The sequence below is a fragment of the Homarus americanus genome, unplaced genomic scaffold (assembly GCF_018991925.1).
Source record: "Homarus americanus isolate GMGI-L3 unplaced genomic scaffold, GMGI_Hamer_2.0 scaffold20465, whole genome shotgun sequence".
Lineage (NCBI taxonomy): Eukaryota > Metazoa > Arthropoda > Malacostraca > Decapoda > Nephropidae > Homarus > Homarus americanus.
Window position 1 is genome coordinate 5,954,903 of NW_024756914.1, and position 251,159 is coordinate 6,206,061.

General features: G+C 38.6%; 9 protein-coding genes across 22 annotated transcripts; 3 read left to right on the top strand and 6 right to left on the bottom strand.

Annotated features, from left to right (window-relative positions):
* Nucleotides 1-17,019: 17,019 nt before the first annotated feature.
* LOC121857112 (TIMELESS-interacting protein-like) lies at nt 17,020-28,737 on the bottom strand. Of its 4 annotated transcripts, none has more exons than XM_042352997.1 (7): nt 28,702-28,737; nt 25,838-26,035; nt 24,524-24,608; nt 23,917-24,115; nt 22,125-22,343; nt 20,944-21,103; nt 17,020-17,804 (listed from the first exon to the last, which is right to left on the bottom strand). In XM_042352997.1, the coding sequence occupies exons 2-7, from the start codon at nt 25,989-25,991 to the stop codon at nt 17,347-17,349; spliced, it is 1,275 nt and encodes a 424-aa protein (XP_042208931.1). In that variant the 5' UTR covers nt 25,992-26,035; nt 28,702-28,737; the 3' UTR covers nt 17,020-17,346. The 4 variants fall into 4 exon arrangements, with proteins under 4 accessions (XP_042208931.1, XP_042208929.1, XP_042208928.1 ...); XM_042352995.1 differs by lacking the exon at nt 28,702-28,737 and adding an exon at nt 27,888-28,118; XM_042352994.1 differs by lacking the exon at nt 28,702-28,737 and adding an exon at nt 27,802-28,117.
* A 212-nt stretch (nt 28,738-28,949) lies between these two features.
* Nucleotides 28,950-41,755, top strand: LOC121857113 (WW domain-containing oxidoreductase-like). Its single transcript, XM_042352998.1, has 9 exons — nt 28,950-29,369; nt 29,806-29,920; nt 32,077-32,141; nt 33,244-33,480; nt 34,739-34,934; nt 37,656-37,841; nt 38,205-38,344; nt 39,189-39,310; nt 41,347-41,755. The coding sequence occupies exons 2-9, from the start codon at nt 29,832-29,834 to the stop codon at nt 41,620-41,622; spliced, it is 1,311 nt and encodes a 436-aa protein (XP_042208932.1). The 5' UTR covers nt 28,950-29,369; nt 29,806-29,831; the 3' UTR covers nt 41,623-41,755.
* Nucleotides 41,756-50,570: 8,815 nt separating this feature from the next.
* Nucleotides 50,571-56,069, top strand: LOC121857098 (cathepsin B-like). Of its 2 annotated transcripts, none has more exons than XM_042352970.1 (4): nt 50,571-50,667; nt 52,969-53,083; nt 53,649-53,861; nt 54,934-56,069. In XM_042352970.1, exons 2-4 carry the CDS (start codon nt 52,970-52,972, stop codon nt 55,603-55,605), a joined length of 999 nt encoding a protein of 332 aa, XP_042208904.1. In that variant the 5' UTR covers nt 50,571-50,667; nt 52,969; the 3' UTR covers nt 55,606-56,069. The 2 variants fall into 2 exon arrangements, with proteins under 2 accessions (XP_042208904.1, XP_042208903.1); XM_042352969.1 differs by lacking the exon at nt 50,571-50,667 and adding an exon at nt 50,703-50,727.
* Nucleotides 56,070-65,434: 9,365 nt separating this feature from the next.
* LOC121857262 (protein STIP1 homolog) lies at nt 65,435-109,392 on the bottom strand. 5 transcript variants are annotated; one of them, XM_042353255.1, is made up of 15 exons: nt 109,237-109,392; nt 107,501-107,583; nt 106,674-106,773; nt 101,743-101,808; nt 100,858-101,050; nt 99,985-100,178; nt 99,403-99,583; nt 99,124-99,214; nt 97,988-98,152; nt 96,445-96,572; nt 88,428-88,487; nt 82,785-82,874; nt 80,160-80,372; nt 79,988-80,034; nt 66,123-66,260 (listed from the first exon to the last, which is right to left on the bottom strand). In XM_042353255.1, exons 1-14 carry the CDS (start codon nt 109,283-109,285, stop codon nt 80,028-80,030), a joined length of 1,620 nt encoding a protein of 539 aa, XP_042209189.1. In that variant the 5' UTR covers nt 109,286-109,392; the 3' UTR covers nt 66,123-66,260; nt 79,988-80,027. The 5 variants fall into 5 exon arrangements, with proteins under 5 accessions (XP_042209184.1, XP_042209186.1, XP_042209185.1 ...); XM_042353250.1 differs by lacking the exon at nt 79,988-80,034 and having other exon boundaries at nt 65,435-66,260; XM_042353253.1 differs by lacking the exon at nt 66,123-66,260 and having other exon boundaries at nt 77,199-80,034.
* A 694-nt stretch (nt 109,393-110,086) lies between these two features.
* Nucleotides 110,087-117,723, top strand: LOC121857089 (28S ribosomal protein S7, mitochondrial-like). The gene is made up of 7 exons (XM_042352946.1): nt 110,087-110,314; nt 111,383-111,565; nt 111,928-111,991; nt 112,932-113,102; nt 114,253-114,390; nt 115,311-115,411; nt 117,410-117,723. The coding sequence occupies exons 1-6, from the start codon at nt 110,229-110,231 to the stop codon at nt 115,389-115,391; spliced, it is 723 nt and encodes a 240-aa protein (XP_042208880.1). The 5' UTR covers nt 110,087-110,228; the 3' UTR covers nt 115,392-115,411; nt 117,410-117,723.
* Nucleotides 117,724-117,800: 77 nt separating this feature from the next.
* Nucleotides 117,801-129,920, bottom strand: LOC121857088 (WW domain-binding protein 11-like). Its single transcript, XM_042352945.1, has 5 exons — nt 129,737-129,920; nt 124,767-124,892; nt 121,798-123,376; nt 120,298-120,386; nt 117,801-118,411 (listed from the first exon to the last, which is right to left on the bottom strand). Exons 1-5 carry the CDS (start codon nt 129,798-129,800, stop codon nt 118,308-118,310), a joined length of 1,962 nt encoding a protein of 653 aa, XP_042208879.1. The 5' UTR covers nt 129,801-129,920; the 3' UTR covers nt 117,801-118,307.
* Nucleotides 129,921-131,915: 1,995 nt separating this feature from the next.
* Nucleotides 131,916-139,909, bottom strand: LOC121857165. Its single transcript, XM_042353063.1, has 5 exons — nt 139,810-139,909; nt 135,849-136,035; nt 134,151-134,516; nt 133,669-133,849; nt 131,916-133,340 (listed from the first exon to the last, which is right to left on the bottom strand). Exons 3-5 carry the CDS (start codon nt 134,213-134,215, stop codon nt 132,600-132,602), a joined length of 987 nt encoding a protein of 328 aa, XP_042208997.1. The 5' UTR covers nt 134,216-134,516; nt 135,849-136,035; nt 139,810-139,909; the 3' UTR covers nt 131,916-132,599.
* Nucleotides 139,910-149,200: 9,291 nt separating this feature from the next.
* LOC121857231 (ubiquitin carboxyl-terminal hydrolase 7-like) lies at nt 149,201-196,821 on the bottom strand. Of its 3 annotated transcripts, none has more exons than XM_042353200.1 (22): nt 196,199-196,821; nt 183,216-183,428; nt 182,114-182,389; nt 181,883-182,001; nt 181,451-181,594; nt 180,581-180,766; nt 179,781-179,861; nt 179,505-179,595; nt 178,953-179,145; nt 178,104-178,257; nt 177,326-177,607; nt 167,850-167,984; nt 166,465-166,575; nt 165,005-165,188; nt 164,237-164,367; nt 163,019-163,141; nt 161,045-161,190; nt 159,077-159,224; nt 158,419-158,555; nt 157,568-157,856; nt 154,620-154,713; nt 149,201-151,990 (listed from the first exon to the last, which is right to left on the bottom strand). In XM_042353200.1, the coding sequence occupies exons 1-22, from the start codon at nt 196,260-196,262 to the stop codon at nt 151,887-151,889; spliced, it is 3,405 nt and encodes a 1,134-aa protein (XP_042209134.1). In that variant the 5' UTR covers nt 196,263-196,821; the 3' UTR covers nt 149,201-151,886. The 3 variants fall into 3 exon arrangements, with proteins under 3 accessions (XP_042209134.1, XP_042209132.1, XP_042209133.1); XM_042353198.1 differs by having other exon boundaries at nt 159,077-159,230; nt 196,199-196,818; XM_042353199.1 differs by having other exon boundaries at nt 159,077-159,230; nt 164,237-164,361; nt 196,199-196,816.
* Nucleotides 196,822-208,178: 11,357 nt separating this feature from the next.
* Nucleotides 208,179-219,165, bottom strand: LOC121857163 (zinc finger protein 485-like). Of its 4 annotated transcripts, none has more exons than XM_042353061.1 (3): nt 219,101-219,165; nt 214,702-214,835; nt 208,179-210,160 (listed from the first exon to the last, which is right to left on the bottom strand). In XM_042353061.1, exons 2-3 carry the CDS (start codon nt 214,828-214,830, stop codon nt 208,349-208,351), a joined length of 1,941 nt encoding a protein of 646 aa, XP_042208995.1. In that variant the 5' UTR covers nt 214,831-214,835; nt 219,101-219,165; the 3' UTR covers nt 208,179-208,348. The 4 variants fall into 4 exon arrangements, with proteins under 4 accessions (XP_042208995.1, XP_042208993.1, XP_042208996.1 ...); XM_042353059.1 differs by having other exon boundaries at nt 214,702-214,831; nt 219,088-219,165; XM_042353062.1 differs by having other exon boundaries at nt 214,702-214,831; nt 219,101-219,152.
* Between the last annotated feature and the right edge of the window lie 31,994 nt (nt 219,166-251,159).

A 251,159-nucleotide genomic window follows, 5' to 3' on the forward strand; every position in this document is an offset into this window, starting at 1 on the left:
TGTAAGTCCAGTTACTTGCAAACAAGAAAGAGATACAGTGAAACAAACTGCTGCACTCCAAATATTATATCTCAAAACACGCTTTACAGACGAAACATAAATAACACAAACAAAATCAATTAATATGTTTTGCATTTCAGTATTTTTAAAATATCAGCGTAGGTTCAAAGGCTTTGTGTCTTCCTGGTGAAGATGTGTTCCCATGGCAGGTACCGGTCCTTTGTTAACGGCAGAAAGTGGTGCCTTCTTCTTGTTTTGAGTCTTGTTGTTTTGGGTCTTAGTGTTTTGTGGTCTGCACAGATATCGGCCCTTCATTCACATGCAACTCACCCCACCATACACCCGATAAAAGGCCGAACACCATTGTGATAAATGACACTAACAGTTTTACACTGAGGTCAAACCAAAATTTGACCATACAGAAAGAATTACGGTTTAATAAGGTTGAATTTAAAGAAATTAAAAACAAAAATAAAGCTCTGCTTATCAATATAGTAAAGAGGGATGGTGTTTAAAGATGATGGATGGTTTTATAATATGTAGTGATGATGGATGGTGTTATATGTAGTGATGAAGATGGCGTATATTGCAGTAATGATGATGGTAATATATGTAGTGATGATAAGAGGTAACATATGCAGTGACGAGGATTGCGTTATACATACATTGACGACGCACGACGTTACATGCAGACGATATTGCGTTATATGCAGTGACGCTGACGGCGTTACATGTAGTGACGAAGGATAGAGCTATACGTAGCGACGATGAAAAAAAAACGATGCTGACGGTGTTATATGTAGTGATGATGGATGATATTATATGTAGTGATGATAGGATGGTTCTATATGTAGTGATGATGGATGGTGTTATATGTAGTGATGATGGATGATGTTATATGTAGTGATGATAGGTTGGTTTTATATGTAGTGATGATGGATGGTGTTATATGTAGTGATGATGGATGGAGTTATATGTAGTGATGATGGATGATGTTATATGTAGTGATGATGGTTGGTGTTATATGTAATGATGTCGGATGGTGTTATATGTCGTGATGGATGGTTCTATATGTAGTGATGGTGGATGGTGTTATATGTAGTGATGATGGATCGTGTTATATGTAGTGATGATGGATAGTATTATATGTAGTGATGATGATGGATGGTGTTATAAGTAGTGATGATGGATGTTATATGTAGTGATGAAGGATGGTGTTAGTGAAGATTGTGAAGTGAGATGTAGTGAAGATTGTGAAGTGAGATGTAGTGAAGATTGTGAAGTCAGATGTGGTGAAGATTGTGAAGTGAGATGTAGTGAAGATTGTGAAGTGAGATGTAGTGAAGATTGTGAAGTGAGATGTAATGAAGATTGTGAAGTGAGATGTAGTGAAGATTGTGAAGTGAGATGTAGTGAAGATTGTGAAGTGAGATGTAGTGAAGATTGTGAAGTGAGATGTAGTGAAGATTGTGAAGTGAGATGTAGTGAAGATTGTGTAGGGAGATGTAGTGAAGATTGTGAAGTGAGAGGTAGTGAAGATTGTGAAGTGAGATGTAGTGAAGATTGTGAAGTGAGATGTAGTGAAGATTGTGAAGTGAGATGTAGTGAAGATTGTGAAGTGAGATGTAGTGAAGATTGTGAAGTGAGATGTAGTAAAGATTGTGAAGTGAGATATGGTGAAGATTGTGAAGTGAGATGTAGTGAAAGATTGTGAAGTGAGATGTAGTGAAGATTGTGAAGTGAGATGTATTGAAGATTGTGAAGTGAGATGTAGTGAAGATTGTGAAGTGAGATGTAGTGAAGTTTGTGAAGTGGGATGTAGTGAAGATTGTGAAGTGAGATGTAGTGAAGATTGTGAAGTGAGATGTAGTGAAGATTGTGAAGTGAGATGTAGTGAAGATTGTGAAGTGAGATGTAGTGAAGATTGTGAAGTGAGATGTAGTGAAGATTGTGAAGTGAGATGTAGTGAAGATTGTGAAGTGAGATGTAGTGAAGATTGTGAATTGAGAAGTAGTGAAGATTGTGAAGTGAGATTTGGTAAAGATTGTGAAGTGAGATGTGGTGAAGATTGTGAAGTGAGATTTGGTGAAGATTGTGAAGTGAGGATGTGGTGAAGATTGTGAAGTGAGATATGGTGAAGATTGTGAAGTGAGATGTAGTGAAGATGTGAAGTGAGATGTAGTGAAAATTGTGAAGTGAGATGTAGTGAAGGTTGTGAAGTGAGATGTAGTGAAGATTGTGTAGTGAGATGTAGTGAAGATTGTGAAGTGAGATGTAGTGAAGATTGTGAAGTGAGATGTAGTGAAGATTGTGAAGTGAGATGTAGTGAAGATTGTGAAGTGAAATGTAGTGAAGATTGTGAGGTGAGATGTAGTAAAGATTGTGGGGTGAACATAAGAACATAAGAACATAAGAAAGTGGGATACTGCAGGAGGCCGACTGGCCCATACAGGGCAGATCCCTTTCATACCCATCCCAGCACTTCCATGTGCCTATCCAACTGCCTTGCTTCTAATATTATGGATCATTTTTGTCATTCTTCTTGTACTCTCCAAAGAATCTATGTCCATTCTATAATAAGGACACCAGAACTGAACCGCATAATCCATGTGTGGCCTCACTAATGCTAGGTAAAGTTTCAAGATAACGTCAGCAGTTCTGTTACTCACAGACCTAGATATGAACCCAAGAATCCTGTTTGCCTTGTTGCTAACGCTAATACATTGTTTTCTAGGTTTCAAGTCGTTGCTAACAAATACACCTTGATTTTTTTCACAAACTGAGTTTTCTATTTCCGTGTTACCTAGTTTATACTTAACGTTTGTATTCGTCTTCCCTATCTGTAGTACCTTGCATTTATCACTATTAAAATTCATTTGCCAGTCTACTGACCACTCATGTAAGGTATCTAGATCTCTTTGAAGGTGTTCAAAGTCACTGTCTGAATTTATCACTCTCCCATTTTGGTATCATCTGCAAATTTACTAATCCTACCAGTTATGCCTAAATCAAGATCATTAATGAATATAACAAACAGCAGAGGGCCTAATACAGATCCCTGGGGAACTCGCTGACCGCACTCCCCAGTCTGGACTTAATCCATTTATGCTGACTTTTGTTTCCTACCAGTTAACCATGACCTAATCCATTTTAATACTGGATCCACCTATTCCATGTGCTTCTACCTTCCTTATCAATCTCTCATGAGGACTCCACGAATGCTTTACTGAAATCTAAATAAATTATATCATATGACTTATCAATATCTACCGCTTCAAATACTTGAGAAAAAAGCTAAGCAAATTCAGGAGACAAGAACGCCCCTGGGTGAACCCGCAAGGAGAAGAATGAATTAAGTTGAATGTTTCAAGGTGGCTTCTGATTTGTAGCAATAATTGACTCTAGTAACTTGCCTATGATTGACGTGGAGACTAATGGGACGGTAATTTGATGCAATTGATTTATCACCCTTTTGAAAACCGGAACTACATTTGCAAGTTTCCAAGCTTCTGGCACTAGGCCAGATTCCAATGACTTATTAAATAAAACTGCTAATGGATTACTCAACTCATCTCTACATTCTTTTAATATTCTAGCATATACCTCGTCTGGACCAGGCGATTTATGAGGCTTCAGTTTGTTAATTACTTTAAGCACATCGTTACTAGTAATATTGATATTCATCAACATATTTTCTATACTGTCGCTATATACCTTATGAACTTCTGGAAACTGTGCTAGGTTTTCATGTGTGAATACGGAGCGAAAATGACTATTTAACGTACTACACATTTCTAACTCATCATCAGTCATTTCTCCTGTCGTAGTTTTAAGGGGACCTATTGTATCTCTAACCTTTGATTTATACAGTTGATGAAAAGCTTTGGGGGTATATTTCGATTCGTTTGCTACCTTGATTTCATAATTTCTCTTTGCTTTCCTAATTTCTGTTTATACATGTCTTGTTAGGTTCTGATAGTAACCAAGTAAGTGATTTTCGCCTTTCTTAACTTTTCTATACACTCCTTTCTTTTTCCCTAGAAGATCTAAGAGTCTATTATTCATCCATTTTGGTTGGTTCCGTATCGATCTGAGTTTTCTTTTAGGATGTGTTTATTTTGGGCATTATTGATTGTCGCAATAAATTGTTCATAAGTAGCTGCTAAATTAAATTCGGGGTTATCCCGTCCTAAGTTGACAGTTTCCGGAGGTGTGGGGGGGATTAATCTTTTGACCATAGGGTCATCCCTTAGGTCTCTCCTTATGCTACCGTAATTAGCATTCCTAAAATCCGGGATCAAGGCCTAATTTTCCTTCTTCCTGCCATCCCATATTATGTTAAAATATATGGCTTTATGATCACTGTTTCCTAGTTCGTCTCCAATCCCAACATCTTTTACTAGATTTTCATTATTACTGAGAACTAAATCGAGGATATTATTTCCTCTAGTGGGCAAGTTTATAAATTTATATATAAAACTATCCTGTACTACTTCTATAAAATCTTCAGATTCATTATCGCTAAGTTGATTTTTCCAATCTATGCCTGAAAAGTTGAAATCGCCTAGAATGCATACATTGTTTCTATCAGATGCCTTCTTTATTTCCTCCCATAGCAATTTACCATCGTTCCTACTCAAATTAGGTGGTCTATATATAACACCAATGACTACGGACTCATTGCCCTCACCAATCTCTACCCAAATACTTTCATTGTCGCTATTTGTTTTAATGTTTGATTTATTGCAGCTTTTTAATGACACCCTGATATACACTGCTACACCGCCCCCTCTCCTTCCTACTCTGTCAAATTTAAATAGGTTATATCCTGGAATATGAAATTCTGCTAAAAAATGTTTGCTGTTTGAATTTATCCATGTTTCCGCTATTGCAATTATATCTATGTTCTCTTTACTAACAATGGCTCTGAGCTGGTCCATTTTGTTACACAAGCTTCTACTATTAGTATAATAAACACTCAATATATTTCTTCCGTTTCTATCTGTTTTACATTTATTACTTTGATGTTTGTTATTATGACTAACTATATTTTCAGCATTATCTACTTCTGTTTCACTACTTCCCAGGACCTGCTTGTTTTTTGACTCCCATTTTCCCCGACCCCTCTCTACTGGCGAAACCCCCTCTTCGGAGTGACAATTTCACGCTCCAGGGATGCAGACAACGTCTTTACCCCCTCACGAGACAAGTGTACTCCGTCGCGACAGTACAGGTAGTCGTTGCCATAAAATCGTTGCCCGTCATCAATGAATGCCCAACCATTGTTTGCACAATGTTTTTCCAGTCGGCAATTAATAGCAATTGCCCTGGACAGCCATTCACGACCAACCACTCTTCTAGGCAAGACACCACATACTATCGGGACCCCTCCCCTATCTCTAATCTTCCCCAGCGCCTCCCTATACCTCTTGAAAAGTTCCTCACTCCTAACCTTACCTATGTCGTTTCCCCCCACACTAAGACACACTACTGGATTGGTACCCTCCCCTGACAAAACTCTGTCTAACCTCTCAGCTACATGCCCTATCCCAGCCCCAGGAAAACATACCCTAGTCCTACGTTTCCTATCTCTCTCACAAAAAGCCCGATCCATAAACCTCACCTGGCTGAAGATTGTGAAGTGAGATGCAGTGAAGATTGTGAAGCGAGATGTAGTGAAGATTGTGAAATAAGATTATATAGTAAACTGTAGTAATTGAGGTTAAACGAACGCTGGTTATTCTGTAGTGTATCCGTGTCCTGTTAACGTGGAACCAACATGGCGGTGGTTCTCAATATAGATACGTTATTTTGCCGGGAATTTCTGTCAAAACAAAATATGAATCAACCATATTTAGCCTAAATTAACCTAACGGCTTTATTATATATTCTAAGTTTTTTAAGTTGGATAGATCAGATCAGGTTAGGTTAAGTCAGGTTGGGTTAGGTTAGGTTAGTTTTGTTAATTTTGCCACTTAGAGGCTAGTTTATTGTGCCCCCCATTCTCATCCTGTCAGCTGTAGCACAGAGAGATTACAAAGTGGTGTTAGATGAGGTAGGTGGTTAAGTTAAGTTTCAATAGGTTAGGTTAGATTATGTCAGGTTGGGTTAAGTTAGGTTAGGTAGGTAATAAGTAGATAGGTTATGTTAGGTAGGTGGGAAAGTTAGGTTTGATTAGGTTAGCTTATGTCAGACGGGAGGTTAGGTTAGATTATGTCAGGTTAGGTTAGATTATGTCAGGTTAGGTCAGATTACGTCAGGTTAGGTTAGATTATGTCAGGTTAGGTTAGATTATGTCAGGTTAGGTTAGATTATGTCAGGTTAGGTTAGATTATGTCAGGTTAGGTTAGATTATGTCAGGTTAGGTCAGATTACGTCAGGTTAGGTTAGATTATGTCAGGTTAGGTCAGATTACGTCAGGTTAGGTTAGATTATGTCAGGTTAGGTTAGATTATGTCAGGTTAGGTTAGATTATGTCAGGTTAGGTTAGATTACGTCAGGTTAGGTTAGATTATGTCAGGTTAGGTAAGCAGGTAGAGGTGGGTAAAAGGCTAGGTTAGGGTCGGCAGGTCGAAAGTAGAGCTTTAAGTAATCCCGTAAAATTTTATGTTAATTTTTGACACCATACATTATAATAATCCTTATAAACTATGTTAAGGGACTGTGGTGTCATTTTTTCTGAACGTTTATTATAAGTTTTATGCCTTTAAAATAGTTTTATTAAAGAGCGGCGTAATGAACCACAGATGTATTACCATTAAGTCCTAATTAACTTAAAACATGACTAATAACCTATGAACATGTATTATATGATTACAATTTAACATAATATATCATGAATGTTATAATATCGGGTAAGTGTTACAAACATGGTTGCTCATATATGCCATCCTGTCTCTACAAAGAAGAGATTGCAGTAAGTAAAAATTATTTATACACAACACGGAAATTAAACATATACATATTACTATTATCTGAAAAGCTTAGAACCACTGTTTTATATTTATTAAAAGTTTGTAGTGTTATACATCATGTAAACAAGTCATTGCTATTATTTACGACATTGTTTGTCCTCGCCATCAGAGTCTTCTGTGTACAACAGATTCCTTCACCTTTGTTTAGGCATTTCATCTGACAGTTACACATCTCGGCATGTCATGCTATTCTTTCTGACTCTTCTGTATGAACATGCATAATGATCCACATTTCGACGCCACATCCATATTTAACAAGTTCTGTGATTGTTTGGAGCTGGTGGTTGGTCTGATATTACTAGTATGAAACAAAGTCATGTCAATCTTCCAGCCATGCTCTAATTAGAAAGCATTTCTACTGTCTGCATCGCCAAGACCACAGAAGAGCTTGATACCTTCCTCTCAATATAAAGGATACTTTAGAGTTGCCAGTAGTCGCTGGTAGTTCTCCAGTCGCTCATGCTTGAAGAGATGCCATCTAAGTTATGACAGTTTAGCGGAAAGTCATTCAGGACAGTAGAGCTTAAATACAAATTTTAGACTCTAATAAACATGTTCGCTGGAGGGCATTGGTCTACCAGCATCTTGAATGCATCTAGGACTTTGTGTTAGATTTCATCAACAAGTGTCTTAACATGCTTTTTCCTACAACAAATTTTCCAATGGAAGTCAGAGATCCTGTGAAGGGCATGGAAAACCTGTAAGGTTTCTGCCCAATGTGTCGTCGCTCACCAGTTCCTGTTCATACTTGTATTTTTCCGTTGAGTGCTTTTAATATGCCAAACACATGCGTTTGGTGACTGATACGTACAGTGCTGCCCTTCTGTGATGCATATACTGTGGCGCCCTGCTTAAGTTCTTGGCAACTTATAGTAATTTGATGGCTGGAAGTCTCATTTGGTTGCTTTCTGCCCACAGAAGAGCTAACCTGGACATCTTTTTCTTTCCCAGATGCTCAATGGAATTGTACTTGTACTGTAGTACATAGTACTACACCCCCACACACTCTTACACGTACACATACACCCTCACACACTCTTACACATAATCGATTACACACCCTCACGACCTGATAAAAGTTACTCTTTAATATTACTGCTATTATTATTATTATTATTATCATTATTATTATTATTATTATTATTATTATTATTATTATTATTATTGTCTAGGTTTTAGCCACGTACAGTCGGCATCATAGGAAGTGAGAAAACTATGGTCTGTGGAGATATTTGGCTTCTCCTTGAGGCAGTGGGTAGTATTTTTTTCATGAATGAATCACTCCGACCCGACGATTCTGAGTGATTCATTCAGCAACTTCCCTCCTATCAGCTGACTCACCCTTACTCAACGCGTCATCAATGATAGACCACAACCCCAGTAACCAGCCAATAAATTAGTATCAATATAATTAACGCAATGGCTGTTAACCCATAAACATATTAACAACTGTATATCTGTAACTAGACCTACGTTTATGTGATGAGTTCGTTCATTGTCTCAGCCCGTTTCAGGACAAAGATCCGAATTCTTCCACGAGAAACATTTTGTCCATTCTGCCGAATTTCACTCACAAATTTAACTCTTCTTTTTCCAACTGTGGCCAATTGTTTGTCTTTCCTGTATACTCAATCACTTTAAGCTTGAACTTGGCTGTGCATTTGTTTCTTTTTTAATCAATAGTGATAGAAAATATAGGTTTGCCAGATGTGTACCTTCAGTTACAGAACCACAGAGCTGTGTCACTTGTAACGTACTGTTAGTGACTCACAACTAACGCCAGGTATATACTGTTACCGGTACTGTACACGGCTCCTCTGTGATCTCCACATCATGGCCAGCCAAGCCCAGCTGGCAGTTGTCACCTTGCCCATGCCCGGACCGGGATGTGGGGGGGCTGTGTGTGTGTGTTGTGTAGGTGTGTGTTGTGTAGGTGTGTGTTTTTTTCACCAACAATATTAAAACAAAATAAGCTTTGCTTCTTCTACATCAAGTGAATATAAATAATTGACTCTAGAAATAACTTAAAAGTATGACGGCTCACTTACGACGATCAACTACGTAATGTTGTCAGCGAGAGAGTGGTGCTACAGAAAGGTAGTGTCCCTGCAGCCAAGAGCCGTAAACTCGAGTCCCTCACCACATTACTCCGTGAAATGAGATGAATGTTCCTCCAGGGTGACTCACTTACCCTGGGATACAAGTCTCACCATCTGAAAACGTTCCTGGAAGAGCGTCTCAATGTTTGTTATTGCGATCAGCTGATTGTGTCCCGGATCCCTCGGGGTGGTAAACGTTTCAGAAGAGGTAATATTATGTCAACGTTTGCTCGTGATAAGCTGACAGTGAGACTGATCTCTACGACACGAGAAACGTTTCCCGGGTATTATCTTCAAAGTTTGTTTATAAATTCAGCTGGTTATGACGTTGGCCTCTCAGGGAAACGTTGCTCATGTAGCCTGAAACGTTCTCGGTCAGCTGATTGGGACAGTCAATCTGGAATCTTTCATAATAAGTTGAAATACAACTATCACACACAACAAACACATACATCGCTTACACACACACACACGCACACACACACACGAACACATAATCACCCCCCATCATCCCCTCCCACACCCTTATCATCCACTCCCACACCCATCATCATCCCCTCCCACACCCCCGTCATCCTTTCCACACCCTCATCATCCACTCCCACACCCACTATCCCCTCCCACACCCTCACCATCACCTCCCCATATGAGGGCTTGAGCTGCCACCATTTATGAGGGCTGCTACTGCCACCAACAATTCCTTTTACTGTTATATATCACCATTGGTAGCGTGACGATAGGAGGCTCGTGGGTAGGTGTAATGATAGTATCAAGCAATAGGGAAGAAATAACGGTAAATACTGTAGGTAAATAATATACACAATTATACAAATACAAAGTTTATTTAAACATGAATATGAAATTAGAAGAAAAAATTGGTTTGTACTAACAGACGAAATCTATTACTAGGCCCTCAGGCTCAACATACTCACACCATTACTGGGTGGACATATTCAATACACTTCCAACCCTACTGGGTGGACATACTCAATAGCACAACTATGATAGTCACTTAGCACCATAAATACTAGGCAACTGCCACTACAACACTCAGTCGTCAGGAGTGATACTCAAGCAACAGCCATGGGGTCCAGCCACCATGGAGTACTATCTGACGAACTCTGGAGATCCCAGTGGGTTAATTCCACCACACAAATATAGCCCTACTGAGGTAGACATTCATCCACCAATGATGGGGGCTGGTAGTGGTGTGTGGCTTGGTGGTCCCGGGTCACCTCGTGGACCGAGCGTTAGGGCCAGACGAGCCAGCTATGGGGGCTATAGGTGGTCTGAAGTGTCTGACGGCCGGGTCTCACGAAGGTAACTGATCCTACTGGACCTCGGACATGTCCCCAGACATAGTGGATACAACATCCACCCTACAGACACGGCCTAGGCTGCGTTAGGGACCTGTATGGATGAAGGGACGGGCACTTACTAACGGTTAAAATGCCCGCGTGCCCTCACTCAAACCAGACCAGGGAGTCCAGCTACTCCTATTCCAATGAATTAATTTACGGTACCCTCTGACGTTGAAATTGAGACTATGAACTCATTTTCATTCTCTACTATTATCTTCACTAACAATGCTCTGACTCAGCTATCGAAAGCAAAATTAAATTGATTACAAAGGAATGGATGGCAACAGGTCCCAGCATACAGCGTCTGCTCCCATAGACAAAGGCGGGGGAAACAGAGAAAACGGGGGACGTTTCCACTGGGGGACTCGGAAGGTTTTGTGGACGTTTGAGCGTAATATGAATCCTTAAGGTTTTCAGGTTAGCTCTTATCATGACCATTACAAAGCTTCCTCCTTCCCCAAGATTCATCATTATGCGGTAACGTTCAGAAAACACGTAAGTAGTGACATACATATTAAATCATTAATATAAAGTATAAATCCTCATACAAAACATTGCACAAATTATATCAATAAAACTAGAAAAATAATTCCCTACCGGTGGTCAGGATTAGGTACAAGAAATGGAAATCTGTTAACATACAATTAGAATGTGACACACCTTCATAAAAAATATATTGGGATACATATTACAAAATAGCACCAAAAATAATAGCACATGGGGTTAGGTACATCATGTCATAATAATACTGAATGGCGGTCAATACATCATATCATATAATAATAAATGGTGTTACATACATCATATCATATAATAATAAATGGGGTCAAGTACATCATCATAGAATAATAATGATTTGAGTTAGATACCTCATATCATATAATAATAATAATAAATGGTGTTACATGTTACAAAATACACCCTCACATCGGTAGATAAAATGCACACTCAAAATTTCTTACAGAACTCAAATTTCAATGTTCATAGATTATGAAAGTTTCTTTTACGCGATTGGTCAAATGCTGACAGGACACACTGAGATTTAACATAGATTTCTCAAGCTAGGACATAGACGAACGGACCCCATCAAGTCAAAGGAATGATTTGTTGCCCTTAATCTAAAGAGTTATGTCGCACTCGCGAGAGGCAGCACCCTTCAAGGGACTCCGAACGAGCGGGTATTCCCAAGAATTCAATGCTAACGAAACGGTCCTCATGAGAACACCACCAAACCAAAAACTGTCTGTACTTATGGCATTTGCCATGTAGAAGTAATAGCACCATATTTATATGCCCGAATACTCCCTGAAAGTCACGAACTCTACACCTATATACCAACAACACCCAGCCTACGTAGGACTTACCAACCAGAACTTGAGAATTCACCACTGGTATCTTTACTCATACTAGTAACAGATACCCTTCAGATGATTGCATAACTGCCAATACATCTTCCAATCTCTGTCTTTACTGCAAATTGACCCTTCCTCTGCAAAATACTTTTAACCCCCCAAAAAAAAATCCTCCATTTTTTTTTTTCTTCTTCAATTACCAAAAGTTACCTACAACAGATTGTGCACTTCACTACCCATCAACAACCAAGGAGGTTCACTTACAAAGCCCACTGTTTCTTAAAGATCCAGTCTAACCACTGGTTTTCTCCTCCTTTACCCATGGCTTTAGCGAGTTTAGCCAGAAGTGCTTGGACTTTTGTTGCTAAATCAACAGCGGCTTTGGCCGTCATGGTCCCCTTATTTGCGTTAGCATCTGCCATTGTGTTACAACAAATCAATACTACAGGTATACCCCACTGTAAATACAATACACGCACAGTGCTCACTCAAGACCCAAGGACTGGTACTGATTTTCTGCAATACGACTAACACTCCATGCATCAACTATTCAAACTACTGTTCAGATTATTAATCTCCCCAAAGATACTATTATGGCATCAAAAATTCACTTAGACACTTTGCCATTCACAGACTCAGTATGGTGCAACACTGCGTGAACACTTCACGAATTTCCGTACTCACAATTCTGGGTCCATACACTTGTATAACATTTTCCATATACCGTATCACCATAAGGTCCTCACATATATAATACTGTATTCTGAAAGTATACTGGCATTAGAGTTCACATAACATACGTTACACAAAATAATGACCCGTTAGCACCTGGTTAAAATAACTTTAAAATTATAGCGTATACATAGGAATATTAATAGTAGGAACTGTAAAATGCCCCGAGATATTAAGTAAATGGAATATATATCCTACCTAACACATAACTAAAGAATATTACAAATGCAGAATTAGCATCCACTTAACCTTTGCATATAGTGCAATGCTTCTGTTAGCACTCAGAATTAAAACACTGGGCACTCCCACGATGGAAACATTTCACAACTAGTGCCACGGCCCAAACATGTATTCACTGTCTGTAAGTAATACTGAGTTAACAACAGAAAAAAAATTTGGGCAGATTGTTACATATCAAAATTCTTCCACTATTAATGAACCTTATTCACACTCTACAAGTTATTGTTGCAGGTTTCCTTTTACTTTAAACAAGACTTTTTCTAACCTAACTCCAAGGTATTTCTTTGAACTTATTTCACTTTCTCTGCAAACCACCACAAAAAGCTGTACCTCGGAAAAATATGGAACAAAATTATTAGCAATCTGAAATACTCATTAGTTACAGTGGAATGGTTATTAAATACCCGTACAGAGAAATGGTTATAACTCAGTTAAACTACAGTATCACAGTCATTCCTCCCAACTCGATACTATGTTCATTACATCACCATAGCTGCCACCATTTATGAGGGCTTGAGCTGCCACCATTTATGAGGGCTGCTACTGCCACCAACAATTCCTTTTACTGTTATATATCACCATTGGTAGCGTGACGATAGGAGGCTCGTGGGTAGGTGTAATGATAGTATCAAGCAATAGGGAAGAAATAACGGTAAATACTGTAGGTAAATAATATACACAATTATACAAATACAAAGTTTATTTAAACATGAATATGAAATTAGAAGAAAAAATTGGTTTGTACTAACAGACGAAATCTATTACTAGGCCCTCAGGCTCAACATACTCACACCATTACTGGGTGGACATATTCAATACACTTCCAACCCTACTGGGTGGACATACTCAATAGCACAACTATGATAGTCACTTAGCACCATAAATACTAGGCAACTGCCACTACAACACTCAGTCGTCAGGAGTGATACTCAAGCAACAGCCATGGGGTCCAGCCACCATGGAGTACTATCTGACGAACTCTGGAGATCCCAGTGGGTTAATTCCACCACACAAATATAGCCCTACTGAGGTAGACATTCATCCACCAATGATGGGGGCTGGTAGTGGTGTGTGGCTTGGTGGTCCCGGGTCACCTCGTGGACCGAGCGTTAGGGCCAGACGAGCCAGCTATGGGGGCTATAGGTGGTCTGAAGTGTCTGACGGCCGGGTCTCACGAAGGTAACTGATCCTACTGGACCTCGGACATGTCCCCAGACATAGTGGATACAACATCCACCCTACAGACACGGCCTAGGCTGCGTTAGGGACCTGTATGGATGAAGGGACGGGCACTTACTAACGGTTAAAATGCCCGCGTGCCCTCACTCAAACCAGACCAGGGAGTCCAGCTACTCCTATTCCAATGAATTAATTTACGGTACCCTCTGACGTTGAAATTGAGACTATGAACTCATTTTCATTCTCTACTATTATCTTCACTAACAATGCTCTGACTCAGCTATCGAAAGCAAAATTAAATTGATTACAAAGGAATGGATGGCAACAGGTCCCAGCATACAGCGTCTGCTCCCATAGACAAAGGCGGGGGAAACAGAGAAAACGGGGGACGTTTCCACTGGGGGACTCGGAAGGTTTTGTGGACGTTTGAGCGTAATATGAATCCTTAAGGTTTTCAGGTTAGCTCTTATCATGACCATTACACCCACCCACCATCCCCTCCCACACCCTCATCATCCCCACCCGCCGAAGAGCATCAGCGCTCCCAAGGGCCCTCCTTAGGGTTGGCGGTGACCCCAGGGGCCCTGCCAGGGGCAGTGGCGGACCCAGGGGCCCTTCTATGGGTGGTGGCGCCCCAGGGGCCCTCCCAAGAGCGGCGGCGCTCCCAAGGAATCTCCCAGGGGTGATGGCGCCCCCAGAGGCCCTCCCAAAGACGGTGGCGACCCCAGGTGCCCTGCCAGTGGCGGAGGCGCTCCCAGGGGCCCTTCCAGTGCGGCGGCGCTACCAAGGAATCTCCCAGAGGTGATGGCGCCCCCAGAGGCCCTCCCAGGGGCAATGGCGCACCCATGGGCCCTCCCAGGGGCAATGGCTCACCCAGGGCCCTCCCAAGGGAGGTGGCACCTTCAGCGACCCTTCCAGGGGCGGCGGCGCCCCCAAGGGCTCTCTTTAGGAGTAGCGGTAACCCCAGGGACTTTTCAGGGAAAATGGCGCCTCCAGGGGTTCTCCCAGGGGCGGCGGCTCCCCTAGGAACCCTCCTAAGGGTGGCGCCCTGAGGGGCCCTCCCAGGGGCAGCAGGGCCCTCCCAAAGGAAGTGGCGACCCCATGTGGCACTGCAAGGAGCTATAGCATACCCAGGCGCCCTATTTAGGGTTGGCAGCGTCCTCAGGGGAGCTCACAGGGGTAGCAGCGCCCCTAAGGGCCCTTCCAGGGGCAGTGGCACCACAAGCGCCCCTCCTTGGGGGTAGCAGTGCCCCCAAGGGAGCTCCTAGGGGCCACAGTGCAGCCTAGGGGACCTCCCAGGGGCGGCAGCTCCCACAAAGGCCCTCCCAAGGGCGGTGGCAACCCCAGGAACCCTGCCAGGCACGGCGGCAATCCCAGGACCCCTCTTTACAGGTGGCAGTGACCCCAGGTAACCTCACATGGGTCGCGGCACCCCTAAGGGCCCTCCAAGGGGAGGAGGCACCCCTAGGGGCACTCCCAGGGAAAGTGGCATCAGCAAGGGCCCTTCCAGGGGCAGTGGCTCCCCAGGGGCCCTCCTTAGGGGAGGCAGTGCCCCCAGAGGCCAGAGCGCCCCCTAGATTCCCTCCCAATAGCGGCAGCGCTTCCAAAGGCCGGTAGCAACCCCATCCCCTCCCCACTGTTATCACCCATTCCACAGCCTCACCATCTCCTCCCCACCCTCGCCATCCCCTCCCACACCCTCACCATCCCCTCCCTAAGCAGTGCTAAACAGCAAAATTAACTACCAAGATTATCTTAAGAAGTCAATGTCATTAATCTTCAAAACCACCATAATTATCTTAAATTTTACACACACACATTCAAAAACCAAGAAGAAATAAGCTATGTTCTGTGTGTAGCCAATTCTGCAAGCTTTCTGGTCACAACCTATCAGGTGGGCTGGATCTGATCTCAATGAGATGACACCTCAAAAATATGGACATTAAAAAACAAAAGTAAATCCAAAAATGGCTGTATTTTGTCTTCGGAAATATTAAACAGTTTTTGATGGGAGACAATCTTTTATTTTGATTTACACTGTTAACAAAAAAGTACCAAGTACTTGGCGAGACCAGAAGACTTGCCAAGGCATGAACAGAAATGAGTTACTACACATGTCTTCACAACAAGGTGTTAACGCTTTATCACAAGGTACTTTCATTACATCAACTATCTTGAGTTGTTGGAGACTCAGTCTTGTGATAGTCTACATCATGAGATATTTGATGCAATGAAGTAGCTTATGATAAGGTCTTCAACATGTTATCAAGACTTACAAGGAGATGTACAACATCCTTTGACATTGCATGTGTCGGATATTGCTGAACAAAGTTATTTGGCTTGAATACATGAAACATTTTGGAAAGGAATAAAGATGTACAGCTGTTAATCAAAACACACAAGTACAGTACTTTATAAACTGGCAACTACATAATGGTATTGGACAACTGTTAGTAAGCAATGATGAAAAACTTATACTCTGAATGTCTTGGAAAATATAAAAGATGTAATAAGATCTGGAATCTTAGAACATAGCCAAATGCCAACAATGATGAAACAATATAAACTGTTTACGTTGGACAAACAATCACAAAAAAAAATTAAGTACAAGATAATTTACATCATTCTCTTACATAAAGTGATGAAGAACAGAGAAAAAATTTAATCAATAATCATAATGCGCAAATTTTTAATACATGAAAAAATATCTTAAAACAAAATGAAGTTATAATTATTATTGAGTGATACTTAACCAGCGGGAGATGTAATGTACCAATGAACACGGATAAGATGGACTCCAAACTAAAGATATCTGTGGAGGAGGAAGTGGAGGAGAAGGAAGTGGTGGTGGTGGTGGAGGAGAAGGAAGTGGTGGTGGTGGTGGAGGAGAAGGGAGTGGTGGAGGAGGAGGAGGAAGTAGTGGTGGAGGAGGAGGAAGTGGTGGTGGAGGAAGTGGTGGTGGAGGAGGAAGTGGTGGAGGAGGAGTGGTGGTGGAGGAGAGTGGTGGTGGAGGAGGAAGGTGGTGGAGGAGGAGGAAGTGGTGGTGGAGGAGGAAGTGGTGGTGGAGGAGGAAGTGGTGGTGGAGGAGGAAGTGGTGGTGGAGGAGGAAGTGGTGGTGGAAAAAGAAGAGGTGGTGAAGGAGGAAGTGGTGGTGAAAGAGAAACGAGACTAAATGATAATAAATAAAAGAACAAAGAGGATGTGGAAGTTGATTGTATGATCAGTCCTCACTTGCTAGTTAGGGAGTAGTTTACTGTCCAAGACTCTTCAAATGGCTTGTACATTTATAGGAGCTCCTTGACAAGCAGTATTTATTCTCAAGAAATATCAATTCTTTTAATTTTCTAGTACACATTTATAAAACTTTCTCTGCATAATGAAAATCTGTTTTGCGATAGTTGAAAATATTTCATTTTGCATTATCCTCTTCCAACATATTAAGCATATCATCCTCTGTGCATAAATCCTCTCCCTCATCATCTTTACCTGACTCTTCCTTTTTTTCTCGTGAACAAATTTTTTTTACCGACCCATCCTGGTTTTTACTACCTGGTCCTGACATATGTGTAGTACTTGTGTCTGACTTAGTCTGTGTATCCTTAACTGGACTCACAGATGCCAGTTGACCAGACTGTTGGTCCTCATCACCATCACCTGTAGCTTCCTCTCTCAGGGGGGATGATGGGGTGTGTTCTTTTTCAGAGACTGACAGTTCCTCTATTATTCTGTCTTCATTTAATATTTGTTGTTCATTTGCTTCCTCAGTTTCCATATTAGTGTGATCAGTTTCTTCCTCTGCTGTATTATTGACAACTTCTGAATTATCTTCTGTATTTACATTCATGATTGTTGATTCATTTAGATGATCTGAAATATTTCCAAATAATAATTAGGACAAATTTTCTCTACAGATAAGAATACATCAACTTTAAACTTACTTACTTAATTCATAATACAGTTCTGTACATAAAGTATTTCTATATCAATCTAATATATTTTGCCTTAAACTATTTACTTCATACAAAATATCTTTCCCGACAATTAAATCATAATTATTCATATACTGTACAGTACTGTTAATAATACTTTATTCTAAACATTCATTATAGACAGATCTAAATTTACAAGGATTTGGTTTACAAAAATTCCCAGTTACAAGAAAAAAAATTATCCCTTTTTGATTTACAAACAAAAAACCCTCAGTTACTCAAAAATTAACTAGATATTTCAAAAGTATACTACAATAATGAAGGTTTTTTCAACCAGTATGCTTAAATATTTCACTAACTTACTATAAATGTCATTATTTTGTAACACACACAATGTTATCAAATCTACAAATAAGTTTTCAGTGTGTCATCATTCTCCTACAACCACCATACAACTTAACTCCTCAAGCTTGCGAGGACAAGTAATTTCTGTATGTACAATAAAGGTGTAGAGTTACAGTATAAGAGAAAGTGAGAAATTTGGAAGTAAATAAAAGTTTGGAGGTATAGAGAATGTCAACAACATAACAAGGGAGGGTGGGTGGAGCATCAGCTTATGGTTGAGATGGCATTTGTGTCATGCAAACAATTCACCAGGAACTTAGGACAACACAATAACTAATCAGGGGTCAAGTTTAGAAGATTTTTTATTGAGAACATATCTTCAATTATATAATGGTAGACAATGTATTACTACAAAAAATAATTATTATAGATGTTGGCTCAGCATTTCATGCTGCTCACTCGTATGGCACTGTGCTGACACAGCACAGCACAGTGCCATACAGTAGTTTTCCATGAAGCAACCAACCTATTAACAAGATGGTAACATACTTGTATATTTAGGTGGTGATACTGCCTAGGGCTACAATGAAAGCAATAGTTGGTTGTATAGTTGTATGCAGTTACCAAGTTAATACACATTAAAATAAAATAAAGTGTTTAAATTTGGTACATATTGATTAGACTACGGTACAATGAAATACCACTGGCAAGTAAGTACCTGTACAGTTAACCCTCACTTTACGCGGTTAATGTAACCCGGAGGGTCCCGCGTAAAGTGAGAAACGCGTAAAGTGAATAACATAACATATGGGATTAAATGAAATGGAGTCCGGGCCGATCCCCAAACTCCACTTTTTGACGACACACAACTATGTTGTAGTAAAAATATTATCTTAACTTTATGATGGTATGCACACACAATTAATAATTAAGAGAAATATCAATAATATTAGGTTTTTTAACACTTACATTAGTAGAAAAAATGGCTGGGCACACGGGGATGGGCGGTTGGTTCCGAGGCAGAGGGCAGATTATTGGCCCTCACCTGTGTCACTTGTATCAATTGTATCACTATCCACCACAGAGGCTTGCAGGGCCTCTTTGTCAAACTCCCCAAAGTCCATATAAGTCCATATCCTCACCATAATTATCACTATCACTGACTTGGGCCGGCTGTGGTGGGTGGCGGGTGAAGAACTGGTAATGTTTTGATGACTGGGCGACCTTGTGCGCACCATGTTCGCGCAGCTTACACAACATGGCGGATGGCGGGAGGTTTGGATCCAAAAATGGCGCGGCTCGCCAGCCGCTCTCCGCGTAAAGGGGTACACGCACCGCGGAATGTGAGCATCCTGGGTTCCGGCAGGGCACCGCGTAAACGTGGAAACGCGGAATGTGGGACCGCGTAAAGTGAGGGTTAACTGTATATGAAAAGTATGACAAAAATATATGAATTGGTACCCTAGTAGGCCAACAAAAAGGGAAACTGCCTGCTCCAACCTGCTGACCACTTCAACCATGTGGGTAGATTTCGTATAAACACCAAATTATTCATACAGTTAGCCAAAAACTTCTCCAAATTTTCTGATATTTTGCCATGAAAGTTGTATGAATTGCCCAGTACAAGTGCTGTACTTTGAATTATTAAGGTTCTAGTGTATGTATGTAACTGTCTACGAAAATATTCATATGTACAAACTTGTACAATATATATAACTAAGAATTACTGTTGTCATAATAACATTTTAAAGTACCACAAAGAATGAAGAGTTGATCCTCAAATTCAATCTTATGGTCAAGCTTGGAACTAGACAGCTTGAGCATATTGCGCCCTTTAAGATGGTGGTGTAGGACCCGTGAGATTAGACCCAAGGATGCAACCCAGGTGAGCAAGTCGAATGGCTTTCATCATGAAGAACAGTAACAGACAACACTACCAACATATCCTTGCACAACACACAGATTTTCTTTCAGTCTGGTAACAAGCAACCTGTAACACAAATACACTGGACCTCTGCAATACGGGAATTTTGCTTACGGATATTCACCCTTACGGACATTGTAAATCATTACCACTAAATCAGGTTACGGAATGAACATTCAGCCTTACAAAATTATACAAAATATACTACACTTTCTTAATCGCTAAAATTGAGAAGAGAAAGAAAATTTACCCAAATTTTTTATTTATTTTAAGAAATTCAAATCACATTTAGAATCTGGGAGCGCATCAGTTACAGTCTGCCTCCACGTCTAGCTATTGTTCTATCAAGACTTTTCCACACTGGAGTGTATTTCCCCTCAAGATGTCTGCAAAAATGCCAGCAAGTTCAAGTGCACATAAAAGAATTACACTAAATGTTTACTCTATGCTTTAACGGAGGTTTGATCCTGCAGAAAAATTTACGCCATTCCTAAAACTTATATTTTCTATGTATTTACTACAGCACAGTATTATTTGTTTTAAGTAAAATTATAATGTGTCTAAACTATAATTAATGTGTGTTAGGAAATGTATATCTCCATTTATAAGTGTTTTTATTATTTGTGTTCACTTTTAACATGGGAGTACAGTATATGGGAAAAAATGGTTCATGCTACAGAAATTAACGATACGGCCACTTTTAAAGAACACATCCATTCCGTAATGTGGAGGTCCAGTGTATCATAATATGTACCGGTATTCATATACAATTTCATATTTAAAAACAAAAAAAACTTGAGGGTATTACCAAAAACATCCTGAGACTCCATTTCAGATTCAAAATCATTATTCCTTAATGATGTTTTATTTGCTCTCTCCTGTTCTTGTTTTCTTAATCGAGCTAAACGTCTCTCTTCTGCAAGTCTTTTGTTTTGCTCCAGTCGTTCTCGCTGCTCACTGGTCAATACCTGTAAATTAATCAATATTCCTAATGTTTAATCATTATCACACAATTCATACCTAACTGAATACCAATACAATAGCACAGTTTATTCCTTGAAAATCTTCAAATACAAAATCACTTTAGATTCATTAACTGGTACAGCTCAGTAAAGTAACGGTACAGTACAAGTACAGTATACCAACCCTGAATCTTTTTAAATTCCACACTCTTTCAAGCACTCACCCACACAAAGAAACAAACACACACTCTCACTTTCCTTCACTCTCACCATAAATGTTTTCTGGTAAGGTATTCCACTTCTGCAAGATTCCACTGTACTGTACTTGTATACTGGTACAGTATATATCACTTCTTTTCAACCACACTTCAGGTTTCTCCATTTTTTTTTTTTTTTACGGGGATTAGCCCACCACGGGCACAAGTCATCGGGTCTGGGGAGAGGCGAAAATGTAAATAATAACAATAATAATAATGATGATAATAATAATAATAATAATAATAATAATAATAATAATAATAATAATAATAATAATAATAATAATAATAAATAAAGAAATACAAAAATAAAAAAAAGATCAAAAGTGAGATACAATATACGTAGGTTGTGTTGTCAATAGTAAGAGAAATAATTGAGACCTGCAATTGTGTGTAAATGAGGCAGAAAGTCAGATCAGCAACCTGGGACTCGGTCACAATTTTCATGATGCCATGTGGCAGCAGGATCTACCATTAGACAACAAATTAGCTTCCAATATCTTCCCAGGCGGTAGTACCTCCATGTTTGGTAGCTGCCTAATACACTCCTGCACTGTACTTATATTAAAACCTAATAATACAGGAATGTTTATTGCATATATATATATATATATATATATATATATATATATATATATATATATATATATATATATATATATATATATATATATATATATATATATATATATATATATATACATATATATATATATATATAAAATTTATGTTTGATCTACTGTACATATAAAAAATCTAATCCAATTTACCTTAGAAGGTAGACTTGGGCTTGGAGGGATCACTGCTGGTGGTAGAGGAGTAGACTGGGACGTAGGGAAGGCACTACGACCCAACAGTTCATCAAAGATATCAATTTGTGGCTCTTGTTCCTTCTCCTCCTCATCTATGCCTCTTCTCACATTGTCCTCTACTCCTCCATCTTGCTCACTTTCAAAGTACATGTCTAATCGAATACGCTTCATATGCACCTGGATGTGAAGAAAACAATAATTCTATGATATAATTGTGCTGTACAGGCAAAATCTGGAGCTTGGTCTGTTGATAAAACCTTTGTTAACTGAATGTAACTGAATTGCATGTACAGTCACGGTCAATAGTCCTGTTGCCTCATGCTGCTCCACGATCCCCGAAATGAACCTGAAGCAGTAGATATTGATGCATTATTCTGTCCATAAATGCTTCGGATTCACGAGTCTGAATCTTGGGGATCGTGGAACGGCAGAAGAGGTGACAGGACAAAAAGAGAGATATAATATTCCATCCACAATCTATCTCTAAGACTTAATCTACTCCTCCCTAACCCAGGAGTTTGGTTTCTTAATAACAAAAATAGACCAAAACGATGAAGGTCTTAGAGAAATAAAACGTTTGCTGCTCCTGCATGAAGTTCCGACTCTCCCACCTGACCTCAAAAGCCAAAATGAGCATAAAATTGCTTTTATGGCAGCCTATTCTATTTCTGACTGCACTAGTGTACCTACACAAACTCAAAAACACACACACACACGCAAACTAAAACCACCTCAATGAACCAAACCACCTGTATGGTGCAAGAAAATCCTAAAAATAAAAGTAGGTTAACAACAGTAAAATGGTGTAAAAACAATGAGCATACAAAAAAAGTTCCAATACACTTAGGTACTGGCTCAAGAAGAAAGATTCCGGCAGCAGCATGCGGATACAGTGATCCCTCGGTTAACGAACGCCTCGGTTAACGAAAAAAATTTGGTTAGCGAATTCCTTACGAATTCCTCTCAACGTGATTTCGCTTGCTCACCAGCTGGAATATTAGTCCGCCAATACAGTAATCAGTTCTAGGGCTTAAATTCATTCCCATTTGAGTAAATATCAAGTTTTATTGATAATATGAAGTAAAGCCCATATATACTGAACCACTGGGTCAACCTACAAACTTGACAAGTCATCAAATGCACTGCAATAGGTATAAAATATTGATTTCATACCATGACAAATTCAAATGCCAGAGATTTATATATCAATATCCACATCAAGTGCTATATATATTCTGCACTGTGCTGTGAAATGGGGATGTACGCTTAGGCCTTTATAATTCTCACAGTAGCTGCACCTATAACTTTGTAGTGCTTCATCCTGCTGTGAACTACAAGTCTGGGAGGGGCAGCCACTGGGAGAATCTTCCACAAACATTTCACACACTGACAAAACCCATACTTTTATTTTCCACACTTAAGTGGATCAGCCATGATAAAACCGGAACCCATGACACCAACCCAAAAAATTCAGCACAGACCAGAGGATGGGGACCGCTCTGGTGACCCAGTTGACTCCAGGCCCTTCTTAACACCAATCAACAGGGTAGGAATAGCTGACAAGGCAGGTTACAACTCTCCGAGGTAGTCAAAGACTACCTACCTTACCTCATAAAGTTATATCAACACTTGAAGCATTAGTTAAAAGATTTTATACACCAGTTTAAGAGCCTGAAAAATAATTTAAAAAGCAAGTAAAAATCTTTTAAAAAAAAAATTTAATAAAATTGTGAAGCTTTTCCCACTTTACCTGTACATTTTTGTTAGCCCCAAGCTTCTCTATCTGTTCTAAAGTGTCTTTGAAGGGCAGTCTTGGGAAGAGACGGTGAGTCCAGTGTTCAAGTGTTTTCAACAAAATATCAAGGTCCTCTTTTTCATGACCTTTTCCACGGAATTTCACATCTTTAAAAGCTCGCTGAAGAACTCCAATACCTCTTGGGCCAGTTAACCTGCAATTATTATTGAAGAATTAATAAGGAGTTTTAATACATAATACATAAAGTGCCCTCACACTATGGATACTAAGAGACAAGTATACCATACACAGGATGCTCAGACAAATGGTATTTATAAACAAATCCTGTAATATCTCCCTTAGCCAGAATCCCTATATTCTCTATTTAAATGTTTCTGATCAATTACCTTTAAAAATTAACTATTCATTTTTTATTTTTTTTAATCCAAAACAATACTCACACACATGGCAGACATTTTGGTAGTAATGATACAAAGTAAGAATTATAAATTTAGCTGTTAGAATTTTGCCTTGCCATGCTATAGTAATTCCATATTCTGCACTATAAATCTACTTATTCCATAGTGAGAAAAATACTACAAGAGGTACAAATGATACACACCGCTGGGCGTCAAGTTTTGGCTGTGGATTCTTAATCACTCTCTTGGGTTTGATAGCCTGCTGCTGCTGGCTGGCTGGTTCCTGACCTACAACACACCAAATTAAATATCTGTAAATCAACTAACATGAAAGTTATTGTACTGGCAATTGTTTTGAAAGCTGACAGTGACACGGCAAAAAAGGCAAAAAATAAATTATTTCATTATAATTTTTGCCATAGAGGTGTGAAATGACCCATAATTCTTCCATCTAAACTTCTTCTTGTGTACAGTACAGAGTTGCCATAAGCACCTGTTCATGCACCACCCACAGTAAAGTTTATACAGTGAACACTAATCTGACACTTTATCACCGGTGTATTCCATATTTTTAAATCAACAATAGTACATAGGCATACCCCGCTTTACTTAGTACAAACATTCCTAGAAAATACTAATTTATACAAAATTATGCTATACAAGTATATTTTCTAAATGAAATGTACTGTACAGTCTCAAAATACATCTTTCACATCCAAACTAATGATTTACTCGTACTTTTGAGAGTGGTGGAGTCCTTGTCACTTAATTCATGTTTACTTGCTATCTTGCAATTTAAATTAATTCAAAAGTGAATTAATGTTTAAATATGAACCACAAAAACACCACAAATTAAATGTAAAATGTACAGGACACAGACTCCTCAGTTCCCCTGACCTTAAGGAAAATCAACCCTAACCTTCAGACTCAATCAATGCTGTCATGTTTGTTGTACACTGTGTTCTCTTTAATTTTACATATGCCCTGTCCTTAAATTTTTCCACAGGCAGCCAGAATATAAATCAAATGTGTGTATACTTATTTTTAGGATTGAAAGGGAAAGAGATGGCCTATAGTCATGATATGGTTCCCTACAGTGAAGGTGAGAAATAAGAGGAGGAATGATGTAAGTTATGGAGAAAACAAGGTGGTCAATGAGAGATATGAATTATCAGAAATTGTGGACTGGAGGGTTAGCAGATGAAAAAAGATTGTTCTCGAGTTGTCGGTGAAGGTGAAGAATTATCATCTTTGTCTGTGTTAACTAAGTACAGTACATTTATTTAGTACAGTATGTATACCCTCAATACTGTACTTTCACAAGTTCACACTATACAAATGTGATAATTACAAGTACAATTACTATACAGTGCTAACTAATGAGGTATATCATAAAAATATGAATCACTATACAGTACAGTCCCAGGTAGTCTGAAAAACAGAAAGGGGCAAGCTTCAAAAATCTTATCTGTACATGAAAAGAAGCGATTATGAGACAAGCACCAAGAGTCACTCACCTGGTTCACGAACTTCAATAGCTTCCTCCATTGGGTTATTTTGTCCTCTATCTACATCACCATCATCACTGTCATCCTCTTCAGCCTCTGAGCCAGAACCTCTGACACTTTCTACTTCACGTTGCCCAAACAACTCATCCACGCTGAGTTCCATGACTATACACAACTTATGTCAAACTTCTTCGATCAATCTCAAGTCTGTAAATAAAAAATATATAAATAATAGATAAGTACTGTACAGTACTGTTATATTTGATGAGAGTGGTCTAGCTTCAGCACTAACTTGAAGATTTTTTTTTATATAAGATAAAAATCTTTCTTACCTTGAGAAAATAATAAGTGCACAAGGAATGCATTTTGCATAATACTGTACTGTATCACTTTTTACATCTGAAATAGGAGGAAGACAACAAACACAGCCTTGATGTGCACACCATGTTTAGCCTGAAGGAATGGTTCTTGTCACAGAAAGGAATATTATCTTATTTTTACAAAAATACAAGAGAAAAGAACTAGTAATTTTATTTAGGTTTGGTAGGTTATTTTCTTTATTTTATGAAGTCAGAAAACGTAAAAAAATAAATTGTATATACTGTATGTGAAATTATTCAAAAGGTATAGTATTCCTCCTGCATTTTTGTCAGTTTCTCAAGGTAGATTAGCTTTTAGCTACTCAAGATATATTGGTGCAAAGACAAAACCACTGTCTTTTTTTTCTCTTTTCCTTTTTTTTTTACGGGGAATAGCCCACCCGGGCACAGGTCATCAACCCACAACGAGGAGTGGGGGGCAAAAAATAAGAGTAAAAATAAATAAAAAATAGAAGAGAAAAAGATTATATTACTCTACACCAGGAAGATTCCAGAAAAACCAGCTTTTTAAAGTGAGACATTGTATGAGTATGGAAACACAGAAGGCAGAGCATTCCACAGTTTGGCTGTGTGAAGAAAGAAGGGTGTACTATAACGGGTTATTCTAGTGTGACCAACATCCACACAGAAAGTGTGGTCACCGCGGGCAAGACGAGTGTTACGAGCCCACGGCCTTGCCGGCAGTACACAGGATGCCAAATCCACCGAACATTGCCCGTTAAAGTACCTGCAAATGAGAGAGTGAAGCAACATTGCGGCGAAGAGAAAGAAAAGAAAGATTATCAACGAAAGGAGGAGAGTCAATAAGACAAAATGCCATTGATTCCACCCTGTCTAACAGTTGGACAGAAGAAGAGCCACCCCAGATATGACCCTTAAAAACCTGAAGCAACTGCTGCGGCATCTGTACAACATTCCCAGCTTTCGGGAGGCATTACTGTATTATCAAAATTAAACAATGTGTGCTAAAGTTTCGTGGTGGTGAGGCAGCATCTATAGTACAAGGAGGGAGTGAAGTTAACAAGAATCTGTTTATATCAAGAAAACCTCCACCTCTTTTACATATCTCACTTTATGGAATTTCACCAAATTTTTAGATGTTGTTTGAGTTGATTCTAAGCAATAAAATAAAAATGACAATGCATAGAACCTGACCTGACCTAACCTCACCTAACATTAACTAACCTGTACTTCGTCATTTCAATTTTCTTACTTACTATTATCCAAACAACATCTCTAGAAAAAATTAACACGATTTTATTACTCGGTATCATCCAAAGAACAGCTGTGAAAAATATGAACGAATTATATAAATGCGTCTGAATGCTTTCTGCTCCACCTTTACACACTTTACATGAAATGCAAAAAATGAACATAATAATTGTCCAGTAAGCCTATAGCTACTACTGAAACTCATTGATCTGTGTAACCTACAGCTAACACCCGGTCATTAAAACTGCCAAGAGGTTTAATTTAATGTACTATGTGACTACTACTACTACCCGGTACAATACTTGGTGAGTCAGGCACTTCTTGTTGACACGTTTTACTGAATTAATGTCCTACTGTTTTATCACTCTTACCTATACTTACCGTAATTCTCAGATCATAAATTGTTCATTAATTACACAGCAAATTTCCAGCTAAATCCTTCAATGTACAGGGACCAAAGATATTACCAGTCGTCGTATTTGGCGGGAGCAATGATGACGTTTTATAGTGGAAGAGCTGAGAATCCGGAGTTATTAAAGGTCGGTGTGTCTATCTTTCTATTGTGTGTCTATCTTTCTATTGTATGCCTCTCTCTATTTTGCTCTCTATATATTGTTGTCTAATAAAATGTGTATACGCATGATAAGAGGTTTTTATTGGCCTAAAAATGGATATGATGGAATAGAAACACGCCAACACATCACTTATTTATTACACTGCTCTAAGATATACTAAAAACAATCGTGTCCTATCGATAATATTTTTGAAGTTATTAAGTTTTAAAATGGGTCAAATAGACATTTAAATATTGAATAACCTCAAAAATACTGTTATATTACTGTATAGATAAAACACGCTTGCTGGTTTTATTTAATATAACTAAGACAAGATTAAAAAATAACTTATTTAACACCAAGTATGATAAAACCAGCGTGTTCTGTCTCAGGTATTTCTTTAGTGATTAAATGCACTAGTTGAGACTGTGAGAGAAGGACCTAGGGGTGTATGTTGACATTGTGAGAAGAAGGTAAATCAGGCAAATAAATTATTGGGTCTTATAAGAAGTATCTCGGGTCCCTCGTGACGATCTTCAGGAGTGAAGTGCTTCCCCATCTGGAGAAGGTGCCCGAGATATGCAGGGGTCAGTTGGTTGAAAATGTTACTGGTGCCTGCACTTCGGCACCTTACCCCGAGAGATTGGAGCCCCTGAAATTGCCTAGCTACTACCTAGTTGAGGTGTATAAGCATCTCAAGGGGCACTACTCTCTCGAGTGTCCTTACTTGGAGCTGGCGGACGCTCGCCCCACAAGGGGTCACAGCTCAAGATTGAAGAAGCCGCAAGTCCAGAAAACTGTGAGGGCAAACTTTTTCGGAGTGAGAGTTGTGAACTCTTGGAACAATCTACCAGAGAGTGTTGTGACGGCACCGAGTGTGAGCTGTTCACCAACACTGGAGCAGGTTCAGGTACATTCAGGAGCCGGTGCATGCCCAGTACTTGCCAACAGTGCGTGACAAAGACGTGACCGATCGCCCAAGCGGCTAACGAGCCGATCAGTGGTGAAGAGGATAAAAGTAAAAGAATATACTTAAAGTTAAAGATGATGTTCGTCGGAGAATCTGCATCAATCCGCAGCTTCACTTATCAGCTGACACAACACAACCATACAATATAAACACTGGTCCTGTCACTCCCACTGTAACTAATACTGTGCCTCCGAGGAAAACTGGTCTTTCGAGAAAATAATACAAATTGTGACACAAATGAGTATATAATGATATGTTTATAATCAAAACTGGCTTAAGTTGGAGTATTTTAAAGCTGCCGGAAGAGAAATATTGAAGGAAACTGTGGTGGAGAGAGACTTTTGGGAGTCATAGGTGAAGCATTAGTGTTCTATCAGAGTAGAATATTGAGGAAAGATCATACAAGATAGTCATTAATACATAAGGTAAATATGAAGAACGGGCCATCAATTATTAACGATTATATTTACTAAATGTAAAGGCGATATTTAACCAAAATCGTAATAATTAATAAGATGGCGACTATCTACTGACTCAAGATCTGTACTTTTGAATAAGTGATGTCATCTAAAATACTTACAGACCTGCCTTATTCGCACCTTGTCCTTTTAAAGTACTCATACAGTATAGGAGATTTACAATTTATTTTCAGTAATATATTTATGAAATTATATTCAGCATCTTGAATACAGTACACACATTAGTCATGATAAACAATTCTTAAGCTCTTAGAAACAACACACGTGTATCTTATTCTATCAAGTGTGTGTAGTCATGTGTATTTTGACTAATAAACTTTGAAACTGGATATGTCATGAATCTAAAATTGATGGGTTTTATTTTTATACATTGTTGTAACAGGTTTGGGGCTCCAGAGCTAATTGACAATGGAAATCCCTGAGACAGACAGTGAGGATGAGATGGCACCAGGCTGGGAGGAAAGATGCACAGCAGATGGTCTTGTTTTCTATGCACAGTAAGTTAAGTGTAAACAAGTTCTAAGTTGTCATCCATTTAATTTTGACTCAAGTTCACCAAATTGTATGTTATGACCTTTATTACTGTACTACCTGTACTGTATTTGTGTTTGGGTATTTGATACTCAATACCAAACATAGAAGTCAAGAGGAAAATTGGTATCCCCAACAGACATGTAGAAGAACAAAGACCAGGAGAAAGTATAGTCAGATGTATTACTATAGATGGATGGTAGTAATATAATCTACTGTAATTACTTTCATAGAGATGACTAAATATGATGATGATGATGATTTGTAATTTCATAGTCCTTAAGGGCTTTATTCTGTGACGAGAGACACCGAGTTATAACCTCCTTCTTAAGGGTCTCTTTATATATATATATATATATATATATATATATATATATATATATATATATATATATATATATATATATATATATATATATATATATATATATATATATATATATATATATATATATATATATATTTCATGTAGATCCAATGTAGATTCATAATGAAAATGTGGATAAGATAAATTTTGGATAAAATCACACGAAAGGGGAAACAACGACACTCTTATTTTGCCTTTTATTCAAGACATTCTGGGGCGTAATATATATATATATATATATATATATATATATATATATATATATATATATATATATATATATATATATATATATATATATATATATATATATATATACAGTATAGCCTTTTCCTTGATTTAGGTGACTCATGTATTGTTAAAATATAAATACTGAAAACCCAGCATACCCTGGACCCAGACACACAACTGGAGCAACTATAATAAAAACATTAGCTTCTTTTGTATTATATCATCGTTTCTAAAAGAGTCCTGATGGATACAGCATTTACCAACAAAGGCTGAAATCGTTAACCTCCACTGTCAGGGTAGTGCCATTACAGTATACTTGACAACCCCCTGTGCTCACCTACAATGTGTCATTTCAGGATTAACCACTTTAGATCCAGTCATTCAAGTGAGCTGTATAGACATCACTAGACTTTGTCTGCTCAGTTGGCAGTTAAGTGCTTCCCCAAAATTTTTTGACACTTGTCTCAAGTTTGTTTGCTTTGAAACAGCTAAACTTTCAGCCATAACTGAATCTCCTAACGATTACCCTATGGGGATTGTCTCCACTTAGGATAGAAAAGCCATCAATTCACGAGGCAAATCTTCCAGGGATAACACATTTATATCTCTCAATTGTGTCCTGGGTTCAGACCCCAGCCCAGGACAAATGTGACAAAACCAAACATTGCAGATTTTCCAGGTACTGTACTCCGGTTTCCTCCTAAACTAACACTGGACACTGAAGGCCATAAAAAATATAAAAGAACAGACCAACCTGAACAGGTACTGTTGTGAAATAAAAATAAATTAAAGTAAATAAATCAGAATATTGATTCTCCTTCAATCATGAAATGGGATTTTAGGATTTAATTTCCACTTATGATTTTAAATTTCATTTGCAACTCTTGATCTGCAAATACCAGATACTGTACAGTGTATAAAGGAGAAAGTGTGAAAAGACGTTCTTGTAGGGCAATACTCTCAACATTGTATCCAAGTGTAATAATGTGGGCTGTGGCACAAGAGATTTGGGAGCACTTAAATCATGAGTTATTCACTCCATCCTTAGCCATAAAATGGGATTTCATGATTGAATACCACTTTTAAAGGTTCATGTGTGTGCTAGGATGAGCTAAGTGGTGTAGCCACACAGTTCTTGAGTTCCTTTATAGATACATCTGTCAGGAAGGATGAGACATGTAGGTACAGTATAGGAATAAGATGACAGATGCAGGTAAAGGGAAGTTAAAAATAGATCTGTATCTTTGATCATACTATGGGTATGTTATTGCTAGAAATCAGAGATGCAAATAAGTTCTTGGTGCTCAGAGAAAAGTATGGTAATGATAACATCTTCCAGAATATAATTCAGCCAATTGTGATGCAGAGGAGGAACAGGAAGACAAAAAGTTTACGAGCAGTGGAGATGAAATGTTTTAAAGAACTCTACGATACCGGGTATTTGTTTCTGAAGTAAGTAATTATAGTCCCTTTGACTTATTACTAAACTTCACAGATTTTGAAATAGATGGAGTTTACTTTCAGCCACACCACCAAGACTACACAATGGCACCACCCAAGAACCAACAAGAGGAAAAGGGTCACTGGAGGTAAGATTTTTCTCTCCTCACTCGGTGTTTTGTATTACTGTACAGCAGCTAAAACAACTATCTGTGCAGGTGGGGGTCGATATGCTCCGAAATTTTACGTGTGACTAGTGACAGCCCTCATATACCAAAATTTATCGTCCATGGTCACATATTGTTTCACGCAAAGTATGCACAGATAGTTGCTTTAGCTACTGTACCTGTACCGGTATACCAAATTAGTTGAATGATTTTTGAAGACCTGCATTCTCTATACATGCTGAATGAATGTAAACTTCTATGACAATTTTACTTTAAATACAACTCATCATCTATTATAATCAATACTGTATATCTATCTACTTACAGGTCAAGGATATATAATTTAGTTATCTCAAATCTTCCAGTACAGTAGGGTCGGGATATATCGCGAGATAGGGTCTAACAATGTTCGCTATACTGTATACTAAATTGCGATATATAATTACATGTAATCAATGGGGAAAATAGGGTTAGGTTCTGGAGGCCAATAAAAGTGACTAAACTTGACTTAAGTTTATTTTTTTACTAACTAAAGCTCCAATGAACACTAGACTCGGAAACAAAAGACTGTTTCAATATCATTATCATCATTAAGGAACACCAGACTCGGCAGCAGACGACACACTGCCACCCTCACTTGACAATCCCACACTTACATAAATGAACAAATCAAAAATATTAGTTACAGTATTAAATCTTTTCCATTAAGTTTTCCATTATCCTCACTTCACTTTCACCTCACTAGTAACCCATTTACACTCGCCTTAGAAGTCGTAATTTGCAGCTGAATCGGCTGCTTACTCGTCACTCACTCAGAGAGACTGAGCGGACGAGTGTGAATGAGTAGGTGAGCAGCCACAGTGGCTCCTCTGGTGAGCAAATAACGCATTTGTTTGCCATGGCGGTACATTTGAAATATTTCCTGCCCGATTGGAAAATGTCGATAATTTTGGTAGTCGCGATATTAAAAAGTCATTATAAAAAGTCGCGATATATCCCAACCCTACTGTATTCAGTAGGGTAATGACTTTAAAATATTGACAGTATTTGTACTGTTATTTATTTATTAATTTTTTACACTCAGAACTACCTTTTGGGTGGGAACGACAGATCACAGAAGAGGGAAAAGTATTCTTCGTTGATCACATAAACCACAAGACCACTTATACAGACCCCAGACTTGCCTTTGCTGTCGAGGAATCCAAGTCCTTAAGTGACTTGCGGCAAAGGTTCGACAGCAGCACTACCGGTATACAGGTCTTACACGGACGAGATCTAACGGGCCGCATTGCTATTGTCACCGGAGCTAACTGTGGAATTGGTGAGTTGTGTTATGGTTAAATTTGAAGTGGATAATTTTTATTAATTTCCATAATTCAGTAGAATTTCAAGACTTTTTTATTATGCAGTACTTCAGGGTCATGACAGACACACTATGAGGTGAATCAGTGAGAAGTTTCCACAGTTCCTTTGTTCACCTTATATTTGCTTCTGAGAGCAAATTTTACAACACCCTGGTGGTGATTCAGTGGTCTCCTGCTCACAGTCTAATGGAGGAAGTAGTTATGGACAGATGTGTGGTCTGAGAAAAGATAAGTACTAGCAGGATTATGTGCCCCCACTACTGTAGTGACTACCTTCACTGAACCAATCACCTTACAACTATTCACAGTAAATTTAAATGACTATCTATTTACATGTATTTCAAATGAATAATTAAGGAACAAAGTCTCATTCCATAGGCAAGGGGAGACAACGTGACATAAGAGAGAAACTGTATCATCACTGATCCCCCACAGACAGAGATTATGGTAGACTTTATAGCAGGATACTCTGTTCATACAGTTTATATGCTACAAGCTAGATTCAAACCACATTCTTGCCCAGTCAAACCTGTGTACACCATCCAGATCTATTGGTTTTGATGGTAAATATGCAATGTGTGATGATAAGTGTATTTTATGTGATACTGTACATATCTGTACAGTATCACATAAAAGACACTTATCACTGTAATCAGTAGATGTTCTGGTTCTATCTTTTCATCTAAATCATATGCCTAAATTGTTATTAATACAGTACAGTATATGTGAAATAATTTCAGTCAGAAAAGGCTTAAGTGATATATTATGTACACATACGCAACCATCTGACTATTTTTTAACCTAAGCCTTGCTGCCCATCACAATACTCTTCCGTCTGAAATATCTATTCCAGTTTATAAATTCATCATTACAGTTGTGTAGTACAGGTGCAGCACAGTACTGTACTCTGGCTCAGAGTAAAATACATTCACTAGACAGACTCCATACCTCACAGAAGATGTCATTACAAGAGAAAGTGTAAAGAACTGAAGATGTGTGAGGACTGTAGAGATAGTATCTAAACTATTATGATAAAAGTGTCAAAAGAATAATGAAAAGAGTTTATAAGTAGAGTGAAGGAACCATCAAATGTGGTCTTAAACACATCATTGTGTTTTTCACAAGTTGAAAATGTGGGGGGTTTTTTTGCAATAAAATTAAAGTTTTGGTAACACATACTGGCACTAGCTTGTAAATAAATCATTGTGTTTATAGGTTACGAGACAGCACGATCGTTGGCATACCATGGTTGTACTGTGGTGTTTGCTTGTCGTGACTTAGCAAAAGGCGAGGCAGCCATTGCCCAGCTACAAAAGCAAAGGCCAAGTTCTTCATGTCACGCACTACAGGTAGATCTTGCATCTCTCTCCAGTGTGAGGATGTTTGCTCATACATTTTCTGTCAGATTTGAGTAAGTATCGCTTAATCTGTATGTGTAATGTTCATTCCTTTTTATTTACGCTTTCTGAAAGACTTGTGAATGATTACTATTTTAACAACTGAATAAGAAAAGAGCTAAGTACATTATTTATGTTCAAAGGAATTAGGCAATCTCAAGGTATAAAAACTCAGTGTCATGAGCAGAGGTGGAACAATGCACCCAGTACTGTACATCTTGCCCTTAGGGTGTCTGTGATCTACCCACTATGCGTATATTCAACTCTTGGATGACTTTCTCCCAACACCTTAAGAATATTTAAGTAACATCCTTACGTAACTAGTGAATAGTTTGTAATGCATTGTTAACCACATCTGGAAGTGTGTTTCCCTGTGTGGAATTATTACAACCTTAACAACACCAACCCTTTCTCATATCTTCCTCTACCAAAGTTTACACACACACACACACACACACACTTGCTCTGTACTGGATTCTCACTCTCCAATAACTATTAACATTCAATAATCTGCATTTACTCCAGGGTTTGTGCAAAATTTATCATTTGTAACAAGATTTTACTGAACTAAAATAATGTGTTACAAAGCAAGCAACATTCTTATTTGACGAGAAGATAAACCTGGGTTCTCAATGGCTGATTATTCTCAAGAAGCATCTATATTAATAGTTTAATTTACGTTACCATACTGAAACATACATCCCAGTACATCATCTATATTCAATATATGCATTATTTAATTACTCATACACATTTATAACTTATGAGGCTTTATCTATATTTTCAATATTTCATCTGTCATGAGTACTTTGATGTCTTGACGTAAACGGTTGAGCCAACACATCCTTTTCATACACACATTTACTCATTAATTGTTAATATACCGAGATTTGCATCTCAGTGACATATCTTTGTTCAATATATGCGTTTATTTACAATTTAAACTTATGTTTAATGATTTTAGCCTTGTTTCATTTAGATAATGTGTGGGAAGGACATGGTGGTCATTTTATACAAACGGACGAGTCCCAATTGCAATTCAGATGATAAATTCTCGACAGTTTATAATTTATAATGAAAAGCTTTCCTGTTTAGTCTTGTAGGTACCTTGTTTACATCATACCCCTTACTGTACATTACTAATTATGCATTTGCCATAAAAAATATATTATCAATCCCTGTGCTGTACTGTATTTACCTATACAGGGGCCCCCAAATTCACCGGGGTTAAGTTCTCAAAATGGCCGCGAAAAGCTAAAACCACGAATAACATGTGCATACTAGAGGGGGAGAGGGTACATTTTTACTTGTGTACAAAGAAATGTTTAATCCCTTTGTGTTTGCCCTTAGGACAATTATTTATTTTACCTGTATTGTAAATGTGTATGTGTGTGTGTGTGTGTGTGTGTGTAGACACACATACACAAAACACATACAAATAGGTAAATAATAATTGGAAAATCCTCTCACAAATAATCAGAAACAAAATTATTAAAAATGTGACAGTCTACCCTCAAGTCTGTGCTCTATTACAGTACTTTATTAATAGAGCACGGACTTGAGGGTAGACTGTCACATTTGTAATAAATTTGTTTCTGATTATTTGTGAGAGGATTTTCCAATTTCAGGTATTATTTATTTATATGCATTTTGTGTATGTGTGTGTGTGTCTACACACACATATTTGCAATACAGGTAATGTAAATTACTGTCTCTAGAACGAATGGCTCCCCGTCCCAGCCGAAAATGCTGGCAACTTTAAAACTACCCACAGACATTCTTGGGTACATCCAGGGTGTCATCCGCGAATAACCAAGAGCTGCAAAGTAAAAATCCACAAACTTGGGGGCCCCCTGTATTATGCCAACTTAATAAAGGGCCTTAAGCTACAAAATAAAAAATTTGCTGAACTTTAACTGTATTTCTAATGTCTTTTGTTTTTGGTACCTTGACAGTACTCACTCGGGGCACCTCATACAGTATAAGCATAATTTCTTCGTCTCCAATCAATGAAGGTTTTAGGGGTCCATTGAGATAGTGAGGTGGAATTATACTTTACCCTTAACTCAAATGGAAGTGATGTTGTACATGTGAATTAAGACTTCTGCATAATTTGAGTTTCACACCATTGTTTTTGTTCACGGAGTTGATTCATTACTAGCACCTATTTATATTTCCAATTCCTTACACCAATTTTCTGCATTACCGTATTCAAAATCTTGTCATTTCTTCATTGCCGTAACATTGTATTAAAAAAGTTCATTAGCTAATTTACCTCATCTACTAAATGCTCTGGCTCAACCCCTCCCATCATCCACTCCATTCGTCAATAATTTTTATCTACAGAGTTCTTATAATTTTCTTAGCTGGGCCTTACCATTTTAATACCCATTGTGCCATCTTTCTTCTTCTTTTTTCATTTCCACCACTTGTCAGCTTACTAGCCATTTGAGGGATTGGTCTATTCTTTTTATTACACATGATTTACCCGGTACATTGTCCAGTGTTAGTATAGGTCCAAAAGGAAATAGAAATACCTGGTTCATTCTAGTCTTTTCCAGAGCTTATATGCTTTTTCCCTTATTGATTTATCTGTAATTTCATCTTTATAGCTGAACCTACACACAAAAGGGTAGGAACAAGCAGCCCCTCATGTAGGTTTCTTGCACATTTCCACTCATACTGTACCTTGAATTTATCGAGTCTCATTAACAAGTTATTCGTCATGTTTTCAGCCGATGTGACATGCTAGTGCTAAATGCTGGGGTGTTTGGACTTCCCCACACCCTCACAGAAGATGGATTTGAGACTACATTCCAGGTCAACCATCTATCCCATTTCTACTTGGCTCTGTTACTTCAGCCATTACTTGTGCGATCTAGTCCCTCCAGAGTGATCTTTGTGTCCAGTGAGTCTCATAGGTATGTCGACATCTCTTAATAATTTTTCTCATCCTGTTTTATGCTTCTGGATTAGAGAGTGCTTTTGGATTACCAGTGTGTGGGGGTTAATGTTCCACCATATTTTAGTGTGTATACTTGCATGCCCCTCACTTATAGGTACTGTATACCACACATACTGTACTCTATACATTATATATGAGACACGTTAGACGAGAACAAGACAAACACGAGATGTGTTCATTACAGTTTACTTATTTCAAAATTTCGAAACTTTTAACTCCGTTTTCTTACCTTTTTTTTTCTCTCGTTTGTCTACATCTCGCCCCGAGTGCTTCTAGTACATCTGTCTATGTAAATGAATAAACTAACCATATTTTACAGATATGCTTCCCTGGTTACCGAGAACATTTCCGAGGAATTGTTATCACCGTCACATAAATCAACGTATACTTCCATCATTGCATACTGTAACTCAAAACTGTGTAATGTTTTGATGGCTCTTGAAATGCAGAGAAGATTTGGTGAGGACCTCTTTTTTGTTCAATTAAATTTGTTGCTATGTGATTTTCTTGAATTAAAATGTCTAGTAAAGTGATCAAGTTGTTGATTATTAATGTTTACAAAGTGTCCCAGAACCAACTAAAACTTAAGACAGGATATGAATGTATTTTAGAGGCAGAGACTAGATTTATTACTGTAGGTGGGTGTACTGTATACTTGAATGGTTAAAAAGAGTCGGTTAAGTTCAAAGATTTTCATAATTTGGAAGTAAGGATTTGCATAGTTGAGAGCTGAAGATACATTAAGTTTTGAGACAAAGCTTCACATTCTCTGTAGCGATACAAGGTGTTGCATTACAGGCTGCCATATGTTCAATACAATATCACATTTCCATAATAAAAACTCCTCTGCCAATAATGTACATAAGAAGTGTCCACTGAACCAACATGATTTATACTGTACTGTACTGTACTTGGAGGTGTCTTCTTGTACAAACAGGTTAAGTTAATTTCAGAAATTTAAAATCAGTATCATGTACACCATAGTGAATAAACCCTGCCAGTTACCTGTGATTCATGTCTCAATGGTTTTTAAGTAAGAACAATATACAGTACTTCCATTATTATGTCTGTCATTAATTTAATTTCATTCACTTTAATACTGTAATGCCTAACTTTCCTAAGATTAATTTAACATCAAAAACAGTCAAATTAGGTGAAAGGCAAAGTGGCTAGAAATCCCCCCCCCCCAACAAAGACATATCATTCATCTTCTCATATGAACCTTTTTAAACTACCAATTAAACCATTACTCATATCTTCTTCCCAAAAATGTTTTTAGTAATTTTATAACATAACATTACAGGTGAACAAGGTATCAACTGTTATGCAGTACACCCCGGCAATGTTGTATCATCATACTTGTCTAGGTACTGGTGGGCTTATCGTGTATTGTTTGCTGTGGTTCGTCCATTCACCAAGTCTCTGGTAAGTCAATAAATATTAGTCTTTTTATGACCTGTAAGTCATATTTCAAGTGACCTGTGACATTTGTGCTAAGGAGTGTGACTGTAAGAGTATGTTTCTATGTAGATGTATCTGTCCGAGTTCAGTGTCGATCTTGGCGGCCATAAAGTGTTTGAAGGTGAAATCGGTGATGAATTCGTGTTTGATGGAGGATCTGGAGAGGATTGCTACACCCTCGTGTTATTCGTTTGGTGACCGTCTGCATGTGTCTATATAATATAATTTTTCTCACACAGTATTGCTTTAGAATAAATGAGGAGAAATTGGAGTCAGGCAAGTGGTTGAGTGAGTGCATGTGGTGTGAATAACAAATCTACTTGTCCTCACATGAGTTTGAGGAAAAGGTTATGTGATTGTAGTTGAATGATGACACATTGAAATTTTATTTGTAGACTTAATGATATTGCAAGTGTTAGAGAATAATAAAATAAGAAAGTGATATAAGTAATTAACTGATAATAAAAAACTGCATTATTTTAGCATACAGGTAAAGCTCTTTACAATGGGGTTAGGTTCCTGAACACCCCATCGCAGGTCAAAATATCATAAATTAGGATCATAACATGGGGTTCAATGGAATAGGTTTCTGGCCAGTCAGACACCCACATGTATCACCGAAAAAAGTTCCAACAATACTTCCATCAATACAAAATTAAACAACACTCGCCACATCATTCAGAACAAGTCTGGTCATTATCACATGTCCCCTTCAAGGCTAAGGGGACTCTTAAGGAGAGTGAAAACATTAACCCGAGTCCCACACAGACTTTGGGGGAGTCTGAAGAGTGGAGACTGGAGGTGTAGCCTTCGTCCTGGCCTTAAAGATGGCGAGCAAAATGCTTGCCAGACATTTTCAAAGTTACACAGCTCACTTCACATTCAAGTAAACATGAAAATAATGATGTGGACTCTATTCTTTCATGAACAAACGTAAAAAATTTGTGATGGAGTTGTGGTAGGGGATTAGTGGGTCTCTTGTTACTGACCTGATCTGATCAATGTCAGGTGGAGGTGGATGATGATGAGATGGTGAGAAGAAAGTAATTTGCTCTGAAGATGGAAGACGATGTAGAAGAAAGTTAAAGTTAGGAAGTGGGAAATAAATTGGGAGATTTGATAGCAGGTGGGCTATCCACCTTGCAGGAATGGGGTTATATCTGCCACAACAGCACTCTCGCAGGTCTACTCCGGCAAGGGTAGACAAGCTAAGCTAAGGTAGTTTGTGGTGTTGGAGGGGGGGGGGGGCCTCCAGGTCCTTGTGTGTCTGATGGGATAACCCCATCTTTTCATTTACTACAGGTGGAGTTGGGGATTAGTGGTCTCATATTACTGACCTGATGCAATGTCAGGGCGATGGATTAGTGGGTCTCATGACCTGAAGATGTCTGGAATAAAGACAAAGGCTAAGGTATTTTTGAGGCACAAGATTGCTAGTAAATACATTTAAAGCTAACAAAATAATGTATAAACTTTTATTCATAACATCTGCTCTAATTGTGTTGGAGAAATGAATTTGATACCATTGCATATATCGAGTTGCATTCCTGTTTATGTTATTTTTTATCTGAGATATATACAGTACAGTATTGTATATGAAAGGTATAGGTATTAATAAGCACAGATTATTACAGTAACATACCTTTACTAATTAATGAATAACAAATAAACAATATTGTGACATGAATAAAATCCTCTTAAATCAGGGTTTGCCTGCATCTTAACTTTCAATCACTGGTACCTCTTAGTTAACTCTACTCCATTGTCTCTTCAATGTCAACTTCAGACAGCTTGTGGGAGTAACCCAGCTGGACTGAATTTGAGGAACATTTCTGTTTTCCTTAAGTGTTATCTATATTTTTAATTATTAATAAAAATGGTATTTATTTTATTTTAACCTAAAAGAAAAAAGTGTCCAATTTCCAAGCCAATTTTATTTTAAATATATTCAGTAAGTAACAAGGTGTACAGAATTTGAAAATATACTTTTTTTTCTGCAGCAACAAGCATGTGCTACAAGTGTTTACTGTGCAGCAAGTGTAGACATCTCAAGATATGGAGGAATCTACGTCAACAACTGTGTGCCGTGTCTCCCCTCACAGGCCTCACTTAACAGTGTACTAGCCAACCGTCTCTGGGTTACCTCACTCTCAATGATAGAACATGTACTGGGGAGGAGAGCATTCAATATGCAGCCCCTGACTGAATGCAACAATCAAAGTCTAAATGATAAAGGCAAAACATTCTCCAGTTTTACCATGACCAATGTCTCTTAATCCTTAATGGCTGATGTAGATGTTCCTGTTACTCTTCAAGATACTGTACAGTACCAGCAAGGAATTAAAGACAATCTTGGTTTTAATATGTAAGGATACAGGTCTTGAAAATAAATCTTTTGACTATACAAAACAGAATTTAATTTATTTCACTTTATAAAGTAACCAGACAGGTATTTTCTTTTCACTAAATGTACCAGGAATTGTTTAAAATGGTAGGACAACGGGTGGATGGAAGTGAGTAGTAAGAGTAAAAATAGTTGTTGTGTCTTAACACAGCATGCCAGAGTGTTACTACTGTCTCCTCAGCAGCACAACCTACGTAACAAGACAGACACAGCCCAGAATCTCGGTAGGCCCCGTCCAGTAGAAAAGGAAGAAGTAGGTTAGTAATTGAGATGTTTGGAGAAAGGTGAAGGTATAGCCATGGGGCTTATGCCAAAGATGGGTCTGAGTTAGTTGGACAGGGAGAATTTTGAATCTCTGATCTTAAAATGTCAGAGTATTCCTAGCATGGAAGAATGAGAGTAGTAGTACTGTATTGTCGAAGAGTATTTTTTAGAAGAAAGTGAGGAATAGTTTTCTGATTTGCTTAGCAATAATCACACTTCTGATAAACCTCATTGGTTATGATACTGCTATTGCGCCATTAGAGTTTGAGTGGAGTGGTGAAATGAGAATATCTAATTCATAGCCGATGGATGTAGTGTACCTGAATTTGTTCTCAGGCCACCCAGGTGCAGATGTAGAAGTATTATTGTTGTTGGTGTTCAGTACGGAAGGGAGGATGTAGGCCGCCCTCTATAAAATATGGCCTCAGCCCGATTCATCCTTCAGTGTGGGGTGCAAGCTGAAGCCACCACACCATGTGGTTGGGGTAGGGAGTGGAAGGTCGAGGTCACTAGCCAGAACTCTGCCTGGTGCCTCAACATAGTTCCAAAACAGTGCAGATACTTGCTGAGCAGTGTGTGGTTAAGAGGTTTCTATCTGTTTGTCTCCTAATAGTCCCCAGTAGACGTTGAGTGGTGGAATGTTACTGTGTTCATGTAGTTGTTCATTTGTTGTGAAGGATGTCCAGTGTGTGTTGTGTATGAACCTCAGTGATTTACTGTATTCTGTATGATTTATAGTTTCTTGACGTTGGTAGGTGCTGCTAACTGGAGTGTTCAGTGCATATGTTAACAGGGTCATATTAGTGCTTTGTATAAGTGTGATTCGGTTTTTATTGTTGCACTTCTAAATCTTTGTAAGCTTGTGAGTGCCTTCTGTGCTACTGCTGCCTTCATGGTGATGTGGTGTTTCAGGAGAAGGGTGTGGTCGAATGTCACTCCTGGTACTCTGTTTAACAGGTCTGGGTGTTGGATTGTTGGTGTATGGGTTAGGTATAAGTGGCACGGTTACTGTCTTTTTGTGCCGAAGAAGGTGATTTGTGAGAGTTTATTTGTATATGCCATTTGAGTTCCCACTGTGTGACCTGCTCGAGTTCCCTACCTGATTTTTCTGTGAGGTAGTCTAATGCCGTTCTGTGTCTTACTAGTTGTATTATGTCATCGACATACTACAGTATATGGCTAGTGAGTCAGTCTGTATGGGGTCAGGCAATTCATTAGTGTAAAATACAGTAAACCCTTGCCATTTGCAAGGGATTGGTTCCAAGAAATGGCACGAATTGGCAAAACTGCAAATAGCAACTTACACTACCTTAGTGCACTATTGTATATCTATATCTATATCAAACAACTGACCAGCTGTGGCAGCACTCATCCCCTTTTAACTTATCTAAAAATAAAACTTTCTTTGGTCAGGGTCATCACTGACTTTTGCCTTTTACATTTCACTCTACTAGCATCACTAGCACTGACTAGGCAGTCTTTTAGGGACCATTTCAACAGAAACACTAAAGTTTTGAGAGTACAACATGAGATGTTGCGCGGGGTGACTCGTTGTGCTACGGGAAAAGGCTTGCAAGCTAGCCACCATAGCCACCATCTGCTTACTGAGAATCGCAAACTCATGAATGGCAAGGGTCCTATTTTTTCTTCTTTTTACTGGGATTAGCTCACCCGGGCACGGGTCACTGACTCGCATCGGGGCCTGGGGGGCAAAAATGTAGTTGTAGTAGTCGTACCAATAAACGCTGCTTCAATAGTAGCAGATGTCCACGAGGTGAATGGGAGACAGCCACCACAGTAGAATAGCATGTCGATGGAAAATGCGGACATATGGGTTAAAGAAGCTTACTCAGAAATTGTCAGGTGGTCGCCAGCTAACCTGTTTGAACCACCCAAGTGTGTGGCCACCAAAGAAACGATTCGGGAGATGACTCGCCTCATAATCGGGTACACTCAGGACTGCTTCCTTGCCCCTTTAGCTCTTCAAATACTGGCAATAATACCACATCTATTCTGTCAGAGGACACACACAAAGACTAAGCACAAAGAAAATGTGGCAGCAATGAAGAGAAGATTGACTGTACTGCGCACCTCATTGTCATCCCTAAAAACCCGTTTTAATTCATATTACGCTACATAATATTCAAATCCACCACGCTTGTAGAATCTCAGGAGCGTGTTTATCCTCGCGATCCCTCCCAGTAAGCCCCGCCTTTGTGAAGACAGTTATCAATACGTTGTTTATTCCACTTTCTCCTGGGAAGCTCAATCTTGAATTAGTCTGTGTAAATCAACCCAAGTAATTCGCCAGACCTTTGTCAACTGAGGGTCATCTTTGAATGAGTAACAGTTAGTTTGTTTGTAATTATTGTCATTGTGTGAGTAGCGATCACTGGCAACTCAGGGGTATATAAGCTTGAGATGGCGAGGAATCAGCGTTCCCTGACGCTGATTCCCGTTTGTCTCCAGGTATGTTCTGTGTTTCCTAGCCATTCAGTTAATTCAGTCAATTGTAGTGATTATCAGTGTTCACCAATGTTCATGATTTAACAGTTGAATTGTCATTCACCCAGTGTAGAAGTAATATAACGTAAATACGTCTGTCGTCTAGACAAGAGAGTTTGTTGGTGTTGTCATGTTTCTCGGTTCCCTGACGCTGATTCCCGTTTGTCTCCAGATCGAGGGTGGGCTTAATTGAAACCCACCGGTCGCTCGGAGCCGGTGGATACCCAGCAGTGGTCAATATAGGAGTGATGGCGCTGATTCGGCGTGATTAATCGGCTCTACTCTACCTCGTGGGCCGAGGCCCCCAAACCCATCTCGGGTCGGAGTGTAACCGACCACAACAACAGTTGTTAGAGGCGCCAGTGCTATACCCTGGGACAGGCCTTGGAATTATGGTCCACAGTGTGGTTGTATGTGTTTTTTTTACCAGTGTGTTTTATAAGAAATAAATCAATGAAGACATGTTATGGTTTCACCCTTCTTTACCCTTATCGATCTGATCAATGGAAAACCTAACCCAATGCCTAGTCCACTCTGCCCGCTACCTAACGAGCTACATGCTGTCCAGAGGGGGTCTGGTGGCAGCGACCCTTAGAAATTAAGATTAGAGTTAAGTTATCCCCTTAGATTTTGTGACCCCAGTCTGGCAGTATATGACAATGTGGCAGAACGAAGGATTTTTTGTGACCGGTGTGTGGAGTTCTTGGCAATGGGGGTTGTTGTGTTGGAATGCTGTGTGTCTTGCATTAAGATCAGCCATAGGTATTACTTGTAAGTGTGTTGTTCAAGATGGAATTCAGATCTGTGAAGGGGATGTGTGTGTGTTTGGCCTTGTGTATGTTATGCATACCATTATCTGTCCGTGTTCAGTGTCGAGCCATAAAGTGTTTAAAGGTGAAATCGGTGATGAATTCGTGTTTGATGGAGGATCTGAAGAGGATTGCTACACCCTTGTGTTATTCGTGTGGGGAGTGTCTGCATGTGTAGCCAAAGTGCTTGATTTTTTAGTTTGTGAATGTCAAGTTGAGAAGGAGGTTGTCTGGGTTGTGTTCTCGTAGAAAGAGAGAGATGTGTCTGTTTGCAAAGTACTATGCTCTACAGTTATATTGCATTGGTGATCATGTTTGCGTGGGTTTTACAGTTTTTGTTAGTCTAGTTGTTTTTTGTTTTGTTTTTATTTTGAAGGAGTGTTCCTTTAGTTCAGTGTTTATTATTTAAATTCTGAACGTGAATTGTTCTGGGATGGAGGTGTTGGTGCAGGTGTGCAGGGGATGTGGTTGTAGGTGGAGGGTGTTGGACTGAGGTTAAGGAGTTTGTCGGGAGACTTCAAGTAATGTGTGGCGTATTATAGTCTTAACTCATGGTATAATTAGATTAATATTTTGTGTCTTTTCTTGTCGGGGAGTAGTGAGGGCGAGGTTTGCTTCCTCTTCCTTGGGTTACTGGGTGTAGCTTTTGTGTTTTGGGGTTTCTGTGGTAATTTGTTACTGGTTTGGGTGGTGGTGGCTGCCTGGGTGAGATCAGGTGGTGGTGGCTGCCTGGGTGAGATCAGGTGGTGGTGGCTGCCTGGGTGAGATCAGGTGGTGATGGCTGCCTGGGTGAGGTCAGGTGGTAGTGGCTGCCTGAGTGAGGTGTGGTCAGGTGTAGGTGTAGCTGGGGTGGTGGAGGGGGATGTAGGTTGTGTTTTTTACTTTTATCCTCTTCGCCAAGTTCGCCACTGATCGGCTCGTTAGCAGCTTGGGTGGTCGGTCACGTCTGTAATGCACTGCTGGCTAGTACTGGGCATGCACTGGCTCCTGAATGTATCTGAATCAACCTGCTCGTGTTGGTCAAGTCTGTGTGTGTGTGTGATTAAAGGCCTGGGTCAGTTGCTTCCTTGCTCTGAGGTTGGTGTTTCTGCCTGAGGGGATTAGCTGTGCAGAGTGGCTGGGGCCTTAGCCACCAGGGACCATCGTCCACCTCATTCCCATACCTGACTCACATCTCACATCTTCAGTCCTTCTAATCACCTCCACACCTACATTTCCCTCCTTTCTCTACCGTCTCCTATTTTTTCTTCGTCTCTGGCCCACGTAAATGTGTCATTACTTCCAAACAGTTAAGGTTTTCTGATAATCATAAACTTCATTATTTTGTTATTAAAATAATCTGTGGAACGGCGTTCCGTCCACGAAAAAAGTGGTGGTAAGCCACTACACTACACCACTGTAAATATGTATGTACTGTGAGATTACTCAACAAGTTAATATAAAATCAAGGTTCCAGTAGCAACAACAATGAACTAATTCTATGATTTTATATAAATATCCACAAACTAACTTTGGTTAACAGCCATCTTAATGGCAGTATTATCTGTCCGAGCCATGGCATTCATAATTCCTGAATCCCACAGTACAACAACACAGTTTTTTTTATCAACATACCTGCACTCAACTGCTAATAATCACAACGTGGTGTCCTGGAAGCCTTTGCAGCGCCACAGGCACGAGATAATCCACAAACAGCGAACGTAAACCCCAGAAATAGTAGTCAAACACTGTATCACCACACACGCGCATACAACCGCCACCATTACCGTACCTTAATGATAACTGGGGACTGGAGTCTGGACTAGGGAGTGCTGACTGCCGAATCTTTGAAGTGCTTCGACTCCTTAATTCATTGGTTCGCTTTACTGATTCACATGAAAATCGCTGACGCTATTTACCGACTGGATGGCAGAAAGAACATCATACACGATTGGTCGTCATCTAGTCTCATTCGTTTTCTCAAATTACCTCTAGCCATCATTAGCTAGAACGAAATTGATAATTATTAACGAAAATTAATCATGAGATTCGAAGCTTCGTAAACGACCCCGCTGTTATGACACCAAACTAGTCCACAACCAAACAAGCAGTTAGTTTTAACATCTTCAAAACCCATACGTGAAAAATATAGTTATATTATATTAAATTTCTGTATTTCTTAAAACAATACAGGTACAGGGGAACAAAGATCCCGCCGGGGCCGGATACTCGAAAGTATTTGCAATATTGTATCTTCCAGTTACCTCCCAGCTCCGATCCTCAAGGGTCTTCTCTGTAGCTCCCCCACCGAGAACTCTCACTATTTTATTCTTGATCGAATTAATTGGCTTTCAGTTAAAGATTGGATAGAGTTCAAACTCTGTCTATTGACTTTCAAAGCACTAATATTTGGTAAGCATAAGTATTTGGCCAACCTACTAATTCCACTGACTATATACATAGTCATTCTGAAATGATTTTGCGTAATAGTGATGATCCTTCCAGGGGCGGATCCAGAAATATCAAAAGGGGCAATCCAAGAAATTATGGGCTGGGGAACATGGCGAGCCCACCCAGCTCTGACCAATATCATGAGCATTTTGAGGCCATTTTGAAGCCACGTACACTTGTTATTATAGGATATTCTGAAGTCAATAGTAATTACATTTTGCCATTAAAAATGCGTGAGTGCAATACTGCATTAAGGAAAAAGTGTTGGAATTTTCTGATGACAAAGGTGGGGATTAGGACCCCCCCCCCCCCTTGGATCCGCCCCTGCCTTCATGCCTTGAGCGTAGAGCAGAACATGTACAGGAATGTTTGTTTGCTACCTTATTATTTTCATATGCTGTACATAAACATTACAAATATCAATAAATATAAAAACTAATAGAACATATACATTATAACCACATTATATAATTTTAGTTTAACAAATTTATTGGCAGAGCTTGTAGTACAGTTTGCCTATTCTGAGTAATTCAGTCAGGTCTTGACACTGTGGGTGGTATCACTTCTCACTGCCACGCAGGACAGAGGTTCATACACAAAGAAATACATCATATTCATTAACAGCTATAAATGTATAGAGGTCAGATTCATATGGGTAATGTCACTGTTCACTGCCATGCAGGACAGAGGTTCGTACACAAAGAGATGCATCATATTCATTGACAGTACATATACATATATGTACACACACACATACACATATACATACATACACACATATACATACACATATACATACACATATACATGTACATATATATATACACATATGCACACATACATACATACATGCAAGTAAATCACTGTAGGTGCGCGTGATCTAGGTATATGCTGATAACCACAAGGAAAGACTAGTCTGTACTCACCCCTGAAGATGTGAATTACACGAAAGCGCTTGGGAACTTCGTGTTTTCTTCTTTCCTTGTGGTTATCAGCACATACATACATATACGTCGGTCAGATTCATGTGGGTAATGTCACTCTTCACTGCCATACAGGACAGAGGTTCGTACACAAAGAATGCATCATATTCATTGACACTATATATAGGTCAGATTCATGTGGGTAATGCCACTGTTCACTGCCGTGCAGGACAGAGGTTCGTACACAAAGAAGGAAATACATCATATTCATTAGCAGTATATATAGGTCAGTGGATCACATTCATTGGACATCATATTCTAATTGAAGACTAATCAGTGTGGGCTAGCAAATTTGGGATAAACAGCAAGAATGTCCTCAAGCACACCTGATTCAATGAAGTAATTACATAGTTCAAGATACAATAAGTCAGGTGGCCTAAAGTCTTTGACAGTGTCACATTCAATAATAAGTGTTCAAGTGAACAGGATGCTGTTAAGACTGTGATTGGCCAACACTAACTGGTGTTGACCAATAAACACATCCAACACCCACATGACGCTGACTCACAATGTCAACAAACAGGACAGCAGGGTTACGAATTTGACGATTATGTCGCTATATTTAGCTTTTTTTCTTTTTAGCTAGTATTTTGGCAATTTAGCAACTTGGCGATATTTTAGCTACTTTTTGCATAATCTGGTGACATTTTTAGCGATTTTTTTTGTCATGAAACGGAAAAAAAAAATATATATATATATATATATATATATATATATATATATATATATATATATATATATATATATATATATATATATATATATATATATATATATATATATATATATATATATATATATATATATATATATATACACCTTGTTTGTATTCTCTTTAGTCTGCACTCATCCTGAAGATGTGAATTACACGAAAGGGAACTTCGTTTTTCTTTTTCCTTGTGGTTATCATATATATATATATATATATATATATATATATATATATATATATATATATATATATATATATATATATATATATATATATATTTATAGTATCAGTGCTCAGGGTAGGAAAAGGTCTGGGCAAGGCATAAATCGACAAGTCTAGTACGAGTCCTGAACGGGGCCCCATTCCGTTGTCCTTCCCCATGCTACCGTATCAGGTCCATTCGTGATTAGTTTCTCAGATGTGCAGCAAGTGTCTAGTAAAACGTCACTGGAGGCATAAAAGAAAGCATCACTAGCAAGAAATCGTTCACAAGATCCTGGAACATCCAGTACTGTCATCGAGGAAGAGGAGCCAGACTGGGACATATCAAATATATTAGAATCAAATAAGAGTAAGTACTAAGCTGTTACTGACTGATTTTCTTAAGTAATTATAAATTGTCTTGTAGCCGATTTAGAAGTTATTTAACAACTGAGAAGTTCCCTAAAAGAATTATCGCCCCAACTTATTTCACCTAAAGATTAAACCACCCTAAAATTTATTTTGGGAGGATGAGGTTGGGTTAGGATATGTTAGGTTAGATTTAGGTTAGTATAGAATAGGTTTAGGTTAGGTTAAGTTAGCATTAAGGTAGTTAATCTAAAGGTGAAATAAGCTGGGGTGATGATTCTTCAGGTGATCCGAAAAAAATCATATTCGGCTTTAAACACAATAAATTTCAAATGGGCGGCGCTAGCTATGGAAGTGTCACTTTTTATCGGAGTGCTAACATTCATTTATCATTTGTTTATCAGCTCTTAAACCCACTTCTGGTATTAATCATCTATGCATAACGTAACATAGTATGTTAATTTCTTCCATTTTATGGTTAGCTACATTTTGTTCACCCTATCTAGCGACTTTTAGTTACTTTTCGGGGTAACTCTAGCGACATTTGTTCAGCACGAGTTGGCAACTCTGCTTTGATCACAGCGGTCACGGGCCAATCACTAGTCACTACCAAACCAGTTCTCGAGCTACCATCACGAGGGCAGGTTAGCGTATTGTCTCGTTTGTTATTATCATTATTTTGCGAACGGAGATGAAGATTGTATGTAAGTTTGTAAGATAAAGTCTAGCATAAATTAGTTTTATTTAGTACTTACAAAATATTAGGTTTTAAACCAATTGACGTAGTAGACAGGCGGCCAAGTTTGCTTTGTCCACACTCACGGGATGTCATAGAGACGTACTAGTTTTTGTACTTATTGCCGTCTTGATAAGGTTGTGGCGTAATTTGTCCTGTATATCGATAGTTTCTTGTCATTTAGGGAATTTGAGTGCAAAATTCTGTAAGTGTAGTTATACATACTAGACCCTTGAACTGTGGTTAAACTTAGCTGTAATGTTTGTTTTGTTACTTGGCAGTATTGGTGTCACGCCACTAAGCTATTGTGTCTTGGGATATATATATATATATATATATATATATATATATATATATATATATATATATATATATATATATATATATATATATATATATATATATATATATATATATATATGAGTAATAATTTTTTACTTAAAAGGCATTGGTTTGGTGTAGCAATACATCATTACTTACCGTATATTTTTATGCAATTTTTCACGTGTATTTGTTTAATTGCACAGAATGTCGGTCATATTGTGGAGCAGTGAAATAATTAATGTACGTATATTTTAGTTAGGAATTAGCAAGGAAACTACTGCCAGTGTGTTAAAGTCTTACTAAACTGACTGATTCTAGCAGGAATATATTCAAAATCAGATATGATCAGTGGTGCATTTGTCTCAGGCAGTTCAGTGTTTGTAATTACTGTATTTATTGGAGCATATACAGTGTATAAGTATTGGTATGTTGCTACTTCATAACTAAGTAACGGAGTAATTTTTTCCTTATTTCCACACTGGATTCTTATTTTATACAAATGCCGAGCTATTTAAGAAATTTACCCTTGAAATTTAGACACCCCAGCATGTATCAGTTGATGATTTAACACCAATATGCTAACCTAACCCCCAGGTAGTGTTAGGGTATTAAATCAGTGAAATAAGCTCGCGTCTTGGATACAACAAATCAAATATGGCACCACTCTTATCTAATATAAGTTAAAGCAGTGTCATAAATGAACACACTGTACTGTACCTATTTCAAATTCTGATGCCGGATATGTAAAACTACAGTTTTATAATTTAGTTATATAATTTTGTTATAGAGAATTCCTATCTCCCATTCTCAATTTACTGTAGTGTATATACTCTATAATGTAGATCTTGTTAAATAAAATTTAAAAATTCAAAATACAGTACAGTGGTGAAAGACCTGGGCTTTTTATATATACATGTACAGTACAGTATTTAAATATTGTATCCAGCTACGATAATAACAGTAATTTTTTGGGCTAAATTAACCAAATTTTCAGCTACTATGTTAGAAGCTTCATGAAGACTGGAAAATAAAGCTCATAATGGACATCAGTTTGATTTTCACATACTGGTATTTAAAAAGAAAATGTCTACAGTGTTTTAAGTTTTTAATATTTTTTTCACTCACTACTATGTCATGGGCTCAATTCCTGGCCCAGGTCACATGTGGGAAGGGTGTTATCCAGTGCCACTACCAAACATCACAGGTTTCCTCCTCTACTAACACTGGACAGTAAAGTTCATAGCAACGTACAGTAACAAAAAACAGACCTACTTCCTGAACAGCTCATAAACTGATAAGTGGTGAAATGATAAATGAAAAAAATTAAGGAAAAGTTACAAGTGGGGTGTTATGATTGGTCATTACACTCCACTTGTTACTTTTCCATTTTTGTCTACTGTACTGTATTATATAAAAAGATGTTTGTATTATTTATTTTTTGTACTTTTTAGTCAAGCACAAACTGTGTGTACAGTCATGCACTAAGATGTTCAAGAATAAGGGGATCATATGAATATTAGGCACCCTAATGATTAATCATGATCTCATCATGCAGCATTAGGGTGTTTAGTCATCGGGTGAAATAAACTGGTGTGCCAAGTCTTTGTGTGATGTAAAGAAAGCTCTGTTATTAATAGTAACATTTTGACTGATGGGTGACTCATGCTTGATGGTCATACAGGATGTAGAAGATTACTAAAGTTGAGAGGTTTGATTATTGTTCTTTTAAATTGTTTAGCTACCATATGTTGCCTTCTTGCTGCTGCTGCTTTTAAATCTAATATTTATCTTCGTGAATATTGTGTGTAACTGTTAACTACATGTACACCTGTCTATGTTAAATAAAATATGTAGTGTACTTACCTAATTCGGAAATCAACCGCAGGATGAAGTTGGTGGTGGCAGGACTGGTGCTGGTGGTGGTGGTGGCTGTGGCAGGGGATTACGCTCTGTCGGACAAGTTCATCAGACTGCTGCAAAGTGAAGAATCAACATGGAAGGTGATCATTTGGAATTCATTTGCTGTAGTTACAATTCTGCATATACCTCATCATTGATAAAACCAAAGTAAATACAATTATTAGTCTTGGAAAATTGAATAGCATCTGATTAAGTTTTTTAATAATTTTATCTTTCAGATATGAACAGGAGGCTATAGTATGCTTTAGATATGTTGATAAGCGAGATGTTATGTTCTTTAATAGGTTTTTGAGTTAATAGGGTTACAGTAGTTAGTTATGGTTGTATAAGGTATTTGAAAATCGGCCCCAAGGAATGCATCCTCGTACTTATAACACTACGAGTCGCTCAGAAATGTTACATGCAGGTATCATTACTTTATCTACAACTTCCGCAGAACAAATCCTTTTCACATAGCAAGGCCTGCCAGTCCTCTCAACTTTCTGTATCCAGAATCTGTTGACTGTTCCCTTTCTTCAGTTTGATAAAAAGAATTGCACATATACATCTTCTTTGTGTATTACTATGCAGTGATATAATTTAGTATTTCCCATAAATTATATTATCTTCTGCCAGTTTCTCCCATGTTGGTATATGTTGTTTCAGGCTGGCCGAAACTTCAACAAAAACCTGCCAATGAGGTATATTCGTCGGCTAATGGGAGTTCACCCAGATTCAAAGTACCATATGCCTAGGGTCCATCGTCATGAAATACCTGAGAACTTTGAACTTCCCAATGAGTTTGACTCTCGCACTGCTTGGTCCATGTGTCCTACCATTGGAGAAATTCGTGACCAGGGTTCCTGTGGATCATGTTGGGTAAGTGTTAAACAGCTGTTTAACCCTTAATTGACACCTTAGGATTTCCTACTCCCCTCCCCATATGCATAAAGTGGAACACAAGGAACATGTAACCTGTACATATGATGGGTACCATCCTTACAGCTAATTTCCACTGACGTTGGCTGCTGTTTAAAGGCTAAGAAAGAGTGATCTGTTGATCTGCCTTGGCTGTTAGTTATGTTCCATACTCGTTTAAATAGGACATAACATGTTACAAGAAATCACTGTGAATTCATTTATTTTCTTCTCATATTCAGTAAAATAAAGCAGTGTCAAGGTAACTACAATGCCCAGCAGTCTATAAAATGCTTAGAGATTCGTATAACTGTAATTGATTGTCACCAAAGAGCTTGTATTAGCTTCGAGGATAATTCTTTGCCTGTATAAGTGAGATTATTGTCTATCTAGAAAGATAATTATATTAAAAGATAAAATATTAATGAATCTTCTGTGATATGAAATTTAATTTGCTCATGATAATTCACAAATTCGTAATTTAATTTATGACTTCCTGAGAAGGTATAAAATATTGGAAGAACTTTCTAGCGCAAGGAAAGCCTACTGAACTGTGTCCGTCTTTGGTACTATAAAGATTGTTGTTGAGTTAATAGATTTGTAACTCTGAACACTTAATAAAATGTCTAAAATAAGAGCTAAATAAAGTCTCTACTCTTCTTTGATAAAAACTTTGGTGTCGTGAAAAAATCCAAATGTGTAGCATTTATTTCGTAGGTCCCAGAATCCTGAGGTGTCTTTCTTATGGCCTTATGTCAAGGGGTTTTACTGGCTTGCACTGTTTTGTCCATGCAACACATGTTTGGGTCAATAATTTGTCAAATCATTTGTACAATAATTCTAAACTTAGCAAAGAGTTTTTGCTTACAGGTGAAGATTTGCATGAACTTTAATTTGTATCAAGAAATATCCTCTTGACACTTCTCACACTGATGTCATTGCAACATAGATTAATTATTATAATATGAAATTCTTGCACTCACAAAAACAACTAATATTGTGTAATTAGTAAATATTGTCTTTTCTTTTCCAGGCCTTTGGAGCAGTCGAGTCAATGAGTGACCGGGTATGCATTCACAGCAAGGGTAAAGAAAATTTCCACTTCTCAGCAGAGGACCTTGTCTCTTGTTGCCACATTTGTGGATTTGGTTGTGAAGGTGGCTTCCCAGGAGCAGCTTTCAAATATTGGGTAACTAGTGGTATTGTATCGGGTGGTTCCTTTAACAGCACCCAGGGATGCCAGCCATATGAGATAGCCCCATGTGAACATCATGTGAAAGGTTCCCGTCCCAAGTGCTCTGAGGGTGGCACAACTCCCAAGTGTGTCAGGCAGTGCGAGTCTTCATACACTGTTGATTATGAGAGTGACTTGCACCATGGCAGTAAGGCCTATGCCATCAGTAAGGATGTTGAGCAAATTCAGTATGAAATCATGACCAATGGACCTGTTGAAGGTGCTTTCACCGTGTATGTGGACTTCCTTCACTACAAGTCTGGAGTTTACCAGCACCGTCATGGTTTACCTCTTGGTGGTCATGCAATCCGTGTTCTGGGCTGGGGGGAGGAAAATGGCACTTCATACTGGCTTTGTGCCAACTCCTGGAACACAGATTGGGGTGATAATGGTCTGTTCAAGATCCTTAGAGGTTCTGATCATTGTGGCATTGAGAGTGAGATTGCAGCAGGCTTGCCTAAAGTACAATAAGGTAAAGATCCTTACATTCTTGTCATTACCTATGGCAAATTTGGTCTTTAGTGAGCATCAGTCATAGAGAATTTAAATAATTAATTTTTAACATGTCTATAATAAATTAGGAGACAATGACAATGTGTACAATTTGAAAATGCTGAAATATTGCTTTTTTTTTGTTTGATAGACCTTTTGTAGTTTGTATGTTAATGAACAGATACATATTGTTATAGCAAGTGGCAGGGCAGGAAAAACTTATAATTCGTCACAAAACTCATTTGAATGTTTTTTATATGAATACAGTAATGAAGATTTTTTGCGATACATATTACATTCCGTAATTACGTAGTAATAATTTTTATCTATAATGTAGTTACATAGTTTGCATTGTTATGTAAAGTTCAGTACTTTCCTATAAATATCAGAAATGTTATACTGTATTGCTATGTATTCTATTACAATAAACAGTTTAAAAATAATACAGTATTCTAAGACTCGTATTTTTCACAATTTATCAATGGTGATATTCTCACTGCTCTTACCCACTTGATTGTACAGGATTACATCTTGGCCTGTTGGTACTATGGTCAGAGATAAGGTGGAGGTTGTAAACTAATTCAAGTGTTTGGGAGATAATCTCATTAAGACGAAAAGTAGAGTAGTATCAGAGATGGAGATAGCATAAATGAACCTGACAACTTCACTTTTTGTTTATGGTGAGAATATAAATCACAGTACTATAAGTGCCAAGGTTCACAGTGATACTTTACATGCAAGTTGAATTATTGAACAATCATTTGGAGAATTCTACACGCTCATCACTGCTCTTATCACAGATAATGAAGAGCCATTACAAAAACTGATTAACAGATTAGTGGAAAAACATGAATTAATTTTATAAAGACAAAGTAATGGTTCTTTCAAAATTATAAATAAATCTTGAAATAAAATTTGTGGTGAACAACAGCAAACTTAAACAAGGGGAAATGTTGTGTACTGTTCTTTGAAAGTAACATCAATTGTGATGTTAGATGTGCAAAAGATATCAAATCAATCATAAGTTATGCAAAAACAACATTTAATGATCTTAATAGACCTGATAAAAAAAGGACACTAAGGTAGACATTCCCAGCAGACACTGAGAGGTTAGAGACCTTTGAAGTGTGGTGCTTCAGGGAATAATAAAAGTGTTACACTGACAGGAAAACAAATAAAAAGGTACAGTACTGTGATTGGTAAAAAAAAAAGAAATAAGAATTTTATAGAACAGAAAGTAAGATACTTTGGCTATATAATTAGGGATGAGGGGATATTGGCAGAAATAGTAACTGGCAAAGTTGAGAGTAAAAGGGCTGGGGGAAGGCATTGGTGCTATGAAGGGCATCCAGTCATAAAACTTCAATTCGGTATGCCTGATGGCAGCTGGGTCAACCAGGGTTGTACCCATCCTGTGGTCTCTGCTGCATTTTCTGGGCTGGTACACTTCTTGCACAGAGGGTACTGGGCGAGTGTTTTCTAGGCTGCCGCTTCCACGACACAAGGAACCCAAACTTGAGTAGCACCCTGAGGGGCTGCTACATCATCAAGCATGTAATACTGTGGCCAGCATTAGTGTCATGATGCACATGGAAAGGTGACCCTGAAGATGGTCATGGTGGCCCACCACGACCAGCTTCAGGGTCACCCTGAGGCCACTGGCCTGCTCTTGCTATGAAAAGTGGATCACAATGGGGGAGTTATATTCCATTTTGGGTGTTGCTTAACTCTTAATAATATTCATGACACACATCACAATCAATAAACATGAACCTACACAATAAAACCACCCACACCACTCAAATGAATGCCACAAGAAACTGTATGCAGTCAAAAGGAAGGAACCTGATGTAGTTGGGTTCAGAGCAGATAGTCTGAGCACAGGTATGATGCATGGAAGAATAGCCGAGATTGTAGAAAGCTTGATGTCTGTTAAGGCCTGTCTACACAATCGAGCAGTGCCCGGCGGGCATGCGCTAAATGCCTGTTATCAGGCAAAATTGGCGGGCAAACCAGCGGAATGGCCGTGCCCGTTGTTGAGCGAAATCATGGTCCGCCTGCCTGGTGGTTTGCTGCAGGATATGGAGCGAAGACTCTGCCAGACAAACGATAAAACCGGAAAACCGACTTTCCTATAATATTGTCATTAATACAGTATTCAACATTACACAAGCCTGCACTACAAGACACGTGTTATTATTGGAACCTCACGTGACTGTCAAAAACAGCTGATCACTATGCCAAAGTTGACCTCGGGGGTAGGGGTCCTCAAGTCGGTGAGGTATGAACAGAGATACTGACAGAACGTATGTTAGCACTTTGTAAAACCTGACTTAAGTACTGCAAATGTGATACGTATATGTTCCCCGCTCGGTCCAGATGTCCAGTGTATAACCAAATAAGCTTATGCAATGTACATTATTGGCATGACAATAAACGGGAGATTGTTCATGTATTATGTAATGAGGACATTCGTGTGTGTGTTCTTCGTTCCTGCCGCTCTCCTCACTCTAGTCCCATAGCTTCCTGTCTATGCTTATCATAATTCTAACATTCAATGAATTTTTATGTACTACAAATATTCCTTGAGCATACTTCATACATGGCTTGACAAGTTGCATGTATTATGCGAGACAAACTTTGTTTTGATATCCTCGTTTTATACTGAAGTGACGTGTAGGTGCACCCAGTTGAAAGATATATGAGCGTTGCCTCCAGACGAGCCTCTGCAGATATACTCTCCCTCATATTGGTATCCTGTTTTTTTATATGTATATGGTTCCACTTTCGCTAGAAGTTTGTAAAAAGTGTTGGGGTCCATTCTCATGCAATTGGTGAAGTCTTGCTCATGTCCATCTTGCAGTTCACGTAAAATCGTGGCATGACTTCCCAATACTTTTCTTCGACCTAACCACTTTTTGCACCATTCCCTTTTCTGCATTTGGTTCTTCTCTTTGCAAATAGCAGCAATTATTATAGTACACAACGCTATGCTCTTCGCTTTAACTGTCTGGCGATTATTCCTGCGACACACCATGGTGATCGTACCGCACCTGCCACTGCCGACCACCTACTAGCTACCAGCGCCCGAATATGACTGCCGCCAACCACCCCAGTGTGTACAACAACATACAGGCTTTGACCGATAAACGGGCAAAGCCCTCCGGGCACTGCTCGATTGTGTGGACGGGGCTTTACATGCATGAGACAAGATAGAAAGATTGGTTTAGAAAGGATGATCACTGGTAAGAATGATAATTTCAAGATAATCTGGAAGTGGAGTGAAAAGTGGGCAGAGAAAGTGTTAATAGGTGAAAAGAATAAATGAGAGAATTATGGTTGTGAAGCTATTAGTAGTAAAGAATCTGATGACTGTCATATCTGTTTACACCCCACAAGTTTGGCTAAGTGAAGGATGAGTTATTGCATGTAGTGTCAAAGCTGGGTGAAAGGAAACAGTGGTGACTTAAATGTTAATGTCTTGGCGCACACTGAAGGTTATGATGGCATGCATTGTGGAAAATGCCACGTCACAAGAAATGAGGAAGGAAAAAGAATATTTGAGTTTGGGAATGTAATAAATAAGTTTTATGCAACACATTGTTTAAGAAGAGGGTTAGTAGGCTAATTATATTATGTATGAGTGGTGGAACAAATTGAAAGGTTATAGTTGGGGAAGAATGTGTCTTGCAACACATATTGCTTGTGTGTGAAATGCTGTTGAAAAGGTGCAGAGTAAGGAAAGTGTATGACCCAAGAAGGACAGTGTGGAAGTTGAAGAAACTGTGGAAGAAAAGCATTTTACGCTGTGCCAAGAACACTGCATCCAGTGTGTGAGGGGTTAGTACAGTATCGTGAGATGTTGAGCCAAAATAAAGGACGTTCAGCTGGGTGTACTTGACAAGGTGTGTAGCTGGACAAAGGGCCCAGCCAGGCATGCAGTAACAGTAGTGAAATGATGAAACTGAAACTTACAGTACAGTAATTCATTAGCTTAATAGCTTTGTACTGAGTTTTTAAAATCAATACGTACATAAAACTTATAGGAAATTATTCATCATTATCACCACTGTTTTATAGCCATTTTCTACTCTTGCGTGGGTTAGCTGTGATTACTTGATGGCACGGTGTTGTGGTTGCCATCAGGAAAATTTTATTAAGTTTTATGGCTGGTAATGTCATTTAAATAATGTATATGCTAAATTTCTAGTTCAAGTACTCCTGTTGTGCCATAGCCAAGTCAAGCTGGTCAGAGGGGGACCCAGAATAACACACGTTGTAAATTTTTTTTAGAATAATTAGATGGAAGGAGAAAACACATCTTATCAAGCAGTCATGTCAAGATCTCTTCACAACACTTGCCAATATCACATCATAAACTTACTTCCACCCTGAGTTTCATCATAAATACTGAAGTGTGTTTCTTGCCAAGGCTTACCCATAAGGATGGTATGGGTTTTAAATTATACCATTATGAAAGAGCAGTGCAGCAAGTCAAATATGGGTAAACATGGGAGTCACCCCACTTCCTGCAACACTTGACTGGCTGCATATTATAAATGCTAGGTAGGTCAAGGTGTGGATCTGAGCCATTCAAGCCATATATGTGCCAAGGGTGTTAGGTCTCAAGGCCACCAATTGATCATGGAACCATGGGAAGATTTGGTACAGTACTTGGTTCACATACAGGTATACAAGCATCAGGTACAGGTACAGTATCCCCCTATTTACGATGGGGTTACGTTTCTGAAAAACCCATTTCAAGTCAAAATATCATAAATCAGGATCATTATTAACATGGGGTTCAATGGGATATGTTCCCAGCCAGTCCGACACCCACGTATCACCGAAAATAAAATTCCTACAATAATAATATACCTACAACACAATTAAACAACACTCACCACATCATTAAGAGCATGGCTGGTCATCATCACATGTCCCCTTCAAGGCTAAGGGAACTCTTGAAGGTGAGGTAGAGACATCACTCTGACTCCCACACAGCTTCACAATGTCCTGGGTGCAGTGGCCTTCCCAGACATCTTCAAAGCTACACTTCTTATTTCACAGAAAGAGTGAATGATGATAACATAAAAACAATGATAGCGGCCAACACTGCTCACATCATGTTCACAACAACAGAGGCAAAGCAATTTACAGTCACAAAAAACATACCAAAAACCACTTCACAGTCACCAAAACAGAGTACTGTACAATGTGAATATTATTGATGTCTTCTCACTGTAAGGTAATAAAAAAAAACAAAAAAAAACACCGATGATAAGTAAGAACATTGATACTGATTGATAATCATTGAGCTACACGTTCACTGCCATGCGTGATCACCATGGAACAACGCTTATGACTGTAGTGCACCAGGTGGCCGCGCACAGTTACCGTAGACTGCAGCTGACAAGTACAGTGAGATATGGATTCCATATTCCGTGTAGGCCAGACGATGACCATCGTTCATGTGATTTTTTTTTATCGTTAATGGGGGGGGTCTCAATACATCACCATCGTTCAAGTGAAATATTGTAGATAGAGAGATCACAAATCGGAGTATTCATCAAACACAAGTGCAACAAAGTTAATGGCCAACAATTCAAACATTTTTTTATAATTTTTCCTTGATTTTCTTACATTTTATATTTATATAGTATTTGATACATTTTATAATTTTTCCCTGTACTGATTTAAATTCCTATGAGATGACTCTTGAAACACTCTGTATGTATAATAAGAAGGGTGAAAATTAGTAAAAATTCATTAAGAGGTTAAAGAAGTAAGAGGACTGAGGCATAGTACAAAATGATGAATAGTTTTTTGGAACATATACAAAATGATGCAACTACAACACACCACTCGATAGACTGAACCAGCAAACATTTCCACTACACTGGGCTAGAAATCCCCTGCGGTGGTCATGGAATCTGTAAACACAGAAATCTTCTGGGAATTAAAGATTCCGAGTATTGAGACGAATTTCTCATCCTCGCACACAAGACACTTGCACACCACCAGAATGTTTCCCAATGCTGGAGCAAGTTTTCAGAAAATCAAAACTGCGCCTCTCACATGGACAGACACAGAGCTGTATTTATTTACACAAACACCACAGTATACGTACAATACTGTATAGTAAATAAACAAAATATACTACTGTAAATACCATACTGTACTCACCAACAAATGCTGCCGTCTTGGGCTTGTGATGCAGGCAGGCCAAATAGTGATACGATGATACAGAATGGCCTACCTTTGTCCTGTACCATCAACTGTAACAGGTGTTTCTGTCTTTCTCCTCTCCCTCCATGTAGTAGGGATTGTACCTGCACTGTATACAATACATTCACCTCTACACACTAGCCTACAGTATGCATTCACTGTCCACTGATTGTACAGTACAGTCTATGTAACTGTAATCACTTTTTACATCTTAACGCTGCTTTAACACTGTATTCTTGTTCGATTGTGTCCTGGTACAGTACAGTAATGTGCAGAACTGCACAGCACAAACTGTATGCTAAAACAGCAGCGAACAAGGGAACAACCTTGTACAATGGCAGCAGACAATGAACTATAAGCACAAGTTACCTAAGCGGCTAGCCCACCCACACGCCCGGCATGGAATGGAGAGATTTTTCAGAATTTTTCCAGAAAATGCACATGATTTCATCTTTGGAAAATCATTCACATGCCTGGAATGGAGAGAGAGTTCCTGCAGTTTCCCAGTAGGCTCAAAATTCATTCTGTTTATTGGCAAGTTCTGGGGACCAGAGATTCCGGCTAACAGGAGATGACTGTACTTAAAACTGGATACCTTAGTTGATAAAACAGTGTTGAAAATATAAAATGTGAAAACTCAAAACTGTGGTTGGTAAAGTGGTGAGGGATTATAGTTAAAATAAAAATGAATGTTACCATTCCATACACAACTCTATCTCAATTACAGGGTATTGGTAAAAACTTGAAATCTGAAACCATATAAATTCTTGAGGATTGTGAACATTTGAATTATAGAAACAAAAACTTGGGCTAATTTGGAAAATTCAGTACCCTGTACATTATTTCAGCAAGGCCAGAGCTGCTAATGTGCCAAATTATTGAGAGTTTAGTATACAGTACTTGTACAGTACAGTATTATAAAGACTCTTTCCACACAGAACCAATGAAGGGGATGGGTACAAATCTTGTGGCTGACCCAATGAAAAGTCTTCCATACTTTAATGACTTTATTTAATGAAATATCGTTTACATGAGCAGCAGAGTTTATTCACTCCAGAATAACCAAAACTACTTTTTTAAATCCACACTAAAGATAAATATCGTTTATATGAGGAGCAGAGAACAGCTAATGCAAGTCAATGTCAAACTCAATACCTTGAAGCTAAACTCGCAGGTCATTAACAGAAAAAAGGAGAGCAAGTGTGGAGCCCATCCAGAAAACATTAAACAAAGGTTTTGGGGCCTCGAGTACTCTGTGGAAGACACACACTCGGCAGTTAATATATCACATCAGTTGTTTATTTCTAACCTGTAAATGCATGCCAGCAGAGGAAAATATTTTATTTATATCTGAAAATCTTGTTATTATATATATAATATAACAAAAATAGGAATGATATAAATTATGAAGTTGAAGATTGTAAGGCAATTCACATACATTTCTTAGCAATTAATAGAACCTTCAAGGGCATCATAATTTCATAGACTAGCCAAACACACATACACACACACATACAAATTTCCCTTCAGTGTTTCATATCATTGAGAAAAGTGTCCAATTATCTTTAGTTTATATACATACAGTATCTTGACACTCGAGACACGCCAAAAAAAAAAAATAACGCATCTGATAAAGGGATCACCGGCATTAATACAATTATAGAGCCACTTGATAATGTTACCTGTACAATAGTAGGTTAATATCCTTAACCCAAAACTGTCAATAGCAGGTGTGAGGTGCAGGGAGAAGCTCAACTCATTATATCTAAATTCTATGACAATTTTATCTATTCAACTTTCCTGAGAATAAATTTCACAATATCAACAGTGCATCTTGCAGTTATAATAATTTTTCCATTAAATTGAAAGAAGATAAACTGATGTAGGCATTAATGGTCATATAAAATTCATTATATACTTGAAAATTACAAAAATAAATACTGTAACCTGAATGTACTACAATAACGGTACCAGTCTAAGTTAAGACTCAATCTGATACCATCCATTTAACATGATAATTCTTCAACTTTACTTTTGGTGTTCATCTAACCCGCACGCGCGCGCACACACACGCACACGCACGCACGCACGCACGCACGCACGCACACACACACACACACACACACACACACGTTACCTCTCATATTAAATAGTAAAGCATATTCTCACTCTATGCTGCCATCTACTGACTGAGGAGAGTCTTCCACAGTGCCCTGAGTCACCCCTGCATATATTGCTCAACTTAATCTAAATATAATATAGTGAAGTCATAACTGAAAACAAATAATGGATATTGTGTTACTTGAAACATTTCTTCTTCCAATGATCATGCATAACATTTTGTGCTGCACTCATTTTTAGGAAATATAACTTGTGGGATATTAGTCCAAAAAGTGAGTTTCATCACTAATAAATAAGATGAGAAACCTGTTAGACACATTAACTTTCTGGAATGATCACATACTTACGAATCTCGTCTTGTTGTCTTGTTAAATTAGGGTTATGCAACATAAAGCAAGAAATTATATATATATATATATATATATATATATATATATATATATATATATATATATATATATATATATATATATATATATATATATATATATATATATATATATATATATATATATATATATATATATATATATTCCTTTTTAATAAGGAAATATATACAGTCAACCCTCGCTTTACGCGGTCCCACTTTACGCGTTTTCATGTTTACGCGGTACCCTGCCGAACACGGAATGCTCATTTTCCGCGGTGTGTGTACCCTTTTACGCAGAGAGCGACGCGAGCAGGGTGCGCACAAAGTCGCCCAGTCATCAAAACATTACCGAGTTCTTCACCCGCCACCCACCACAGCCGGCCCAAGTCAGTGATAGAGATAGTGATGATATGGACTTATATGAACTTTGAGGGGTTTGACAAAGAGGCCCTGCAAGCCTCTGTGGTGGATAGTGATACAATTAATACAAGTGATACAGGTGAGGGCCAATAATCTGCCCTCTGCCTCAGAACCAACCCCCCATCCCCGTGTGCCCAGCCATCTTTTCTACTAATGTAAGTGTTAAAAAACCTAATATTATTGATATTTCTCTTAATTATTAATTGTGTGTGCATACCATCATAAAATTAAGAAGTTATTTTTACTACAACGTAGGCATTGTGTCTGAAAAAGTGGAGTTTGGGGGTCGGCCGGTCTCTATTTCAATCCCATATGTTATGTTGTTCACTTTATCTCACTTTATGGCCGCCGTGGGTTCAATTGACCGCGTAAAGTGAGGTTCACTATATATATATGTTATATATATATATATATATATATATATATATATATATATATATATATATATATATATATATATATATATATATATATATATATATATATATATATATACTGTATATATATATATATATATATATATATATATATATATATATATATATATATATATATATATATATATATATTATATATATATATATATATATATATATATATATATATATATATATATATATATATATATATATATATATATATATATATATATATATATATATATATATATTCCTTTTTAATAAGGAGATATATAAGGGGGGGATGATCTCCCTTCCCATAACTTTGGCTTAAAAAATGTTTCTACTTTGTATGTCGATGAAAAAAATGGATAATATACTCTTCTCCGACTTTATATAAAACTACATGTCAAAATATAAATCACAAATGAAGTCCAAATATCAAGTTAACAGTTTCTAGTCTGGAGACACTTGGTAGAAAAATGTTTATGGTTATCTTGCAAAACAATTCACATTAACAAATCAACCATGTCAAACCTGTGAAACAAACTGAATTACAGGTTATTATTTAGAGGAGACAAAAACTGTCTCCTAAGTCTTGAGTACTGACAGAGCACAAGAATTTTCCAATGGTTGATAAGCACCACAGTCAAGGCATCTGAGGACTTTCCCAAATAAGTTTAACCTCAAGTCTCACACACATTCCAACATTTCTACAACCAATATGAAAAGGCAGTAAAGTAGTAGTTTACCATTTTCCAAGCTAATCAAATTAACAACCAATGTGTGTTTACAAAATCGTTTTACCTTATAAAAAATGGATTTCGATTGGGAGGAATAACTACTATGCCATATAAATAAGTTATTTTTGCCATGGTTTTCTATCAACTCCTTTATTTTTTGGAATGTGCTTGTGTTTACAGGCATCACCGAAGGCACATCCTGTCGTGCGCCAAAAGTAGCATTCGTCACCATTAACTGGTCCCTTGAGTTTGGCGCCATTAGACTGTAGGGCCTGAGCCTGGGCTTGGGCTTGGGCTTGAGCTTGGCTGGTAGATATGACAGCAGTACCAGGGACACCGTTCACTTTTGTGTTGCTGCCATAAAACAAGAATAAATTGTATTACAGTGTCAGTATCCTTCAAGGGCAACTGTTAACCTGAAACAAAAAATTTAGTAGTGTTTAAAATTATAATTTAGTACTATGAATAATTAAAACCACAAATTAATCTTCTGATGCTTCACATGGTTTAATTACATCACTTTAGTTTGCTACAGAGCTCAGCAAGGCCAAAGCTGAAGCATTTACAGCACAGTACTCACTACACCATCTCTGTTCAACAATGCAATACAGTACAGTATGTATGCAGTACAGTACAGTAGGGTTGGGATATATCGCAACTTTTTATATAAAAAAATTTATATTGCGACTACCAAAATTATCGACATTTTCCAATATATAGCGATAAATTTATTTATTTCACAAGGGAAATCAGGCAGGAAATATTTCAAATTTACCGCCATGGCAAACAAATGCGTTATTTGCTCACCCACGCATTCACGCTCGCCCGCTCAGTCTGAGTGAGTGACAAGTAAGCAGCAGACTCTGCTGGGTTGCTAGTGACAAGAAAAGTGAAGTGAAGAGAATGGAAAGTTTAATGGATAAGATTTAAAACTGTAATTAATATTTTTGGTTTGTTCATTTATGTAAGTGTGGGATTGTCAAATGAGGGTGGCAGTGTGTTGTCTGCTGCCGAGTCTGGTGTTCCTTGATATTGAAGCAGTCCGTTGTTCCTGAGTCTAGTGTTCATTGGAGCTTTAGTTAGTAAGAAAATAAATTCATTAAGTCAAGTTTAGTCACCTTTATTGGCCTCCAGAACCTAACCTTATTTTCCCAATTGATTACATGTAATTATATATCCCGATTTAGCACAGTAGAATGTCGGTATAATACGAGATACGTTCCAAGAGAGGTCACTTTAAACCGAATTCGAACAAAATCAAAGTGTTGTTTCAATGGAATAATTTAGTTTGGTACTGGAGAGAAACACAAAATACTAAAAAGACTGAGAGTCTACCCAGATGCACCTCAGCCCATCTCCTAGAATAAACAAAACATTGTTTTTTGTAGTATTATACTAAAACAAAAAATCATAAATTAACAAAGCTAAAATTAAGGGATGAGAAATGGTCTGTTTACTAGCGATCAGCTGATGTTAGAGGGTGGTCACACTGGCGTCGCACACCGCCCGCCTCTCGTCTGACTCACCAAGCACTTTCACTTTCCTCCCAACTTAGTTTTTAATTACTTTATGCTATCAAAAATTGATTTTCACTCAACTTTACTTAGGCAATTCATCCTCTGAAGATGCAGAGCCCAACTCGACCAGCTCATTATCTGCATCACTGTCCAAATTGGCGCCCCACACTTGAAGCACCATTTCCTTGCTGCAGTGCTTCCAGCACCTTGATTTTCTGCTCCAGGGTAATTGCTTTCCTTGATTTCATGGTCTTTAGGGTAGTTAATGTTGTAGTGGCTGGCCTCTTGGATGCACCATATATGGCGGCGTATAAGTCGATCTTAGAAAGCCAAACTTTTAAGTGTCCAAAGTTAGGGGGAGGACTTATACGATGGGTATAAAATGATGACCTCTAAAATCGTGACCGTGAGTGAGAGTATTTTGTATTACAACCTTCATATTTACCTTTAATATAATTGCTCTATTTCTATTATGGATGAAATAAAGTTTTTCTCAGTAGTTTTATTTAAACACCTTTTGTTATTGATGGCTGTGTGTGGACTGTGGTGGAATGAGCAGGAGATCAACTGAGTTCAGTGTTTTTGTGATTGTTGGGTCACTCACTAATGACGTTGTGAGTGACGTCATGTATAGAGTGGCTTGTTTGACTGTTTACCTGTTTATGTACAGTATGTGTTTTGAGGTTGACTTGGTCCTTCACAACACTTGACAGCTGCTGGAGTTGGGGAGTCGACTTATACGGTAGGTATACCTCTATGACCAAATTTATTTTGCTTGAAAAGGGGGGTCGACTTATACGCCGCCATATACGGTAGTGGCGATGGTTGATGCACGTGGTAGAAGGAGATAGTGTCACACAATATGTCCGTTCATTAGAGCGTCAGTGCGACAACTGAGGATGCATGATGGTGTGGGAGGGTGGCGGGCAGCCGTGTAGCGTGCCCAGAGACTCGTCTGGTGGTAAACATTAGGCGCGAAATTTAAAATAGCATGTATTTCCATATGATGTGCCAGATTGACTCGCTTAAAATAAGAAAGATTCACTTTAAATTAATACATTGTCCTTAATTGTGGGTGTCACTTTAAATCAACAATTTTACAATGAATGGCTTTAAATCAACGTCCTACTACTTTGGACCCTACCTCGTGATATAGCCCGACCCTACAGGACCTAAACACAACCAGTCACTGTAGTTTAATGTATTTAATGGAAAACAAAGAAGACAATTACACTATGAAACTTACTGTACAAACAAAGGAATAAGAAGTAAACTACAAATTGGTTACTGTACAGTAATCACAACACTGAGCTTCCCTTGAAATTGTACAGTATAGTATTATATAAAAGATAATTTTTAAAAATATTTTTCTATTTCTCTCTATAAAACACACTACAGCACTGTATTTTCTATATCAAGTACACGAATGGTCATAATGAATCTCTTAACTCCAAATTTCTGAACTATGTACTTAACGCACCGTATGTAAACTGGTGGACCAGTTCCTATACCCCGTGGTAATCTGTCTTCAAATGGCAAGGTCGCAGTAGTATTATCGCTACAGTATTAATGAGTGAATGGGTATTGGTCGTGTAACGACAGATGTGATTAGTGAATAGGTTTGCTATAGGTCATATAGGTTGGTTGTTGGAAGACGGGTTACCATAGAGGGTGTAGGAACACACTTCCACAATTGTGTATGTAGTACAGTATATGTTTTCTGTCCAAATCAGACCTGAAGCTTGTATCAACAAACCAGTAATGAGTGTATAATTTTGAATACATTCCTGGGGGCATCTCTTGGTTATAATTTACTTAAAAATTATTTAAGTACCAAAAAGAGATACAAAAACAAGTGTAAATAAATAACAGTGATACATTGACATTCACTGAAGTGATTTGTTTTTTCTGTATAATCACCACTCACAAGCACATCGTGTAATCACTTAACACTTGCTCCATATTATCCATCATCTTATCTCTACATTTTTATTTTCTAACACCAGTTACTGGGGTTACTCTGAGAACATTCTCTTACTTTATTGGTGTTAGTAAGTACAATATTGTACTGTTCTCACCATTACAGGTGGCAAGCTTAGTGCCCTGCTGGCGTCCACAGCACATTTTCCATCATCCGACTGCTTTAGGACAACAAATTTTGGGTTCCTTTGTTTTGTTTTTATGCAGAGGATATATATAAATATAAATATATATATATATATATATATATATATATATATATATATATATATATATATATATATATATATATATATATATATATATATATATATATATATATATATATATATATATATATATATATATATATATATATATATATATATATATATTATACACCCATGAAGATGTGAATTACACGAAAGCGCTTGGGAACTTCGTGTTTTCTTCTTTCCTTGTGGTTATCAGCATATACCTAGATCACGCGCACCTAGAGTGATTTACTTGCATACTGTATATATATATACAGTAAACACCCCAGTTTGGCGAATTCGAAGTTGGCGGCCAAAATTCAAAGTACCCTGCCCTCCATTATGGCGACCAACCCTCACCTTTGGCAAGAGTTTAAATTTAAATGCAATCACAACTAATAATTGTAGAATAATAAGTGCAAAATAAATCTCACTTAATACTACTGTGTGCAAGGCACCAGTCAGCTATTCAGGCAGCCATTTTAACTGCAACAATCCACATTCCCGCTGCTTGTTTGAGTGACTTTGGCCTTTGTGTCCCTTTTTTAATCCCTCTCACTTGGCACGGTGTTCTCGCGCAGAATAATGGCCTCAAAAGCATCTGGGGGTATTGGAGGGGATGATAGTGGTGGTGAAAGACCGTCTGAGCGCCCGAGCGGTTCAAATGATGGGGTAAAAACAAAGACGAAAAATTCTCATAAGTATCGAGTTGTGAAGAAAATTAAAAATTACTCGGATACCAGCACCTCAACTTTAATTTTAAGGTTGGTTTTCTATGTTTATGTTGATTAACTAATTATTTATTCTCTTTCAGTAATAAAATATAGGTTATACTATGTGGGTAAAATAGGAAAAATTGAGACTTTGGGTGGCCCCTCGGTACCAATTAGGCCTTTTCCCATTGGATTAAGCCCTCTGGTTTGGAGATTCTGGGTATGACGAGGTTTTTTCCGCACAAATTAGTCACCAAACTGAAGGGTTTACTGAGTGTGTATATTTAAATTTACTTTTACATATACAGTACTGTACAATCACAATAACTTGCCATTTGATATATGACAGGTGATGCTATGTTTATAGTGAAGAGCTTGGTCTATCCAGTCTCCAAACTGAACGAAGGTTTCAACATCAATCAGATATAATTGTTGTCACAGCTACACCACACAAATAAATGGTACACCACCACAAGAAAACCATATGATTAACATTGAAGTCACAGAACACTTCTAAAAAGGGGTACTTTACTGTGCTGTGCTGTGCTGTACATTATTTTAGGCCACTCTGTGTAACAGTTTCTCATCCTAACTTTGATGGGTTCTCAGTCTTACTGAGACAGGTCAATACCACAAGTTATACATTCACACATAATGAACCAAACCTCAACTGATCATCACATTATAACAGCACTGGGCCTCTACCGCCTGGTATACAGCGGTAGAGGTGGCAGCCCAGTATCTTCTATTAGAAATTAATTATATATATATATATATATATATATATATATATATATATATATATATATATATATATATATATATATATATATATATATATATATATATATATATATATATATATATATATATATATATTGTTTGTTTTTTTGATGGGGGTAAACTTCTCAATACTGTACTGTATTTGGACCTTCCCCAGGTTGAAGTGCTTTAATGTAGCTTACTATTTCCCTTCATATACTGTACTGTACTGTACTGTACTGTACTGTACTGTACTGTACTGTGCTGTGCTGTGCTGTGCTGTACTCTCTTGATCCCACACAAAAAGTAAAATTTATTTTGGCATTGTTTTAACATAGTTTCCATCGCATACCCCAACACTCTCCTTTAGTCATGGATGCCCCCTCTTTCCTTCATAGCTACATTACCTCACTCCTGTCAGGGGCCGGCCACAACAAAGAAGCCTCCAGGGTGCCCCATCACTACAATACTCCTTTACTTGTTTTATTTCCTTTACTCCCTGTTCACTCTTTGATGTAACATTCTTTCCTATTATGTAGATTACTAAAAAATACATAAAAAAGGTGTCTAAATCATACAGCATATCAATTAATTCGTAAAACTTATGGGAAATATTATTTCAATGATTATTAATCAACATTTCCTTGAAGTTATAGTCTTTTTAAGTCAACCTTAATCAAGCATGTCCAAAAGTACCTACAGTACACGGTGAAATTTTCAACAATATTACTTTTGACTTATAAATTTGTGAAAAACCAAAGTCAAGTTTATCCGTCCTATAAAAAATATCTTCAAATGAGAAAGTAAAGGGTTAAAATGTCTCTTAAACTAGATTGTAACTCGATCAGTGGTTCTTAAACTGGAGGTAGCTGTGATACTTGAAGAGTGTATGGGGTCTGTGAAAAACTCTGGCCAACAAAAGACACAGATGCACACACACACACACACACACGCACACACACGCACACACACACACACACACACACGCACACACATGATAATAGCTTAGGATTGTCTAAACACCTCTTATACATATTCTTCTAAATCTAACAAACATTTTCCTCAACACTTACCTGCAACTAGTAGCTTACTCTTGTATCATACATCAATAAAAACTTCCATGTTTACCCTAAAATGATTTTTTCTGTATCAATAAAAGTGTAATAACACATCATATTCATCTTATATTTTGTTATTAACACTACCAAAGTAAAAACCTGATAGCCATATGTGAAGAATCTGAGTTCATTCCAAAATGTTCCCACCGAACTGTTCAAATTGATGTAGTACTCACCATAGTAGAGTCAATAACTTCCTTATGTTTTACTTCCTTCAGTTAACATACCGAAACCAATAAAATTGTCTATATCCAAGCTACAGTGATGCTACCTACATACAGTACAGTACTCCTTTCTTGTATTCTCACTCTAAAACAGGAATCTGTTAACAATCAGTGTATCCCCAAAAATTCTCTCACAATACTTATACAGTCTATGAATCTTTCATATTTTACACACACATACAGTACTACCAACATTCAGACACATGTATGAATAAATAAATACACAGAGACACCAATGTACAGTCCCTTTCACTAAGGAGGCTCATCAGATTTTGTGCAGTGTGGCAGCCCTGTGTTTGTTTACATGTGACATACTATGGATTAAAAAAAACAGTATCTCAAAGATAATGATTTGTGGAATGTTATATGACAAGTCCCTGTATATGCACTCGTGAAAGGGACTGTACATATGCACCCATCAATCCACACATACATAATCACAAACACACAAATATGAAACTCGTCCCAAAGTGAAAATTCTCCCACAGAAGTATTATCCAGGTCACAGATGCCTTAATTTTGCTCAAAGCAGCTCACTCACTAAGCACAATATTTAACATTAAAATCAAGCACTGGGGCTAAAGCATAATAGCAAAAATGTAGAAGGATAAAGGAGAAGAAGTAGCAGTGTAAACATGTGCAGTTCACTTACAATGATGAGGGATGACTGTTGGCTGGACAAAGTAATATTATGCTTGTAAAAGAATGAAGGAGGGAAGAACATCAAAGAGTGAAGGACAGGTGAGAGAAAGGAAGGTCATTTATACAAGGATTAAATTATTTACACAACATTTAGGTATAAGAAACCAATCAGGGGCAGGAGAATCACCGAGGACAATTTATGAGGTAGGAAAAGTTACACAGAAGTTCTGAAATAGGTATGGAAGATGTATGTTAAGTTTCCTGGGTTTAAATAAGTAATGAGCATTCACACAGGCAGATGGTCCCAAGTTTGATTACCAGACTGAGTTCAGGAATAGGGTCCCCCTTGTTCACTTGCCCTTTTGCAACCAACAATACATGATTACCGTACTGTACACTATGAGATACACCTGGTGGACTAGCATCCTGTTAAAGAAGCCTTATAACCCACTAGTTCTAGTGTTCATAATTGGCTTATATATATATAATCACCACCAAAACACCTAAAGTCACTATTCTGGAGGTAAAAAGACAATCTAGTTTATCCAAATTCAAGATGCAAGTGATAATGTGAATAATAACAATAATAATGATGATGATAATAATAATAATAATAATAATAATAATAATAATAATAATAATAATAATAATAATAATAATAATAATCCCAATTTCTCATGAGAAATAGGACTTGGTTCAAGTTCCCCAGAAAATTGAAGAAACCAACTACAATTAACTTTTGAACAAAAACACAATCTTTTTAAAGTAGATAAGCATTCAATTTCAATAAAAACAACAACATAATTCACACAGCATTGTGTAAACTACAGCACAGAAATATATTTAACACTCACCCTCAGATGCTGTTTTTGTTTGCCATTCACCAAGGCCCAGGTGGGAAGATGGGGCACATTAACATTAAACCTTTTCCTCAACACCATAGAAGTTATCTTTCTGCTACTGCTTCTAAGCTCAGTTGCTGGAATTATCAGCTTGACTTTTCTAACCAGCAGGAAATGACATCACAAAAAAAGAAAATGTCCGATGACAATCAGGAACCACTCACAACACTATAGGACAAGATGTAGGCCAATCATAGACACACATTTGAGTACATTCATTTTTAGTTCAGATATAGTGACATACAAGAGTGACTCTGAAAGGATTTTATTACCACGAGACTGAAAATTAGAAGAGAATACTGCAATTCTGAATATTGTATCATCTCTTCTAAAAATGCCACGTTTCTAAAAGAAGTTGGTAAAATTACTCACATTCAATATCAAGTTTCAAAGTTGTGAGATTTACTGGTTCTACCACCAAAAAAAACTGTACTGTACAAATATACAGTGTCTCAAAAATGTATAGTATACACACTGCCTTACAGAGTTCTGTGGTGTTCGCTTGAATGCATGGATTACTACAATTTTGTTCTCACTTGTTGACATGGGTTGCACAACAAGAAGTGAGGAATACATTGCTGTTGAAATGGAAGCATTCATGTGATTCCCACAAAAAACCTGCAAGATATTGCTTGTATATTTTCTAAGAGACACAAGCAGCCAGTCCTTGAGAGTTTCTCACATGGTCTCCTATTCTTTTTTGCAGTGCTTTGTTAATATTGTCATCAGTTCACCTTCACAATGGGATCAGTGTTGGCGACCAAAAGTAGCACATAATTTTAACGAGACAGTCATTGCGATTTCACTCACCATACAACTCTGTTTGGTGGTGTTTTATTATTTCTTATTGAGTAATAAGAAGAGGGGGGGGGGTATAGGGAGTGAAGACCATAAAGATAGAAGGTTGGAGTGAAGGGTGCATAAGGAGTAAGGAGGATGGATGGAGAGCATAGTGTAGAGTGATTTTTTACAAAGAACGTACTGTATTACCAATGGCTGATGCTGGCTTGTGGGTTAGTGACTGGTTGTAGACCGGGAGTATCAGGGCAGAATACATCTTTTGCAGGTAGTAAGAGCAAGTGAATGACACCAAACGATGAAAGGATCTGCCACCCTGTTCCATGTTATCTCTCTCTCTCTCTCTGTATACACTGTATATTTATGGCAAGCCTAGATTGAGTAAGTCTACTATAGGCTCACAACTTTATAAATTATTGAAAATCCTAACTTTTACCAGCTGGGCCCACAATCCAAAAAGTACTCCCTTCCCCTAAATGCAACTCTAATCCTTAAAAGGGGGATCAGATTATCACACAGTGCATGTCTTTCCTGTTTCAACTCAAGCACTGCTAAAACTTTATGACCAGTCCTCACTCCCCACCAGCCCCAGTAAATCACCTTAGGGGGGAGAACCACATTATTTATAAATACTTGGTTGTAGACCAAAATTTCAGGATCAATTCCTCATTTTTAAGCTGTTTGTCTTGAATATCTACCAAAGACAGTTGAAGTGGAGGTGGTCCCAGGTACTGTGTGCTGCACTACCGCCAGGAGAATGCACCATACTTACCTGGTGTAGAAACACAAGTTTTTCTCTACCATATGCAGTTCCCCACCACTGCCTGGGTCTTATAGAAAGGCACTAAGATCTAAACAAGCTGAAGCCTCAAGGGTGAGGGGTCTATAAATAGGTGAATGTAGTACCACACCCAAATATTACCTATACCAAACATTCACCCAAACAGAAGAAACTTAGACATTTCAATAAAAACAGCTTGTAAAACTGAAGACAAAGGCACAAAATTACCTCCCTATGTACCTTTGACTTAAGAGAAGGAAAAGGAATTTGAATAGTAGTGGGGAACAGCTGAAGGAGAGGAAACCAAACAGGTCAAAGCAGAGCTGTCAGAGTAGTGTGATCTTTTTAAGTTGTTTTGGCATCAATATGACCTGCAGCATAAAAGCTCAAGAAAGGAACATATAAACCAGATTCCATCTACTCTCACACATTGAACAAGTGTTACGCAGTAACTCTTTGTTAAAACATCTTGTGGCACGAGGGCCACGGGGTGAGATGGCAATTATCGGGCGTCACAAACAAATCTACCCACACACAATTATGTATACTTATTTTCCAAAAGCACTGCCTTATTCTCTGACAGAGCAACTGTCATGATACTCAGTGTTGTAGCTTATCCATCACTGAATAACAGGAAAGTTTTGAAACAAGGAAAAACACTTCCCTTGACACTACCCATAACAGAAAGGATACTTCCCTATTAACAAACAACTGTAAAAATTCTTCACATTGACCCTCTTGTGATCTTTCGACGCAAATTGCATCACTAAGCACTCCTGTGCTAGCTTAACCCCTCCTGCTCAGCCATATCTCACACTGAGAGCACCTCTCCTAAAAGCAGGAATGCGGGAACAGTGGACCGCCTCTATGAACCATTTAAGTTCCTCCTACTGGCCTCGTGGGCTGGCAGATGTATCCTTAAGGATGCAATTTGAGTCTGGGTCACTATACCCAATGTAATAAAATGGAAAAATTGTCCGTTACCGCAAAAGACTGCGAGGGGAAGAGATTTCTGAAAATAGGCAGGAGTACCAGAGGGTTAACATGCACACCTTCTCCACCAATCTCCACTACCTTTACAATTATCAGAGGAATGGATACCCTAATTCTGAATATCCATCCAAGACAGCAGATGAACAAGAGAAGAGGTCCCAGGAACAGTGACAGGCATGTGCTATTGTCTAAACCGCAGAGGAACAATTTGCACCACCATTCATTTCCACCACCACCACCATCAATGACACCACATAACTCATACCACAACCAGGACACAGCTACACAACACAATACATACTGATCCACCATTTCCCTCAGCAATAGTCCCCCACTTTACCTAATCCCATAAATCTTCACCTAATGTCAGATAAACACCGCTCCTTCAATTAACAACAAGACTGCCTCCCTACTCAATTGCCCTGACACAGTTTACATTCCATTTTTTGTTCCATCATCTCACATTTGTTGTAAGGTCAGTGCTGGCTGGGAGTGACACTGAGAACTGAGAATCATGATGTGTGTAAGGTATTTAACGACATAATCTGATGAAAGGTTAGGGGAACTACTGTACACAAGAAGCATTCAAGAGTATTATTTATGGTAATAATGAATTAATAATCTGCACAAAAGAGCTGTAATACTTTAATTACAGTAACTACAATGTTGTATAAATCAGGAAATTAAAATAATTAAATTTGGGCAACAAAACCATTGAGCGCTGTGCATATCAATAAGTGCTCAATAATTCTCCACATAACAATACGGTACATGACACACAAGCCATTCTGTGATAATGTCCATAACTAAAGTTTAATCATGCAAGTGTCTAATAAAAGACAAATAGCTTAAGTAAAACAGTAACTAAAATATAATAAAAGCACATCAATAAAACAGGTACTTGTACTACTCCACCACTGTTCTCATTATGAACCTCAATAGACTTTTGTAAAAGAAAAGACAAACAAAAAATAATGACATGAAAATAAGTAATTTACGGTTAGTAACTTACAGTACCGGTACTTTAATTATTCTGAGTTCTGAATTGCTTTGTAATTTGCTAAAATATGTCCTACAGACATGAACGTAACTACAGTATATGTAATGAATATTTGGGAACTTTAATAGGCGGAGGAGATAACAATTACTAAAAAACATAAAATACAGTGCATGAATAAAATATCTGCATTCCTATGCCTTGAAGCAGCTTGGCATGCAACTGTGACACTCAAGCTAGACAATATTGTAGTATTAGAGGTCACTCTTCTGTTAACACAAGAGGTGACAGTGATGTTGCCAACCCTAACTCATGGTGCCACTCATCTACAAGAGCCTACAACCTTTGGCACCAAAAGAAAAGTTGCATAATGTCATAATATAGTAAACCCATGACCTGCACTAGCTGTGTCTAAGCAATTCCTACACTTCACATCACAAGCTTTTAAGCCAAACATTAGCATATCAAGACCTCAATTCTATACAATGTGAGTTCTGATACAGTACTATTAATTACACTTATTACAGCATATATAAATATTGGCCAGAAACCAATATTGTTTGGGTACAAACAAGCTGAGAATCCACAACACTGCACCTCTCAAATAGCTCAGCCACATCAATATTATTTAAATAATGCAATTTATAACTTTAATTTTCAGGCTATATAACCTGTTTCAGCTCAATTCAATTACAGATAAAATGGCAGAATGATCTACTGTTATGCTGGTAACTGGATAGTTGGAAGTGACTCTCAAGGGTATGACTGTCCATGTGTGGATTACAACTTGTGGTACACAAGGAGGCAATGTGGACGACACTGCACTCTACTGCCTTCACTTTCCCGGCTGTAAAGTTAGGTACCTATTTACAGCTGGGTGGACTGGGAGTGATCCAGGATTGAACCAAAAACCCATGAGACAGGAGATTGTATCTATTCAGCTGTCACACTCCTAACTGGAGTGGAAAACACAAATACATCCCGAACAAATAGGTGAACAAGAAACCTACTTTATAGTGTATAATTATTTACTCAGTTGTAGAACAGAAAGAACAAAAATCTAAGTCATGAGCATCCTCTATTAAAATCCCATTAACTGCATTAATATAATCCATTAGTAAAAATGCTACAGTATATATAATTTCTAATTAAAAAATTAGTTAATGGAAGCATGAGGAGGAGGGATGGAAGTTGAATCATGCCCAGTCACCCACACTTACATGTTGTCATCAGCTGGTGAAGCTTCAGGAGAGGAACTATAACACTGAGGGTACATACTCATATAGTAAACAGATAAGAGATGTGTTTTTCAATAATTTATTACTATTTATCCTATGCGTAAATAATAATTATTAATACTGCTTTTAATACATTTAGTAATTGTATTCTCTGAGACACAACTGACATCAATGTTATAATCATATCACCACTATGTCACAAAAACCCACCCAGTTCACAGATACCCTAACCACAGCAGAAACAATCTATCCTATCTCAACCTAACCTAACCATAGCAAGGACAGATCTATCCTATCTCAACATGTCTATGATATGAAAGACCAGGCCCACACATTAGACACCCCAGGTTGACCGGAAAATTCCAAGGTGTATTAAGCAAGCAGAAGTACAGCATAGTCAGGACAGTTTCTCATGAGCCTTCCCCTATTCTATATAATTTTGAAGGTGCCTTAGACAGCTCTATGAATCCTTTCTTGACTGACTAACAAAGAGAATTTTTCTTCCACTATGGTCTTCCCACACACCACAGCACACTAACAACTGATGATGCACGCACGCACGCACGCATGCACACGCACACTTACTTTTACTTCGTTCTTTGTCAGTAACTCATTCTTCCTGTTGTAAAAGATGTACAGGTATCCAAATATGGTATCCCTTTTTTACTAAAAAAAACTCTTCAAAATGTTTGGGTTATACTCATACACACAACGGTATGTTACACGACATACTGTTTACAGCACAGTGCACTGATTCAATATATAAATGATACTGACTGATTATTTATATATATATATAAATCAAGAACACATGTTACGATAAAGATATTTCATAACTTACATGAAGGGTACAAATTTAAAACCCACCAAGCCATTCATGAAAACTCACAAAATGACTGGAGTCTTACAAATTCTCCACTCGAGAACCATGTAAGGAACTCTACTGAAACAAACTAGTCAAATTTGTATTACTGGAGGCAATACTGTTGAACAAGAACTGCCCAAACAAAACATTATAATGAGTAATACTTTCACAATGCTGTCCACATAATGTTGTTGAGAAAAGTTGACTGATGATGAAGATTGTGTAGTGCTAAGTGGGATAGAATAAACAAGAAAAACAGAACTACAGTACAGTGCAAATAAAGGACACACAGAGAAGGCAGCCAACACCTCTACTTACTTGTTTGGCTATGTGTGTGGCTTGACTATCACCTTGATGCCTACATTCTGTGAGCAAATAATGATGGGAGTTGTCAGACATCTTTGGTCCACATTAGATTTGACATACCTACGCTTCATTATGTTTGATGTTCACGTTGTTAGAGCGTATTTACACCAGTACCGGTACTTACTTTTTTACACTTTGAGGTTTGCTTTTCCTGATGATCACATTTTGAGCACTGCTAAGTATGGGATTATCTGGGAACTTGATGAGAAGCTTCTGGCCACAAAACTCGTAACCCTGTAGCGTCTCCATGGCACGGCCAGCAGCACCTTTATCCGCGTAGTTAACAAAAGCGCAGTATTTTTCTTTCAAAAGACGGACACTAGTAACATGACCTTGTCTGCAGAATAGATATGGAGAGCCAGAGAGTGTTTCATGAATGTAATGCCAGTACATCTGATAGAAAATATCCTCATTCAGAAATATAAATACAACAAATGCTAGATGATACACACTATCTTAAAGTCATGTCTATATTATCTACACTTTTTATATCTCTATCTCAGGGAATTTCTCCGCTACCAGGTCAATCTTCTGTACAATTCATGTCTCAACCAAAAATTAGAAGTTAGATCAATTTCAATTGTGAAGGGTTTAGGTAATGATCCTGTGTTGCTAAAGACAAATAATGATATCTCCATTAGCCGGAACAATTGGTGCAGAGCACTCCCGGGAATGAGAAATTTCTGGGGAACGAGACGACTCTCTCAAAGACGGAAAAAATCCCGTCCCAGGAATTTTCCGGGTACGGGAAAATTTTCTCAGAAGTTCCAGAAATAGTACATTACATTATCTCTCGAACCCAGAAAGAAATCCCCCATCCTCGGAACTTCCGGTAAATGCGCCTGATTTTCATCTCTCAATCCCAGAAACAAATACCCCGTCCAAGGAAATTTCCAGGTACCAAGAAGATTTTTTCGGTATTTTCCAGAAAATGTGTCCCTCTGAAAACCGTTCTCAAAGCTGGAATTTCCAGGAAAATTCTGGCTTAGGGAAAGATTTTCTGAGAAAATTTCAATTCCGGTTATTGGAGAGTTCCGGTTGAGGGATTCCGGCTAACAGACACATTATTGTAGTCAAGAGCTGAAGATACCAACTTCAAGATGAACATTCATGTGAATAAAAACAGATCAAGTAGAAGGATATACCATAATGTTTTAAAATTTTCCTTTCCATATTTATAAAAGAGCAATAAAGGGCAAGTCATTAGGTCAGGTACAATTAAAGTGTCAGATATAAAAGTTAATGTAACCCACATTTCCCCTTAAAAAATAAGCCAGTAACCTATTTTTAATAGAATGGAGTAAGTATCATTAGCTAATCACATTCATCAATCAAAGTGCCATGCCTACTCTGTGACATTAATTGATCATACCCAGGATACCTGGTGACTGTACCAAGGTGTGACCATATTTTAAATAAAGCAAGTCACAGTGACCAAATTTTCACAGGCAACTTGTGTGCCATAAAGTAGTTATGCCCATAAAGTCAGTCTGTCTGTTTTAACATAATTTTCCAAGATGCATGGCAGGTTATTACTTAAAGGGGTGAGAATGTGTCACTAGATGATCACACCCATCAAGTCTGGTAACTGTAGGATGTTATCATCAAAATTATATAAAATAAAGAACAATATACACTGGCCTAGTTTTTTCAAGAGTTATTACATATAATTTAGGTGACCATATACAGTTGGAATTATAGGATGTGAGAAAATATGTAGCCGATGGAGATATCTGGCATCTCCTCCAGGAAGTGGGTAGTATTTTTTCATGAAAGAATCACTTCGATTTGTTGGGTCGAGGTGATTCATTATTGAAAAAAATATTACCCATTACCTTGAGGAGATGCCAGATGTCTTCATCGGCCACATATTTTCTTACTTCCTATAATGCCAACTGTATACCAAGGCTGGTGACTGCAGCAAGTAGTAGTGTTGGACTACTGCTGAACAATGAACATCACCATAATCATGCTTATTTGGTGGCTGAACACATGAAGCAACAACACTCACATCTTGTACAAGCAATATAGATACAGTATATGGGGTGTCCATAAATGAACTGACCCATCTTAAAAGTTAACATCCTCAAAAATTAGACAGAACATGGAGCACAAGTGGAAGTCAACTGAGACCCCCACCCCCCCCACAAAAAAAATGAAAAAAAAAAAAATTATGAGTTGTTCGTCAAGAATAATAAAACCCTCATGTTCTACCCATAATGTTTTTGAGGCTAATAAGTTTTAAAATGGGTCAGATAATTTATGAACAACCTACATAATACCTGTACTAACAAATGGAAGCGAGAAATATGGTGAACTGCTGGAGTGACAGGAAGACTGATTGACAGACACATGGGCAGATGGCACAATACCACAATAGACTCAGGCTCTGTCTTGTATCAGCATGAAAATAACTGGTAGAAGAATCTTTAAAACAACAATAATTTATAATCTTGGTTTTAAATATACAGTACAGTACCACTGAACACAGCATGTCTTCTATATACCATGTATGAACTTACTGGCCCTGAATACTACACCCTTATGAATTTACTGGCCCTGTATACTGTATTACTACACCCTTATGAACTTACTGGCCCTGTATACTGTATTACTACACCCTTGTCAACTTACTAGCCCTGTATACTGTCTTACTACACCCTTCTGAATAATGATACTGAGACAGACCAACAGACAAGAACCACAAACAAGGCATGGCACAATTAAAGTACATTAGTATAAAACTTACTTTGAAAACAACTGGCTAAGCATTTTTTCCGTAACTTCTGGTAAAACATTGCCAACCCATAATGATGTTAACCCTTCCGGATTTCTAGGACTGAAAGAAATAAAGAAACAAGTAGTTATTACAATATCATTATAAAAAAGCATATTAAGTGATGTACTGTAATATTTCATTCATATATTCAGCTTCTTTGTTTGGGTAAGTATAGTTTTAAATGAAGTACAGTACAGGTACCCTAAAATAATCTGACAAGTCATCATAATGGATCACGTTTCATGGTCTAGATGTTTTGGTGATGTACAGTCAACTACAGTTCACCTGTCCCTCTGAACCACAAACCCGAGATTCAGAGTCATGAATCCGAAGCGTTTATGAACAGAGTACAGTAATGTATCAATCTACTGCTTCAGGTTCACGAGTCTGAATCTCAGGGTTCGTGGTTGAGGGGGAGAAGCGAACAGACTTTAGTAGTTGACTATACCTGAAGGTTTATTATATGGTAGTACAAGTCAACTTATTTCACAAGGAAGATACAGTGTGTACATTTATCTACAACACTAAAAACACCAAATTATGTGCACAACAAGTAATAACACTAAATTATGTGCACAATATGTAATAACACTAAATTATGTGAACAATATGTAAACACAACACCAAATTTTTTGCAGCTGACATTATTACTAAATTATGTACAAAACATCAAACAACAACACTAAATTATGTGCACATTACATAACAACACTAAATTATGTGAGCAACAAGGAACAACAACACTAAATCATGTGCACAACATCTAACAACACCATTAAATTATGTGCACAACAGGACAGCACCACTAAATTATGTACAAAACATTGAACAACACTAAATTATGTGAACAACAAGGAACAACAACAACACTAAATCATGTGCACAACTTCTAACACCATTAAATTATGTGTACAACATCTAACAACACCACTAAATTATGTGCACAACATGACAACACCACTAAATTAAGTACACAACATCTAACACATTAAATTATGTGCACAACATCTAGCAACACCACTACATAATGTGCACATGACAACACCACTAAATTACAAGTACCACCAATAAACAATTATGTTCACACGTAATCTTGTGCATCAGCAAGAACTCCCTTTGCGTTTTTACATAAATAACTTCACAGGCATTGTCTTAGTCGAGGCCAATACCCTGGGGTCTAATTCACTAACAGTTCATACTATGGTTCTCCCCATGCAGCTTGGCAAAGCACTGTCATTACCTACAGATCAGCCCCTCCCAAGCTTAATTCACCTTATGAAAGTCATATTATCCACCTTCTAAATTTTCAATGTGTTCAGTTATCTAACTTTTCCTTCAAATATCCTTGTCAGACTTGTTATATTATCCAACATACAGTACAGCAGGGCTCGGATAACAGGGCCTTTAATACAGTCCCCCACAAACTAAGCTTTATTACTGTACTTATCTTACATCTTAAAAATTAGGACAGTATTTCACTTAATTTCATCACTTCGCAATCATCAGGTATACTTTTTCTAACAATTGTACTTCACTTCAATACTTCACAATCATCACATACACTTTTTCTAACGTCTCAGTGTACTAATAAACATGTCCTTACAAAAGAAGCCCCAAGCTCCACAAAGACCTACTAAATAAAATGGCACGTTCAGTAGGTCGCCTGAATCACACTGCACAACAAAGATATATACTGTACATAAGAGATAGGGTGTTTCATCTATCTCATCATCATTGTTTTATGCCCAAGTTCAAATGTATGTATGCTGTAGCAACTAATAAAGCAAATTCACTCAATGTACAGCTAGACAGATGGACAGAACCCTAACTGCTCACCCCTGTCCTGGACTGACACCTGTTTGGGGTGTCTAACATTAGCACTTTGCTACCTTTACTAACTGCAACTTTGGGCACTTAACATTACCTCTTTTTTCAGTCATCTGCCATGGTCAATGACAGTAATAATTGACAATTGATAATAAGGAGTAAAGAAATTCCTGTTGAGTAAATAATGTGAAACAGCAGAACTCCTCTAATTTGGACTACAGTATTTAGATGTTTAGAGTAGGTAGTTAACGAGGCTTACCCTACCGTATTTTATGGCATATAAGACGCACTTTTTTTGTCTGATAAATCGAAAAAAAAAAAATCAGCTTGCGTCCTATATGTGAAGTTGAGGTCTCCTATAAGCTAATGAATCCCCCAGTTGCTGTCTGTTGTAGGCTAAATTCTACCTAACCCAACTCCAGTATTAAAAATATGTTACTGCTTACTTAAAAACATCATTATTTTTAATTAATTAAAAATATAATTATTGTGCATATAAAACTGGATTTATAACTACTGTACTGATGATGATAACCAAAGACGATTAACGTCTGTACAGCAGACACTCAACTCTTCAGTGTAGCTAAGCAGTAACCATTTCTGAACTCTTACAAGCATTACAATCTATTAATGCCACATCTGCAACATTTATTTTTAAATCTACAAATACCCGATACAAATGAAGATTTACATATAACTTTCTTTTCACATTTACGTCTGTTAACATTGCTGGCAGCACTGCAGCCAGATTAGACTCGTCACTGTAATTTTCTTCTTTATTTTTACTCAGTTATGGGCACACACTATCCTACATAAATAGTGTGAAAAAAGTAAAAGAAATAATTGTCTTAAGGCCAAACACATAAAGGGAATATACATTTCTTTGCACGAGTTAGCTGGCTCACTGAGGGAGCAGGAGGGGGCAGGGCATGGGAGGGGAGGAGCATTGCTAAGGATTCAGTAGAGGTAGCATCTGCATTGCTATGGTGAACCAGGGAATATATGCAAATGGTGACTATGTTAAACTTTCATTTGGCTTTTGCTTATTGGTTTGGCATTACATTATTTTTTTGTTGTAATTTACTTATTGGCATTATTTTTATTTATTCCTCACATTTAGTGGTTCTGTATATATTATTTTAAGAAAACTATGGCTACAGGAGGAAAATCCACACACAAGATTTTTTCCTATATACTCCCTGCTGAAATGGGGGGTGCGTCTTATATGGCTGTGCGTCTTATGTGCCGTAAAATACACTGCTTCTCTAATCAAAGATAAGTATAAAATTTTTAAACATACCTAAAAAACTACAGGAAGAAGTTATAAACCAGGATATTAAACAAGGGGGACTCTGGCCATGAATCATTCCCCCATGAAGTTTATCACAATTATCACACTCCACTATATAATTTTGAGAACTGAAAATCATTATAGATCATAAAAAAAAAATCTGTAAAAATACTTTCCTGCATCAAAAATTCTACAGGGAGAGAATCACATACAGAATATACAGTGTACTATATAAAAAGATAAGAAGGCAATTAGGGAAAAATATCATCATGGTAATTGTAATATTGTACTATACTATACATCAATAACTAACATTCTTCATGCAATCCTTCTTAACACTTATATAATCTATATCAAGATTCACTTACAGAGAATACAACAGCTTCATGCTAGTAACTCGATCTATCACTAGTTTAACACATATAGAACTTGATGCATCACTTCAGAGAGCGAGAGTTATGGTGGTTTTGGTTCTGCCTCCACCTTATACAGTACCGGTATAGGGTATCGACTGGTGATGGTTATTGAGGAAATATACATGCATGTGTATCTTTGTGTATGAGGGTGTAGTTATAAAGAACTTAACCTATCACAAAAAATATATAAACAGTATATGATGTGTGTGTACTGTGTGTATTGTATGTGGCTGTAATAATGAAGAGTTATATCTATCTAATTTGATCTCATATATACCACAAGACACCCAAAATCATTCTCTAAATTATAGACTTTTAACTGGTGTTCAGATCCTCCTGAGTTCTCTCAGTTCATGCACTAAATAATCTTCTTAACTGGTGATGCAGTTACTGCCTCTCTTAACAGGCTCACTTCAGCTACGGCACAAAGATCATGGCCGAATTAAAGTAAAAAGTGTACTGATATTCTGCCATAATTAGATGCATTCTTTTATCCACTGTAAAGGTGAAATGACCAGCTTACAAGCCTTGGTACAGTATACCGGTGTCCATACGAAGGATAAAAATGTGAAATTGAACAATGAAAGGAACAATACATATTACAGTAAATGATTATGATGAATGTTGCCAGTAATAATAATGACAAACATTGAGCTGAATTTTTACAGTTTACATGAAAAATTCTTCTAGTTTCATCAACATTCTATGTCTATTGAAAGACAAATTTCAATATTGTAATTAAGTACTTGTACAGTCGAACCTCATTATTTTGTGGTTTGATAGTTTACTTTTGTTATTTCTAGGCACCCTGAATTATTCCCATTTTCCACACTTATATTTTGTGGTGTAAGATTACAAAAATTACCCTTTTTTTCAAATGATCAAGCTAACAAAGTGACCGTTTCCACCAGGCATCAATAGATGGCAGCATGGGCCTCCAAGGCATTGCTTACCCACACAGCACCTACAGACGACTCCTAAATAAGAAGATTCACGACCAGAAGCATTATTACTCATTACTTCTCCAGGTAAGTTAAAATAAAGTGTTTTTAGATTAAATATTCAAGATGAAGTTAAATCAAAACAAAATTGAATGCTTGGTAAGAAGACCATTGAAAAGTTTTACCTATTTAATTTCTTAAAAAGAAAAAAGAAAAAAAGAATTAAATACTCTTTACATGTTTCATCTAATGTTTATTTTTAATGTTTTATACTGTAGCTGAACATATCTTCAGATGAATCAACCAAAGACAAGCTTAAGTTTCCTGCATGTGTTCATAGTTGGCAGCTTTCACACTCAGTTCTACACTCAACCTCTGTGTTGTGTGGACACTCACTATTCATTTAAGTAGTTCAAGAAGTGAGAAAAAAGTGGTGTGGTGTCTAAGTTAAGTTGTCATGAGTGAGCTGCATCACTAATGGAATTAGTTTCATGTTTATTTTGGCTGTAGTCCTGTACTCTATACCTCCTATTGGTATATAGTTGACAATATCCCACAATTCACTATTTCACGGTAGCTCTCAACCCCACTCTCGTGATATATTGAGGGTCAACTGTACAGTACAATATTTCAACATCTGGCTTGTATCATCATAAAGTATCTGAAATTCAAAACAAAAGTACTCTATACACATACAATGAACAGTTTATTTGTGTAATATATCTGAGCCTTCTTACTACCCATTAATTTTCCAATACTGTACATCTATACATATAATTATTCACCGTTAAGTGGAGAGCAACCGTGAGACAAGGTGCAAATAACTGGTGCAGACGGTACAAAACCTTTTCCCCTTCTACCTAAGATGTTTGTTTAAGATACTAACAACTATCAACTACACATGGCAACATTTATCATAACACTACAGTAATTACATCCAAATTTAAAAAAAAGAGGCAACACTAATCCAAAAACTACTAGTGCAAGGTTATTCCGTGACAACTTTAAGAGGTAAAGGTATTCTATAGCAAAAATAAGTAAAAGAGGCATACAAATAAAAGAAGAATATATGAGCAATAAAATAATAATCCAGATTACAGGAGTTCTACTGCATATTGTAATGAGTTAGATATCATACCTGACATGACTGACATGACGGTTCCGTGTTAAAGGCGTATCATCATATGCACTGTACGTCCTTCATGTAAGGGAGACTTTGAGTTAAAAGAGGAATCCAGATAATTACTGCTGACAAGTTTTATACACACACACACATATTACACTGTATAGCTTCAATAACTTAGGCATGTAGTACAAATAAACACACACGCACATCACACTGTATAGCTTCAATAACTTAAGAGCACACACACACACACACATTGCACTGTATAGCTTCTATAACATAGGGACACACACACACACGCACACACACACATACACATATAACAACATCACTCCTTAGTCAACAATGGGACAGTAGAGAGGTACAAATGTAGAAGGCACAAAATCGATTTTCAGAGGCCAAGAAGATGAGCAAGAGACTGTCTTATGCCAGGCACCCCTGAGCACAGTTGTCAGCACCCAAGACATGCAAAGTTTGACAGCAAGTGAATATATTACCGTACATAAAGATAAAGTATTGCTGTAAGTGGTGAACACACTGCAGCCTGCCAACCTAACAATTCTGGATGGGTTGGGTATATGACTTGAAGACCATTGTAGAAACAAGGTCGGAGACTCATCTCACTAGCGCATCGCTTGAACCCACTCAACCAAGTGAGAGAGATTGTGCCAGTTCTCATCCTGGTGGGTTACGACTTCACTCTAAGAATGAAGTAAGGATAGCTCGGTCAGTCACTCATCTCCTCAGCCAGAAAAAAATGGATTTCATGCTACAATCCTCCATTAATGGCTTATGGAGCCTGGTAAGTGACCTGTGAGACCTAAAACAGCTCTGAAAAATAGAAGACTGTAAAGTGTTAAGTAACTATTTCAAAATGATCCCAAAAATAAAAAGCACAACCATTAAAGACAAACATACAACATTATATTAACCTTAAGAACTTCTTCACTTAACACAGAGACTCTGGCTGAAGACCAAACACCTCACTCTAGGACACGTTTAATGCTAATGAAAAGACAGACTCTCTTACATCATGTCAACATCTATGCAATTATGTTGAGCAATCTTAATTAATTCTCAAGTAACAGATTTCTTTCTCTGTTATGCTTATAACTTACAAGATATGATTATGAATGGCAAAATCATATTGAATTTCCTTCACGGTGCCTGGTAACATTAATGTAAGACTTAAAGGCAAGAGAAGTCATAGGAGTGAGTGCTGTTTTCCCAATTTCAGAATTGGATGCATATACAGTAGTAATTTTTCTTGTTAGAATTTTAACACACTTAATTTAACCAAACCCGAGGACCTTCCAAAAGATATATTCAGGATCCCTCTTAAGAACATTAAGTTTCAAAACTCTTTCCCCTGAAGGTAAAACTTGAGCAGACACTTTTAAGGACACATCTGTCAAAGACTATTAATCACAAGGAAGACAAAACAGTTTATAGAGACCCAACAAGATACACAAGTTCCAAATGTCTCTGAAAAAGGAAAAAATAAGAAAAAAGGGGTCTTAAAAGATCATTGTAAGATACTCCAGAAAATGTCACCCCGAAGGCCTCACAGGAAGTCAATGAGGCAAATTCCACAACTAAATTATCCTACCAGAAAATCCAAGACAACTGTGGATGAAATCTAAGCAGTGTAGATTAAACTTGTCTAAAATATAATTGAATAATACTTGGAATTAGTTAAATATAATATACAGTACAGGGGGTCCCAGATTTATGAATGCCCGCCGATAAGAACAGGGTTAAACTTGGGATTTACAGTGCTTTATTTACCTGATGACTTATTTTTTACTTTCCTTTACTGTATTTTGTCATTCTATTTCTTCTTTTCTCTTAAATTAAGTGATTTTAGATGTTTACAAGGACTTAGGCTATGATATAGAGGGGTTTTAAACATTGTTTTGTAAGTATGGTATGTATATAGCATGTGTTCCGACTTATGTCCAAATCGACCTAAGAACGTCCTCAGGAACGGAACCCATTCGCAATCCGGGGACCCTGAGGAAAGACGGTGAGTACAATAACAGTCTCTTATATAGAGCCTGACAATCTCAAGTCCTCAAGACTGGGACATTCAACCCACAAATGGTACACAGTCAACCAGTATGTGGTGCACAGACAACCAATGAGTGGTGCACAGTCAACAGCACAGCATAGTTCTTATAATAGGGATGTTACCCTTTGGTTGCAACACTCAACTCAGATCAAGGAAAGCATTATTCCTATTCACTGAAAAGGCAGTCAAAAACATTTTTAACACCCCACATGATTTGCCAACTCTCAAACAGCTTACGTAAAGCCCATTGCATAAGCATAAGCATCGTGTATCACCCCTCACCTGACACCCACCCAGACCTCCAATGTAGGAATTTAATCAGATGTATATTAATTTTCTCCCTTGTTTTCACCATTATCAAATGAGTTTTGGACTTCATAACATTAAAATTTACTATGTGGATGTATTCTATATATCATACTACAACATATAAAAAGAGAAATGGAAGAACAATATGTAAGTTGTTTGACGAGTATTTATGAGAGGGATGTGATGAGCTGGGAAGTGTTCGTGTAAATCCAAGCCTCAATTTTTTTACGTTCCCTCTCCACTTCAATTACCATTACGAGTGTTGGAGCAAAAACGAGACTTTCGATTCAGAAGAGCCTGAGGAGAGGATTGATGAGGATAACGGCAATGAGACGACTGTACTGTATCCACAGCAAGAGTCGTAGATCAATTTCCTATTTGCTTGGTGCCGTGCTATGAAGTTCATCGCACAAAGAAACAATTCAAGAAAACAGGCAAATGTAATCAGATGTTCAGAAATATTACACTATATTTATGTATATTTTTTTCTATATTTTTTTTTTTCTTACATTCCTGTATGTATTTCATATACAGTACAGTAGTTGTACTAATAAAAACTGCATGATTGTACCACAATGTTTACTTTACCGGACATCAAGCAAATCAACAAAAAATATTTTATTGATAAATTTTCACCTAAAATAGAGTACAGTATACAGTACTGTACTTGTATACGGTAAGCAGACACTTTTGGAGTGTTTTGATGAATGTATTGTTTATACCACAAGAATAATCCTTAGTGAGTATTTCTAACCACATCTAGTACAGTTTAGGCCAATTTTCATATCATTAACTGAACAATTGATGTATCTTACATTTTCTGCCATCAAATACAGTATTATTTTTTAAGAGATCTTTATGCCATATATGGAACTTTATAGTCTTGTAAAATTAGAAAAATAGTAAGAAAGAAGGTCCAATTAGGATTAATCATCAGTACGAGAGTGGGTATGGCCTATATGAAAACAAACAAAGGATGTTTTCCACCAACGAGAAAGAGGAGGATACCTCCAGGGACACAATGGTGCTGTAATATCTCTCGTCTTATTAGAAGCTGCTATGGCATTCCATCAATGGTGCCAGGCAGCACAGACCATGATATGCACCCCTGGTAGATTGTCCACAAAAGGTATGAGGTTGGTGAGTGAAGGAGGATGGGATGCAGCAGATTTTGAGCTGATACCCATTGGAATTCTACTTGTTGCCCTCATCAACCACCTAAAAGTAAACATTTTAAAATATCTAAAATAATGGGGTGGTGAGAATTAAAATATTCATGTGCTTTTAATAAACTCTTGGAGTCACTAATAATACACTTTTTGAAAATGAGTCAGAGGTGTAAAAATGGTAAGCGGTATAACTAGAATAGCAAAATGTTTGGCCATAAAAATAGATGCACCAGCAGATAGAACACCAAACTACTTCAAGTAAAATTCAATGATGGCTGAAAATTTTATCATTCCAGCATCAGACTTGGAACCAACTGTGTAAACTGGACTAAAGGATGTATGTTGGGAAATACAATATTACTCCAGAAAATGCAAATGCAATCTATCAATATAAAAAATCAGATTTATTAGCTGAAAAATATCAGCAAAAAGTAATCTGCAATGGTTCCCATACCAGGACAGTGGGAAGTGCTATGGATGTTTCCTGTTTTTTGGGTACTTGGATGTTATCTATTAAACAATGAAGCCAGTAACCAAAATGCTGGGGAAGACAAGGGGAGTGCTCATACACTGGAAACAGGTCCCTCCCCAAGCACAAGTGAGTGAGTTTGGTAGTTTTTATGAATATGGTACAAGCATTTAATTGAGAGTGACTGGAATCATAAATCTAGTGGAGGTTACCGAGCATCACTCAAGTCTTGGGATTAGGAAAGATCTAAAAGCCTCTGCTGCCCACTGAGCAGCCACATAATGGATTGCATCTAGATCTTGTAGCAGTTGTTGCTGAGGAGTATATCTCACACTCATAGTCCAGCTTTGATCTAATCAGTATTTGAAATAATCTGATAACAATAGCATGATCAACACCCCAAGATGTATGAGCTAAAACTTTCATAATGTCTAAAGATCTGAAGCACAACATTTGAAGGCTCCTCAGATGAGGTACCCACGTCACTCTCTGATCAAATATCAATCAAAAGAATCTCATATCTTACACATAAGATTTTGGTGACTTTTAGAAAAAAATCTGAATCCACATGAACTCTTCACAACCGAGAGAAATAAATAATTCGAGTTTTGAGGATGAAAAAGAACTATCAAAATCTATCAAAGGACTGAAAAAACTCCAGCCCTGTCTGACAGACTTGCAAAGAAAGTGACTTAAACAACCGCTACAAAATTTTATTGGCGCTTATATGAGTTATCCTTTCTCAGAACTGGTGGTGGACTCGGAGAATGATTCCAAGAAATTTTCCATAGCTACTGCACCACATGAGATGTATGTGTTTTTGCATTCACTGTCAACAAGTGTGAAGACCAAGACTTATGTCAAGCTTCCTTCATAACATGGCAACCACAGACCCTTTCCCATCAAAAGTGAACCACGTAATAGTCAGACGTGTGACAGTAATTACAGGTGTACGCAGATCTTTCTGCCCGTTGAGCCTTCCAAGTGATCCAGTTGTTCTAGGTAAACACTGTACACCTGCAGCACATTGAGTACATGTAAAATATTCAACCATTTCACCTATGAATGGAAACTCCTCATCTATTGGAAGCATTTTTTAGAGTTCCATAAAAGAAGGAAAATCTGCTTTATCCAAAGGCCAGAGAGAGAAATAAGGAGGAGAGCCCCTAGCAAGTGGAAGGCAAATGGTAAAATGGTCGTTGCCATGATGCTCAACAGACAACTCAAGCGAAATCCAGTTGAGCATCTAGTGAGGATAGCAAAAGGTAGTAGCTGTAAAAGTACATATCTGGATGTGAGAGTGAACTGCTTCACCAATCTAATTCTATTATCAGTTATATTTGACTCTTGTGTAAACTGAGGAGTCTCCCCAAACAGGATGACAGCCACTGTAATTGCCAAGCAGGATGAATGGTTGGAAAAGCTTATCAACTGATTCAACAATATCATCCCTTTCAACTGGATCACCTGGAGGAAGGTACAGAAATACATTGTGTATCTTCTCTCCAAGTAGAGTTGGACTGCTGCTACTTGCAGAGGAGAACAAAGAGGGAAATGAAGACTTGGGACATCAGGGGAGGTATAAACAAGACACCTACCATGAAGGCCACCTGCAGGGAGACGAGAAGAAAAGAACGCTGCATATCCATTAGGAGGAAAAGGCACAAGGTCCTCACCATTTAATCCTGTAAGCATACACACACATTGGTGAAGTTTGATACAGAAAACTCTCAAGTTCTTCTCAATTTGCCCTTAGTCCATGATAGCTCTATTGTAACACAGCTGCAAACATTCTACCTGGGGTTACTCCCATGATTCCAACTGAGGGGTGATGGTCTTTCTTGGGAGTCCCAAGGCTTTCACCCTTTGAGCCCAGTAATACCTGTCTCAAAGGGCAGAGATTTTCATTGTATTTGACAACCCCCGAACCCTGAAGAACACATTAGATTCTAAAGAGCCACAAAATGATGTAAAGGAAAATGGTGCATCCTTCTTTCCTCTGTGTATCCTCTTCACCCTTTTCTCAAAATTTATGTGTTGTGGGACCCAGCACTGCCATGTGAGTAATATCAGCCTCTGTAGTATTTACTCCAGGAGCTATTGAACAAGGATTTCAGCCACAGTGAATGATGCTGGAGTTTCAGTTAAGTTGAGGATTGGCCAGAAGAGACTGAGGCAAGTGCATCAATCTCCTCTAAGGGAGCAGTGCCAGTTTCTGCTGGCAGTGGTGAAATGTTCTCTACTGGGTGATGTCTTTCACACATACTCGTAACAGGCTGCTTACAAGGAGAATCCTCTATGGGAAGAGAGACTGATGACTTGAGAAATCTGTCCCAAAATTTGGTCTGTTTCAAATACTGTTAGACTGAGCATTGTGGTTGTACATTTAGAATCTTGGTTCTGTTAAATTACAGAGGCAAAGAAACTTCTGTACTAATGAAAGAGACAACACCTTTCCTTTTGTTATTGCAAAACTAATCTTTTTAATGACCAGAAGTGTTAACACTTTCTTTTCAAATAGATAACAATCACACTACAGTATATATCTACTGAGAGGTTATCAAACCTTGAGACCATTCTTAAGAATTAGTTTTTGACCAAGGACAAAATATTGGCTTTAACAGTAAAGTTCCAGCAATATGCCTCATTCTGATGGTGATAGAATGTTGAAAAGCTAGCATAAAAAAGTTCTTTGCTACTTACAAAATGGATGACCTGTTTACCAAGACATGCCACTTCCAAAATTATTTGATTCACTTCACCACAGAGGAGCACCTTACACAGGACAAGAGAAGTATTAGAGCTATAGCTATGCTCCTGACTGGGAAGAATTGGTTCAGCCTCATAACCCTTTTCTATATAAAAAGTTCCCCACGAGCATTACCATGAACACAAAGACCAGCTTGTTCACCCATCACTTTGCACTCTCTATAAGAAGCTCAAGAACTTACTGAAAAAATTCTAATGGGAACAAGATCATCATAATGTACCAAGAGCTTGTTCTTGTAGTCCCAAGGAAGCTTAACTGCTAATACTGTTGCTGAGAAGTCTGGATTTTTCCAGTAGATTAGTCCAATCTGGGGCAGATGAGTTAGTGTCCTTTGTAGATCCTCAGGAGTAACTTGTGCAACATGACTCATGAACAATTCTCTACACACACTAGACAAAAAAAATGTCTTCCTTCTATAGATGATCAACTAATGTACATTCAAATTGGATAACTGGAAACTTACAGAATTTCCAAACATCTATCCCAAGACCCCATCTTAGCTGATGCAGTTATCATAGAAATCTGTTTATTTAAACTCTAAAACCAGTACAACTTTGACCCCTGCAGCCTTTCTCATGGAAAACAACCTCAAAATGAAGTTGTTTTGGGTTGTGTATTCCACCATACTGTTCTACAACAAATAAATTAAAAACTCTTGAAACAAATTAATCTGAGTTTTGATAACAGAATAATGTATCACAAATTCTACATCCCAAAATATACCCTTTCAGCTCCCTTTCCTCCACTTACATCCAGGTCTGGCCACATTTGTTTTACTGTACCTGCCACACCTATACTACCCGAATCTCTTCTAGCTTGACCTCTGCCATACAAGAGCCAAGACTAACAAGAGAAAGGAAGCTCTACCAAAAGTAGAATGTTAACCTCTCACCACTATGACCGAGGTTCAATTCCCATTAAGGTCAAATGTGAGAAGAGTATTGTCAAAAGTGAACACGCCAATTAACACGACTTTCCTCATTTACTCCTACTCGTGTTTCCTCCTGTACTCACACTGGACCCTGGGGATGGTCTTATCACATAAACAAATGAAGATCTAGATATACAACCACACAAGCATCCATCCAAAATGTGCCTATAAAAAAAAAAATCTGGTGCAATGTATTGAGTTAAACCCTTAAAGGGAACACACAACAGCATGGACACAACTTTTACCAGAACTTGTAAAATACAAAACAAAAACAATTATACAAAACAAAAACAATGAGACAATCACTTACTTCATTTTAACGTCCTTAGAACCCTGGGATATTTTGGCATGTTTAAGGAAGTCCTCCTCCTCATCTGAATAAAAAACATCTTCCAGCGACTCTTTAAACTCTCCAGCCAACAAAGCGTCTAAGGCAGGCTGCAAAAAAGACAGCTATACAGTAATATCTCTGTTAGCCGGAATCCTCTTAACTGAAACTCTCCGATAGCTGGAATTGAAATTTTCCCAGAAAATCGTTCCCAAAGCTGGAATTTTCCAGAAAATTCCAGGTTTGGGAATGATTTTCTGTGGGGCACATTTTCTGGAAATTTCCGAGAAAATTTTTCTGGTAACCGGAAAATCCCAGAAAATTCTGGGAATGGGGGATTTTTTTTCCGGGATTAAGAGATGAAAATCGGGCACATTTTCCGAAAATTCTGAGAAAACTTTTCCGATGCCCGGAAAATTACGGGAATGGGGATTGTTTTTCCAGTTTTGAGAAATGAAATAATGCATCATTCTGGAAAATTCTGAGAAAATTCCGGTGTCTGGAAAAATTCAGTGGATGAGGGATTTTTTTCTGGCTTTGAGAGTCATCTCATTACCCGGAAGTGCTCTGCATCAATTATTCCAGCTGACAGAGATATCCTTGTACAGAGTATATCAATATAAAGTGGACACCCAACTTCCAATAAAATAAACATATGAACCTAATGGTGGAAGGTAATGAAGGCAGCATACTATGTCAGGTAAAATCTATCCTGAGATGCATAATTTAATGAAGTGATCTCTATACGTAAGGCCAAAACTTAAAACAATTTAATAAACTTCCAAAGAAATTATTGGCTAGGCTTTCATCTGGACATATCTCTTTCCCTCTCTCACTCACACTCTCTCTCTCTCTCTCTCTCTCTCTCTCTCTCTCTCTCTCTCTCACACAAAGATAGAACCAAGTGAGATGGTCTGTGGGTAATTAAGTCCCACTCTACCTCAAACATCCATAACAGTCAAATCATCATCTACTGATAATATTTCACAAAAGACCCAATGGTCCCATCTTGGTTCAACCTTGCCCCACTGTGGTTCAACCTTGCCCCACTGTGGTTCAACCTTGCCCTACAATGGTTCAATCTACCCCAACCTGGTTCAATCTTTCTTACCTCCATCAGTCACAAGGGGATTCACATAACCTTCAGCATACTTCTACAGTATCTACCAACCTCGCATTGCTATGAGAACTCCAAAGAATTTTAAAGAGCTACTCTACATCCCCAAGCAGCCTTCTTCAGCCCCTCAAAATCACCTACACCCATTGTGCCACAACCTCTACCCTTACCACCCCCCCACCCCCATCATCCCTCGGCAGTTTCAAAGAATCTAGCAGCTTATCTACAGCCGCAAACAGCAGCTATTCACACCTACAGTAACAATAGCTTCCCACATTCCCGAGCAGTATTCTACAACCTTAGCAGCCACACACACACACAGCCCCTAACAGCATCCAACAACCCTTTGAGGAATCTGTAATAGTTATCCTTCCTTACCTAAATGTTAACACTAAAAAATTTCCTTACCTGAACATGATTATATTTAGCAATGGCGTTGTTAGCTTGTCTTTCAGTAAATCCCATTTCAACAATACGAACTATTCTAACTTTGCGAATTTCCTCCTGGGCTTCTTGACAACCCTTATCTAAACGTAGAACTACTTCAAAGGCAGATTCCGCATCTATATATTTCTGCAAAGGAAAGAGAGCATAAAAAACATGACATTCACTACCATGAGCTAAAATAAAATTACTTTATGTTTCCAATAATATATACAACAAATGATTATATGAAGACCAGACAAAAATATTCATCTGTACATGAGAATCTAAATTACTGGCAGTACTGTTGGGTACAGGAGTACTGTACACATAAAAATGAAGTCAAGATAAAGATATTCAGTAGTTGGAAAGCGTGTCAAGAGATATGAAAATGGAATGTTGTTACAGACATTTTCATCAATAATAATATAACGGGCAAAAACATTTGCTGACCCATGGAAACCTTCTCCCGGGTGGTGCTGGGAGGTTGGAATCATGAGTAAACTCTCTCTTCCTGTGCTGTCATAAAAGTTTCTTTTAAGTGGAAAAGGGTTCATGGTTCTAATATACATTTGGGGTATACAGTACTACTATATACAAAGAATACTAAACCTTTTTTGATGCAGAGAGGTACAGTAGTGTCGTCACCACTGCACTTGACCAACTTCACTTCCCCAATTCTAAAGTGAAGTTTTCATTCATAAAAAGATGGATTTGGTGCCAAAAGTGTGAACTAGAGTCTTTGAAGACAGGAAATGAGCACTGTATCCACTTGGCAAATGTACCATAAGGTTTAAAAAAAACACTAATGATGGGCCCAGAGGAACAGAAATAACCATACTGATCCAAAACAAACAAAACAGACTAGAAAATTGTATTAAGTTTACATAAATACCTGTACTTTGTTTTATTGCTACTATGTAAAAAAAAGATATTATGGTTTAAGTTTTCAAGTGATTTATATACTAATTTTATCGACCAATCTGGACAGAAACCACTAAAATATGCCAACTTAACCTAAGCTAACTTTCAATCCATTCCAGTCTGCTTCAATTCATTTGAGCCATTTCAAGGTGTTTCAGTATCTGTAATAAACCTTAAACACTTGCTGCTTTACTTACTCCTAAACCTCTAAGTGATGTGCCTTTTCTGAAATGTCCTTTAGGCCACTGGGGTGCTATCTTTATTGCCTTCTCAGCATCTTTTAACGCTCTGGAAGAAAGATATAAACAATGTAAACAAGTAGTATCAACCACCTCATTGTTGATCTTTCCAACTAATATTACCTATGTTGAGCAATGTTACTTGGAATTCAACTGAGAAACAAAAAAGTGCAAGGAGTTATAGTCAAAATTTACAGATCCCCAAGTCAAAAATAATATTCATCACACTCCACATACTTCTCGTGCTGCCCAAGCTGATCATAGCAGTATGATCTGTTGCCAAAGAAGCGGTGATCATTAGGATCTAGGCGGATGGCATCAGTAAAGAGGCGCACAGCTACAGAATATTGACCTACGTTGGCTGCCTCGTTACCCCGGATGGCTAATTGGCGAGATTGTAGCACCACTGTGTCAACACCTGAAAATAAACACACAATAGAATTTCACTTACAAAACAGCTCAGTTAAACCTACAAACATGGATTATCAAGAAGATAAACCTGTAACATATTACCTATGAGTCACAGTGGAAGTATTACAACTCCGTAAATATTTCTCATATTAAAGAGTTAGTGAATTATCAAAAAATAACATTAATGATATAGCCATAATATCAACACATTACCATTATCAGTCACCATCAAATAAACATAGACAATAAGCAGACCAACAATAAACACAGCAAGACAATATAGTACAAGTATAAGCAATAACAACATATAACTAATGTATACTTTTCAAGCTTGCTGTAAGGCATCTGCAAAGGTCAAACCAACCAGGAGAAAAAAAAATATTACACAAATACAAAAGTGATCCTTACTAGCAGCATTACTGTCATCCTCCTCCTGACTCGCTCCTTTACTCAGTGCTTTCCGTCGGTCTTCATGTTTAGATGTGGCCCCAAGTCCTATTTTTTTCCCTGCAGCAGTTGCAACAAAGGCTGAATTAGGGTCCAAACCCTGTACTTCTTCTTCTTCATCCTCATCATCTTCTTCTGACCCAGAATCGTCTTCTCTGTAAAAGAAGTAAATGTACTATAAAATAATATATTGTGACAAGGGAGTAAATTTTGAAGAGAGTGCTGTAGTTATTGATGGGGCATGATGTAAGTGTTGGTAAGGAGGGGAAACAAATGAAGTGTTTAAATTAAAAGATATTGAAAACTCAAGATTTAGTGGCATTAAATATAATAAAACCAACATTCCCTCAGTTAGCAATGGTATTTCTGACAAGAGCTGAGAGTAGCAAAGATGACAGGTGGCTAAAGTGTGTTGTACTTCACTCCGGTCACCCTACACCAGGAGTGGAGAATGGCTTACTAGGGTGAAAAATAATCTCACAGTATAAATAAAGTTCACCTGAAGATTATGCACCCCAGGTGATTAGCACCAGGATGGTTAATTATCAGGAGAAATAAGCTGGAGTGCCTAATCTTCAGGTGATCCAAAATAATATTAAAAGGCTAGCCTATTTTGTGTATGGGCTCCTAGATGTTCCAGAATCAAGTTGTGTTGCAAAGTGATCAGCAGTCTGTGAGGGGCATATCTGAAACTGAGAGGGTGAGGGTGGGAGTGAGAGGTTGGAACTACGTATCTACATTTTGTGGGAACTTGCAAGGTTTCGTTGTGTCACATGAGTCATATAATAACACACACACACACACACACACACTCTCTCTCTCTCTCTCTCTTACCTTTTACTATTGCTATTATTTGAATTTTGATTTAATATCTGATTTTCTAACTTTCCTAATTTTTTCTTTTCTTTCCTTCTTTTCTTTTTCGCTCTTCTTTTTTCCGCTTTCCTCTTCTCCTTTTCAGCATCTGTTAAGTCCACGTTATTGGTTTTTGTAATGTGGTTTCGTGCATCTCCATTGCGACATAAAACTGCCGAGGAAGAGAACTGTCAACTCGCACATACCAGACACTAAAATATACATAATAACCACCCCTGGTACACTCTCATCCGCATATTACAAAACAGTAACTAACCATAAGACTTAATTACTCATTAATTAACAAATTGGAACACTAAGATTAAGAAAATTGAAACATCTAAATTTTCCTTCTATTTTCATGTATCTTGTAATGCTAGTACAGTCATTACAAAGGATAAAATTAAATTAAATATAAATATTGACCTTAGCTCTCCACTGCCATTATACCAGAATACTTCAATATACTCGTATGTCTATATATAGTACCCCTCTGGCAGAGCAGCACGGTAAAAAAAAATTCTTAATACTGAAGTAGTTTTAATTCCTTCACTATGGGTAATCTACTTTTAATATTTTTGGGGTTAACACCAGACAATTTCATTCATTTCAGAGGGGAACCCATACAAAAGTGGTTAAGCAAACTATTTCTCCCCTTAAAATTGTCTTCAAATAATTACTAAGTCAAGCAAACTAGTCCATATACAGATAATTCAAATCATCTTTTTGAAGAATTTACTCATTATATCTATTTTATACAAACCTTCCACTTGACAAAAAGGTGAAATACAATAATAATAATAATAATATTATTATTATTATTATTATTATACAAACTTACATGACCGTATCAACCTAACTCACCTCTCCACTCATCCTCGGAGCTGTCATCATCAGAGTCGTCGTCATCCTCGTATACTACTGGCTGACCTGTCAAAATAAGTCCCATATTAGCCCAATGTAATATTACTGTATTTTCAGATTAATAACATAAGACACCTACTTTACAATGCAGTCATTACAAGGGAATTATTGTACTGTACAGTATATGTGCTTTAGGCCTATGGGATCTACTCTCCCTTTCATCAGTACAGTATGTTACACCTAAAGCGGTACTGTGTCTGAACAAACTCTGTTACTACGCTAAAGTATCACCTTAATGCTTCTTCTGAGTGTGCAGAAGTATATACTGTACAGTACAGATATGTGCTAAGTTCATTTTACTTATGAAAGTATTAATGGTGTTTACAGGTTGTGCTGATCAGTTAAGACAGGTTGTGTTACAACTGTTCTCACAAGTCAGCATCCCAGGCAGGTAGAGGCTCAGTGCAGTCAAATCATATTACAGTATAGAAAATCACTCCTTTAATTACATTTACCAGTAATTTCACCATTTATTACTTCCAAATTGTTCAAACATGTGAGATTTCACTGTACAGTATTTTTAACTCTTGTATTGTACAGTACTGTACAGTATAGTGTTCATCATAACCATAATGTAAGGTACCTGTGTGTGTGCACAGGGTCACATTACAAGAGACGTGCTTTCGAGACAAAATTTACGACCGCCCCAATGTGGAAAATCTGTTGTGAAGAAACATACACTTGTGTCTTAGTTACCATGAGAATGAGTAAGTACAGTACAGTGATATCTCTGTTAGCCGGAACAACTGATGCTGAGCACTTCCCGAAATTTTCCAGGTTACGGAAAAATGTTCTTGGAAGTTCCAAAAACTGCGCATTACATCATCTCTTGAACCCGGGAAAATATTGCCCATCCAGGAAATTTTTGGGTATCAGAAAATTTTCTCCGAATTTCCGGAAAATGTGCCTGATTTTCATCTCTCAAACCCGGAAAAAACTCCGCCATCCCCAAAATTTTCCAGGTAAGTACTGGGAAAATTTTATCGGAATTTTCCAAAATATGTACCCCTCGAAAAATCGATCCCAAAGCTGGAATTTCCCAGAAAATTTTGGCTTTGGGAACAATTTTTCCGAGGAAATTAAATTCCAGCTATTGGAGAGTTCCAGGTTTGAGGTATTCTGACTAACAGAGATAATACTGTACTGTAAAATGAACTAAAAGAATTAAGTAAAGATTTAATTATGGGAAAGAAATTAATAAGAATTAAAAAAAATGTAAATAAAGAGAAAAAAGTTCCATTTTTAAAACAGCTAACCTACCTTACTTACAATACCACACTAACCACCCTTAACCAACACCAAGCTCATTTGATTAGATCTGACTTCAATTATCTTAGTCTTACTCCTCTACTCTGACCTGAGCTAAGCTAACCTAGCCAAACATCACATAACATACCTGTGAGTGCCTGATGGAGGAAACGAATCATAATAACGTCAACATACTGTTAACGTGTCTGGCACTGAAAACCAACTGACAAACCTTAAATGGCTCCCCCCAACAACTGATAAGAGTCACATGTATCCAACAGATAATACAGACTTATCTCAAATACCACGTCCATTGAAGAAAAAGAAATCCTCAGTTTATAGTCTTCAAACAGTACATATATATCTCCCATTTCCTAATATAGTATCCAGGGATACCTGGAATCTATTTTATAAACTTTTGATATCAGAGCATTTATCAGATAACAAGATGATTAGCACCCACAGTTTATTAATTTAAACTAATGATTACACACTCTAAAGCTACCTGGAGGGGAGGGAGGTAGCTTAGGTTAGGAGAGGTTAGGTTTGATTAGGTTAAGTTTAGGTTAAATTAGGTTAGGTTAGCATTAGAGTGTTTAATTATCAGGCAGAACAAGCTGGGAGTACAGTACTAGCTCATCTTCATATGATCTACATAAACTACACATACAACCTAAATGAAGGAAAGAACCCAATGTATAGATATTAATCCCAGGAACTACAACATAAAGATTGGAGAACATCAACAACATAGTGGCAGCATCCTACAGATAAGATAAGGAGAATTCATTAATGGTTCCAGCACAGCACATGACTCAATACTGCCCAGAAGGTGATACAGGGTCAGAGGGACATGTTCAAGTATGTTCGCTACAGGTACTCATTCTGCCCATCAGGTATGAAATTAGACTCTCGTAAGAATCGGAACCACTTATTTCACCTGATGATAATACATTCTACTCAAAACAACCAACCTAATCTAACCTCTTTCTTCCTCCCCCCATTTAGTGATAGAGTGTTTAAACATCAGATGAACTAAGCAGGATCTGATGAAGATTAGGAAACTCACTTATTTTACTGAAAGATTATACACCCTAATGCTCACAAAACCTAACCTAGTGATTATTGTCCAGTAAGTGAATAAGGACCTGGATACATTATACAGACCTGAAGCCTTTGTCCAGAATACACATCATCAATGAACACAACAGATGAACCAACCACCCCTTGACACTCTTACTGCAATACTTCACATAATTCTGTATGATTATCTGGGATGAAAAAAAAAAAAAAAAAAAAACACTAACAATTCCACACGCAACCAAGTCTTCTTACACAATATAATAAGGTGAATCTCTGTATAGTTATTATTAATATATGACCTACCAATTCCATCTTGGGCTTGTGAAAAAACTTCTGGCCGGAATAATTGTAGTATGAGGCTTAGAGACCACTTATTTGGTCTACCGGTAACTTACAGAGTATATACTGTATAGCGGGTATATATGAAAAAATAAATAAAAATAAAAACAATGCACAAGTGCTTCCCGACTTACAAATGAGCTAAATTCCTCAATTCCGTCTTTATGATGAATTACATGTTCTGTATGTTGGGCCCAATATTGGCCTGTATATAAGTGATGAGTTAAAATATTGTAGCTTAAATACCTGGAATAAAGACTGTACTATAATTTATATACAGTACCACAAAATAAGATAGTGTAACATCAAGTAAATAACAAGTTGTTTTAATCTTACATATTTTGAGTCCCAGTGCTGGCTCGCTTGTTGGAGTGTTTCATCCAAGGTGGGTGGATGAGGCAGCAGAGGGTGGTGAAAGGGGTTTTGAAGAGGTTTTACTGATTTTGGAGATACTGTACCTTCTTCCTGTTATCATATATCTCCTTACAGCAGGCAAGCATATCATTCACACCTCTATAAATCTTCATGAACCTTGAAAAGATAGGGTCTAGCTCCTCAAAGACAGTTCAACCATTCTCTGTACATTTTAATGGCTCTGCAACTTCTTCTGTTTCAGCCTCCTCTGTCATCTTTCGAGTTCTACTGTCATCTGAATACAGTGACTGTTGAGCATTACCAGCTTCCATTTCTAGTTGCAGCATTTTGCCCATTTCAACAACTTTATCAGTTATTTGCATCAACAGTTTTCTCAAAGTCTCAAACAATGAAATTGCTGACAAACTGTGGGCAAAGTTTTTTCCATATACCATTCATATTTGTTTGCTTGACCTCAATCCATGGTTCAGCATTATTCTTGATGGCTTTGTAAATACAGTATTGTACCCCTTCCAAAAACTCTCTTTGTTTTACCAACCTCCCCTTCTGTGACCTTGATTACTAGTGCAAATGTCCTACATATATATTATAGGTTTTAAATGATGCAAATACACCTTGATCCATGGGTTACAGCAATGGCTTAGTTTTCAGTGGCAAAAATACCACCTTAATCCTGGGGTGAAAATCATCCAAGAATGCAGGGTTGCCAGGAGCATTGTCCAACACAAGCAAAATCTTGAGAGTAGTCCTTCAGTTCAGACATTAAATTGTGGCAAAAGCAGTCCTCAAACATTGCTCCTTTGCTTCATTATTCTTGTCAATTTCATAGGTGCATGACAGTTTCACCCTTTTCTGGTCACTTTGCTAAATCTAATTTGTCTTCTAACATTGGTGCAGCATTTTCTGGTTAAACCAACACCACTGGAATTACTCTTTTGCTTCTCTGTCATTATCAGGGTTGCAAAGTGTATCTTAAATTACAAAAGAACACAAGAAACACGTTGTACAGTTGGGCAGTGAACAGTTCATTAGGCCAGGGTACACCAAATCTGCTCCCTACATGCTATACTGAGGAAAGTAGCTCCCGCATTTGATTTGTAAGTACTGCCGAACTTTCTTAAGTCCCTTATTGAAAAATTTAATATTTCTTAAGGACCCTCATTCATAATTTGGATGTCTGTAGGTGAAGGAGTGCCTATTTTCAGGTTCCAAAAGGTAAATGCTAAATATGACAATTGTCTGTTCATTTCATAGAAGACATTCCAAAACACACTGTCCTAAAAAGCTTCATACAAATTATATGTGCTCTATGGTAAGAGTTCTAGATGATAATATATGCATATACATACAGTATTACTGTAATCATATGCTGTATATATATATATATATATATATATATATATATATATATATATATATATATATATATATATATATATATATATATATATATATATATATATATATATATATATATATATATATATATATATATATATATATATATATATATATATATATATATATATATATATATTTTTTTTTTTTTTTTTAATCTATGTACAGTACTATTGTGGTATGTGCCATATACTGTATATGTAACATTATCCATGCCATATGTATTAATTGGTTGTGGACACTGTACATTACTAAAAAAAAAAAATTGCAGTTAAAAAGCACAAGTTTGCTCCTCTGTCACATCACCATCTCTGGCAGAAGTAGAGCATCCATGACTACTTGATCCTGGCACTTAGCAATAAACTCAATCATTCCTGCTATAACTATGAACACTACAAACTTAAATAAAAAGGCAATATGTTACTCACTTTTACCATGAGATGCCCGATTATTTTGTTTACTCTGCTGTATTTTGTGCGTGGAAGGTGGTAGTAGCTGGCTATATGCAGCAACTACCTGTTCCAGTTTCTGTTAAGAAGGAACATCATTAACACACAAACTATAGCCACAGAAGACAAATAACTGCTTTCATATTCTGAAGTATTGTACGGTAAATGTGACGTCCAAATTTTCTGTAAAATAGCACTTTCATATAGCATAAATGTCCACCTCACAAGAGTACCCTACTCCAAGTTAAGCTTCATATCTCCCACTCAATAATTTTTTGGGCCATTCTATTAATTCAGAGTAACTTCATGGACAGATGCTTGTCTTAGATGACTCCTTTGACTCATTACAAATAATGTAAAAAAAGTGTTGTCTGCTTGTGTGTTTATGGCATATGAAACAATTCTTGAGAACATAATTTTGGCAAGTTAATTATTGTTTCTAAGCCTTAACCTTAACATACAAAGCAGTATACTGGTATGAGACTTTTTCAACTAAATTCTTACAAATTATTATCTTATCTTAAACCAATCCATCAAACATTATGTAAAATTGGTCAACATCCTGTAATGCAAGTGACCACATTTCCCCTGTAGATAAAACATTCACGGAATTCACCACTTAGCTGACATATTAAAACTTGATATGATAATTAATGTGAACTACAGAAAGTAATAAAAAAGAATTCAATTGTTTCATTTAATCAGATTCCTAATTTGTATCATATTATGTACATTTTCATACACTTTTGGGGGAGGAATTTGGGAATATGAATGACACACACACACAACAGAAGTTATACCCTTACCTTTTTATCGTCCAGGGATTTACTAGAGGATAATTTACTGCTCATAGACTTGTATCTGTCATTGATGGCATCCTTGTCCACACCTGGAGATTTAAAAAGTGGGTTCAATTTCATAGCCAAACTATTTCTGTCTCAACATGGTACAGTACTGACAACTGCAATACTTAACTACCAGACAGGTTAAGGAAAATATGAACCCAAATTGTCAGTTATGCTATTTTGTTTATGTTTTTTGGCTCTATCTCCCTGAACAGTATAAGAATCAATATAAAGTTTCATGGAAGATCACTACTAATACAGTACATAAACAATAATAAAGATCCAACTGGAAATAACTATCTGACAGCTACATTAATTATCCTTGGCCAAATTTCCTAACTGTATGCCATTATTCTACACCTGCACTGTCTAGGTACATTTGAAACTGTACATATACCTCCACGTTTTTCCTGTGGTTCTTGTTACGAGTCGAACGAATCTGACCTTTGTTTCTGGTCCTAACCTAACCTAACCTAACCTAACCTGGCTACTATACTAAATTGACCCCACAGTCTTTGTACACCTTATACCTGCATAGTCTATATACATACCAAACTAAGTGTAAACAAACATGATAAGCTTTACTAAATAAATACTGTACTATTATTATTTAGCGTTGGATGATGCTTCATTTTACAGCCGCCACTAAACATTAAATAAAATAACAAAAGCTACTTGGACACAAATTAAACCTTTGCAGTAATAACTAAAACACCATGTTAGGTTAAATTCTGAGCCCAGTACAGTGTATCAGAGAGGAACATTACTTCATTTATACTGATAATGATGTAGTTGGGAGTTATAAGCCAGGATTATATTAATTTTAGTATTAGTACAACTTTGTGTCTATGCTGTTGCCTCTTCTCCATTACCTCTGGATATAGGTCAGGTGGGGTCTATCCTGACCTAGTTACCACAGCTGGTTAATGTGAAAGCTTATGTGTAGCCATGACACTCAGCTATACAGGCACTCACATATGCCATGACACTCAGCTATACAGGCACTCACATATGCCATGACACTCAGCTATACAGGCACTCACATATACCCTCACTCACCCTAACACAATCATACATAACCTAACCCTTAACAACCCCTCCCCCCCCACACACACACTCTGTAAATACACATACACACCCTTAAACACACACACACAATCTAAAACACACACGCCCCACTCACTCACATTTACATACACAATCACACCCCCACTAACTCACACACTTACATACATAATCCCACCTCAACACACATACACACACACACACCCACCCAGTGACCCCACACACAGACACACCCACACCCAGTGACCACACAGACACACCCACACCCCAATACTCCCCCTCAGATATACATACACACACACGCAATTAAAGACACATACACACACACGCATACATATTATACACACATCCACCCACACCCTCACAGTATTAGTGAACCACTTCACAACTTGTCAACTCGTTCCTACTTGTTTTAATCTTAATTCCTTCACACCTGTCAATAACAACTACTTCACAAACAACATATAAAGCTTCACAATTATCACCACCAGGATGACATGAGCCACAATAAATACTGGTAGTGGAAATATTAAGAGATTTAATAAGAGTTTGTTGCAGAATGATTTTAAGGGCCAATATTTCCGAGAGCCACAGGTCAGCCGAGGCCGCCATAACAACATAATACAACCCACCTAAAGGAAGGCCAAGGATCCTAAACGCTTCCTTATCCGATATTCCCATGCTGCTATCATAAGAGTGTTTGAGCCCTAATAATTATGAACAAATATGATGTTCTAGTTCTTGTTCCGCGAGACCATGGTCACAGGTTTATGACATGATTCACCAGTTGTAGAGGATCACTGAAATGAGCATCGGGTGTTGCTGACTTGATCTGACAGAACCTTCTTCACTTACCTTATTTATAGTACTGGATACCTTTACTTAACTGCTTTTTCTTTCTTATTGAAATTTCACATGGGTCTGTTTTGCTCACAATATAGAAATAATACTTTGTCATACTCTCTCATAATATATATGCTAATGTAATAAAATTAATATTACAGAATTAATTTATTTCATATAATTCTGGTGCGTATAATAGTTTTTCCAACAAGAATTTTGTTACAAATTAATAGTTGTTTTATGTTAGTTACGTTATTAACTTGGTGTTGAAGATAATTTAATATACCTTAAAACTAGAATATATATAAACACTTATTTGTTAATAACAAGTTCACATCACTTAAGCAAATGTGTTTTAATTTGGAGAAGCACTTGATAAATATTTACAGGGAAGTTTCACATTACATTTTATGTATATTAGTATAAAAATAGTAATATATACATATATTTTTATCGCAAAAGAAGAACAACCATATAACAAAAATACTTTTAAAAAACATTATTGCATCATATAACTTAATTTAATATTTCAACACAAACTGAGAAGTGCATTTATATATGAAAAATTACTTACATTAAAACACAACTTTCGACTTTAACTATTTACGAGAAAATTATTTGTGAAATATTTAAAACAAACATGAATGGCCGAGTGTAAACACATCCTCACAGCCCACAGCAGACAGGAGGGAAGGGCTGATAAAGTGACCCGTAGAAGCTGATGTATGGAGTAGGGGAGAGTGTTATTTACCTTAAATACATGTGAGAGGGAAGGAGAATAATGTCTGGTGGTCGTCGTCTGGCTGTTGGTCTCTCACAGTGTTGGCTGAGCCTCAACACCCAAGTATTATTATCTCGGGCAAACCGGTAAGTGGGAGAGTATCATAGATCAGGGGTGCTTAACCCACTGTCTGAAAGCAACATGCTCCAGGTATGAACACTCGACTGAGTAGTGTCCACTGTCATGTTTATAAACTTACAATTAGGTACCCCCTTGCCCATCTATAATATAAGCAAGGCAGTCGCAGTCATTTTAATCTCTCTGGATAACTGAGGTACCATAGTGCACACCAGTCTGGTGGCCTTCTTGTGGACATTTTCAATCTCGGGGACCAGACGGGGTGACTACTCCGGACAGGGAAGCACCTCACTCTTGAACAGCGTTACAATTTCTGAACGACCTTTATATAAGACCTACTAGTTAAGTAGCTTGATTCACCATGACAGCTGTTTGCATTGGCAATCTTGAGAAAAGGGGTTAGCTAACGGGAGGAGAGACGTGCAAGCAGAGTGCTTGTAAAAAGTTAAATTTAATGGCAAGACTGTTAGAATCTTCTTAACCTTAAGCCCAATTTACACTTGATATAATTGTACTGTTGGCTTAATGATATAAATTATTATTAGTAGTACTGTATTTTTGTGTCCTGATGACTGGACTCAAGTGTCGAGGATCTTTTAAAGCCCACGACTCCGTGTAGGTGGCTGATGCCAACCTCAATAAACTCTAAATTTATTCTGAAGAAATTTACCCCTTGCTGGGATGACTTCCTTTATAATCACATAATAACACCTAGTAGTTGAAATTTTCTGGTGATCTTGGTGGTCTACCATCAAGTCAGTCAGGACTATAAAGTGCAGATGTTAATGTGAGGACTCCATGACGTCTGCATTATGTTGTAACTCTGCTCCCAGATTTTTTTTATGAAGACAGGGTTATGATGGAAAGGTTAATTATTTTTTTATTTCATATAATCAACACTGTCAGAGATACTTGGAACACTTGTACAGGTACTTGACTATAAAATGCAGTTCAAGTACTGTATCAGACCCTTGTGTTTGATATTTTCAGCCACAAATCAGTGAATAGGCAAAGTTTTAAAGTGGACTTTAAAAGTTTATTATAATTTTACACAATTTCTACATTTTCCTTTACAGACAATCAGCTGTAATTTTAAGGAACTATAGCCAGTATCCTCCCACCTTCGTGAAGCCAATATACCAACCTGCTCAGCAGAAGGATTTAATCGAAACTGGTGAAGTAAAAAATCTTGAATTTACTCCAGTGAGAGCAGCATACAACAGTCACACCAGCTCTGTCTTTCATGACCCCTTACTCAGGTTTGTATTTTTCAAAATTTTTCTTGAAATTTCTATGGTACTGTACTGTACTGTACTAGAATATTACAGTACCTGTACTGTAGTACAGTAAATCCTATCCACAGGGAGACAGTGTGGTTAGCATTGCACTCAAATACTTCCTAAAATGTAAAGTTAGGTACCCATTTACATCTGGGTGGTGTAGGAGTGAGTGAAAATACCAAAAGACAAACCTTTATTCACACAGTAGGAATAAATTTGATATATGAATTGCCATCAGTACTTTAAATAACTGTCCTGCATCATATTTATACTGTACAGTATATTTAATATTTATAAGCATCAAATGCTGTTAAACTTAGAAAAAATCTTTTTCATTTCAGGAAGTTTATAAATCATGTAATGAAGACTGGGAGAAAAGATTTGGCGAGAAATCTTGTGGAACAGGTATTAACTTGAAGTATGTTTTATTATAATGATATAACATGTAAACATTGTTTGTAGAACACAAGAACATTTTAAATGTATGTTGGTGTGAAGTTTGTTGCTCTTAATAAGCATCAGGTGAATATCATGGTATAGTAAACACTTCAACATATAGAATCTAGCTTATGAAAAAGGTCCAAAATCTCGAATGTGTGCAAAAAAAATTATGGTGGTGTCCATGATAAATTCTTATATGATCAATACTGTATATGATTCTAGTTTTCTGCCAGTCTCAGTCTCTGATTGGTCTAAGTGGTGACCTGATCCACCTGATGTATGAACGACATTCCCCTGGGGGCCTCACATATCCATCCCTACACAGCTCAGTCAACAAATTGTCCTTGTGTAGTCTGCTCACTCTTTATTAGTGTTTTTTTGACAGACTTTAGTGCTGAAACAATGGCTTCCAGTGATGGTGCTTTTTGTGGGTCTAACAGAGACTAATAAAAATAAAGATATCAAACAAAGTCAGGTACAGTAAATATGTGATTCAGTTTCCAACCGAATGTGTCATGGGGGACGTGACTCAGTGGCCGGCATCCTCTATCACCACTACTTTGTTTCCGAATATTTACACCATTAACTTTGTATGTAAAGAGAGATGAAGGGTATATATGTATAGTGGTGTGTTTGTAAGTTAAGGATAAGAGGAAGCCCTTAGTCATTTGTCTGTAGTTTTTTCACTTTCTCCCATAGCATTTCCTTCCCTTTCTAAGATTTGTTTCCGTTGATCCCTGCCAGACACACACGTGAAGGGAAAGTTTGTCAGGTGGATCAGTGTTCAGTGACCCAAATCATCTTATTACATAAAGATAGACAGATTTATCAAGTGAAAATGTATTTGCAGGCAGAATATTTGCATTTGTGTACATTTTTTCGCTAAAGGATATCATATTTACAGACATTTGAGACAATCAAACGAATACAACTGCAGAAGTTCAATGAGGCAGAAACTGAAGAGGAAAAGGCAAACATTGAATGCAATCCTCTTGTTATCTTTCACCAAGCTGTGGAGAACGGTCGTCCAGTCTTACAGCTGATACCCATTAAGAGAGGAGGTATAAAATATCAGGTGTGTAATATACCGAGCTCATGGCTTAAGCATTGTTTTTAATGTTTTATGGCTGACAGTTTTTTCTCAAGGCTGTCTTGAGAGTTTATCAGAGCTTCCTGGATCAAGGCATCTCTTGCACCAAAAACTTGAACACAGTTAATCTTATTCACACTTGGAACTGAGAAGAACACCAGCATGTCCCTTTATAAACATAAAAATGAAAATTACTATTGTGTTTTTGGTTGCTTGATCAAGTATGTCAGGAGTTAAAGGTCATTAAGCCATGACAGTTGGAAGACATCATCTGTCACACCCTCCATCACAACCCATTAGCCTAACAAGAAGGATATTAGATGCAAAATTTGACCTTTAGAAGCAGGTCTAATAGTATATGTACCGGTAGCCAGTTAACACCTCCCATGAGAGCTCTGTGTGCCACACTAGATTTTAGAATCAGTTAACCATTATGGATAAAGTCCCCACCTGATACTGAGTGGTCAACTCTCCCTCACTACAGGGTACTTGTTTTTTAACAAATGCTGAGTGTCTGGTTCTATATATTGACACTACAGGATAACTTGCCAAGATTTCCATATTTCTTTTTAGTATAATTAACAAAATGCTAGTACAGTATTTTGCCTTACTTACTATATACCAAATCTTTCTTTTCTGTTACTGGTATTTTTTTCCTCCATATCCTTTCTTGAGTCTGAGTTGGCATGCTAGAAGTGGTGATCCTTATCATCAGTGTATAAAATGAATGAGCCTTTGGGTTCACATTTCAAAGAACTGTAGGGTATGGTAAATTATTTAAAAAAAGATATAGTTGTTTTTCAGTGGTGTGCTGTAGCACAAAAGGGAATGACAAAGTGAAGAGCTAAAAATTATAATAATATCAGACCAGCAAATGAAGGATGGAAGATTAATAAGATTACTGGTTTTTTTAAGGTAAATAAAAGTGTAACTATAATGAGAGTTAATACAGGGGGTGAGAAGGTAATGGAACACCTACGAGAGGGGTTAACTCGGCCTTGATTTTGTCTCCTCTCCGTGAACTAAACTGCCGAAGGGAGAAAAATAGTAAATGTTTAAAAATAATACATGTATAGATTTATTATTAAACCTTTTCTCTACCAGGATTCAAACACTCATCATATTTACCCTCCAGGTGCCTGTCCCAATAACAGAAAAGCGATCGCACTTCATTTCTATGCGTTGGTACAAGCAGGCAGGGAAGGAGAAGGAACGCACAGTTCACTTTCCTGAGAAACTAGCAAGAGAATTGTTAGCTGGTGCCAAGAATGAGGTACAGTATGTTTCTTGTGTAATAATCCATACTCAGATTCCTTCATCTCCTGTTATTCTACTTAACATCATAGATTTGAAAATTAAAATCAAGTACAGTTGGACCACACTGAGCAATCCTGTCATGAGTGATCAAAGTTGACATAAATCACAGAGTTGTAAATGGATGCATGATTAATTGTTTTAGTTCCATTGTATTAAAGGGCATCTACAAGCAAGACCCTCCCTTCATTCATTTCTTCTAACTACTGGAACAGATGTGACCTGCTTTGGTGTTCCCCTTCACAACCAGTCCCCAGATATCTGTTGGTTTACCCTGGTCACATCCTAGCATCACCCATCAGCAGTGTATTCATTCCCATAAGTCATTTGATGCCACACTGTCCAGTTATTCATGCACTTCTAGTCCATCCTTTTGTCTCCTTGATCATCACCTCAGACCATCCAGTTCTGAATCATACTGTACTTTCTTTTAACTCATCTTTCTCTTCCCATTCTAATTTATTACAATCTCTTACTTTCAAATTATATGTATCATATCCATAATAAAGTTGGCTTCTTGAGTCCCATGTAAATCCCATCTATGCCTCCTTTACAGGTAATTTTTTATTATCTAAAGGAGTAGTGACCCTTTCTTGTCAGCTAAGAGGGCACTTAGAAGTCCTACATAAAATAGGCAGGGCATTCAGTTCAGGACACCATGCCATCAAGATTCATGGGTAACCCACACAAGGATGGAAAATAATGGCTGATATATCAATACAATAAATGATAAAAATAAAGCATGCATGAATAACTACAGTTCCAAATTATACAACACAAAGTATTGAGATTCAATATTAATGGGATGAAAATTTATGCATATTTCTAATATCTGTAATATCGGTGATTATATATTGTAATTTATTTTATATCCAATAGGGCCGAGTGGTAAAACAAAAGCATGATCTTCATCGCCAGTGTGAAGCCAACCGTGCTTATGCTCACTACCGTTGGAGCTAATTTTTTTGACCATAATGAAAGTAAGTAATCCCTATCTTCTCTTTTACTGTCCATTAAACTTCAAAATTTTGAAAATTCTGTTCTAGTAATAAAAATAAATAATTGAGAATAGTTTTATCAAAGCTGGGGAGCAGGTCTGGTAAGTGGTAACCCCTCCTTGTGGCCATTTACCAAAAAATAAATAAAAAAGTAAAAAACACACAAGAGGAAAGATGTTAAAAGTGTATGGATTTAATCTGAATAAGATATGTGATGAAAATTATGAAGAGCAAAAGAAACCTGGATGTCTTAAGATTTGTACTGAAGAAAGTTAAAGGTTCAAAGAAAAGGTGAGATGGAGAGTGTCTGAACCTGAAGGAGTAATAACAAAACTATGTAGCAGTGGTATTAAGTGTTGAGTTGTATGATGGAATATAGGGGGAGGGTTAGTCCCAAAGCATTGTGAATTGCACCAAAAAGTAGTCCGATGTGGAAACATTCACTAGTGCCTAGAAAAATTCTGGGGATGAGAATATTTGTTTCGGTACCCGGAAATCTTTCAAACCCGAAACCACTCGACCCCAAATTTCCCGTGTAATGGGGAGATTACTGTATACATATACAGTACATATACACACTCAAAATACATACACATTGCCAGTAGTATTAGTGAAAAGAGTCAAAACTATTCATCACTAATCGATTGTATTACCTCAATAAATGCACATTCAGTCCTCTACCTTCGATGGGCGGCGCTAATTAATTATATCTTTGACGTGCACTTGAGACACATGAATGGTATGAAGGAAAAGTGATACAAGTACAGTACAGTAGTTCATCTCCTTGAAAGAAACACACAACAATTACAGACTGGCCTTGAAAATCCAGGAAAATAGGCTAATAAACAAACATTAATTGTACTGAATACAATTTCTTTCACACCAATTTCTCCTCATTTACTCATGTAATATGTGGAAAATTAATTAAAAAGTTATTCTGTAATCTTAAATTTCATGTAATTATTATGTCCAATAAAGGTATGGAGTTATAAAAGAAAGTGGAATTTTGGGGTGTGGAGGATGGTAATGTTGCACAAGGGGGGTAAGTTGAGCATGAGCTGAGACGGCGATCACACCACGTAAACATAGCAACGGGAATTTAGGACTATACAGTACCGTGACTCATCGGGTTGAGCGTGGGTTTTTTTTTTTTATTTCATACTACATGTATTGATTTATTATCTAGTATGTGTTGTATACAGTAGAATGCCAAATAATGGGTCTGGTATATTGTTATACTGTATGTGTATCTATTTCCCATGAGGAAACTCGGCGTGGAGTTATATAAATTTATTATTTCTGGAACGGTCACCTACGGTATATATAACATTGTTCTTTAGGGAATATCTAACATACAGAGCGATTTCGGGAATGTCTTGTGCCATGAGTCTGAGGAGTTGCTGTACGTAGAATTGTGTTGCACTTACAGGTGGCTATGTAATGTGTTGTATGAAATAAAGTTGTAAATGAATGATTTCAGTATTTTGCTCTTACTTTCAAACTTAATAAATGTGATCAAAAAGTGAATTGCAGGGAGTTGAGGGGTCACTGATCAACTCTTATGGGGGAACAGAGATACAAAATTAAGAACCATTGGAACAGACTGTCCATGGTAGAAAATTTTTGTCAAAGTAACCGACAAAGAAAATTAAAGATAACACTGTAACACTGATTACCAGTAGTTTAGAATAGTTTAAGTAATGTAATTCTTGATTCACTTTATTTCACAGTATTATCATCCTCCACTTAATGTAGTCAGAGGACACTGAAGTGGGTTTTCATTCATCTGTATGGGCCATTTCTAGGTTGTAATGCATAAATGAAAAATCATATCAAATATCATCAAGTATTTCATTATAAATTAACCTAATGGTAAATAGATGCCTTGCTAAAAGGATACAGTACTGTATTGTATTGTACTGTACTTCTATATTTTGTCAGTAAAGAATATAGTTAACCGTGTTCTTGTTATATTTCCAGTTTCAGCAGGAAGCACCACCTCCAACCTCATTAACTTCATTTCTAAATGTACAGTTACAACTACAAAGGTGTAAGTTATATTATAGTAGTAGTGGTGTAGTAGATCATTGTACCAGTGTGTGACATATAATATTGTTTGTATAGAACTCTTATGTATGCCAGCATACATCAAGAGATAAAGTTTTCCAGAACCAATTATAGTAGTAAGGTCTATCTGCTGAACACAGTTTGTGTATAAACTTCACAGATAAGTTGCTTGTGTATCATACAGTATGTTACTCATCAGATTGTTCATTAAATATATAAATACAGTAGTCCAAAGTTTTTATCTCCATTTGCAAGGCTCTTATATGGTAAATTCGTGTGTAGATGATTGAATAAAATTTTAATATCTTTTAACTACTTAAAAGTCCAATAATTTTATTTTGGAAGTACAGCATGTTTACTGCCATATTACACATATGTTGTTAACCTACTACAGTATTCTTGAGTTAAATTTTCTACCTATGGTTAATCCATCATGGGGTTTACTTTAAAAGCCTCAATATCACCCCGAAATTAAAATTGTTGGACTTGATAACTGATAGCTCCAAACTATAAACAATTACTGACACCAATAACCTATCTTATGTTCATAGATAATGATTTTATTACTGTACATGATTATCAACTCAATATTTCATATGTGCTTACTGAAGCACATAACCAACATATGTCAATTAATATTTACTTCAGGCTTCATGTTAGGAGAATACATGTTAAAACCTATATGGGTGAATTGCATTTTGGCTGATGAACTTATTGCATGACTCACCTTGTCACAGGTGGGTACCGAGAACAAAAATCAGATTAAGTGACAGATTTACTAGAGATAAACTGCATACTATGAGGCACAGCTTTACAATAAACCCTCCATTTCCCTCATAAACTGTGAGTAAGCGTCATCTTTGGTAGGTTTTCGATCAGTCTCTTCAGCCTTGCCTCCTCCCATTTCTTTGATATCTGGAAAGAAATGCACCTCACTTTTAATATTTCAATTAATATTATTAAATAGAACTGATCAAATATTTTATTGGCAGTGGCTAAAGTACCGGTCACATCAGAATAGCCTGACAGGCTATTTTGCCGGTCCACTTTTTATGTAATAAAAGTAACAATATAATAGTATTTATTGTAGTATGCAAATAAAAACACGACATGAGAATATGCACACTTATAGTCCAAATAACATTCTTTGTATTTGCACACTTTTGTGTAAATAACACACACAGTATTTGTACATTCTAGTTAAAAACGTACGACCACCAGGTGGTACACTGTCCACTGAAGAATACCACTGGGTAGTGACGGGGTGGTTAAACTTTAAAATACCCCCAGGAGAATATGTGGATTTTTTTTTACTGGGATTAGCTCACCCTGGCTTTAGTGTGCAAATACAGAGTGCGTTATTTTCACTAATGTATGCAAATACTCACTTTGTAATAATAATAAATAAAATACATGAAAAAAATAGTGTTTCCATTTGGCAATTCTCATTACACATTGAACACAAGACAGAACAGGAGGTAGGTGAGAGGATACAAGAGGCAGATGGAGAAAGATGGCAAATCACATGAAGTGTATGTAAAAGCCATGCAAGTGAATTTAAGTATGCATAATGGATTAGTAAAGAGTATTTATATTGAATGTGGAGTTTATGGATTCAAATTGCATGCAAGTTGAGGGTAAAATGAAGTATACATGAAGTGTTTCTTGGAGTTTCAAAACATTACTGTAGTTTACTATACGTTCCTTAAACTTCTCTCTTTTTATGTATTTCTGTCCTGGTGTTTTCCTCTCCTTGAAGCTATATGTTTCTTTCTTCAACTTGAGCATTTAGAAATTAATTGAAGATAATGGAGGAATAGAGAGAAATGATAACACTAAAAAGATGATAATGATGATGTGGAAATGCCTTAAATATGGTTACATTAAAACAAAGAGTAGCAACATAAAATAAGTGAAGGGAGCCAATGGTTAAATTAACGCCTACGGTTGTTTGCAAGTTATAAGTACCATTGACTTCAAATTTATATAAAATAGTTTGCAAGCCGAATATCCATTTTTGTGGCAATCTCTAACCTCTGATCTCGGTTAACTTAACAAAAGGTAACAAATATAGAGCCCTTATTCATTTTTGTTTGCACAGTAAATATAAAGGTATGATCTTGCTGTACAATGGAAATCCTGTAATTTCATGTCCTGTCGCACAAAAATATCAAACAAATATAACATTATGACAAGTACAAAACAGTACTGTAACACATCAGTAATTATGTAATTCTAAGAGATGCAACAAATTTCCTCTCCTTTAATAACAGACACGGTGAATCTTACAAACACATATCATGGGAGGCTAAATTCAAGCTTTTTTTTTTCCACCTTATGGATTCCATGATATAATATGAGGGCACCACATAAACTACAGAATTTAAGAGTCAACCCAGGGCATCTGCCACATGAGCCTGACATCACACATCACAGATAGGTTGAGGTACTATATTTCCCCCCTTAGTATGCATATAATATTTATAAACCAGTTATAGCCTTTTACATTTAAGTTGGTGAGTACAAGGTTCTATAACTTGTACTAAAAACAGATCGTGCAAAATAATAAAAGGATACACTAAACTTCCTTTTGACAACTGAGCTCAAACCCTTCACTCTGCTGCACTCGACTGTAACTTTGAACACAACCATGAAGACGTAACTTGATGTACACCCTTTAACAATTATTCGGCACCCTTACGGAGTGATACAATATGACACGGGTGCCGAATAATTTTTTAGTGGGTGTACAACAGGAAGATACAACTTCGTTTTACCTACAGATGTTATATCAAACTCACCCGTCTGTGCTTTTCCCAATTTCTTTCTGTCCTCCCTCTTGACTCTCAGAGCAGTTGGCAAGAAGCGGGTTACATCTGCACTTAGATTTCTGTAAAAAAAATAAATAAATAAATAATGTAATAATAATAATAATAATAATGATTTAAAAAAATTCCTCTCATACATTATTGTACGTACAGTGAAACCTCCATATAACAGACTTCTCTCTCCATATACTCGGTGAGATGGGAGTTTCACATCTAAAGCACGTCGATATAATGGACTTTCATCACTATATACAGTAGTGATTAAATAGAGATTTCACAATACAGGTACTCCTCAACTTAGGACCACCCGGACATAAGACCGCTCCAGTCGTACCAAAATTTTTTCAAATTACGTATTTTCGAGTCCTGACGTTAGTGATTGAGCTGTACTGACAAAATTTTTGTTTGTAATTCCCTTTAAAATGGCTGGCAAGCTTAAAAGTGAGAGTTTTGTGGTGATGAGAAGAAAAAGAGACACCCATTTTAGATTTTCTATGTAGTATTTTCGCATTTTCGACTTACGACCTGGATTTGGGTCCCCTGTCGAAAGTCAGGGACTGCCTGTACCTACAACTAAATATAATGTGAAAAAAAAAGAGTGAAAGGAAAAGCCAATTAAATAAAAACAAGGCATCTTCTCTTAAGTTGCTAGAAGAAGTGAGGGACTGACTAAGTGTTGAGGCAAAGAGAATCTGAGCAAACCTGAAGATTACCGGTAGATCCACTTTAACCCTTTCAGTGCGGACATGCCTCATATGAGTCGGTCCACCATTGACAATTGACTACCCGTATGGACGTCCTACATACAAAACGGAAAACTATCATGTGTCAAAAATGTCGCACTGAGGGTAAACTTGAAATTCAGACCGCTTGCACTATACGAGTTAATACCAAAGACTGGACCAATGTGATTCTGCTTGTACAGTATCATCCTACTAGACAGTAAAATATTTATAAAAATTTCCAGTTGGATACGTGACTTTTAAAGGGGATTATTTAACCTCTGGGCTTTGCCAAATAGATTGTGAAATTTCCTTCAGGATAAAATGAGCTCTTCAACTTCTCGCCTTAAAATGGGAAAATTTGGAAATTAATATTAGTCCTTAACAGACATATCCTGCAATAGTTGTGTTCAAAACAAAAGCAAGAAGTGATCTCCATCTGCAAAGGTTTAAGTCTGGAGGTGCTGTCAACTAGAGTAAAAGTCAACATCTTAACACACACACATCACAAAAATAAAATAGCAAAATGCCTGAGGATGGAAAATGCCTCCTCTAACTGATGACAAAATAAATTAATATGTTGTATATACTAGAGCTACTGCAATTTGTTCCTTCTTATCATTTTTGTCAAGCTGTCTGTAAATTAATAGGAAAACCATTTAAAAAAAATAAGGTACCAGTTGAAAGGTTAGTCTCCGCAAAAGAAACCTTACTATAATTTCAACACATTTGAGGGTAGGTTTTGACTAACCTTATCTGTGGTTTGGCTTCAATTGTTGCGGAGTGTTTTTTGTCGTCTTCTCTGGGTCGAGCAATAAGTTGAGGGCCCGCAGACAACACATTAGGGTTGTGAACCGGAGGAAGACCACGTGGAGGCATACCTGGTGGTGGCATACCTGGTGGAACACCAGGCGGACGCATAGGTAGACGAGGAGGCATTGGTGGTGGCATGCGCATATTTGGTAGTCGTGGAGGCATACCCTGTGGTGGTGGCCCTGGTGGTGGACGGACTCCTGGTGGAGGTGGGAGATTGGTGCGCATTGGTGGAGGTGGACGGAACATAAGAGGTGGAGCTCCAGGGGGAGCACCTGGAGGACCTGTTGGAGGTACACCTGGAGGAATCACAGGTGGAATAACAGGAGGGACAACAGGTGGTACCCCTGGGATTGATACAAGAGGTAATGTGGGATGATTAACTGCAGCAACAATTGTGGTAGGCTGTACAGGTGTAGGTGTGACACCTGGTGGAATGAGTGGAACACTGGTTGGTGGGACAGACATTGTGGTGCCCGGTGGAGCAACAGGTAAAGTAACAAGTGGAACACCTGGTGGACCACTTCCTGGGCCTGCTGCCGGTGGAGGAGCAGAAGGCAGAAAAGTAGCTTGGGGTACACCCTGACTAGTAGGAATTGGCTGCTGTGAAGGAGTAGATGCACCAGGAGGCAGGACTATAGGAGCAACAGGTGGCACCCTAGCTTGTGGTGGTGGCATGTTGAGCAATGGTTGGGTTAGGGCGGGTCTTGGAGGTTCGTCGTCATACAGCTTATCTAATCGAGCCCTAAGATCAGCCTTGCGCTCCGCCTCCTTTTCACGGAAAAGTACTTCAGTTTCTCTCATGAAGTCATCTATGTCTTGACCTGACATCTGTAACAACTTGGTCTGTAAGCTGGTAAGACCTTTAGAACTGGTAACTGTAACTCTTGTGTCCTTTTCTTCATCTGAATCTTCTCCTTCCTCAAAACGAATTGTGCGACTGCGAGGCTGGTCTTTCTCCTTCTCTTCAGTTTCATCTTCTTCTTCCTTTTCTTCATCTTCCTCCTTCTCCTCTTTTTCTACAGCAGGAGCAGCAACAACTGGTTCTGTTTCCATTGGCTGTTCTTCATCCTCTTCATCATCACTAAGTTCTGGAGGCAGTGTAGGTGGACATCCTGGAGGTTTTTTAGGTTCAGCTGGTGGTGGTACATAAGCTGACATTTTTTTAAGAATACTATGAGATGGAACCATATGGGCATTTGGCACAGGCAAGGGAGCAATCTCTGGAGGTGGTGGTAGATCTGGCAATGATGCATCAGGCACTGGTGGCATATCAAGATTTGGTAGAGGAATTTCATCCACTGTAACAGCCTGAGCATGTCGAACCGACTCAAAATACTCAATTAGTGCTTGTCTTTTCTTCTCGTAGTCTCCTTCCATACGACGAATTTCAACCCAATATTCTGGATTCTCTCTCTCATACAATTTAAGGACTCGGTCTAGAGTCTCTCTGAGCTTCTTTCTCTTGTCCTTTAGTACCTTTTCACTGAGAGCTGGTGGCACCTCAACATTGTATTCTGAAATAACAAAGCGGCTTTAGGTGATTATCCTAGATAGCAAATAGTCTTCTCTTTTACTTCATCATATTTCTTATATACAAGAGAATATTTTATTATATTTTAATGTTTCTTTTTTTTTTACATTGCTAGAGACCAATGACATCACATTAAACAGAATGAGTTAACTCTCCAATGAACTAATATTCTCTTGAAGATAAAAAAAGACCTAAATTTGTTAAGAAGTTACAATGAAGATGACACTGTATCCAACACTTATATAATACACTATTTTCCAGACTTACAAACGTGTCCAATGCAATAAGTCAAGTAGTATGCTGGGTCTTATTTAGCACAATTTCAAAGACTTGGACTCCATAAGTTTATTCTTTGTGCAGGGTGTCTCATAAGTCACAATCATAGAGACAATACACTACAGTACTTCAGTAAGTTTTCAAATGTTTCACTATCTACTTTAAAACATATTGTACATAGATTCCATGTGAACACAATGCCTTTACTATCTGAAGTCACCTAAAATCTGTTGTCTACCAAGAACCATTGAAGAATCTGAATGTAACAATATTACCAAAGTTAAGGTATTGTGTTAACACAGAATCAACATGTGTTTTGAAATACTGTAGATGGTGAAACATTTCAAAATTTACTGAAATAATGTATTTTCCCTATGGTGCATGACTTATGATTATGAGACACCCTGCACAGGACCCAAATCTCCTTGCCCTCATAATATGCCAGCTCAGTCTTGAGCATCCAACTGAACAAACATATTTGTCTTCTGGAAGGAATTCAATATTGGCCAACCAAGATGGTTTGGGGCTTCAGTGATGTGGTGGATGGATGAAAAAACTCAGAATCCCCACACTGAAGTACCTTGTACAGAGTCTACAGAGGGGGGGAGGGGGGGGAGAGATTCCCTTATATGGGTGACACACCTTTATAATCTCAAATACTACAGACCACAACAGGAAGGTCTATGAGCCTCTGACTCACCTCAACAACAGGAATACTGTACTAATCTAGCAACCACATTCAAACTACTGTTCAGTACTTTGAACAGTGTCTTATGAAATTGTATTGACAACACTTCTAAGTCACCTTTAAGCAGCATTTGGAATGGCCATCCAAGCATTTTCATTATACAGTACTGTACGTTATTATATGTAGTGTTCAGTGTATCTGTTCCATGTCAAGCACACTAAGTTATTACTATACTGTACAATGATACTACGACTACATCTAGGCCTAAACCTGCCAAGGAAAGCAATCCCTACAGTTCTCTTGAGATGACAAAGAATGAAACATAGAACACAATTATTCATTTTTTTTAATACTAACAAAAAATATTCACAAATCAAAGTCAAAATAACTCTTACAAAGTACCACCTACCCATGCTGTCAATTTTTTCCATTTCCATAATAATTTGTGATGGATCTTTCCCCTTCAGGACTGCTGCTCGAACCATCTGCCGCTGCTTTTTATTTTTCTTCAGCTCTCTCTTTCTAGCCTCCTTACCTGAAAAATATTTTACATCCTTGTTAGGGAAATTATCTCTTAATTAAAGTGCAGAGTTAATTACACTTATTCATCTGTGAAGACTGAAGAGAACAGAACCAACTGCCACAACACACAGGCAGAACACAATGTTATCTCGATATATCTATCACTGTAAAAAAATTGTGCTTGGCATAAACTGTGGCTTAAAAAATCATGCAGTCCACAATTTAAAGATACTGACTGCTACTGTTACTGTACTGTCCATAGCTACTGACAATAATAATAAGTTGTATGAATGTATAGACTCACTGGAGTGGAACTATCTAGGCACACGTATTTCACTGATCCACATACCGTATACCACCTGTTCCAATGTACAGTGTGTAACAGCACCACCTTGGTACATGCCCACCAACCTTCCCTCAAAAATTACACAAAATCACAAATAAATTTCATATTACTGGGTACTAAAGTGAAGATGGCCAAGGATAGCTCTATATACGGCACAGTAATGTATTTTACTCAAATGTGTAGATCAGGTAGGAACATAAAGTGAAGTAACTTTACAGTAATGCATTCTTGAACATAATCACAGCTTAACCAGGAACTTTAAAAAGAAATCTATGGAAGATAAAATCTTTCTTAAATCAATAAAATCTCATACAGAGACAGGTACGTATTTGCTTTTTTTTTTTAAATATAGTACCTGTACTGTACTGTACTGTACTGTAATTTTGCATTTTTTTAACCCGAACGTTAACCTTCCCCCACCTGCTTTGATCTTGGGGATGCCATTTTCACAGGAACACTTCTCAGTGACTGTTACACATCCACAAACAACTAGACAAAGTTGTGGACAATAGTTCACTTCCCATAGTGAAAGTGAGTCACAGAATGAGTCCCAAATTATTTACCCTTACTGTCATCCAGTATGGTTGTGTTGCTTTATCTTGTTTGTGGTCAATGCTGCTTCAATTTGGGAGGGAGAAAACTCTCAACCTTGACTGTACATGAGTGTTCATGATGAAAAATTCGTAGACATGACAGTACAATATATTATGAACATTGCAAATCTTCGTTATTTTATGAGATTTTCTTGAGGTATGAAAGATACAGTGAAACCTTTAAAATTCGAACCTCAAAAATTCGGATACATCTAAAATTCAAATAGAATCTGATTAAAAATAAGTGCCAAAATTTTAGGTTTCAAATTTGAAAATATCGCCATAATAATTCAAGCTTTCAAATGCGATCATAATGCTGAGCACAACAAGCGCATCCAGGTGCCAAGACATGCTAGGTCATGCAATGTTTACCCTTCCGTGTCTCGTGGTGCTCCGTGGTTAACTTTGTTAATATTCAACTTTCACCCTTATAATGGCATCAAATAAGAGTTCACTTGATAGTTTAGCATGCAGTGTGGAAAAGAAGAAAATGTATGTTCCATGGGACCAATAAACAGTTCAAGCTCAGAAATTTGAGGTAAATATACAATCCTTACAGTATTTTTTAATATTCATGTTTTCCCTTTGTCAAATTATTATTTGATTTATAATTTATTTTAGCTTAACCATATAATTTCTAAAACATGTTCTAAAAGTTTTCACATACATGGCAACTCAACATCATCTTTAGAGTTGTGTACGTAGCAGAGGGTAGGTAGCCTACTCATCAGACCAACCCCACTACAGTGGGGTATGCTATAACGAACGGATCCTACTACGAATATTCCTATAACGAACGGTTTTACCTATAAAATTGAGAATGCTATAACGAATGCAACTCCTACAACGAACGCGGATGAATACCGGACTATTTCGCCTGGCGCATGAATATTGTTGTACCGCGACCCACAACAAGAGCGTCAGGCGCCATCTTTGTCTCATTGTGTAGCCAGTGCACCACTGTTATTGTTGAAATTTCGTCTTTTGATGTGGAAATTCGCGTTATTTGTATAACTATTTTGTTATACAAGTATACAATTGTAACAATGAGTCGTCCAAAGCGAGTGAGAAAGCTAATAACCCTTGAAACTAAGAAAGAAATTATAAAGAAACGTGAGAATGGAAGAAGCATTGCGAAACTTAGTGATGAATATGGGATGGCTAAATCGACTATATGTACGATTTTGAAGAATAAAGAGGAGTTAAAAACTGTGCAAGTGGCTAAGGGAATCTTTAGACTTAGCAAAGCAAGGTGTAATGTGATTGAAGAGATGGAAAATTTACTCTTAGTGTGGATAAAGGAGAAAGAAATGGCAGGTGGTAACATTAGTGAAGCTATAATTTGTGAGAAGGCTAAACAATTGTTTGAGGACCTTAAAGCCAAGACTCCCAGTGGAAGTGATAGTGATGTGCCAGTGTTTAGGGGTACCTGCATGCTGAATAACACTAAGGTAAGATAAAGTACCGTATTTTTTACATTTTCCACAGAATTTTTTCAGTGTTAAGCGGTTGTATTTGGGGGCCTGGAACGGATTAATCCTATAACGAACGAATGCTATAACGAACGAGATTCTGGAACCAATTACGTTCGTTATAGCATACCCCACTGTATAGTGTTTAGTTTTAGTTGAACAAATTTATTGACAAAGCTTGGAGTACAGTTTGCCTATTCTGAGTACTGTAATTCAGTCAGGTCTTAACACTGAGGGTGGAATCACTTCTCACTGTCACGCAGGACAGAGTTTCATACACAAAGACATGTGGGTGATGTCACCGTTCACTGCCATGCAGGACAGAGGTTCGTACACAAAGGAATGCATCATATTCATTAGTTGTATATATAGATCGGAGTCATGTGGGTGATGTCACTGTTCGCTGCCATGCAAGACAGAGGTTCATATACATTGGACATCATATTCTAATTGAAGACTAATCAGTGTGGGCTAGCAAATTTGGGATAAACAGCAAGAATGTCCCCAAGCACCCCCGATTCAATAAAGTGATTACAAAGTTCATGATACAATAAGCCAGGTGGCCTGAAGTCTTTGACAGTGTCACATTCAATAATATAGTGTTCAAGTGTATGAATTAAGGGTTTGTGCTTTAAAGGTTTATCACTATAGTGACAATGATTATACTGAATGGTAATTATTTACAACCAGGTCAATTTTGGAAGTATTATTGAAGATGTGTATTAAGCAATGTTGTACAGTAGTAAAACAAAATATTTTATCACTGCAGGCAGTGTGGAAAAGGGCGGGATAAAGAGGAGGGGAGGAGAGTAGTGACACGACAGATGCCAGCCTACCGATGTTTATTCCATTAATAATTCTATGATTTCATGATGTGTCTTATATTTAACAGCTTTTTTTTTTTACACACGTATATGATAGTACAGTAATTGCAATTTATAAGTACTGTACAATATTTTGTATAGAAACTATTTACATAGTATTCACCTAAAGGCTTTTAGTCACGTATTTAAAGTTTCATATTAGAATAAATGTTGTTGAATATAAATACAGTAATACTTTTAATTTATTATACCTATTGCTTATTGACAGTTTTTAGATATGTAAATAATTTTTGTAGCATGTTTTGATACAACAATTTGCTCTGACACTTCCATACATCTAATATTCGAATTTTCGAGGTTGCACTGTATTACTGTACAGTATCTGCAATAGAAAAACTTGCAATACTGTACTGAAAGAGAATACAGCACTGTACCCCTGTACACTGACCCCTGATGTGGTTCAGTGACCTGTGCCCGGGTGGGCAAATCCCCATAAAAAAAGTTCCTCCTAACACTATTTTACCGTGAGTGCACTCTAATTGGCTAAGTACTTTCTATTTAATATGATGGGGTGGTCCGCCCCCCCAGTACGGAAGTTAGGTAGGTTTCTTTGGTTAGTTAGGTCAAGTTCTATTAGGTTCTAGTAAGTCACCTCTTTTATAATAACCAAAATTGAACAACTCCTTCTGGTTAGGTATGTTTATAGCTACACAACGATAGACTCACGGCGAAATAAATGCCAAATACAACCAGCCACGGTCACATATTGTTCTCGCATTGTTTGCCAGCAATGGACGATTAGCTACTCAGAGCACACTCACGGTAAAATAGCGTTACGGATAACGTGTAGGTTAATGCTGCCAACAATTCTAGCAAGAACACACTGTTTCCAGCATAATATTTGTTGTTAATTGCTAGTGAGTGTTCTCTTTTGGGGAAGTGTTTCTTTTTATATAGTTTATACAATAATACCGTCGGCGAGCCATGGGAGGGGGAGTGCGTAGTGCGCGGGTCGTCTGAATCACATTACCATGCTATATAATACAGGACCCAACTCTGAAAAAATAGCATTTTCCCAATAGGGGAATATGTTATGTTAGGTTAAATAATAATAAGTTAAATACTGACAACATTATATAACCACTTAGGGAGGGGGGGGGTCGAGAGGGGGGCGAAGCCGCCCCCCGTTAGGGAATTAGGTGAGGTTTCATTAGGTTAGGTAAAATAAGGAAAATATTAGTTTTTTGTTTTTCCCCAGAAAAAAAAATATCTTCAATAAAAAAGGCAGCCAAACTCATACAGGAAAATAGTTTTTGCTGGCGAAATCGTTCGCAGCACTTAAGTAAACGTTTAACAGGGTTAGTAGCAACTTAGCTAGTCATGGCAAAATATCCACTGCTATTCTTATTTAGTATCATGTAAATAACGTCTCCAGAAATTTTGGTGCAATTCCAGAAACTCGTTCTAGTGCAAACCGCCTCATTCACCATTACCTAAAATGACTTGGTTAAGTACCCGAGACTGAGCTTAAGTTAAAAATAATTGGTGGAAGGTGAGCATAGCCTGGGCCTCAACTACTGGTGTGAGTATAAGTACAATACAGTACTAGGGTCAATACTCACGGGCCTGGTCAGTTGGGTTCATGTATTTACCACTCTTGGTGGTATTTATACTGCGTCTCCCCATGGCTGCTGTCCTGTAAGTGTCAACACATAAAACGGTATAATATTAAGTGAAGAAGGCAATGTTCTCAGTAAACAAAATACTGTCGTGTTTGTGTTGTTGACTCCCACAATGCATCACTCCTGCTCGCTCTACAGTGGCTGGCCAGCACTCTGCCCTCTTTCCCTTTTTTACATAAAAAATTATAAATTAAAGTTTTATACATTAAGTTCACAAACTTAATAATTTATAAAAATTGTGGCTAAACACACGTCCATCAACTCTGACTAAAGACATGAGAAGTGGAAAACCAGGTAGACCCCGGTCCGACTAAGTACCCAAATGTAGCCGCAATGAAGTCAAATAATGGTCCTACATGAATAAATCGGGCTGTGAATCACTTCTCGATTATTAGTTGGTGTCATAAAGTCACAAAAAATTGGTAAACTTAATTTAATCTGAGTTGTGTTGTGTTAGGTTAGGTTAGGTACATGCACTCGATCTATTAACTCAGATTAAATTAAGTTACCAATTTTTTGTGACTTAGTGACACCAAATACTAGTCGAGAAGCGATTGGCAGTCCGATTTATTCATGTAGGACCATTATTTGACTTCATTGCGGCTACATTTGGGTACATTTGGGTAATTAGTCGGACCCGGTAGACCCTGCTGCCATATGGCATCAAGAAAATTGTAACCAAGTCCCGGATTTCTAATCTGACTTCCTGGCTCCGGCCTCATTTAACACATGGCACGGGTGATGAGGACATCTCGGCGATCTCTTTCTCTGACAAAAATGTAGTCAATGAGATACCAGTGTTTGGATCGTGGGTGTTGCCACGAACCCTTGAACTTGTCGGCCTGACTAAACAAAGTATTGGTGATAGTGAAGTTGTGTGTAGCACACTTGCTGAGGAGTAGTAGGCCCTTGGGATTACACTTGCCTATCCCATTTCTCCCTATGGTTCCCTGCCAAATGTTAGCATCTCTGCCAGCTCTGGCATTGAAGTCGCCAAGGAGCACAACCTTTTTCTTCTCTGGGGATAGAGGTTAGCACACTGTCGAGGTCGGCGTAAAAGTCCTCCTTGATGTCATCCTCTGCATCCAGTGTTGGGGCGTATGCACTGATGAAGAAGGCATGACGTGAGTGATTCAGTGGGACTCGAAGCGTCATGAGACTGTGTTGGTCCCAATAGGCATTTCAGTTAGCCTGTGTAGGATGCGTTGGCGGATGGCAAAACAAACTCCATAAATGCGGTTTCTCTCCACAGCAGGCTTACCCAGTATTTGCCAACAGTGCGTGACAGACGTAACCGATCGCCCGGGCGGCTAGCGAGCCGATCTTTTGGTGAAGAGGATAAATGAAAAGGAAAAGTAATCAGAGACGTGACAGATCGCCCAAGCGGCTAACGAGCCGATCAGTGGCGAAGAGGATAAAAGTAAAAGTAAGCAGTGCTTGCACCTTAACACTAACGTAATGCTGCCACACTAGACGCATTTCACCACCGTGTGTGACTACACACACACACCCTACTGCATCACACCCTCGTACACGACATTCTAGTATACAGCACATTCTGAACACAAACCTTTACCACGTAGGCCAATGTGTGTTTATAGGAGAGTTGCCATCAAGGTTAGGGGATTTGTAATGTATCAGTTGTTGTGGGAACCGTTTGACAAGGAGCTAATGCCAATGGACCTCATGCAGGTATTCCGGAAACAAAAGACAGCCACTTCCGGAGATCTATTGTTGATGTTGACGGGATTTGTGCGTCAGGTAAAAAAAAAATAATAATAATAGTGTCAGATGAATAAATAATTTATGGTGCGCGAGTCAGCTTTGTAATGAGGACAGAGAGGATTTTTAGAGTTGTAACTTGTAATGATATTGGTTGAGAGGATAATGTGTCTGCAATGATGTATAATGTAATCGGTGATGCTTCAGTATACGGTTTAATTGGGTTGAGATGTTAAGTCTGTAAATCAACAAATCAACCCACTCAATATATATATATATATATATATATATATATATATATATATATATATATATATATATATATATATATATATTTGTTTACATTCTTTGTACAAATGACCACAATACCTTCAGGAGGAAAATAAAAATGACCCACATTTCTCTTATGTTTACTGATGAGCTGTCACACAGGTCGAGTACATCTTTCCTGTGTACTGTGTAAAAGACTTCGAAACCAACTAGCATGTGAAAATAGTTACTTTATTACAATAAAAAACAGAAATAGTACGAGTTATTAATTTTAGTCATGGATGAAATAAAATGAATAAATGGAGTTTAGACTTATTCCATTACAATCGAAAACTGTTTATTTTGAGCTATTAATTAGCCATATAGATGAAATTAAAATTGGGTAAATAGTTATGACTAAAACATCATTCCGTATTATTAAATGATAAAAGAAATTAACTATATCTTAAGAATAATATATAAACTTGAAATAACCCACAAGGCAGTTAATGAATCATCTCGGTTAAACAAGTTACAGAAAATCAGTAAGATATGTCACGTAATAATATATAAACACTGAAGTAATAATACGGTATATTTGATCATGGTGTGCGAGAAAGTAAACACACATGCTTTACTTAGTAATAAAAAAATATATAAAAACAATCTATTAACACTTAATAAAATTTTAAAACCTACTTTCATGAGATTCACTTTGATTGTTGACATTAAACTAAAGACTATATATGGCGTTCTCTCCACATATGATTTCTTACTAATTCTTCAAAACTAAATATAAATGTCTGGGGTCTTCTGTCCTGTCGTGTAACTGTCAGTTGTCTTTACTAATTTTGTCAATGGCATCGTTTAGTCGTGTGAGCTGCAGCACAAGGTCTTGGTCAGAGAGGAGGCGAGCAGCTGTTGCCAGGGTGAAGCGCAGGTCCTCTGTGCTCCTATTCGTCCCTGCTGCTACTGCTGTTATGGCTGCTTCTATGTAGTCCTCTCGTGGCGTCTCCGCCAGGAAGTAGTTAAGAGGAGCTTTAACATGATTAGGGCGACCACCCACTTGGTGGAAAAATGTGACAGAAGTTCTATGACAGTCACGGATTGGAAAATAGAGACCACACGTGAGTTGTCCAGATGGTTCCCGCGCCACCAGCGACTTGAAGGGGTAGGCCAGATTACGACGCTCAGCCACGTCTATACCGGAGAGGAAAGGTCGAGCCACATGGATAAGGCTGATGTGCTGGTGAGCTGGTTGACTCTCCCTCTGTTCTGTTACCTGCCAAGCCACGAAGGATGGGTTGCTGGACCAGAAACGGTAATGATACGTTCGTTCTACTTGAGCTCGTGCTGTACTACCCTTGATGGCGCCGGACTGGGGTGCCAGACCATCTTCCATTACGGTGATGGGCTCGCCTATGTGGTAGCCGGGGTCAAGCAGCATCACTCCTGCACGACTACATACACGAATCCTGATACATAACAACACATGTTCTTTCTCGCAGGTGACAGGAGGAGTGTCCCCCTTACAGTACCACTCCACGTTATCAATCTCTTCCTCACATGATACCTGTCAATGTACAAAACACAAATTGTTTATTTTCGTTTTCTAAAATATATCAATATCATGCTTGCATATCATATCGAAACCTGCTGTTAGCCCTTCACATAATATAACACACACACACACACACACACACACACACACACACACACACACAAACCGCATAACAAGTAACATAACATTCTCTGGTTTACTTTTCTTATTTAACTAATCCAAACTAGAGGTGGTCATGCCGAGGGAAGAAGTCCACTCAACTTACTAAAAAGAGGCGTTGTTTTTTCACACTTTACAGTATATCAATGAATCATGTGTATAATGTGTATGTTTCACTGACCTTGTAGATGGCGTCCTTGAGGCCAGGATAGTGAGGCTCGAGGACAGAGAGTCTCGTGTCGAGAAGGCAGGATAGGCCAACACAAGTGTGGCGCCCAGGCAATAGAGGTGGGTCATAGTCACGATAGAAGTCCTCCAGGGCAGCACACCCCCTTCTTGATGAAACGTACTCTTCACTGAACCTGTTGACAACACACCCAAGGTTATCAACCACCGTGTTCAAACGTCAAGTCATCCACAACAAGGCCCAAATGGTATATTTCTAATAAATAAACACGAGTTCAGGAAAACATTTAAAACCCCGCTTTGTATAATATAAAGATAAGATACTATAGAATAAAATAATATATTGCAATAAGATAGTACGTGAGAAAACCAAATAATATAATACAGAATAACATATCAATTAATAATACAGAATAAAATCCCAATTACTTTTTTACAGTATGATATAACATGAAATAATTTAAGAACAATACTCACACAATGAAGTTTGATACAGTGTCGTAACAGTGTGAGCCGACGATGTGTTGTAGGTGTTGGGTCATCTGGCCATGAAACTTTTCATACTGGTCAAGGCTCACCAGGTTTAGCTCGGGTCGCTCACACCCCCACTTAGGCAAGGGTAGAGCACGCTCCAGCGGCCACTCATCCTCGCCCCAGTCGCTGTCATCCCCACTTGTATCATCGCTGGTCAGAGAGGCGTCTAAAGTAGCTCGCTCCCCTAAACTGACTTCAGAGGAGCCCCCACCACTGTGGTAGCCTGAGGACAACGACAACCACTCCTTGGCCGTCGCCTCCACACTCTCCTGTGTAGCCTCCACATCTCCTCCGTCAGAGTAACAATCACTGTGAAACAAAAGAACAAGTTCATATTGAATTACTCATGCAGTGTCTACATATATTTGAGTAAGAAATACTTGGTGTAACTTAGACCCAAGTGTCCTTCCAATTTTTTCCTGGGAAGGCTGTAATTCGTCAAATCCAGTTACTTTTCTTTTATAAGGTTAAATGCCAAAGCAATGGGACCTTGAAAGGTAATCTCAATTTTACCATATGTAACTATTATTTTATAAAAACAATGGTAAAAAGATATTCAGTGAATTTGCTGATACTGGCGTCAAGACTCGAGTGACCTGTTCTCAGCTCCTCGCAGACGACATTTTGGAAGAGGCGATTCAGCCTGTGACTCCAGTTCTACATTTAATACAATTATATGACATGCGGCTGTGGTGGTGGCAGACGAGGCAGTTATCAAACACTGGGTTCTGCGCCTGACCTTTCCTTGCCCGGTTTAAATTCTTGTCAAATTTAACTCGTCTCCGATTCGATAACATAAGGTGGTACAAAATGATTTTTTGTAGATTTTACCTTGCCCTCTGGCAGTTGATTCCCTTCTGACATCAAATATATCTTCACACACACCACACTATCGCACACTCTGCTCGATGTTTTGAAAGTTGCCATCGTGACGATCCCTTGATCTTCTGTACGAGTGTTGATAGATTTGCTTCTTTAACCTCTCTTCGTAACTAAAGTCCTCAAGGAACGAACAAGAATAGTAACCCATCATTAGACATTTTCTACCACCACAATGTCTTAATTAAACATGGTGCCCAAGCCTAATTTGCGTGTTCCAGATGAGGTACGTGCTCCAAATTCATTCTTCCAGTCTTACGAACGTTCTCCTTATGTTGCATTCGTCTATTACTTCACTACTTCCCGCCACAGTATTGTGGTTCTAAATTATATTTTTTTTACGTCAGTAATCATCATCCTCGTAAAACTCAATACGCATCCTAGAACACATTTAAATTAATATTGCCTTGTCTTGTTTAATATTCTCGGGCCTAAAGCTTAATTATTTATTATTCATCCCTCCCATAAGTTCCTCAGCCACGCCATACATTAAATTATCATTCCTCTCACACCAAGTAGGCCTACTTGCTGCGTTGTGACTTGTACAAAATCATCCTCCCAGGCATTCTCCTTAATTACGATTTGACTTATTTACCTCACTATTTAATACATTTTTTTTTCAATGCCCACCTTTATATGCACACATATTTCCTCATTCATTTCAAGAAATAATAGGTGTTTATTACTAATGAGGGATAACACATCTATGACCACCGTGTGTGTGTGAGAGGGGGCGGCAGGATGCTGTATGGTTCGTCTCACCTGGAGGTAATGTAGGAGTGTGTGAGAGAGGGGGAGGCAGGGTCTAGCGTGGTCCACAAGTGTGCCCGTGGGAGTCAACTGGGCCAGGTTATGCCAAGCCTCGCCCAGCGGTCAAGATGGGGGGCGGCCGTCACCTCCTCCAGCTCCCCCCCGCCCCCCCAATGGCTGCTCTCTGCACCTCTGTTGGCTGAAACACAAGACAAAAGCACTTTAGTCTTTATGCTGAACATTCGAGGCTTCTACCTGCACCCGTGTGTATATATATATATATATATATATATATATATATATATATATATATATATATATATATATATATATATATACACACACACACATAATATAATCGTACATACACACTCGGTGTGTATGTACGATTATATTATTTACATGGACACATACATACAAGGCATTTTATTTTTTTTCTGATGACACCAAGTTAGGGTGTAGAGTAAGGCACCAAGACACAGAGTAAGAATAAAGACCGAGCAATGTAATGGACCCTGTTTCATAAACAGAATGATTATATAAATGGGTAATTACATATTGATTTATATACATAATCATCCCCCTGTAACTTTCCACTGGCGATGATGAGTCATCTTGATGGAATCTGATCGGCACCTTTCCTTATAAGGTGTGGCCAGAGACAGCTAAGGTGAGCATTGAAAGGGCCGGGCGACCAGGGCACTGACGCCCTGAGGCCTCACTCTCCCTCAACGCCTCACATAGGAAGGACGTCTTTAAGCAGGTCTATTTACATAGCCTCCGTCCTTCTCTTAACACTCATAGTTACAGTGATAAGTTACGGTTGATTTACACTTTGGAATTGTCTTAGTTGTTCCTGAATAAATGGATAACAGACAACTTGGGTTTTGCTACTAATACCCAATAAAATATAAACGTTCCAGCCTAGTTAACTTCGACAGAACCTACAGTTAACAGGCTTTGACAAAAGTAAGGCACCAAGATACAGAGTAAAGTAAGGCACCAAGATACAGTGTAGAGTAAGGCACCAAGATACAGTGTAGAGTAAGGCACCAAGATACAGTGTACAGTAGAGTAAGGCACCAAGATACAGAGTAAAGTAAGGCACCACGATACAGTGTAGAGTAAGGCACCAAGATACAGAGTAAAGTAAGGCACCAAGATACAGTGTACAGTAGAGTAAGGCACCAAGATACAGTGTAGAGTAAGGCACCAAGATACAGTAGGTAGAGTAAGGCACCAAGATACAGTGTACAGTAGAGTAAGGCACCAAGATACAGAGTAAAGTAAGGCACCAGATACAGTGTAGAGTAAGGCACCAAGATACAGAGTAAAGTAAGGCACCAAGATACAGTGTACAGTAGAGTAAGGCACCAAGATACAGAGTAAAGGCACCACGATACCAAGATACAGAGTAAAGTAAGGCACCAAGATACAGTGTACAGTAGAGTAAGCACCAAGATACAGAGTAAGTAAGGCACCAAGATACAGTGTACAGTAGAGTAAGGCACCAAGATACAGAGTAAGTAAGGCACCAGATACAGTGTAGAGTAAGGCACCAAGATACAGGTAGAGTAAGGCACCAAGATACAGTAAGCACCAAGATACAGTGTAGAGTAAGGCACCAAGATACAGTGCAAGGCACCAAATACAGGTAGAGTAGATACAGTGTAGAGGCACCAAGATACCAAGATACAGTGTACAGTAGAGTAAGGCACCAAGATACAGTGTAGAGTAAGGCACCAAGATACAGTGTAGAGTAAGGCACCAAGATACAGGGTAGAGTAAGGCACCAAGATACAGTGTAGAGTAAGGCACCAAGATACAGTGTAGAGTAAGGCACCAAGATAGTGTAGAGTAAGGCACCAAGATAGTGTAGAGTAAGGCACCAAGATAGTGTAGAGTAAGGCACCAAGATACAGTGTAGAGTAAGGCACCAAGATACAGTGTAGAGTAAGGCACCAAGATACAGTGTAGAGTAAGGCACCAAGATACAGTGTAGAGTAAGGCACCAAGATAGTGTAGAGTAAAAGTAATGCATTAAAACACAGTGTAGAGTGAGGCACCAAACACAGTATCGATCACCAGTAGCAACAAAGTATGTCACGGTCACTCACTACCGCGTTCGTTTCTCTGCACCATTATTATCTTATTTTCTATCAATACTATTTAAGTAAGTACGTAAGAAATTAGGTAAGGAAATAAGCAAGTATTATTGACTAAGGTGACAAATAGCGGAGGGGGGAAAGCAAGTTCGCTGGGACAAAACGGTTAAAGTATTACAGTATGCCAACACCCATTCACTCACATACACGCGGTAAAATCGTCACATATGTTTACCTTGATTCAACATGTATATAGACAATGCAAGTATACAATATGCATACAGTACAGGTATGCAATTTACCTAGACAGTGCCGGTTTATGGAAGATTTATACTGGTTCTCTGTACCAGTGATGGTGGGACACCACTGGCCATGAGAGAAAAGTTTGGTTATATAGTGTAATTAATGGCCTCCACGAAACAAAACAAAAAAAGGTTAAACTTTTTAGCAGTACGTATTGTCAATAAAAATCTTGTTAAAAATATAGACATGGAAAGTATTGCGACAACATACGCACATTTTTAGTCACGAAAGAAATTGTTTTAGGCAGGATAAAAGATGTTTTTCATTGTCTGTTGCCGAGTTTTATTTCATGAATAAACTCGCAGGAAACTTACTAATCCTTAATCAATTACTTGCAGGATATTATTTACTCCCCAATCAGTTCTTATCTTGAAATTAGATGAATGTAATGTCTCACGCTTTACTTAGTTTTTTGTGTGTGCAGATTCTGTCTTCTTTATATGTTTGTTTTATATTCAATTGTATTTTGTTTCACTTATTTGAATTAAGTTTTTAATTCACATTCTTATAGTTTTTATCGTAAAATATGTGAACTCATTCTTATGAGTAATAAGCAAATGTAGATCATGCTGTAGACGGAGTATTACATCTCTGTAAGTTGTCGAAATAATAGCATATAATGGTTTATCTAATTGATTGCAGCAAAAACTGTCTGAAGCAATTATATGCCCATCGTAGAGTTAATGTTGCCAGTGATGCATATTTTTTTTTCATGTTGCCAGAGGCGCCATGCTGACTCATCCTACCGCCGTGAATTACCCCTCCTGCCTCCCGGATAACAAAAGGATCATCCCGGACACACGATTCATTCATTTGTTTTGAGAAATGGGACGTTTTGGCATATTACTGTACATCTCGCGAATGTATTATTATTATTATTTATTAGGCAAGAGAGGCTCTCGGTAATAGAGGGGGAAATGTCAGCTGTGATGAGTCATCTTTTTCCCTTCACTCACCTTATTACCTTATTATATTATCACTACTTCATTACCTTCCACCATCTAGTATCTTAGTGTGTTTATAAACGTGAATATTGACAGATCAGAGTTCTTATTGTCGTAATCAGCAGTATCCGGACATCCCTATATGTACTTCACATAGTACCAAGTTAGGAAATATCATAAATGTATATAGTTTCGTTTACAAGTCCTGTGAAAAATATTTAATGGGTTCAGCTGGTAGACATGTGTAGGTAATCCATAGCAGTCACGTGACAGGACGCCGCTGCCACACACCAGCAAGTGTCCTGCCGGCGCCTCGTTATCGCAACACACACTTTTCTCATGCACTGTATATTACACCTTCAGACAGGTAAGTAATTCTATTTGACTAAAAAATGTATCAATTCCCGGAGCAGAAAAATTACCGTATCTGGCCATGGTATATCACATGCTCTAACGATTTATGCAGATACTGGTAACGTAGTTACGTGCTCGTAACCTCATCATCATTATAAAACACAAAAACAGGTCTTCGGATGCTTGGAGGCCATTATATAACCTAATTTTCAACAGAGACTCGAGCTAAAACTGAATGGTGATAGAGAAACAAACACACGTACTCACCCATACAAGGGTTTGCCACCACTGGCGATGATTTGTGCTCCACTCCTCTTCCTCCTGGAGACGCAGGCGCTCTGCTGGCAAGCTGGACGCCTGCGCGAATATATCCCTCAGCGCTTACCCAGGAGGTTAACCACGCGCTTATTTTCGACAGTTTTTCCTACCTCCTCTTCCCATGGGTATTTTGTATGTTATATTCAGATAGTTTATTACAACAAATAAAGGTATGACTGTATTTAAATATACATTATAAGCAGCCTATACTGCCTTAGCTTAGTTATGACCACAAATATACCTAAACACAAGTCAACCTATTTATTTTGTCCTAGCGACTATTTAATAGATAGATGGGAGCCGTTGTGATATTATAATACGAAAATCAATTACTGCCTCAAATCATGATTATAACAAAAAAAATATGCATTTGTATCGAAAATTGAAAAATCAAACATACATCTTCATTGTTAATAAGGTGTGGTTTATTTTTCTTCCTCATTAACATTTATAAATAGCTTCCTTACGGCGCAGTTTTCTTGGCAATATAAAAATAGCGCATAGCCAGCCGCCTCAGCCACCAGGGAACACCTGCCAAATTCGCATACAGTATATGTATTTAGGAAAGCAGTATTAATGAATGTAAATATTGTATACCGGTAAAGGTTGTAGTAACAGAGATGTTGTCAAAGACGATTGACAGCTGCTGATCGTAACGATAATGTATGAATTTCGGGTTTCATTGTTGTTGCTCTGGATAATTCTGTCAGTGTTATTATTGCTGTTGGTGTTGTAGTTTTGACCGTCAGTGTTGTTGTTGTTGTTGTTGTTGTGCTGGTCGTGGTGTTCTACATCACATCTTCGTCATTATAGCTTCTCTCGACTTTTCATTGTTATTTTACGTATTTTTTCTGTACTTTTAAAAATAATTTTAATCGTATTTTTCCCATTTGTTTTTCTTATTTACCTTATCAATATTTCGTTAATGATGAATTATTTACCCATAGATAATGCATTGTCTAATCTGTAGTAACCTCTAATGGTAGACCCTGCTGCCATATGGCATCACAAAAATTGTGACCAAGTCCCAGGTTACTGATCTGACTTTCTGTCCCATTTACACATAATTGCAGGGTTTCAATTGTTTCTCTTACCTTAACAACACAACGTGCATATATCGTTTCTCACTAGTGATTTTTTCTTTTTCTTTTTTTTTATATTTATGGGCCTTTAATAATAATAATAATAATAATAATAATAATAATAATAATAATAATAATAATAATAATAATAATAATAATTTTATTATTATTTTTATTATTATTATTATTATTATTATTATTATTATTATTATTATTATTATTATTATTATTATTATTATTATTATTATTATTTTTATTATTATTATTATTATTTTTGCCCCCAGGCCCTGGTGTGGGTTTGACCGGAGCCCTCGTGGCCTAATCCCGTAAAAAAAAAAAGATGATTAACTTCCATTGTATAAAGTTTTATTAGCCTTTCTCGATCCTAACAGCAACAATCTATTCGATCACCTGATACCGTAGCTTATTTAACCTAATGATTAAACACCTGTGAACACTAACCTACCTAATCTTATCCAATCTAACGCTAACCCCACCTTGTCTAATCTAACCTAACCGAACCTATTCAAATTTAACCTAATCTAACATGATCTAACTTTATCTAACCTAGCCTAACGTAACCTATCTTAACCTGATCTAATCTAACGCTAACCTAACGTAATCTAACCTAACCTAACGTAATCTAACCTAACCTAACTTAACCTAACCTAATCTATCCTGACCTAACCTTACCTAAGGCCTCAAAATGTATTTTAATCGTCAGGTGAGATAAAATGGGAGGTCTAATCTTCAAGTGTTCCTACTCGAGACAGTTCTATGTAATAATGTTGGCGGGGGCTACATGGACAAAGATAAGGCAAATATACTGATTAACATATGAAGATAGAACGTTAACTTTGGTCTACCCTACCTTCACACACACACACACACACACACACACACACACATGTGAAAACTTTGTTTTTTAATGGGCATTTGCTAGTATTCATCAGTCAATTGATCCACAACAATTTGGCAATATGAGGACCTCCTCTACATCACACTGCTTAGTTAGTTTCCTGGATTTTCTGCACAAAAATCTGGAGAAACGTAAGACATCATTGGCCATTGCCCTTGTTGACTTCAGAAAGGCTTTTGACCTTGTTCGATCACTGCACTGCTATCAACAAGGCCATTGCACTAGGGCTGCCCTCCAACCTGGTCTCATGGCTCACTGATTTCCTGAGTGAGCGTCGTCAGGCAGTGAAGTACCAGAGTTCTGTCAGGCCAAGATGGGACCACTGTGCTTCCTAATCCTGATTAACGACGCTCTATCTGACACTCCTCACAGATGGAAGTACATGGATGACTGCACTGTGGGGGTTTCAGTGGACAACACCTTACCAGACTACTCATCGCTACAAGGCACCCTGGACAGGCTACAGGCATGGACTACAGAGAACAAGGTCACCGTCAATCACACCAAAACCGTAGTCATGTACATCAACACCACCACCACCACTCCAGTTCAAGCTCCAGCAGTTACAGTGGGTGCCCATCCTCTCCAGTTAGTGCAGTCTGTCAAACTCCTGGGTGTAACTATAGACCACAAACTGGACTGGAAGGCCCATGTAAACAACACATCCAAGGCAGCCTCGCACCTACTGTACATGCTACGACGACTCAGGTCACATGGAGCACCCACTCCAGAGCTGAGGACTATCTACAACGCATTTATACTCCCAAAATTAACATATGCGTCACCAGCCTGGTCGTCTTCTCTCAACTCTACCCAACTACGTCAGCTAGAGAAGGTACAGAAGAGGGCCTGCAGAATCATGCTCGGCACAGACTACTCTGGCTACAACAACTCTCTCTCCACCCTGGAAATGCCATCCCTCAATGACCTACATCACCAAACACTAGCAGGGTTCGGCAGAGGACTACTGCACCATCGTCGTCATCGCCACCTACTACCACCTGCAGTACCCCGCCCACCTCGCGGAGTCCGCCACTAGAACAAAACTCAGCCCATAAGAGACCGCACTGATAGATATAAGAATAGCACCATCCCATCTATTGCTAAAATAATAAATAGCTCCTGATTTATGTACTGTACAGCCCTGTAAATGTATTGAAGGTATATTACTATGTCTAAATCACATGTAAGTTTGTATATTTTCAGCCACCGGCTGCAACTCTATTAATAAACCGTTTATTATTATTATTATTATTATTACTATTATTATTTACACGAAGACAGATAGAAAGGCACATACACCAGGGCAAACAGGGAGACAGAAAGCCACACATACACACAAATATTGTATAGACAGACATAAAGCCACACAACACACACACGAATAGACGCAGGAATGGCCCTTAGATCTGACATGCCAAGAAACTACAAATATATTTTGTATCCTGTCTCTTTACCTTTAAGTTGTAAATGTAGGTCATAATTTACTTTTATCCTCTTCACCACTGATCGGCTCGTTAGCCGCTTGGGCGATCGGTCACGTCTTTGTTACACACTGTTGGCAAGTACTGGGCATGCATCGGCTCCTGAATGTACCTGTACCCGCTCCAGTGTTGGTCAAGTCTTGTCTTGAAAGAGCTCACACTCGGTGCCGTCACAACACTTTCTGGTAGATTGTTCCAAGAGTTTACAACTCTCACTTCGAAAACGTTTGCCCTCACAGTTTTCTGGACTTGCGGCTTCTTCAATCTTGAGCTGTGACCCCTTGTGGGGCGAGCGTCCGCCAGCTCCAAGTAAGGACACATGCTTCCAAGTATATACAGGTAAAATAGGCTAGGATGTCTAATCTTCAGGTGAGATAAGCTGGGATGTCTAATCTGTAAAGCCGAGGTTTTGTGGTTACTGTATTGTAGAGGTTTGGGAGGTAGGTTCACGGTCACCCCTTTCCCTCCTTTCTCTTACAAGACCAAAATAATATCATCCCTCCCTTCCTTCCTTGATATTCAGAGTGAGGGTAAATGGTGAGAAGGTTGTAGGGTGAGAGGGGGTAGAGCGTGAGAAGAGTGAGAGGGTAGAGCGGTGAGAAGAGTGAGAGGGAGAGGGGGGGAGGGGCGATGGGTGAGGTTAAGAGTGAGAACGGTGAGGGGTGAGGGTGAGAGGGATGAGGGGTAGAGAGATGAAGGGTGAGAGGGGTAAAGGGTGAGAGGGGTGAGGGCGAGAGGGATGAGGGGTAGAGAGAGAAAGAGGTGGGGGTGAAAAGTGAGATTACGTGTCTGGTGAGAGTACATGACTGGTAAGCATAAGTTCAAAAACAAAGATAACATTATAACTACAGTGATTGTGTAACTAAATAATAGATACGTTTGTATAATACCACTTAGGAGTCAATATCAACGTAGGTACTCTGCACATTATTTGTATACCTGCACTCTGGGACTACTGTAGGTATACATTGTATACCTGAACTATCTATGTATATTTGTACACCTCCTTGTATATACATGCTGAATGAGTGTTAACTTGTATGGCGATTTTACTGAATAAATATCTATGTTTATCTTCTCCAGACATTATCCATATAGGGTAAAGGTGACTCATCCTTCACCCTGCTGGTACCTTACAGACCCAGCCCACCTCACCAGTCACCAAGAGACAAGCTTAATGATATACTGACTTAGTTTTAAATTTTGATTGTCTTCACACCGGCTTGAAATAGAAGCGATATCGGCTCACGTGAAGACAAGGCACTCCAGTTTAATTCATCTTAAGATTAGGCAAGGCAAGTTTATGCTATGTTATGTTATATTAGGTTAGGTTAGCTTTCGAATGGTTAATTTTAAGGTGAAATAATCCGGGTGTCTAATCTTCACGTGTTCCTTCATATTGAGGAAACTGCCTTTTCTTCGATAAAATCGTCATTATTTAGGAAGATCCTCCGATCATAGCGCCATACAAATAATATAGGCTGGTGTGGTCTATCGGGGCTGATTATTTTGATATTATTGTCCTGAACTAACATCGTGGAGGTGCCCATAATCATGGGAAAGTGGGAGGGTTAGTTACATCTGCCCTGAGGGATGAAGAAGTGTCCTAATTCCTGTGTGAGTGTGTGTGTGTGTAGGAGGGGCGCACATGAAGATCCCCCCTTAGCTTATCCACGTGGAGATTAACCTCCCCAACGCTACTTGGGGGGGTTAGGTTAGATTAGATGAGGTTACGTTAGGCTGGGTTAAATTAGCTCAGTGTTATGTTAGGTTAGTGTTAGTAAGGCTAATCATAAGGTGAAACATCAACAGCTGGCAGAAATGGTAAGGGAGGAGAACCCACCCAAGTCGCCAAGATCGACTGTATCCGGGAGGGTGTGGGCGCCTCCTGGGCTGGGTCGAGCATGTATTGATCCACACTTCTTCTTTGTACTACAAACAACGTGACCACACAACCAAGTTAGTCCACAAAACGGCGCACACCCGAGGAAATCCAGCCACTTAGTTTCACGTGTGCCAAGCAAGAAGAATTCACACCTAACGTAGCTTAACTTAACCTGAGGCAATCTTATTAAATTTAAACTGACCTAATCGAACTAAACCTAATGTAACTTAATGTGATCTAATTGAATTAACTTTGTGACCTAATGTAGTTTAACCTGACCCAGTCCAACTAAACCCAACTTAAAATTAATGCAATCTAACCAAACTTCACCTGCCTTAACTTAAGTGTCTTAATTTGACTGTTTAACTAAACCTAACTTGATCTAACTTAAAGTATCATAACTTGACCCAGTCTAAGTGAACCTAACCTACCCCAACTTAAGTGTCTTAACTTTACTTCATAAAACTTAACCTGATCCAGTGTAACTAAACATAAGAAGTTTCTTTCATCCAATATGATAGTTTTTGTATACTGAAGGCCATGTCCCATCTTTTAAAATTTACTTGTAGAATGAAATCACAAACCCAAATCAAACTCATCTATTAACACTGGTATTATCGCTATGTGGTGGCATCTCTGGTCATTGGAAGACAACTTTTCTGTATTTCTCCACCACTTGAATACAAAATAATGTCTCAGGGTCTGTATCAGGAGCAGTAGGTACCTGAGGATAAAAAGAGGGTATCCAGAATTGTTGTGGGCGAGGTGGTGCTGCAAGCGGCAAAGGAGGTGTGGGATGAATGTGTTCAGGGTGATGGGAAGGTTGACGAGGGACAGTAGCCTTGAATGCAGAAACTGCTTGTTGTAGTGTTTGCAGTAGTGAAGTGGTCAAGGTCAGGAGTAAGTGAGAAGTACCCAGGTAGGTGAAGGGGCTCGCCTAGGGTGAGATCTGCTGGGCTGCAGTCTATGTCCTCTTTGTGTGATGAGCGGATGCTGAGGAGCACTAAGGGTAGAGCATCGTCCAGCTGTAGGGGTCGTGCTGTACCTTGATGGCATCCTTCAGCTGCCGATGAAACCGCTCTACCATGCCATTGGATTGAGGGTGGTAAGCAGTAGTGTGGTGCCTGGAAGTGCCGAGGAACTGTAGGAGGCTGTGCCAGTGTTGTGACTCAAACTGGACTCTTCGGTCAGTGATGACAGTCGTGGGAGGACCGAAACGGGAGACCCAACCAGACAGGAAGGTGCGGACGGCTGACTCTGCTGTAGCATTAGGGATGGGAATGACTTCTGTCCACCTGGTGAAATGGTCAATGCAGGTGAAGATATAGGTGTTGCCGCGGGATGATGGAAGAAGTTCCCACGATGTCGAGGTGCACTACCTGGAAGCTTCTATTGGGCACAGGGAAGGTTTCTAAAGGAGCCTGTGTGGGTTGATGTATCTTACAGGACTGGTGGTAGGCCAGGCACTGGGCAGCCTGTACACGTGGGTGACCGAGTCCATGGATGTGGTCGGTGACATGCCTGAAGTGATGGAAATTGTGGCGTTTACCAACCCCCGGGAGTTCAGTCTCCGCATCTCGTCCCAGAGATGTGCAGGCGTTGAGTTGCCGAGGGAGAGACCGGATAGGTCTTGCAGAAGACTGGCGTCAGGCTGCTGGTATTGCCTCTTGAGAACGTCTCGTAGAACTGTGAATTTGTCGTCATCTGGGGGCTTAGTGATGACTTCTGAGACTTGTGTAGCGACTTCTGTGGGCAGGGAACAGACCAGAATGATGTACTTCTGTTCGTCTGTAGCTCTTGAGCCGATGAGAGCTGCCTCCATGTGGATTAGCCAGTCTTCAATGTTGTGATTGAAGACTGAGAACAATGTACAGACAGTCCTCAACTTACTGAGAACAATGTAGACAGTCCTCAACTTACTGAGAACAGTGTACAGATTCAACTTACTGAGAACAATGTAGACACTCCTCAACTTACTGAGAACAATGTACAGACAGTCCTCAACTTACATTTCTAGAACCATTATGTTACTCAAATTTTACCAATCTGATTTTAATTAGTAAACTTGCGTGGGTAATCTACCTAGTGAAAGTAATACAGTACCTATGTAATACCTAAAGCAAGGTAATGTAACCCCTAAGACAAATAAATACAGTAATATCTCTGATGGCCATAATTGAAATTTTCTCGGAAAATTGTTTCCAAAGTTGGAATTTTCTGGAAAACTCCCGAGAAAATTTTCCTAGTACAGTGTACCTGGAAAATTATGGGGATGGGGGATTTTTTTCCGGGTTTGAGGGATGAAAAATCAGGCGCATTTCCTGGAAATTCAGAGAAATATTTTCCGGTACCCAGAAAATTCCAGGGATGAGGGATTTTTTTTTCCAGCTTTGAGAGTGTCATTCCCAGCACCAATTGTTCTGGCTAACAGAGATATCACTAGTACAGTACTGTACTTTACATTAACACTGTCTACTCGTACATTGAATTAAAAAAATAAACTCGTGATATCTCCGTCAGCCGGTGCAATTGGTGCAGAGCACTTCTGAGAAAGAGATTTCTGGGTAATGAGACGACTCTCTCAAAGCCGGAAAATAATCCCTCGTCACTGGAAATTTCAGGGTATGTACTGGGAAAATGTTCTCGTTAGTTCCAAAAATTGCACATTACATCATCTCCAGAACTCAGAAAAAGTCCCCCATCCCCCAGATATTTCTGGGCACCAGAATTTTGCAGAATGATGCATCATAAACGTCTATTAAAGATCCCCAAGAAATCCACATCTCCAGAATTTTCTGGGTAACGTAAAAATTTTCTTGGAATTTCTGAAAATGCGCCCGATTTTCATCCCTCAAACCTAGAAAAAAGTCCCCCATTCCCGGAATTTTCCAGAAAAATGTGTTCCTCTGAAAATCTTTTCCCAACCTGGAGCTTTCCAGAAAATTCTGGGTTTAGGAATGATTTTCCGAGAAAATTTCAATTCCAGCTATAGGAGAGTTCCGGTTAAGAGGGATTCCAGCTAACGGGGATATTACTGTACTCTGTTTAAACATAAAAGATGATTAATTGAACCTTTACAGTACAAGGTACTAGCACATTACCCTAAAGCCTACTGATGACTTGCTAATTGGGTGGTGTGTGGTAATGTTACCTCATCATGTATGCAGGAAAGAACAGCAAGCTCCTCCACAATGCTGCATAACTATCAGTACCCGAGTTTGCCCGTATGTAATGCTACGTAGAAAATCCACACATCTCAGATATTTGATTATTTTCAATGGGACTCATGTAAAGTTGTATTTTTCAAAGTCGTGAATTATGTAACCCAAGGAGTGTTTGTATACGTTAGATTTCTCTTGAAGTGGCATACTGATACTGTACTGTATGTGCCACCCTGTACAGGCTCGTTAAGAGAAACCATCATTAAAGAATGTCATGCTATTTCAATACCCTAATGAATACTGCTACCTACATCAATACATTTCCAACTTTTGTACTTTAATCTGTCATCTACAGCCAACCACTGTGAAACCATGTTGTGGATCAGACAATTTTTAAGGAGTTTTATTTTTCATCCATCTTACACCTTATAATTTTTCTAACTCTGTTGAACAGGAAGGAGACTGGCAGAATAAGATGGCGAGTGTCTAAAAAGGACCATTGAAGCCTGCTTTGTTGAATAAAATCATCTGGCATTAACCAAACCAAATATTAAAAGCGATATTCTGTAGTAAAGGGGTTTAGGCCGAGATGTGGTGGTGGTGATAAAAGAAGAAACAAGTATAAGAACAGCAGTTGATGGAACAATCATCAAGTGGTGTAAAGGTTGACTGTGTGGAAAATAATAAACTACAGCACAAAGACCAGGTTCTAAAAACAAAGAGAACAATATCACAATACTGTACTGTACCTTCAAGGGTACAATGAAACAGGTATATTTCAAAGATTTTTTTGGGTAATTAAACTCACATTCAAGGTGAATCTTTTTACATATTATTATTACTTGATTGATTTATTTATTAACAGAAGTACAGATTGTGTCTGGCTAAAAAGTGTCCGTGAAGCAATGGTTGGTTAGACCATAACACTCACTCACCTATGGGGGCAAAGAAGCATGTTCTGTAAAACTTTTAATATGGACACCCGTAAAATAAAAACTAAATATATCAACTGTACAGAATATGAAAGCCTAGAAATATAGGGGAGGGTTAAAAGGAAAACTTGACCTAGCGCCAGGTTCCTCCCTCGTGATGGTAGTAGTGCCCCTCTGTTCTGGCTCCCAATACAGCTCATACGCAAGGAGCTGTCTACTAGCCAGACTTGCCATTTACAGCCTATACCCTCATATTTATCTAGGGAGGCAATGGTGAAGTTACTGCCATGTATGTATCCAGTGGTGAGGACACTGTAGCAGCATGTAGATGAACACACTACTTGTACAAAATAATTTTGTATGGAGTGCACCAATAAGGATTTAAATAAAATATTCACAAAGTCAAATACTTTGTTTGTGATGACCACAGGGGGTCAACATCCTTTTTAAATGAGGCGACAGTTACACTTAACCATTCACAGTTGTCACAAGTCCTGTAACAGCATGGATCATATATATATAGTACAAAATGATGATAATCAAACAACATCCACAGCATTGATGTACATACTTCCTTGCTAAATGTAAAATTTAAGTTCATGACTCAATATCCAGGTTATGAATGAAAAGTCTAAAATGAATAAAAAAAAAGAACATGTATAAGATACTATTTCATTACAAACTTTAAATATGAATTTCTGCCTACAACTGTACAATTTTCATGCTGCATAATATGCGTGTTGAAGGATTACTTGACTGATCCATTAAGTGTGAAAACCAAAGTGCAACTGGTGCCTGGTACAAAATGGATCACTGCCGGAGTAGTATCACAGTCACAGTGCAGAGGGAAACTTGTGGGTGGTGGTGGCGGTGGTGACGTGCTGGTGTGCTCTCCTCCATCATTCACTTACGTAGTGCTCCCTGCCCTCTAGCCTACCATAAACTCTTTTACTAGTACATGCTGTTTAATTGTAAGATAAACAACTGGACTTTTTGGAGACATAAATACTGTAGTGTACACATCTCTATACAACACACGTCATGGAACAAAAATATGAAGCTGATTACAAATAATCATGTTACATAAATAAATTTTGCTCCTCATTTACTGTACTTTGTTATACTTAACCCTAAAAAAATAATGCAGAAAAAACAATTACTTTATTATCCTGCAACTAAAATGTCAGATAAGAATTGGTCTAAATTTCAAAAGGGATAACAATCACAGACAATAATGACCCATAAAATAACCTAACATGCATTTCATTAAGCCTGCTAAACTGTTTGTTATTCATCATTGTAAATAAGGAAACACTAACTAGGCCGAAGATAAAATTGAAGAAAAAAGGAAAAATCTTGCTTGACCACAGTGTTGTCAAATACTGTATGCACAGTCGTACAGTACAAAACTTCCGTTTAAAAACATCTTGAAGGCAAACTGGTTAAGAGAAGAGGAGTAGACTTCACTAAAGTGTTCAACCGGAAGTAGCCGAAACGATGCCTTTCAGTCACAGAGATCTTGGAAAGTGAACGGAGTCAGCTTACAATGATTTAGTGCACAAGGCTAGAAAGGACAATATACAGGTTGTGAAGGTGGCATATGAAGCTTTCCAAAATAGAACTCACTTGAGAGAGTAAAGTAGTATATCTTGTAGACTTTGAAACAAGGTTATGAATATATCCACTCCAGAAAATACACATCATGTCCACAAGTCACCAATCATTAAAAGCCATATGTAACCACTGCATCTTACTTTTACTCATGATTCAAGCCACTATTTCTTATCACTCTAAAAACCCAGGTCCTACAAAGCATTTTTTTTATTTATTTTTTATATATTTTTTTTTTTTTATGAAGAGTACTTGCAGGACCTGTAAGATCAGCTGGGAGTTTGGCAGAAAAAATTGCTGCTCCTTAAAGTGGGTCAGTTATGCCTGTGAACTAAAGCTTGCATCACATTTTAGCTGTTCACTGTAATTCATTATTGTATATTCATTCACCTCCATCATTACTATTACCTTATCACAGACTTATAAAACAACGTGGCTACAAGTCAAATAATGCCTTCAAGCACATTCAAATACCTAAACAATCTAAAATGTCAGACAACAACCATTAAGAAATGCCTCCATTTTTCAGCAACTATAACTGTGTAGTAATGTTCCACAACGCATTGAATAATGCTCATACTCTTGTTTATTAAGTGTTTCCTCTCTAAAAAAATAAATAAATAAAAAACACTTAATCTCCGACAATGCCCACTTGTACCACTTTTTGGCATATGAAGCACATTGTTCATGTTAAGCCTTACTGCCATAAACACTGGTGCCACACACACGTATCACGCCATATCATGTGATGCCTGTCACGCGTGCAGCCCACAACACCTCAGATGAACGTGAAGGCCTGCTGAAGGTTGGGGGGAGACGTCAGAGCAGCAGCACCAAGTGGGACACAGCACAGAGCAGCAACACCACACACACAGGAACAGGCAAGCCACCACCCACTTGCTGTTTTCCTATTGGCTCCAGTCAAGATGCTCCCATTCCAACAACTTGACTCTCAGTTGTATATCTTAATGGCTTTCTCCAGGTAGTTGTACCGAGAGCGCTTTGGAGCCTTGTTGACGTGTTCCAGTCCCAGCCAGGGTTTTGCGGGTAAGTTAGCTGTAACACAGAAATAAAGAGAATAATAAAAGTTGAAGTAATAAACCTTTTAGAAAACAAATTGCATACATCTTCTAAATGACAAAAACTTTTACATCTAATCCCAACCAAAATTAATGTACAGTACACATTACTTTACTACAAATAACACTTGATAACCTAAGGACATAATTACAGTAACTATATTACACCAATTTCCATAATCTCGGTAAGAAAATTATTAAAGGCAAGAGTCAATGTCAAGGATCTAAATTGCACGAGGGGCCATTTTTTTGTCTTCATAATACCACATTGAATTTGCGGATTTAAATTTGCAATACAGTGACCCCTCCGTTAACGAACTCAATCCGTTCCAGAAGGTCGTTCGTTAACCGAAAAGTTCGTTAACCGAAACCATTGTTTCAATGGGTTTTTGGGTAATTGGTTCCAGCTCACCGAAAATTTCCTAAATTCAACAAAAATGGAAGAAAAGTTCACTTACTTTGAGGTGTGAATGTAGAAGGCTCCTGGATGATGATGATGATGATGATGGGATTTAGAATGGGGGTGGAGGAGAAGGAAGAAGAGAAGGCATTGGGGTGGAAGAGAAGTCACCCCATGGCGCCATTTCACCCATAAAATTTTAGCTCTCTTGGTGTAATTCAAGATTATTTTCTTTAAATCAACACTGCACTGCATTATATATTGTCAATATGTAAAATATATTTCAAAATGACCAATAATTTGCTTGGAAACACAGAAAAAAAGCGTTTAGTTGAAGAGTCTCAAGCAAGATGTTACCTCCAGTGAAAACAGAGAGAGACTAACTCCTGTTTGCTGTGTTAAGAGGCTGGATGCCGCGCATTAAACTAGTCACTTTACCTTCAATTATGTTCAATAATTGTTAAAATGACTAAAAATTGAATATTAAACTTTTAAAATTATTGAATAGTATAAACTTCTTGATATTTACTAAAATAGTAAGGAATTTAAGCCCTAGAACCGATTAATGTATTGGCGGACTGATACTAAAGCTGGTTGCCCGGTCAGTGCAAGCGAAAACATGTTGAGGTCGGTTCGTAAGAACTTCGTTAACCGAATTTTTTTTCGTTAACCGAATTGAAGATCCTTATGGAAGGCAATTCGTTAATCGAAATTACGTTAACCGAGGTGTTCGTTAAACGAGGGGTCACTGTATATCAGTCATTTTACATGTTTTGTCTTTTTCTAAGTAAAAAAAAATCATCACTGACTTTCAACATAAAACTGTACTGCATAGGGAAATTATTCAAGAGTATTTGGAAATACTAATACAGTACATGTTACATAATATCATATGTATGTAAGTTAGTAATGAAGTATGTACCATTATGAATGAATGTATGCAAGTTAGTAAGTATGAAAATTGCAAAGGATTTTATGAAGCTTACACAGCATACCAGAAATTGTAGTGATGATTGCAATGTTGCAAAAAAAATTGCAACAAACAAAAAAGTTATTTACAATATTGATTTTATTGTTCTATTTTGACCTTGATAATTGTTCAAATGAGATAATTTAAATAGTTGTCTCAAGTTATCATCCGACACATAAGAAAGTTTCTTAATAGTTGCACATGTTGTGTCCTAGAAGGTGCACCACAGGATTTTTCTTTTCTTTTTTCATTTCAGGGGAACATAACAAATCAATGAAAATGGCAGAGAAACTAACAGTAGAGGAAAGAGTCACTTTAATATTCGTAAGCCAGGGAGTTGTCCATGAAACACTTTTGCAACTGATCAGTATTTAGCATCTGGCCTTCCACACATGTGTATTTAAACTGACTCTTCCCTCTAGTGTTTTCTCTGACATCTTTGTTGATGTTATAATTCCTTAACCTGAAATATAAAAGACAGAAAACATTAATTTTCCTATGGTGTTTGATGTATGTGACACCCTGTGCAAGTAGTGTTTGAACGATCCTGGTGAAGTTCATACAAGCATAGAGAATTAACCGAATACTGTATATACATATACTGTATGTGGTTCTTTACCACAATACACAAGGTTGCTGGAATCATAAACAACAATCTTTCATTCACACCCCTTCTTTTTCCTCCAATATCTCATAAATATCTACCTAATACATCATCTATACAATAAATAGCATCTTTAAGCTATAGTATAATTTCTACCTCACTTTAGTGCATTACTTACGAGGTATGATCCAAAAGTACCCGGTCTGGCTTCATGAAATCTTTATTTTTCAAGATTCCCCCGGTATTACAGTGAAACTTTAGTCACCCTTAAAATATTCTTCAGAGACCTCAATGCAGTGCTGAATCCCCTCCTCCCACTTCTGGAAGTCCTTGTTGGTGAGGCTGGAAAACACCTTCTGCGATGTGTCCTGGATCTCCATTCTGTCCATGATCATCTTCCCCTTGAGGTTCAGCTTGAACTTCGGAAATAGGGTGGCATCCCAGTGGTCACCCACCCTCCATACTCTCCAGATCTGGTCTCCTGTGACTTCTGGCTGTTTCTGAATTTCAAGCTGAACCTCAAGGGGAAGAATTGAGGTCTCATACATCTTGAATAAAGATTTTATGAAGCCAATCCAGGAACTTTTGGATCTTAAGTGTTATTTACAAGAACCAATATAAACAAGACTTACCCGGGGTTGGGTGTGGTTTGAAGTCTTGTAGGTTAACTGTATCCTCATCGGTAAGGAAAGTTGGTCTCCCCATCAGAACAATGGCAAACCGGTACTGAAATGTATATAAACAAATAAATGAACCGATTGTAGGCTATAGCTAATGTTTTTGACAACCCCACCTCATTTATCACTGGGGGGCAGGGCTCATATCCTTAAGGCTGCCTATAGAGAGAGGAGTCACCCACACCATCACAGCAAAGTTCAAGACTTTTGACCATAATGATAGAAAATTGGTCATTACTAAGTTCTTTTAATGTCTTGTAATATATCAATGTACAGTTAATTTAAAGTCAATTATTATCTCTCAATACAGTATCACCATGTGACTAAGAAAAGACAGACAGACACACACAGTGACATAATCTGTCATTTACTGCTTGGCTATCACAGTTCTCCCACCTTCGCTTACATGTCACTAGACAACCATGATCAGTGCTGGGCATGCTATCCGTGATGAACAGTGCTGCTTGCACTATCGCTACTTCTAGAAAAAACAGCACTGCTCTCGCTACTGTTGCCGATTTAATTTGTAGTATCACTTGAAAATAAATGATAAGCTGTATCAGAAGGTAATTTACTCAAGATGCATTCATGTGAGAACTTTCAGCAAACCAGCTTACAACAGGGGTCACTGTAACACACTGTTTTGTATTTGATATGAAGGTACCTTTCTAAAAAAGTTATCTACTACCTTTGAGTGTTATATGATGGCTCGATTTGGCTACCCGTACACTTAAGACAAATGATTAATGAATAAACCAGGGTATATGCAGATGCATAATACAGTACTGCACACTACAATACAGGTAGACCACCTCATATCTGGCAATCAGTAATCTGGTTCCACCGCTGGTTCGGTTATAATTTGGCCACCGTAATTTCAAATTCGCGCCGATCTCCTCGCCAACCCTCCGCTACTGTTTTGGTGGTGCCACTAGCAGACTCAGCTGTTGGCACGGTGTTTGAGGAGCAGCAAGTTATTCCTCTGTGTTTTTCTTCATTATAAACTGCTCTTATTTAGTCCCAGTCAGGTCTTCATTGAATAAAGGAAGTGCTTCTCGTGGTGTAAAGTGCAAACACCATACGTTGTATATACAAGATAAGGTTGAATTTAAAAAAAAAAATCGACAGTGGTGTGTCTGTTCACAGCACATGCGACTTGTATAACATTGGCGCTTCTACAACTACTAAAAGTCAACAGTAATGCTATAAAAGTTGTGGAAAAATCATTCAAAATACTCTTAATGTGGCTTAGAAATAAAGATAATATAATAATAATATTAAACTTTCATGCCATATCTTCTGTAGAATGCATAATAGGGAAGCTTTTCCACATAAAATAAATTATGGGTAGAAAGGGCCGCTACAAAAACGAGAATTCGTATACAGTGAATGCGCATAAAGCAAAGGTCCCGTGTACCACAACGCTGACATGTTAACAGTTGAGAGTCCAGTGGCTGTTTCTTTGTATTATCCAACTTGTACTATTTACAGATTATTTTAAAGAGGTGAGGTGGTTATGAAGTGGGTTAGAGGTGTTTATTTATTTAATCCTAAACTAACCACCTGTGGTCCGGCACTGTTCAGGTTCCAATCAGTCCGGATTTGAGATGGTCAACCTGTATTACTTAAGTGCTGATAATTACACAATATTATCTATTAAATGGTGATAAATACAATGTAATAGTATTTATTAAGTGATGATAAATACACGACTGTACTGTACTAATTTACTAAGTGTTGAAGACAGACATTGTGGTAAGCCAATCAGCTGGTTGCTCTTTGCAAACAAATAACTCAGTTCAGTGTGGGATTCTTTTCTTCAGGAAAGCCGATTCTTTTAGGATAATATTTTATCAACCTGGTACCAAATGATCATAAATTATATGAGAATTATGGTGAAATTACATAAAGAAGTGTTAAAGGAATCTTGGGGGAGACAGGGGGGAGGTACCCACCTCTGCTCCCAGATAACCACTCATCTTCCACAAACAATATACTGTACTCCTACACTTATTTGTTTTTATTTTTGTCTTTGTAGTAGTGTACAGTATATAGTTTTCTCTTTATTTATAAGACAAATACTGTGGTTACTTAAATATAACACTTTACAGTAAATAACAATCATCTTGGTGACAATAGTTGTTGACAACCAGACTTATATGTCTAATTTTCAACCCAGAGTTTTGTTTCATATTTTTTGTTGTTGTTGGTACAGGTTGACAACCCTTTATCCGAAATTCCGAAAACCGAAAAGCTCTGAGAACCGAAAGTTTTTTTTGTGGGGCAGTTTTTTTTTGGGATTAGCCCACCCGGGCATAGATCACTGACCCACATCAGGGCCTGAGGGGCGAAAATATAATAGTAATAATAATTATTCATAGTATATAAAAATTAAAAAAAAAATACACCAAAATAAAATAATATAACATTAATAATAATAATAATATATAATAATAAAATTAATAAAAATAACAATAATACAGGAGTACTGTAATAAAATAATAATAATAAAGAAATACAAGAATGAAAAAAGATCAAAAGTGAGAAACACGACCTAGACCAATGAAATATTATTATTATTATATTATTATAATTTTTATTATATTTTTGGCTCCCCAGGACCTGATGTGGGTCAGTGATCTATGCCCGGGTGGGCTAATACACATTAAAAAATTTTATGGTTCCGATTAGAGCCTATTCCTATTAATTCTTATGGAATTAATTCCCCTTTATAAGTGACTTCATTAACTCAACTTCTACACACTAACTGGAATACTAAACTTGAAAGATGAGAAATACAAACTTAACTTTGACAGCAAATTATCAAAGGAATATGATTCATTACAGATGTACTGTATATGCACGATTAGAAAGTGGTACTGTATTCAACATAGAGTTCTGACCTTTTCAAATTCCTTGTCTGCTACCTCCAACTTCTTCTGAATACGATCCCGAACGTGAGTGAATTGCTCGCCCTGCTTTACTTTTAAAAGAAATGGGATGCCAAAGGTTGAAAATACTTCTTTATGGAAATGTGCAACTGGTATTAGCATTTCATCGTCAGCAATGTGGAGCTCGTCTGTTAGAATTTCTTCTACTCGGTAAGATCTGGTTCCTGCAGTGCTGAGGTTGTCCAAGCTCATACTTTCAGGTGGTGTGGTGGCAATCTTATATGAAGCAATATCTACAAGCCTGAAAGAAAATATTAATTCATATATAACACACACATATATACCACTCTCTATGAGGCCACCACCTTAGTAAGGGATAAAAGCGACACCGTGCCTGAAGTCGAGTTACCACCACAGCAAATATCAGCAAGGTTTCCTCTATCACAAATTGTGTCATATGTGGATGATCCAGCACCGGTTGTGAGTGAACCCAAGGTTGGGCTGTCATAGAGCCGTAAGTGTCTGTGCAGGCTTCACACGTGGATCAGTAATGCTGCAAAAAGGCTTCACATTGAAGGCAAGGCATACACCAGTCGTTGACCAAAAAATTACTACCAGTAAGGCAGGTAGGCCCCCCATATGCCAATGGGTGTTTCACTAAAGTTGCCTTTTTTCTTTTTAAAAAACGTCACTTGTGTTCTTACTACTGCAGTGGCCTCATATACAGTATTGTATTATATAAGACAGAAAGAGAGAGACAACAGTATCTACAGTATTATTAATTTCTCAAACTCAATAGCTTAATTGAAAATTTTTAAGAGTGCATAACGCAGACTGACTCTTCAACTTAATACAATGCTTACCTTAATTTACCAGAACCATTCTCTGCTAAGGATACTTGTTTTCTGGCTTCATGTAACAGGTCGGCAACAGTTCCGCTCTTATTTGGATAAAGAACCAACTCCAGCTCATCTTTCATTCTTTCCCCAAGCCACATACACTGAGGGGGTGAGATCTCTGGCTTAGTGAGTGAGAGAACAAGATCATCCTGGCCTTAAAGGTAATGTCAAGAGCAAAATGGATTAAAGAAATACACAAGTAGCATACACCCTGAATCTCCTCGTTAAGTTTAGAAAAGGAAAAATTAACTTGATGTATGAAAGACTCCTTTCTTTTTTGTACGGGCTGATGTACATAAAAATAATACAGTACAGTAAACGTCTACCTACAGCCAGGAAAAGATGGCTGGTACTTGCATGAATAAATTAAAACTGAATAACAATAGCTCACACTTCCCCAAGTGTCAAAACAATGAGTTGACCCCAATGCTTCCAACCTAGGCAACTCACAGATAAAAGTAGGGATATATGGTGAATAAATTTTACTGACCAAGGCCTGGGATCAAGTACAGTATATGTTTTCTGTATAGTGTAATTAAGTACCCAATTTTCTCCAGAACTCAAACCTCTTCCACCCCAAAGAGAGTAATACACCTAATAATAAAATTCACTAAAAACATACCTTAAATTGCCTTTTATTTTCAAGTTCGTTTATTCTAATACTAAGCTGCTGATAATATATCTTCTTAGGGAGCCGTGGCTTCATGCAGACTAGCATATCTTTGAGAGTTCCCTCATAGGTACATCTCACTGGGTTTCCTGGCCCTTCCCTGTAGCTGAAAAATTTCAATACATTACTATTCTAATTTTTATCTCATTCTTCTTCAGACAAGGCACATCTACTTGTTGAAGGGTTGTCTGCCTGTCTCCAAGTTGTAAAAATCACTCAGCAAGTAACTTAAGTGTGTCTACTTGTCATGTAAGATCCTTAATCATGAAAAACTTTTGAAAATGGACTATATTAGTACACTGGGGTATGCTATAACGAATCTAATTGGTTCTAGAACCTTGTTCGTTATAGCATTCGTTCGTTATAGGATTAATCCGTTCCAGGCCCCCAAATACAACCACTTAACACTGAAAAATATAATATAAAATTGTAAAAATTGTAAAAAAAAGTGCATAAATATGCATCTAAACCCCTGAAATAAAGAATATCATTAATACTTGTAATAAAAAAAACAATAAATTAGTAAAAAAAATATATATATTTTTTTTAAATAATGTTCGTTGTAGGAGTTTCGTTCGTTATAGCACTCTCAATTTTATAGGTAAAACCGTTCGTTATAGGAATATTCGTAGTAGGATCCGTTCGTTATAGCATACCCCACTGTACTGCTTTATAATAATGATACAAGGATGATGAAAAGCCACAAGTCATGTTTGACTCTCTGGGGTTCAAGGCTGTCTGATCATCTAGAATTCTGATAACTTTTGCACAACTTCCCCTTGGGTGCTTTCAAACATCATTTGGGCAAAATAATTCTCTCCCAAAATAAAATTAAATTTATGACTTTACATTTACACTACATTTACTTTTATTGTAACAGATGAATCTTGAGGTGGAGGATGTATGTATATTCACATTTATATTTAATTACACTTTATATTTTAGTCAGATCTGCATTTAACTATTCTTTTTTGGTGTAATCACTCAGCTTCTTGATATCATAAAAAAAATATTCAACTTCAGCCCAAACTCTTCACAGACAATGTTCATGGAGACCCCAGCATTGATTCTATCTCGTATCTTCAGTTTCTCTTCAATTGATAAGAGTTCTGGGCAGCATTCTTTTTCTCCCAGAGGTCCTCAATGGTGATGCCTTGCCTTTACTTGCTTAAGAGGCGAAAATAATACACTAGGAAAACACTAAATGCAAGCAATACATAGTGGGCCGCAGAGCGGAAGTGAGAACAAACATATAGGAACCGATGCCTTGAGCAACAGCCGCCCCTCCCGACCTCCTCAAAGTCGGAGCTCGTCTGGCTTATGGGACCTTCCAGCTTTCAGAAGTCCGACTTAGAGAAGTCTTACTGTACAGCTATTAGGAAACACAGTACAGTGATGAAGTTGAAGTTCATGCAAACTGTTTACCCATAAGAACACTTCAATAAAAAAAAAACTGGGGGTAAAGTTTTAGAACAATCACTTGAACCTTGAAATGAAGTGAACTTGTCGCCCCATGAGCATCAATGCAGTAATGCTTGAGACCACATGACCAAAATATAATTCCTAATTTTTATTTGTATCTTAATTTCCAAGAATTGTTTAGTAGTTTAATTAAAAAATTTAAGCATTTTAATTTAATTTTTTTTAATTTCTAATGCAATTTTTTTAATTCTAATTTCAAAATGTTTTGTTAGAATTTCTTTAGCGCCACCAGTAGACGTACTACAACTCCCCTAGATGATGCAGAAACCCATATGGCAAGCAATTATAACTGAAATTTGGTCTGAGGACTAGATATACAGTACTGTACTAATACATTAGAGCTCTTGTTCCCTACATTATAAGTTAGCTTTCCCACTAAAGCAATTTAGATATAACAGAATAAGAGTTTTTGTTACAACCTCTACTACTAGTACAAACCTCTGTGACTTGAAAAACTGTAACAGATAAGGGTCAGTATCTAAACGATGGGCAACTGCTCGTGCCACCTGGTCATAATTCATCCGTTGAGACAACTCCATGATGAATCCTGGGTCTGCTGGAGCTGTCCTATCACAGAACGTTACCTGTAGACAACAACATAACAATTATAATAAAGGATAAGATGTGAGCTCCCCCACTGTACCCAGACACATGTAACAAAATCTTACAAATAACAATATCAGAGCTCGATGAAGGCCACCAGTTTGCTCTGATCAAGAAAACGTTACGTAAACATTGGTGTTATTTAAATTATAAACATTAGTGTTCTTAAAAGTAATTTAACACTAACTTAAACAAATGAACACACACCCAACCCCATCCTCAATTATGACATACTGTACTGTACAACCACTAGGTCTTTGTTCACAAGAGACAAAAATATTTAAACTGGATAAAGTACCATACTGCTCCATAATGTTTGCCTCTATTATGTGCTTCAAATTTTCATTAAAAAAATTTCCTATTTTTTTCAGTTTACAAATAGACAGTGGTACAACTTGCATCAAATTAAAGTAGCAGAAAATCAATCAACTTTTTCTTTTAGGTGGTGATCCAAAACAGGGAGGTACTACCGTCTGGGAAGATATTGGAAGCATAATGTGTTGTCTAATGGTAGATTCTGCTGCCATATGGCATCACGAAAATTGTGACCAAGTCTCAGGTTGGTGATCTGACTTTCTGCCTCATTTACACACAATAGCAGGGTCTCAATTGTTTTTCTTACTTTGACGAACACAATATACATACTGTATATCGTTTCTCTCTTGATTTATTTTTCATTTTTCTATTTATTTATGGTTATGAATGTTGCCACATCCTAGTGAAACCCCTATACACTGACATTGAAGATGCTCGTGACTTTAATTCTAGTATACTGAGTATACGTCAACATTACCGGGGGTACATCCCACAAGCTGCTGTCATTGTCAAATGGAAGGGAAGGGAATGCCCAACCACTGTGGAGGCCCACCCAATCCTCCCTCCACTTTATGCAGAACCCTATCACCCCAAGCATGCATTTTGTGTTATCTGTTCTCATTGGGGTCACACCTTCACTGCCAATTATTATTATTATATTTTCGCCCCCTAGGCCCTGATGTGGGTCAGTGACCTGTGCCCGAGTGGGTTAATGCCCGTAAAAGAAAAAATCTCCATCAAATCCCATTTGCTTTGCCTAACACCTGCTTGGCATGCCTCTCTGTACACTCGTTTTCACCTGATTGTGAAAATTCTGATCTCAATTAGAGGGAACACACTTAACTGGCTGGTGAGTAAACTTTGAAGATCTCATTGTGATAATATTTGGAAATAAAGGTTAAATGTTACAACTATTCTCCTCTAGATTTTATATTGTCAAGTTTGGTATCAATGAAGAAGTTATCAATTGTAGAATGAAATGAGAGTGAAAAGCATCTTGAGAAGAAAACTGCATTAATAAGGACATTCATATAGTGTACAATGTACGAACCAGCTGATGATAAAATCTACCTTTCCTGTAGCCAGTCAAGGTGAACTAATGAGAGCATGAACTCTAACCCCCTATTTCCCATGGACCAAAGTTTTCTTTTTTAAGTGAATTCACTTTACAGGATACAGTTTATCCAGAAACCTAACCACTGTATAAATTGAGGGTCAACTGCATTACAAACTGACATGAAACTTTGTAAGTCTAATATTTTATTGCTTGTGTTTAGCCACATGAAGACAATTGTCCTAAAGTCTGTTATCACTCTATTTAGAGACAAAAATTTGTAATGAGGCAAGAGATAAAAGATTATAACCTTCAGCAGCATAACAAAGAAAGTCAGAGTTCTACATCTACTAAATAGCTTACTAACTTAATCCAGGTAATCACTATTATAACAGATTAGCACCTTAACATTATCAATAAAAGAATTACTCATGACAAACCTCCACCCTGAAAAAGAGGTCCCTAAAGTAATCACGGCAGGACGGACTCTCAAGGTTGGGATCATCCAGGAGATCATCACGCTGGAACACTATGATATCTCCATCCATCAGCTCATCCAGTACCTTGAAGAGCAAAGTTACTGGTCAGTACTATGCATAAATTACCACAAAACTGCAATACACATATGTATGATATGGGGCAGCAATAACAGGCTGAAAGAGCAGTAGTAGTCCATCATAGGATGGCAACACAAGAGTGGCTTCTCTACCTAAAATAATATGAACAGGAATGATGGACAGATGAGGCCTCTATACTTCTAAGTATTATCCCATGTTTGTCACCAGAGGAAATTATAAAAAAAATAAAAATTCAAAGCCACATTATAAGATACATATATAGATATGCCCATTTTAATAGAATTTGTGTTTTTAGTAGGTCAAGATAAACCTGTTCTATGTCAGCGAGGAAGAATCCCAACCTAATAAAATTGACTGAAACTTAAGAGCTTGGGTCTACTTAGGAGGTGCTGCCATTCTTATAGTGGGTACTTGGTTAAACATCCCCACCTTCCCAAAACAAATCTCAACTTTTGCATGTAACCCAAATTGCATCATGTTATAATTGGATTCATGTCCCAGGGTTTTTTTCAGCAATGTCTGACTGAATGGGTTTAACCTTCTCTATTCAAATATGAAAGGGAAAGAAAAGGAATGGTGCATAAAACTCTGTACCTAACTTTGTGATGAATAAAGATACTTTTAGGATAAAAATTGAAGGAAGAAGCTAAGGAAAGTGTTCTGTATTAGAGCATGTACAGTTAAGAGGAATATTGGTGGTTTGCTGGAGTAGCAAGGTCAACTATCTCCCTCATTAGTAATTCAGCCACTCCAAGCAGAAGAACTCAATGGATGATGGGTACAGTATTAGTAAACTGGAGGAAGGTGTAGATAGATGGATATGGTTGACACACTCTCTCTCTCCAGTCTGGGAACACAGGAGTGCTAACCCCATTTTGTTGTATTCATTACCAGAAACAGATAATTCAAATCTTGGATGTGTTAATGTGCATGAATGTATACTCATAATAATAAAGATTAACTAAAACCATTAAGATTGAAAAGAACCTCGATATACTGGTTTTGTGAAAATATAACTGAAGCACAAAAGAAAGCTGAGCTGGGAATAAGAGTAGAGAGAAAAATGAGGAGCATTCTTACCTTTTCTAATGGTCGGTCAAGGTCAGCGAGCCTTTCCACCAGATTGGGTTTGATTTCTTCAAACAGCGCTAATTCAGTGCCCTGAGGCAACCCTGCACGCTCGTTCAACAGCGGCACCAACTCCTCTGTGCCAGAATACCAGAAGATTTGGTAATAACTGAATGTCCTAATCAAAATATAATGCTACAAAATTGTGTGCATCTCCATGTGTCTGTTACTCTTTAAACCTGACACTTTGTTCCTTCTCAAAACTCCCCTTTAGGATGAGACCACTGACAACCCTTCCCCAATATTTCAGTTACTGACCATACCTTTCAAGTGTTAAAAATTACAGTAAATGTTGAAAAAGAATTTGCTAAATTGTAATTCTACAAACTAATTTGGTTATCATTTATTAAAGAAATAAATACTTTATCTACTTGCTTACACAGACACACAAGACTATATGGATAGGAGTGAGAGTGAACAAGTACAGTATAGTAAACTGTACAGTAAACATACAAGTGTAGATGTACTTTTTTTTATACATTTGGTTGCTATGGAAACTCATTGCCTGGGTCAGCCTGATTCTTTACAATATTACAGTAACAGTAAATTTTATCTACTTAATTAACTGATGTTGAAATACAGTCATAAAGGATGTAAAGAGTGATCATAATTTATTTAGTAAATGACCAAGCTATGCTAGTTTAAACATGACCCTGAAGGCAACTCCAGATAAACACAATACATAACAACTTCCACATATGCTGGAGTTGAGCTACTTACGGACATTGAAGGAGATGTGCATGTAGTGGTGGCCACAGTAGTGCAACCGCTTGTGACGTGGGTCATAATATTTGAAGAAGAGGAGAACATCTGAATCCTTATCAAATGCAGTTAGTGCCTTTAATCCTGAATCTGGAGGCACTGTCTCAATGAACACTGTCCAAGGATTACTGCTGTCACTTATCTGCCAACACAAAATACAACTTACTGAAATTTAGTATAATGGAAAAAAATTAAAAAATAAATAAAAATATTGTAATTAATTTGAAAAAATCATGAAAATAATGTGAATTTATTTCTAAACTTGTAAATCGGGGATACTTGTATAAATAAACCAGTACAGTATTTCTTAATTGGCTGTTTGAGTTCATTAGATACAGATACACAACTACAGTATGTATACACTTCATTAATGAGCTTATGTAACATTTACTTGGCATTATCCCCACCTGCATACCTGTATAAAAAAAACATATTTATTCTTTTACTTCAATACAAACCCACCATATGTTACAAACTTTACACCATATATTACAGTCTATAAGTCGACCTTTGAAGCTCCAATTTTTTTGTTCAAAACTAGGGGTCGTCTTATACAACAGGTATAAAATGTCAACCTCTAAGTACGGCTCCGCCACTAGCATCAGATTTTCACTTTACCTTACTGGTAGGTCCCAGTCACTTAATTTCCAGCACTCACAAACAAATTTTACCTAACTGTATAATTTTTCCAGAAGGGTAACTGTTACTGAGCTCAGCTTAAGATCAGTGATTACACTAGTCATAACCCACACTTTTCAAAACATTAAAATATCTTTTAGGGTTAACTACGGTTTCTTACAAATAAACGTTACTAGGGCAGATGCAGTCTGCCCCTCAAGTTTGCGGATTTTTACTTCGAGGTTCTCCCGTTATTTGCGGATGACACCCTGGATGTACCCAAGAATGTCTGTGGGTAGTTTTAAAGTTGCCGGCATTTTCGCGGCTGGGACAGGGAGCCATTCGTTCTGGAGACAGTAATTTCCTTTAACTGTATTGTATATGTGTGTGTGTATGTGTGTCTACACACACACACACATATACAATACTACAGGTAAAAGAAATAATTGTCCTAAAGGTAAGCACATAAAGGGAATATACATTTCTTTGTACACAAGTAAAAATGTACGCCTCCCCTCCCCCCGAGTCCGCAAATGTTATTTGCGGATTTGGCGATTAAATTGTTTAAAATGCAGTTGCGGTATGTTCATATAATGCATCTGGATTTTGTAAATGTTAACACAAATGTGGTGTAAAGTTGTAAACAAGGCAGGCATCTGAGAACAGCTAGCTGGCCTGCAGAGCTTGCCAACACTTGTACTGACTTTTACTAGGAACACAACCCCAGTATAAACTGACAACATAAATAGATCATTTTGAGGTAGATAAGTTACTGGCCAGCAGACAGTGTAACTGCCTACCTCTGATAAGGGTTTGTGGAGATCAGTATCAAGGTCTAGAAGAGTAGGTCTGTTTGTTTGATTCGTCCGGAGATTTAGCGGCCATGGTCGAATTTGTTCCACGGGATATTTCTGGAAGAAGACAAAGAGTTAAAATCGTCAAACTAGGATAATGCTGCACAGTTAAGAAATCAGTAGACATGGCACACAATAGCAGTGACTCAAAAGTGATGAAGACAAGAAAGCAAAGTGTAAAAGGCATTACAAGTAGTGCCAGTGAGTAATTATCATATAATGGTAAGTCTGCCTACTGCAACAATATCTTAAGTGTTGTCTGCCATCCAGTGTTACAGACAAATATACAGAATCTATCAAATAATGCTTGTGACTTTCCCATGACCTTGTCAATCCTAATAAACTTGAAAGAGATTTAAAAAAGATTCTTGTTAAATGCTTTGACAATTCTAAAGAATACATACAGACTCTTCCTATCAGAGGAGCTGTGAACAGTAAATTACCAATAATCTTGCACTATGTTAGACATCTCCCTCTAAGACTAGAGAACCCAGCTCTCTGAACAGAATTTAAGTTTCTATTATAACTTTATGAAAGGAATTTGAATGATATATGGTTAATTATTTTCTACCATTCTCTCTATGATGCTTAACCTAAGTTTGGAAGGCTTTGAGCCACCCTCACTGTGACAGGAACCACTACAACCAACCCAAGGTATTATTGAATGACTGAAGATAATGATGATAGTTGCCAATATAATCTTTCTGCTGGTTAACGTTGCATGGAGACCCCCCAGTAAAATATAGTAATATATTATAGTACTGTACCGTAATAACTTTATTAAAATTGAGATGACAAATGTACATCTGGCATCAGTATTATAATTAGCCCAGAACAGATGACAAATGTACATTTGGCATCAGTATTATAATTAGCCCAGAACAGATGACAAATGTACATCTGGCATCAGTATTATAATTAGCCCAGAACAGATGGCAAATGTACATCTGGCATCAGTATTATAATTAGCCCAGAACAGATGACAAATGTACATCTGGCATCAATATTATAATTAGCCTAGAACAGATGACAAATGTACATCTGGCATCAGTATTATAATTAGCCCAGAACAGATGACAAATGTACATCTGGCATCAGTATTATAATTAGCCCAGAACAAATGACAAATGTACATCTGGCATCAGTATAAAATTAGCCCAGAACAGATGACAAATGTACATCTGGAATCAGTATTATAATTAGCCCAGAACAGATGACAAATGTACATCTGGCATCAGTATTATAATTAGCCCAGAACAGATGACAAATGTACATCTGGCATCAGTATAAAATTAGCCCAGAACAGTAATGATAACCACATTACAACTCACAAGGCTTTCTGCAACTTGCTCCAAGAAGTCCTGTAGTGTCGCAGATTTTTTGACCCGGAATATTCGATAGTTGGCCTTATCTGGATCATACAGGTCATTACCCTGGTGACCAGAGAATGAGTCCTCTAGGATGACCTGCCAAGGAAAACACACACACATTATAACACTACAACAGCAACTCAAAACATTATTTCTCCACAATTATTGGAATTGAGAAATATTTTCACTTAAACCATTTATGTACAACAAAAAACAATTACTTTTCAGCCACATATTATAGGCACTGTAAAATCACACATGAATTAGCACCCATTCAAGTTTCTGTTTTAATACATGCAATAAATGCTGAATGAGGGGTTTACAAGAAGCTGAAAAGTACTAAGTGGGGATTGGAATGTGCAAACAGTGGGTGGAGACAGGGATGAAATTAGGAAACTGAATATAGTCTGCATTTTCTGACTATTCAAACTAAATGAAGAAAAAAATATCACCTTGCAGTCTTGGTTTTCTAATTTTTCAAAAATAAGCCACACATAAGCAGGCACTTGGCATACTATGGCCTGTCAAATTGCCTGGTGTCTGGCTTATTTTGGTTTGTATGAATGTGACAAGTTCATGGTTGCTGTGTTTTATAAATGATGATGCTGCATCTCCTTGAACATACGTATCTAAATCTCCATGTGTTTATAACTACTGTACATGCATTAAATTTTAGTCATCAATACAATGATTCTTGTGAAGTACAGGGGGCCCCCCAAGTTCGCGAATTTTTACTTCGCTGTTCTCGGTTATTCGCGGATGACACCCTGGATGTACCCAAGAATGTCTGTGGGTAGTTTTAAAGTTGCCGTCATTTTCGAGGCTGGGACAGGGAGCCATTCTTTCTAGAGACAGTAATTTCCTTGACCTGTATTGTAAATATGTGTGTGTGTACACATACACACACAAATAAATAATAATTGGAAAATACTCTCACAAATAATAAGAAACAAATTTATTAAAAATGTGAGTCTACCCTCAAGTCTGTGCTCTATTAAAAAAGTGTATGTCTACACACACACACACACACACACACACAATACTACAGGTAAAAGAAATAATTGTCCTGAGAGCAAACACATTTAAGGAATATGAATTTTTTTTGTACACAAGTAAATCCGGGTCCTCAAATGTTATTCGCGGATTTGTTGATTCAAGGCTAATTTTGAGAACCTAGCCCCCGCGAATTTGGGGGCCCCCTGTATACAGATAGGTAAGGAAATAAAACTGTTACTGAAGAGGTCATACCAAATACAACCTTATCACCATATCACAAAGGGAATATCTGTGCTTAGTTAGATAAAACCAAGTCCAGAGTAAAAAGAATTCCTTATACCGTACAATATACCGACTCAGACTTATATAACCATAAACCCTTTCATTGCAGGGTTAACACACTGTGCCACTGAGAAAAATACTTACCTCTGGTTAAAAAAAAATATACAGCTCCTTGGGAATTTGTTCATAATGGTGCTATGCATCCACATGTCATTTACTACAGTAAGGTAATCAACAATGCCAAACACCTACCCTGTAAGTGTACTATGAATTTTGTTTTCTATGACACCAATACATAAGTGGATTTGTGTTATTATACATGAACCAGCTTATCAGTTAGGGATTTCTTATAAATTAAAAAATAATCTAGTTTTCTTAACTCTCACTGTACAAGAGTGTGATGCTCTCATACATGTTAAGAAAGCCTGACACCTAGATGGTGGGAATTATTAACTTACTGTACACCACCATATACTGTAGAGGGATGTAAATGTCTAACATTCCCAGTACGGTAGGGTCGGAATATATCGTGACTTTATATATATATATATAAAAAAAATTATATTGTGGCTACCAAAATTATCAAAATTTTCCTATATATGGCGATAATTTTTTTTATTTCGTGAGGGAAATCGGGCAGGAAATATTTCAAATGTACCGCCGTGGCAAACAAATGCGTCATTTGCTCACCAGAGGCGCCACCGTGGCTGCTCACTCACGCATTCACCCTTAGCCGCTCAGTCTTTTTGAGTGAGTGATGAGAAAGCAGCTGACTCTGCTGCAGATAACAACTTCTAAGATGAGTGTAAATGGGTAACGAGTGACATGAAGTGAGGATAATGGAAAGCTTAATGGAAAAGATTTAATACTGTAACTAATATTTTGGGTTTGTTCGTTTATGATTGTTAAGTGAGGGTGGCAGTGTGGCGTCTGTCGCTCTCGGGATGGCGCGTCAGCTGCCAAGACTGGTGCAGATTCTAATCTCTAAATCGAGTGCAAATGGGTTGCTAGTGACGTGAAAAGTAAAGTGAAGATACTGTAATAGAAAGCTTAATGGAAAAGATTTAATACTGTAACCAATATTTTTGGTGTTCGTTTATGTAGGTGTGGGATTGTCAAGTGAGGGTGGCAGTGTGGCGTCTGCTGCCGATTCTGGTGTTCCTTGTTATTGAAACAGTCTGTTGTTCCTGAGTCTAATGTTCATTGGTGCTTTAATTAGAAATAAAATGAACTTGCTAAGTCAAGTTTAGTCACCTTTATTGGCCTCCAGAACCTAACCTTATTTTCCCTATTGATTACTTGTAATTATATATCGCGATTTAGTGTATGGAAAACATCCTTGGACCCTATCTCACAATATAGCCCGACCCTACTGTAATACATTATGTCCAACATCTTATGGGGCAATTTTGGAGAAAAAATAAATAAAATAAAACCACCTGCAGCAAAAGGGTGAAGGTCATTGCATATGAGCAACGTTAGGTAGAAAAAAGAAATTTTCCGAAATTCATTCTACATACATAGTAATATCTTTGTTAGTCGGAATCCCTCAAACCCAGACCTCTCTGATAGCCGGAATTGAAATTTTCCGAGGGACACATTTTCTGGAAAATCCTGAGAAAATTTTCCCAGAATACCTGGAAAATTCCGGGGATGGTGGAATTTTTTTTCCGGGTTTGGGAGATGAAAATCAGGCGCCTTTTCTGGAAATTCCGAGAAAATTTTTGGGACCGGGGATACCTTTCTGGATACGAGAAATGATGTAATGCGCAATTTCTGGAACTTCCGAGAAAATTTTTCCATTACCCGAAAAAATTCCGGGGATGAGGGATTTTTTTTCCGGCTTCGAGAGAGTCGTCTCGTTACCCAGACATCTCTCATTCCCGGAAGTGCTCTGCACCAATTGTTCCGCCTAACGGAGATATCACTACATTATTTCACACTACCAAACCATTATACTAGAATAAATAAAGTTTTTGCAGCTGATACCGGTATTATGTCAGTTAAAAACCTACAGAAAAGTACCAAAGTAGTGGGAAAAGGTTCTTTTGAGGCCTTACACGTTAACCATCTTGCAACCTTCTTTTATTTATGTCTTACAGGAAAACTAAGGTCAGTTGCATCACTCCGAACAGGGATCCTCCTCCCTCTCTGTCAACCAGTTAAGTAACACATTGTTGACTCGCCCACTAAAATGTCCTGGATGTTTTTCTTTTAACATACAATATTATATAAAATTAGCATTCAAGCCCTACAACCCTTCCCTTCACCTCCTGCCCTCCGCTCCATCATCACCTACTCTCCCCTCCTCCATTACCACCTACCCTCCCCTCTTCAACCACAACCAACTTCCCTTCTCACCCATATTTGTTCTTCTATGCCTTGGGGGTCATAGCAGAAGTTGTCGCAGGTCGCTTTTTTCCGTGGCTCTCTATTGTATGAAAAATAGAGGGGTAAGTCACACAGAACACGGTAAATATATGGAACACAAGCATGACTATAACTGATACACACACAAACTAAGTCGAGTGCAGGAGATGCATGTGGCTTGGTGTCACTTGGTAACAAATTATGAGATGCTGCTGATTGATTGTGTGTGATTTAGTGTGCTGTGATTGGTTGCATGGCAAGTGATGCCACAGCAGCTTTACAGCAGGAGCACATATGAGTCAAAGAAACTTTACTGTTGATGCATATGTATGCCAGTCTCAATGCAGGGGTATGTTACGGTTAAAATACACTCAAAACACTTAAATATGTGCACTTGTCTTACTGAAGGAGCAAATTAATTCTTTGCTGGATTTGGCTGAGTACACTCTAGCCAAAGAAGGTGATGATTACCAAGTATGGTTGTGAGGCCTAAGCAGCCCATTGTATTTTGAATTTTGTCAGATTGGCACCAGGCCTCAGTTTCGTATCAAATGCATCCCTAAGCTACATTCCATATTGTCAGCAATTATTTTCTTGACTTAGAGCCATAAGAATACCCACATCATTACAAGTACCTCCGAACATGAGATGAAACACTGTATCCCAACACTTGTTTTACATTTACTGTATTGAGATTATAATATATCACTGTTAACAAACATAAAACACACTTAACAAATTCTCTAAAGAGGAATAATCCTTAAGAGACCAAAGTAATGAAAGAAGAGATGATCATAAACATGCCCAGTATGTTTTTTAAAACTAGAACAGAGAATTTATATACAGTATGGTATATAACCTTTTATAGAACCTGACCCCTAAGTTTTAATAAAGCATATCGGTAAATTACACAAACACGTGCTCTAACCTGGGCGTTGTTATACATTACCGCATAGTCAACAAGATAAAAAATTATAACTTAAATTAAATACAACACCATACCTAAGTTATGCCTGACGTACAGGTAACAAACGTTACCTGGATATCACATATTAGGTAACACTTTTATAATAATAAACTATTCATTGTTATTTAAGACCATGAGAAGTATCCAAATGTTCGTGTATTTCCTTAAATAATGAAGAAAAATATAACATTGAATTGGCAACTCAATTACAACCAGGGCTGCCACAAGATTCTCACATCAAATTTTCTTCATCATTTAAGCAAATACTGTATGCGAATATTAGGATACTTCTCATGGTCTTAAATAACAATGAATAGTTTATTATTATAAAAGTGTTACCTTTGGTTTGTTTAATATTTATCCTGACAGTGATACAGCTGAAGTAGATCCACCAATCACAATTACCTTTACATACAGCCTTCCTTTACCAAGTATTGCCACGTAAAATTGTGAGCACGAGACCCAGGGTGGAGTCAGGGCATCTTTGGTTGACTGTACATGTCACAACCCAAACTTATGATTTCCACAATCCTCTAATAGAAGTATTGTTGTGCATTTTCTCTTTCATCTTTTCACCATTTTGTGATGAATGTCAAAAGTTTAACACAGATTTAACACGTTAATTAAATCAAGTCAAAATTCACACTGTACCTATTTTCTCCCATTTCAACTGAACTTTTCATACATACCATAGTTCTAAAATCATAAACTTGAGACCAATGTTTAGCAAACAATAAAATATGATCCTATATACAGTACTGCCTACTTCCAGACTTAGCTTAACACTGCCTGAAACATGTGCTCTGCTTCTTTACATGACTGCTCATGAATGGCAAATTTTGCTTCATTTGGTTTAGTGGTTCTTGGGGGAAAATATCAAAATATTTCCTTTTTAAAACCCAGCTGACAAAAAAACTACTACAGTACTACACTCAAGACAACTTTTAGTTATGTCTATTTAAACAGGAAATTTTAGAGAGAAATTAAGAGACCTAAAAAGGGAGTTGTGAAACTATTTTGTAGCTTGTCATTTTTGGTAGCTATATGAGAACAAATGAGACTGCCTGGGGTTGCTTAAGAAACTGATGGATGATTTTGCCACATACAGCTTTACTCTGAAATCCTTGAGGGTGACTTATGTCGGTGGAGTACTGTGAAAAAATATACACAAATTGATATAAAAGTAAAACTGCAGTTGGCTTAAGGGTGTAGGCCTAGTTCTAAGGGAGAGATGCAACAATGAAGGGCTCTATCACAAAGATGGTAAGGGAGTGCATTAAATTAGTTTTTACCAGATTATTTATTGGTTCACAATAACATGGAAAAATTGCACACAAACAACCCCCCCACAAAAAAAAACCACCCACAAACACATAAACAGACAAAGACAACCTTAATTAATTTTTACTGTTGTAGGCGAGTTCTTCTATAGTGATTCCCTCCAACAGCAAGGCCCTAAATATGTGTCTTGTGTATGACATAAACCAGCACCACCATCAGCAACACACCTTTCTCAAAAATCATTCCATGCCATTTTTTTTATTCATGTACACTGCCGCTGTCTGGAAATCCCCCCCACCCTCACCTTTAATGCATCCTTCCACTTCCACATAGGTGTTCCGTCTTCATCCTCCCATCTACCTCTGATTTATACACTACTAATCTTTCACTTCTCATTCTCTCAAGTGTCCATATCACTTGAGCAGACCCTGACCCACTCTCTGCCCAACACTTCTTCCTCATACTGTACCCTTTACCCTCTACATCTTATTCAACTAACATATTGCTCTCTAAAATTTTCTGTTGCTTCCAATTTGCTTCTTCCTCTCACATCCTGAATCCATGCTTCACACTCGTTAAGTAATGTCAGTTCAGTAACTCCCCTATACAGCCCAGTTGTTGTCTTCTTTGATAATTATATACAGTATTTTTATCATTTCACCACTTATAAGCTTACTAGCCATTCAAGCAGCTTGTCTGTTCTTTATTACTTTGCTATAACCTTTTTTGTCCAGTGTTGGTAAAGCAGGACACCGGAGTGCCAGGAGAAAACCTGCCATGTATGGAAGGGTCACACCGGGTAACACCTTTCTCACACAGATCTTGGGATCCTGGGATACAGCAGTGAAAGATATACGCATTACCCTTGTACCAACTCATGTTTCTCCGTCACCTCTTAATTTTTTTCTCTTAATTACTCCGTGATTCATTATTCACCTTTTCACTAATCAACACTCGTTTCCAGATATCTGGAACTATTCTCTTGTTCCATTTGACCTCCAAACAATCATTCATTAACCCCTACTCCCCGGCTGACGTTCCGGAACGCTCGCCTTTTCGCGGCATTGTTTGTTTCATTTTCATTCTTTGTCCATTTCATCATGTTGTATCAAAGTAATATTGCTAAAAGTAGTGTAGTTGTATTGCATTATAGTATTACTGGAAAATAATGCTGTGATTATGTTATAAATGTAGTTATTTATGGAATTATTATTCCGATAATTATTTCTACGCATTACTTGCTCTACCAAACACAAAGACAGCCCTACAGCCTGGCGACAGACTGCGGGTGTCACCGAGCACTTTCGATAAAAAAAAAAAAAAATGCAATTAAACATTCTAAATGAATTATTTATAGGAAATAAGTATTATGATCAGTAATATATGCATTACTGGCTAGCCGTCAAAACAACACTGTCCCCTTATCTCCCTCGCCACTGCGGCCCCAGGGAGGTTTCTAGAGGGTCAATATATAGTTTTTCTTACTTCCTTTTTATTGTCTTGTTATTTAAAAAGGTTAAAAAAAAATGTGGAAAGTTTTCTTTTCTCGATTTATCCCACGTGGGGAATATGGCCAGCGGCACCCTAGCCCAGGGCGTAGGGGTTAATCCATCTGTTCTCAAGCTATTTATCACTTTACCATCAACATTCAACTAGTACTGTACAGGGGCCCCCCCCAAATTCGCGGATTTTTATTTTGCGGTCCTCTATTATTCGCAGATGGGTAGTTTTAAAGTTGCCGGCATTTTCGTGGGTGGGACAGGGAGCCATTCGTTCTAGAGACAGTAATTTCCTTTACCTGTATTGTAAATATGTGTGTAGACACACACACACAAAACACACAAATAAATTATATTGGGAAAATTCTCTCACAAATAATCATAAACAAATTTATTAAAAATGTGAGTCTTTTCCCATTATTATTTATTTTTATGTGTGTGGACACACACACACACATACACAAACCAATACATATATACAATCAGAAACAAATTTATTAAAAATGTGACAGTCTACCCTCAAGTCCGTGCTATATTTCTTTATTAATAAAGCACGGACTTAAGGGTAGACACACATTTTTAATAAATTTGTTTCGGACTTAAGGGTAGACTCACATTTTTAATAAATTTGTTTCGGACTTAAGGGTAGACTCACATTTTTAATAAATTTGTTTCTGATTATTTGTGAGAGTATTTTCCCATTACCCTGTATTATTTATTTGTGTGTGTGTGTGTGTGTCTACAAACACTTATTTACAATACAGGTAAAAGAAATAATTGACCTAAGGGCAAACACAGAAAGGGAATACAGTATACATTTCTTTGTACACAAGTAAAAATGTACCCCCCCCCAGGTCAGCAAAATGTTATTCGTGGATTTGGCGATTCGCGGCCATTTTGAGAACTTAACCCCCGCGAATTTGGGGGACCCCCTGTAATGTACTGTAATAACTAATTCACAAATTTTAACTCTCTCAGGGTTTCAACACATGAAATTTATACATCCATTCAGGGGCTTCATACACTTTTGCATATAAATATAGATTTTTATTTTATTTATTTTTTTTTAATTTGGAATTTCATTTACATATGTTTTAGGTTCATATGCATCTTACACCAGGAGTGAGTATCTTGCTGCTAGCGAGGATCAGCAGCATGAGCAGTTGGTTGGGTTGGGAATGCCCGTCCCATGAGAGAGTTAATAGTAAATTTGAATTCTTCCAGATGATTCACCATTGCAGCAGCAAAAACTATTTGACTCGGCTCTCATTTACAATCTTCATCACTCCCCAAACTTACACCACCTCTCCATCACTCCTATTACACTGTAAATAAAAATATTCAGCAACCCAAGCAACAGATGACCTTAACATAAGTCTTTCTTGCCAACAACCTCTTCACACATGCTTCACTCTCCATAGAGAAGCTCAGGGCAGTATTCAAATGTTCTCAGTTATCTTATGTGTTTTCAATACTTCACCCATCTCTTTCCTATTCATTATACACTTTTTTTATACTCATAAATACCTGCACTAGAAACATAATTCTTTCCCTTCTTCAGTAAAAATTATCTTAGGCTTTTTAATACTAACACATGATCCACATATCTGTTGTTATTTAATGCACTCAGTCTTTACGATAATTCTCTCAACAATACCACACATGCACGCACGTGACACACACACACACTTGTTCCTCTTACAGATTTTACATTTCTTCCTATCACCTTACATGGCAACTACACATGTTCTTTGCCTTTCCTTGATACCCTTCCCTCCTGGACCCTTGACAATTCTGAGTTGATTTACAGCCAGTCTCACCTCATTTGTTACTTTTCTTCACTTGTTTCTAACTTATCAATCCACCATGTCCTAAATGGGATATTTCTATCTCTTGTTACATTTGCCAGCTGTTCATTATTTTCTACCCCTCTCCTTTATACTTAATCTTTTTTTAACAATACACATGCACTGTCTTTCTCAATTGCCATTTACAGTATAGATATACACACATGTATATATACAATCAAAACCTCATCTGACCTGGATATTCATGTATAGGTGAGCCTCATTTCGTTCCTTGCGGCGTATCATTTCGATCCTCTTTTCTTCCTGCAACCGGTCAATAAGCTCCTGGGGAATGTCCTCCTCTGTGACTTCCTGTAGCACAGTTCTGAGGCATGACTCTCTTATGTACACAAGCATGTAGGCATTCGTACAGTGTTTCACTGTCAGGTTGAGGTCATCTTCATGCCCCCCAAAGTTGTAATCAATAGCCTCTTGTTTACTACATCTTGATACTACATCATCATCAAATTTACACCACTGTAAACAACAAGAATATTACAAACATTAAAGGCATGGTACACTCAATTCTATCTGATTAATAATTTTGAACAAGTACTCTACTGTAAATATAATTTGAAAATTAGGTAACCGTACAATAGATATAATGGAGAAAAAAGTAGTTGCATTTCACAATAAAAATGGCAGTCACGAGGGCAGGATGTGATCAATGATTTCAAATTTTGACACTAACATTGACCATTTACTCATGAATCTTGCTAATAACACAATGTTCTACAGAGAAGCATATTAAGTTTCACTGTAGTGTCTATACAAATGTTAAACTTCAGACTGGTTAAGTTGGGGGCAATGCTTCATGTGAACATTTGGGGGGCTAATCTCCTGGTGACCCCTGAATGCTAAAATTACATATGGACTAGGCTACACCACTCACATATACTATTTAGGAAATGCTTTGAAGCTATATTTAAAGGATAAAAATACAAGGAGATCGTACAAGAAATTAAGTTCTTACCCGACCATTTCCCTTAGGGTTGATGAACACTACATAATGCCCTCCATGGTTATCCCCGGAGTGAACCAGGACAGCGTGGAGAACATAAGTGGCTGGAGTGGTGTCAGGTTCCTGAAGGAACTGGTCCATGAGTAACTTCTCTGGGAACTCGTATCTATAAAGAGAGGAAACATCTCTTCATCAAGCCCACCGCAACACCAAACCAATACAGGTAACTCTTAAAGTAATACAGAGCCTCTGTCATGTCCACAACAATCTGAATAGCACTCCTGAAAATTGTGAGAAAACTTTAAAATCCTTAGTTGTATCATTACTTAACCCATTTACTATGAGACGCCACTTTTAACATTTTAATTGGCTAACGCCAGATGCTTTTATTCAATGCAGGGAGAACCACAGTACACAAGAGGTTAATATTCAAGTGCCCTGCTAACTTTAATAAAAAGATATGGAAAATAGTAACAATCAGAAGTTTGGAACATAAACAAAAGCAACAATACTAAAATCTGGTAACTTTGGTTTATTATCAATTGCCAGGATTTTCAATTTACAAAGTACTGTACTGTATAAATAATACAAAGCCTTATCCCTCTGAATATGATGACCTATTACAATGACACTGTACACAAAGGGTTAAGCTTAAATAACACTACTCAAGGGGCTAAAATGGAATGACACTACCCAAGGGATAAGTTCTTCATTACTCTAGGACAGACTTAACCCTTAAATTACTGTGTGGAAGCCCAAGTGTGAACAGATGGACAGACGACATTGTGTTGCCATGTCACACTTCCACAAGGAGGTTCAGCAACAAAGAGAAAGAGACAGGAGAAACAATAATATGCTGACCTATCATTTATCTTGACATTGGAGTCTGTGATGGGGTCATACTGGAACCTCATTAGGTGAAGGTGAAGTACCGGTGGGAAGCTCTGGAATAAGACGCCCTTGTCTGCCTCCTGCAGCCCGTGTTCCCCAGCATCGTACTTATTGTCGCCCTCCAAAGTTTCTACACTGACGTAATCCTTAAAGGACTCGTAGACTGTGGGAAAAAAGTCATTACAAAATACAAATACATTAGTAATTATACCATGACACTTGTAATATATGACCCAAGACACACAAACAATGAGATGAAATAAAAAACCTTACTTCCCAAATTAGAAATCAAAATATTTAAACCTCATAAATAACTTCACACCTTTGACAATTCAAGAAGTTCAAACCAGTTGCCATTCAGAAAATGCATTAACTGTGCTTCCTAACCAGTACAGTGTTATAAAAATATAACATGCAACAAAACTATCCTTATCAATATTCAGTGTAACAAGTGTATACAGTACGTTTTATTGGCCAAACATACAACAACATTATCTTGGGCTCCAACCCCCTTATACTTACTGTCCTTCTTTCCTTTTATATTTAGCTGGATATCATAAAAGGTCTCTGTTCTTGATGAGGTGTAGTCTACATGTTTACACCTGAAGTAAGACTGGAAAAGAAGCAATCAATCACTACTTATTACAATACTAAATAATTTACGAGCACAATTTAGAAACACAATACCATGTCACAAATCAAAAGGAATGATCCCACTGAGGCATTACAGTAAGTCAGTCTTACATCAGTATTTTGCATGAGACTTCAACAACCATGTGTAAGAGTAGCTGTACTTACCAATGTCTTGCCTTCAAATAACCTTGGAATAACTCCTTCAACACAAGTCCCTTTCATTTTTGTTTCTAATTTGTCAAGAAGCTGAAAGAGTACAAAAAAATTAATTAAATAAATAAATATCAGCATTATTCCATATCTTAGAACAAAATTATCTCCCTTTCCCACCCGAACTATCTAGACAAGATACACAAGTCCTTATTGAGCTTAAATGTCTACTGCTCACCCTCTATACTGAAGGCTCTCCATTGTAACCCACAATCAAGTTCACAAAAAGAAGTTGCATTATGTACAGTACGTATTGATTTTTTCACCTAAATATCAATATCTTTATTGAAATGCATACTTCTCACTGCACCATTACTATAATGTTTACCTTTCCAATGTGGTGCAGCCAAACATACCTAAAGTTACTCACAAATATAATTCTCCCCAAAAAAAGATGAAGAATAGCTTTTTTAGAAACTGAATTCCATAAGTCCTATATGGTAGCCTGTCACCCAAATAAGTAAAGGCTGTGCTGCACCTCTAGCAACAGCAAACAGAGGTAAGAAATTTTATATCTCTAATATTATGGTTTTAGAAAAGATCCTTGAGAAATTGTCAGCATGATATGTTTACACCTTGTTTATATTATTAGAACCCTACACTGGAAATGTGGCTTCAACATGACCACGATGAAGCAACTGATTTTATATTAAGATGTTTCGTTTTTTCAAGAACTTGAAGACAATTCTCCCTAAAATGGCCATTTTTCTAAATCAAAGGGACTGTATTTGCATGCAAAATCTCTTCATACTTACCACTCTAAGAAATTCTTGAGCATCATGCTGCATGAAGGAGTCTAATGCCTCCCAGCCAAATGACTTCGTAAGCTTCTTAGTGCCAACTGGCCTATCACTTGTCTGAAGTTCGTGGAACACTCGTTGAAGAGCCAAAGCCACACTTTTAGTTGAGTCATCACTCTCAGTTGGCATTTTATAAACAGCCTACAAATGGAGTGATACATAAAATATTAAAATTGTACTGTACATCCAATACAATTTCTTATCATTGGAGATATTTTATCCCTAAACCAAAAGAACTGTACATATTAAATATTACAGTACAGTAGTGAAATCTCATTTACAGTACAGTATACATGCAACATTTTGATGAAAATTAGTGTTTATTTAAATAATGACTCATCCAGCAACAACAGTGAAGATACTGAAGCTGTTTACAGTGTACCAAGTGCTAGAAGAGTTACTTCTGTAACTAAGTCCTGCTCTCACTCTGTACCACTTACTGACATTGAAAACACTGCTCAGGTCTAGGATCTAGACTGATTAACAACCCAATTTCCTGACTATGATGACCAAAATAGTGGCATTTCTAACACTATAATATATTTTTCATACTTTTCAATACATTTCAAGTACAGTACAGTATATTAATGCTATAATTATAACTTAGAAATAATGGAAACAATTATTCTTTTATCTTAATATTTTTTTTATAATTTTTAATTAGCACTATTATTAATTAAATAATTATTTTGTTTTGCCTACCCAACAATTTTAAACATCTGTGAAGGTCTACTGACAAGGCTGGCATAATAAGGGTTGACAAGTTTACATTAACTTCTTTTTCCACATGAACAAGCTTCTTCCGACATGACAACCAACACTTACCATTCTTAATTGGCTTGTGAAATACAGTACTTGGAGGAGAGAATTCATATAGCAGGTGGCACCCTGGTTCTTGAGCCCAACACAGCCAGTGTGTTTTTTACTATCCCACGACACACCATGTGGAGCATCAGCCGATACCCAGACCTGCAATATATGAATTATACAACTACCACACCAGGAATTTACAAACTAAAAAATTTTTAACTTGACATTACAAAATCTCAATTACTTAGAAAAATCTGACCCTACTTTATTTATAGGTATCAATCCACCATTGTTAAAACTAATAATATTTAGTCTTATTGAATTGAAATAATGTACGTATGCAAATACACTTTTGATTACCGTACCCTTATCAAATTAAACAAAAGGAATTCTACAGGAAACTTAAAGTTGAGACAAAGCGTATACAGGAAGCATACACTTACTGACCTCTAGCGTGATAGCATCATCCTTGATATAGCCTTTTTCAACATCCAGAACGTCATTCCATGCCATAAAGTGAGAAAATCCCCAATCATTTTCTTTATTGTAAAATAAGTGCTGGATTTCTGAAAAGCAAATTATTTATTACTTAATTTTGTTCATTACCCTGGGAGTTTTAATCTCCTCAAGTATTAAAATCAACAGAGTAAAGGCAAGAAATGATGTTTTAAAACTAACTTCGGGTAAACGGTTCTTGGTTTGGTCGAACAGAGAGCAGACGTAATTCCGCAACAGCATTGCAAGACCATAATGTTGACTCTGACTCTCCGTTGCACTGCAAGAAGAATCCAAGGGAACGCTGAGGCTGTCGGTCTTGAGCCTGACTTGTACGTGGCATCACCATAATCTTCCAGGGCAGGTTTCGTACATAGCATGGATGTGAGAGCATTGTATCCTTCAACTTGCTAAAATCCTTAACGCGATACTGAAAACTTGCTTCTGACCGAGCCTCATCTGTTGAAAAGATAGTTTGTAAGTCATGGGATAAAAAGAACCAAACTGATTGCAAATTTTACTTTTGTAATTGTAACTTAAATGTAATATGTTAAGTTACATAATTACTGGGATTAACACAGTTACGACAGAGACAGTAAGATCTAATTTGTGTGACAAAATCACATGTTTTTTCATTACTGTACTGTTTTATAATGTGTGAGGACAAAAAAAATATGCATACCATTATAATTGGTTGTCTGTAAATATATCAAGTACTGTATAGATTTTAAATATATTTAAAATTTAAAATTCATTCTCCATACTGTATATTACACAGTACAGTACATACAAACCTACAAAGGAATAAAAGCAAAAATGGCACTGTTTAATGTATATATATAAATGTATATACATCAATGTACGTTTGTATACACAACTCACGTGCAATCTAACACCATGTGTATATACAGTATATATATACTGTATATATATCGTACTGTACACAGTCAAACTCACATGACCTCAGAACAAGACTTTATCAAAGTAAAAAGAAAATTAATATAAAACAAACAGGAAATTGGCCGCTCATCACGAGAGGGAAAGTTTCACATGAAAACCATCTTGTCTAATGATATGGTTAAGCCAATGGGCAGGATGGATTTTTATACTCATTTGATGGGGTATAAAAAGATATCACAAACAATGGCTACTTCCTTTACTTTATAATACTGTACAGTAAATATAAAATGAATATATATTAACATTCAGTAAATAGTAAACGAATCTATTGTAACATTCCTAAATACTGTACACAAATCTTACGAGAAGATTAATTAGTAATTACCATCATCCATATCAGTATCATGAGTGTCGTGTAGTGTTGTCGAGGAGGACACTTCTTGTGTGTCTCCATTCATCTGTTCTTCTTCACCACCCTCGGTTATGGTCACTCCTCCTCCTCCTCCTCCACCTCCTCCACCTCCTCCTCCTCCACCACCGCCACCACCTCCACCGTCTCCCCCTCCTCCATCCCCTCCACCCTCCTCAGCAACTTCTTCTGCAAATAAATCAACAAAAAACAGCATAAGTGAAACGAATGAATTTGAAATTTAGACCTGTTCACAAATTTGGCCATTTGAACTTTGGCAGTGACCTTAGCCTTTAACTGTGACTTGAGTTTGGTGTTCTGCACTATGTTTTATGATCAAACATATTAATTAGATTTAACCAGAACACCTATTATATAGTGATGAGTTAGTTCACCTGAATAAGTTGCAAAATATTAAACATTCTGAAAAGAAATAATTACCGTGAATTAGCAAATTTGGGAACCAATCAACAGCTATAAATAATAATGATTGCTTAGAAAATCAAAAGTGGGAGGAGCATAGGTGATACCTTGACTAAAATGTATAGTAGTTCCTGTTGGTGATGTGAATCAAAGGAAAGCATACACAAGGGATAAGGATGGTACAGTACAGTAATTTATCATGGATTATGGCATTAATATGACATAAATTGGATTCCTGTGGTAGCAGTCATGTGCATAAAATCACTGAAAAGAAAAACTGGTAGCTAATCAGAGCTTAACTGATTTATGGGATGTGACCATCACAGAGGAACTGATAAAAGATAAAGCAGTCATAAATTGTGGTGCTCAGTATACAAAATTACAGTATAAAGAAAAGGATAACTTGCACTTACTCCACCAAACTCACTTACTGGTACAGTATTTAATAAACTGTACGGCACTCCTTAACCGAGTAAAAAAAACTCCTTTCATATTCTGCACTCCCTTCTAAAACTTCTAAGGTCAATAAAATATTTGTCTACAATCCATATCAACCATTCTCTCTCCCTACATAACTTTATATTTTTCACATAAAAAACAATTCATTTCCACAAACAGTATAAAACTTCTGTGACAAAACACCATTTAGACTTACACTGTACAGTACTGGACAACATACAGTACGGTATAATTATATTCCATCTAATCCACAAACACTGCATATCTAAAACAGCCTTCTTCATCTCCACAAATAGTCTATACAAGTGATCTGCCCTTGTGAGAGTTTGAATGCTCGTGACAGTGTACAGCGAATGAGGGTGCGCCAAGTCCGTAGACTTGCATCGTTTTCTATCGTAAATATAATTGTTAACTAATGCCTTCCTAAAGAAACCATCGACATGGGACCAGGTTTGTTCCACTCTACGAATTTTTTGCGATTTTTCCACCAAGTTTGATGAAAAACGATTGTGCCGTTTCGGCTGCCCAGAGCACACGCACACACATACGCCTAGCGCTATAGTATATTAGATGTGAAGAAAAAATTCATTAGTACAGTTTTCTTTCCAAATCTGTGATCTATCCAAACAGAAGTACACACTTAACTAAATGTACTCTTTTGCAACTCTGCATTATCTTGTACGGTACCATCCTTGACCCTTATCCACCAGAAGTGTAGCTCATTGCCCTGGCACATAACTACCACCTATCCATGGACCATATACACAGAGCTAAAACTGTATTCTAGCCAAGCACAATTATGTTTATATTTACAGAGAAAGAGTCACTATTATAACACCAATGACCCATGGATCAATATGGAGTGAGTCACTGCTCCCCCCCCCCTCCTCAACACTTATCTACGGATCCATACAAGAAGTCCCTACTCTGGCACACATCCAACACTTCCCCTCCGATCCATACACATTTTTCGATTCCACTCACTTTCATTGCTACAACCGCCAATATATTTAAATTTTTACCTTGACAACAAACACACAGAGGGTGCATGGGAGTTTATGATATCCTGTACCACAAGTGTTTTAGTCGTCATTAGTAAATGTTAACTTTCTTGCACAACTTTTTTAACCGGTCATCCTGTGTTGAATATCTTACCCAAATTATTGTTATTATAAACAGCAGCAGATAGGTTACAAGGTCTTCACACACCACTAATTTTTGTACAGTACCAATCTTTTAATGTTCTAATTTTGGATTCAGAAAATGTCTTTCCCTTCTTTCAAAGGTTACCAATACACTTCTCTCCACTACACCTCTCATTACACTACCAGAGCCTCTTGTCTTGCTCCAAGTTAATATATTTCACAATATAATGATTATACTTTTTCTTTTACATCAATCAATTTACATTACCCATCAATCACCCAGTACAGTACTTAAAATTACTCTGTTGAACTTTGCAAACTCAATTCTTTCTCACCATTAATCCTTCTTTTTCAAGCAAGCACTAAATTTTCATGCAGAATACACTTTTGAATACAGTACAGGTACTGTATAATAAAGTACCTGTATTGTATTTCTTATGGAACAGCTTCTTAATAGAGTACTGTATCTGATATTATATATACAGTAATATATATATATATATATATATATATATATATATATATATATATATATATATATATATATATATATATATATATATATATATATATATATATATATATATATATATATATATATATATATATATATATATATATATATATATATATATATATATATATATATATATATATATATATATATATATATATTTTTTTTTTTTAATGCATATTAATATCGATACAGTACCCTGTATATGGTAATACAGTACAGTAGTATACAAAATTTAAGGGCCTTGATTTTTTACTCATACTGTATGGTGGAACCCATTTCACAAATACTGACTAACTGATCATCATGTAGGTTAAAATTTATGTAGCTACACCATATATCTGCATTGTCTATATACAGGTAAAGGTACACTCCTCACAAAAAATTCTCAAACAGCTGGTCACGACAGATTTCAGAATGAGCACTATGGCTCTTATCATCTCAGAATGGTTGGTATGGCTGGTTGCAAAGTGACACTTAATATTTTGTAATAATATGTTGTTCGTCTTTATAGTATTTACAGGAGAAAAGAAGTAATTTAATTTGCAATAAAACTCCCTCAGAGAGCAATGTTCAGAGTGTGGAGAGTGTAGATATACAGTACAGTATAATTATAGCTACTGTACATGAATATAGGACAGGCAGAGATTTTAGGAACTTAACACCACATATCATCCAGGGATCATCAAACCATTAAAGCAATAGAATAAGAAAAGAAGAATACTGAACAAAAGGAAGAGAAGGACAGCTGACAGTTAGACCTGTATCACTGATTAAACACCCGGCTTAATAATGAATTTTTTCAATAGACTGATGGGGGAGGAGGTGGTGTTGGTACAGCAGCAGCATGCTTGCCTTCTACCATTGCAGTCATGGGTTTAAATCACTGGGTTGGATGCGAGAATGGTGTTATGCAATGTGACACTACCAAACATGGAAGATACAGGTATTCTCCAGCTACAGGTACACCAGTTTCATCCTGTACGAACACTGGACAATGAACGATGTAACAAAAATCAGACCGACTGCCCTAATGGCTAGCAAGCTGATAAGTGGTGGAAATTATAAGTTGGACAATAATGAGAAATACACAAGAAATATCAGTACAGTTTTTATGATGGGGGACATAACTTTGAAGAAAAACAGTTTATGTGGGAGAAAAAAAAAAGGAAAAAAGCCAAGCTTCTTCAGCAGTATCAACTGTGAGAATGTGAATTCAGAACTTCAGATATGTGGGGATGTTGGTGGTACAACAATAACACATATGAGTACCGTATGCTATATAACTTTCACTGCTGTGTCCAGGGTTCAACCCCTAGCCTAGGTCAGATAGAGGAGGGATGTTATTCAATGTGACCCTACTAAACATACAGTATTAGGTTTTCTTCAGGTACCCCACTTCCCCATGTACTAACACTGGCTGAAGTGTTATGACAATGACATTAACTTTAGTTTTTTTTTTACTGCGTCAAGTGTCTCTACTGTACTATACACTACAAGTATCCCTTGTTTAGAGCACTCTTGAGTAGTGTTTATATTTTAAGCAAAGAGTACATTAAATTGGAGGATGAAATCCTTGGATAATTCTAAACCACAATGTCTCTATGGTAAAATTTCAGATTCTGCATAGTTTCCAAGTTACAATACATTTAAGATGTTGTATTAATGAGAGTGAATTTGATGTGAAACCCCTGTAGGTTTTTGTAATAATTTATTCACAGATGCCTTATGTACACCAAAACAGCATGATACAAATGGCTAACACAGGTGCAATGAGACAGGGACCGTGTACGACCGAATGAGATAAAGGCAATTACAGGGGGGAAGGGGGTTTCACCTCAAATTCACTCATTAATACAACATCTTCAATGTATAATAACCAGGAAACCATGTAGAATCAGACATTTTACCATAGAGACATTGTGGTTTAGAATTATCCAAGGATTTCATCCTCCAAGTTAATGTACTTCAACAACTCATAAACTAGTCAAACACATTTACCAAGTTGAATGCCTCCAACAGCACTCCAGCACTAGTAGAGCTTCAACCTACCAGGAAATGACCTCAACCTTGCTCTCAACCTCTTTCCAATTGGCACTGCTGTCAACACATACAGTATTATGTAATCATACACCTGTCCCTTCAAAACCCATTCTCGAATGTTCTAACACACTATATCAGTTAAATTAATGTATCATTTATGCAGCCAAAATTTTCAGTGTCTTTACCAATTATAAAGACAAAAATGACAGTTTTACTGTACCTATACATATTAGTACAGTACATACTACTGTATACTACAAGCCATAATATTTTTAGCTTCAGCTAATGGCATACTGCACCTAAAAAACAAATACACTTAGTTATACATTGATGTTACGGGTATAAAAAAAATGCTAATTCATTATCCAACAAAAAAGAACAAAATTAAACATACTGGCACTATAATACTTATAAAATTTAATTGTCAATATTTTATTAATAAAAGTTGTCAGATTTATTGTCCATTTTTAGCTCAAATATCATATTGTTAACTTCCTCCCCTAAAATCTATCCTGTAGAAATCCATGTCTGACAATGTCCTGCAAGTCTGAATTGATTTGACCTTGCCATTCTCAAGACATTTATCATCATTACTGTTGTAGAAAAAATAAATAAAAATCAACAAAGACCAATAAGTGCCATTGGGGAGACTCACTCATTAATGCCTTTCTACTCATAGATTAGATTAGATCAAGGTTAAGGGGGGTTGAAGCTATCAAGACACTATACTGTATACACTACTTCAACAAACTTCATTCACCATATGGTAGTACAATACGAAAACCAGGAATATCATAAATTCTATTCAGAACAGGAACACTCAGCCTTCGACCCCCCCACTCAGCTTTCATGATAAATGATTCAGTTGTAACGGAACTCTCCCCCACTGCCAACCTCTTCAATGACTATTTTATTAATGTTGGCAAAAATTTTGCAGAGAGCATCCTGATCACCATGAGGAATTTAGAGCCTACCTGCAAAACAGACAGCAAAATGAACTGTTCTTATCCCCTGTCACAGCAGATGAATTACTGGCCACCATAAAAATATCCAAAGATGCAGCAGCAGGCGAAGACAATTCTTCCTTCACTAGTGGTGTCTTTCCGGATAAACTGAAAATTGCTAAAGTTCACCCATCATATAAAAAATCTGAGGACAAAGGTCTCTTCAAGAATTACCGCCCCATATCAGTCCTCCCAGCCTTGAGTAAAATACTGGAAAAGCTAGTATGTAATAGACTAAAATCCTTCTGCAATGCCAATAACATCTTTACAGACTCCCAGTTTGGATTTAGAGCTAGGTTAACTGAGAGTGCTCTGCTATCCTTCACTAATGAAATATAAAATTCCTTTGATGACAGTCAATTCACAGTCGGTATATTCTTGGACCTCTTTAAAGCCTTCGATACTGTCAACCATACCATCCTCCTTTCAAAGCTTGAACATTATGGCATTAGGGGCCTGTCCCACAATTGGTTTACTTCAAATCTGTCCAACAGGATGCAGTATGTCTGCTATAATAATCACCAATCTGACTCCTCGCCAATCTTGTATGGAGTCCCCCAAGGTTCAATTCTCGGTCCAGTACTGTTTTTGTTGCACATAAACAACATAGTCCATGCCAGCACACTCATAAAATACAACTTATTTGCAGAGTATAGTAATCTCTATGCCAGCAACTCAGGCCTCCATTCCTTGATGAGAACTATGAACACTGAATTAACATAAAGTCAGGACCTGGGTAATACGTAATAAACTGGCCTTAAACCTTGAGAAAACCCAGTACACAATCTTTCACAGAAGGAAAAACTTACCCCCAGACTTGGACCCCCCTGTACCTTGGTAATACTGTACGGTCCTTAAACACGAACAAAATACTAAATTCCTCGGAGTTATTGTTGATAAGAAACTTAACTGGAGAAACACATACAAGCCATACACAGTAAAGTCAATAAACACCTTGATACACTGTCACACACTATGAGGGGCCTCTGGCTCTTCAAAAACACAATATCTGGCAACTGCACAAAAGAGATTTGTACGGACAATGACCTACTTAAAAAAAAAAAAATCACACAAACGAAAAATTTGTTATATTGAAAATTTTAAAATTCAAAGATATTAACACCAACTGCTGTGCCCTCTTTGTTTACAAATCTATCAATCACTTGCTTGACAATAATTATTTCCAGTTCCGGAATAATCAGAGATACAACTTATGGCACCCAAAGCTACTAAGACCACCCCCCATGCGCTCCTTTCAGTCCCAGACCTCCACAAAATATCACGATGTGAAGGTGCGGAACAACTTACCCCGCCCATCCAAGCAAAGACTACGCTCCCTTCCTTTAAATCATCTCTTAAAAAATATTTATTGTCTAAGTATTAATATTTCTTGTAACACCTACTATATTTACAGTATCTGCTTTTATTGTACCACCAAAACCATTTTATCGGAAATTATCATGTAAATAGATAATTACCATTGCAATAAACATAATTGCCAACGAGACATAATCCTGACAGCTCTGTCCTCTTGTTCAACATTATTACTGTACAACCCATGTTGTACTGCTCCCCCATTATACCTATGTTTTTCAATTCCACTGTAATTTATGTATGTATATATAAAAAAAAAAAAAAAAAATAACAAATAAACAAAAATAATAAATATTGAAGTGATAACAGTGGTAACATTATGAGATGTTCTTACTACCACCATGTTATTGTACTATTCCAGATGATAGTAAATGTTACATAATACTTCCTTGAGATAAAAGTATAGTATATATCAGGTGCCTACAGGAGAGCACAGGTTCTCAACTGGCTCAGCCATGTTAATATTGTTATTATTATCCACTCTGTATCTGTATTTTTCTGGCTAAATAAACTGTGTCAATTCAATTCACTACTGTATACTGTTTACTAGTACTGTACTGTATTCTTATTTTCCCCAAAAATTTTGTATCCCAACTGGTTAAATATTAAATTTTATCACCTGCACCTTAATTAATTAAATCATATATGTACTGTACAGTACAGTGGTCGCTCGGTTAACAAACACAATTCGTTCCAGAAGGTCGTTCGTTAACCGAAAATTTAGTTAACCAAGACCATTGTTTCAATGGGATTTTGGGTAATTGGTTCCAGCTCACAGAAAATTACATACAAAGTAAAAATAAATGCAGTAAAGTACACTTACTTTGAGGTGTGTATGTAGAAGGCTCCTGGTTGATGATGATGATGGGAATTAAAAGTGGGGGTGGAGGAGAAGGGCGAAGAGAAGGAAGTGGGGGTGGAAGAGAAATCACCCCATGCTTCATGCCGTCATTTTAAGTTCACTAGGTGTAATTCAAGATTATTTTCTTTATATCAACACTGCACTGCACTATATATTGTCAATATGTAAAATAAATTTCAGAATGACCAATAATTGTACTGTAAAAACATAAAAATAATTTATGTTCACGAGAGCCACAAGCAAGATGTTTCCTCCACTGACCAGAGTCAAGTGGATGATTGGCGCACCCAAAACTAGTTTCCTGTACTCCAATTATGTTAAATAAGTGTTAAAATGACTAAAAAATTTAATATAAAACTTGGAAAATTATTGAATAGTAACAACTTTCTTGATATTTACTCAAATGGGAACGAATTTAAGCCCTAGAACCGATTACTGTATTGGCAGACTTATATTCCAGCTGGTGAGCAAGCGAAAACATGTTGACATGATTACGTAAAAATTTTGTTTACCAAATTTTTGTTCGTTAACCGAATTGAAGATTCTTATGGAAGGGACTTCATTAACCAATGATCACTGAACAGTATATTTAAAAAATAATTTATCAAGCATTGCCTAGTTGGGTTTGAAACTGATAATTTGATTATTAAGATTCTAAGATTATAATCCCCCCCACAAATATAAAAAACAATACAGTAGGGATAGTGGACTACGTATTAATCAACCACTAAGTTCTATTTCTTACTTGCTGTCGAAAGTTGCCGACTTACTGTATTACTTATTATGGTCAGCTTGAATACTGTATATATTTTGGTGTGAATTAGTCAGTAAACTATTGTAACTTATGCCACACTATTTATAATTTTTACGGTATTAATAGGTTTTTGGCTAATGCTGTACTGTACTTGACGAAAGTGGTCTGACCATTGAACCGACACGAGGAAATTTCTCCATATAATATAAAGCTTTCTTACCATGAGAAAATGAAAGCCACACACGATCTTGACATGCTCAATGCTTAGACTGTCGGAATGGTTTTTGTTGCAGTAAGGAATTCTATTTCATATTAGAAGAACAAAATAGAAAATAGTTGTAGTATTTTAGGTTCGATTAAGCATGGTAGGTTAGTTTTTTCATTGTACTGTACTGTATAAGTCTTAAGTTATAAAATGTAATACTATTCAAAATAAAAAAGAAGTTTTGTAGGATAGTTTTCTCCTCATCAAGAACAAATTATATACAGGTATAGAATGTAACAATATGCAAAAAATATATACTGTGCCTATATACAGTACAGTGTATAAAACAAACCAACTTTTGATCACAGAAAGTAAACATGGCTGACAGAGGCAGTTCCTCCCAAGACAGTAATGTAAGAAATCATATACACAGGGTAAATTAAATTAGACAAAACTCATTCCTTCTGCATTTTTTGTTGTTTCTATCGTCAAGTACAGTTTTATGTTTTTTTTTTTTTAAATGTTGATTTCTCAAACCCATTAAGTTTATTGATTGATCAGAATTCCCAATACAGGTTTGATCCCGCTAATCCGGGGCCCGATAGTTCGGCAGCTTCTATGGTTCGGAACGTCTGTCATAGCTCACTATTTTACCCTTAAATACTTATAATTCACCCCTAAATATGCCTCCTAAGAGACCAGCAAGCAGTGGAAGTGGTTGCAATGCAGCCAAACGTAAGCATGTGGCTTTAACTATTTTAGAAAAAGTGTCAATACTGAAGAAATTACAGTGGTACATTGGTCAGGGCCTTCTGTACCTTTCTTAAACCTCAGCTTTGATGGTTCGGAATTTTCGATAATCTGGAATTGGTCTGGTCCCAAGCTTCCCGGATTAACGAGGTCCAACCTGCACTGTATATCCCAGTACAGCCTAATACAGTACAGTAAAGTGTTTCTCTGAGATTAAACTAAAAGTGAATTACTGTACAATACTTCATAAACATGTAAAGTGAGGAGCTACACAGTCAAACAACTGAAAACCATCAAGAGATCTTCCTCTCGATAGAAAATAGCCATGAACTACCCAGCCAGCAGCTTGATCAATGTCTACAATGTCAGCATTATTAGTGATAACTCTTCATCAGGATCTTCACCAATTTGTGTTTAATGCCACAGACTAAAAATCTGGTACGATGGGATAAAATACTTGGCATGTACTGTACAGTATAGTTGAATTGAAACAGTTTATTTAGCCATAAAAACACAGATACAGAGTGGATAATAATAACAATATTAATATGGCTGAGCCAGTTGAGAACCTGAGCAGTAGTAGAGAACTGCTTCTGAGTGTTCCAGCAAGAGAAAAAAATCATCGAGGAACTATACGAGTTTTTTGCAGGCACCAACTGTACTTGCTAATATGTTTGGCAATGCTTGGTGCTTTGTTCTTGCTAAAATTAAACACAGCTCATAGATGTTCTCTATTCATTCACCAGAACCAGAAATTTAAATTTATATTTCGTTTTTGCACTCACCAAATCAGATTTATGTGCATTAAACAAAAACATTTTGGAAGTTCCCAAAGAAATACAGAATTGCATAAAAAATTTGGAGTCATCTAGACATTTACCTCTTCTGTAACTCATCAATCATAAACAACCTTCACCACATTTTTTCCCCACAATAACATCATATTAATTAAACATTGTAAACAAAAACTCACCTCCACAGCAATACTCATAACTGTAGGAAGTTATTACAGAAAAAATCTACATCATAACTAAACAAAAAGATGGGCAACATCACCCAAACAAGGGAAGGTAAATGTTATGAACACAGGTGTCACTTACTAGCAGTTTGGAGCATTTGTTTACTGCACATCTATTACTGGAGTGGGTAGCTACTGTTTCCTCTTAGCAATGCCGCTATTACACTTACTTTTTTTTAAACAAAATTAATAGCTACAGTATTCCAAAATGATTTTACAAACATGAAATGAAACTTCCTGTCCCACACAAGTACCCCCCCCCGTCCGACTAATTACCCAAATGAGGTTAAATAATGGTCCTACATGAATAAATCGGACTGCTAAGCACTTCTCGACTAGTATTTGGTGTCACAAAGTAAAAAAAAATTGGAAAACTTACTTTAATCTGAGTTAATAGATCGCGTGCATGTACCGAGGGAGCGAGTTATTACCCAAATGTAGCCGCGATGAAGTCAACTGATGGTCGTAGAAGTGTAAATCGGGCTGTGAATCACTTCTCGATTATTATTTGGTGTCAAAGTCACAAAAAATTGGTAAACTTAATTTAATCTGAGTTGTGTTGTGTTAGGTTAGGTTAGGTACATGCACTCGATCTATTAACTCAGATTAAATTAAGTTTACCAATTTTTTGTGACTTTGTGACACCAAATACCAGTCGAGAAGTGATTGGCAGTCTGATTTATTCATGTAGGACCATTATTTGACTTCATTGCGGCTACATTTGGGTACATTTGGGTAATTACTCGCTCCCTCGGTACATGCACGCGATCTATTAACTCAAATTAAATTACGTTTTCCAATTTTTTTTTTACTTTGTGACACCAAATACTAGTCAAGAAGTGATTGGCAATCCGATTTATTCATGTAGGACCATTATTTGACTTCATTGCGGCTACATTTGGGTACATTTGGGTAATTAGTCGGACCCCCCCCCTACTTGCCTTAGCACCTGTGAATTAACAAATATGTTTACTTAATTTCACTGTACCTGCTTTTAGTGGGAACAAACAACTGAGCAATGACAATACTCAGAGGCTTATCCAAAGGTAACATCATTGTTCTGATATATGATAAAGGGAATTAGGTTTTGTAAATGCACGTTAAAAATTCATAGACTATGGCATCTGAGGTTGTGATACACGGGATAAAACACCCATTGTTTGTAATTTTATAAACACTGTTAAAAAACATATCTTGGTTCTAATTTAATTAAGCAGTAGATATTTTGCCATGACCGGTAAGTTCCTACTAACACTATTTTACTGTGAGTGTGCTCTAATTGGCTAATCATCTATTACCGGCGAACGCGAGAACTATATTTGACCGTGACTCTGGCGGCATTTGGCATTTATCTCACTGTGAGTTGATTGTTGTGGAGCTGTAAACATACCTAACCATATTTCTGTTGTGCATCGAAACTTATCATTATAAAAGAGGCATCATTTACTAGATCCTAATAAAACCAAACCTTACCTAACTTCCTTGGGAAGGGGGGGGACAGACCGCCCCTTCATGTCAAACAGAAAGTACTTAGCCAATCAAAGCACACTCACGGTAAAATAGCGTTAGTAGGAACTTCGGGGTCATGGCAAAATATCCTCTAAAATTTAATTGTGAGGCTGGCTCTTCTACAAAAAAACAATACCCCTGAATGAACTTGTTATTACTGGATCCAGAGTTGAAACTACAAGAAAAATAACTGAATTTACACTGATACCAGTAAAGCTAAGTAGGCCATGGCATCTCCACCCGTGTAAATTTATAAAAAAATCTTATTTCCTTTCTTTCTGTTTGTTTATACATAACAGCTCTCCCCCCTCCCCCCAATACACACTATGAGTGTTATAAGAACAATACAGTACAATATTAGCCCTGATTGTAGAATTTTCATTAAGGGATTATTTTACACAATATTAAGTAAACAAAAACAAGCTATAAAACTTTTACACGCAGAATTATTTTGCATGATGTTGACTCAGCCAGTTTAATTTTTCATTTAATTTCTAATAACTTTAACTATGACACGTATTCCAACACTAAAAAACTGTTACGTACAGACCAGGTTGAGAACAATGATGAAGACATGCAGGTTTAAAATATATCCACAACATTCCTGCCGTGTACGCTGGCAGATCCTGAACACGAACGAATACGCGTCATTTTGTCTTAACATTCGTATACTTTGACGACAGAACAAGATAACTTTGAATTTAACTATTCTAAACTAAAAAATCAGTGGGTCGGACAATTCTTTCCTTATCTTGCATCTGGTATGAGTTGCAAAATTTCTTGACCATCTTGAAACTGGAAGTGTAGCAAGTTGGTGCACAACACATACGGAGTAAGATATCAATTATATAAAAATTAGTACTGTGAAGACCATGAACTAGAGGTGATTGATATCATACCTTCCTGGGTGTCCATAAGTTCGAGGTCCTTGTCAGGGGTGGGAGGTTCAGTGACGTGGTTCATGACTGGCGGCGCTGGCGGGTTGTTAGAGGCTGGTGGACCAACTACCAGGTCGGCACGGGGGCCTCCTCCTCCTCCTGCCCCTCCTCCTCCTCCAGAACCCTTATTGGCTCGACGGCCGCCGCGATCACGACTACCAGCACACCCGTTCTTGCCAGACACGGGAACTTTGAGAGCGTGCTTGCTCGCTATGCGCCCAATGTCTGCAGCTTGCCACCACCCCCGTCACCAGGGGCAACCGAGCACACATATAGACGCGAGCCTTCCACAACCAACGACAATACTTGTATCTCAGTTTACAAACCACACAGCTTCACGATCCCCAGAGGGAATTACATCAGGTACCGGTGAGGAGCTTCATTCACCAAGACTTGTCAACTGCTTCTCCATCGGCCACCGCAGTCTTCTAAAACAACCAATACTAACTCTTGTTACTCTTATTTCTCCACTTTTCCCGTGTATAATTCGATGATTTTTGTCTTCTGTCTAGGTTATGTGTACCCAAAATAAATTTTACGTTCAACGGATATCATTGTATGTATTCAAAATTGGTAATAAGTATTTTCAGTGAGCACATCGTGTTGGAACCCTGGCCAACTGGTGCAAACAAATGGGAAAATGGCGCTTGAACGTATCACTTGGTTTACTCGTTCGATTTTTTCTGTAACCCTTATCTAATGATATATGGCTAACTCATAAAATGATTGGTAAATGCATATAGATTACAGCTAAAATATCAGTGAAAGAATACATGACACGAAGATTCCTGATGAACAGTTCCCAGTATCGAGGATGCAAGACGAATATCCTTGACCATGGAATACTCGAGTCACTCACGGCGGTAAATTTAAATGTGCATTCCGTCACGCTAGCTATTTTCACCTACCTAAATACAAATATTTATACCGTACACACGTGTTGCATGATGACTATTACTAAGAATAATTCAATACATTTATATTTCATAACAATAAACCTGCAAACTCTCCTTGCTTGCCAAAAAGACAATGTGAAATGAATTTTGTAAAAAAAGCCTTCACTACTCACGCCGCCTCTGAGTGTTCAGCAACATCCAATAATCAATATCATCAAAACAACGGTAAACCCAAAGCTTTCCCCCCTGATACGTAAAGTATAAAAAAATAATGATGGTAAAAACACACCATTCCTCGACACCAAAACAACATTCACTACACCACGTGCAGTACATTTAAAAGGCGCTTTACTACGTATGACGCATAATGACAGTAATTATACTTTTATCAAGTGTACTGTACATGTAATTATAGCGTACACTATCAAGATGGTTATAAAACACTGGGTGATAGTTGTGAGGAGTCCTGCCCAATATTAATACTACGACTTTTACATCTAATACTGTTGTACTGTTACTTTTTTTTTAATTGGCCTCCAGCCCCCCCCCCCCCAATAGCCATACCTTCGCCACCATTTTATTACCTTAATATTAAATATTATAATACATAAGTAGCTATCCTAGCTGTGTTGAGTTAGTTGAGCCGCAGATCTACGCGACATTCAGTGACTTGCCTCATAGTCAATATCTGCAACTGCTGTCGGCTTTGGGGCCGTGCTCTCGTTTCCCTGAGGCAGAGCAAAGCCGACCTAAGGAGAGAAGACAGTCGACATCTCATCCAAGCTGTAACATAGCTTCTGGGCTGCTGCTTCTGTTTGGATATCACCTCCGCGAGTCTGGCGTAGAAACATCTTGCACTTGGTCCCATCCCACCAGAGGTTGTGAACACTAGAGGAGTGAGGCTGCCTTGATCAACGTTCTGAATTCTCTCCCCGCATGCCCTTATCTTGTCGTTCTCGTTCCTCCTATGTGCAGCATCGAGAGCTAGGTTACGGTGACAAGCGGCCATGGGATAAAAAATCCTGATGTCGAAGAAGACTCGCTGTCCCCGCGTCCAGAATCCTCGAGCACTGAAGTCAACACAGGCTTCGTTGGATGTGTTTGAAGTCCTATATTGGAAAATCTCACCGTCCAATGGAAGGAGGGTCGGTTCTACCATGACATCACGGCAGATTTCCTTCAACAAATTTGTTGTGAGATCCCTTACTTCGTCATTCCTCATGCTTATGAAGCCCCCTTTCTTGCACACCATGGCGTGATCGACGTCATAGGAAGAGCCACACACGCATTGGGAAGGCAAACCTTCTACTGGCCTACCGTACCTTAGAGCATTGGCATCTGTAAATTCTTGTTTATTGAGACTGAAACCATTTGCCCTTATCGGTAACGTAGTTAACCAGTTCCAGGCGCCCACCTCCTGCGCTATAGCTACTTTTTTTTTTTAATTTGCAGGTACTTGCAGCAACAGTTGCTGCAACTTATCACTTTGGCCGTGCTGTAGCTACTACTACTACTACTAATAATAATAATAATAAAATTTAGAATACAGTATTAGTCTTAGTAGTAATAATAATAACAAATAATGCAGCAACAATAATAATAATAATTATTATAATTAGACTTCTGGATACTCTTCCTCTAGATGATCCATTTTCTGCAGATAGAGAAAAAGTTATTTAATGTAATGGTTATAACCAGAAGCTGCTATGAATGGCAACATCTTTCCCATCACAGTCAGATGCAGTATCCAATTTCCTGTGCGTTCAGCCCTGATAAATGCTTGGGGTATAGAAATCATTTCTAAGTAGTGTAACGAAAGCTTGGAGATCCGTGATTTTTTTTCAAATCTTCTTTGGCCACATCAAGTTGATGCTGTATCTGTTCCAATGTGGCCGATTTCTCAACATCTCTCAATGTGATTATTCCAGTTATCAGGTCATCATAAAGTTTCTGGGCTTTTTTCAGTATGTCTGGAGGAGCTTGCTTTTGCTCAGGTGAACTGCTTCTCAAATCATCATCTACAGAGACTGAGTCATCATTTGGTGCATCTACAACCTCTGCTTTGTTTGGTAACACAGACCTTTGATACAAGTAGCATGTGGATAGAAGCACTGACAAGATGCCCACGGACAGCCCTGTCATTGCCTTACCACTGAGGATGTGTGGCACAGCATTACTGGCATAGACAGTGTATTACAATTCTCGAAGCCCAGACCCTGACATTGTGACCAATACATCCACGGTAGCTCATTTGGGTATGGAAGCCTCCAAGACGCAACACAATAGATCTAATGACATTTTCAGAATGACTGATTTTTTGTATCATAAGTGCCTTGAGCCATCATGGTTGATCAAATGTGAGGATGGGCGTAGCTTTGAAACAGGTAGCATGTTCACTCACATAATTCATTGTGGAATATATACTGTATACAAGTTGTGTCACAAAACAAATATGTTAATAAAATCAGCCTCCACTCGGTATAACTCGGCTATTTGATGGCCATTTTGAATTTATGCATTTTAGACAGTGTTCGCATTTTTTGTATATTCAGTTATACGTTTACTATTTCATTTGAGTCATGTGCTCAAGTTGAATAACGTTAAAATAATTACTATTGCAATTTGTTCTGAGTCTTTCAATATTTTCCCTGGTCTCTAACGCAAACTTAACCCAACACTAACCTAATCGAACCGAGCCTAATGTAACATAACATAACCTAATCTACCCTAATTTAACCTAGCCTCCCAGATAGCGTTAGACTTTAATAATCAGGTGAAACACAGCTGGGGCTAATATTCAAGTGGTCTCAGGAAAATTACTTTATTTTAGAACTGTTAAATTAGAAAAAAAGCTGGGGAACCTTTATCTTCTGTGATCACCTGAAGATTAGCCCCCCAGTGTATTTCACCTGATGATTAAACACCTCAGCATCATACCAGCAGTGGCGGCTCGTGCATAGGGCTGCAGAGCTGCAGTCCCCCCAGACACTCACTGCCAGGCGTATGATTCCTTTAGAGAGACAGCTGAATAATACACTACCAACAAATATATCATTTTAAATGTTATTTAATTATTTTCAATACGTTGCTAAGTGAATTTTCATTAAAATCAGACCAAAATTTAAGTTACTTTCATAGTTGCTGTCAATGCTGTACGATTCATGTCTGTTATTAATTGGTGCCGCCGCCGCCGCACAATGAGCTGCACTTGAAGCAGCTCAGTCTCGTACAACGTGTGGACGGTGTGGTTAAATCGTGCTTTCTTTAATTACCCTTTGACGATGGAAAATCGAGTGAAGTATTTGCAAATCATCAACTTTTCCCAGCTGACATTAAATGAAAAGACTGAAATCAAAGCAAGAGGAAGACCTACACCAGTTTTATCCATTCAACAGAACAGTACAAGCAGGAACAAAGAATATACACGCCAGTTTAACATGAGTGTTTATCAGAATGACAGACTGTCTGCTTTAGCAGTGATATCCATTGAAAATAAAATGACAACAGAAATAAAGGATTTTAATGAAATAGTAATAAACAATTTTGCTACATCGAAGAGCAGACGTGCCGACTTTATTTTCAATTAATACTGGTCCATCACCACCAACACTACTACCATGCCCTGGGAATTCGTGGACATCAACTACAACTCATACCTGAGGTAGGTCAAATTTGTGTATCCTACTGTTGTGTGAGGCTTGCAGTCCCTCCATTTTATTTTTCACGAGCCGCCACTGCATACCAGTATTTTTCCCGACAACTTACCCGTTTTCTGTCGTTTTGTTTTTTTCAACTAATTGTCAATTTTTCTAGTCTCGCTCAGACGAAACGTACCTTTTCCGCCTGAATGCTTGGTTTGAGTAAATTTCCGTGGTTAAGCCAAGATCTAGACTCTATAAAGATATTTATAAAAAATAAATATTGAGCCACGTCAAATAACTAAATTTAATTTTAAAAGAATACAGTCTCGCATATTTAATCAATTGCTAAATATAATTTTATTTATTGATGTTGATATTCGCAACTGCATCTGATGTTTGTTTACATTGCGATTTTTTTTAAGTGGAATAGCCCACCCGGGCACAGGTCACTGACCCACAACGGGGCCTGGGGGAGGGGGGGTAAGAGTAAAAGGAATGGGGCGCTGCTGGTAGAGCGGTACCGCTCTTGCCTAGCAAGCAAAATGTCACGGGTTCGATTCCCTGGCCGGCAGAAGTTGTTTAGACACTCTTCCTGGTCCCCTTGGTCCCTGTTCACCTAGCAGCAAAGTAGGTACCCGCTGTAAATCGAAAGTTGCGAATTCGTATTCAGGGACAAGTTGTTGGAGCTTCCAATAACTTGCTTAGACATAAACCATTGACTCTTCAGGCTTCTACGCCCTTAACTCATGAGACATGTTGGGCGCTGTAAACGCTTCTCCGCTTCACCTTACACAAGGATGTAGGGGGGGGGGGGTGCCCAATAAAAAAAAAAGTAAAAGGAAATAAAAAATAGAAAAGAAAAAGATTATATTAATCTACACCACGAAGATGTATCTATTCCTCTATTGACGAGCTATTATACATATAGTTCTCCATGCATGTGTGACAGCGCGCGCTCAAAAAAATGACAATCCATAGAAAATTTATGCAACAAAATAACGGGAAAAGTGCTAGTGTGACGCCGCCTTAAACACTACCTGGTGGGTTAGGTTAGTGTTAGGATGTTAGGTTTGATTAGATAAGCATTAAGTAAGATTAGATTACAGTATATACAGTAATAGGTTTGGTTAGGTTAGTTTAGTTAGAATAGGTAATGTTAATAGTTTAGGTTAAGTTAGAATAGGTTATGTTTTACAGCCATTTTTTCACCGTGAGTTTTTCTCATAAACATTGCCTCTGTGTGCGTCAATTTCGTCAAGAGATTCAGGGATGCCGCCCCAGAGATAGCAAAAATATTGTTCGATCCCGTACATACCCTGTACTGTACTTGCCAACAGTGTATAATAGAGAACTACCAACCGATCCCCTGACCCACAAATAAGCTGACAAGTGGTGAAGAGGATAAAGTAAGTACAATAAGTATAAATTTAACTTCTCTTTAAGTTGTACGTTTTCAAGGACTTATTCCCTGGCGTCTGTAACTGCAGACAATTTATCTCAGATTTACGTCACATATAGAAAGTGACTCTTTATCTGATGTTTCTTTAGGTTTCTTGTCTAGTCATACCATACTAGCGTCCTAACTTGGAGTACTGCTCTCATTATCTGGGGTGGCTCTTCTTGTGTCCAACTGTTAGGCAGGGTGGAATCAATGGCATTTCGTCTTATTGACTCTCCTCCTTTAGTTGATAATCTTTCTCCCCTTTCTCTTCGCAGTAATGTTGCTTCACTCTCTCTTTTACAAGTACTTTAAGGGGCGGTTCAGTGGATCTGGCAGGGTCTCTTACTTTGACATACTGCACCATCATGTCCACGGCTCGAGTTGATCATCACACCGGAGATATGTATTTAACCGCGGTTAATACAATAGAAAATACATCCTACGCTACAGGCAGTTCTACTTCCTTATCCATAATTTCCCTGGTGAGTGAGGTCGGACAGAAGCGGCAAAGCCGGGGAGCTTCAATATTGTGGTGCTTTATCGACGTGAAGCGGTGAGGGCTACCCGTGGTCCCGGCCTTACACTGCCCACACCTCCACCCACACAACACGCTCTTAATGGGTCAGTTCACGAGGATAAAAGTTGTTACGAGACTGTTTTCTTAGGATATTGTGTAAGTAAAGGAGACGTGAACGACATTTCTAGGACCCAGAACTCAATGTTACGCCAGCCTTAAGTCTAATGTTTGTTTACAAGTCACCTTACACATTCAAAGATGACATGTCACTTATTTTTGGATCCATAGACACACTATTAATGTCTGCTGTAGCCTACACACACGAGGTCTCAGAAGCAGTACCGTGTCATTTCTGAACCCCTGAAGTGGCCCCGTAAACCACAGGATAAGTACAGTAATATGTGGTTCTTAAGTATGAGACAATGCATAAGTTAAGAACGACAATGGAAATAAAATTTTAACAGGTTTCTTGGGATATCCTTAGTTAAATCGGCTTACTATTTGTCACTTTCTGTAATGTAGAACCAAAGTGAACTTTTAGATTTTAATGAATATGTATCTATCTATGCCTTTTTTATTGGTATCTCTCAATATATGACTGGTATAAAATATAGATAGTATACGAGATTGGGCAGGTCGATAATGGAGAGTGACAGTGTGCCCGTTGATACTTGTCTGTGGGTGCCAGTAGGTGGTGGTGGGTCGGGAGACGGTGTGCATGTACCCGACAACAAGGTATAAGTCGCCCTCACTGTGGGTGTGGCCCGTGGGTGTATGTGGGGCTTCATGGCCACGGGGGAGGGTGGGGGTGAGGGGCACTAACTTACCTGCTGTCACCGCGAGAATGGCATGATGATATTACAAACGTGCAAACAAAATGTGGGATTCGTTCAAGGGGAGTCTGATTTATTTGGTATTCTTAAATAAATGAATTGAGGGCATTGTATATTTATTTTCTGATGTAGTTAATAAACATACTATGCTTTCGTATCCCATAAAAATGATACTTATGAGTTATGTTTAGAAACGTTATTTTTCACTATTGTGTCACAGGCTAGAGCAGACCGACCCTCACCCAGTACAACAGTCATACAACTCATCTTACATATTCAGTAATACTCTTCTCCCAACTCCTTATTCTAACTCTAACTCACTTAAATTGGGCGACATCTCATAACTTTTAAAATATAAAACCTCTTTATTAGTGTAATACACAAATGATTTTTATGGTGGTTATTTCAAGATAATAGCATTATTGGCAACGATCTAATATCATTTGGTACAATTGACAATGCAACAGAGCTCAACCTTAGCCACTTGTCATGGGGGACTTTAACTATGGCGACATCGACTGGAGAAATGAAACCACGCCATATGACTTTAATAATCCCGCTACCCTTTTTTGTAGAAACTCTGAGAGAATTTTCTATTACAACATGTTAAAGATCCGACTCATTACAGAGGGGAGCAAACACCCAAACCGCTGGATCTCATCTTCACTAACGAGGAAGGTATGGTGGCCAAGCTGGAACACCTAGCCTCCATTGACACCAGTCACCACATAATATTGTCCTTCAGATTTAACTGTTACTTACATCATGACAAAACCAGGTCCAGGTTCAAATATTACAAGGGTAATTACAGCTGGATGAGGGAGATGAAGAGTACTCCCTGGCCTGACTCACTAAGATAAAAGAACGCAGACACTATGCTGAATAGCATGGCCAGTAAAGGGAACCATTTGATCGATAAATATACTATACCCAAGACCAAACCCAGTGCCTCCAGGAATACAAGGAGACTGTTACACATTAACCACGTAGTGGTCGACAAAGTTAAGAAGAAAACTCATAAATTCGAGACGTGGGTTAGGAAAAATGAGTAGGACAGGAGGATGTATGCCAGATCCAGGAACCAAGCAAAGTCGGAGTGTAGAAGGGCTGAAAAAGAGTTCCAGGGGCAGATTGCTAGTGGGGTCAAGTCAAACCCAAAGGCGTTTTAGCACTACACAAAGTCAAATTTAAAAACGCGAGTAGGTGTATCGGACCTGAGGCTTGAAGATGGTATTTACTTAGATTCTGACCAGGACAAGGCGGAAGCACTGAACAGATTCTTTTCCAAAGTGTTCACAAGAGAGGATGCGAACAATCTTCCTGCATTTGAAGACAAGAGGGTTTGACACAGTGCTGACCCACAATGTGTTCTCAGAAGAGGATATAAGAAATAAATTGTCAAAGCTAAAGTTTCATAAGAGTCATGGCCCTGGCATGTTGCATCCCAGAGTGCTAAGAAAGTTGCACAACAAGCGTGCTGAGCCCGATATTCAAGAAGGGCGATTGTCACTCCACGAATAATTATAGACCAGTGAGCCTGACCAGCATAGTGTGTAAGTACTTGAGAGCATTATAAGAGATACCATGATGGAACATTTACTACAAAACAGCCTTGTAAAGGACTGCCAACATGGTTCTATGCTGGGACACTCCTGCTTAACACAATTACTCAAAGTAGTGGATGTTTTGACCCAAATTCTGAAAAGGAGTGGCAATGTCGACAATATACTGTATATCTAGATTTTGCCAAGACTTTTGACAGTGTACCCTGTGAAAGGCTGAGAACTAAACTGTAAGGATACGGGATTTGGGGAAGTGTCCTAGCCTGGACCGGACACGTTATGCATGATTGCAAGCAGCGTGTGGTGATAAATGGTATGAAATCGTCATGTGTACCTGTGACAAGCAGGGTAGCACAGGGCAGTGTATTAGGCCCATTGTTGTTTGTTTGTTTCATAAATGACATGTGGGAAGCTATACACTCCTCCATACAAATGTTTGCAGATAAAGGCAAGTTATTCAGGGAAATTAAGAACCAAACAGACTGTGAAGAGCTACACAAAGATCTCTGTGTGCTTCAAAAGTGGTTGATGAAATGGATGCTAAGATTCAATGTCACAAAGTGTAAGAGGTTGCACCTGGGTCGTGTCAACAGTAAGGAGGCGTATCATATGTCCCAACAGGATGAAGAAACTGCATTAATGGAGACCGAATGTGAAAACGACCTGGGTGTGCATGTTGGAAATGAACTGAAGTTCTCGGGCCATTGTGAGAAGACGGTGAATCATGCAACTAAACTAGTAGGTCTTTTAAGAAGGTCGTTCAGATATCTAGATGATCTGTATCTCTTAACGATCTTCAAGAGTGAGGTGCTCCCCCGCATGGAGTACTGTCACCCCGTCTGGTGCCCGAGATATGCTAGGGACTGTCAGTTGATTGAAAATGTCCAAAGGAGGGCCACCAGACTGGTGCCTGCACTTCGGCACCTCAGTTATCCAGAGAGATTAGAGCGCCTGCAACTGCCTAGCTTATACTACAGACGGGCAAGGGGTGACCGAATTGAGGTGTATTAACATCTCAAAGGGCACTACTCAGTTGAGTGTCCATACTTGGAGCTGGCAAATGCCCACCCCACAAGGGGTCACAGCTCTAGGTTGAAGAAGTCGCAAGTCCAGAAAACTGGGAAGGCAAAATTTTGGAGTGAGAATTGTGAACCCTCAAACAACCTGCCAGAGAGCGTTGTGACAGCACCGAGTGTGAACCGTTTTAAGATCAGACTTGACCAACACTGGAGCAAGTTCAGACACATTCAGGAGCCAGTGCATGCCCAGTACTTGCCAACAGTGCGTAACAGACCGACTACCCAAGCGGCTAACGAGCCGATCAGTGGTGAAGACGATAAAAGTAAAATAAACTGTGGAGAGTCGGCCAGTTTTCAGCAGCCTTTACCCATGGCTGCAAAAACACAAATATTTTTGAGTAGTGATGATGACACTGGCTATACAAGTGTCCAGTTAATTAATTTAGACTGTTAAACTTATTGTGTTGACAACTTTTGGGGTAAGAAATACACACACACACACACACACACACACACTAAACATAGATGGTCAGAACACGTCTTGGCTTCAAATGAGTTTGTTACAACTGTTTCCCGTTTCAAATATACATACATAAAAAAAATTTCTTATCTAATTTTTCATTTTCATTTTACATTTCTGCCAGTTTTGGCCTACCAAAAGTTACTGTGGACACCTATGTAATTACCATAAAAAAAAATGCCCACAAATATTACCGTAATTGGAGAAACAGCACATTGTAAAATTTCTCAATTATTAATTGAACCACCACCCAGTTCCGGAATGTAAAAACAAAGAAATTCATCAGGTAATGTTTCCTAAGTCATAATTTACTGTCAAGATGGTTTCTTGAAGGCTAGGTGGGAGTTTGTCCTAGGAGAAGGTGTCACACTAGTGTGCCTTTGTTAATTGTTAATGGGCAAGTGTAATTATTAACCTTGTTACGAGCTTAAAGACCTTAGTTGTTGAAGCACAGTGCCGAGAGATCATGAACAAGCTCCTGATAAAACTTTCATAGTGTAACGATACCATATTATCCTCTCCTGGACTTAGTGAAAGTTACAATACAATATAGTCACTGTTGGATTTACAAACGTGTCTTTCTTTGAAAAAAAAAATATATATATATACTATATATATTAAGTTTGAGTGCCAGTATGCACTCCAACATTATTGAAGCACAGTTCCCTCTGTTGTCAGTGCTGGTTGCCATTCCCCCACCCCCCAAAAAAAAAAAACAGTGGCAAATCGAAATTAAGCACCCCAACTTATATCACCCAAAGTTTAACCACCCTAATGCTAATCTGACCAAACCCATCTTTCTAAATCTAACCCATCCTAACTTAACCTTCTCCCTCTCAGGTAAAATTAGAGTGGTTAATCTTTAGATGAAATAAGTTAGGGGGGGAGGGGGGTCTAATGTCCAGGTGACTCGAGACACATTCCCACTTGTTGATGAGCGAGGTCTCCCACAAGTAAGGCAGTGTGTGGACAATTTTTATGAGACACACCTGTAAAAATAAACGAATGTTTGAATAAAGATAAAAAGAAGTAATTGTAATGTTTCTGATGTCTGGGGATGGATCTCAGTGAATGGGTTATTGTATAGGTGACTCCAGGATGGGTTGTTATGAGTTTGTTTCCTTCCCTTTATTGTACTGCAAAACCTAATCCCTTGTGTATGGGGTTGCCTCTGAGTTGAATAAAATTGTCTGGTGTCAGCCAATTAAAATGTGACAACCCATTACTGAAGGGGTTAAGAGCAGTTTACTTTCCACTACTGAAGCCTATAAACCCCATCTTCTTATCTTCCTGATGTCACCATAGTTCATTCCTTCCCTTTCATACTGTAAGTCTTCATGTTTAATTTTTATCTTCAACTCTTCATATATTTTTTTAATAATCTGGCAAACTATTTTAGATCTTTGTGGGCGTCTATGTCTTCTCTTGTTATATTTGATGACCAACAAAGAGTGTTTTAGTAATCTTCTTGTGACAAATTCTGGATTGTGGAGGGAGAACTTCTTATTGCTCAAAATATACTTTATTCACAAAATATATAGAAAACAGCATATACAGCTCCTCCTCCTTAACTTTAACAATTACAATAAAAATTAAATCATACATATGTCAATACTGAAATTATGATTGCTCTTCTCACTCACCACAGGAAGACGATAGGAAGAAATGTTTCAAACAAATAATCACGATTTTTGATAATATTGGCTTATATCCCAGTCATTGAGTTTGAATATCGTAGACGGGTTGAGTATGGTGACTGTGCCAGACGTTGATAGTGTTGAATCTCCTGCAGGCTGTTCTATGGTCTCACTACACATCATGCCGTTACTGTCGGAAATTTCTGTCAATGCCGTGCTCGGCACTCCACTACGAGATAAAATACTGGTGGCCTTACTCTCCAAATTCAATGGAAGTATTGTTGATGATGTGTGCGAGTCATCTATAATTGTATTAGCTGGCAGGAGAGTAGTAGTAGAAACTGATTGCTGAACAAGAGGAATTTGCAAAGATGTGGAGTCAGTATGCATGGACACCATCATGTTGACACCCTCACCCGTTACTGTGAGCCGCTCTAGAGGAGTTAATGACACAATGTCAGTGTCGCTGCCAACATCTACACTTGAGATAATAATGCCAGTATCAGTATTCTCTGACAATGTGTTTCCTTCTACATGAGAGTTAATGGTGTGCTCTGAAAACTGTTCAACATTCTCAAATGTTAAGCAACACATACTGCAGTACAGATGTTCTTCAACTGTTCCTTGCTTCTGTTTCTTCTCAACAGAAAGAGTCTTGTGCAAAGTGTCATCTGTGAGGTTGAAAGACAGCTTATACCCATCACAATAAACATGTTCCGAAGGATCACAGACGGGTTCGGATAATTTCTTCTTGTGGTTGCGGGTCTTCAGATGACTGCTGTATTTACCCTCGGTTGGGAATGAGAGATTACAATGTTTACATTTATATACACTTGTATCTTTCATATGTATCCTCATGTGATTCCTACAGTTAGAGATATATCTAAATACTTTACCACATTCTTTACAAGAATATGGCTTTTCACCTGTGTGTACTCTTTCATGGCATTTGAGATCATCCTTCCTCACAAACTTCTTGTTGCACACTTGACAGACAAACTGCTTTTCCTTCTGGTGAATCAACATGTGTCTGGCCAGTCTTGACTTAATTGCAAAGCATTTTTTACACACTTTACACTGATGTAATCCAGGACTTTCTGCCATGTGGATTTTTTCATGGATTCTTTTGTCCCGCTCCCTTAAAAATGTCTTCTGACAGTACTCACAATGGTGAGGTTTGTCATTGTTGTGGATCTTCATGTGATCTTTTAGAGAAAATTTATTACAAAGTTTTTTGTTGCAGATAGTGCAAATACATTCTTCAGTATGTTGTTGTCTATGTTTAACAAGATTGGATTTTGTGCTGGTCAGAAACCCACAGATATCACACTTAAATGATTTATCTTTAGTATGAATGAGCATGTGTTCAACTCTGTGGCTATAAGCCCTGAAAGCCTTATCACACACCGGGCACTTAAACTTTCTCTCAGGCTTTGATTCATTTCTCTTATCTACCTTCCTCATAGACGCCAGGGATAGAGCTCGTGCAACAATACCATTTTCGTTTGTCTTTAAGTCAACACCATTTAAAACCAATAAACACTGACCATCTTCATCCTCTATTACTTGAGAAGGAATGGACTTCAAAAATACCTTGACAGCTTTGTTGAAATTCTGAATGGTGTCCCGGCACACATCCACAAACTTACAAAGAAGTTTCTCGATGGTCTCAAACTTCTTGAAACACTTAGAACACACAACATCACTGAACAAATCAATGTCAGCAACAGATCTCTTTAAGATGTAACCCAGGAGATTTATCAGAGGCTCTGCATTTCCCACCCGGGTGAATGCACTGAAGCTCCCGCCAGGTGACCCACATGTCAGACACAGGCTCTCAGTTTTCACAGAAGACTCCTGAAAAATATTAACATCACAATAGTAAAAAGAAAAATAATTATAAAGATCATGGTACTACAGTAATAAAAATAATATTTATAATAATACAGTACAGTAGTAGTAATAATAATAATAATAATAATACAGGTCCATGATCCCTTATCCAAAACCCTTGGGGCCAGATGTGTTTCAGAATTCAGAATTTTTTGGATTTCATAACGGTACATATACCTTATACAATACAGGTATGATGGTAACCCTAGCGGGGTCTGTGGCAGCACCCCGTAAGCAAACACATTAATATTTCTGCAACGAACCGCATGAATATGAATTAAAAAGCACATACAAAGTACTGTACAGTATACCAGTAATAGAATTAACAAAACATTAAATATAAACAAAATACAGTACTGTACAGTATACTGTACAATAATAAATAAAAAACCATAAATTATTTTAATACTTAATTTGAGGTTTGTAATGACTACATTTAAATTGTTTGGTATCTTGCAAGGATTCCAGCAATGCAAGTTATATTCTGCTAAGTTTAGTCTGCCATTTTATAAGATAAAAACGTTAAGCCTAAAATCACCTTCACCCTGGCTGGGAGGATGGGGGAGGGAGGGGGAGGGGAGGTATAATAATAATCCTTGTTTTATGGCCATTTTCCACAATTGTTGAGCTCCCAAAAGAATGAAATGGAAAATCAACAATCCTTCTACTGTATTTACTTAACTATGACTTTTCAAATGTATATTTTTAAATCTGTCAGAGGCACTATGAATAACACAGTAGTAACACTGAAAATACAGTACAGTGCAGTGAAAAAATAAAAACACTTACGGCATAGTCAGTAAGCTATCCTGCCACACATTACAGTGCAGAGTTAGCAAAAGGTGAACATGAATAGTTAACAACTGATTTGTGTCTGGGCAGCATTTGAAAGTTCCTCAACTGCCCAATGTATGATATTTTTAAGTCATCCAGGCCTTCTCTCTGGCAAACACCAGTCATCTATTTATGTAATTTTCACCATTATCAAACTGCAAGAAAATACTGCCAGTATTCATGAATCTGTATTCATCAGAAATTTCATATCTAGGCCTATTCTGAAGAATAAAACGGGCTATCTTTTGCTTGATGACAATTCCTTATATAATTTGTTTTACCAGTACAGTACAGTAAATGTGAAGTGGATGGTAGTTCAGCCATTTCACTATCGTCCAACTTTGCAGCAGCAACAATTAGTGATCAAGAAGTTTCCTGGGAATAAACTGTAGCAGCCTCCAAGTCAGCTATTTTTATGAACTTTTAAGTTTTGCAGTCGAGGAACTATGGAGATGTTCATCAACCCGTTTAATAATGCTATAATCATGTGTCACGATATGGACTGGAGGCTTGCAAAACTTCTTATTACACTTCCAGCAAGTCTTGGTCGCATCAGCATTTATTTTCTGAGCTTTGTATATGTAATTCATATCAGCTACAAATTTTATTCTTCCCCGGGGGTTGTTAATGATGTGAGCAGACATGGGGCAGAAGCCAGGTTTCTTGGCTTGGCTTCAGCTGCAAAACTTTCTAAAGGCCTTGGCTTCAAAGCCAGAGGCATGGCACTGACTTTGAAGCCATGGGCATGGCTTTGGATATTCTTCTTCACACAGACACGCTGACCATATTATGATATTATAAGTGAGCTGATGCCTAACTTTTCTGTTCACACAATGACCTGACCTGCTAGGAAAGCCCAGGTGCATGTTACAGCCTCAGTGATGTCACAGTTGATCCCTCCTCTTTCTATTGGTCTATTCTCACAATGACGACTCCTGAACCTCGGACAAGCACCACCTCTGCCTCCTCAGCCCCAGGTGCTGTTGGCTGAACTACAGTATCCTCTAAAAATCTTATGATTCGTTGCAATGCTTTTCTGTGATTGTTGACTGTCAATTAATATGTTTATATGTTATGTATATTTTGTAGAGCTTTGCATTTCTGACTTGTTTTGTGTAATGAATTAAATAAATTAATGAAATTAATAAAATTGAATGAGGATGACTAAATAATAAAATAAATGAATGAATGAAACGAAAAAAATCAATGAAAACGGTTAATTTATAAAATAACACGATTAATACAGTACAGGGTACTATAAAATTTATGAAGATAGATTGTTACTACAGTGGTCCCTCGGTTAACGAGATTTCGGTTAACGATTTGCCTTCCATAAGATTCTTAACTTCGGTTAACGAGCAATCCCTCGATTAACGAGTTTTTTACGAGCCGACTTCAACATGTTTTTGCTTGCACTTGGCGGTCCACCAGCTGTAGTATTATTCCGCCAATACAGTAATCGGTTTTAGGGCTTAAATTACTTACTATTTTAGTAAATATCAAGAAGTTTATACTATTCAATAATTTTAAAAGTTTAATATTAACTTTTTTAGTAATTTTAACAATTATTGAACATAATTGAAGGTAAAGAAACTAGTTTCTAGCGTGCCATCCAGCCTGTTAACACACCAGACAGGCAATAGTCTCTCTCTGTTTTCAGTGGAGGTAACATCTTGCTTGAGACTCTCTTCAACTAAACGCTTTTTTTCTGTTTCCAAGCAAATTATTGGTCATTTTGAAATATATTTTACATATTGACAATATATAATGCAGTGCAGTGTTGATTTAAAGAAAATAATCTTGAAATACACCAAGAGAACTAAAATTTTATGGGTGAAATGGTGCCATGGGGTGACTTCTCTTCCACCCCAATGCCTTCTCTTCTTCCTTCTCCTCCACCCCCATTCTAATTCCCATCATCATCATCATCATCATCATCCAGGAGCCTTCTACGTACACACCTCAAAGTAAGTGTACTTTTCTACCTTTTTTGTTGAATTTAGGCAATTTTCGGTGAGCTGGAACCAATTACCCAAAAACCCATTGAAACAATGGTTTCGGTTAACGAGTTTTTCGGTTATCGAGCAACCTGCTGGAACGAATTGTGCTCATTAACCGAGGGACCACTGTACTGTATAAGCAACTTTTCTCAGTCTACAGAAGGAGTCAAAATGGGTGGCAGACAAAACCCCCATTTTCTATTACGACAAAAGTCTCCCATTTTCTATGTTAATGTTTCTTAAGATGAGTTGACTTGTAAACTGTATAACAACACGGGTGAAATTAATTAAACATCCAATGATAATGTTGCTGTCTCTAAAGCAAAGGGTTTGTTTGAAAGCATTCAGTCTTTGTCTTTTGTAGTTTCAATGTTCGGTATGACATACAAGTACTCAGTACTGTATCATAAATGAAATAAGTAAACATAAGCAAAGTAAAGATGATGCTTTATTAATTTGCAAGATTTTTGATAAATTTTGTCTGCCATTGTGGGTTTCTTCTAATTCAGACATTTTATTTTTTCTTATGACACAATCTACACCATTACGCTAAGTTGCTAACACCTGAGATTTTGGGTTAAGAACCATACTGTACTTTTTTCTAGAAACCTGATGAATCACCTGTCATCATCTTGCATTTCTGGGTTTGTGCTATAAGCAATTTTTTATGGAAATTGCACATTTTCAGAGTCATCTAGAACTTGCTTTATGCACCTGGAAAGGAGTACCATAAGTAACAGGGCCATCACAGATTGTACCCTGGCTTTGCCATGCTAAGAAGCTCACACAGTATACAAGCTGTGAGATTTCCTCAAATAATCACTCCATCCAAGTAGCAGCTTTACAGAAATTAAATACCATTCTACCAGTGCCATGTGCAGATACAGTACTGTATAGGAGAAAGAGGATTTTACAGTACACTACATACAGTATACAGTATAGAAGTGATTAATGTGTGATGGTCTGTTAGATCACTAATACTGTACAGTATTATATACTGTAATATCAATTTGCAGAAATAAAACTTTTTAAATACAATATGCTGTACTAGGCTTCTGAGGACATTATTACATCAAGAGACTGTCTCAGTATCCAGCAGGCTAGACACATCTGTAACAAGGAATACAAGAATATGATCCTGACAATGACCTGACAGAGATAAGTTGGCTTTGTCACATCAAGGTAATATTATTGAGGTACCATTAATACTGTACAGCACCAATGTCAAGCATCAAGTACTGACACAGGGATATCAACATGACTAGTGAATCCAAGGGGGCCAATACTGTACTAAGGAGGCAGAAAAAATGAGTTCAAGCATCTTACTCCATTCTCTGGTGCCATGTTAAGGAAGAGGAACACCATATTCATAGCAGAACACATGTTAAGGAAGTTAAGAGAATGAATGACAGCAAATAAAGGGAGGATCTGTTGCTTTGATTCTGCCTAACCGAGACTTAACCCTTTAATGGTGTCCAACATAAAGTGATGTAAGCAGTAGGGGCAGCGACCTAAGTCAATGGACGTTTCATGTTCCTTGCGTTCCAGTTTTTGGACATACAGGTATCTGTAGTGTATAGAGCCAGATGAGGGACTCCTCACCTGCCATTTAAGGGTCAAGTGGGAAAAAGACAAAATAAATAAATAAAAATAGTTTTAGTAAGATCATACCTGAGTTAATTGCACTTTTTCTTCCACTGATACACCTGATTTGTTCTTTTCTATTAAAGGAATTGTCTTCTGGTGCAGCACTGAGCCTGCCACAAGGTAACCTCCACCATCAGTGGCAGCAGCTGCCATCCTGTCTGGGGAAGTGCATAACAGACAGGTAATAATATATACTGTACATGTACTGTAAATTTTTACCAATATTAAATATGAGATCCTGTATGCTTAAACAATAGTCACTTGGGGACTGAAAATCTTAACTAAATAAGCTGAAACAACATCGCTTCACCATAATCAGAGATAAACACAGAGTTCGAAACTCCCAGAAGGTAACTTCTGTGTGGTGTTAATAAATTAATTAACCCCTGAACCTAGAAAAGCAGCAACTTGAGCCTTGACAAGTACTGTATGTAAAAAAGGGTTCCATAGGTATCATTGCCTATTAGGAACAGCATGAAAACTCTGTACTGTATACTAACCCTTAAGCAGTAAGCAAGGAGACGGTGTGGTCAGTATTGTGCTCAACTGCCTTAACTTCCTCAACCTCATCAAGTCAGATACCCATTTACAGATGGAGTGGGAGTGATTGAACTAGCAACCTTTAAAACAGGTGACGAGCATTGTATCCACCATCAACACCCATGTTTTTAAATTTAAAAGGAGATTAACTTTTGAATGTCATGAGAAATGAATCATACATGAGGGGAGGCTTTAACTCAAGCTCTGATGACTGAACATATATACAGGGTGATCGAAAAGTCCATGTGCACTTGGAATAATTAACCTACAATGTTATAAGTAGAACAAAGTGAATAATTAGCTTTACAGCATGCCCTTACAATTCGCGGATTTTTAATTCACAGTCCTCGATTATTTGCAGATGACACCCTGGATGTACCCAAGAATATCTGCGGGTAGTTTTAAAGTTGCCGGCATTTTTCACTGGATTTACTGTTATTAATAGTGTTTACTAATAGAATAGTGCTTAACAGTGATTAATCATGTCATTGTAGCTAGGTTACCTCATCATTGTACCCACCAGGCTACTGGGCCAAGCTGTGAGGTGTTATGTGTTTTATCAACACGTGTTTTTGGGTAGATGTATGTAACCTTCTTCATTTATTTTTACTCAGTTACATGCACACACCATCCTACATACATATTGTGGAAAAGTATACAGTATTACACCACAATTACCGACATCCTACATGTTGGGTTGGCTAGATGGCCACGAAAAAAATTCTGTATGTTTGATCTACGTATCAACCCAGCTGGTGCAGATAGCCATTTGTTCTAGAGACAATAATTATCATGAGGAAAAAATTGTCGTATGGCAACTCAACTTCAATAACAAAGCACGGAGTTGACGTGAGTGTAGACTCTCATTTTTTCTACATTTCAGTACAATTCTGAGTTTGGCAAGAATGAACTACCAAGTATCTTTAGTTATCTTTTTATTCCACATTTTCCTCGGCTTCAAAGCCGACAGGGTAGGAAGAATCATAATACATGTACAGTAATTATGCATTTCACCAAACTTTAATTATCACACACATACTCAGTACCGTATTAAAAACTGTACTGAAAATTTTTGTCTGTCAAGCCTAAACCATTTGCAGGTGTTTGTGGAATAATTACCACAAACTTCATCACAGTAAATCAACTAAAGAAAAATTATGGTAATTATTTATGACTTCACAGCTGCTAATTTTTCGGTATTATTTTACTTCAGGATACAGCGAGCCCCAAAGTTATAAACTACTGAACCATTTAGATCTCCCTATTCTGAGCATTTTGAAACCCATTTATACTAGTCGGAAATGGAAATAGCGAAACAATTTAATCTAATTAATTTTAAGTACTTTTCAGTCTTCGTCTCTGTGAAGAGATGTTATCTGCGTGAAACCGAGTTAATTATGCATCACACATGCGCAATATTGACTGACGTCATCCAGTCGTGATCAATATCACGCGATTTTTTTTTCGACCAATCACATTTGAATTTTTTCAAAGGAAGCAGCCTGGGTACGGATTTTAATTTCAATGACCAGTCTGACAATGGCTGTGGTGGTGGTTGGGTGTGATTCGTGCTCCTACGATTTTAAGTTTATTGCCAAGTTTTACGAGAAAGACGATCATTCTATCCACTTCTAAGGTACAGTATTGTATTTTCGGACATGGTGCGCCCCAAAGTTTTAAACTACTGAACCATTTAGGTTAGGTTAGGTGACTCGTTTTCGTGTCTCCCCCCCCCCCTCCAAAAAAGCCACAATTTCACGGTTTTATAGTGAACATTGTCGTAGTTATACAAAATATGTTAAGATGTGATTATTTCTAAATTGAATCTAACCGAACCTTAGATGATGTGAAAAACAAGCGGCAGAAGCGTTGTTAGAAGACCTCACCAACCTAACCTTTCCTAACTTCTTAGCCGTGAGGCTCAACCCTCCGGACCCCCCAGCATATTAAACAGGAAGAATTTACTATTATATGATGTACAGTCTCGTACAAGATTCTTCGAACACTGCTGGAGACAGCTGGCAACTCAAGGCCGTTTGTTTACTATAGTACGAAGTAAAAATTATGAATAAATGTAAAAGTGATCGGTGATTGGTTATTTAGTTCCCCGTTGCTTAGTTAATGGTGGGGGCTTTGTTGTTTCATATTATATTATACTACGTAGTAAAGTAAACAAACGGCTTTGGGTTGCCAGTTGTCTCCAGCACTATTCGAAGAATCTTGAACGAGACTGTACATGTAATTTTACGTTTTTTGTGAACATGAAAGCAGCCACCAGACCCGTGTTGTTCATAAACATAACCTGGCGACTGGCGTCAATTGATGATTGGCTGTGTACCGCTGCATCATGCCGAGAAAGACAAAGCAGTACATTACATGCATAGTCACCTAATTGTCTACCAAACGATGTAATTTCCATAAAATTATTATTATATCAGAACTCCGTGATCAAAATATAATAAGAATATAAACATCAAAACAAATAATGCGTCGATTGTGAAGTTCCCCAGTTTAGCCCAAATTATTTTGAACCGATGTAAAACCCACATTAATACTTATAAAAGTAAATGTGACAAGTGTCTGAGGTGAGCAACAGGTTATACTAACCTCAAGTATTTACACTGGTAAGATACTGAGAGAGTAGAGGACATGGCCTATTTGTCACATGAAATGGGTCCGACTAATTACCCAAATGTAGTCAAATATAACCGGAATGAAGTCAAATAATGGTCCTAGATGAATAAATCGGACTGCCAATCACTTCTCGACTAGTATTTGGTGTCACAAAGTCACAAAAAATTGGTAAACCTAATTTAATCTGAGTTAATAGATTGAGTGCATGTACCGGGAGAGGAATTACCCAAATGTAGTCAAATATAACCGGAATGAAGTCAAATAATGGTCCTAGATGAATAAATCGGACTGCCAATCACTTCTCGACTAGTATTTGGTGTCACAAAGTCACAAAAAATTGGTAAACCTAATTTAATCTGAGTTAATAGATTGAGTGCATGTACCTAACCTAACCTAACCTCACCTCGACTAGTATTTGGTGTCACGAAGTCACAAAAAATTGGTAAACTTAATTTAATCAGAGTTAATAGATCAAGTGCATGTACCTAACCTAACCTAACCTAACCTAACCTAACCTAACCTAACCTAACCTAACCTAACCTAATCTAATCTAATCTAATCTAATCTAATCTAATCTAATCTAATCTAATCTAACCTAACCTAACCTAACCTAACCTAACACAACTCAGATTAAATTAAGTTTACCAATTTTTTGTGACTTTATGACACCAACTAATAATCGAGAAGTGATTCACAGCCCGAATTATGCTTGTACGACAATCAGTTGACTTCATTGCAGCTATATCTGGCTACATTTGGGTACATTTGGGTAATTAGTCGGACCGCATCAAATTGGTTCTACATTTTTTCACAGTTGATACCAGACCCGTTGATTACAAATATATTCAATACACAATTACTTCATAAACAAAACACTGTTCCACCAACTGCGAGGTTAGTGTAGCAGCTGGTGGTACACTAGTTCTTAAAATTTACAGTAAAGGTGTCAAATGATTTTGAAAAGAACCCCCTAGGTATTCAGCTCCCTTAGTTAGCCCACCTTACTTCTTACCGTTGTGTATATCTGCACTGTTTATATACAGATTGAACCAATGTGAACTTATATGACCATTTTACTGAACAATATATATCTATCTACCGTGTTAATGGCATATGAAAACGAGTACGGTCATCACACTTTGAAATAGCTCTTACTACATGATGGGTAAAACCACATCTATACCACACCCTATGCAGGTCATTAGTAGAGGCTGCAGAGTATCTAACTAAACATACATATATAAATTACGTAGTTTAATATTGTCAGTAGCCAGCGAGTCGTCCTCCAGCTACCTTCACTGTTGACAACTTCACTCTGGCTCACTTAATTTGTAATATAATTCCGATATAAATATGTAATAGTCACAATACTATATCATAAATACTATATAACACACAATTAAAATAAATGTACAAAAATTATTTTAATAACATCAATATTACTCTAACTTTTGAATTTTTCTTAGTGGATTTTAACTATTTGACACAGAGAATAGAGACGTTGATTGACGGGTGACTACAGTATACCGTACAGGCGGCCTCGGTCACTGTCAGGTCCAATTGACGGTAAAAGGAAGGAGACATACTTAAAGTCACACTTAATTACCCAGTGGGTGAGTACAATGACCAAAGTAGCTGGTTAGATTCTTTTGTTACGTATTTTATTCGACATTTTCTCCAATGCCTGGAAGCCGTGCCCACCAAGGTCAAGGTTAACAGGGTAGGAGGGGTAATAATCCAATAATTATGCATTCATCAAACTCTCATTACCAACACTCCACATTATTTTTTGCTCCGAATCGGCAGTTCACCAATTAAAGTGACAAATAAACAAACAGATTCGACAATTATGACCATGAATACAGTACACACTTGTCATCCGAAGTGGCTATTTCTCCATTTCAAACGACGTCTTTCATTATTTTAGTATAAATTGCTCTTGGATTTAAGGAAGCATAAATTAATCGAAGTGGGAATTTGCACCGACTTTCGCACTGACAACCCGATCTTCTTGATGAAAAGAATTGTGTGTAAATAGTTTAACCATTGTTTGAACCCGAGATTTCAATACTATTTTTCTAATATTATAAGAATTTGGACAAAACTCGGGTGCAGATAACAGTTTCACTATCTCTTAAGCAAACCAATAGGTAAGGTTAGGTAGGTTTCTTCGGTTAGGTACCAGATATGAAAGTAAGTTTTTCTGCTTAGTATGGCGGGGGGATTCTTGGGAGTTAAGTGTGGTTAGGTTAAGTTAGGTTCGGTATCAGATGTCAAAGTGCAAATAACTTCTGCCTCAATTGATTGTTGTGTTGTAGTATCATCTCCTCTGACGTTTTCTATTATAAACTATTTGGTGATATCGAGTCGTAGTTATGAAATAACTCGTTAAAAGGTTGAGGAATAATTACAGGGAAAGATAAACCCACTGACTTGTACTCCTGTGATTGTGTTGGCAAAACCTTATGTAGAGGCTGATGGAGGTTTTCAAGCTGATGGGTAGAGCCAGTAATAACGAGCAGGACAAACCAGAGTTAACATTCTGTAGTTGACATGGACGGTACTCTATACTGCTTTTTATACAGGGAGATAGTGGAGCATACGGTGACACCAGGAGAAATTTGTGGAATTCGTCCGTATTTTCCACAGTTGTTCTTTGGATGATATTAACTAAAAAAATCGATACGAGAACTGTTTATTTTAATTTTAAGTATATATACCTATATACTGGAGCAGATGGCTAACACCAGAAGTTGTTCGCTTTCGTTCAAGTGTTCAATCCAGCCACCCACCATCAGCTGCTGTGACACCAAATTGTATAAAATCGTTTTAGTATAGAGTGGGTTGTGAGCAGGTGGTGTGTTGCTGTTAATGCTGAACCTGCTGCTGTTTATAATGCTGCAGCTGGCTTCCCAAACATTGTTATGACTACAATTTATGTGCTATTGGAAGTGCACTAGTTTACGTAATCCGCCCGCCCCCCTCCCGTCTGTGTGTGTGTGTGTCAGGGGGTACGGTAGTCAAGAACGCTATCCATCACTCCAGCGAGATGTGTTCCATTACTTTTTTTGTGTGAATGCTGAAGAAATACACTACGCTCCCTCCCTCCCTTCCTCAAACCTCCTACTTACCCACCCGTCCTTCCTCCCACCCACCCACTCTCCCTACCTCCCTCCCACCCACCCACTCTCCCTACCTCCCAACCACTCACCCAAACATCCGCCCACCTCCCTGGAGAACCCGCCCGCGTGGAGGCAGTTTTCGCCGTCGTAGTAGGTGATAAATTGTGAGGGATGGTGACACCTGCCTGGAGCACCCGCACCCACACTACTGCTGCTGTGTTGCTGTGTCATGTTAAGTGTTGCTGTGTCAGTGTTGCTGTGTCATGTTAAGTGTTGCTGTGTCATGTTAAGTGTTGCTGTGTCATGTTAAGTGATGCTGTCATGCCAAGTGTTGCTGTGTCATGTTAAGTGATGCTGTTTCATGTTAAGTGTTGCTGTGTCATGTTAAGTGTTGGTGTGTCATGTTAACTGTTGCTGTGTCATGTTAAGTGATGTTGTGTCATGTTACGTGTTGGTGTGTCATGTTAAGTGTTGCTGTGTCATGTTAAGTGATGCTGTTTCATGTTAAGTGTTGCTGTGTCATGCTAAGTGTTGCTGTGTCGTGTTAAATGTTGCTGTGTCATGCTAAGTGTTGCTGTGTCATGTTAAGTGTTGCTGTGTCATGTTAAGTGATGCTGTTTCATGTTAAGTGTTGCTGTGTCATGCTAAGTGTTGCTGTGTCGTGTTAAGTGTTGCTGTGTCATGTTAAGTGTTGCTGTGTCATGTTAAGTGTTGCTGTGTCATGTTAAGTGATGCTTTCATGCTAAGTGTTGCTGTCTCATGTTAAGTGATGTTGTTTCATGTTAAGTGTTGCTGTGTCATGCTAAGTGTTGCTGTGTCATGTTAAGTGTTGCTGTGTTGTTGTATCATGTTAAATATCGCTGTTGTAATAATAATGTTTTATTTTTTTATTTTTACGTTGTGTTTAGATTATACTATTCTCTATCTCTTTATTGAATCTCTCTATTTATTTCTTATTCTCTCTTAATTCTTCGTTCTTAATTATTTTGTTTCTCGGTATTCTCTCTTTCCTATTCTACTTCAGCCTTTCACTTACTTTACCGTCACTCGAAGTTATTGTTCACGACTCAAGAATTATATTGAATCTCGAGTTCGTCTTTAGTGGTGGAGGGAGGGAGGTAATGTTGGAGAGACAGAGAGGAGGCAGTAAGGGAGAGAAGGTGCCGTGGTGGAGGTGTTTGAGGAGAAGAGAAGAATGGTGGTGAGATATGGGGAGACATGGTGAGTCGGGGAGATTAATAAGGTAGGGGGAGAATGGTGAGACGGGGAGATTAGTGGTGAGATATAGGGAGACATGATGAGACGGGGAGATTAATAAGGTAGGGGGGTGATCGGAGAGAGGGGAGAATGATGGTGAGATATGGGGAGACAACGGTGAGATGGGGAGACTAACAAGGTAGGGGGAGATTGGTGGTGAGATATGGTGGGGGGAGATGTAGTCACCACCTTCCACTTCTACCACAGATGACACATAAGAGGGGGGGACACAGGCGACACATAAGAGGGGGGCACAGGTGACACATACTAGGCTAGGACACCTTTCACCTCCCAATAAGGGGGGGGGGGGATAGATGGTGTCTCTCTCTCTCTCTCTCTCTCTCTCTCGTTAAGCCCACTACATACATCATAATTACATCCATAATTTATATATGTATATGTAATTTATATTCCGTCGGATGGTTTAGTGTTTTAAACCCTTGATGTATATTTGGTTGTTATAGACGAGTGGCGAATATTAGCGGGGTAATTTGTCACGAGTGTGTTGGGAGGCTGCTCATCTGACCTCATTGATGTAATGGTTTATTTTATATCTAAGAGTGATGGTTATTGTGGTGTGTGTGTGTGTGTCTGGCTTCGTCTTTTTCTTTTAGTTCATCTCTCTCTCTCTCTCTCTCTCTCTCTCTCTCTCTCTCTCTCTCTCTCTCTCTATTTACACATACTTAGCATACCGTATCGACTAAACTCCACCCACACTTGTCGTCCTCAGAAATCGTAGCAGTTGATTGGCTGATGGTTGTTGCTATGGTAGCCAAAACGGAGGTAGGCTTTAGTATATGTTGGTTCATATAAGGTTAGGTTAGGTTAATATTAAGGTGGTTAAAGTATTCGCCTTAACTGTTGAAGTGTCTTTAATTTATAATTTTTATTTTTTTAAACGTGGATTAGCCCACCCGGGCACAGGTCACTGACCCACATCGGGGCCTGGGAGGCGAAAATGTAATAATAACAATAATACCCGTAATAATAATAATTCGTAATAAATACAATTTAATACAAAGTACAAAATTCAAAATAAAATTATAAGATAATGATGATAATAATAATAACACTGTAATAATAATAATAATAATAATAATAATAATAATAATAATAATAATAAAGAACCATAAAAAAAGATCAAGAGTGAGAAACAATATATGTATGTTGTGTTGTCAATAGTAAGAGAAACAATTGAGACCCTGCAATTGTGTGTAAATGTGGCAGAAAGTCAAATCAGCAACCTGGAACTCGGTTACAATTTTCGTGATGCCATATGGCAGCAGGGTCTACCATTAGAACACACACACACGTTGAGACAAGTACACACCTGTTTGCCGCACCAGTGATACTACAGCCTAATAAACACACACTTAGCTTCCTGTGGTGTGTGACGTGTGTAGCGCCGACTGTGTGTGTGTGTGTGTGCTGGGTGTTAACAGCTGCCTAGCCAACAGACGCGGGAATTAAGTGCCTCTGTTTGCCGTTGGGGGTTGTGTGTCGAGATGTGAACAGATACCGAGCAAACAGACGGAGGATGAAGTGTCTGTGTTTGTTGTTACTGTTGTGTGTTTGTTGTTACTGTTGTGTTTGTTACTGTCGTGTGTTTGTCTGTGTTTGTTGTTACTGTTGTGTGTTTGTTGTTACTGTTGTGTTTGTTACTGTCGTGTGTTTGTTACTACTGTTTACTGTTGTGTGTCGAGGTGTAAATAACAGTCCTGTTTGCTGTTCCTGTTGTAACTCTCACCATCGTATACAGAGTGAGAAGGGCGGACACTTCCACACACTTGTTACACCAGTAGGAGAGGCGGTGTGTGTGTGTGTGTGTGTGTGTGTGTGTGTGTTTATTTATTTATCTGATACAGTTGTCCTATTAATACATCTCTCAGGCCCGATTTATTTACTTTTCCTAATATAGTTTTTCTTTATCAATACCGAATTATAGATTTTTTCCTGGTTTTGTCGTTTTTTTAATAACGATTACCGATTTTCTTTCCGATAACCGAGTTTTCTTTACTTAAATAGAATATTTTCCTTTGGAGACCCTATTTTCCTTCTTTTAGCATCCAGTTTTTCTTTCGATAACTGATTTCTTAGGCACTCGTTAGCGTATTTTCCTTCAGATGACCGATTTTTAGTCTCCAATAACCGATTATCTATCCTATTTTTATTTTGAAACCGATTACATATATATATATATATATATATATATATATATATATATATATATATATATATATATATATACAGTATATAACCGATTATCATTCCTACCGTAACCGAGTTTCTATATATAACAGATTTCCCTTATACTGTATAACCAATTTCCTATATACAGTAGTTATAAAGCCGACCCATTCATTTTCCAATATATGAGCGCTGGTATACATACATGTTCATGTTCCGCCATTAATCATATCATAGAGGTTTTTCCACACTGGTTTATCAGGGACAATAAATCTTAAGGGCGTGCGGTGCTGAGCTTCATGGCCCGAGTCGATAGTATGCATAGCTGGGGACTCTAGTATACATAGCTGGGGACTCTAGTATACATAGCTGGGGACTCTAGTATACATAGCTGGGGACTCTAGTATACATAGCTGGGGACTCTAGTATACATAGCTGGGGACTCTAGTATACATAACTGGGAACTAGTTTGTATAGCTGGGGTCTCTAGTATGTATAGTTGGAGACTAATATGTATAGCTGGGGACTAGTATTCATAGCTGGGACCTAGTATGCATAGCTGGAGACACTAGTATGCATGGGTGGATACTTAAGGGTTATAATATGTAAAGCTAGAGACTCTAGTATGTATAGCTGGGGACTAGTATGTATGGGTTGACCGCTGCCCGGGTAGGTGTGACTGCTGGGGTGACTAGTGGGGTGGCTACTGGGGTAACTGCTGAGGTGACTACTGGGGTGACTGCTGGGGTGACTGCCGGGATGACTACTGGGGTGATTGCTGGGGTGACTACTGGGGTAACTGCTGGTGTGACTGCTGGGATGACTGCTGGGGTGACTACTGTGATGATTGCTGGGGTGACTACTGGGGTAACTGCTGGTGTGACTGCCGGGGTGAGTGCTGGGGTGACGTGTGAGTGTGTGTTGGTGTAGAGGAGTGAGAGGGAGCACAGCGATTGGGGAAGGGGATTCGTGGTTAGGTTAGGTTAGGTTGGGTTAGGTTAGGTTAAGTTGAGTTAGGGTTGGGTTAGGTTAGGTTGGGTTAGGATGAGGTAATTTGGGTTAGGTTGGGTTATGTTAGGTTAGGTTAGGTTGGGTTAAGATGGGTTCGGTAAGGTTGGGTTAGGTTAGGTTAGTTTAGGTAGGGATGATGCAAGACTGGCCACACGTACGGTAAACCAAGGGTGAGGTAGTCATTAAGTGGGTACTCTCTCAGGTGATGGATGCGGGTACTGGGAGAGAGCCATGACAGGTGAGGTGTTGGCCCTGTCTGGCACCCTGGCTGGCACTCTCCCCTCAATTGTGCAACACGTGTGAGACCTCAGTGTTGGCCCTATGCCTTATGTAATACTGTACAGGATCCTTGTCTGTGATTTGGTCTAGGCATTCAATCACTGGCACTAGATGAGACAACTCCGAGGAACACATTATCTCCTTGGCACTGGCACTTCTCTTCTCCCTGTCTCTTACTCCCGGGAGACAGTAAGAGATAGAGAGAGACGCTACAACCTATTACTGTACTTTAATGATGTACTGAGTGTTCAGCAGTACACGTTGAAGGTGGTGGATCTCTCTCTATCTCTTAACCTCTCTATCTCTCAACCTCTCTATCTCGCTCTCTATCCTAGTCTCTCGGTAATGTTTTCAAAGGTTTATATTGGCTGTGAGTTCATCGAAAACCTTTTATTATATCTTTCGTCAATTTATGGTTCTTTATTATTATTATTATTATTATTATTATTATTATTATTATTATTATTATTATTATTATTATTATTACTGTTAATGTTATTGTTATTATTATTACAGTTGGTGGTGGTGTTGATGGTAATGGTGGTGGTGATGATGGTGGTAGTTTTAGTGATGGTGGTGATGGTAGTGGTGGTAATGGTGATAGTAAGTGATACTCAACAGAACAGGTGTCGCACACGTGTCACTCAGTGAACAAAGGAGTGACGTCAAAACTGGCGGGAAAATGTTTTGTTTACATACGTGGCGTTGTTTGTTTACCCCTCATGTGACGTCACGGGATAGGAAGGTGTGGACATTGTTTATATAATATATGGCGTCGTTGTCCTTGTTTGTTTTTGTTTATATTTAGTTCTTTTTCCATCATAACAGGTGTGTAAACAATCACCCACACCTGTCTACTAGCTGTGTGGAGAGAGAGAGAGAGAGTTTGATATTAGGGTTGTCTCATACTCTGGGCACACACACACACACACACACACACACAGGAGGAGAATCGTGTAGGCAAGTGTTGTAAATGCCGGGGTAATTCACTGCCTCCTTCATCACAGGTAATCGTGTGTACTTGCCACAGGTGTCAGTGTAGCGTCTCGTAGCTCGGCTCATTACTGCCTACCGCCGGCTGTTCATGCCTTGGCCGTCTAGTCTGTTGTGATTTCGAATAATAATAATAGTAATAGTAATAATAATAGTACAAGTAATAATAATAATAATAATAATAATAATAATAATAATAAATGTATCACCTGAAGATTTACCTGCCCCAAAAAAAAATAACCTGATCATTAACCACCTAAACATTACCTGGGGGTGAATAGTTTTGGTTAGGTTAGGTTAGGTTTGGTTTGGTTAGGTTAGGTTAGGTTAGGATTAGGATTAGGTTAGGATTAGGTTAGGTTAGGTTAGGTTTGGTTAGGTTTGGTTTGGTTTGGTTAGGTTAGGTTAGGTTAGGTTAGGTTAGGTTAGGTTAGGTTAGGTTAGGTTAGGTTAGGATTAGGGGGTTAATCTTTAGGTGAATGAATCTCGGGGTCGAATATTCAGGTGAGCCATTTAATCTTACTCTTACTCTGACCTTACTCGACCTTGCCTTACCTATCCTACCCTAACCTAATTTAACCTATCCTAACCATTACATGCTTGTACTGTCTTATGTAGTGGTTAGTGACTCATCTCGGGGCTGTCTGTATATTTGTCTATCAGCCTTTCCAGCTCTCTCTATGTCTGTCTGTGTGTGTGTGTGTGTGTGTGTGTGTGTGTGTGTGTGTGTGTGTGTGTGTGTGTGTATGTGTGTGTGTGTTATACCTACACTGTTTTATACCTTGTTATAAATGTTATCCACTACCACCATTAACTCTGATCATCTCTAATATCTGCTGAGAGCGAGAGAGAGAGAGAGAGAGAGAGAGAGAGAGAGAGAGAGAGAGATTGGAAACATATTAAACAGGTAAAGAGAATGGCTGGCTGAGCTTCATAACCTTGAACAAATTTATGACAATATTGTGCCAAATAATGTAGTGGGTGATGGTGTTGCAGTATATAGTGACTCCCCTCGTCCCTACCATAACCATACTTACCCACCATTACTATATCTTCCTCCACCATGGCCATACTGAACCATCCTTCCACCCTCCCATCCATAACCACTTCATCCCCACCTCCATCCATACAAGAAACCATCACCGCCCACCCCCCTCCCATCCATACAAAACCATACCGCCCACACCCTCCATACATACAAAACCATACCACGCCCACACCCCCCCCATACATACAAAAACCATACCACGCCCACACACCCCCATCCATACAAAACCATACCGCCCACACCACCTCCCATCCACACAAACCATACCACGCCCACACCCTCCCATCCATACAAAACCATACCACGCCCACACCACCTCCCATCCATACAAAACCATACCACACCCACACCCTCCCATCCATACAAAACCATACCACGCCCACACCCCTCCCATCCATACAAAACCATACCAGCCCACACCCCCTCCCATCCATACAAAACCATACCACGCCCACACCCCTCCCATCCATAAAACCATACCACGCCCACACACCCCTCCCCATACACAAAACCATACCACGCCCACCATACCACGCCCACACACACATACCCATACCACCCACACCACCTCCCATACATACAAAACCATACCACGCCTACACACCCCCTCCCATCCATACAAAACCATACCACGCCCACACACCCCCTCCCATACATACAAAACCATACCACGCCCACACACCCCCTCCCATACATACAAAACCATACCACGCCCACAGCCCCACCCCGCCATCATAACACCTCCTCGCAACATCACGTAACCTAACTTAACCTAACCTAACCTAACCTAACACAATATCTTTTTTTTTCCTCCCCACCACTTTTTTCCTGACAAATTTTGATTTTTTCCTCTGACTTTTTCTCGTGATACTTTTTCCTGGGACTTTTTTTTCTTGATATTTTTTTTTTACCCGAGACAATTTTGTTTCTGACACATTTTCCTGAGACAATTTTTTTCTGAGATAATTTTCCTTAATTTTTTTTTCCAGAGACAATTTTCCTTAATTTTTTTTCCCTTGGGATATTTTTTTCCTGAGACAATTTTCCTGAGGCACTTCTAAGACGCGATGAGTCAAAAGGTTGTCTCCACTGAACCACACTTAAGAAAAACCAAAATACATATAATTCAGTCTATTCATATTTTCCTGGCATTTTTTCCTCGCATTTTTTCCCGGCATTTTTTTCTGACTAGAGATAATTGAATCTGAATCTTTTAAGGTTTAATTTGTCTTCAGAAGTCATAAAGGAAAAATGACAAAGCTTGGAGGAGAGGACGGGAAGAAAGGAGGGGAAGAAAGGAGAGGAGAGGAAGAGAGGAGAGGAAGAGAATAGGGGAAGTAAGGATGGGAAAAGATGAGGGAAAGAGAGGGGAGGGGAAGAGAGGAGAGGAAGAGGAGAGGAGAGGAAGAGGGGAGGAAAAGAGGTGAGAGGAAGAGGGGAGGAGGAGGGGAGGAGAAGAGGTGGGAGGAGGAGGGGAGGAGAAGAGAGAAAAGGTGAAAGGAAAGATAGAGGAGGGGAAGAGAGGAGAGGAATAAGTGAGAGGAGAGGAAGTGAGAAGAGAGGAGAGGAAGAGGGGAGGGGAAGAGAGGAGATGAAGAGAAGAGGAGAGGAAGTGAGAAGGAGAGGAAAGTAAGAGGGACCTACAGAAAACGGAGGATTTGTGGAGGGACAAACTAATGAAAAAGATTAGATGGTAAGAATTAGTGCCCTTCAGAATTAGTGCCTCTTAGAATTAGGACCATTAGAATTAGTGCCTCTTAGAATTAGGACCATTAGAATTAGTGTATGGTAGAATTAGGACCATGAGAATTAGATCACTAGAATTAGGACCATTAGAATTAGGGCCACGCTGCGGGTAAATTGGCAGATGGGCAGGTAGGTAAAATAAGCTGTGGTGTTTAATATTCAAGTAAAATAAGCTGGGGTGTCTAGTCTTCATGTGACTCTCAATACATTTCAACAATGAACTTAGGAACTGTTGGATTAATTTCAGCATAAGATTCACACAGGTCACAGGTGAGGTCACAGGTAGTAGGTAGTAGGCAGCTATCATACAGGGAGGTACTGCCACCTGGGAAGATATTAGAAGCATAATGTGTTGTCTAATGGTAGACCCTGCTGCCATATGGCATCACGAAAATTGTGACCAAGTCCCATGTTGCTGATCTGACTTTCTGCCTCATTTACACACAATTGCAGGGTCTCAATTGTTTCTCTTACTTGGACAACACAACATATATAATGTACAGTATATAATTTCTCACTCTTGATTTATTTTTTCAATTTTGTATTTATTTATGGTTATTAGTTTGATTATTTTGATTATTTTATTTGTATTAATTTGCTATTAATTTTATGAATTGTTGTAATAATAATACTAATAATACTAATAATAATAATAATAATAATAATAATAATAATAATAGTAGATATTATTATTATTATTATTATTATTATTATTATTATTATTATTATTATTATTATTATTATTATAATTATTATTTATTATTATATTTTCGCCCCCCAGGCCCTGATGTGGGTCATTACCTGTGCCCGGGTGGGCTAATGCCCGTAAAAAAAAAAAAAAAGGTCACAGATAGGTCACTGTTCCGGTAACTTGCACTAGGTCACCATGTATGTCGGGTCGTGTGCGGGACTGTATGGAGCTGAAGGAAGGAAGGACGGGAGGAGGGGAGGGAGGAAGGCATTTAGGAAGGAAGGGATGGAGGGAGGGAGGAAGGAAGGGTGGGAGGAAAGGCAGAAAAGGGAAAGGAAGGAAGGAATAAAAGGCAGAAAGAAAGGAAAGAAAAAAGGCAGAAAGGAAGAAAAGGCAGAAAGAAAGGAAAGAAAAAAGGCAGAAAGGAAGAAAAGGCAGAAAGAAGGAAGAAGGAAGGAAGGAATACACAGAGAAGTAAAACTAAGACTAAATATAGAAAACAAGGCAATAATTTGTTGTATTCACTCGGTCGGTCTTGCAAGGTCCTGCCCATCACGACACACACACACACACATACAGATAGATAAAAAACCAGACAGACAGACAGACACACACACACACCTACAATCACCAATACAACGAGCACTAACACTTCTCATTAACCTGTCACCTATGTCAGCGATTACCTGTCGGGGTATACCTTTAAGCTGATTAATTCCCCATCTGTGTTAGGTAGAGTGAGAGCGGATTACCTGGCGTCTGTCGGTGGTTAGTGTGATTTAATTGGTCTGTCGTCGTCTGTCAGTTGTCGGTAGTTAGTGGGTTTAACTGGTGTCTGCTGACTCCAACACAACTAACGCGACGTGATCTCCAACACACTACTAACGCGACCTCCAACACTATTAACGCGATCTCCAACACTACTAACGCGATCTCCAACACTACTAACACGATCTCCAACACCACTAACGCGACCTTCAACACCACTAACGCGATCTCCAACTTCACTAACGCGATCTCCAACACTACTAACGCGATTGCAACACTACTAACGCGATCTCCAACACCACACCACTAACGCGATCTCCAACACCACTAACGCGACCTCCAACACCAATAACGCGATCTCCAACACTACTAACGCGATCTCCAACACTACTGACGCGATATCCAAGCAGGGTCTCCAACACCCAAAATCTCTGGTGTCAGTTTCAGGGATCGCTGCACCTCGATGGGGAATTGAACCCTTAATAAGATTTATATAAGTTGGTGGTGGTGGTGTGTGTGTGTGTGTGTGTGTGTGTGTGTGTGTGTGTGTGTGTGTGTGTGTGTGTGTGTGTGTGTGTGTGTGTGTGTGACGATGTGTATGTGGAAGTGGTAATAATAATAATAATAATTAACGGTTTATTGAAAGAGCACAGCAACCAGAAGGCTGAAAATATACAGTTACATAATTGGGGAATGGGTTTCGATTTACAAATAATATACAAGTAACATAAGTGATACAAATAAGATATATAATAACTAGGTGGGGAAAAGCTCAGACTACAGGGCATTTCAACATAGTGACAGTGCAAAAAGTAGGATTTACTGGGAGTGAATACACTGGTTTGTTACAAGTTATTGATAATTTTTACAATGGTTGGAACTGGGCTGTTCTTATAGCGATCAGTTTGTGCTCGTATGGGCTGGATGCGGTTGTGGTGTCGAACAGCAATTCTCGGGCTAGGGATCTCAGGTGGTAGTAGGAGCCGGTGTCGAGGATGGTGCAGAAGCTTCTTACCAAATTTGCAGATGAGGTCGTGGTGATGGTCAGTGAGAGTCGGAAGGGTCAATGTGTTGAGCGCTTCTTGATATGTGGAGTAGGAAGGGGAGAGAATAATCTTGCATGCCCTCTTTTGCACTTTTTCTAGGTGTTTACGTTGTGTGGCATTTACTGAGGAAGACCAGGTAGGGGAGGCATAGGTAAGCTTGGGAAGTATGAATGTTGAGTAAACACTGAGGAGCTCGGGTGCAGGAACTCCGAGGGACTTGAGTCGGTGGAGGAGGTGGAGACGGAAACTGGAGGATTTGACAACTTCACTGACGTGTGGTTTCCAATTTAGTTTGTTGTCTATGGTGACGCCGAGGAGCTTAGTGGAATCTACAACCTGGAGTGTGTTGGGACCTAAAGTAATGGAAGGGGGTGGGACAACGTCGGAGGAGAGGTTGATGTGCATAACCATGGTCTTGGTATGGTTGATGGTGACGTGGTTGTTGGTGGCCCAGTTTTGGAGACTGTTCAAAAAATCCTGAAGGGCGGTATAGTCGGGAGCAGAATTGTTGACGATGATCCCAATGGTGGAGTCGTCGACATATTTCCGGCGAGCAGGGGTTTCTCTTAGGGCATCATTGATAAGTATAAGGAAGCATAGTGGTCCCATCTTGGTGCCTTGGGGGACGCTACAAGTGAGTGACTGAAAGGTGGGGACAGCCCCTCGGAAGCGTACAGCTTGGCGTCGGTCACTGAGGAAGTCTGTAAGCCATGGTATAAGACTTCTTCGAAACCCGAGGTCAATAGCTTTGTTGATGAGTAAATTGTGGTCGACTAGGTCGAATGCTTTAGTGAAGGCAATGAAGGCGACAACTACAGACGTTTTTCGTTTCTCGAGATGGCGGTATATGTAATCGAGAAAGCTGACAAGACAGTGAGTGGTGGAGGAAGTTTTCATATTACCAAATTGCTGAGGGTCTACGACTCTTGCAATATCAGCATAAGCCCAGTCGAACACAAAACTTTCACAGATTAGGCTGGGTATTGGGGTGATTGCAATAGGTCGTAGCTGATTTAAGGATTGTGGGCTGGTTGACTTGGGCACTGGTGATACATAAGAGGTCTTCCAGTCAGCTGGGCATCTGGCTTGACTGAGAGAAGCATTGATGATGGAGTAGAGGGGTTTAGCAAGCTCCGGGGAGAACTCCTTGAAGAGTTTCATTGGTAAGTCAATGGGGGTGGTGGAGCGTTTTAACTTTAATTTGTCCAGACGTTTTGCTACTTCAAATTCTTCTACTAAGTCAGTGGGAAGGGGGGCTGGTAGGTAAGCAGGGAGAGTGGTTGTGTCAAGCCGGGGGAGCGTCTGGCATATAGTAGCGAAATGGTTATTTGATTGCTCAGCTGCGTCAACATTAGTGTGTGTATGTGTGTGTACATAACCTTGGTGAATAATGTCTCGCCATAACATCTTGAAGACAAATAAATAACAAATGTTGGGGGTAGAAATATCACAGAAAATATGAACTTGGTCCAGCCTGTGTAAAAACTACCCACGAGGGAGCTATATCACGGAGGGGTAATATCACGTGAGATAATGGCCGCCAGAGTCTTAAGAGATATGTTAAGTTAAGGTTCTCCTCCCTAACTGGGGTTAAGTGCAAGCATCTGGTGGAGTTAGAATCACCGTGTTATTTGGGCGACATGTTGGCTGCCCTCCAGGTGTCGTGGTTCAGGGGAGTTAGTTGAATGTTTTCTTTGTAAGTTTTGTAAAGGAGAGGAATTTAACTCACGGATTTTGGAGAATATGATGATAATAATAATAATAATAATAATAATAATAATAATAATAATAATAAAAATAATAATAACAACGACAACAACAGCAGCAACAATAATAATAATAATAATAATGACAACAAGACAGTGGTGGTCTGTTCGAGGTACTGTGACAACAAGACAATGGATCTCTCTCTGATAACCACCAAGTCTCCAGCTATCAGTATGGGACACAGATACTACATTGTCCTCATTAACGCCGCCACCTTCTGCCACCTCGGGTCCCTCGTTCACATGTTCGAAACCACAACAGCATTAAGCCTACACGACCCCACACAGAGGCTACAAGACCAGTCCCTCTCCACCCACTAAACACACACACACAAACACACATACATGCACATACATACATACATACACACACGTTACTGTCACCTACGTATGTCTGTCACTTATGTCTGACAGCCACCATTCCTCCTCAATACCTCCACTTCCCTCCCTCCTAGAGCCCTCCACCCCCCACGTACCCTCCACCCCCCCACGTACCCTCCACCCAATTCTTCCTCCTCCCCTTCAACATACCCTTCCCCTTCCTTCCCGTTAATCACATATAAGGCAATTGTTGCCATTTTCGTTTCATACACAGGTGCCGAGAGAGGAGGGAGGAAGGTGGCAGGTACCGAGAGGGAGGAGGAAGGTGTTGAGTACCGAGAGAGGGAGGAGGAAGGTGGAGGTACCGAGGAGGGGGAGGGAGGAAGGTGGCCCATGTACCGAGGATGGAGAATGGAGGCGCCTTATCAACAACAAATAATCTTCAGTTACCGGTCAACACACTAGCCAGGGTACACCTGTGACGTCATATATACCTTCAAGATACTATATCTCTGGGTCGGCGCCAGCTACCACCACCACCACTACTACTACCACCACTACCACTACTACCACCACTACCACTACTACCACTATTACCCACCTACCACTATTACACACTACCACTACTACCACTATTACTACTATTACTACCACCACTACCACTACCACTACCACTACTACCACTATTACTACCACCACTATTACTACCACCACTATTACTACCACTACTACCACTATTACTACCACCACTACCACTACTACCACTTTTACTACCACTATTACCACCACTACCACTATTACTACCCACACTACCACTACTACTACCACTACCACAAATCCCATTTTCCTTCAACATTCCGAGGTATAAGGACACATGTACCTCGCTCTCTGAAAGGACCTCAAGACGGTGGGTAAAATGGCGTCTATCCGACACTGAGACTCTACCAAGACCAGTTAGAGGGAAATATATGAGATTAAATCCAGACCTGGAAATAGAGTGACATTTTTATACAAAGAGAGAGAGGTGGAGAGGGAGGGAGAGGGGTAGAGAGAGGGGGCTTTGAGTAGGTTAGGGTAGGTTAGGTTAGGTTATAGGTGTGTGGTATATAACAGGGCAGGTTACAGGTTCATGGTTATAGATCAGGGCAGGTTACAGGTTCATGGTATAGATCAGGGCAGGTTACAGGTTCATGGTTATAAATCAGGGCAGGTTACAGGTTCATGGTATAGATCAGGGCAAGTTACAGGTCCTTGGTGTAGGTCAGGGCAAGTTACAGGTCCTTGGTGTAGGTCAGGGCAAGTTACAAGTCCTTGGTATAGGTCAGGGCGGTTACAGGTCCATGGTATAGGTCAGGGCAGGTTACAGGTCCATAGTATAGGTCAGGGCAGGTTACAGGTCAGGGGGCTGAAGAATTCGTACCCTGGACTCATGGACTCAGAGAGGAGATTTAAGACCAACAGGGAGTTAAAATCCCGGGGTGTAGACGGCATGTAAGGCAGAGTTTGTGAGGAAGTCAGACTCTCTTATCTCAGTTCAGCTTGTTCCTTGGCCCGCCATACACCCCCTCCCCACCCCACCAGCCAGCCAGGCACCCGGCCGCCACCAACCCGACCTGGACCAAAGCCAATTTTCCTAAAGTAAGTTTATTGTCCAGCAAATGCCACGTTTACCGATTATGAAGAAAATATATACTAGCTGTCCTAACATTTCCGATTTTTGGAAGATGGAGGAAACTTAGGAGCGGGATATTTCTTCATTCTGGTCCTGCGATTGACAACATACGAACATAAGAACATAAGAATGGAGGAAACTGCAGCGGGCCTATTGGTCTATACTGGGCAGTCCATTTACACTCAACCCCTATTGCTCATATATCCATCCAACTTATGTTTGAAGCTATCCAGCGTGTTCGAGTTAATGATGAAATTTGGTAACTTGTTCCACTCGTCCACTACTCTATTTCTAAACCAAAGTTTGCCTATTTCACGCTTAAATCCAAATTTGTCTAATTTAAAACCATTGTTACGAGTTCGCTTCTGGTTGGATAGTTTGAATACCTTTGTTATATCACCTTTGTTTAGCCCTGATTTCCATTTATACACCTCTATCATATCGCCCCTCACTACGTCTCTAGAGGGAGTGCAAATTAAGATGCTTTAACTTGTCACTGTACTCAAGGTTCCTAATGCCAGGGGATTAGTCTTGCCATTCTCCTCTGAATTCTTTATGGGGATTCTATATCCATTCTGTAAAACGGTGACCAGAATTGAACTGCGTAATCCAAATAAGGTCTCACACGCGCAAGATATAATTTTAGGATGACCTCTCTAGTCTTGTAACTAACACTCCTTTGTATGAATCCAAGTACTTTATTAGCCTTGTTTAGAGTAAATACACATTGTTTACTTGGCTTAAGATGCCTACTTATCATTACTCCAAAATATTTCTCACATTCGGATATCTGGTTTCTCTGTTTACATCTCCTAGACTAAGTACTTTACATTTGTCCACACTGACTTTCATCTGCCATTTTTCAGACGGGTATTATTTAGTCACATTATGTCAACAAATAACTGAGTGTGCGGTGGCCGAGGGGAGACAACACTCATATTCTGTGGTAATGATCTCGCTAGTTCGATCCTGGGGCAGTACTCCTTGTTGACCCCTGTTGTGAAAAAGAGATGAATTACCACCACCTCTGATTTAACACGTTTTACACACACACACACACACACACACACACACACACACACACACACACACACACACACACACACACACACACACACACACACACACACACACACACACACACACACACACACACACACACACACATACACACACAGGCAGTATACATAAAAAAATAATTCCACTTTAAATTATGAGTCTGTACATTTTTCTGGAGCATTGACAAAACAAGACTCACATTACATGATACAATGATATGACAAGCATAATGAAACGTCTCCTCAAAGGTATAATGACACTTGTTTGCTTCTCTTTACAAGGTCATCATTATCATCATCATCATCTTTATGAAATTTATCTTCTGGTGGTTATAAAATTCTGCTGTTCTTTCTCATACACATTCCTCTGAGAAATTGTTGACTACCACCATTACCACCATCTCTCCATCACCACCTTCGCTCCCATCACCACCATCGCTCCCATCACCACTATCGCTCTCATCACCACCATCGCTCCCATCACCACCATCGCTCCATCACCACCATCGCTCCCATCACCACCATCTCTCCCATCACCACCATCGCTCCATCACCACCATCTCTCCATCACCACCATCGCTCTCATCACCACCATCGCTCCCATCACCACCATCTCTCCCATCGCCACCATCGCTCCCCATCACCACCATCGCTCCCATCACCACCATCTCTCCCATCGCCACCATCGCTCCCATCACCACCATCGCTCCCATCACCACCATCACTCCCATCACCACCATCTACTCAATACTACTACACTATCATCACCACCACAATCAACACTACCACCAATACCACCGCTACCACCTACACTACCACTATCATCACACCCCTTCAGTTCAATTCTAGGTGTGGTAAACTTTGCTGCTGTAGTTCTCAACCCCTACAAAATACGGACCAACCTACGAACCAAACCACGAACCAACCCACGAACCAACCCACAAACTAACCCACGAACCAACCCAAGAACCAACCCAAGAACCACCTCACGAACCCACACGGGACGGCTAAGATCACCCAAACAACGTCACATATTTATATTTTCAAAGTTAAATCAGAATGTTTACTAAAGGTGAGCGGCTAGTTTATCGTGCACTCCTATACGAAACAAAATTACACCACGAATGAAGGTTTTTTGATAAAGGCCATTCAATTCAATTCAATTCAATTCAAGGTATCCACACACACACACACACACCCCAAGTCTACATCTATTTTCCCAGTTGACCTCTGACCTTGACCCTTGACCTCAGGAGCGCTACCCGCGACCTCTTCCTCTTTAACCCCTTTGTTTAGTGGTGTCTGTTGGATATGAGTGACCTCCCGGGGACATCTCTCACCTCACACCCTCGAACCTACAACCTCTCTCTCCCTCGACCACCACAACCTCTCTCCCTCAGACCTACAACCTCTCTCCCTCGACCTACCTCTCAACCTACAACCTCTCCTCGAACCTACAATCTCTTCCTTGAACCTACAACCTCTCCTCGAACCTACAACCTCTCTCCCTCAGACCTACAACCTCTCTCCCTCGAACCTACAACCTCTCTCCTCGAACCTACAACCTCTCTCCCTCAACCTACAACCTCTCTCCCTCAGACCTACAACCTCTCTCCCTTGAACCTTCAACACTTCTTCCTCCTTGACCTCTGGGTTCCCACTGTGACCCCGGCTATGACCTGACCTCTGACCTATAAAGAGTTCATAGACAAAGACTCATTGTTCAAATATTAGCCTCGTGTGACCTTGAACTATGACCCTGTTTGTGTGTGTCTGAGAACAATGTGATGGTGATGGTGGTGGTGGTGGTGGTGGTAATAATGATGATAGTGGTGGTGAACATAGGGGTAGCGATGATGATAATATGTAGTGGTGATAATAATAATAATAATAATAATAATAATAATAATAATAATAATAATAATAATAATAATATCCTATACAAAATCCAATTTATTCAAGAACACGTACAAATACATCACAACAACAGCAACACACACACACACACACACAGGTAGACCTCAGAGCAGCTGGTAAACGTGGATTATTCAGCCTTGTTGTGGTACGGGTGAGAACACTGACTCCTTCCCACCACCCAGGTACACTTACGCCCACGCCCTTGGTAGACATCCACGAACGACATGAAGTCACGCCCACGGTAGACATCCCCGGACGACCTGAAGTCACGCCCACGGTATACATCCACGGACGATCTCGAAATACATCCCGCCCCTAAAACACCCGCCCGCGAACAGTGTCTTACATTCTCACCCAATACACACAGATCACGGATCACCCTACACCACCTAAGACACTGAAACGACAATTCCTCCACACCCCCGACGATAACGTAAACAAAGACTCGTTCACATCCAGCAGTTAATGTAAACACTGTACTCTATCTTGCTCTTTGCTGTCAAGTGATAAATCTCTCAATGACCCTGAGTGGTAGTAACGGGGTAACAGTGAGTGACAATGAGTGAGAATGAAAGACAGTGAGTGATAGTGACGGTGAAAGGCAACTGGTGTGATGAAAAAGAAGTAAATGATAGTGATAAGGATGTGGTGATGTGACTGTGAGACAGTAACTGGTAGTGATAGTGATAATGACAGTGAGTGAAAGTGATAGTGAGTGATAGTGATAAGGACAGTGATAGTGATAGTGACAGTGAGTGATAGTGACAGTGAGTGATAGTGAAGGATAAAACACGGGAAGGATTAAGAGTGTTTACAGCTGGGTGAAGCTCCTGAATCACCCTGGATGAGAGAGATTACAAGGCTCTCTCTCTCTCTCTCTCTCTCTCTCTCTCTCTCTCTCTCTCTCTCTCTCTCTCTCTCTCCTCTCTCTCTCTCTCTCTCTCTCTCTCTTCCCTCCCACACACTCCCTCACCCCTCACACTCCCTCACCCCCCACACACACTCCCTCACCCCCTACACACTCCCTCACCCCCACACCTCCCTCACCCCCACACACACTCCCTCACCCCCCACACACCTCCCTCACCCCCCCACACATCCCTCACCCCCACACACACTCCTCACCCCCCACCGCCCTCACCCCCACACCCTCACCCCCCACACCTCCCTCACCCCCACACTCCCTCACCCCCTACACTCCCTCACCCCCCCACACCTCCCTCACCCCCCCTCCTCCCACCCCCACACTCCCTCACCCCCCACACTCCCTCCCCCCTCCCTCACCCCCTCCCCTCACCCCCACACTCCCCCACCCCCCCCACACTCCCTCCCACCCCCCACCTCCCTCCTCCCCCACCTCTCCCCTCCACCCCACCTCCCTCACCCCCCCCTCCCCTCCACCCCCTCCCTCCACCCCCCCCTCCCCTCACCCCCCCCTCCCCCCCCCTCCTTCACCCCCACCTCCCTCCTCCCCCTCTCCCCTCACCCCCACCTCCCCTCACCCCCCACCTCCCTCACCCCCACCCCCTCCCCTCCCCCCCCACACTCCCCTCACCCCCCACCCACCTCCCTCCACCCCCCCCCCTCCCTCACCCCCCCCCTCCCCTCACCCCCCCTCCCCTCCCTCCCCACCCCCCTCCCTCTCCCCTCCCACCCCCCACACACTCCCCTCACCCCCCACCCCCACACTCCCTCCCTCCCCCACACCTCCCCTCACCCCCCACACCTCCCCTCCCCCACCCCTCCCCTCCCCCCCCACCTCCCCTCACCCCCCCCCTCCCTCCTCCCCACCTCCCTCCACCCCCACACTCCCTCACCCCCACCTCCCTCACCCCCCACCTCCCTCCCACCCCCCCACACACCTCCCTCACCCCACTCTCCCTCCCCCACACACCTCCCTCACCCCCCACACACTCTCGTCCCACCATTAATTTTTATCATCATACCTGAGAATGGTATTGGTGATGAGATGATACCACAGCCACCCCTCCTCTCCTCCACTCCTTCCTTCCTTCCTTCTCTCCCTTCCTTCTTACCTCTCCTCCATTCCTTCCCCCTCTCTCTCTCTTCTCTCCTTCCTCTCTCTCTCCCCTTCGTCCTTTTCCTCCCTCCTTTCTCCCTCCGTCTCTCACCATCCCTCCCTCTTCTCCCTCTGTCCTTTCCCTCTCTTCTCCCGTCACTTCCCTGCAGCTTCCTTTCCCTCCTTCCCTCCCTCCACAGTCCCCCCTCTCTCCCTGCCACGCCTCTCACCATCTCTCTCTTTTATCCCCACCTCTCCTCTGCCCTAGTCCTTTCCTCCCCATCCTCTTCTCCCCTCCCTCCCTCGTCCCTCTCTCCCCATCTTCATCTCCCCCTCCTTCCCTACATAGTCCGCCTCTCCCTCCCACACCTCCGCTATCTCTCCCCTCTCCCTCTCCTACCCTCTCATCTCTTTATCCCTCTCCCTTTCCAAACTCCCCCCGGTAGCTGGAGAGAGAGAAGAGAGAGAGATGTCATTTGTCCAATAAACATATTAATTACAACTATCAAACAACACTAATGACAAACAAACACACAGATGGCTATAAGTGTCCGTCATAACTGTTGTGTTTCTTCATCTAACACTTGTTACAACTCTTAGTGTTCGTCTAATAACAAATGATATAGTAATAATAATAATAATAATAACAATAATAATAATAAACACACACACACACACACAGGAGAGGACGGGTGATGACAGTACCCTCCCTCTCTCCGACGCCTCCAATATTTATTCTATTATCTACCTTTTCCCACATTCTTATCACTTAATTTTCCTCTGTACTATTTTACTAACATTATTTCTTCTCTTTCATTCTCCTCCTCCTTTCTTTTATTTATTAACAATTTAATAGGTCTTAATTACAGGTGTGTTAAGTACCAGGTGATGGGTCATTATGCACCGTGGATTACAGGTGTGTCAAATACCAGGTGATGGGTCATTATGCACCGTCCAACAGGTCTTAATTACAGGTGTGTCAAATACCAGGTGATGGGTCATTATGCCGTCAACAGGTCTTAATTACAGGTGTGTCAAGTACCAGGTGATGGGTCATTATGCACCGTCAGGTCTTAATTACGGTGTGTCAATACCAGGTGATGGGTCATTATGCACCGTCAACAGGTCTTAATTACAGGTGTGTCAAATACCAGGTGATGGGTCATTATGCACCGTCAACAGGTCTTAATTACAGGTGTGTCAAATACCGGTGATGGGTCATTATGCACCGTCCAACAGGTCTTAATTACAGGTGTGTCAAATACCAGGTGATGGGTCATTATGCACCGTAACAGGTCTTAATTACAGGTGTGTCAAATTCCAGGTGATGGGTCATTATGCACCGTCAACAGGTCTTAATTACAGGTGTGTCAAGTACCAGGTGATGGGTCATTATGCACCGTCCAACAGGTCTAATTACAGGTGTGTCAAATACCAGGTGATGGGTCATTATGCCGTCCAACAGGTCTTAATTACAGGTGTGTCAAGTACCAGGTGATGGGTCATATGCACCGTCCAACAGGTCTTAATTACAGGTGTGTCAAGTACCAGGTGATGGGTCATTATGCACCGTCAACAGGTCTTAATTACAGGTGTGTCAAATACAGGTGATGGGTCATTATGCACCGTCCAACAGGTCTTAATTACAGGTGTCAATACTGGTGATGGTTTGTACCGACGACATTCATAGCACAAGAAACAAATAAAAAAAAATACATCTAGAAAAAGAAAAACAATTCAATTAAAACAAACTTAAAAACAAACACACATACAATCAAAACCAAAACAATAATAAAACAACACTAATGAGGGTCATCAGGTGTAATTAATGAGGGCCGTGATTACCGGAACACCTGGGCTGTCAGCTGATGATGATCGTATGAATAACAAATGTATGAATCATGGCCAGGTAATGTATGTGACCGTGTTGGGGCGTATTGTAGTAATGATGGGTGTCTATTTCCGTGTCTGTCTGTCTGTGTCTGTCTGTCTGTCTGTCTGTCTGTCTGAAAATAGCTGTTTTGTTTGTTTTCTTGTTTTTTTTTGTATTTAGGTCTCTCAACACACACAAACACACAGATTACAAAAACAACGCGCAAAAACAAACAGTATTCGTGATTGCGTTTGCACTTTTTTATCATTACCAACCAGATACTTCCTAACCATGTATCCCGGACACATAACTTCACCAGCACCATAACACACCATGTATCCTCCCTCCTGGACACATAACTCCACCAGCACCATAACACACCATGTATCCTCCCTCCCGGACACATAACTCCACCAGCACCATAACACACCACTGATCCCTCCTCCTGGACACATAACTCCACCAGCACCATAACACACCATGTATCCCTCCTCCCGGACACATAACTCCACCAGCACCATAACACACCATGTATCCTCCCTCCTGACACATAACTCCCACCAGCACCATAACACACCATGTATCCTCCCTCCTGACATAACTTCACCAGCACCATAACACACCATGTATCCCTCCCCTCCTGGACACATAACTCCACCAGCACCATAACACACCATGTATCCCTCCCCTCCCGGACACATAACTCCACCAGCACCATAACACACCATGTATCCCTCCCCTCCCGGACACATAACTCCACCAGCACCATAACACACCATGTATCCCTCCCCTCCCGGACACATAACTCCACCAGCACCATAACACACCATGTATCCCTCCCTCCTGGACACATAACTCCCACCATACCACACCATGTATCCCTCCCCTCCCGGACACATAACTCCACCAGCACCATAACACACCACGTATCCCTCCCTCCCGGACACGTAACTCCACCAGCACCATAACACACCACGTATCCCTCCCCTCCTGGACACATAACTCCACCAGCACCGCAACACACCATGTATCCCTCCCCTCCTGGACACACTGCTCCACCAGCACCACCAACACACCATGTATCCCTACCCTCCTGGACACACTCCACCAGCACCATAACACACCATGTATCCCTCCCTCTGGACACATAACTCCACCAGCACCACGCACACCATGTCCCTCCTCCCGGACACATAACTCCACCAGCACCATAACACACCATGTATCCCTCCCCTCCCGGACACATAACTCCACCAGCACCATAACACACCATGTATCCCTCCCCTCCCGGACACATAACTCCACCAGCACCATAACACACCATGTATCCCTCCCCTCCCGGACACGTAACTCCACCAGCACCATAACACACCACGTATCACCCCTCCCGGACACATTTCTTTCCATGCATGTTAATTAAGAACAAGTTGCCAAATAGTGTTTTTCTTAATTGGCTATTAACTGAAGTGTGTTGGTGATGAACCCAAACATACATTCATACAATCTATACATACATACATACATACATACATACATACATACATACATACATACATACAATCTATACATGCAAGCACACATACAAACTTATATGTATAAATTCTTACGTTTATACATATTAACGCACAATACATACATATACACATACATAAATGCTTACATACAAATATAAATACTTACATACATACATACATACAAATACATACCTACATAAATGCATAACTACATACATACATACACGCTCCGTAATTCCCACCACCACCACCACCACCACGGGTCTGTAAAATGTCAGATTCTGTAATTTTGGGTACAGAATTCCTCGCGTTTATATTGGCTTAAAGCGAACTGTATTTTAACTACATAATGCCCGTTTAAACTGCCGTAAAGAGAGATTTATTTGAGGTATTCAGACTTACTGCTTTACAATGGTTTAAATACCTTTCAACTATATGAGAATTACTTTTCATTAGCAGGTGTCACACAGGTAGGTCCTCCTCGACAGGTAAGTCCCTCTCGATAGGTAGGTCTTCCTTGACAGGTAGGTTCCCCCCCCACCCCCCGACAGGTAAGTCCTCCTCGACAGGTGAATCCTCCTCACCGGGATTAGATGACACACACAGACGTACTAAAACTGGGATTAACACACACACACACACACACACACTGGGATTACACACACACACACACACACTGGGATTGCACACACACACACACACACACACACTGGGTTTAACACACACACACACACTGGGATTACACACACACACACACACACACACACACACACACACACACACACACTGGGTTTAACTAGCACGGTAATGATGTACAATACTAAACTAACTTATACACGTAATAACCTTTCATTAGTCTTGCTGGATGCCGGGATTATCATAGTAATTATAATGAATATTTTATAATGACAAATATTAATGAGGTGACCATAATACACAGAGATAATTTAACATAAATTAATACATGTTAAGTTTATGTTAATGGTTTAATTAAAGTGAATATGTATTTAATTATTGCGTTCCTTTTGTCTCTGTGTTTGTCTGTCACTCAATTAGAATAACGATGACTTAAATCCCTGAGTATGATGACTTAAACCCTTGAGTATGATGAATTAAACCCTTTAGTATGATGATTGAAACCCTTAAGTATGATGACTTGAACCCTTTAGTATGATGACTTAACCCCTTGAGTATGATGACTTAAACCCTTGAGTATGATGACTTAAACCCTTGAGTATGATGAATTAAACCCTTTAGTATGATGACTGAAACCCTTGAGTATGATGACTTAACCCCTTACTTACCACTGGACCACTACCATAACCACCACTGGACCACTACCACCACTGGACCGCTGGACCACTGTACCTTTTAAACAGCATAAACAAGAACATAACCCTTGGCTAGTCCTAGATGCAGAGATTACTGGCTTAATGATAATGTTGTTTATTGGTGGCTGTTACCTGTTAATAACACACACACACACACACACACAAATTTTGCAGAGTTCCCAGGTTTCATCGCCGTAACCACTACCCACCACACCACTACCCCGGCCACCCACTACCACCACCACCATCACCCACTACCACCACCACCCTCACCACCCTCACCACCACCACCACCCTCACTACCACCACCACCCTCACCACCACCACCACCCTCACCACCACCACCTTCCGTCTCTAATCTTAAATGAGCACTTCCCTCCTCACCGAGTCTTCCACTATCAATTTCCATCTCACAGCCATTACACCTTGGAGAGAAGGAAGGTTCTCTCTCTCTCTCTCTCTCTCTCTCTCTCTCTCTCTCTCTCTCCCTCTCTCTCTCTCTCTCTCTCTCTCTCATTAACATTCAACACATTTAATCCTCCCAAAATGGCTATTTCTGGCAACAAGCATTAAAATTCCACTATTACACTACCACTATTACCACCATTACACTACCACTATTACCACCATTACACTACCACTATTACCACTGTTTGCCACTACCACTATTACCACCATTACACTACCACTATTACCACCATTACACTACCACTATTACCACTGTTTGCCACTACCACTATTACCACCATTACACTACCACTATTACCACTGTTTGCCACTACCACTATTACCACCATTACACTACCACTATTACCACTGTTTACCACTACCACTATTACAACTATTACACTATTACACTATTATATTATCATTACTATTTATACACTATCCTAAGTACCACTATCACCATTACAACAACTACTACTAATACTACTGCTACTACTACTGCTGCTGCTGCTTCTTTTACTGCTACTACTACTACTACTGCTGCTTCTTTTACTGCTACTACTACTACTACTACTACCACCATTACTACACTATTACTATCAACCACCACCACTACCATCACCACACAATACATCACTACCACTACAATCACCACCAACTGGGTAGGAGACGACCGTATACAAACGCTGAAGCGACGTGTTGCAGCCGCTCTCTGTTGTTTCTCTGTTGCGGTTGTGTGTCTGTTGTTTTTCTGTTGTCTCTCTCTCTCTCTCTCTCTCTCTCTCTCTCTCTCTCTCTCAGAAACAACAACACGGAACAAAAGAACAAAACAAACCCAGCGAGTGTGGACAACAACACCAAGGCGTATATTTAAGATGTGTTTTACGACAACAGGTAAGAGAAGGTGACCACCACAATAACACACCAATTTGTCGCTACCAGGTGAAAGTGCCCTCCCAAACACACACACACACCTGACTCTTTTAACACCTGTGCTGGGGGGACGGCGACCACAACAACTGTTAGATCACACTTGTGTAAATATTGGTTAAACTGTAATGGTGAGGGGGAGGAGTGGGAAGGGAGAGGGGGGGAGGGGGAAGGGGGTGAGAAGTGAGTCACACAATAAGTCTGGTGGGGATAGTGTGGGCATGACACTGTACTCGACCGCCTTCATTTCACCAACTGTACTGTTAGATGTTTATTTATAGCTGTGATGGTTGATGAAGGTCGTATACACACACACACACACACACACACACACACACGTATACACACACATACACCACGTACTCACTAACATACACTACAGCTATAACCTGACACCTAGCTATGACTCTCCCAGATGGAATCAGTGAGCGCCCAACTGTTTCCTATGAGGAGACCAGCTGGCGGCTGAGTGTCTCCTCTCAGGTGGACACACAGCTGGTGCGATATAAGAGGCCGGGCTAGAGGAAAGGGAGGACAGTTGGCTACACTAGTAAGTTACTTGGTTGAAGCACCACCTGTAATATACTGTCACCACCTGTAAGACACTGTCACCACCTGTAAAACACTGTCACCACCTGTAAGATTCTGTCACCACCTGTAATATACTGTCACCACCTGTAATACACTGTCACCACCTGTAAGACACTGTCACCACCTCGTAAGACACTGTCACCACCTGTAAGACACTGTCACCACCTGTAAGATACTGTCACCACCTGTAAGATACTGTCACCACCTGTACATACTGTCACCACCTGCTAGTGATTCTTAAGGTTTCACCTGTAATATACTGCTACCACCTGTAATATTACACTGCTACCACCCAAGACACTGTCACCACCTGTAATACACCTGTCACCACCTGTAAGACACACTGTCACCACCTTGTAAGATACTGTCACCACCTGTAAGATACTGTCACTCAAATTCCAAAACACTGTCACCACCTGTAAGATTCTGTCACCACCTGTGCGACACACTGTCACCACCTCGTCACACACCGTCACCACCTAGGTGACACACTGTCACCACCTGTAAGATACTGTCACCACCTGTGGCAGATACCGTCACCACCTGTAAAACACTGTCACCACCTGTAATACACTGTCACCACCTGTAATATACTGTCACCACCTGTAATATACTGTCACCACCTGTAATACACTGTCACCACCTGTAAGACACTGTCACCACCTGTAAGATTCTGTCACCACCTGTAATATACTGTCACCACCTGTAATACACTGTCACCACCTGTAAGATACTGTCACCACCTGTAAGATACTGTCACCACCTGTCAATTACTGTACCTGTACTTTATATCTACATCTGTACCCATATTATTTCATGATTAACCCTCTCAGTGCAAAAAAACCAGACAGACAGATAGACACAGACAGACAGACAGACAGGCAGACAGACAGACAGAAATATCCCTAAAAAACCTTTACATTTGTGCTGCCTTGAAAGACTTGATGTTTAAGTTCATCTAAAATACAGTACGCTTCCTGTGTGTGATGAACAGATGTAGTTTATCTGTACTCGAGAATAATACGTCTTTATTAATGTACCAATATATATGAATCTTAACCTCCAGCTGAAGAACACTCACTACACTACCTCCATAAAGTGTTAGTTATTAAACCCAGACATTGTAACCTAACCTGACCTGACCTGACCTGACATAACATAATCTAATCTAACCTGACCTAACGAAAAAGAAATAAATAAATAAAAAGAAACAAACAAACAAACAAACAGACAGAGACAAAGACAAACAGACGTACAGAGACAGACACCAACCTATACCCACTGAGGCACACACACACATCAACAAAGATAGAGTGAAAACACACACACACACACACACACACACACACACACACACAAAACAAAAAACACTGAAATCAATCTGGCAACACTTCACATCGACTCTACCAAACAAATTATATGAAAATTCCAAATATTGTGCAAAGCGCTGGATACTGAGGAGGGGAAGGGGGTGGTGATTTGAAAGGGACACTCCGCTCCTCTCTCCCCCTCCCCCCCCAAAAAAAAGGTAATTGAGAGAAAACCATTTGGCGAGGAAGGTTAATATGAGGGGCGGAAGATTGGGTGGAAGACTGGGGTGCCTAAAGTTCAGTTGATCCCTGGGGTGCTTAAAGTGGGTGGAGGAGAGGTGGGCAGTGCGAGGCGGGCGGCCCTTTTTGACCTCTTTCACCTGGGTGTGGGGGTGGGAAGGTGTGTGTGGATTCATGTGGATGTGGGGAGGTTTGGTTGTGGGGGGTGAGGGAGTATGTGTGGGTGTGGGGTGGGTCTGGTGTGGTACATGTGTTGGGAAGGGTGTGGGTGGGAGGGAGAGGAGGAGGGAGAAGAGAGGGAGGGGTGAGTGGAATGGGTGGTGAAATGAAGATAAACACTCAGACGCCTACACAGCACTCAGACGCCTCGACACTCAGACACCTACACAGACACTCAGACGCCTACACAGACGCTCAGACGCCTACACACTCAGACGCCTACAGACACTCAGACACCTACACGAGCCTCAGACGCCTACACAGACACTCAGACGCCTACACAGACACTCAGACGCCTACACAGACACTCAGACGCCTACACAGACACTCAGACGCCTACACAGACACTCAGACGCCTACAGACACTCAGACGCCTACACAGACACTCAGACGCCTACACAGACACTCAGACGCCTACACAGACACTCAGGACACCTACACAGACACTCAGACGCCTACACAGACACTCAGGCCTACCACACGGACACTCAGACGCCTACACAGACACTCAGACGCCTACACAGACACTCAGACGCCTACGACCACTCAGACGCCTACACAGCTCAGACGCCTACACAGACACTCAGACGCCTACACAGACACTCCAGACGCCTACACAGACACTCAGACGCCTACACAGACACTCAGACGCCTACACAGACACTCCAGACGCCTACACAGACACTCAGACGCCTACACAGACACTCAGACGCCTACACAGAACCACTCCAGACACCTACAAACACTCAGACGCCTACAAACACTCGAACGCCTGACAGACACTCAGACGCCTACACAGACACTCAGACGCCTACACAGACACTCAGACGCCTACACAGACACTCAGACGCCTACACAGACACTCAGACGCCTACACAGACACTCAGACGCCTACACAGACACTCAGACGCCTACACAGACACTCAGAAGAGCCAGACAGACACTCAAACAGACAAAATCATGCCATAGACTTCAGTTTTATCAAGGGTGTCTATAAATAGTTTGGTTATGGTCTTATTCCTGTTCTGTCACTAACAGGAGATGCTGTCTTAGGAGAGAGAGAGAGTAACTGTTGTTGTTGTTGTTGTGTCATATTTCCTAACAATGCTAACCATTTTCAACAGAATACACACACACACACACACACACACACACACACACACACACACACACACGTCATAAGAATACACACATACCATAAAAAAAATTAATATACACATACATACATATCATATACACACACACACATATTACAATACACACACACACACACACACACACAAACACACACACATGCCATGGAGATAAAACAGCCTCAAATGTTTTAGTGTCGTAAAATAAAAAATAAAAACATTGGAATGCTTTTGGTTTTTTCTGTGCGCTTTGTAATCCTTTTGGGTTCATTAGTTGAACCAGGAGAGGAAAATATTGAGGACGTGTGTGTGTGTGTGTGTGTGTGTGTGTGTGTGTGTGTGTGTTGTGTGTGTGCGTGTGTATTTTACTGTATAAGGTGTTGATAATGAAGAATGTCAACAATGTCTCGTATTGGATGAATTATGACAACATGTAATAAAAAGATAGACATTAGACAAATATTTACTCTCTTAATGCTGGGCTGGCTGGACACACACACACACACACACACACACACACACACACACACACACCACACACACACACACACACACACACACAGAAGGTCGTATGTCTGGCAGCTCGGGCAAGGAAGGAACATGGACATCTCCTTGTATATATTTTTTTAAGCCATTTTGGTCAAGGTTAGACGTCGTGGGAGCAGGGGCAGGGGGTAGAGAGGGTATTAGGGAGGGGGTGTCAGGTGCCGGGGCAAATGTGTGACTGAGCTGTTACACATGACTGGTTGATGGCTGACACTTCACCTGACTGGCTGATAATTAGACCCTACCCAATCTAACTTAACATAAACTAACCT

Bases quoted from the DNA above. Each gene is read 5' to 3' on its own strand.
- LOC121857098 (XM_042352969.1), top strand. The intron at 53,084-53,648 runs GTGATCATTTGG...ATGTTGTTTCAG, and splicing joins GTGAAGAATCAACATGGAAG to GCTGGCCGAAACTTCAACAA. The intron at 53,862-54,933 runs GTAAGTGTTAAA...TTTCTTTTCCAG, and splicing joins GTTCCTGTGGATCATGTTGG to GCCTTTGGAGCAGTCGAGTC.
- LOC121857231 (XM_042353198.1), bottom strand. From the start codon at position 196,262: ATGAACCACGTCACTGAACCTCCCACCCCTGACAAGGACCTCGAACTT. The intron at 182,002-182,113 runs GTTAGTTTTAAA...TTTGCTTTTCAG, and splicing joins CCAAGAACCGTTTACCCGAA to AAATCCAGCACTTATTTTAC. The intron at 181,595-181,882 runs GTCAGTAAGTGT...CATATATTGCAG, and splicing joins ATGATGCTATCACGCTAGAG to GTCTGGGTATCGGCTGATGC.
- LOC121857262 (XM_042353250.1), bottom strand. From the start codon at position 109,285: ATGGGAATATCGGATAAGGAAGCGTTTAGGATCCTTGGCCTTCCTTTA. The intron at 88,488-96,444 runs GTAAGTGATTGT...CCTTACATGAAG, and splicing joins TCTAAGGACGTTAAAATGAA to GACGTACAGTGCATATGATG. The intron at 66,261-80,159 runs GTAAGTACCGGT...GTTTTATGGCAG, and splicing joins AAACCTCAAAGTGTAAAAAA to CAACACAAAAGTGAACGGTG.
- LOC121857089 (XM_042352946.1), top strand. From the start codon at position 110,229: ATGTCTGGTGGTCGTCGTCTGGCTGTTGGTCTCTCACAGTGTTGGCTG. The intron at 111,992-112,931 runs GTATTAACTTGA...TCATATTTACAG, and splicing joins CGAGAAATCTTGTGGAACAG to ACATTTGAGACAATCAAACG. The intron at 113,103-114,252 runs GTGTGTAATATA...TTTACCCTCCAG, and splicing joins GAGGAGGTATAAAATATCAG to GTGCCTGTCCCAATAACAGA.
- LOC121857165 (XM_042353063.1), bottom strand. From the start codon at position 134,215: ATGACCCAACACCTACAACACATCGTCGGCTCACACTGTTACGACACT. The intron at 133,850-134,150 runs GTGAGTATTGTT...TGTTGTCAACAG, and splicing joins ACTGTATCAAACTTCATTGT to GTTCAGTGAAGAGTACGTTT. The intron at 133,341-133,668 runs GTCAGTGAAACA...GTACATTGACAG, and splicing joins TCAAGGACGCCATCTACAAG to GTATCATGTGAGGAAGAGAT.
- LOC121857112 (XM_042352997.1), bottom strand. From the start codon at position 25,991: ATGGAACTCAGCGTGGATGAGTTGTTTGGGCAACGTGAAGTAGAAAGT. The intron at 22,344-23,916 runs GTAAAGTGGGAA...CTTCACATCCAG, and splicing joins GGGCTAACAAAAATGTACAG to GTGCATATGAAGCGTATTCG. The intron at 17,805-20,943 runs GTAATACCCTCA...GAAATATTTCAG, and splicing joins GGAGTCTCAGGATGTTTTTG to ATCATCTAAATGAATCAACA.
- LOC121857088 (XM_042352945.1), bottom strand. From the start codon at position 129,800: ATGGGGAGACGCAGTATAAATACCACCAAGAGTGGTAAATACATGAAC. The intron at 120,387-121,797 runs GTTAGTCAAAAC...TTTTTTTTACAG, and splicing joins GAAGCCAAACCACAGATAAG to AAATCTAAGTGCAGATGTAA. The intron at 118,412-120,297 runs GTGAGTTTGATA...ATTTCTTTCCAG, and splicing joins ATTGGGAAAAGCACAGACGG to ATATCAAAGAAATGGGAGGA.
- LOC121857113 (XM_042352998.1), top strand. From the start codon at position 29,832: ATGGAAATCCCTGAGACAGACAGTGAGGATGAGATGGCACCAGGCTGG. The intron at 34,935-37,655 runs GTAAGTATCGCT...TCATGTTTTCAG, and splicing joins ACATTTTCTGTCAGATTTGA to CCGATGTGACATGCTAGTGC. The intron at 38,345-39,188 runs GTGAGGACCTCT...ATAACATTACAG, and splicing joins TGAAATGCAGAGAAGATTTG to GTGAACAAGGTATCAACTGT.
- LOC121857163 (XM_042353059.1), bottom strand. The intron at 210,161-214,701 runs GTATGATCTTAC...AATATTTTTCAG, and splicing joins AAAAAGTGCAATTAACTCAG to GAGTCTTCTGTGAAAACTGA.